A 203,294-nucleotide genomic window follows, 5' to 3' on the forward strand; every position below is an offset into this window, starting at 1 on the left:
AAAAACGTCTGTATTTCAGTTAAATGATTTTTTTTTAAACACATTTTTGGTGATAGTTAATAACTATTATGATATTTCAAAATTTTTTTCGAAATCTGTTATTTTTTATTTTTTTTGGAATTAGTCAAAGGGACAATACATCTTTAAAATACATCGAAAAGTAAAGTGATCTTTAATTAAATGTATAATTCGATAGAGAATGTTCATATAGGCGATCACCCGGGGTCACGGTACAGTAGTCTTTAATATAATTTGCTTAATTTCTTTATATCTGTCATTTACATGATAAAACTTTCATAACAGTATTGATTTTAAAAGATATGTTGTTTTTTTTATTTTTGTGCTATAGATATGCATATTGCAATGTAATGCTATAGAGTTTTAATCTAAGAATCAACTTTATATCACATTTAGGTCACCAATCACCAAAACGTCCAGTAAGAAATTAATCAGATTTTCATGACTATTAGGATCAATTAGATCTATTCCTGTATATTCGTGTGTATATTCGTGTGTATACCCCTGTATATTATCTGGTGATAGTATTATTAAGCACGAATATGAATAAAGAACTCTGATATTGCGACCAAGTGAGTCTAAAACCTTCGCACATTATATTACAACATTTTGTTTATGTTTTGCATGTTTTTATCAAATCCAAAAAAACGAGTTTGCTATGTTGGATTACAAATACCGAATATGCTACAGTTATGTATATTCGCACTGTAATGGATCGGAAAGCTTCCGAAGTTTCTTATATCTACATTATTGGTGGCGCAATATATTGCATTGCATTGCTATTGTTCACTACTGGTATTCGCGGGCGTATTTGCATATCAGGTGAATGACTATATTGAATAGGCTGCGTGAGCGTTGCTTCTGCAGAAGTTGTTTTAGTTGTTGTAAGACATGTTATATACTGTATTTTTTTTAATTGTGGATTCTCGCCAATACTGTGAGTAGATATTTTCTATACAACCATAATGTTTTACAGTATTACTATATGTGCGTAACGACAATGAATTCACTGTTTAATAATTTCTGTTTGATATACAGCTTTGTCTTATTAGATAGCATACATGTTGAAGTTAGTTGTATAACATACCATGTTGAAGTTAATTGGATAACTTACCAGGTTGACGTGATTAGTAGTATGAAATTGGTGTATTGGATCCAGGTACAAGTTCGTTCAATGTGAGCAATACTAATTGATAATTAGTGAAGTGACCATATTGTAGTAAGCTTGCTTGTGATTGTTTTTATTGTTGAATTATATTACACTGCTGATACATAATAATTATGACGTTGTTTTATACAGGGTTTGTTCCTGTTTAGAAAAATAAACGATACAGAGTAAATACAGCCTCATCTTGCGTATTGTTTTGTTGCATGGGATACATGGCTTCACAAACCAAACCTTAATGGTCTAAACCTAGCAAATCAATATTAAGGATTCCCGAACCACGACAGCACCTTATAATACGACACTCTTTGAATTGATACAAAGCGTCTATATTCTGTTTTTATTACAAGGGGTTTTTAATTGGGGGAAACGGAAAGAAGATACAATCAATAACCCAACGTATGTGAATCTATACCGGAACAGTAGACCTAACCTTATATTGAAGTATAAGAAGAACATACGATCATTTAGGGCTGTAGACCCATTTGTACCGCTGATAGTGTAGTACGCCGCTTCTGTTGACGAAACACAAAAGATATACTGTGCACAAATAGTTTTAAGTATTGAATGACATGGAATTTGTTTGGCGTAGAGCTTTCATAGCTTCCTTGCTCCTATTTATCAAGTTTGTTACTGGTCAAGTTTTAGACGAGGATATTCGATGTATAACAAGCAAGATCACAAAAATTGCAGAAACATATAATCGTTACTTCAACGACGGCCCTGAACAAATCTCAGTTCTTGCTGTCTTGCCTGAGGAAGACACACCTTTCTGGTGCAACAATACCTACTTGGAAAGAACATTTAAGTCTTCTGTGAACACATTAGGGTTTGTAGTTCCCGAAAACTTAAATTATGCGGTGCCAAGTTTAGCTTCTGATGTTTTTAATTACATATCAGCTATTCCTTATGTCGACAATGACATTGTTCAATCAGACCTAAAACTGTTACTGAAGTTTCCAGAGAGGATCAAGGCAATGGTAGATTGGTATCATTTAGATGAAACCGCAAAAGCACCTGTGTTTTTCTTATACACCTGGAAATACCCATGTATTAGTTGCACTGATATGATTTTGGACGTTCTTAATACTGAAATATACCAAACAATTCCTCTCATAATAACATTCACCGACTGGGGCCATACAGACCCGGATGTAAATATCATAGAAAGTGAGAATAGGTTGGAGGTAGCTGCCATCCAAAGACCTCTATCTGCAACAATTACACGTATGAGGTACGAATACACAACAGATGCAAGTTATTATTTTGATTTGTTTCAGCACGTTATATTTGATAAATTTTACCGTACGGGTGTGCCTCGACAACAAGGTGATCAGATACAGTTTGCCGTTTTAACCATTTTGCCATTGCATGATAAAGAGAAGTGGTCAACTCCTGACTACGCCGAAGAAGTACTGCGGCCACTGACGGCACGAGGTCGCGTGTTAACGCTACAAGTAAACGATCGTCTAGCTCCATCAGAAATCAGCGAAAGTGACAATTTTGTAGTCGCACGCGGAGTAACTGAAAACACTGATACTGCTCAGACATATGCACTCCGTGGTGAAAGTACAGACGGAAATAACATAGCGTTACTTCTTAATAACCATGAACGCATACATGGATTGGAGACACCAACTGTTATTGCTCTTTATTCGTGGACTTGTTTCCATGATGATGTCACTTTACAAGAATCAGCAACAATACTTGAACTGTATGTACGACAACCAGACATATACAGGGTCATTTATGGTTGTTCTTCAGAAATATCTGGCGATGATTTTGAAACAACACGATCAACGTTTGACAATATTGATGTAAAAGCGTTTTTTGTACGAGAAACGTTTCCTGAAGACGTTATTCAACCTGTAAACGAACCCCCGTTTGAAGATCATGAATCCGCCGCTGATATGCGCCCGTTACCGCCAGGAGGCGATCAAAGAATATGTCGGGTTAAAAGAGCACTTGATGAAAATCTTCAGTACAACTCTTTCCAGAATTGTGCGTTCCAATGTTTGGTGAATGAATATGAGTGCGGCAGATTTTGCTGCTGTTGTGGAAACAACCTGATTACAGAAACTACAGCGTACTTGGTTAACAGCATAACATCTGATTGCAGGTAAGTAACAGTTCAGACTATACTTATTAACTTATTATACCACCGCAAAGTTCTAGAAATCCCTAGAATTTAACGGTTGCCCATTGTCCGAGTGGACGGTGACGGAAACACCATGTCGTGCGAAAATGTCTATTAATGCAATTTATAAATACTGTAGGCCATCATTGTTCTCTCTAAACGATCAATGACATAGAAATGAACCATATAGAGCTTACAATGTTTCGGATTGTTTACTCTTAGTCTTCATTTGATTGTCCTGCATGCCCTTTAATACAGTGTCGACTTTAGTTATTGGTTTGGAGGCACCAGGTTTTTATTATTAACATTGTACGAGGTATCACAGTCTATCTAAAATGTTATATTTATATTTTCACTTGTACTCTTAACCTCCTTATAATTACTCTTAACAACGTTATTTATTGTATGTTCAGTGACCATTATTAGTTAGACATTCCTCATATTCGGAACTGTGGACACATCTTCGTCCGTTTCTTTAGCTTTTTTACACTATTTTTTAATTTCCTTCTACTGTAGGTTTACGACTTGTAGGCAGAGTATCTCTTTTATCAGTAATACGGCACTTCACAGTAGTTTAAAATGGACATCTGGGCCACATTTCGGCTCATAGCATGAAGACGGGCAATGTTTACGACCACATTTATTCGTTTTACCAGTCGATAGACCTACCCATATACCCATTATTGCATAGCATTAATGTTTAATTTTACAACAGTACTAGGTTTGGTCTAAGGTTCATATGTCTTCACAAGGTTTATACAGGAATTTATTGTTAGTTTTGGCTCCTGCAACTATTCCTTCAGGATATCCTCATCTCGTAGTCCACAAACTATTTTATCCAGCATACTCTCATCTTTGAGACTTCCGAACTTACCATTTTTGCTTTCGTAGACGAATTAGGGAACATGCAAAGTCTTCACCTTCCTGTTCAGATTCTCTATATGGAATTGAGAATTGGTACCTTTTATATTGGTTTTTCAACATCAGTAGGATTTTCGAGCTTGTATAAACTTGCATCGTTAGCGATGGAAAACACCTTTGTAATTCGATAAAGGATTCTGGTGGTGAGAGGATGCTGCATTACCCATACGGGGAATGCAACCTCTGACCTACTGATTTTGATTTTGGAAGTGAATTTTGGCATAGTGTATGTACTCACATATTTTGGTCATGTATGTGGCATCGTTGTTTAGACTAAAGGCCAATTTACACAGACGAGCGGTAACGGTAAGCGGTAAAGTTGAGCGGAAAACGCAAAAATAGAATCTATGTTATTTCTTATGACCATTTACACAGAACGCGGAGCGGACGAGCGGTTGAGCGGAAATCCGCTCAGGATCGAAACAGATTCGATTTTGTGAAAATACCGCGCGGTAATTATGGATTCTTGCCAACCAACGACATGATTGAAATGACGTCATCTATCAACAAATTTTTTTTGCGTCCGTCGAGTGAAAGACGACAATAAATACGAGTGCCGTAGTAGGCCTAGCCTATAGTTTCTTTTTCTTTTTATTCAGCACCTACGACGTGACTAATGTTCGTATAGGCCTAAGGATAGTGAAAAGAAAATATACATTTTAGTACGTTATTAGGCAACAATTCCCTCTAAAACTTAAGGCTTGTGTGTGCTAGGCCTACTGACAGTCAGTCACATCCAGGCCAGCAGTAACATGCATTAGCCTCGAGGCCTACACGCACCTACTTTCCACCACTCTGTTTGCGAACTCCGCGCGCTGTGTAAATGGGAAAAGCTACGCGGTTTTTCGCTTACAAATACCGCTTACCGTTACCGCTCGTCTGTGTAAATTGGCCTTTATGCATCTCTGTCTGACCGTTTAGTTTTATCAATTATGAACTTGTCTTGATAAAAACATAAATAATAAAACTCGTCCTAAATATGAAAACCTAACCCTCTAAATAATCTCTCTCAAACTAAAAAAAAATATTTTAAAAAAATGTTCAAGTAGAGAATTGATCCTACAACCCCCTTGGCCATAGCCTCAATAAATACAAGCCCACTGAGCCATCCAGCTCGTGGATCCAATCGGGTTTTACTTTGTATATGCATGAATAAAACATATATTATACGTAAGCATTTTAACCGACAAATCAGCATGATCATTTTGAACTTTGAACTTTGTTTGGTTGACTCTCCGTACATCCCAATACTTCCGAAGACGTTCCTTCCGAAGACATGTCGAAGATGTCGTTCTTTGTGACGTCACAAGTACTTTAAAAAAAAACATAAAATTCACATTTTGGCTCAGATATATACTGTTTCGTATGTTTTTCTTGAAACCATTCTAAGGCGTTCCATGCGATACAATGTCAAAATGGCTACAGCATACATATCTGGCGCATTTTAGGTCATTTTTAGGTCACCTGATTTTCACTACGAAAGTATTAAGTGTGTGCCGTTAAAGCTATAAAGGTGTTCTTCCACAAGTTCGTGATAAATATAATAATTTATATATATATACATATATATAAATCCAAAGGCAAATTACTAAAAAAAATGACAATGCTGTGGGTATCAGTGGCTGGATCTCAATGGAGATACAAAAATAAAAAGCAAAAAGCTAAATCAAAACGATAAAGTAAACAGCCAGAAAAGTTAGCAGAGCTTTCGGGCAACACTAGCCATCAGTGCAAGTGAGGGAATTTGCACTTATCTACATTTATAGAAAAACATTAAAAGAAAGAATTTATAAAATAATACAGCATTAGGCTTCCTGAATAAATATGTTTGCAATTTCTTTTTTAAATACGTTCAGAGATTGTGGCATCTTGTTGATATCAATATTATGTTTATTCCAGGTTATAACCCCCCTATAAGAAATACTACGTTTTTTATACTCAGTGCGAGGTTTTAGGAACATAGAGGTTTGTATCATTATGTCTGAAGTTATATTTGAAATTATTTTGTTTGATAGAATTGATAGATATGTGGGTGCACGCCCCATCATAACTTTAAAAATTACCATGCAACATTTATACTCATCTTTAGTTGAGAGGGTAAGCCAATTTACTCGCTGAAAGTGCATCTTTACATGGTGTGTCCCAAGATATGCCAAATATGATTCGGGCTGTTCTATTTTGTACAGGTTGTACTCTTTTTAGAAAGCTCGAACCACAATTACCCCAGATTACACTAGGCCTACAGTAAGTTAAATGTGGAATAATAATAATAGAATTTGAAATATTTCTTAATATATTATTTAGAAAAATGTGTCTACATCGTTTAAGCATACCTAAACCTTTTAGAGCCTTCGCACGAGTAGGCTATATTCAATATGGTATTTCCAGCTTTCATCAGTGTTTACACCAAGATGTATGTGGACAGAACGTTCTCTGTTTTTCAATTTTGGAGAGTTTTTGACTTGATCCTATTAGCATAAATTCTGATTTTAAGATGTTAAGACTTAGTTTGTTATTCTTCAGCCAATCAAATGTGTTCAAGCTCATAGTGTATTGTTTGATAAATTTCATTTTCATTTTCTGATGCATAATATACAATAGTGTCGTCTGCATACCTACTAATTTTACACTTGTGGCATTTATAATATACATAGGGAAAGCCAAGGGGCCGCCGATTGAGCCCTGGGCCACCCCGCATTTGATGACCGTACGTACGTTCAGATAACATGTCATTGGCATTTGTGAATTGGGATCTTTCAGAAAGGTAACTTTAAATCACTGTATTGTATAATCTTAATTTACTCAATAATATGTGATGGTTTACCGTATCAAATGCTTTTTTGAAATCAAGCATGCACATACCGACAATTCTGCCCTCATCAATTTCACTGTACCAATTTTCAGTAATGTTGGCAAGTGCTGTGGATGTAGAGTACGATGGACGAAAACCAGATTGATTTACATATATTAGGTTATAATATTTAAGAGCCATTGTCTGTAAAAAAATGGATTTCTCTAAAATTTTTACCATGAATAGACATTTCAATAAAAAGCATATCTACAACATTCATTTTAATGTTTAGCCTCCGTTACCATGACAACGGTCAATTATTCAAATTTTGATGTTTTTGCCATTTTTCACAGATTTCTATAGTGAAAAAGTACAAACTTGTATACTTATTCTAACCAAAAATACTCACAAGGGGTGTTTTTAAAAAATATTTTTTTTATAAAAGTATACCTCATAAACGTACCTATAACTTCCAAAGTGGTGTTTTTAAATCAATGAGGTTTTTTAATGTGATAGTCAATAGGTTTGTCAACAATAATCACGAAGGAAAATACGAAAAATACAAAAAAATACAACCAAAATATCAACAAACAAAACACATGAAACACAATTTAAATATGGCTAATCCAATAATAAAATGTATATGTGGCTTGTCATAATGCTACTAGAGTCATACGAATAGTTTAGATAAAATAGGAGAATGTCTTGCCAGGTTTATTTCAATTAATTGCCAGAAAACAGTATTTTGCATTGAAATATTTAGTTGATGGAAAATAATGTTAAACTTTGAAATAATTGCGTCAATGGTTTTTATAAATGTTTAAATCTATTTTGTGTACAGAGATGCAGAAAGACCTCCCTAAAAATCTGACCCTGTAAATAGGTCATTTGAGGTCAAAAGGGGTCAGAATGCAAAACAGGACAGGTCCCCACTTTACTACAACTATTAATGTTTGATCGAAATTTACAAGATAGTTCATAAAAATTCTCAACAATTTTCATTTTTTACCTATAGTGTTACCTTAGCAACCATTTATATGTGTAACTAAAGAAAGTAATTTAAAAAAAACGTAAAAATGGCGTTTTTATGAATACAAAGAATTGAATGCATTTGTAATTTTTCTCAATTTTACTTCTACTGCATTCTATTAATCTTAAAGTGAGGACAAACTTGACCTTGTAAATTCATTCATTTTGAGGTCAAATGAGGTCAACATTTTACCATAGTAACTGTTTCTATGCGAAAATATTTTTAAAATAAGGGGTTTTTCATAAATACAAAACATTTTTTCTACATAGTTTACATTTCTTCTTTTTGCCAAATTTACTTTAAATACTGAATCCTAATCTCAGAAAAAAAGTCTTGACAAATCTGAATAAAGGTAAAAAATTTACCTTTAGTGTTATCTTAAACCTGTTTACGTAACTAAGGAAATTTTTTTTTAAATAAAATATGGAATTATATTTTACATATTGAGGTCAAATGACATCAACATTTTACCTATAGTGTATTGTAGCAACTGTTTCTATACGTAACTAAGTACAATATTTTTAATATGGGGTTTCATGACTACAAACAATTGATTACATAGCTTTACTACTTTTTCCCAAATTTACTTATCTACTGAATCTCAGAAAATGTCTGTCGGACCTTGTGAAAGGGTCATTTGTTGGGTCAAATTATGTCAAAATGTATTATTTATGTTATCTTAGAACCTGATTCTTTGCGTAACTAAGGATAATTGTTTTTTAAATACAGTTGAACCTCCCGTAAGTGGCCACCCTCGAGACCTGGAAAAGTGGCCGCTTAACGGGTGGTGACCCCTTACGGGAGGTTCTGCCGATAAAGGGCCAAAATCACGTATTATGGCTATATACGATATTCTTAACGAAACGACCCTCTCAATTTTCCAGCTAATTGTAGGCCTATTATTATTTATAATCAGGTGGTTTAGTATTTTTTAGCATTTTCAGACAAATTTTAAAAGCTTTTATCATATGAAAAATGGTCGGTCAAAATCTGTGTAGTTTTCTCATCTCTTCACAGTAATGTTTTTAAAACCTCTTCAAAATAAAGCTAATATATAAAGAAATACACTAAACATGGACCTCTAATTCATAGGTCCATGCAATAAGTATCACATTTTTCGATTGGCCGCTTACAAAAAATCTCATTTTTAGTATAAAAAGGTGCCCGCAGCTGCTTACGGTAAGCACCAAATGCACTAACTAGATAGGAAGAACAAACGGGCTTTTCAAAGTGCGTCCGTTAAGGGAGGTGGCCGCTTACAGGAGGTGCCCGCTGTAAATAAAATATAGGGTTGTCATGAATAAAAATAATCACAGAAGAAAGTGACCTTGTGAAACGGTAATTTGAAAATGCAAATAAGGCATGCCTGCTAATAATCTACAAATTTAAATTTGTATAATATAAATATGCAAAATCTAAAGAATATCTCAATTTTAGTTACCATAGTAACTGTTTCTATGCATAACTAAGAGAAATTAAATAATTATCAGATAATTAATAATTAATACTGAATCCAACCATCACAGTAAAAAAAATATAGAATTTAAAACCAATATTTATTAATAAAGTGTGATATTTTACATGCTGACCTTAAATGAAATGAAATTTCACATCAGGGCTTCAATATTTGCTGGGTAGCATTAACATACCTGAGTATATCATTGACTTTTGGGGGAAGGTGGTGGATCCAGGAGTTTGAAATAGTTAGGGGATTGGAGGCGAGCGTCTAAAAACTTAACTTTATGTCCTATCTTTAGCATCTTTAACTTGGGGTGGGTGGGGGCTTGGAGAAAGGGGGAGGGGTGGGATGGAGGAGTTTGAATCCGTCTATTTGTTGGGGCGATGCTAGCGGCAGTGTGGGTAGTGCTTGAATACATGAATTTGACACTGTATAGTGGATGATCGACCAAAGTGTTACTGTTTATCTTTTTGTGGTTATTGTCGGAGTAGGAGGAGGGGGATTGTAGTCGAAAGTGGTGGTGGATGGGCATGTGGGATCTGCTTAGATTAGCAAATAAAAGAAGTTTTCGTTTGAACGAATTACTAATTTGTTCAAACAGATTAGTAGTTTGAACGAATTAGTAATCCGTTTAAACAAATTAGTAATTCGTTTGAACGGATTAGTAATCCGTTTGAACAAATTATTAATCCGTTTAAACAAATTAGTAATTTGTTTGAACGGATTAGTAATCCGTTCAAACGAATTACAACATATACTTTAAATGGCACTTGTTGTATATGTTGTAATTCGTTTGAACGAATTAGTAATTCGTTTGAACGGATTACGTTCGAAAAACATATACTTAAAATGGCATTAATGGGCTTTCGTACTTTTCTTATTTGATGGTATGATATGTCTTATTACATTCCATGTTTTTTTAACATCGTTTTTATTTTCGTTTATTTTGTCTTTAATCAAATCTGACTTACTTTTTAAAATCATTTGTTGCATGCATTTCGACATTTACGGTATTTTTGTGTTTGATCATTAGATATATTACATTTTTTTTTAAATTTATCTCGTTCTGGCATCTTGTTAATAATATCTTTACCAAGCCATGGAGCCGTTTTCTTCCATATTCTATGTTTTTTCATAGGAGCATGTTTATCAATTACATTTATAAGGTGATTTTCAAGTAGTGAGCACTTTCGTTCACATTTTCACTATGTATAGTTTCATTCTAATTTATATTTTGGAGATCAGAGATAAAGTCATTTTAATTAAATCTTTTAAAATTTCGAACAAATTTGTACTTGTGTTCCTGTTTATTTACCGTGTCATGATTTATTCGTTTTCCCAATATAGCGTATGTCATGGAGTGGTCACCGAGACCAGCATGTATAACGCCAGATTGAAACGTTGGTAAAGAACATTACATCAATAAGCGTTAAACTATCTTTAGTTATACGAGTAGGTTCATGTATGACGGGCTCAAGTTGAAAGTTCGTAGTAATTCATTTAATCTTTTGGTGTAACAATGTGGTTCGGTAGATAGGAGGTCGCAGTTTAGATCCCCCATCAACATGAACTCTTTCTTTTCTAATTCAGTTGAACGTAAAATATTTTGTAGGTGGTCAAAAAGACAAGTAGTTGAATTTGGTGGTCGATACCATAATTTTATTAAAAGGGGTTTACATTTATTGCGCGTAATTTCAACAGATATAAGTTCAAGTTCAGCACACATAGGTCATAAGTTCAAGTTCAGCACACATTAGGTCATAAGTTCAAGTTCAGCACACATAGGTCATTCCTTATTCTATGTGCGGTATTTTGATTTACGTAAATCGCAACGCCACCCCGTGTTTTGTTTTGACGATCACGCCTGTATATTACATAATCATCAACTAGGAATTCCTGATCATTGAAGGTGTTATTTAAAAACGTTTCACTTAAACCAAAAACATCGACATTAATTTAATTTAAAATATGTTGCATCTCATCAAAATGCATTGGTAGACCACAGGTATTTGCATGGGCTATAATGAAACCCTTTCGCTTCAATGCTTTAAAAACATCATTATCAATATTATTTACGTTTATGTTTCCTATATCATTTTCGTTTTCTATAAAATGTATTTCAAAGTTATTTCAAAATGTATTCGTGATCTCACCATCAAATTGATGATTTGCATCGTTATGAGTAAATCAATTTGGATTAAAATAATATTTATCATCATAAAAATCTGAATCTAAAAAATGTACATTATTTACACAGTATCTGGCCTTATGTCCCATTTCTCCAAATGATCTACATACCAGGCCTTCATTGTAGTAACATTCATTAGTGCGGTGATTTGACAGTCCACACAGCAAGTTTTATTTGTCAAGTTTTTGTTTTGATGTCGTCCATTGTTTCGTAGTTGATGTGCATTCCTTACTGGCATGTGCGTGTTGTTTCTGTTTTGTCGTTGTCTTTGTTGATTTCTATGTGCATTGCTGTGTTTGTTTTTCATCTGTCGCCATGCCAGCTTCTTTTCCAAGTCAAGATCTATGGAAGGGATGGCATTTTTTTTAACAATTTACTAGTTTCGCCGATCCAGCCGATGATAGGCGAAGAGCACCAGTCGAGATTGAGCTATCTATCGATCCGCATTTATAGGTACAAGTTGGCGATATATCATTCATTCATTTTCATTCATAATGGTATATTTATTAAAATCATCTTTACAGAAAAACTGAATTGTGACCATTTTTTACATTATTAAAAGGTACTTAAAATATTAAAAATGTTTTAAAAAGATAGCATAAAATAACATCAACCACAAAATACATCATATAAAAATATTAAAATAAAGGAGCACAACATCAAAACAAGTAAAAATCTAAATGACTGGCCAAGTGATTTGAAAAAAAATTACCTAACATATTATATTTGATTCTTATTACTTCAACATTATATTATACAGAGGGATAACATTATTTTCAATAAAGAAGTAAAATCAGTTGCGGTTCCACTGCCTAATCATGTATTGAATGGAGCTGTTACAATATCTGACAGTCCGGCAAACAGGGACAGTAAGTTTGTTTGCGCTTCGTAGATCTCTGAGACTCAAACCTAACTGAGTGGAATACACTCATCTTGGCTAGAAATTAACGAGGCAAAAAATTTGCTACAAATTTCATTACGACGTACATTTAACTGTATAAAGCTCGCTTTTGGATTCGCTCTAACATATTCGATTCAAGTCGGGTAAGACCAGAATGCCACACAGGAGCAGCGTATTCAGTTAAGGGTCTGACATACCCAGTGTAAATAGTTAATAAGTCAACAATTGGCATTTTTAATCGCTTAAGTACTTTCAACATATATAATCTACCATTAGCTTTGCTAAGCACTTTAGTGATATGAGAGCTCCTTTTAAGATCAGAACTAATGTTAACGCCTAAGATTGTAGTATTATTCACAATGTGCAACGGCTGTCCATCAATGTTGACAACAATGATTAACATTTTCTCTAGAGAAATTTACACTCATAACTAAACATAATGTTTCATATTATTAACTGTCGTCCATTGCGATAGTTCGTTTAAGTGGTTTTGCATAAATCTAGGTTGCTTAATTGCAAAGACGGGGTTCAACAATGGTAATATCATCAACATACTTAAATACGTCAATCGTCTTATCGTAAAAACATCATTAACCATGGCAAGGAAGCAGAGGGATCCTAGGCTGGTACCTTGAGGGACACCTCCATTTACTAATGGTGTATAGATATTTAACACATTGTGTTCTATCACTTAGAAAACTCATAATCCATGTAATTACAGATGGACGGACTTGAAATTTAATCAACTTACAGATTAATACATTGTGGTCAAAAGCTTTTTTAAAATCAGTAACCACTACAGTACTTTCACTTTGTTTCTTATCAGCATTTCTATAGAGAACATCCATAAGCTTAACATGAAACTTTTTGCAATTTTTGCAAAGTGGTCAGTGAGGGAAATTGGTCTAAGTTTATCCCAAGTTCGTAGGATTAGTTTTAGGAATAGGGATAACCATGGCTCTTTTCCATTGGGATGGGACAACACCATTACCAAAGGACTGATTTATGATTGCAGCCAAAGGTTTGATAATTTCATATGCAAATTCCTTAATTAATTTGGCAGGCAAACCATCAGGACCAGATGCTTTCTTGGTCTTAATATTTTTAAGTGCACTATAAACTTCATAATTTTAGACAACTGGGTCTGGGTTAGGATACGGACAAAAGGCCGGAAGTTCCTCCCTTACAAGGGGTTGGACTTCATTGGTAATATTAACAAAATTATTATTGATAAAGTTAGCAAAATCTTTAGAATTACTAATATTTAAGTCATCTGGAATGTTAATAGTAGAGTTAGCTTTCCCTTGATTGGTCATGATTCGAATCTGCTTGTACACCTGTGCCGGGTTAGCCTTTTTATGTCTCTGAACTCGGTTCGCATAATAATCAGCCTTGGCTTTTCAATTTCTGATTTTACTTTGTTCTTTAATATTTTCCAATTCACCGAGTGGAGGTCGTCATGAAATGCCTTCTGGCGATCACAAATCAACGTTTTCACGTAAGGTGTCATCCAAGGTTTGTCTTCACTGTGCAGTTTAATAGTCTTGGTTGGAAAGAAGTAAGTATTTATCGCGTTCGCTAATATATCAATAAAAGCACAGTCCAGTCTCTTTGATAATTCCTCTAAGCGTTTGTTTAACATCTCTACCTCCTCCATATTTGTGTTCCTTGGACATACCGCTGATATGTAAATTGATATCTTTGGTTCTCTAATCATAATGAATGTGATGGCGTGTTCCACTTCCAATACGATTAATTCAATATCTTTTCCATTTGATATGTCATTCGTTCCTCTGTGTATGATGATATTTGAGTGTTTTTTTAAATCAGTATTTTCTTTTAGTTCATCCGTTATACCATTTATAGTAGCGCCTCGTTTCACAATTACATCGGTGTGTGATGACAATTTTCAAAATCACGAAGAATGGAGTCACCAATAATCAGAGATTTACATCCATCATTTGATTCGGTTTCTACTGTATTTGGTTTTGACATTTCAATGTGAGGTCGCTTACCTTAATACTCATTTCGCTCAGTTTTGTCTTTAGTTTCTTGTTCTCCTCTTCTAGTATGTTTTTTTTATTTTTCCTTGTTCCTTATTCATTTCGTTTATTGTTGATTGCAGTGTACCAATACTCTCACTAAGGTTCTTTATGATGTAGGAGAGTTCCTGTTTACAGCTATCACACGTCCATTTTGATTTTTTAGCTGGTTCCTTTTTTAATTTCAGGCAAGCAATATGATAATCTCTGGAACAGAAAGCACATCCAACAACAGTACCAGTATCCCTTATGCAGCTTTCAAGGCACAAACTATCATCCGGTGGTGGTTGATTAGTTGGTGGTTGATTAGTTGGTGGTTTATCCATTTGCTTTGGATCTAGAGGATATCCTTTCCTAAACCCGGCTTGCTCCTGATTCAAAATATTACATTCATCTGTCCAGTCTATGAGTTTATTATTGATGATATAAAGAAAAGCCTTAGCTATTGTTGGTATCAGAGATATCCCTCTGTAGTTTTGAGATTCAGAACTTTTTCCTTTTTTGTGTATTGGTATAATTACATTGGTGGCCCAACGTTGAGGGAAATTCCCACTGACAAATATTCAATTGAAGAGAAGCTTAACTTTCTCATATACAAAATTCGGGACATTTAATAATATTTCGCTCGTGATACCATCAATACCAGTGGCTTTACCTTTTTTTTGTGCTTTAAATGCACTTATGACTAACTAATTTAATTTCTGTGTTTAATATTTGATTGACATAGGGCAAGTTGTCCACTATGTTTACAATTTTTGGAAGTGTTTGCGACCGATTGCTATCTTTGATATGACAATATTACTAGTGTCGATGCCATTCCATTAATGAGATTTCATTTGATGGATTGCTTTTTTCTTCTGGGAAGTTTAGCCAGAATCTTTTATTATCGTTATCTTTGAGGAGTCTTATTATGTTTCTCCTTTTAGTTTCGTCGTAATATTTTTTTTTCTGTTTATTGCTTTTAGTATTTATTTTATAAATGTTTTTAAAAATTGTTCGAAAATGTCTAAACTGTGATTTATTTTAACTTGTTTTTTCATGGTTATAAATTCTTTATCATCTTGATTTTTTAATTATTGGTTTAAAAATGTATTTACATGCATAGGTGAATTTTCAAATGAAGTAATAGCTCTGTCAATTTATTTTCGCTGATTGCCAACATGAAATTGTTATCGATTCTGTCCATGTACTCATGGCACCAGCTATTTCTTAAATGTTTGAGCAAGTCATCTACCCATTTGTATTTGTATTTAATATCCATATTTTCCTCAATTTGGGTTGCGTTGCTTGGCAATATATGCGCATGTAAATCATTCTTACTCGTTGATAGTAAGTAATCGCAAACACTGTTTATTCTACCATTACATATTCATAGGTTGGTTTCTAGTGGTTTCTTTACAAAATTGTAGCACATCCTTGCCATTTTTATTAATCATAATATCCTTATTCAGACGATTTACAATGTCGATATCAGCATCGACACTAAGGTAGGCCTACTCGTCATAGACTAAAGGGAAATCATCATTTGATATGTATAGTCTTTGGCATTACCGTTACCGTTAAAATCACCTATAGTATATATTTGCTTGTTAATGTTGACTATTGAAGAAATTCGTCAGCCAATATGTTAAAGAAGTAATCGGATGCGTATTTAGAGTTATGTGGAGGTCTATATATAAACCCAATAATTACTTTCTTATTTATGCTAACATTTATTTTCATCCACAAAATACATTTGCTTGCATAATAAAGTTCTTCTACATCTAACTGCGATTTGTAATAGACCATGATTCCACCATAGCGTTTATCGGGTAGTATATCCACTAATTTTGTATACGTCACTATATTTTTTCCATTTTTCAAGCAAACCAATAATATTATATTGCGAAATGTATTCAATAAAATCGGCGTTTGGGTACACCTGTTATGCCATTCATGTTCCATGAGATAAATTTAAGCACATTACTTTTAATATTGGTGCCAACTTTAAGGCTATTACATTTTTTGTTTTTGTCTCTTTTGGATTTTGTATATTGGCATTATTTATACAAATAAAATGGCAGCAGCACAGCACAACATGGAAAGAAATAATGCTCGGAATCAAATGAATGGGTGAGACAACAAACACAAGTTTAAGGCATTATGAGAACTATCAAATTAAGTAAGTGGGAGTGAGCTGGACATATCAGTAGGAGAACAGACAATAGATGGACTTCGCTAATGACATCATGGAGACCCATGGATGGGAGTAGAAATAAAGGACGAAAAAGAGTGAGATGGCGAGATTAAATAGGCAAGTATTGGGGTACAGTGCAATGGCAGGGAGCAGCTAGAGATCGTTCACTATGGCAGAAACGTGCTGAGGCTTTCGTCCAGTAGTGAACTGACAATGATGATGTTTTTTATCATGGTTGGATGGGCCATGGCCTATTCCCTATTTATTTCTATTTAATGAAACTAATGTTAACCAAAGGTAAACGATTCATTATTAATAATAAGCTTATCATATCTTAATTTAATGTAATAGCTTCGGCCATCATTGGTTTCTGTTTCTTCCTAATTTCTCTAACTCTTGCTGTGAAGTCTTCACTGACGCTTGCTTCTGCTCGAAAACCATTTTCATTTTCTCACACGGTTGCATGTCGACGCATCTTTCTGCTTTCTTTTAAAATATCTACTTTTTCTTCATAATTTCTAAATGTCGATATTATAGGTCTTGGTCTAATTTTAGCATTAGGTTTGTGTGCTCTGTCGAAGTAGATACTATTTCCGTCCATTTTTAAAGTTTCCGTGATGTAGTCTTTGACTTTTTCTTCGGCTTGAGCCAAACTTTCCCCGTCACTTTCATTTATTCCATAAAATATTATTGTTCATTCGGCTTTTTTTTTCAATTTGGTCTATTTTAATTTTTAATTTTTCGTTTTCTTTTTTCAGATATTTATTTTCTTCTTCAATTTTGTTCAATCTGTCCTTTAAATTGTTCATGCTACTAGTTATTGTATCCATTTTACCTTTCATAAGCCTTATATCTTCAGCAATTTCGTTCATTTTTGTGTTCATATTTCGATTCATAATTTGTATCTGTAATGAAATGTGGGAAAATGAAGAACCGGTTATCTTTTCTTTGTCGGAATCAGTTTGTTGTGTTGCCTGTCGTGTTGGACGAGGCCCTGGATTTTTCAAAACATTGATTTTATGTATGACTCATGTGAACAAAGTGATTGGTCAAACTTGATGATATCACATTGCAGACTTATTTATTTTGTTTACTGGGGCTAGTGATCTAGGAGTGGATCTGCTGTATACGACTGGAAATCAATATTTGTTACATACAGATAAATTTTATATTATTTGAACGCTTTCAACGACCTTCATACATAAGAAAATTATGACAACAATAACAATGTTCAAACCTCGTGGTGTATCAACTTTGTCATTCGTTTCTGGTTTTCTGATAACTATTCCAATTGAGGAAAGGTGGGTATTAGATAATGAATTGCCAGCGGTTGTTATGAAGCCAGACCGGAACAATAATTAACGATACATAGTAAAGGTCATTTTCTAGGTTAGTTTCGGTCAGTTGTTACTAGATCACAGTTGATATAATTTACCTGGGTAATAACTGCTGTGTACCTTTGTTATATCAAAATATGTTCAAGATGAACATTGTGATTTTATTGATTGACATTTTATTTATTTTTGTAATAATACCTGTACATTTTGTATCTGGAGAAGTGACTGATGATGAAATACGATGCTTAACTAAGCTACTTACTGATTTTACCCCTTTTATAAACGATCATCTTCAAGACTATCTATATGACTACGCTGACACCGATTCGGAACGAATATCAGTTCTTGCGGTATTGCCATTGGAAGACACTCCTTTCTGGTGTAATAATACTTACCTGGAAAGAACATTTAGATCTTCTACAAATGAATTAGGGTTTGTAGTTCCTGATGAGTTGAATTATGCGGTACCAAGTTTAGCTTCAGACGTTTTTAATTACATATCAGCTATTCCTTATGTCGAGAATGACATCGTTCAATCGGATCTAAAACTGCTTTTGAAGTTTCCAGAGAGGATCCAGGCAATGGTAGATTGGCATCATTTAGATGAAATAAACGTAACAGCACATGTATTTTTCTTATACACCTGGAAATATCCATGTAGTAGTTGCACCGATATGATTTTGGACGTTCTTAATATTGAAAGGTACCAAACAGCTCCTCTCATAATATCATTCACCGACTGGGGACATGAAGACCCGGATATAAATACCATGGAAAGTGAGAATACGTTTAATGTAGCTGCCATCCAAAGACCCTCATTTGCACCAATTATCCGTTTTAGATACGAGTACAAAACAGATGCAAGTTATTATTTTGATTTATTTCACAATGTGATATTCGATAAATTCTACCGTACGGGTGTGCCTCGTCAGCAAGGTGAGCAAATTCGATTTGCCGTCCTCATGATCTTGCCATTACATGATAAAGACATGTGGTTAACTCCAGACTACGCTGAAAATGTGCTGCGGCCCCTTACGGCAAGAGGTCGCGTGTTGACACCTGTGTTAAACGAACTCATTGCTCCTTCACAAATTAGTGAAAGCGATAACTTTATTGTTGCCCGTGGTGAAGCTGCTCAGTCATATGCACTTCGTGGTGAAAATACAGACGGAAATAACATAGCGTTACTTCTTAATAACCATGAACGCATACATGGATTGGAGACACCAACTGTTATTGCTCTTTATTCGTGGACTTGTTTCCATGATAATGTCATTTTACAAGAATCAGCAACAATACTTGAACTGTATGTACGACAACCAGACATATACAGGGTAATTTATGGTTGCTCATCAGAAATTTCTGACGATGATTTTGAAACAACGCAATCAACGCTTGGTGATATTGATGTAAAAGCGTTTCTTGTACGGGAAAAGTTTCCTCAAGACGTTATTCAACCTGTAAACGAACCGCCGTTTGAAGATCATGAATCCGCCGCTGATATGCGCCCGTTACCACCAGGGGGAGATCAAAGAATATGTCGGGTTAGAAGAGCACTTGATGAAAATCTTCAGTACAGCTCTTTTCAGAATTGTGCGTTCCAGTGTTTGGTGAATGAATACGAGTGCGGCAGATTCTGTTGCTGCTGTAAAAGTAACTTTATTACGGAAACCACGTCGTATTTAGTTAACAATATCGTATCTGATTGCAGGTAAGTTATCTACACAACAGTCACCATTGAATGGCAATCACACAATTTGCACCCTGTTTTCTACATTCAACATCTTCAAACAAAAACCGTGAAATGTGCAAAAAGTCACATTTGTGCAAACATGATACCCATAAATGTGGAAATCTGTAAGAAAACAATCCATAAAATTCAATGACACAAATAGTATGTGTAACATATTTATATGAGCTTTAGTTTTATCAAATACTAAAAATACATTGCGATGTTCGACATTTTCTGCATCTCCGGATATCATTGTGGTTTTTTGTTGTAACAAAACGGATAATTTCAGCCTGTATTACTATTTAAATACGTAATTGGCTATATTGAAAACATTATGTTAGAAAAAACCGTGGATATTTAAAATTAGGTTATCATTTTTAATAAACTGATTTTGGTTGAAGAAAATGATTTTACACATTTAACGTCAAAACTGATTTTACGGCGTGATGTTTGCACATTAGTGATTATGAATGTTTAGATTTGCACATTTGTGGTTGTTTGCACAAATGTGACTTTATGCACATTTCACGGTTCAACAGGGATAATTTCTGGGTTTTTTCAGTCCCTATATACTTAATAGCTGTAATGTGGTATCTGGTGAGTCATAATTAATTGTTGTTTTCGTCATTATTGAAGAGTAAATTAATGTTTTTCAATTCTCACTTTATCATCATCTTTATAGTATCATTGCTGTTATCTTGACCACCAGTGTTTTATTATTACCTTCAATATCATTCACTTTAGCATTAGCCCAATATTGAAATAATTTTTCTTTCAGAAAATATATATTTGATAGAGAAATTAAAACATGTTGGGAGAATTGGTTAAACTACAATGTTCATAATGAATGTGATTGCACAGAGCACAATGCAACCTACGTCATAAAAGAATGCTTCGTTGCTTGTTCAGATGTGAGACTACTTTTAATATTATTTCATGTTTTAATTGTGCATAAATTTAGTTTAGTAGGCCTAGGTCTATTATAATCATTAAGTAGACCTACTATATACGTTAAATATGTAGAGACCACGGGGTGTTTATTATCATTCTTGTCCGTCATATCACGCGGATACAACAAACATTTGGAAGAAATAGAAGAAAATGTGTTTTCAGGTAATGCTGTGTTCCTCTTCAAAACGCAGGAACGTATATATATATATATATATATATATATATATATATATATATATATATATATATATATATATATATATATATATATATATATATATATATATATATACCACTACATTAACACTTTCGGAGACATGCTATTTTTTTGCATATTTGGGAGACAATGACAAAATGGCTGATTATTATACTTTGACATATATTTTACATACACCATTTCATTTTATTTCATTAAAGGCATGTTACTACATATTTTAAAACAAAAAAAATTATAATAACAATTAAACTGTAAGATATATATGTTTTAAGTTGTTATTTTGTCTCCCAACTGTTTTTCAAACTCTAAAATGTACATTTGGGAGACTTGACAGTGTACATAACATATTACAGTATAATAAAGGCCTTATTTACAGATTAAACAGTGCAAAAATAGTGCAAAGTCAACAATACCAGTACAAAGCTCATTAAAACCATTCCAATTATTACTATTGATAGAAAAAAACATACCAATGTTAAATTGATGAATAAAAAAATGTTTTTTGTTAATTGTTCAGAAGGGTTTTTAAGAGGGTGGGGGCATGAAATGCAAACAATAATTAACCCTCGAAATGAAAATCTACAACACGATTAATATCAAGGTGTTAAAATATGGTACAAATTGTTAAAAATGCTTTGTAAAGTAAAGATCATCTTCAGACAACAATTCTACTAAAAATATAAATGTGTATAATACAGTATTCAAAATAAAAATTCTTTTTTTTTTTAATAAAAGGAACATTTTATTTCGCTTTGTAACCTAGCTGAAAGTTAAACCAGCCCGAATGAATTAGATCACGCAACAAACTTACTCAAAATAAAGAAGTTCAACAAATTCGCAATTTCTTTAAGATAGATTTATTAAGAGTCCAAATGCCAAACCTATTCAATTTAACAGAATATCTAAACTTTGAAACAATTTTAGCTTGTAAGGTGAAGATTGTACAAACAAAGTAATTGATACTGTTTTCACATTAAATAAAATAATGTATACATAGAGTACACAGTAATTATAGTGTAGCAAGTCTCAATAAATTGCATGCTATAATAATAATATTTTATTGACATATACGATGTACATCGGCGGCAATCAATTTCATAAAAGCTGCGTCAAAAAAAAATAAATAAAAATCATTTATGCAAGCATTACATATACAAATATGTACAGATAAAAATAAATTGCATATTATTAACAATATTACAGGAAATTGTAATACAGCAAATATATAATTTAATCAGAATCAAATCTTGTGCCATTAGGCAAATTGTTACCACATTGCAGTCTCAATAAATTGCATACTATTATCAATATTACAGGAAATTGTAATACAGCAGTTATATAATTTAATCAGAATCAAATCTTGTGCCATTAGGCAAATTGTTAACACATTGCAGTCTCAATAAATGGAATACTATTATCAATATTACAGGAAATTGTAATACAGCAGTTATATAATTGAATCAGAATCAAATCTTGTGCCATTAGGTAAATTGTTAACACATTGCAGTCTCAATAAATTGCATACTATTATCAATATTACAGGAAATTGTAATACCGCAATTATATAATTTAATCAGAATAAAATCTTGTGCCATTAGGTAAATTGTTAACACATTGCAGTCTCAATAAATTGCATACTATTATCAATATTACAGGAAATTGTAATACCGCAATTATATAATTGAATCAGAATCAAATCTTGTACCATTAGGCAAATTGTTAACACATTGCAGTCTCAATATATATATATATATATATATATATATATATATATATATATATATATATATATATATATATATATATATATATATATATTTGTATTCATCAGGTTTCTCAATACTACACCAACCCACTAGATGTTTTAACTCCATGGATTGAACCAGCTGTTCTTGGTCATTACGAAAACTTGGCAGATCACACTGTAGTTGATGCGAAGTGCATCCCGAACTCATATGCGGGATTCGCATGTACATCATCAGCAATTGGTCCAGTTGGTGGATACCAACCCTATCACCATTCCCATCATATTGACGACGATATGACAAGATTAAACACAAGTGAGAACCTCACCTCCGATTGTGTCTGGGCAAATTGCTAATTTATATATATTATATGCTTAGGACACACATATACCCCGTATCATAAAATTTGCCTAAATACAAAATGTTTTTTTTAAATGGATCACTCTTGTTGTGGTGGCCCTTTCTGGAATTTAGAAACAAACACATTCACAGCCAAACAAATGTAAAACCAACCACACACTTAAAAAGGTAAATAAAGAACACAGTCGGTTTTTGCCTAATAAAGTTTCATCAGTGCTTGTGTTGCATGATTAAATACAATCTAACTGATAGAAGTTTGTGAATGCAAATAAATTGAACAAATACATGAATGCAATTTTACTGTTTCCATTCTTCGGCATACGACTGATTTTATTCCGTTTACTCTTATTTCTCAGGTTTTGTTCGTTTGATTGGCGGTTCGTCAACACATGAGGGTACCGTTGAAATATTTTACGATTTGACGTGGGGTACAATATGCGATAATGGATGGGATATTGAAGACGCACACGTTGTATGTCGCCAACTTGGATACCCAGGAGCAAAACGAGCTTATTTGCAGTGAGTATAAAGAATACATGTGGAACACAGTCCCAGTGTTTTATAGTCAATTAATTGACAGATTGGTTATATCACATGGTAACATGAATTATACATTGCACTTTTTATTCATCATTGATTTTTATCAATCACATTTTTAATTACCTCCTAGGGCATATTTTGGCGAACCACAAGAGGACAGCGAATATCATCTTGATCGAGTAAATTGTTTAGGAACTGAACGTTCTTTGGAGCAGTGTGATAAAGGAGATTGGGGTGTGCATACGTGTTTACCATTTGAACAAGCCGGTGTTTCTTGTAATTTACATTCCAGCGTTCAGGCGCAAAGTATGAATTTTAATAATATTACATAGGGTTTTAACAACGTGATATAATTTAAGGTTACAAATTTCTACCACAATTTATCATTATCTTGTATATGTCTATTTTTGTTGTTGCTATTGTTTCAACAAGGGTACCGCGAACGGATCCCTTAAGCTCTGTAGTTTACGCTTGTGTACGCAGACATAGATGTTTCAATTTTTAATATTTACAATCATTCATAATTTAAATTACGTAAACTCACTCGAATCTATGGTTATAACCATAGCGCAAATTATTATGATATAAAGGCAGACTTGCGTCATAATAATCTGATAATAATCAGAGTGCGTCATTGTTTAAAGTGAGACAGAATGTTCAAATTTATTTATTTATTATTATTTATAATTTTATAAATTCATTACACAACAAATGTGTATTGAATTTCTTGCATTCTCCTGTAAGAATATCAACCGAAGAACTTTTTAAACTTCTAATTAAAAATGTTCTATTGCAATATATAATTATTACAACATTATTGAAATGACTAAATTTGCAAACACAAAGTCAGAAGAAGTAGTTTTCCCGGGAGAAGTTAAACATAATGAATTTAACCTAAGGTATACACTAAAGTCAAATTCACCGTCCATATAAATGAGACTGAGTAGGTCTACTAATACTATATTATATTTCACAGTTCACTATTACTAACACATAGCATTACATTCTCACAGATATATTACGACTTGTAGATGGTACTTCCGAAAACCAAGGGAGAATTGAAATATTTCATGACGGCGAATGGGGGACGGTGTGTGACGATAACTTCTCATTAGAAGACGGTGCAGTTGTTTGCAGACAGCTTGGATATCCCGGTGTTTTAGGTGTATTTACACAGTACGGACTATCAAACTTATCATGTCAATGTCATTTCACAGTCGTCAATTTATCTCTTCGTGCAATTTTATTGTATTTTCTGTATTCATAATCAATTTTAAATGTTAATGATTTCTGCCTAATCATCAATTTATTTATGAATGTGTGTATAGAGGAGTTGCTGATGCTAACTCAATTATTTTATCATTTCCATAACAGAGCATTTTTTGGTGCAGGAGAAGGTTTGATTCTGCTTGACGATGTGTTCTGTTCAGGACTTGAGTATAGATTAGATGAATGTCAATTCCCAGGCTGGGGGGTACACGATTGCTCCAGACTCGAAGACGTTGGTGTCGAATGCGAACCTGCACCAGATGGTTATTTTGGTAGGTTATATTTTGAGGAAGGTCACATAAATGTATGTTAAAAAACAAACAAAACTACCAAAATGTACAAGTGGTGTACATTAAACGGAATGAGTCAGAGCATGTATATTGCATTTCAGATAATTAAGGATTGCAGTGGATGCTCGCCACCTATTGAAAATTCCAGAACCAGAAAGATTTATGATGGGGCCTGGGTGCATTTTTATTCCTTTTTTTATTTTGTCTTATTTTATGAATAAACCTGAACAAATTGAGTAGTAGCTAAATTGATCATTCTTTTTATGCAGCATACAATAGTAATTTTGCTGTTGACTGCCAGGAGCTTCATCATCATGGTAACCCATTGAGCGGCGTCTACACAATTCATCCAGCATCTTTGACACAGTCCATTAATGTGTATTGCGATATGGAAATAGATGGAGGTGGATGGACAGTAATTCAACGACGTATAGATGGAACTGAGAACTTCAACCGCGGATGGCAAGAATATAGGGTAAGAATGTATTTCTGTGATTAAATTATTATTTAATACAGTATATAACACTAGCGATTATACCGGCCCCGAGGCGGGTTTCAAAATTAGTTTAAAACCTTCTGAGTACATAACACCCGACGCCAATATCTCCCTATACTCACCAACCTCCACCTCTCAAATGTGTGTTTTCCTAGTACAATTCCAATCATATTATACTTCATTACGCCAGTGTTTTCGCCCTCCTCCTCCCTCCCAACATACCCCAGATACTGAGTAATGTGTTGAAGAAGTTTCCAATACAAATTACAAACTCCCAACCCATAATCCTTCAGTGGCAGTTTTCAAATGTAGTACAGTTTCGGTCCTACATACCCACCCCAAGCTCGCATGCTCCTTCCCATGGATAATTAAAATACTTGAACAATTTCCTACCCATCCCATCCTCTCTTCCACCAAATCCTCGGAATTTTTTTAATTTATTTTAAAACCTTCCTGGTACAATTGCGGTCATTTTGATACCCCATATGTATGGTTACGTGCAGAAACAGAAATTTGGAGAACGAACAAACATCGAAAATGGGGAAAAGTGGGCCATTTTGACCCCATTTTGGCCCTAACTTGATGTTCAAATATAGTTAAGAACTTTACCGGTACTATTGCGGTCATGTTGATACCCCATAACAATTTGTATAACGAACAAACAAACACACAAACGTACAAACTCGGTGATTATTTTTTTAATTTAGTTGTTTCGATCAGTGGTCTACGTAACATAGTAAAGTATTTTTTTATTATTCTTAAATCCCAAAGACGAGGATTCGGGGAATCAATATACCAAGGTTAATTACTTTCTCAACTGAATATTTTATCTTGATTTCACAGGCTGGATTTGGGATTCCAGAAAAAGAATACTGGCTTGGGAACGAGGCTATTCATGCTATCACAAAAGAAGGACGATACGCACTTAGAATTGATTTCGAAGATTTCGAGGACAACAGCAGAGCGCATGCGCTGTACGAGACTTTTGAGGTGGGATCTGAAATTGAAGAATACCGTCTTACTATAGGGGATTTCCTTGGTGGAGCTGCTGGCGATTCAATGAAAGGACCGGCGGATGTGGACGGTTTACTTGGCGGAACTAATCAGAAGCAACCATTCAGCACTATTGTAAGTGGATCAAAACACTATACATTATGAAGTTTAGCTCGTGAAATAAATAAATCATTCACCTTATTTTAAAATTGAATTAGTACAGAGAAAATAAAGCTAAAACCAACCAGAAACATAAATTACCAACAATAATTAATAAGAGTGTTTTGCTATATCCTAGGACACATTGAAATGAAAACTAGCAAAGAAAAAAACAATGTGCAGTGTAGGCCTAATGAGTATTATATATAATGTATATTTCCCAATCGTGGCTGAAGGCTGTGTAATTTCATTTGATTCGTAACTAACACATACCGTACTAATTGTGTTTAACAGGACAAGAAGAACCCTCCAACTCAAGTCGACCACTGTGTTGAGAGTAAGCATGGCGGTTGGTGGTTTAACACAATGTGCGGTCTTTCAAATCTAAATGGTGTATATTATGACGATAGTGAGTCATTGCCGTCTGATGCCATGTACTGGAAAACATGGAAGTTTTCTAAACACGCCATTAAGAGAGTCTCTATGAAGATTAAAATTATGGCACCGAGTGTATTTTAATTTACATATTTATCGTCAAACGAAAATAATGTAATAAACAGGAACGTTAGTTAGGCACTTCCGTTGTTTCATTAATGAAAACATTTCGCAGTCAGTAACTATAAGACATATCGTTTTTCTTTTATTGGTTTGCTAAATGTCTGGCTAAATGGGATTAAACAGTTGTAATGGTTTAATTAAACTACTTCAACAATCCAACCTTAATCAGCGTTGGTGCGAATTCATATTTTAGGTTGTGTTGCAGTAAATGTTCTGGTTAATCTTGTAAAATGTTTTCTTTGTGTTGTTATATGAATGTACCATCCGAAATAAAATATATGAATGAATGAATTAACGCGTATTGATCTTTCAATTATGAATGAATTATACAGTAGGCCTATAAACAATGTATTATTTCATTTATTTTCGTGATTTAGGTCAAATTTTAGCAAGTGTCAAATAATACATTGTACATTATAATCTAACATAGGCGACCACAATGTACTTTTGTAAGATCTCCGCCTTGGATACCTACCTTATCTATTTCAGATGTACCGCAAAACGTAGATTTGATAACATAAGTGTTCACTTGTTCACGTGTTCTCTCTTAGTAAGATATTATAAAGGGTTTTAAAACAACATTTCTGATTTCATCGGTAGATTTGTAGATTTTCAACCGTCCGATGTATAAAGTGATTTCCGGGTTGACGTAATCGCTTTGCGACTTCCGGCTTTTTGAGTCGTCGTATCAGAGGAATCGTACTTGATTGGTTTAAAAATTATCTTTCTAATAGAAAATTATGTTGCAAAAAGGGCCCTTAGAATTATATGTAAAGTTCACTCTCGGCATCCACCTCTATATTTGCTTACACCAAAATATATTTCAGATCTCTACAAAAAGAATGTTGCTATTCTAATGTACCAATTCCAAAACAATCAGCTGCGTCATACTTTTGATACATTCTTCAATATTAATAGCTCAAAGCATAATTATAATACAAGAATTAAAAACGATATATAGGCCTATGTATATCATTAAAAAGAACATTAATCAGCAAACAAAGAAATTTAAAGAGAAACTATTTAGATATATTTAACAAAACTTAACTTGCGTTTAAAGTTATAAATACGCCAGAAATTAATTACAGCATAAACATTATTATGTTGTGTTGGTTGGTTTATTTTGGCCACATTGCCTAAAGACATAACATTAAATAAAATAAATAAAAATTGTAAGTATATAGCCAATACAATTGTTAAATTATTCTGAATGTCTTAGTAAAGAATATGAAATACAATGGATATAGCTTTGACTGGGATAGTAAAAGATAAAATACAATCATTTGTATATTTCCTTTTCAACTTTTTAAAATGAATTAAAATTCTCACCTCACTATTTATTGACATGTAATAATATCTGTATTTCATTTATTTGAATTAAGTAGAATAAAATATGAAACATAAATTAGAAAAACGATATATTTCAAGTGTCGATAACAGTATTTTCAGTGCTGTTCCGAATGTTTTATCACAGAGCTAGCTTTATTTTAACAGGTTGTGTAAAAGTGCTTATTAGTAATTATTGTTATACTGAGGTGTTACTATATTTCAATCGCAGTTGTTCCAAGGGCAGTATGATAAGCATGGAACCCTAATTAAGGAAACACCGACTTTAGGGCTGCTAACCTGGGAGCACAATGTTAAGCCTTTGAGCTAATATAGGTTTAGTACGGAAATACTGTTTGAGCCATCCGATTTATTGTTTTCACAGAAGTCAACTCTCAGGATTTCGTCGGATAGCTGTGTAATGAACGGTGTGAAAACTGAAAGTAGGAACCGAAAATGACGTTTAAGGAGCTGATATGTTTAATATTAGTTATTTTGTCTTCTTTTATTTCTTCAACAAATGGAAATGATGCGTATCGCCAAGTCTTTGCAAACGTGATAGATATATTTAAACATGCTTCCAATATTGAACAAATGGAAACGGGATTTACGGTTTTTATTCTGATGAGCCCATATGACAAATCAATATGGTCACGTGATGACTACCTCTACAACTATCTCCAACCTCAGAAACTAGGAGGAGGCGTATATCTGCCAGATTCCATAAGTTACTCACCAACAGAAACTGAAGGTATTGGTAATTACTTAGTTGCTGTACCTCCTGATCTGGGAACATCAACAGAAAGTTTAATACACAAAAATGGCATATTTGACAAGATGTGGGACAGCTACATGGCAGATGGTGGTGGAGCTAGTCCAGAAATCTTTATGTACACCTGGACTTACTTGTGTGTCTCTTGTACGGCTCATGTTATAAACGTATTTGGACACACAGGTCGCTATTCATCAATTCCATTTACTATTGGTTTCACAGATTGGGGCTATAATATTGCTAACGTTAACTCATTTAGAAGTGAACAAGGGTTTATTAATGAGAATAAGAAACGATTAGCTCCAATTGAACGTTTGCGTATTCGTTATACACGCGAAGAGGTACTTTTCTTCAATTTATTCAAATACACGGCTTTTCCTAAATTCTACGCAACGGCCAATCCCAGTGACCCGTATCATGATTTTGCAGTATTGATGGTCCTGCATCCAGCTACTAGACCGTATTTAGATGAAGATTTGTTCGCAGAGTATTATCTAAAACCCTTAGATGATCATAGACAACCAAAGGTTCCAGGATATATCAGTAACGACATTATTAAACCACACTTTGCAGACGCATTTAATTACTTTGCTGCCAGAGGTTTAGATTCTGGTACAGGAACAAATGCTGCAGTGTTTAAAATATTGGACGTGTCTGCGTCGGGTGCTGGTACCTCACAAACGTTGAAACTATTGCTTGAAAAATACGAGGAACGTTATGGCAAAGATGCACCATCTCCCGATATAGTGTTGTACACTTATGTTTACCCAAATACGTTTATTGTTAACTCGGTGGCAAATTGTTTATCAGAAGCAAAGGGTGATGGTAGTGCCTATCTAGGTTATTCAACTATTGGCAGTGGGCTTTTTATCAACCCAGCCAGTGATGATGCCGTATTTAAAGTGAAAGGTATCAAGGCATTGAATGTTTCTGTTGATAGTTTACCCCCACATAAATGGCAAGAATATGTTGCACCTGTTGACAAACATGAGGACGCTCCTGGTAACGAAGAAGTTCCAGACCAGGCTGACGCACAAGATGGTGAAGAACCGGATGAAGCAGATGATCAAGATGGAAAGGCGCTTGCTACAGTAACTCCAGGTGGAGGAGACGCACCACAAGCAGCGGGAGGGGATGATGATATCACTGGTGAGTTTGGAGTTGAATCGCCAGAGGAGGATATAGTTGCTGTTAAACCAGAGGACGTACATGAGGACACAAGTTTAATTGAGAGACGACCCCGCATATGTACGTCTGATATTATTGGTGTTGACGCGGTAGCAAACACATCATCAATTGCTGACTGTCATTCAATACAGTCTTGTACATTTGATTGTCTGAATGCTGCATTCGAGTGTGGCAAACTTTGCTGTTGTTGTGACGTCAATTCGGGTCCAGCCATGATGGCTTATCTTATAAATAGCGTAATGCAGGACTGTAGGTAAGTTTTAATTTTCTGTAAGTTTTTTCTGAACATTGTATGTGTATATAACAACAATTTTTATAAAAAATCTTTTTATTTAAGGATTTCTTAGGTTGAATACCTTAACAATAGAATATTTATAATTGGGTTTTTTTCAAGCAAAACATGTTTGTTTTTCTTAGATATCTTACTTTTGATGAGGATGTTGAAAGCTGCTGGAAAACCTGGATAGCATGGAATGTGCAAACTGATTGTGAATGTCGTAATAATGACGCTCCTACAGTCATTTACAGCTGCCTAATAGGTGCATCAAGGGTAATTTCTTTTTCTTTCTACTTCTCCTATCAGCGAAAAATGTACGCATGTTATTCTCCCATGCCTAACTTCCAAATACGTTTTATTACTCCCACAAAAAAATAATTGTATGGGTTTTTTTCAAATTATTATTGTATTAGGCTTGGTTCCCATTCTAGGAACGAAAACAAGTTGACCAATGACAAGTGACCCTTCATGATCGGTCAAATTGCTTGCGTTGCGCCTACGTCATTGTGTCGCATCCAAAGTGTGAACAAAGCATTAGGAATACATTATTTTCGGAGTCATCTTGACATTATCTCGACTGTAAATATGCATCGTTCGAGAAAGGATTGGGGCGCTGTGTGAAAGCAGGCAGGGTATCATTTTACCGTCTCCTTGCCGTAAAATTATTGTATACTACATCGTATTTGTCCTTATTAAAACAATGCTATACACTTTCAACACCAGTTAGGTCAAACATTTAGTAAACCAATAGATGTGAGCCAGCCATGGAAATTACAACCTCCGATGTTTCGTTTCGATGATCTGGAATCTCACACTGTTGTGCAGTCAACATGTTACCCAGAAGGCATGTATTCTGGTTTCATATGTGCTGCGCCTGGTGCAGGTCCAGATAGTGGATTTAGACCTGGTATAACTGGACAGATAGGACCAACAGACCCACCTACAAATAGTAAGACTGTAGTATAAAATGTCATTTGTTTATCAATCATTAGTAACTAAGTGAATTGCTAATATAATGTATTTTACTCTCTATAAATATTGTAAACCTTGAATAGTAGGCCTATATACATATAAGTTGCCTGTAACCTATTCGTTTTAATTGCCTATAGCTTCAATTCGACTTGTTGGTGCTAACTCAACATTTGAAGGTACTGTTGAAATATATCACAGTGGTGTTTGGGGAGTTATCTGTGACGATGAATGGGATTTACTAGATGCGCAAGTTGTTTGTCATCAATTAGGATTTCCCGGAGCAGACGTGGCTTTCTCACAGTGAGTACATTTTGTTATGTTACTTAATGGCCTAAAATGTTTTATCCAAAAACACATCGTATTTCAAGAGGAAGTAAAATAAAAATACGTTTACGTAAAATGTTTTACTTGAGTTAAAAATAATCGAACAAATATTTTTTCAATTTGAAGATTACCAACCTGATTACCTTGAATGCTCGTAGAAAAGGGCATATTAGGCCTACAATTCATCCATATGATGTCATGAGTTTCATCCTATCTATAGTATATTATAAGCAATCTATTTTATTGGATTTCGTGTGGCTAATAATATACTACGTATCAAAATTGTGGCCGAATTAATATAACAAGCTTATCTAAGAACAGTTTCGTTTCCCTTTGACAACATTTATTTGCCTCCCCAACAGGGCGTATTATGGTCAGTCTCCTGGTCAATTTTGGTTAGATGACGTCGACTGTTCAGGTACAGAAAAGAATATTGACGACTGTGCACATAGGTCATGGGGTGAACATGACTGCTACCCCTTTGAAGAGGCTGGTGTCAAATGTACACAGGTTGTTGGCCCTCTACCTGAGAGTAAGAGCACATTCATTGTATCGAGTTTCAGATCTTTTAAAAATTTGTCAAAATCCTGGAAAGTCAAGATTATTCGTGCACTGATTTTTAACTTGCATATCTGCCAACAAAAACATTGTTAAACGCTAATAAACAAATTAATTTGTTGATGATGCACTCCTCATTGTATCTTTATCTTTAATATTACACTAATATTACCATATTAACCAATTAGGCAACATGTTCGAGGTTTTGTTTAGAACCTTATTTTTCGTCGTTATCAGACAAGCTTGCCTTCATAAATGGTGTTATAGTCTAATACAGAATAATGTACTGAACCAACCCCGGATTCAATTTCTTATAATCAATTGTATGTTTAGTAGCCCTAGATTTGTCGGTTTACACTACCAAAATGAAATACACTGAAGTTTCTACTTGGCTGACGAATGTTTGTTTTTTTAGATCAAATTCGTTTGGTTGATGGGCGAACTGAGAATGAGGGTCGTGTTGAAGTCTATCATGATAATCTTTGGGGAACAATCTGTGATGACAAGTTTGATATTAAAGATGGTATCGTTATTTGCCAACAACTTGGCTACCCATCAGTAGAACGAGTCTATTCAAGGTTTTTTCTTAGTTTTCTTATTAAACAAAGACATCATATTTAAACAGGATGCAGTAACAATCGACTTGCAGGGGAGCCGGGGAGATAGAGCATAGTGTGGTGTTTTGCGGACATACGCCTCACCCTCCCACTCTTAATTTCGTGGTCATGCTTTCAAATCCAAAACATTGTTTCTAAAACTTTTATGATGTATTTTCATGTATTTTAGAGCATACTTTGGACCAGGATCTGGTAGAATTTTTATGGATAATTTGGACTGTAGTGGCAGTGAAAGTCGTGTTGATGAATGTATTTTCCCAGGTTGGGGCGACAATGATTGTTCATCATCAGAGGACGCCGGTGTCAGATGTGAAGAAAAGAATGGTCAGTTTGGCTACCATGTACATGTCAGCCCATAAGAAGTCCTTGTTTATTTTGTAACATCCGCGCGCTGTCCGCAAGAGACATGGAACATTGATCTCAGACTGATTCAAGTCCTTAAGTTCCTCTGTCCCTGTTTAAACTAAACTTTCTAACATACATACTTTAAACATGACATCGTATATCATTATCATACTATTGAGATACTGTAAAATATGATTAAGTAGGGTAGGCGTACACTATTCAATTGCGTTAAATATTGTGCATCCACCCTTTTTAACAATTTTAACAATTGCACTACACATCTGTAGAGTGTCTTTTAACATTTTTTACTGGTTTTATAGGAGATACAGACGCAGGAACAAGCGGTGTTGCACGCGACTGTGGTGATATTCTAAGGTCGCTTCAGACAACAAGTGGTGTTTACACAATCAAACCAGATAGCTTACAATTTACAATTGATGTCTACTGTGATATGGACACAGATGGTGGAGGGTGGACGGTAATTCAGAAGCGAGATGATGGTATAGTGGACTTTTACCAAAACTGGAACGATTACAAGGTTATTATTTCAGGGGTTTTGACAATGGGATATCAACATTTTTAGTCGCGTGGAAGCGACTCTATAGTTCACTATGTCGGTCGGTCGGTCGGTCTGTCTGTCTGTCTGTCTGTCGGTCTGTCTGTCGGTCTGTCTGTCGGTCTGTCTGTCTGTCTGTCGGTCCGGTATCACTATGCGTTTTATCGCTTTATGACCTTATCTTGATATCAGTTTAATCTAGCTAAATCAATTTTTCACAAAATATTCCTTATGGCCAGGAATCGATGTGGTTATGATTTCACGGTGCGCAATAAAAAATTACGCGGTCTACGCACGATTTAACGAAATCACGTTTGTAATCATATCTTAACAACCATGAATCACAATTAAATAAAATTTGGTACTCATAAATTTCAGGGCATGAATCATCATATGGCAATACAATTACGTGCGTAGCGCATGTAACGCATGCGTACGCGCGCCTAAAGTTTTCAAAATTTATTTTCGATAAAATAAGAGTACGTTTCAGGCAATTTTAAGCGTTTACAAAATTGCCATGAGTTTTCTTGACTTACTTTTCAACTCGAAATTACGTTATACGAGCACGTCAAAAGTGACAGGCTACGCACGTGTAAATTAAAAAAATATAAATGTTTTTAAACATTTCAACATTTTTAAACATGTTCAGTAATTTCGGTCAGTATAGTTCACTATGTCGGTCGGTCCGTCTGTCTGTCGGTCTGTCTGTCTGTCGGTCTGTTTTTCTGTCGGTCCGGTATCACTATGCATTGTAGCACGCGACTTAATGGCTGTTGGCCTTGTTAATCATAAACTCAATAGCCAATCAAAAAATTGCACCGAAGTGCGGCATATATTGTTGTCTGAGATACAGTACATGTCACTTGTGTGGAAGGAAACACTCATAAACTGGCACTGACCATTACTCTACATACGTTAATGTAAAATTGTTACTGTTAATAATATCTCTTTGTTTAGACTGGATTTGGTGACATTAACGACGAATTTTGGCTCGGTAATGAAGTGATTCATCGATTAACCAATCAGGGGCATTATGCTCTTAGAATTGATCTTGAAGACTTTGTAGGCAATAGTGCATACGCCCTCTATGATAGCATTGTTGTTCTGGATGAGAACCAAGATTACCAGATATTGCTTGGCAACTTCTTAGATGGAGATGCTAAGGATTCGATGGTAGGATCATCGCCATTCACAACATCAGGTGGTGAAAACAATAGAATGCCATTTAGTACCTACGTAAGTATTTCTTGTTAATTTGCTACCATTAGAAACCAAATCAGAGTTCAATTTGTATTTAGTCGTACATGCCGTGAGATGATAATTAATTAACGATAATTGTGCATACAAGTAGCCTGTACTCTAAGAACTTGGAACACGAGGTGATGCATCGGTCATTCTCCTTTAACCTCTTCGTAATGTTCATCGTTTAATGTTTGCATTGATCTTCTTGTTCCTTTTAATTTAGGATCGTAAAAACCCGGATAGTAGTCAAAGTGAAAATTGTGTCGAGTCTCGTCACAGTGGATGGTGGTTCAATGTAGAATGTGGTTCATCAAACTTAAATGGTGTCTATTATGATTTTGATGACGAGTATTTAAATCCACCACACAATTCAATCCATTGGTATTCATGGACATATAGCCACATGGCCCTCAACAAAGCCTCCATGAAAATCAAGATATTGGAAAACTACAACCGCAAATAAGATTTTGTTATATAGAAAAGAAGCTGATTTTGTATATGCATTCAAAGTATAAGGTTTGATAATGTTGTGAAAACGAAAACACACAAACCCACAAGACTAAAATACCTTTGTTTAAGGAAGAGCTTTCAGTATAATAAATAGTAACTTTAGACGCATTACAGTGTGTTACAAACATGGTGTAGTATATTGTTTATTTTAATTTGTAAAACGTATTGGTCTCGTTACGCATGTTATTGCGGTTATTACCGCCCATTACCATCCATAAATATAATATTTTGGTTGGCTTTTGGTAAGAAATGTATTGATACACCCTCGATGTATAAAGTACGTAATTTATAATGGACTTTATTACATTTTACTCATGCTATTATTACGCAGCTAATTAATCATGCATCGGTTCTATACATAAATGAAAGAAAAGAAATAAATTTTAAAAAAATAATTTACAAAGGAGAGAGAAGAGAGAGAACCCAAGAGATGGTTCATTCGTTTCAAGGGAATACGGGTGTTTTGGAAGAAAGGTAGGCCTATACTGTACAAATAATCTCAATACCAACACAAATAATAATTGAGAACTTTTACATTTAAATTGAATAAATTGCGTGTAATGTAAAAATTCGATTGCAGTGTCGTAGTTATAAAAGTAATTCAGACAGGTCGGCAGGACACTCACTTCTCGCGCAGCTTTCAGGGTCAGCGTCTGTTAATTAATTGATTAATTGAAATTGTTTTATTTCTAGCCTAATATGGATTATATTTATCCACAAAATACTTAATGAAGTTTAAGTTGAAGTTGAATTTATCCGTCACGACTAACTTCATTAAATAATTCAATAGTAAATACTTCATCCTATTCAATAACTCTACTTAATAGGCAATAGGCCGTACCTTCATTTCAGTGGCTTTCAATGAATAAAAAATTCGACCACTAGAAGAGGCACTGCTTCCACCCTTCCATTCAATGCCATCATCTCTAAGGGAAGTGTATCTATCCGTTTGATAATATTTTCCGTTAAGATTACATTCATCACAAGCCCTAAACCACCAACCACCACTATGTAAAACAGCACAATTTGCTGATGAACTTATGTCGTTGTCCCTGTCGTAGGTTGTAAATTTCTGGTTTTTATGGTATGATAATCTATCGGGTGCAGTCCCACTAAGATATAGGTCATAGTTTAACCTATAAAAATCATCTTCACTATGGACATTGAAGTTTGAGTACTTGGCAAAGCTTTTCGAGTCATGCCAGTCCTCCATATCGATGCGTAGTGTGTAAAGACCCTGTCTTGTCAAGTAATGCATGTAGTCGTTTCCAAGCCAATGTTCTCCCGTCGTGGCTCCAAAGCCTTCTTTGTAGTTTTGCCAAGTTCGATTGAAGCCAATGGTACCATCCATGCGACGTTGAAATACGGTCCAACCACCACCATCAGAAAACATATCGCAGTAAACTCGGAACTGACTGTGGTAACCTCTAGGTTGGATCTTGTAGGGTCCGCTTGTTGCTTTAGAATTACGTCGTTTGACATCAGCACAGTCGACAGGGATTGGTTCGGAGCACTCTATGATAGGCAATCAAAAATTAGGTTTTAGGATAAATAATAGGCTAAATCTTTTCTATTTTTTATGCAACTTGTTTGTTGGCCTATTATTTTAACATAGCGTTAGCATGCCGGTGTGCTGAAATACTGAAATCATTTTAATGTCATAATTATATTGTATTGTTATTCTTCGTACACAAACAAAGTATGCTAATTGCATGATATAGAGTTTCCAACTTCAAAAAACGAAATATAAGAATAATTTATTTTGTTTTGTCAAAAAGGAGAGTGAGTATAAACTACTTATATAAATATTAAAAGGGCGCTATTTTAAAATATTATATTATAAAATAAAAATATACTAATGGCATTTCCTGAAAATGTAAACCTCATCTACTTAACGATATTAAAAATAATCGTTAAATTAACCACAAATAATTTTAAGACATTTTCGGTCAAGCACAGTGTTGTTATTTTTCTAGGAAATAACCTCGTTGTAATAATAGGGGGACTTCTAATGGGTTTCTAGTTTAATTGATGATAAAGACGTTTTTATTATGATGTTTTCTCTATTGTAGAAGAAAGGTTAATAGCGACACAATAAGCACGAATTCGGTCACGAACCTGATCCTCAAACGGTGCAATTGATATGTCTTAAAAGGGAAATAACAAGTGATTAACATGTTTAAGCAGGAAAACAGATCGCAATAAAAATGATAAAACAATGATCAGATACAATTTAGTTTATTTCTGAAAAAGTAATTTACTTTTTTTTGTTCACTTCATTGTGCTGAAATAAGCTAAAAACAGTTTCAAATCCAAGACATTCGTCATAAAAAAAATGACGAGAAACAACAAGAAAAAGGAAAGAGTAGATATATTAATTTTACATTTTTGTTTTTCCAAAAGTGAAAACAAAAATAACTAATAGGCCTAACTAAATAAATAATACCTGATACCTGTGGGCGATATGTTATAAAATTATGGTAAAAAGTGAACATTTTTGGCATCCAGTTGTTATAAAATTATGGTAAAAAGTGAACATTTTTGGCATCCAGTTGTTATAAAATTATGGTAAAAAGTGAACATTTTTGGCATCCAGTTCACAGCTCATTCACAACCGATCATTCCAAGTCTAGACTTTTCCCGAGAAGTCTGAATTTAATTTTTCTTCTTCTGTTAGTCTGCCAGCCGGCGTTTCAATTTTTATCTTGAAAATATTCTAGATTCGAGCTCAAGTATTATTAAGTCTAGAACTTAAAACTACATCTACTACTACATATCAACTTTGCTTATTGTTTCTGAAATCACGGTAAAATAAGATAATGTGGGGCCTACTTACCGTTAACACTTTGCAAACTGTCATGTGTGACGATTTTTTGCGCATCGCTAAGTATGCCACAATCGCAGGCTTTTTCTGATGCTGTTAGCAACGTACGTACAGATTCTAATTCTTTTAGCATTGCGTCACAAGACCCGTCAACAGTAGCACATTCTGCAGCGGTTGGTTTATCTTGATTTACAACATTTGCAATAGCATATCCAACAACAGCAAAAAATAACAATGCACTTGTATATGCCATAGTGCTATATAAAGTCAATTATCTTAACGATATGATTATAACTTATGACTTAAAACGTTGGCAGTTTCACTTGAACTATTTAAAAATGCATGCTCACCAACACGTATACATTAAATGTCTCCACGGAAAGTTTGTGAATATTTATGTACGTCATTAGTGACTGACGTTTACTTGGACTTACGCCAGGTAAGTTTGCGGAAAGTAATACAAATGTCAAGATCCACAGTACAAAAAATAATAGTTTGTTAATCTTTCGATATAACACAAAAGTGGGTTAGATTGACACCAATACAAACTAGCCAATTTGCAAATGAATGTTATATACAAACGATAAATTATGTGCAATTAAGTGATTTGTTAATTTTATCATAGGCTTTTAATTCTCTATTAAATAATATAGGCCCTATATGTAAAGTTTCTATGTTTCATAATAGACCTACCTGAACTTGAACTTATCTTTATAATATAGCAATTCATTATCATTATAAATAAATAGAAGTTGAACATAAAAACATCGCTTATAAAAAATACGAAACATTGCACTCAAAAGTTATACTCAAAAGTTAGCAAGGTAAATAAAGTTCATGAAAACACAATGGTTTGTAATAAATGATTTTGATCTTTTAGTTTTATATATTATTGGTAAAAACAAAACATTACTGTGTTGGAGATAAAATTAAAATAAAATCTAAGCCTACTTTGCGCATTGGTCTAAGAAAAAATTATCTGATGTATTAGCCTATATAAACATGGTCAATTTTTGAGATCCATGAGGGGTCATTAGAAATCGTGACTCGTTCATAATCGTTAATAATTCAGTTTTATTTACACATTTTTGATCGGCTTAATATTTACTTTTATTACTTTAGATGCTGTTGAGGTTGTAGACAGAGGATATTATAAAAGGTATTTTCTATAAAAAAAAACCTGCAATTTCTTAATCTTTCATAATAAATTCACCAAATAATTGTTTTTGTTTTCTTTATAGCACAAATTCAATAGGCCATTAATTGTTCCAGTTAAAACTCGTTTGTACAACCCGCTATAGAACAATTTTTTTAACTGTTATTGGTGCCTTTAAAACAACAAGTTTCAAACATTGGACTGTTTCCAATGTTACAACTTCTAACTACTTCAATTTTTTTTACCACATCCTCTGTTGATATGCATGTTGCTTGAATAATCTTGTTATTAACTTTTGTTTATTTTTTTTTGTAGATTACTAAGAATACGCTGTCTATTTTTTTTTTAAGATGACAGTACTAAACTTATTAATCTGAATCCAGTACATTATATTAATTGAAGGAGTACACAAGTTACATAAAAAGCAGAAAGGTGCTAACTAAACGAATGGCAAAAATAATAGATCATCAAAGTCGGACCTTATTTCGGTGTGTCTTGTATATAAGCTGCATCTTTGCCTCACTGCAGTTAGATTAGCCTGATAATATATTTGATCATAATGATTTGATATAGGCCTAGTATTTATAGGAACTTATTTGCCAAACTAAGTATTGCGAAAAACATTCCTTGTGATTGCTGTCGGTATTGATATTGTTTATGTAAAAAACACATTTATTCAAATACTATACCAACACAAATAACAATGTTGCTGTTTGTTGCTTTGTTTTTAATCATTTCTTTTCTTCTTAAAAATATTTAATGTATCAATCATGTGCATGCCAACAAATCATTGTTTTTTTTGCAGGACTAATAATAATGAAGATCATTTTTTCCTTCTTAAATGTGTGTTAAAATTTTAATTAATTTGTAACAAATTTCTACGTTCTACTTTTAAAATAAATCTTTGTTTATTATCTACGCCACTACACTGACAATTGTACTTAACAATCGTCAACAAGGACAATAAACCCGATTATAACAATAACGTCTAGTGTTTGTGTTTCGTTATGGTTTAAGAGGTCAATCGGTCAGTCTGTATTTTGTTCTTTTTAAATTAGGATATGATTCATCCACTGAGATCAAGTTCAGGGGTTTCATTTATAAAACCTAAACGAATAAAACTATAATTACTGTTATGTTGATTTGGCAATTTAATAATGACCGTTAAAACCTATCACTACAATCGATAATTATGAAAATAGGGGAGAAAATTAAGAATAAATTACGAAACAATGTCGGCAATATTTTCGAGACTGTGAAACAGGATGTCACCTAATTTATTTTATTCATTAAAAAATTAAAATACAAAAGATTTATAATTAATTTGAATCCAATAATTACCGTTTTGCTTCTGTTTTTATTTATTTTGTTGTTTTTTACGTTTTTATTCAATAATGTACTGTAATTGATTTAATGCTAATTAAAACACTCACACGCTATATATCTTAATGATTACATTATGAATATTTATTTTACACAAGTTCATACTTTGGAACTGATAAAATCACAAATAGTTAGGCCTATGGTTTTAAAAATTAAGTGTTGAAAACAAGTTAAATGGAGTGGGGGTGGGGGTGTAATCATTTGGAATGTTTACATTAATGAACAAGAAAGCCACTCCGAGGGTACATACCTCCGCCTACTGTGAAATGCTGTGTACGATTTATTATTATTATTATGTAACCAGCCTTTCAACTAACAATAGAACAGTAACGCTAAAAACAAACGGGTGAATTTTAAAAGAAATAGGTTTTTCAAAACTACTCGTATTAAAAAACTTGTAAATTAAATCAAATTATGTTTAAAAATTACAAATCACAAATTGCAACTCTTGCCTCTTGTACTAAAATGAAGTTTTTTGGACGAGTAGTTATCGAAAAAATGCAATTTCAGTATAGCCGGCTTTTGAAAATTCTGTCTTATCTTTTAACACTAGCAGGTCTGAAAATTATACTAAAAAGTTGCCTCCAACAATTAATGGAGTGGTCCTCACAATGTAATGCTGTAGCGTTAGGCTAAGGTTTGAAACTCGTTTCTGGTATTTTTTTTTGTTTGTTTGTTATTTGTTATTGGAATTTGAACTCGTTTTAAATTAAGAAATTGCGTACTTAATACGTCGTGTGAAAGAGAAATTGTTTTTGTTTGCTGCCATCTATTGACAATAAACTTTTTTCTTTTAAAAATTGGGTTTTTTTCGCCACCGAGGGCGCACGTGTATTTGATCACCAAGAAGAGCGCGCACAGCTTATATTAATTCAAAAGAAATAAATTAATTAATTAATAAATATTAACTAACTAGAAAAATGTTGTTAAATATATTGCATATAATTTGTGTTTGGTGGTGTATAGGAACATTTTTATTGACAAAATCAGGTTTGTTTTCACAAACAATAGGCCTACCTAGCTAGGCTAGAGTAGAGTAGGTAGGCCTAGGCCAGGCCTAGCTAGGTAGGCCTAGCTAGGTAGGCCTAGCCTAGGCGGGATCCAGTAAAGTCGCCCCATCGCAAAGTCGCCCCGACAGTCACTCCAACTCAAAGTTGCCCCATCGTAAAGTCGCCCCAACGCAAAGTCGCCCCATCCCATTATCGATTATAATGTTTATCCTTGCCTAGGCCTACTAGCTAGGTAGGGAGGCCGGCGCTAATGCCATATGCACATTTTTGTTTTGATTTTTATTTTACAGGTTTTAATGGAGTAATGTGCTTTTTGAAAATCATTGAAAAATATAGTTCCTTGTTTGAAAGTTTCTAAAAAAGTTTTGAAAATGTTAATTTAATTTGATTTTAAAATTACAGTAGGCCTAGTTACCAGAGCCACAATTACGAATCTTCCTTCAACCTACAAATGGATACCAGCTCATTTTTTAGGATAATAAAATAATCAATGTATAAATGTGATATAGTAGGCCTATTGTATAGATTAGTTAAAATAAACAGCGTTATGTAAGACAATGAGTGTTATAGGCTACTTAATGATCATTTGCATTTAGTGACAAGTATATGTCTATTGTTATTTAATATTACAGTATTTTTATGGTTATGATTTTTCAAAATGAAGAAATAAAAAATATTCAAAAAAAAAATCTCATCGCCGATATGATTGTTTTACAATTTTACATGGAGGTATTTTAGTAAAATTAGACGCTATATTTTGACCATGGAAAAACCATCGTACAGTATCGTGTGTGTATTTTTTAAAAAGGGGAATCCCCGGTCAGCAGAAACATGTAGAAGCCATGGAAGGCGCATCTCCTATTGGTTTTAGAAATTGTGAGTCGCCTTTCAATCAGTGCACAATGAACAAGAATATCGACGCTTCGGAACCATTATGGAACCATTTTCAAGATCAAGTTATCGAAATATACAAAAACAATGGGTGACAGGAAATACTAATTAATTGGTTAATTAACATTAAGAGGGCATACAATACTAAGAACTTAAAGATGTATTGTTCCTTGAAACACAAAAAAATGAAGGTCAAAATATTTTAAATTGGCCATACCAAAGTCACCATAATATTGAGAAAGTTGGTTTTTAGTCGCAATTGTGAGTAGATCAATAAGACCTTGTTTGTCAATTGACAAGTCATATTGCACGTTAAACAAGTCATTCTAAAAAAGCTTTCTCAGCGAGGATCTTGATAGTCTCATCCAAGGGAACATTTGTAAATAGTGAGACAACATCATAAGAAACTAGCAGATCATTGGTACCAATGGATGCTGAGTGATTGTCCTTAGACAAATCTAAAAAGTCAGGGATTTTAAAGTCATTGCTTGCTAGTGGTTTTAGTTTGTCATCCAACCATTTTGCTAGTTTATACTTAGAAGACCGACTAAGCCTAGCTGAATATATTTTATAGAAATTTAGGATATTGGCAAAAAGAAAGTTGTGCATCCTGTTACCAACTGGTGGTAGCTAGGCTGGGGCGGTTCCAACGACATCATCATTTTAGCGGTCACTGAAACACGATGGAAAAATAGTTCTGCGCAAAGGAATTACTTCATTGATTATGAAACCGAAGACATTGTCGCGCGTTGTAATGTTTGATGTAAGGTTCGTGAGGCTTCCATGTAATTTCACTTTTCCCAGGTATAACAAATCAATTTTAAATGGCAATAGACTACTTTACACATTATTTTTCTTTTATTCAATAAACTTACCATTGCAATGTGTTTTTTTTTTCTCTTGTTGCAATGTTGATAGAAACATAGTTTTCTTATATACTTAAATTTCATAGATCATAGGATCAAATGGTTAGGCTTCATCGACCATTGAAATACTGTTTTCTATTGTTTTTTAGAATACATCATGCGTGTTGGTTCTGTTAGATCACAGGATTGGAGTCTGACCAACAAACTTTATTTAGATGGCTTGTTCCTGGTTAGTACAAAGCTTAATTGGTTTTATCAATACTGTCTTACAATGTAGTTAGATGGCTCAGTTTGATCTATTAGTCCTGCTGCTATCAATGATTTTAACAAACATTATTATTGTTGTTTAATTAAAGGTTTGCATGATGAATAAAAATTATGCGAATAAGAATGTTTCTACATTTCGGTTGTTACTACTACTACTGTACTACTACTACTACTACAACCATCGTTTGGAGATAAACTTGATTTTTGATTTAGACGGCTTATTAGTACGGGTCTAACCTAATGTCCTTATTAAAGATTTTAACCAGCTTTATTTAGATGGCTCAATCTTTATAAGCACGGAGCTAACCTATTTGTGTTATCAAAGATTCTAACAGACTTTATTTAGATGACACTTTTCTGATATCCCATACAGAGGTTGTTGAGTTGTGGCTCATTTGCAGTAATTAACTTTAAATTATCAGTATATCTATCTCTAACATGCTTTATATTATTACATAATGCAGAACATAATTTGTGATGCAGTAGATGAAGATGACGACAGTGTGATAGGAAACCATGCATTAAGTGAGAGTTTATTTCGCCGTGGACATACACCCACCCTACATATCTTTAATTCAACTTGGTCTAGCTATTTTCACTTTCCGAGAATAAAGGCAAGAAAATTATCATTGAATATCAAAAACTTAATAAACAAACCTAAATTTTATTTATCATGACAGTTCTTGTAAAATATAGTTGAGGTTCACTATAATATCTCTATGGTTGGACCTCCTAATTAATATGGACACCTTAGAAACTATATTTGCTCTTTTCCTATGCACTAATTATTTTGTTATCTTACTGTATTGTTTTAGGATCAGTTCAATTGGTTCAGTAAGATTGTAATATTATCTATTCATTAAGTACACATTTTGTATAGAATGGTAAAAGTTAATTAACTGTACATGCTAAAATATAGTGATATAAATAATAATATTATTACAACTTCTTTGTCATAATTTAAATATTATAATGTTCCATTTTGTTATTATCTACAGAGAAATGTTAGCAATGAGACTTGGATGATGACCATTCCCAGAAGCCTTCTTAGCAATTTAAAAGAGGGTAATTTGTATTCTATCAAAATTCCTTAATAATATGTATTGTAGTCCTACACAGAAAATGTTCATATTATTTGAAATCAAAGATTAAGTTGATTCCAAATATGAATTATACACAATTGGTTTTATTTTAAATAACTGAGGAGAAGCATGTGCTGTTTTTATATTTTTCTTACAGATTTTTATGAAGAATTTAATGTTCATGCTATGTTGGACTACAAAATGGAGGTATTTACAACTAAAGCATCTCTTTTAGACTTGAATAAAGGTAAAAATTACCAATAAATCATTTCATTTACTATATTTTATTTTATAACACACCTGATTGTATACTTGCAATTTGATTGGTCAATTATGCATCACGTGTCATTTGGAATTAGTTAAAAAAGTGATATCTAATGGCGATAATTAACACGCTCTAGGGGCGTGTTGATACAACACGCTATTACACGCATATTCAACACGCCTACATATTCACGCGCATAGCTGAGCGGCACACAACAGTCTAGGGTACAGGTGATGATAGTGCTGGTTCCGGTTCAGTGAGTAGGCCTACTGGTAGTTTGTTACAAAATATTCAACAACTGCTATGTGAAGACAAACAGTTGATCAGTACTGTCTCAACTACGATTAGAAAACATATATTAGCTTCACTGGAGCTGATGCAATCTATTATTTCTGCTGTGTGCAAAAGTGGCAGTAAGTGAGGCCATATTGATCGGGTTACCCAAGATGTTTATGAAAGTGTTTCCTTTGACAACACTAAAATGGCGGGTGACATACTGTAACTCAAATTAAAACAAAAAATGACCAACTTATAACCGAAAACAGTATCTTAAATGATAAACTTGATGATGTGGGAAAATAAAGTAGGCGAAATTGCCTATTATTGCATTGGGTTCCTGAAAACAACCGATAAAACACCCATACACTTCCGCTCGAAGTAATCACTTCGTGTATTAGAGAGAAAATAGACCTGAGTGATGTCGACAGAACAACAGATTAAAAAACAAAATCTAAACCGCGACCAATAATCATAACGTTCACTTCATATATCGAGCTCGATCCGAGGTGTTTCGTAAAAAAAGAGCCCTTAAACAATGTGGTTACTCCATCACAGAAAACTTAACCCTTCGCATATAGTAGCGTTGAGGCTGCTTGGTCTATCGATAGTGGTATTATTTGCCTATTATCAAACAAAAAAAAGTCGTCAGGTCTGAACATGATTTCCAACACCTCAAACACAACTCTTTCTAGCTAAGTACATTTACGTTTTATTTTCAACTAATAAAATTAGTATTATTTTAGATTCATTGATGGTCCAGGAAGCTAAGAGATACAACTGTTGTTTATTTATTATATCCGTAGTAGTTTAAATTTTGTTAAAGTATTCTGGATGCAGTAATGTTCTACATCCATTTGGATGTATACGTGACTTTTCTCAAACTTAATTGAACTCTTGGACTATCCAAACTCTAATCCATTTACTTTTATTGTTATATTTATTAATCAGTATCATATCAATCTTTTTATCTATTATTAACAAATTGTTCAACATTGACTATTGTATAATCACAAATGTTTACATTACATCATAATATTTTTTTCAGCACAAGGAATTACCTCTTCTGTATTATTATTTTATTTCACTTGAAATCAGTTATATATATAGTATTTTACCAGATTTATTACCATACTATTATAGCATTTCTAAGTAGTGACTATTACTATCATTGTACCACTGCTTTTACATCATTTTTTATTTGTATTACCTTTTGCAATGTGTGTGTTTATTAGGTTGGGCAGCCAAACCAATCTCTGCAGCTCTTAAGATAAAGTTTGCTCAAATTTGTTTTTGTATTATACAGTATATATATTTATCTGTTTGTGTATCCTGTTCTATGTCAAATTTTGTACCTCGAGTGAACATTCCGACCGACTAGCCGATTAAATATTTTTCCATTCAAGGATATGCTGATGCTTTCACAGCTAATCATAATTCTCATTTTTTAACCAACAAACCTAACATTTCCAAATAATATCATCCTGATGAGTTTGCATGTCTCATTAACTGCTAAAAACCCTTAACTTTAAATTTATAAGCTGTTAACATCTCTTTCTTTTCCGTTTTGATTTAATTTTGATCAATTAGCGAAACTTGGCTAAAATATGACCATCCTCTTGTCCAACTTCCCAACTATCAAGTTGTTTCAATTCTTTATAAGAGAAGATCTCAATTCTGAATTATCTACCTGTGAATCCATCTTTGTAGAAATGATTAAACCCAACACAAACAATATCATCATTGGAACCATATATAGAGCACCATCTCTTGATCCCTTACAATTCATTGATTCATCATTCATTGACTCTATTATATCCAATTTGTCCAAAAAAAAAAACTAGCTCACAATAGAAATAGGCCCTTAGAAGAACATGTGTTTGCAGTGATTAATTTCAAAAAATTGTCTTTCAATGTTTGTAGAAGCAATACTGCAATGGCATCTTGGAGAAGTATTAGATACATCACAACTCTTAGTTACATCTATAAATGACATCAAGTTGATAACAGTTGTTAGTTCCTGTGCTCCTGATGTTGTGCTAGTTGCCGTTGCTGGCATACCATCAGGTATGTTCTTTTGAAAAACATAGAATTCATCCTTTTTATATTTTTTATAATATTTAAAATTTTTATTATGGTAATGTAAATTTGGCCATTTTTATATAAACCTGATTTGAATTGAATCATGACTAAAAATGACACAGAAATGGTGGATGTAGATATATGATAGATGTTTTATATTATTTATTTATCTTCTGTTCTGTCCTTTATTGTTTATTAATTTATTTATTATTAACATTTCAGATACAATTTTTTTGGTATTTCAGTTTTACAGTTTTAGAAAACCTTTGGTATTAGTGCATTGTATTACAATTTATCAATTTCAAATGTATCAAAAAACAAATCATCAACAACTTCTCAGCTCCGCAACCAAAAGCAGATTGTCACCTTTTTGTCTGGCCCATCAAATTCAAGGTGGAAACAACAATTTACATTATACAAGTCTAGAAACTACTATGATGTTTTGTGTTCATTGAATAGAAAGTATATTTTCATTTGTTGACTTTGACTTTGTCTCAACAACTGATCATTCACTATTTCTATACATCAATATCTGTATGCTTATTGCAAATTGATAAAGTTGAGACTTTTATACAAAGGTGATGGTTGAGGTACTACTGTAACACTCTGACCATCAGGTCAACAACCCCTTATCACTATTTCTCCCTACTCAATCTATTAACATTCCTAGTGGTTTCTTTCTGTGTCCCTATTTACTCTTTATTCACTTTCCTATTACCCACATCCTTTATCAATTACTGTTTCCTCATCATTAAGGAATGTTCCCTTTTCCAAATATTCCCTTCCCAGTACATGCATATTAATTAGGACCGTTCTTTAAATATGGATGTACTGGAAAGGAGAATAAGAAAAGTTGAAGGAAAATTAGAGAATAGATTACAGATAACATCTTTGATATAGATTGGAACTTTGTAGAAGGTAGAATTTTTAGTATTGACGTGTTATATTGAATAAAAATTGTTCTGGACAAACCATATTTGCTGGTTGTATATTGAATTTAGATTCTGTGACTGTGTGACATCCTGCCACAACAGACTATTTCGGAACAAGTAACGTACAACAACAACAACCTCACACAAACACCATATTATACTACAGTAAATCATCACTGCCTTTGTACCATATATTTGTTTTATGTTTGTAAAAATGATTCTATTTCATATTTTAGTGTTACCTATTTGCGTGTCATATGCTAATTTTATGGATCTATCAGATACATCTTGTTATGATTTGAGCCAAGCAATTTGCCCAGGTAAGTTTTTATAATTGAAGATAAAGTTTCAATACTTGTTCAATAACACCAAAATGCTGTTTGAACAAACTTTGATGAAAGTTTTATGTACAGTAGGTTTATTTTCAATGATGTTGATTAAAACAGTCACATATTAAACAATATGTTCCGAAAATTTCCTCAAAACATATAATTAAAAATCATTATACTTCAGTAGATTCATTTGATTGGAGGATGTGGTGCATGATATTCAATAAATTCTATTGAACTCTTAATTACATCATGCAATGTTATATGGTTGTTCCTTCATTTTTGTTACACTGTGAGCAACCACATGCACGGCCTAAATAGGTCTGTTATAAAACAAATAATGTTTTATATTCGCGCCACAGAATAAATAATGTCATTAAACATTCATTATCTATATATAAATTATGCTTATTTTTGGAATAGGTAGACTCAGTTACTCACCCCAGCTGTTCCATGTGTACTGCGATAGCTATATTTTATTACATTTTAGCAGGTCTTTACAATATTGTTCCTTTTTAGGAAGATATCATGAATGGTATTTAAAACAAAATTTTGGATTTCATCGGTAGATTTTTAACCGTCGGCGGTAAAGTTAGTTCCAAGGTAACTGTTTGTTATCTGTGTCCCATTAGGACCCTGGGATATTTCTGCCCATGTTGCAAGTCGTCTAAAACATCTTCCTTAGGCCAAAATGGCCCACTTTGTTGCGAAAGTTAGTTTCACAGGATGTTTAAGTATTAATTATACCAATTAGGCCTAAGGTATTTATTTATTCCCACACCTCCCCAATAAAACATCATTTGGAATAATAATCGCCGCCCTGCGCACTCAAAGCAATATAATAAATGCTCCCATCCACATACATTTATACACACAAAATTATTGTATTATATTTATAACACCATTTTGCTATTTGTAGTAGAATTCATCGGACTGTTATCTACACTTTATTCTTTTTTACCACGTTTCATATCTAGGGGAATTTATTTGATTATAAATGTTACAATATTATTGCTAACTAAAAAATGAAATGTTTCCCTTGAAAAAGCGCCTCCCTCAAATGAACTCCACCTCACCACCTCCATCCTAAAAAATCCTACCAAACAATCACAAAAACAGTACTTTAATGTTATTTATCATCTTAGACACTGTGAAACAGGTTTAGTTTTACGATTCATTTCAATAATGTCAACCACACTCCGAAAACGTCCAGGCCAGAACATCCTTCTACAACCTTTTTACCCGAGTCATTATTTAACATTCCGAGAACCATTGTCTACACTTCCTAGAGGTGGGACGAGCAAAGCAAGCTCACCCTCTAGTTTGAATAATACAGTATTATTATTAATATGACCAAAGAATGAAAAAATGGAATTGTTCATTTAATCGTGTCAAAACCTATGTTTTCTCAACAACGGTACAGTACTTCTCATAATATTATTATGCAGATTGTTCCAACTTGATTCTATTGGATATGGAACTTACATCTACTTATCTGGTTGTCTTTACGAATTATGGAGTGTTTGTCAGTAAAGAAATTACTGATTTCTACAAAGGTTATAAATTGCAGGTATTGGAATACGTAGGCCTATTTTTTTGTAAAGAACACATTGAGTCCCATTGGTATTACTATTAAACAATGGAGTAAAATGCACAATGTCTAGCTTTGTATGCATATTATATATATTATCGAGTCATATGGCCGAGCGGTTAAGGCAGGGGCGCCGTTTATCGTACCTAAAGAGCCAACAACAACATCGGCAAGGGTTCGAGGCCGACTCGCTCCTAGTTCTGGTGGTGGAACAAGTCTTCTCGGATAAGGACTATAAACCGTAGGTCCAGTGTACACAGTTATAACCTGTGTGTACTTTAAAGAACCCAGTTCATTATTCGAAAAAGAGTAGGGGGTTACCCCGGTGAACTGGTTCACACAATAGCCTCTGTATCAGGGGGATTACCACCTATCTGATAGGACAGTGATTAATTTACTATTGGTAATCCTTGGCCACAGTGCCTAAAGACATAAAATAAAATAAATAAAATCTCTTAACCTGGTTTTACAACTCAGTGAAGCCAACTGCTACCCTTTGTGGCCAAGATATGGCATACAAACATAAATCTAACTAAAAATATGCAGGTTTGTTCATTTTGACCTAATGAAACATATTTAAAAAGCCTATCTGTGTTTTTTTATCTAGTTAATGTTTAATTACATTCACATCAATGACATAGAACAAGAAAGCTGGATTAACTATGAATTGATGCACACGTCAGAGTGTCAGTCTGCCCTCAGTGTTGGACTGGTGTCATATGGTGAGTAATGATACAAACTTAGGTGTCTGGGCAGCTGTCTAGATACAGTAGCTAATTGTTTATAACCACATAGAATAACGGTGTCCAAAACAAAACCAATAACCATCCTCCGATCGCATAAAATCACCACCTAGTGCTGAGTATTAAGTGATTGAAGGATCTATTTTTGTTTTGTAATGTAAATGTTATGCTTATTTTCTTGTTATGCAAAAAATATTTATTTATGTGAATATGTTGGATCTTTCTGTCAAGTGAATAATTATTTTGTTGTTTCATTTTACTCCATGTGTTTACCTCCTTAGTCATAAAATATTTAGTTGGGCCATAAAAATGTGTATATGGAGGTGTTTATACCTCCATGCTTCATGTGTATCTGTATACATATAAAATGTCATTTTTCTGTGACAGTTAAGCCGGTATTCCTAGTACCTAGTGCATCTGATATATCAAAGGTAAACAAAAGGATAAACCCTTACGCTTGGATTATTTATGATGTATTGTTTGTTGCATTTTAAAACATGACTACGTTGTTCTTGTTATTATTAATGTTTTTATATATTTTTCCTTCAATATTAGGTTGTTTTATAAAGTAATCTTTTAAAGTTTTGCATAATTTGTACTAACCTGTTAATATTTATTTTAAAACTTTACACTAAAATTAATGTTGATTTTGAAGGCTTGAGTAGTCAATGAAATAGAAAAAATACTAGAACATACTGTAAATCTGATTTTGGCCTAAGGCTATAGTTTGCAGAACGTTGCTATAAAATGATCTGATGATAAAAGCCTGACTGTTAAATATAGTCCTATGCCTAAATTCATGAGGAAAAAAATTAAATCGTTTAGAAAATTTAGATTTTTATATTTATTAAAAAAAACAAATACATGAAACAATTTACATATAAAAAAAGTGATTAAAGATTTTAATAAACACCCATATGAAAGTTAGTTTACAATTTTACATTAATTGATAACATTGATATTTGAGTGATAGTCCAGTCCAGTGGGGATTTAAAAGGGATAACGAGTGGTATAGAAATGATTCAATATAGCAGTTTAATAGAGATGTTATGTAGTTGCCAAAACAAAGTTACTGGAAATCTGATGTTATACTTCTAGTATCATATTTATTCAAATATAAAATTAACAATAATAATGAATAATGTCATTTTTTCAGTAATTTGCCTTTGGATTTTTGATAATAATGAATAAATAAAAAAGTATTGTTGTTCATATCAATTTGTTTGAAAGTTACTTTTGCTTGCTGAATTCACAGAAACTGAATTTATTAATATTTCATGTTTACCTATTTACAGAATGCGTTAATGAGCGTAGCACCTTACACATCTTGGATTGAAATACAATTTCCTGGATTGTATAATGTTAGCCAAACAATAGCTGTTGTTATGGATATTGATAGATATATCATCATGGTTCTTCAAAGACTCAGAGTGAGTTTCTTACTTTTGACCTCGTCTCCTGCTAAAGGCGCAATTTTTTCTGATTATTTTGGATATACAAAAGGACATCCCAATATAAATAGGGGATAAGTGAATAAGTCAGTTTAATTTATTTTTAAATTTACAACATCAAAACACGTTACATTTTAAAAAGTGATGAAAGATTATAATCCATACAATAATTACAAAACTAACATATTTTTTTTCGCATTGCCGGTTTTCATTGTTTTGAACAGGGGTGTTTAGTATTCGAGTACATACAATATTTATTTTGTGTCATTTTATCAGGAAAGATTAGATGCACCCAAACAAGATTATTAACTGGTTTAATAAAGTATTAAATTGAAAATAATTTTGAATATAAACCGACATTCTGTAACAATGAATATTAATGATCTTCAAACTTCTTTTGTTTTATTAGACATCTTACCAGGTGGTAACATTTGCCATTGAAGACCATAACTTGACCTTAAACTCGCGTCCAGTTGTACCCCCATTCATCATTCCTAATATTGATAATTCTACAAATTTGTTCAGTCTTTGTTTAACTCCCAGAACACATATTGTCTATGCAGTTGGTTCTCAGGTATGAAATGTTCATATGTTTTTCTCTAAAGCACATTTAAATTTTCTCAATAGGAATACCCAAATTAGTTAAACTCACTATTGTGATACAATACTCCTGAACAAAATGTACAACAAGACACTTTTAAATTCATAAATATTGCTTACATACAAATATAATAGATTTATTTATGACTATTTATTTAGTTAAGCTTGAGGACTAAGATAATTTACCTTTTTTTTTTACCTTTATTTACAGATATGGGTTTCTGATGATGCTGCAAATTCATTTACTCTGATTTTGGACCTTGTTGATGATTATGTGACACAGTGTTATTTTGATAACCAAGGCCATGATGCATACTTTGTTACTAATCAATTGTCCATATATTTCTCTTCAATTGGTATGGAACTTTTGTTTGCACTTTTTAGAAATGAGTAGGTCTAGTAAGATTTATATTATAGTTGTATCTTTTATTAATAAAATTAAATGAAACTTAACTGAACTCGACTAATTATGCAACTTAATCTCCTTGCTGAAACTTAAAGACCCCTTACCTACGTTTTTTAGATCTAATTTAAGATCATAAACTATATTTAATGTAAAAATAATTCTATATGGTCCTATTGCGATAACTTAAAAATGTGAAAAATAAGTCGATTCTAATAATTATAGCGACCCGCTATAATTTCCAAAATGCATTGCGGGCGGATTAATATTTTTGTTTTTCTTCTGTAATTCACCCCACTTTTCGATCGATCGTAAGGGCAAAACAAATGTAAGACTCCTAACTTTTCAGCGAAAATACCAGGTTTTCCCCAATTTGTATCAATGTTTAAAAAAAAAATAGAAAGACAATTAATGCAGCAACTATACAATGTCAGGCTAGGTATATAGCTAGCGTACGATGTTTTTACGTTACCGATGTTTACCAGCTACTAGGCCTACAAAACTAAGCTTAGCTGGGCTAGGCCTAAAGATCGTCCACGAGAGGTCATTCGCCGCAAGCTACTTAGGTAGTGCATTGTTTCTCACTTTTTATCATAATTTACGACAAGGAATGACCTGGTTTAATGTTTTTAAAGTAATATATATGTATTATTTGTACAAAACGTCACAAATTGTAGGGTAGGGATCTTTAAAGATGACCTGAAGTGAAAATAAACCTAATCTTCTTTGCTAATTAAATGATAACTGGTTAATTAATTAATGAAAGCTCATTTTGTAATTGAAAACAAGGTGTAATCTTTAATGTTATACATGTTTACTAATGGAGCTCTAAAATTTATCAGTTCAGGTCACCTTTAAAATCTGAAAATAACTTATATTAATGTAATTCTGTTACCAGGGGGGGTCACATTAGACAAGTTTTTTGTTTTAAGTCAATGTTTTTATTTTAAAATAATAAATATGTGTTGTGCCATTTTTCCCTATAAAGTTGATGACTATAAAATGATCAACTAAACCTAACCTGAGCCTAACTGTTAAATAGTCCTATGCCCAAATTCATGAGGACAAAATAAAGTCGTTCATTGAGATACAGTTTTTCCCTTAAACATTTTAAAGGAATATGACTTTATTTTTCATGAGATATATAGTTTTAGTGTTTTTAAGAACTTCATTTCATTATTTTGATTTAAAATCCAGATGGTTTTAAACTTTAAAAACATGCGTAGTTACTCAATGTTTTTTTGTCATTGCCAGTTGTTTGTGTATTTCCTAATTAAAGCATTTTTAAAATATTGACTTGCAGGTGTGAAGAGATCAGTTTCGCTTATAACCAATGTCCAGGCACCAATGAGTCTATATATATCACACCTAAATGAAATTTACATTATACAAATTAGCAATGCTACACATGGATTTATTACTACAACAAAACTTGATGTAAAGAAACAGATAAAGGTGACTCAAAATTATCACAGTACATTTTGATGTTTATTTTCGTTTTTGAGATTGCACTCACGGTCACTTAACCTTGCCCTAATGTTGATCAAGATTACTTTTTAGATTTTTTTTTCTGTACTGACAACAACATATGTCATTATTGATATAATAGTTAACATTTATTTTATGATTGATATTATTGTTTGTGATTTTTTTGGCTTTATTTTGTTTCTCTGTGATTTCCAGTCATAATCTTAATTTGATGTTGTGTATGTAATATTATATATAGGTTAGTGAAGAAAAGATTAACTGTTCCTTATCTGCCCAATACATGACAGCTAAAAGAATTCTTCTCTTTGAGCATCAGAGTGTAATACCGTGTAACAGAAAGCTGTGCAAGTCAGACATAGGAACAATATTAACAATAAGGTACTTGCTGCTGTTCAATTTTTACAATTGCTTAATTGTAAGCCTACACATTCGGTTAGATTCCATAAGTCATCCGACTCAAATAGAAGCATAGTGTTGTTCGTGATTGAGTTATGTGAATTTGTAATTAAGGCCTCTTATTTTATTTTAACCAAACGCGTTGAATGTTGATAGAAAGTTGATAAGCCAACGTAAGCAATGACATTCTACCGACGTTGCCCCAACACACTGTGCCAACGTCTGACGAACATGTTGGACCAACTAAGTGCGATGAAAAAAATTAAGTCGCAAAAAGTTTATAATCCAATAGAAAAAATGACGTTTTACCGACGTTGCCCTAACACATTGTGCCAATGTCTGACCAACACGTTGGGCCCACTAAGGGGTCGATGTCGCATAAAGGTGTTAGGCCGACGTAACTTTTGAACATAAACCAATGTTGGCCCAACGTTTCATTGTTAGCTGGAACTCTCTTTTTTCTGAATGACCATTAGTGAAAGTGCTAGTAAATAGGCCTAACTCAGTAAGCTAGTCCATAGTGCTTGTTTACACTAATACCCACTTATGTCTTTTTTCTTCTCTTTTTTTTAGTGATGGACAAACACGCATAACTGACATTACGCACTTAAATAGGTCAGATGGATTCAGTTTCATGGCAACAGCAGATATCATTACACCTTTGTCCTTTGAAAAACTTTCTTCTGAGCCAGCACAGAAGTATAACATTTGTGAGTTTACGAAAAAAACACATTTACAGCAGTCCACCACATAGATAGCAAGTTTCTGATTATTTAAAAAAAAAAACATTATTCAAAAAATCAAGGTTAGTTTTCTTTGGGCCTGTTTCTGCTGCAACTACTCAAAATATGGTATAAAAATTATACCGTATTTTTTAGTACCCCGTTTCTGCTAACAATACTTCTTGGGTGGTCGTGTTAAAATTCATCCTTTTTACTCAAATTGCCATTAATTTATTTGTTTGATAATTAAAAGTCGCAATACACAAAGTTTTACGCCTCACTTTCAAAAGCCTAGTGATAGAGATGTTGTGAGAGCACAGCTACAGTATTGCCCGATGTCCCAATATCCGGGCCAAAACATTGTAATGGGGGACAAGTAATTCGTTCCCTCCCCGAGTTGCAATGTTGTACTGCTTTCGCAGGCTCTTTAGCTTTGAGTTTGCTTGCTTTGGAGTCTATTCTGTACTCCTGCGCAATTTTTTTAGAAATATCTTTATAAATGTGGTTGTCCTTTTTATTACCTTTTAGTTGGCCGGACATTTTCCCTCCCCACACAGAATTATATAGTAAATACCGTAAAATCTTTGCTCCACATTTTCGCCGAATATATCTATACACGTGTGTAATATAGCTGACAGCGACAAAAAATAAAAACATGATGTTGACCTCATGTCGAAGTTTTTTTTTTAAATACGGTATTTTTTATTGGCACAGAAATGGTTACAGAAAATACGGTATAAATTTGTAAATACCGTATTTTATCCACAAATTTTGTGGGGAAAATACGGTATACATAATACGGTATTTTTTTTTATGAGCGAAGTTTCTACTGCCAAAAAAATACGGCAAAAAATATTTTCTTGGCAGCAGAAACAGAGCCCTAGAAACTCTGGTTTCCATAGATTGTTTATAAACAAGAGCCTTGCACAAGGTTTACCATAATATAATGGTTTCTTGAGTTTGGTTATTCTTAATTAATTCATTGTATCTACAAGGTAATCAAATATTTGCTTTTCATTCTACAAAAACGTTTTTTTGAAATGGTTGAATTGTTTGGAATTTTATCCTTTTTGTGAGGACAATTTTTAACCAGGAAAAAAAACATCTTTTTTTAATATTCTTGATAGAAACAGGCCCTAACACCTCACTGATCAACCCCGCCCAACCCAACACCACACAATGGGGCTCACACACACAAAACAATGTTGACACACCAGTGTGTATATTCTTGAGAATTGTATTATTTTGCTTGTAGCTGTATCAGGTGATGGCTCACAACTTCAACTACAACTTCAAGGAGTAATAGGTAAATATTGGATGATTAATGATATCAATTCTTATATTGCTCTTGGCACCAAATGTATGTTGTACATTGATCGAAAGTGAGTGCATCATATCACAATATGAAAATATCAATGGTATTTATAGAGGGCCACTTAAATTATTAGAATCGACTTGTTTTTCAAATTTTTAACCGTTTAAAAATGACAAAAATATTGCAATAGGTCCATATAGTATTTATTTGTAGTGTGTGAACTTAAATTATTGCATTGCATAAGTCATTAGTGGCTTTTTTAAGAAATAAGAGATAGCAGTGAAATTGTAACGATTGTAATGCAAACTAATCACTGCAGAACGAGCTACTGTAATTAAAATTGCATAGCTTTTGTAATTAATACTGCCTGCATGTATGTATGGAATTATTATCTATTCAAGATTGAATTGTTGAGTCATGACTTCCCTCGCATTACAGTAATTGGCAAAGTTTTATCCTATATTATTTACATCAGATGATATAATGCTTTTGTAAACAGGGGCACTTAATTATTGATTAGCATTATGCAGATTTTCTCCTAAAGGTTTCTTTCTGATATTTGATTCCAGATCAATCAGATGGGTGGCAGCAAGGAAGCGTGGGTAAAACTATCATCCAGCCAGGACTTTCCAGCATTCTCATCTTATCAGTAGAGAATGAAGCAGTGGCTTTTGGTACATCTGTACTGCCCTCACTTGTTCATTCAGATTATCATGCTGGTCAATGGTTTATGCACAATTCACCAGGTAACATTTGTAAAGATAAGCTAGTTTTTCTCTAATGGGATGTGTTTTAAGTTTAGACAAAAGTTAAACTGTGAAAGAAATATCAATTATGATTTCCTTATAGTTGGAAGGTCAAGCAGTATATCTGAAGAGTTATGTCACCATCAGTTGATACTTGATGACACCATTGCTAAAAATAGACTCATCTACCTTGATATAGGAGACAGCTATAAGTTTACTATTACTGCTATCAGTTTTAAAAAAGGTACCTTTACGAACAATCAGTAATTTTGGTTTTTATGTTTTTCTACACAAACATAACATTCTAAACTAAATTCTAACAACTAAAAATCAAAATTACACTAGTAAAAAATGTGAAGGAGGAGGCCAAAATAAGTGACAAGAGAGAGAGACAAACTTTAAGTAATTAAATAAAGGTTGTATGTTTAGCTTAGAACAACCTGCGACAAATGCTACATTTCATTTGTTTATATTATTGTTGTTTTTTTTCAAATATTTCACATTGTATGTAAACTGTTTCATACTACATGCCAAAGGGAGGCTACCAAATCAAGTGGGCTGCCGATTTTTTACTTTTCCTACCACCAACCGATTTAGTCCCTTGTTTCTACTGCTTTCTTTAAAAAAGTTATATTTTCATACAGATTTTCAATTTAAAATTGAAAATATAATGTCAGTGCTTTTATATAATTAAATTTCTGAATTAACATGATCCAGGTCCTATTTATTTATAGGCCTGTCTTCGTCATCATTTTTGTAATCATTTTGTAATAAATAGCAACACAAATATTTTTTAGTTTTTGTACCTTCAGACTCTTTCTAAAGGCTTGTTTTAATAAAAGATTGGTGAGAGGCTGGCTGTGTGGAAACCAAAATGTTTTTATTCTTAAATGTTAGCAAGTATCATGCTGTTTCTGTTCACAATCCTTCAGTGGGACAACACAACCTTTAAACTGTTTTTTTATTTTTTCAGGGTATATACAAAAATCTGATAAACGTCTAATGAAGTTGACTATAAGTAACCATTATATAATTTATGTTGTGCCAGAGTATCAAAGAAGTAGCCTTGGAATAGAGACACTCACAGTCAATGTACGCAATCATATAAACCAACAGGTAGGCCTATGTATTAATATTCAACTTTTCATGTTTATTCATTATAAAAAGATTGCTAAGTATATCATTTGATATTTTAAGATATTTTGTGTTCAATCAACTCTGAATTGAGAATTACACCACATTACAAGTTTGGTAAAAACGTGCAGAGTTAATCTGGATTCATGTCACCATGTAATGTTGTGTAATCATACCCAAGATGCAGAAATGCAAAAGGTGCATATTAAGAGCCATTGTCTGTAAAAATCAAAGATTTGGTGGCAGATGTAAAAAAATGGATTTCTCTCAAATTTTTACCATGAATAGACATTTCAATAAAAAGCATATCTACAACATTCATTTTATTTTTTAGCCTCCGTTGCCATGACAACGGTCAATTATCCAAATTTTGATGTTTTTGCCATTTTTCACAGATTTTCTATAGTGAAAAAGTACAAACTTGTATACTTATTTTAACCAAAAATACTTACAGTATACAGTTTTTGTTTATAGCAGTGTAAACAACATGTATTGAGTTCCATTTAATGTAGAAAAAAAATAAATTACAAAATGGAGTTTGGTTGATACCATAATTTTAAAAAGGGGTGTTTTTAAAAAATATTTTTTTTATAAAAGTATACCTCATAAACGTACCTATAACTTCCAAAGTGGTGTTTTTAAATCAATGAGGTTTTTTAATTTGATAGTCAATAGGTTTGTCAACAATAATCACGAAAAAAACACTGGGGTAAATTTCGTACATAGGTTTTGTGTTGCCAGGAAAATACGAAAAAGACAAAAAATATAACAAAATATCAACAAACAAAACACATGAAACACAATTTAAATATGGCTAATCCAATAATAAAATTTATATGTGGCTTGTCATAATGCTACTAGAGTCATACGAATAGTTTAGATAAAATAGGAGAATGTGTTGCCAGGTTTATTTCAATTAATTGCCAGAAAAACAGTATTTTGCATTGAAATATTTAGTTGATGGAAAATAATGTTAAACTTGGAAATAATTGCGTCAATGGTTTTTATAAATTTTAAAATCTATTTTGTGTAAAGAGATACAGAAAGACCTCCCAAAAAATCTGACCTTGTAAATAGGTCATTTGAGGTCAAAAGGGGTCAGAATGCAAAACAGGACAGGTCCCCACTTTACTACAACTATTAATGTTTTATCAAAATTTACAAGATAGTTCATAACAATTCTCAACAATTTTCATATTTTACCTATAGTGTTACCTTAGCAACCATTTCTATGTGTAACTAAGGAAAGTAATTTAAAAAAAACGTAAAAAATGGCGTTTTTATAAATACAAAGAATTGATTGCATTTGTAATTTTTCTCAATTTTACTTCTACTGCATTCCATTAATGACAAACCTGACCTTGTAAATTCATTCATTTTGAGGTCAACATTTTACCATAGTAACTGTTTCTATGCCAAAATTTCAAAAAAAATAAGGGGTTTTTCATAAATACAAAACATTTTTTCTACATAGTTTTCCATTTCTACTTATTGCCAAATTTACTTTAGATACTGAATCCTAATAATCTCAGAAAGAAAGTCTTGACGAATCTGAATAAAGGTAAAAAAAATGACCTTTAGTGTTATCTTAAACCTGTTTACGTAACAAATGATATTAAAAAAAAAAAAATTAAATATGGAGTTTCATGAAAAAAAAAAATTTTTACATATTGAGGTCAAATGACATCAACATTTTACCTATAGTGTATTGTAGCAACTGTTTCTATACTAACTAAGTACAATATTTTTAATTTGGGGTTTCATGACTACAAACAATTGATTACATAGCTTTACTACCTTTTCCCAAATTTACTTATCTACTGAATCCCAGAAAATGTCTGACCTTGTGAAAGGGTCATTTGTTGGGTCAAGTTATGTCAAAATGTATTATTTATGTTATCTTAGAACCTGTTTCTATGCATAACTAAGGATAATTGTTTTTTTAAATACAGTAAGTGGCCACCCTCGGGACCTGGAAAAGTGGCCGCTTACGGGCGGTGACCCCTTACGGGAGGTTCTGCCGATAAAGGGCCAAAATCACTTATTATGGCTATATACGATATTCTTAACGAAACGAGCCTCTCAATTTTCCAGCTAATTGTAGGCCTATTATTATTTATAATCATGTGGTTTAGTATTTTTTAGCATTTTCAGACAAATTTTAAAAACTTTTATCATATGAAAAATTCGGTCAAAATCTGTGTAGTTTTCTCATCTCTTCACAGTAATGTTTTTAAAACCTCTTCAAAATAAAGCTAATATATAAAGAAATACAATAAACATGCACCTCTAATTCATAGGTCCATGCAATAAGTATCACATTTTTCGATTGGCCGCTTACAAAAAATCTCATTTTTAGTTTAAAAAGGTGCCCGCAGCTGCTTACGGTAAGCACAAAATGCACTAATTAGATAGGAAGAACAAACAGGCTTTTCAAAGTGCATCCGTTAAGGGAGGTGGCCGCTGTAAATAAAATATGGGGTTTTCATGAATAAAAATAATCACAGAAGAAAGTGCTTACGAATATGACCTTGTGAAACGGTAATTTGAAAATGCAAATAAGGCATGCCTGCTAATAATCTACAAATTTAAATTTGTATGAGATAAATATGCAAAATCTAAAGAATATCTCATTTTTAGTTACCATAGTAACTGTTGCTATGTATAACTAAGGGAAATTAAATAATTATCAGATAATTATTAATTAATAATTAATACTGAATCCAACCATCACAGTAAAAAAATATAGAATTTAAAACCAATTTTTAATAATAACGTGTGATATTTTACATGCTGACCTTAAATGAAATGTCAATATTTGTTATGTAGCATTAACATACCTGAGTATATCATTGACTTTTGATTGGTTCTATTTTGGGGAGGGGAAAGTGGTGGATCCAGGACTTTTAAATAGTTAGGGGGTTGAAGGCGAGGGTCTAAAAACTTAACTTTATGTCCTATCTTTTGCATTGCCATTTTTAACTTGGGGCGGATGGGGGCTTGGAGAAAGGGGGAGGGGGTGGGATGGAGGAGTTTGAATCCGTTTATTTGTTGGGGCGATGGTAGCGGCAGTTTGGGTGGTGCTTGAATGCATGCATTTGACACTCTATAGTGGATGATCGACCAAAGTGTTGCAGTTTATCTTTTTGTGGTTATAGTCGGGGGGGGGGGGGGGGGGGGGTGGTAGTCGAAAGTGGTGGTGGATGGGCATGTGGGATCTGCTTAGGTTAGCAAATAAAAGAAGTAAACAAATGAAAGAGGAGCTTCAAAATAAGAGAGGAGTAATCTGTTGCAAAGATTAAAATTCACAACGATCTGATAATTTATTCAAATTTCCAGAGGATATAATCTATAAAACGACATTAAAACTGGGAATTACAGAATCTATAATTAAAAATTAATTTTTTTTTCTCACAACACAACTAGAACTATATAAAACATTAAGAATTTTTCTGACCAATGAGTTTCAAATCAAATAATCAAAGAAAATAAAATGTTTTTACTAATATACCATGTTTTTTTTAAATAAAAATGCCTCTGTTTCTCGCAACACTGCTTGTAGATTTTAAATTTACCCCAGTATTTTATTTTAGAAATCAATTATTAAACATTAGAACTACCTATTTGTAATAAATCAGCTAAAAAAATACACCACTTTGGGCGTTATGGTGAAGTAAAGTTTAGTTGCATTGAACAATTTAAAAAAAGTGAAAAACACCCCTTTTTAAATAAATGGTATCTCCCAAAGTATGAAATAAAAAAAAATAAAAAATTTGAAACAGGTACACAATGCATTGTTATTATGCATACACTAATTTTTTTTTTTAATTAAATGAACAACACAAAAATATCGTTCATCAAAGTAGTACCAATATCCATTTTAAAAAACCTTAAAAAGGGACAAAATTTGTCAAAAACACAAATTTGGCCGTTGCCATGGAAATATACGTGTGAAATAAAAAATACTTCATATTTGATTTCTCTCAACACATATATAGCCATGTGCAAAATTTGAAAGAAATCCATTTTTTTGAGTCTGCCACTCTTTTTGATATTTCTTTGATTCTTACAGACAATGGCTCTTAAATAGTCATTAAACCACTCTGGGTAACTATGCATAAAATGCCGGTAATATTAATATGGATTAACATTATATTAAGCAGTGTAATTAAATGCAACCAATGTCAGTCCCATGTTACTGAATAGGGAGCTCCTGATTGTGATGAACTTACCAGGTTAGTTCAATTGATTTGTCATTTGTCATTGCCTGGACCTAGAAACTATGAAAACTGTGAACAATGAATTCCATGATGTTGGTCGTCACAAATCAAAAGAGCAGTAATAACAGATAAAGAAGAAATTATCCGTAACACGGAAATGGATTGCTTTAAGCTTTGCAGTTTAAAAGTGTTGTGTATTGTACATTTTTATAATAATTTAATTGATGTGTTAAGTGACAAGTACTTGATTAAAGACTGTTACATTTGTTTACTAATATTATTATAGTAGTAGTATTAATAGTACCATCGATTTATCTTTTTAAGGGCTCATCCACAATTCTCATCCAGCTTCCAGATTCTTCACTCAATTGTCCTCTAAACTCATTCTCAGTTCATTTCATTTGTGGTTGCCCAGCAACAAAACATCTTCATTACCTGCAAACACCAGAGTTGACAATAAGAGAGTTTATACAGGGTGACAAAAGAGATGATAAAGATCTTCCAATCTTACAAAGTCTCCCGGTAAAAACCATCATTCTATATTATTAAAGCAAATATCCACATTTAGATAGAATTGTCTTTAACACTTTGACTGCCAAACACGAAGATCTTCGTGTTTGGAAACACAACGCTTGACTGCCAAACACGAAGATCTTCGTGTTCCGGTAGATAGGTTAATTATTGGTATATACTATAAATATGGACACTGTGTTCGGTCTGGACCGTCAATATTTTACTATTTGACAGTAACTAATCTGATTACGAACGACTGTCAAAATGGTACCTGTCGAAATAACATACACCGCGCATCACAGTAGCGCGTAGAGCGATTGCTTGGCGCATTGTGTATCGGTCGCGCGCTAGCTATGCCGCCGAAGCATTACAAATAGTCAGGTGGCTTAGCAACAACTTTCAGGATTAACGTTACCGGTTTTTGTGGATTGGCATGTTTGTTTGCTATCTGAATAAAAAATAATGGAGTCATTTTCAATATGAAGTAATGAATTTTATTATTGTATGTATACCCTAATTGTTTTGGTGTTTCACTGTAAGTGACCGAGTTTCACGCAACAAACTTGTTTAGAAATGGTATGAATATTATCATCAGTTTACTAGATTTATGATTTATAAAATGTAATACATTTTTCGATAGTGATAACTTGTTTTTATAGGCCTATCGGTGCCGTGTAAGTAACTTTTTGTTGTTTGTTGATCTCACCGGGCGATATTTTCATATTGTGATGTCTTGCACAAAATCGCGAATATCTTGACTTTTTGCGCGAAACTACGAAAAACTCAAAAAGTGGGTTACCATTATTTTACTATTACGATTTACATATTGCGATTTGAAAATCGTTCTTGGTACCATTGTAAAGCTAAAATCTTTATGATTATTTTAGTCTAAATTACATATAAATCAGATCACATACATAGTTTCAATCGGCTTTAATAAAAACATCAAATTGGTCTAAAAACGCTGGCGGTGGCAGTTTCTAACTGGAAAAACCTCTGGCAGTCAAAGTGTTAAGTGACATCATCTTACTATTTAATGACCATGCTGTAAACAAGTTATTTTACAGGTTATCCTTGTATTCTGTAATTGTAAACAATCTTCAATACAGTCAAATACTAGTGTTTACTTATATTTTTATTCTAATAGTAACTTTAATACTATTATAATAATTTTCAGGCTAATTACCGTCCACCATCTGTCAAAGGTGTTGCAATTCCATTGAGTGACAACATATACAATGCTGACCCATCACTCCCTATAAAAAGATCCAAGTACCAGATCTCTAAGGTAATTATGACTGTCACTAAAAGTTTATGAATTTATACAGATATGAATTTTATTTACTGTATTAACACTTTCTAAATCCTGAATTTGTGAGTGAACACAGACTTAAATCACATTTATTCACAGTAACATCACCAGTGATATATATAACTACTTTTTCCTCAGAACTAGATAAATAAATAATATTTTGACATAATTATATGAAATGGCAGTTAAAACAATTACAAACTATTAGCTTTACTACAATAATGAATATGGTTTTCTACAAGTTTGTTTATGATTGTAGGAATCTGGTTCATTTAAGCAATGTACCAATGCTAGAGACCATGCTGACTGTAACTGTACTGATGAGTTGAAGTTTTCATCATTGGTTCGAAATTCTGATTGTAAAGATAAGGTACTTAATAATAATCATTCTCGGTTTGATTGCCAGGTCTATATATAGAGCAATAGTTCTTTTAATTCATCATATCTTTTAAGTGTTGTTTGCACAATCGAAATGTTTTGTTCTGTGATGAAATTTAATCAAACATGATATAAATCTGGCAGTGATCTGACATCGTCAAGATCATTGTGGTTTAGTGATTAATTCGCAGACTCCACAATCTATTCATAGAACTATAATATAATTGTACACTGTTACTTTTTATTTAGTCGTCTCCTTTAAATCTGAAGCAGGTTTTAATGCACTGAGTTCAGTTTGTTTACATGATGGCTTTGATGTTTCACCTTTAAACCCAATCTATTTTGGTGCACCATGCAAAAAGCATAATTGAATAAATATCTCACTTCACAAATGATATTTTCTTAAGGTGTATCGATTGCTATATCCAGGTCGTTTAGAACCAAGATTTGTTATCCGACAGAATGATCAGGATGATATTGCTTTGAATGGCTCATATGCTGTCTCCCTTACAGAGATCAATAACAGAAACGATTTCACATTTAAAAGTGAGTAATACATTTTACTAATAATAATAACTACTGCTGAAATTAAGTATAATATTTTATTTAGTGAATGTTGTGGCTTCATAGGAGCATTATTTAGCAATTATTAATACAAACTTTGAATGTCTGAATTATATTTTATCATCATAGATGTACCTACTCCAAGTTTGAAAGCCATGAAAGTTGACCCCAATATTCAAGATAGTGAAACTTTTCTCACACCAGATACAATAAAAATTACATTACTGGTATGAATATACAATTTTTCATACATTTTATGACTGGCTCTATATTTTTGATAAATTGTTTGCAGCGTACCATAGTCTTCCTGATTGTAGTGGCTAAACATTATTTTGTATGATTCGTTTTTTTAAAGGGTTCTGAGCTATATCATTTCAAGGTAACTGTCGTTCATGGCTTCTCGTACTGCCCTCTAGAGGATGAATTTCAGGTACTATACACTGGTTTGTTCATTGATGAATTTGTATTATATTTTCGGTAAATGTTTTAACATCTCAACATAATATTTATACATAAAATATTTGTAGAGCATAAAATATATGTTTGACCAAAAAACAATGCTAACGTTGAACAATCGGCCAATTAATAGTAAAAAACTTCAATTCCCCTCTGATATTATTTTAAACCAGTTTAGTTTAATACTCGGATTAGTTTTTGGAAATGGAAAATTATTATTATATTGTGTATTTTATTTTAGGTGTATGTTGATATGGCACCACTGCCTAATCCTATATCACTTGTCATCATTGTTATGACAAGCATTCTCATTGGTGGAATCATGTTTGCTGTTTACCTTGTTTACCTAAAACATCATTTTACGTATCGACCACGTAAACATGGTTCACAGTGCTGGCATCCTCACCAAGTAACAAGTACCCATTAACTAGTATCGACCACGTAAACATGGTTCACAGTGCTGGCATCCTCATCAAGTAACAAGTACCCATTAACTAGTATCGACCACGTAAACATGGTTCACAGTGCTGGCATCCTCATCAAGTAACAAGTACCCATTAACTAGTATCGACCACGTAAACATGGTTCACAGTGCTGGAATCCTCATCAAGTAACAAGTACCCATTAACTAGTATCGACCACGTAAACATGGTTTACAGTGCTGGCATCCTCATCAAGTAACAAGTACCCATTAACTAGTATCGACCACGTAAACATGGTTCACAGTGCTGGCATCCTCATCAAGTAACAAGTACCCATTAACTAGTATCGACCAAATGGTTCACAGTGCTGGCATCCTCATCAAGTAACAAGTACCCATTAACTAGTATCGACCACGTAAACATGGTTCACAGTGCGGGCATCCTCACCAAGTAACAAGTACCCATTAACTAGTATCGACCACGTAAACATGGTTCACAGTGCTGGCATCCTCATCAAGTAACAAGTACCCATTAACTAGTATCGACCACGTAAACATGGTTCACAGTGCTGGCATCCTCATCAAGTAACAAGTACCCATTAACTAGTATCGACCACGTAAACATGGTTCACAGTGCTGGCATCCTCATCAAGTAACAAGTACCCATTAACTAGTATCGACCACGTAAACATGGTTCACAGTGCTGGAATCCTCATCAAGTAACAAGTACCCATTAACTAGTATCGACCACGTAAACATGGTTTACAGTGCTGGCATCCTCATCAAGTAACAAGTACCCATTAACTAGTATCGACCACGTAAACATGGTTCACAGTGCTGGCATCCTCATCAAGTAACAAGTACCCATTAACTAGTATCGACCAAATGGTTCACAGTGCTGGCATCCTCATCAAGTAACAAGTACCCATTAACTAGTATCGACCACGTAAACATGGTTCACAGTGCTGGCATCCTCATCAAGTAACAAGTACCCATTAACTAGTATCGACCACGTAAACATGGTTCACAGTGCTGGCATCCTCATCAAGTAACAAGTACCTATTAACTAGTATCGACCACGTAAACATGGTTCACAGTGCTGGCATCCTCATTAAGTAACAAGTACCCATTAACTAGTATCGACCACGTAAACATGGTTCACAGTGCTGGCATCCTCATCAAGTAACAAGTACCCATTAACTAGTATCGACCACGTAAACATGGTTCACAGTGCTGGCATCCTCACCAAGTAACAAGTACCCATTAACTAGTATCGACCACGTAAACATGGTTCACAGTGCTGGCATCCTCATCAAGTAACAAGTACCCATTAACTAGTATCGACCACGTAAACATGGTTCACAGTGCTGGCATCCTCACCAAGTAACAAGTACCCATTAACTAGTATCGACCACGTAAACATGGTTCACAGTGCTGGCATCCTTATCAAGTAACAAGTACCCATTAACTAGTATCGACCACGTAAACATGGTTCACAGTGCTGGCATCCTCATCAAGTAACAAGTACCCATTAACTAGTATCGACCACGTAAACATGGTTCACAGTGCGGGCATCCTCACCAAGTAACAAGTACCCATTAACTAGTATCGACCACGTAAACATGGTTCACAGTGCTGGCATCCTCATTAAGTAACAAGTACCCATTAACTAGTATCAACCACGTAAACATGGTTCACAGTGCTGGCATCCTCATCAAGTAACAAGTACCCATTAACTAGTATCGACCACGTAAACATGGTTCACAGTGCTGGCATCCTCATCAAGTAACAAGTACCCATTAACTAGTATCGACCACGTAAACATGGTTCACAGTGCTGGAATCCTCATCAAGTAACAAGTACCCATTAACTAGTATCGACCACCTAAACATGGTTCACAGTGCTGGCATCCTCATCAAGTAACAAGTACCCATTAACTAGTATCGACCACGTAAACATGGTTCACAGTGCTGGCATCCTCATCAAGTAACAAGTACCTATTAACTAGTATCGACCACGTAAACATGGTTCACAGTGCTGGCATCCTCATCAAGTAACAAGTACCCATTAACTAGTATCGACCACATAAACATGGTTCACAGTGCTGGCATCCTCATCAAGTAACAAGTACCCATTAACTAGTATCGACCACGTAAACATGGTTCACAGTGCTGGCATCCTTATCAAGTAACAAGTACCCATTAACTAGTATCGACCACGTAAACATGGTTCACAGTGCTGGCATCCTCATCAAGTAACAAGTACCTATTAACTAAATCTAGTTTGACATTCTTAAATTAAATTGTTTGACAAGCATTCTTATTAGTGAAATCATGTTTGCTGTTCACCTGGTTTACCTTAAAGCCTGTTTTCCACGGCGTATTCGTTCGCACGAATCAAAACCATCAGCTTATATGCATGTGTGTTCCTATTTCCATCCCCAGAAAATAAATTCGCAACCAAATCATAACTCAAGAAGCATGCTTTACTTCAGGAGACCTGCTAACATCCTTTACAAATACCCAGTGAATGCCATGCCATGTTTTGTATTTGAACCAAAAAAATAAAGATTCATATTCTGTCTATAAGGTGAACATCTAGACAAATCTTGTATATAAATAACATATTTAACTTCCTGATTCCTGTTAAAAATGTTAATGTTGATTAAAATATTTGTCGATATAAATATATATATATATATATATATATGCACTTGATGTGCATACAATTGTTAATAGTTTGATTGTTGAGCTATTATTAGCCATTGTTGTTTTATATACTATACTGTACTGTAAGTTATACTGTGCATAGTACTAGTACAGTAGGTGGTCTATTCAACTGATCTATCTACCATTTACCCATTGTAAATACTTCTATTACTAGATTAAGCTAGTTTTAAATAAACTCATAGAAAATGTTAATAACAAATTGTAAAAATCCAATTATTTTCTAAAACTAAATAGTATTACAAAAATCTATGTTTTTATATCAGAGTATTCTTGGCTTTCTCATGAGCATCTGTCACAATTGCTACTGACTCTAATTTATGAACTGGTGTTTCATCTCTAATAACCGAAAGTCTGTCAGATTAAGCATATTTTTTTCTAGGTCTGATAAAGACTGACAGATAAGCCATGGTTGGAGGAAGATCAGCTTTAATCCAAAACGATGGTAGAAGGCTATTATCAAAAAAACAAAGAAATCAAACATTTAAACACTTATCAACATTGAGGCTCGAAAATTACACAAAAAACAGGTTGTTGGTTAATGAATCCAAGCAATCTCAAGAAAGAAGGAACAAACTTTCTTTCAAATTAAGAGAAGACTTATTTATTGCAATCGAACAAAAATCTATGAAAAAAACATTGTTGGTACTAATCCCTTTGGATTCTTATACTTTTTAGGAAAACATACAATAGCAAAATTACATTACAGTAGATTCAGGACGACCAAATTAATCCTTCCACAGCTCATGTCATATTTAAAAGAAGCACGGGAAATTGAATATTTGCATTTCATCAATATTACAGTGAACTTGGAATAAGTTTTACTGGTCTCCACCAAAAGCAATTTTGTGTCCAAAATCACATTGCCATTATATTGATAAGTTTTTAGTCTTTTTGCCATTCTCTACTGGTTGAGTTAAAAAAAGAAAAGGCGAAGAAGCTTTTTATACATCTAACATCTCTTTATTATTATGATTTTAGTTATTCCAATATAAATTATTTGATAGTGGTAGTAGAATAATTCATCAAACTATACATATGACCCAAATGGCGTATTCCTAAACATTGTAAATTTTTGAAGGCAAAACACCTGTATCGAACTAAACAACAACTCTGAAAAGTGAGCAAAAATTTAAAAAAACATAATTTAATTCGATTGAGTCACGTTATGTGTATCAATAACAATGACTACCATAGCCACAATCAAGGCAAGACCATGTTTGAAAAAACAACATATGAACCACTCATGGGAAAATAGACCTGTTAAAAAATGTATGTGATTGAAAAACTATGACAAAGAACAGAGGAAAGTCGGACACAATTGGTAAAACTGTATTCGGAATTTTAAAAAAAGTTATCCAACGATACCAAACAGTATGGTATTTGGTCTTTATTGGTCACGTGACTTGTTTTATTGCTAAATAACTATGACTTTTTTATATTGGTGTAATGGAATAATATGATCAGTATCAAATTTTCTTTCTTTTTCAGTGTAGGCTACAATATGGCTGCTTTACTCTGACCAAATTTTGTGCAACCCTTTCATTCTGTTTTTGATACCCTAATGAACAACTGTTCAGGTTTCAGAATGTTATCACAATTTGAAGGATTGGTTTCCTTAACACACCTACTATTATTTAGTAACTCCTATTAGGCCTCTTATCCATAGCCCAATCGGAATTACACTACGTCTTTTACTGCAACTTGGCTGAATAACAATATTACCAATCTAACCAACGTATACTTTATAGTGATGCCTCTGATTCTAAACACTGCTTACAATTATATTGAATCAATTTAAAAATCTTAATGAAAAACACTTTATTTTCCTCTCGTACACCTAGGCTTCCAGTGAGCAATGGTCTTTTGATATTCACTAATAACGCAAACTTGCGCTAAATATTTACATAATCCATCTGAAAAGGCTAATCACTTCAAAAAATCGTTTTCCCAACATAAAAAATGATACCAACTGCACATGGAAAATATATATCGTTGAGCTTGTGCACATTTTGTGTTCATAATCAGTGTACCATATCCCGCATAAATGGCTCAGCCTATCGGTCATTCAATCTAAATTTTTTGGATTGCATATCGGAGATTAGCTACTTAAATATTTTACAGTCATACCACCTTCAGAGATTCAGCTTTTTTTCCACTAAATAGATTCAGTATTTTTAGAACTAGAAACGGAACATAAAATTGAAATTATGGGAAAGAATAGGGTTTATAAAATTACGTTATTTTGAGTGTATGCATTAGCAGCAGAAACACAGCATATCACATGCTTTATAGCAATTGTTTTATTTTATTTATTTCTTTATTCTGATACAAAATCAATAGGATAAAAACACAAAAAGTACCGAGACGGCAAACTTATTTCCATTGTGGTCCTAAACAAATATAACAGAATAAACAAGGAAAACCACAATAACTTAAACATAATACACAAACAAATAGCAAATTAAATTTCTCTTAATCTAAGAATTTCACAAAAATAACTTTTTGATCTCTGTTTAAATAATTGTAATGAAGAGGAGCTTTGAACAAAATAGGGGAGTGAATTCCATAACTGAATGCTTGTTATTAAGAAAGTTGACCTGTTGTGAGTTCCTATGACTGGAATTTGGATCGAAATGCTGTCTCTAGCAAATCTTGTATTGTGATTGTGACGTTGTCTCGTCAGGGTAATTGTATCCAGGTAAGTTGGAGCACTTTTGTTAATTATTTTATACATAATACATAGTTTCCTCACTTGTACTCTTAGGTCAACTGGCAACCAATTTAAGTTTACAAACTCATGTATACCTATATGAGATCGTGGTCCTAGGTTCGAAATGCACCTAATAATTTTGTTTTGAGACGTCTGTAGCCTATTTTTAATATATTTATTTGTACACGAGTACCATACACAGCACCCATAGTCATAATGACATTGTGTCAGAGAAGATGCAATTAATTTAAGAGCATATTTAGTAATATATTTTTTATTTCTATTAAGAAATTTAAGTATACAATGAATTTTATTGATTACTTTCATACCTGTAGCTGTACCAGTCAGGTTCTGGTCAAGATCAATTCCAAGGTATGTGATTGAAGATTTAGCAGTTATGTTTTTATTATTACAGGTAATTTTCATTTCTGACTGTTTTCTACACATGGTTTTTGTACCAAATAAAATTGACTCCGTCTTACCAAAATGAAGGGATAATCTATTGTCAGAAAGCCACAGATTCAACGCTTGCAATTCATTACTTAGTCTGTTTTCAATATACTCTCGGTCTTTATTTGTGACCAAAAGGGCTGCATCGTCTGCATATAGCAACAACTCACAACCAACGGCCGATTCCATGTCGTTGACATATAGCAAAAATAGTAAGGGACCCAGAATAGATCCCTGGGGTACTCCACATTTGACGTCAAGAAATGTTGATTTAGTACCTTTTATGTCAACAACCTGGGATCTACCGTGGAGGTATGATTGCATCCATGACAGAGATAGACTAGTAAAACCCATGGCCTTTAATTTATACAATAATATGTCGTGGTCTACTGTGTCGAACGCCTTTTGAAGGTCAATTATTATCATACCAGTCATTTTCCCTTTATCCCATCCATTTCTAACAGAATCCGATAGATGTATTAGACATGTTTCTGTAGAAAATGAAGGTCTAAAACCTGATTGATAGGTATAAAGAAGTGATTGGTCGTTTAAGTAACTCATTAATTGATTATACATAATACGTTCTATAATTTTAGACACTGCAGATAGAATTGAAACGGGTCTATAGTTTCCAGCATATAATCGATCTTTCTTTTTGTAAATAGGCACTACCTTAGCAGATTTCCAATCAGAAGGGATATAACCGGTTGAAATAGATATATTTATAATATGGCTCAGTGGATGTAAGATAGCCAGAGCCCCATCTTTGAAAAATCTGGCAGGTACGGAATCTAAACCCGCACCTTTCTTACTATTTAAGTTGTTTATTATCGTTAGTACGGTTTGTTCATTTACTTCTTTAAAGGCAAATACACCTTTTTTATCTGCATAGTAATGTTTAACGTGGTTTTCATTGTAAGTATTAGATGAAGGAGGGAGTTTGTTGACTAAATTTTTAGGAGTATTAATGAAAAAGGAATTTAAATAGTCAGCAATCGAGCTTTTGTCATAAATTATTTTATCTTCACATTTTAGAGCAATGTTTTCAGATTTATTTTCTGTTCCGGTACCTAAACTTGTTAAAACATTCCATAATTTTTTGGGGTTATTTTTATTTTCATTTAGTTTGTCCGAAAAATAAGATGACTTAGCTCTTTTTATTTTATATTTTACAGAATTTCTTAACTTTTTAAAGACAGTAAATATGTGCTCATTACGAGTTCTCTTAAATTTAGCTAAGCATTTATCACGTTTAATGATCAGATCTCTAATTTCTGATGTGAACCATGGTTTGGAACGTTGTTTAATTCTTATTTCTTTTAAAGGAGCAACTTGGTTGATGGCATTCATCATTTTTAGTTTGAACCAGTCCCATGCAGTGCAGACATTTGTGCAATTTGTGATATCGGACCAATCTAATTCATTTAATTTAGAAGTAAGTAGTTCTGATGAGTATGATTTCATAGATCGTATTTTAATCGTCTTATGCCTCTTAATCGGGATTTTAACTATCTTTCTGGTGCAGTAAGTTATAAAATGATCACTGACACCGTAAGGGATAACTCCGTATTGGAAAATGTTAAGAGGTTCGGATGAGAAAATAAGATCTATGATGGTAGAGGTAGTGCAAGTAATACGTGTTGGGTCCTTAATAAGTTGGATGAGATTAAACATATTACAAAATTGGGACACCCATTTATTTTTACTTAAATTATTAGATGATACATCTACATTAAAGTCACCTAAAATAATAACTTCTTGACCTTGTAAAATATCTCCACAGATTGTCTCAAGTGAGGTAAAAAACGATCGCTGCTTTTCAGGTCGGTAACAGGTTCCGATTAGAATAGGTTTGGTTTTAGGTAATAATATATTTATCCATAAAGATTCAATATCATTTATGTGCTACAAAACGTGTAAACTGAACTTGACGTATTGGACATACACAGATTTTTATTTTCTTAATTTATAGGAAATAGAGCGGCAGTTTAGAGCATTTTGGTCAAACAAACAAGATACCAATATCTGAATATAGGAACAGTTGGTATGAAACATAACACATTCAGATATGGATGTCTACCGGGTCTCCCTGTTGCATGTGGCCCTTGGAACCAAAAAGAAGGGGGATATAACATTTATTTATTATTGTTTTTATTTTATCTTTAGGCAATGTGGGCAAAGGTTACCAATAGTAAATTAATCACTGTCCTATCAGATAGGTGGTAATCCCCCTGATACAGGTGCTATTTTGTGAACCAGTTCAGCAGGGTAACCCCCTACTCTTCTCGAACAATGACTCTAGATTGTGCATTTGACTCTAGATGTGCTAGATTAAACATTTTTTTTTTTTTTATTTTTTATTTTATTCAATTAAAACCAACAGCGATAAATACCGCCACTAACAGGTTTGAAACATAAAACAATACAACATCAAAAACGGTTAACAATAAAATACAGATAAAATATATAAATATATATATAAAACATAGATTGGCATGCCATAAAAAATTTCAATTAAAACAGGTTATGCAGACTGTTCAAGAAGTGAACACATCATCGTCCTCTTAAAATAACCAAGTCATTGGGGTACCACATTAAACCAAATTTAAAAGATCCGGCAAACCATTAAATCGTCACTGCCAAACAAATTGTCCTCTGCATATGTCCGCCAAACACCCCCAAATATTGACTCCTATGGCCAGATCAAATGTTCAAATTACCACATTATAACAAAGTATAATTGAATTGAATCAGCATATCTCGCTGATTACTAAATCAGACAAATTGTTTTTCTGTATGTGGCCCGTCGAACCTCACCAACATTGGTGATTGTGATTGTTTCGTTTTTGCGTACAAAAAAGACATTGCAAAACACCAAGGTATCTTGAGTAATAGAAACCATTGATTAAAGTATTATTTTTCATAGTTTTATTATTGTCGGCAATGTGGGTTGTCCGTGTGCCGACTAGGCTATTTCATAACCCATTCACATAGCCATAGCTAGTCTATAGTAAACAACACATGTTACTAATACCATTGATAAAACTGTTGATAATGACGTAATAGTTATACAGTAATACAATTAGTAACTATAACGATAAACAATACAACAATAATAAAGTTAATAATGATTATATCAACATTGATAATAGTAATGAAAATCAAGAAAACAATAATAGTACTGACGATACAATTAATAATGGTCTTGATATTGATAACGATAACATAAACACCGACTTAATTAATGGCAATAACAACGTAAATAATTAAAATACAAATGCTAATGTTACAAATAATGAGAATAAGATATAAGTAAAACTATTTACACCCATTTAAACACCATTTTGTGGAATATAAATAGCTTAAAAAGTAATTTCAGTGATTGTAAATGTATTACATTTATTTTGTGATTTTAATAATATGTTTGGTTGTAACTTGGACAACCTCTACAACTACTACTATATTTAGGGATAAGATTGTATAAGTAAATCGCCGCACAAGAATTATCTAGCTTACTATCTAAATACATTATATGGTTACGAATCAAAACGGAGAGCGATTCGATAATAATAATTGCTGTAGTTTATAGACCACCACAAAATTAACCATATATGCTATTGATAATAATTTATATGAAATACTTAATACTAAAATGAATACGCTGAATATTTGTATAAAAATAATAACAAAATATTTATTTACTGGAGATGTTAATGGTAGAAAAACGACTAGGCCCTATAATTCGTTTTTATGTAATTAGAAGATATATTACAACTATATTTAAACTCATCACTTTGACGAGTTCGGGTTATCCGCGCAAGCGCAACATGCACGTACGTTAAGATAATAAACACCAAACATTATTATGACATCCTATGACATGAAGTAAATATGTTTACAATTACGAATTGTACCCATTTTTCATACAGCAAATTACGGTATTTACAGAATATAGCCTATATTATATAGTACAGATAGATGAAAATACGAGACCCATTTTTTAATCCAGTTTTTGACGCATGAAGATGATTGTCTGAGCCAGATCATATTAAACTCGAAAGATACTCGTACACATAGGAAAGAAATGCGCGCTATGTTAAACGCGGTAATGCAAATAAGACTTTTTAAATTCAACTGACCAAAGATGACGTCACGATATCCGATATACAACATTTTTATATGAATTCATCTATATATAAATTTACGTAAGGGCAAAATTCGGTAAATCGCGCGTTATTTCTAGAATGTTTACTCGATGGTATATAAAGTTGGTTCGTACTTTCGGTACTGATTTTAACCACCAGATGTAACCCTGTTTACTAATTAAATTGAGTTCGATAATTAGTTATTGACGATTAAAACGAATTTAGGTTCAACGATTTGCCCCAAATAGGGGTGTTTTTCTAATGGATGTCCGTCTTGAAAAATACCCGCAGACAATAATACGAGGATGCTTCGCATTTTCGTATCTCCTCCTACGATAATTGTTTTTAATGGCTGAAAACCGGTTGAACAGCTCGAGTACAGCATCGTAATGTTGAAGACAGGCCGATTTTTTTTTTAAATACTATTTTGATAGATTTAATATACGTTTATACAAATGTATTGATTTGCGATGAATGGAACATTCCAATCTCTGTTCCACAAGTGTCTATTCCCTCAGGCGTCGTAAAGGAAAGTACTGTATAGGCCAACTCATAACAGAAATTCGATTCATTTTTTTTTTCAACCAACCCAACCATTTCAATCTGTGCTGCAGAGGTTGGATATACATTTTTTTAAACAGATAATGAGCTAGCGCTTTCACTCGCCGTATATTATGTACACATCTTTATTATTGCAGTTAAACCACCCACATCACCACCCTTCCCTCACTGGCATGAGTAGCGTTGTAAAACCAGTAGAGGATGGGCCTACGGTAGGCCTACATCACATGCCCTAAACGCAGAACAACTTTGGAGGGTAGGGTAGGAACCAACTTAAGTATGAATTGGCTCTAAGAAACAATTGAAAACCATTATGCCTACTAATTAAGTTTTTGCCCGAATTTATGATTTTGCCCGAATAGAGGTGGTTTTCACAAATTGTTTTTTTTGTTAATTATATAAACATATACACGTCATAGTGATGTATCGTTACATGTACTATACTATTTCAATCGACGGTGATAGTTTCAACAAAGTATTAAATCGCAATGTTTTACTGTGTATAGTGGTATATTATTTGTAAAAAAAAAAACTTTGTCCTTTTGTAAAAAAGTTATGTTCACAAACATTAGGTGATATGCTGTCCACAAAAATCGTGGAAAAAAGAAAGAATAAAGAAAATGAAAACAAATCCAGACAATCACAAGGACAGTGTACAACAAAAGTTACGTCAACAAGCGAGATGAGTTTTTTTGTAAGAAATATTTCTTATTTAGCATTGTGTTCTATAGTTCCAAATTTGCACCCATGGAACACATTAGAAAATGATTTACAGTTTGCCCTTACCTTTTCCCGAATTATGGCCATAATAGCCGCCCATACGGGAGGGCGCTATATTTTGAAAACAAATGTTGTGGTTCTCTGTGTGTGATTGATTGTATTTCACGTCTAGCCTAGCCTTGGTGGTAGACCTATAAAGTACTGTAGGCCTAGATATATTGTTTATGTTGTTGTTTCATTTCAAATGGAGTTGTTTAAGTCAGGTTTTTCGGGAGCAGGTAAACCTAAGGAGTTAGTAACTTCTCATAAAGTATCGCTATTAGTTCTTATTAATGCGTATTCTGAAAGTGATCAAGAAGGGCTGGAAGCCAGTCAGTCATTACTTGCAACTGATTCTTCAGAGTGTAAAAAGAAATGGAATATTCAAACAAGCAGAGAATTTGCAAAGTGCATGTTAAAATGGATTCAGGTTTGCCATTTGTTTGTAGATACTGTATATAATATAGAACTAGGCCTAGCCTAGCTACAGTAGCCTCTAAGAGCCCAGAGGCCTGGGCTAGCCTAGGTAGGCCCTACTACATAAAAATAAAACTCATTTTGATTTATTTTAAATGTTTGTTTTTCAATTCATGTATTTCTTCAATCCAACCTAGCCTAGGGTAGGCCTTGGCAATGGCTAAAATAGGCCTATAGTATAGGTCATGATGGTCTTTATATGCATTGTTAGTAGGTGTTATAAAATACATAATATATAGGCCTAGGCCTAAGCTATTTATAATAAATTTATTACATAGGCCTACTACAATTTTGGAAAGTTATGGAAGGAAAGTAGTTTATCGAAATAATAATACAGTAAGAAAATGATCTAAACTAAAGTTCAGTGCATTCCATTACATTTTTCGTGCGTGTATCGAGTGAAGTCAAATTGTCTCGGGACAAATAAAATATTGAAATTCTTAAAAGAGGTTTAATAGATAAGCATTATTTTTTATTTACTAATTTTTTATTCTATTCAACAATATTTTACGAGGGTGGTCCATCCAGTCTAAACATGTAATTGTAACAATATAAATCAAATTAAAATAACTTTCATTGATAAAGATAAAATAAAGCACAACATTTTTAAGAATAAAAAATAAATGAATCTCAGAAGAAAAGATAGAAAAAAGGAAGCAACTATAACAAGAAGATGTTTCTTGAGCAAATATTTAAAGGAAGAGTAAGATGAAGCAAGTAAGATATCTAAAGGAAGAAAATTCACTTTCTTACGACTGGTAATTTTAAGTAGTTGGTAATATTAATAAAATATGCAATTTTTATATTTGAATTATTATTTGCCTGCCATCTTCTGTCATTAAAAATTGCGTTAATCTATAGAATATTAAATTATGCATTTGATGTATGTTGTTAGCGTGGCCGGTGTTCACCCATACAACAATCGTGTTTTTAATATATGGCTAAGCAGTGGTTTCTTCATAAATCTCCTTAATTATCGAGGTGATTATATTTAAATTGTAGTGCCTGGTGATTGGCTAGTGGTTATGTCATCCACATCACATCCAATCACCGGGTCTAATTGAATGAAAACAGCAATCCCTGATCCGGGATTGGCTGGCTATGTATAGTTGCGATTCGTTACCTAGCGGTCGTTTTGAAAAGTACACGCAGGGCAAACTTAATCACGAACAAACGAAGTACCTATTATTTTTAATATATGGCTAAGCAGTGGTTTCTTCATAAATCTCCTTAATTATCGAGGTGATTATATTTAAATTGTAGTGCCTGGTGATTGGCTAGTGGTTATGTCATCCACATCACATCCAATCACCGGGTCTAATTGAATGAAAACAGCGATCCCTGATCCGGGATTGGCTGGCTATGTATAGTTGCGATTCGTTACCTAGCGGTCGTTTTGAAAAGTACACGCAGGGCAAACTTAATCACGAACAAACGAAGTACCTATTATTATTCACACAAGAAGTAAGACAACGGTGAGTATATAGATCATGATTACACGTTGTATCTACTACACTTAAGATTAGCCTAGGCCTACCTAGGCAGTATCAATGTCGGCAAATCATATGGTTTACTAGTAATCCTAGAAGGCCTAGGCCTAGTATCCTTGCTGATTTTGTAATTTTACATGTATGTAGGCTGAGACAACAAATAAATAGTTATTGTCTCAGATGTAGGGCTACTACAGGTCATAAAATGCTACTTTAATGTCATAAAAACATTAGCGTAGATCAATCGCGGCAGAAACCTATACTAGTTCTAATTATAGCATCTACAATTCTAAGCCAATAACAAAATAGTATTGTTTTTATCTGGTATATTGATGAAGTAGGCCTACACTAGGGTCTTCACAATAACATACAATGTAATTTAATAACTAGTGGCGTGAGGCAGAGGCCTGAAGCCACTTGTTTAGGAAACCTAAGTGGCCCTCCAAGTTTCAAAGATCGAGGCCTCGGACGTTTTTAACATTTTCACATTTTATGCCTGTTCCTCTGGGCACTGCTCATGGGCCCCAAGCTTCGGTTTAGCCAGTGAGCGCACATAGCTGTTACGCCTCTGATTATATACTGTTCAAATATGTATGAATACATACAGTGCAACAAAGAACGCGCGAAAGAAACGTAGTCAACAAGTTTAAAATGTCGTTTCTCATGTGCAGTAAACAATATATTAGGCACGCAACCGTTTCGTTGTTACCATGCGGTTAATTAAACTGTAACATTGTGGGCGGTCCGCGGTCTGTCGGCGAGAGTCAAGGAACCCTTGATCTCACGTCGATGCATATCCTTCTATTCTTTAATCCATGGTTGAATGTGTTAGTGTAATAGATGATGGTATGATCATCATACATATCAACATTAATACATTGATCAAAAGAGGTAAGGCAGAAGGGAGGTCATTAATGTAGATAGAGAAGAGAAGGGGTCCTAGGGTAGATCCTTGAGGAACACCGGTAGAGCAAAAAAGATAGAGTCTGACCAAAGAGGACTTGTTGGGAGCGACCAGTAAGATAAGAATGAAGCCAAGCGATACTTGAAGGAGAAAAGCCATAGTTAGTAATAGTAGGGTAGTTATCAAGTAAAATGTTGTGGTTAATTGTGTCGATAGCTTTCTTAAGATCGATGAAAAGCGTGCCAGTAAGTAAGTCAAATACCAGATTGAGAATTAGAAATCAAATTAGAAGAATCAAGGTAGGAGTAGATTTGAGAAGAAACAGATTTCTCAATGATTTTAGAACAAAGAGGAAAAATGAAAATAGGATGATAGTTGATTGAAAACAGAGAAGTGCCAAGACTAAGATAAGAAGTACAATTATAAGGATCAATCACAGAAGAAAGGGTAACAGCATTAATTATTAGCAAAGAAGGAGTTAAAAGAGTTAGCAATGGTTTGAACATCAGAGATGTCAATGTCAATGAAAAAAAAAGAAAGCAGGAAGAGGGTTGGATTTTTTAGAAGGGACAAGTGTATAAAATATGTTTAAATTTCATTCAAGAAAAGCTAATTTGTGTGGGGCGAGATAAACATTTTGTTTTCGGTACTTTTTAGGAGCTAGATTATTTTTTTTTTTTTGTGCGGATATTTTTTATAAATTTAACAATTTAAAATTTTTTTAGTTTTTTACAGGTCTCGGAAGGATGTGTGCCTTTCATAATGGCAATTTTTAAACATTGTTTATTTTTAATATTATTATTAGGAATAACACTATTTATATACATGTACTGTACTGAGTGTAATAATATATTCTATAGAAATATACGTCAGTGTCATTTACAGTAATATACAACAAACTACGTAAGAGAAAAATTTATTTTAAAAACAATAATTTTTACAATGTACTATTACAATAAAAATTTGATCCAGCCCGTAAAGCCAACGTATCCATTTTTATACTTACCACCTATTTTCCCCCGATTGCATACTGCAGATATTTCAAATTTACATATTATTCAATCTAATTTTTATTTCTATTGAATTTATTTCCGTTAAAAAACTTGCACTTTAGTGTGTCACATCTTTGTGTCGTCTTTATTATTGTGGTATCGCTAAATTATTTCTGAGGTAAACCCAAACACATTCCACCATGAGTTTTCTAGATCTAGTTAGAAAACTCAGATATCTGACTTTTCTAGATCTAGTTAGAAAACTCAGATATCAAGATCTGAGTTTTCTAGTTCCAAAATGGAACTAGAAAACACAGATCATCAAATGGATCGTTCCATTATTATTAGAGGGTAGCATATTTGAAATACTACACAGTATAATACGTTTTCTTACTAAATAATAATAATTATTTTAACTTGTAGTAGCAACCTACGACTTAAATCATAAAGAAATACTGTACAGTACACTTTACACCTTTTAAAATGTAGGCTTAGCATTTAGGTCTAGCCTAGCAAAGCAAACTCAATTCAAGGCTCAACGTGTGGGTGGAATCGCGATGTTTCGCGAAGAGTAGGCCTGGTCCTACTAGAGGTACTAGGTTAGAAGTGGTCAACTCGTACCCAAAATAACTCATACCTATTCTTAACTTGGCTAACTCGTACCCCAACCAACTCGTACATACATTTTTAAGCCTACATTTTAACGGTAACATGCACTGTATTTTCTTTATGATTTAAGCTGTAGGCCGCTTCTACATCTTACAATATTAGTAAGAAAACGTACACAGTAATCAGTTTTAATAATACTCTAGTAGGCCTACTTCAAATGACCTACCTTCTGATTAATAATGGCAAATGACCTACCAACCAATCATAATGATGATCTGAGTTTTCTAGTTCCATTTTGGAACTAGAAAACCCAGATATTGATATCTGAGTTTTCTAGATCTAGAAAAGTCAGATCTGAGTTTTCTAGATCTAGAAAACTCAGATATATCTGAGATCTGAGTTTTCTAGATCTGAGTTTTCTAGACACCCTTGTAAAAATCATAGCCTAGGCTAGTTTGGGACCCAGAAAGGATTTACCTGCACCCTCTAGCAAACTATTTGAACAATGTTTTTTTGCTTCCTTGTATTTGTCGTATTCGATTTAGACTTTCACCGTTGAGTACTTCTTTAACGGAGTATTTCTTTAACGGAGTATTTTAAGCATTGAGATTGTTCTTAACAAAAAAGCTTTCGTTGTCAACATTTTCTATTCGAATGACTTTCTGTTGAGCACAAATTTACAATTCGAATACAAAAAGTACTCAACGAATCTTTACGTTGACAACGAAAGTTCCCAATCGAATACAACAATTGATACAATCAATTTTTTGCTGTTGGCAAAAATTGGGATGCTTGGTCAATACAGGGGCCAAAAGGTCAATATGGTAAAAGTTAAAGACTGTTTAGCTTGGTAACTACTACTGGGTGTATTGGAATATTTTTTGTGACTCAGAAGACCCATATTCTTGCCGCGGAAGCCTGTTGAAGGCGGCATTTCGCGAGTTTATGTAATTGGAGATAAACATTTATATTTAAATAATACCGATCTCAATTGTATTATTATAATATCTATATTCAGACGAAGTTAAATTAACTGAAATCAAAATGAAACGGCAATGAAAATGGCAAAAATGTATCTAGTGCACCCCATACAAATTAGTGCGACCAAAATAAAGTGTGATAGATATCCAACGTAACCGATATGATGAAAAGCATATCTAGTGGCGCTCCATACAAAATACCGAATGTTGATTTTATTGCGACTAAAATTAGTCTCAAACTAAATTAAAACAAATTCCAGGTGCATGAAGTTATTTCATCCATTTCAGTGAATTTTTATGAAATTTCTATGCTCGTTCCACAGAGAAATCTCGGTATCTCTTTTTAGCATTAAAATTTGTATTGAAATTAAATAGTAAACGTCTTTAATTCATAAAACCACCTACAGTAGTATAATAAATTATTTTTCAGAGTTCTGATGTAGATTTGGAAATATTTGTACCTAAAGTTCAGAGTATTCATGCAGACCTGGCAAATGCTTTATTTAAAAGGTAATTGCACAGTACACCCATTCAGGATAGTTTTTAGGAAGGGAGAGGGAGGGGTGTTTATTTGTGGAGGTGTTTATTTAGTGGGGAGGGAGAAGGGCACATTTATTTTTTGGGTTTAACATGGTATTGGTAACATGTGTAATCAAATAAATATCCCATATATATATTTTCTTCATTTAGTTGGGAGAAATTGGTAATTGAAGGTGTTTCATCAATGGCAGATGTGTTTGTATCTGCTGGTAAACTACTTGAAGCCTCAGAAACTGAGCCAATTGTACATCGCAACTGTATCATTGGTAAGTATTTCAACTATAGCATTATCAGTCAAATGTTTAATGTTTTGAAAAATGCTTAGAAATTAAGATGTAGGATTTTTGCCATGGCTTGATATATTTTTTTTCTTTTTACACGAAAAAAATTATATTTTTAACTAAATAAATATTTATCAATAGATATCACATGATAATTGGTTGATCATCAACTTTTTTTTTCTGTATTATTCTTCTTTCCACCCTATTTTTGTGCGTCGCGTTTCTCTAAAACGTGTAAACATAACATTCCGTAATGTCTTTGTCAACATATCGACATTTATGTGAAGTTGTGCACCTCCTATTTTTAAAACGTCAGAGTTGCACAACGTGACTTGTGCGCGATTTATGAATTTAAATGATTGATCATAGACTGAAAATCCAAAGTCATTTTGTATTGACACTTTAATTCATATCAAGAGTCAACTTTCTGGTCAAATGGAATGTTTAACACAAACACGCATATTTAAAATGTTTAAATGCGCAAAATTAATTTCTGATCAATTTTCTATAAGTTTCAGGATATTTTAAGCATTTAAAAAATTTTTTTTTTTTTTGGCGTGGTATTTTTTGCATGGTTGCTCATTTGTAAACAAGATTGAATTTACATAACTATCCTCCAATCAAATGACAAGAATCTTCTCAGATGTGTTATGAAATATAGTAATGTACGGTATCCACTCTACCAATTGCAGGGCTCTTCATAAGACGAATGATTTTAGCTTTTGATCAATTGTCCTTTGACACTGTGTGTAAACTATATAAAAACCTCAAGAAATACTGTATAAAAGGCAAACAGCTATTTATTGCTGAGCGAACATTAGCCAAGAGTTTAAATAACATGGATTTGGATGACAGCTGCCTGACCAAAGAAGACCTAGAAACTGCATGTGTCTCAAAAGAGTAAGATAATAGTTGAGTTACTTTTAATTTATTGCAGGATGGCCATACTGATGGTAGAGAATATCATTTCATGAGTAAATAGATTAACCGCATATAATAGGAATATCAATTTTTAATTTGATAATTTAGCATAAATCCTATTACTACCAATTAATACCAGTCAAAGTTTAATTCTAATTCTTTTTACATTCTTTTTTTATTACATTTATATCTAGCCATGATTTATCATTAAGTGGTATTTTCTCACATCGTCAAGCTGAGTTTTTTATGTCAGAGCAGGCTGCCCTCCTTCAGAATGAGGAATGCAAAGCAATGCCTCCAAATGAACTCCATGAACACATCAGTGATCTTTCAAAAAACAATCCTGAATTACCAGCCACTGTAAGTGCTTCAAAGTAAAAAGAAATCAAGAGAGCGTACAGGAGGCAAACAAATATTTAGCATTGTAATATTTTCTGCATCTACCTAAATTCCAAGTTAAGCTGAATAGGTTTTTGATACCAGAGCTCAGCTTCTGACATCAATTTTAATCTTTCTCCAATCAATTTTACTTGCTTTTACATAAATAAAAAATATAATAAATTGTTATATGGTATTTGTGTGTACTGTGAACTTATTAGGCCCATCTGCTATGTAGAACTTATTAAAATATGCATGTTGCATCTGATTGTGCATGATCTAGGGAGCTGGGTCTAGAAAACTTGCCAGCAATTTTGTGAATAACAACCATGTTCCACACCCATCACAGGATTATCTCCAAAATTAATGTGAATAAAATGATGACACAATTGAGGTTGTCCTGTGAACAGATTATGATTGGAACACTTTAATACTAACACTATTAGCAATATGCCTAATTAAATAATGAAAACAATCTCATTTCATTTCAGAGATTCTTGTCATTTTTAAACTACTTGAGAGTGAATGAGTATTGTGCTGCAGTACACAGTCTGTACAACTACTTTGATCGGATATCATCACCAAGCACTATGAGTGTCAGTAGTGAAGAGTTTAGCCAGAGTTATCGATATGCCGCTCTCAATTTAGCCAGCTTACACAGTAGATTTGGCCACAAGTAAGGCATCTACATCACTCACATGGTGTTCTTTCCCACCACTACATCAATCCCAATTTAATATAAGTATTCATGTTCTTACAGGTAATGTTTTGTTAGATCATGTCTAATTCTCAGAATGAAGAAAATTTCAGCATAAACAAACCATGCACAAAATATGAGAAGTTATAGAAATGATGGTGCATATAAGAGTTTGTAATTCTTATTCCCCTTTTCTCACCAAAAGCAAAACTCCAGAGTTGACACCCCTGTGTTTTTTGGTGTAAAGGTAAAATCAAACAACTCCTGAGTTCAAAACACCAGGGTTGAAGCTGAACATTCTCTGGAGGGCGAACTGCGGGGACACACCAGTGTTTTGGTGTTAAAGATATCAAACTCTGGAGTTGTTTGGGTCAAAAGGTTATCCTGGCATGATTATTCATTGATTTTAATAGAGAAAAACTTTAATGTGGATAAGCATAGTTGATTTGTTAAAAAAAAAGGGGGGTAATTAAAATAATTAGTAAAATTATTTGATTTCGATCGTCCATCTTCGCGATGTAAACAAACAGAATAGAGGGCGGTATTACGATTTTATTTTAAAAACTCTTCTTGTGTTGCTATGTTGGTGTTAATGGGGTATCTCCAGAGTTTCTCGATGTCATGAATGATCACAACCCCTGGGTAGTTTTGGTATTACAGAACAGCATATTCCAAGATAGTTAGTTAACTCATAGAATCACTGTTCTCTATTATGAACATTTTTAAATTTAGTCAAAATTGCTTGAACTGCCATGAATTTAATTTCTGTTGTGTTTTTTAGAGAAGAAGCTCTTTTAACATTAAAGGAAGCTATTAGAATGGCACAAGAGGCGAATGACTCTGTATGTTTACAGCATGCTTTGGTAAGTTCAATCAACAAATCTGACTTTATTTTGATAATTAATTAGGTAAATAAATAAACCCATGCCTAGCAACATCACTTTATTACTTTTTCTAAAGAATCGCACTCCTCTCCCCCTTAAAAATTAATGATCAGGAAATCGAATCTATTCAAAGCTACAAATATGTAGGTGTGATTGTTGGTAATAAATTTAGCCGGGTAGAACACTGTAAAATTACTATAAAAAAAGGAAATACTCATTATTTAATTATTAATTTTTTCTAAGAAGTAAAACATGTATTGTAAGTAAAAGGTCGGGGTAGGGCCTCCTATTTAATAAGATTGAGAAGATGGCCTTCCAGCCTACTTACTAACTATCCTAGACCTATATATGCAAAATAAATATTGTCGTCATGAATTTCAGTAAATACATTAAAAGTATAATGTAATAAATACTGGACACTAGCTTTGGTGAATAATATTTGCCCATGTTCAATCTGTCGTGCAAATAGAGAGTGTACGGTGGAATGTTTGTTTATGTAAATAAATCACTTACCAACTCCATTTTCAAACAAGATGCGATTTTTATAGTTAACATTTGTTTTAAAACCTAAAATTTTGCAAAATTACGGAGTTAATAAATATGAACTGTCATCGATTTGGACGTTCTTGATTACTGTCAAAATTGTAAAAATGAAACTTCGGAAAGGTAAGCGTGTGTAGTGAGGTGAAATAAATACAGGTTTCTTTTAAAATTAATTCATGCTCGCTACTTAGGCTTACTCCGCAAGAGAACTATATGGACAAGGCCTATTAGATACTACTCTCTCTTATCTTAGGCCTGCTGGCTAGCTACTACTACTAAAGGCCTACACTTCAAAAACAAATCAACAATCCTTTCTCATGTGTGCACCAAACATGTGTGTTTGGCCTTTCACGCATCAGTGCACCTCATCAGCATACTAATATCACGATGTTAAATTCTATGTGAAAGCTCTTCCTGTTAATGTGATTTTCAATATCACGTTACGAAAGCACGATAAAATCTTATGTGAACGTGCCTAATATTATCCACATAGCTAATTCCTTTTGCATTGTAACTGTTACACATTGGGATGCACAAAAATATCATTGACGCAGTAACTTTATCCTGTAAGTTTCCCCAGACCGTATAGCACCTTCTAGCAAACTATGTTAATGTTTTTTTGCTTCCTTATATCAATACAAATACATTTTTTGCTGTTGGCCGAAAAACAATTGGGATGCTTGGTCAGTACAGGGGTCAATATGGTCAAAGTTAAGACTTTGCGTAACTTGGTAACTACTGTGTGTATTGGAATATTTACAGCATCATTAGCCGGAATTAGCATGATAAACAAGATGACTTTCTGCAGGTTCATATAGAATATCATGATAAAGAAACTCACAATAATTTCTGCTTGTTAACCTAACATGATTACCATCGTTTTTTAGTTGGTCAATTGAGGCTCGGACAACAATCAGCCCATCAAACCTTTTGTGGCTTTTAAAATTAAAAAAATTATTTTTCATTTGCATTTGTTTAGGGTTGGTTATATAGATTAGAAGGAACTGATGGTCCTAACTCAACATTGTTGCTGGAAAGAGCTGTCACCAAATCTGAAGAACTTAACTTACCAGTAGGGTTTTTTTTTTCTTACTGTTAATTTTGATTCTTTCTGAAAATTTCAGTAATAACAATTGACAAAGTAACAACAGCTATCTTGCTTAAATAAAAAATAGCTGTTTGTGACTCTTTGAACCTTATAGTTTTGATAAAAACTGTGAACTGTAGACAATGAAATATAAAAATTTGTTGTGGATTTTGACTATACCCTTCCCTTCAAAATTAAACTACAACTCATGGATCATTTTGAAAGTTTGGCATTAAAATAAAAAAACTGTAGGCTATTCACAAACAAACCTACAGACAAACATACAGGGGCAAAAACAAAACCTCCTAGCCAGAGGTAATAGTTATAGAAATGGCTATGTTATCTTTCACACATTTTCAGTTTGAAATAAGATTTTGGAAACATTATTTTTACAGTATCTAACCTCACTTGGAGTCATCAATTTTGCTCAACATAAAGCACTACATAAATTGCCACCAGCAAAGTAAGTAATGCATGAGTAATCCTTATATACTGTTATTACTTTGTTCCCTTTGCAAATCATTAACTGATTGACTTTTTATTCAACAGAGTAATGGAATATCTTTCAAGAAGCAATGCCATTAACTGCCATCACAATCAGCCTCAACTTATGTCAGTCAGCCTAGCCCAGCAAGCTTCACTTTGGTCCCTATATGGGTATAGGTAAGAAACGTGCCATGGTGGAAAGTTGATAAGTTGTTTTTTTTTGTCATATACAAATATAGAGAATACTAATAACGTAGCACACATTTAGAAATATACCGTATATTTCGGTGTATAAGTCGCACTTTTGACACGCAAATTTGACCTCTAAATTAAGGGTGCGTCTTATACACCGAACATATGCCTCGCCACACAGATTGTACATATCGTCACCTTGTTGGCTAGGCCTGAGTAGGCTAGGCCTAGCCTAGCTACAGTTTACTAACGTAACAGCAACCTGCTTCTGCCTAGTTTTCAAGGCATTTTAGCGTGATATTATACTAAATATGATGAAAAGATTTGTTCATTATAGAGCTGTTTTAGGCGCTCCGATAAAATTTCATTTGTAAACGTTTACGATTGGAATAGGCTAGTATTTATTTATAGTTACTAGATGGTACGCTCGCTTCGCTCGCGTACCATCTAGGTCGTGCCCACATATGGTTATCGAATACATAGTAATTTCAGCGTAAAAAAACTGGCGATTTCAAAATGTAGGCCTACGTACCGCATGACTATAAAACATTTATTTATGTATTTATGTAGTCAACCAAAATTAGCACCGTGCGAATTACTTCCAAAAGAGAAACTTCTCACAAAATGAGTCCAAATGTTTAAACAAACCCAATTTGTATTTTGTATCTAACATTATTGAGGGTTGGGTTTTTTTTTAATAGGCCTATAAATAACATAACACTAAATAGAGTAAAACATTTCCGATTTAATAACTGTTAAAATTGTCACTGTCATAGTCGATTGAAATAGTAAAGTACATGTAACGATACACCACCACGACGTTTATATTTTTTTGTAATTATTAATTAATACAAACGTTGTGAAGCAACTGTCAGTAATAAAGTATTATATTATTATGTGTTTATAATCTAAAAGTAGGGGCTACCCACACTCACAGTAATAAAGTTTATTAGTATATTTGTTTATATTATAATAAACAGTAGGCCTACCAACGCACACAATAAGAAATTTGCGATTCAAATGGCTATCAAAAGTGGTTAATACCTATTTACAGTATTGTATAGCTTTACAATACTATTTATGTTTATTCTCAAAGGGCCCATAAATTGACCTACTTGTGTTAAATCATGGAGGTATGCAAGCATGGTTAAACCAAATAATTTGGAATGTTCCATTCATCGCAAATCAATACATTTGTATAAACGTATATTAAATCTATCAAAATAGTATTTTTTAAAGAAAATCGGCCTGTCTTCAACATTATGATACTCTACTCGAGCTGTTCAACCGGTTTTCAGCTATTAAAAGCAATTATCGTAGGAGGAGATAGGAAAATGCGAAGTATCCTCGTATTATTGTGTACAGGTATTTTTCATGAGGACATCCATTAGACAGTGTATACCACGATCGGAAAACACCCCTATTTGGGGCAAATGGTTGAACCTAAATTCGTTTTAATCGTCAATAACTAATTATCTAACTAAATTTAATTAGTAAACAGGGTTACATCAGGTGGTTAAAATCAGTACCGAGATTATAACCAACTTTATATACCATCGAGTACACATTCTAGAAATAACGCGCGATTTACCGAATTTTGCCCTTACGTAAATTTATATATAGATACGCACGATCGCCGACCGCCGTACCCCCAGCGCAAGCCCTTCTTGGCGGCCACATGATGTACGGTATTCGACTAGTATATTCTCCAGTTGATTATAGCATGGACCTAGCGTACACACTTCTCGGATACATAGATACTAATCGAATACGATTGTCCGTGAAAACGTGCGCCCTCTCGCCTGATCGAGCGAGGCTAGCCCACACACGTGCGTGTTACACACACGGTCATGCACTCGATGTTGCGGGTACGAAACTCATGAATAACAAGTTAGAAAGAACTTGTTGAGGCTGGGCGCGGCCGAGCCTAGGTAAGAAAAGAGCTAAATAAAGAACGCCGTTGTAGATTAACAAAATATATTATTACAATAATATTGATTACAATTTAAAAAAACATTGTTTTGATGAAAATATAAAGTGCGTCTTATACATCGACGATATAAATAATACCGATATTTTACTCTCAGTTAGGGGGTGCGTCTTATACACAGGTGCGACTTATACACCGAAATATACGGTAATGGTTATTTTTACTTTACTTTATTGCCAACAAAAACGGAATAAACATAAACAATCATCATTGACAAAAGGTGATAAGATTTAGTTAAAAGAAACTAATTAAAGCTTAACACCAACTTACATAAGAAATAGTATAATTTTGAAATAAAGACAAATTTAAAAAGACTAGATGGTACGCTCGCTTCGCTCGCGTACCATCTAGGTCGTGCCCACAGATGGTTCTCGAATACATAATAATTTCAGCGTTAAAAAACTGGCGATTTCAAATGTACGTACCGCAGGACAATAATACATGTCGTTTACAGGAACGAATAAATAGACACTGTGATTTATGTACTGAACTAAAATTAGCACCCTGGGAATTACTTCCGAAAGAGAAACTTGTCCAATTGTTTAAGTCAAATTTAAACAAACTTAATTTGTGTTTTGTATGTAACATTAGGGTTGAGGGATGGGAAAGAGGATGGGTGCAAAGAGGAACAATTTTTAAATATATTCTTTATCCATGTAGTAACGAAATATTAATTGTTTTCATGTTTTACAAATAATATACCACTAAACACAGTAAAACATTGCGATGTAATACTTTGTTGAAACTATCACCGTCCTAGTCGATTGAAATAGTATAGTACATGTAACGATACATCACTACGACGTGTATAATAATTATGTTTATATAATGTAAAACAATTTGTGAAAACCACCCCTATTCGTGGCAAATCATAAATTCGATTTAATCGTCAATAAATATTAAATGATCTAACTCAACTTAATTAGTAGGCCTAATGGTTTTCAATTGTTTCTTAGAGCCAATTCATACTTAAGTTGGTTCCTAACCCTACCCACCAAAGTTGTTCTGCGTTTAGGGCATGTGATGCACCGTAGGCCTATCCTCTACTGGCTTTACAACGCTACTCATGCCAGTGAGGGAAGGGTGATGATGTCACGTGGGTGGTTTAACTGCAATAATAAAGATTTGTACATAATATACGGCGACTGAAAACGCTAGCTCAATTATCCGTTAAAAAAAATCTATATCCAACCTCTGCAGCACAGATTGAAAAAAAAATGGATCGAATTTCTGTTATGAGTATACAGTACTTTCCTTTACGACGCCTGAGGGAATAGACACTTGTGGAACAGAGATTGGAATGTTCCATTCATTTCAAATCAAGACATTTGCATAAACGTATATTAAATCTATCAAAATAGTATTTTTTTAAGAAAATCGGCCTGTCTTCAACATTATGATACTGTACTCGAGCTGTTCAACCGGTTTTCAGCCATTAAAAACAATTATCGTAGGAGGAGATAGGAAAATGCGAAGCGTCCTCGTATTATTGTGTGCGGGTATTTTTCAAGTTGGACATCCATTAGACAGTGTATACCATGATCGGAAAACACCCCTATTTGGGGCAAATCGTTGAACCTAAATTCGTTTTAATCGTCAATAACTAATTATCTAACTCAATTTAATTAGTAAACAGGGTTACATCAGGTGGTTAAAATCAGTACCGAAAGTACGAACCAACTTTATATACCATCGAGTAAAAATTCTAGAAGTAAGGTGCGATTTACCGAATTTTGCCCTTACGTAAATTTATATATAGATAAATGCAAAGCTTTAAATTATAATAACCATAAATAAATAGCAAATAATCTATATATAAATTTACGTAAGGGCAAAAATCGGTAAATCGTGCGTTATTTCTAGAATGTTTACTCGATGGTATATAAAGTTGGTTCGTACTTTCGGTACTAATTTTAACCACCTGATGTAACCCTGTTTACTAATTAAATTGAGTTCGATAATTAGTTATTGACGATTGGAACGAATTTAGGTTCAACGATTTGCCCCAAATAGGGGTGTTTTCCGATCGTGGTATACACTGTCTAATGGATGTCAATTTGAAAAATACCCGCACACAATAATACGAGGACACTTCGCATTTTCCTATCTCCTCCTACGATAATTGTTTTTAATAGCTGAAAACCGGTTGAACAGTTCGAGTACAGCATCATAATGTTGAAGACAGGCCGATTTTCTTAAAAAAATGCTATTTTGATACATGTAATATACGTTTTTACACATGTATTGATTTGTGATGAATGGAACATTCCAAATTATTTGGTTTAACCATAGAGGTATAGATTTAGATTTATGGGCCCCCTTGGAGAATAAACATAAATAGTATTGCAATGCACTTTTGATCGCAATTTGAATCGCAAATATCTTACTGTGAGTGTTGGTACTGTTAGATATAATATAAACAAATATACAAATAAACTTTATTACTGTGAGTGTGGGTAGGCCCTACTGTTAGATTATAAACATATAATATACAATAAATAAACGTTATTACTGACAGTTGCTTCTCAACGTTTGTATTAATTAATAATTTAAAAATATATAAACGTACGTACGTAGTGGTGTATTGTTACATGTACTTTACTATTTCAATCGACTATGACAGTGAGAGTTTTAACAAAGTATTAAATCGTTAATGTTTTACTGTATTTAGTGGTATATTATTTATAGGCCTATAAAACATTAAAAACAATATTTCGTTACTGAGTGGATAAGAATATATTTTAAAATGTTTCCTCTTTGTACCTATCTTCTTCCCCCATCCCTCAACCCTTAATGTTACATACAAAACACAAATTGGGTTTGTTTAAATGAGTCCAAATAAAAAAATTTGACTCATTTTGTTTCTCTCTCGGAAGTAATTCCCAGGGTGCTAATTTTAGCTGACTACATAAATCATCGTGTATATTTATTCGTTTCTGTAAACGACAATGTATTATAGTCCTGCAGTACGTACATTTGAAATCTCCATTTTTTTCTCGCTGGAAAATACTGTGTATTCGAGAACCATCTGTGGGCACGACCTAGATGGTACGCGAGCGAAGCGAGCGTGCCATCTAGTATTAATAATTAATAGTAATAAATGTGATAAACTGAAACTTCTTATATACCGTAATTAATTAAACAGTACTTTAGATATATTTATTAAATAAATATGTTTTAACAATTTAAAAAAATGTTTTCTACATGGGATCTGTGGTTAAAGTTGAAAGTTCATTCCATAATTTGGCCCCATGAAATTAAATTCTATCTAGAGCTAAATTAGTTTGAGGTTTTGGGTAAGACAAAATTAACAGTTTTTTATTTATTCTGGTATTATATGAATGATCAATAGTAAGAAGAAAGTAATCAGTAATAGAATGTGGTGATCGGTTGTGATAAATATTATAAACAAATTTAAGAACATATTATAATTCATGTAATTTATAAATATCAAGAATTTTAAGTTTATAGAACAATGGCAGTGTATGGTCTCTGAAATGAGATCTGAGATCTGACAATCAGTTTTTGAGAAGGAACAATAAGTTCTAAATATGACACACATGAGCCTCCCCAAACCTCAAATCCATACGTTAAAATAGGAAAAATAAATGAGTTATAAAGTGTAACTAAAGTATCTTTAGGAACAAAAAATCCAGCCTTTTTTCTAACTTTTTAACAAACATCATCAATGTGAAGTTTCCAAAATAAGTGTTTGTCTTAACTTAATTCCAACAAATTTAATAAATGAACTTTCTTTAATTAAAACATTGTTAATAGTTAGAACGAACCAACTTTATATACCATCGAGTAAACATTCTAGAAGTAACAGGCGATTTACTGAATCGTTGTCATTATTCATAATGATAACAAGTTAAACGCAATGTCGACAAAATATCTGCATGCATACCGTAATTTATTGTCCAGTACGATTAAGAATATCACAATAAAGAAAAATAATAATACATAAAAAATTACTACAATAAGTTATTAACAAGTTCATTATCAGAAATTAAAAAGCACCGTAAATTTAACATGATTAACAGTGTACCGTGAAGTTGAGCGGGAAGAACAAAAAAAAAACCCTGCCTACGTTGTTGGTGGTCTAGCTCTTACTCACATTGTTAGCATACACACGCTTAAGTTTTCCATCGCTACCTTTCATCAGCATATATGTAGGTACACCCCATGGTATTACTTCAAATTGTCCTTAATTTGACTAGTTCCATTTTAAGCTTTGCTCTTTAACTTTACAGAAACATCGTCAGTATTGAACAACAAGTTATTGTGGTATGCGTTACCTTCAACACCTTTGGTGCTAACCGTAAAATCAACTCCCTGTAGTGGCTACTTCCCTCATAGGGCTCCGATGCGCTCTTTCTCTTTCTATAATGGTATAAAAAAAACTATTGCCGTGCAATCCAATACAGTTTTTAGTCCTTCTTTCATGCCCCATACATTGTTGTTTTCTAGATAGTCTCCTCTCTAGTCTCATTACCGTTTTGTTCTTAGTGCATAGATCTATCTGCCTTATCTGCCCTAAATCATTAATTATAGCATTTAATCTTACATCAATCATTGATTAGTTGTTTCTTTAATTTCACTTTGTTCCTTTTCAAACTTGATTTGTTTCTCTTCAAAAGCCGACAGTCTGGTAACAACGGCTTTCAATAACTCTTCTATGTCTATTGTCAATTCCAGTTATATTATGGCCGGTTTCTTCTTTTTCACAATGCCTGCCACAAAGGCTCAATGTATAGCTACTGTACACCTGAATAAAAATACCTAATGTTTTATTAAAATACAAGATTGTTATAAAAATCATCAAAATTATCTCTCTTATGTCTCTAGTACATTATGTTCCTTGCATACTCAACTTCTCTTGGGCACCAACAACTACTCATCTCAATCAGTGAGTACCTTCAACCTGGACAGTGAAGCAGTTTGTGTGTCCCTATGCCACCAGGCTATCCTACATCTTCATGATGGACTCCATGTGGCTGCTTTACATATACTCAAGTTTGCAGAGTCTAAATTTTCAGAATCTTCACAATATTCTAAGGTAAAATTCTGAAAACACATATTTACCTATCAAATTATTTAGTCAAATTGTCAAATTCACATTTATTCAGTAATTGGTTATCCGCACTTGGCGGATAACCTCTTGTTATTGTCAGGATCTTTTTTTTTTGGTTATCCGCACTTGGCGGATAACCCCTTGTTATTGTCAGGATCTTTTTTTTTTTATTTTTCTCTTTTTTTTTCTATTTTCTTCTTTCTTTCCACGAATTTTGTTGGTCGCATATCTCTAATTCTGGCCAACATAAGATTGTATAACTTTGTCATAAGATTGACCTATATCTGTAGATGTGCAAGAACCTTTGTTTTTTGATTTTCGAGCTGCGCAGCATAAGTTATGCGCGATTTTATGAATTTCAATGATTGATCATAGATTAAAAACCAAAAGTCATTTTCTATTGAAACTTCGTGAAAATTTAAGTTATATCATGCGCAAACTTTCTATGGATTAAAAATGGCATGTTTTACATAAAGTTACGCGCGCACGCGCGTTCAAAATTTCAAAATGCGCAAAATTCATTTCTAATCAACTTTCCACGCGTTTCATGTCATTTTGAGCATTTCAAAAATTCCCGAGCGTGCGCAATTTTTTTACGCGCGCGTGCGCACGTAGCGCAAAAACATCTTTTTTTTGCTTGATTTTTGTTTTTTCAGCCTTTTCTAGTAAATTTACCAATTTTCAATCAATTTCGACTTAAAATCACGTCATACGAGCACGTAGAATTGAACAATTTGCGCGCGTTTTTAATGAAAAAGTTAAAAAATTTGTCAAAATTTTGCCTTTTTTAAAACAGTCATAGATTGTAAACTACGTGGTGAACTTTTTTGGAAATTACATATTCTGGAAGTTGATGAGTTGTAGATATCAAATCATGCATCAATATGGCTAACCGGACATTGTGACGTCATCGTATGGCCACTCGATTATAAAATATAGGATTTTTGTCTGTTTCCTCGTAGCTCGTCACATTTAATATAGCGCATCTCCACTTATTTGTATTCCATTTCCCCCCATTTTTTTAAGTTGTCTAGGTCTATCAATTATCTTTCGCACGATTCACCATTTTCAAAATTGTGATGACGTCATCATGTTCAAAAGCGTGAATAACTTTGGTCACTTATTTTCACCTATTCTGCACTGTATGAAGTACGTATACAGTATATAGTGTATACCGTATATACTCAGACGTGACGAAAAATAGAGAGCACACTGAAATTGTTTCAATGACTTAATCGTTTTTCTGCGCGCAATATTTTAACGTATGACGTGCACGTGGCCTTTGCGCTGCGGATAACCTAACTCGTCCGTAGTGACGAGTTCAAATCTAGTTTCTCTTTTTTTTTCTATTTTCTTCTTTCTTTCCACGAATTTTGTTGGTCGCATATCTCTAATTTTGGGCAACATATGATTGTATAACTTTTTCATAAGATTGATATGTAGCTGTAGATGTGCAAGAAACTTTTATTTTCAAATTTTGAGTCGCGCAGCGTAAGTTACGCGCGATTTTGTGAATTTCAATGATTGATCATAGAATAAAAACTAAAAGTTATTTTGTATTGAAACTTGGTGAAAATTTAAGTCATATCATGCGCAAACTTTCTATGGATTAAAAATAACATGTTTTACAAAAAGTTACGCGCGCACGCGCGTTTAAAATTTCAAAATGCGAAAAAACAATTTCTAATCAACTTTCTACGCGTTTCATGTCATTTTAAGCATTTCAAAAATTCCCACGCGTGCGCAATTTTTTTACGCGCGCGTGCGCACGTAGCGCAAAAACATCCTTTTTTTGCTTGATTTTTGTTTTTTCAGCCTTTTCTAGTAAATTTATAAATTTTCAATCAATTTCGACTTAAAATCACGTCACACGAGCACGTAGAATTGGATAATTTGCGCGCGTTTTTGATGAAAAACTTCAAAAATTTGTCAAAATTAGACCTTTTTTTAAACAGTCATAAATTCTAAACTACGTGGTAAACTTTTTTTAAATTAAATATTCTGGAAGTAGATGAATTTTATTTTTTGAATCATGTATCAATATGGCTAAACGGACACTGTGACGTCATCGTATGGCCACCCGAATATAAAATATAGGATTTTTTTCTCTTTCGTCATAGCTCGTCAAATTTAATAGAGCGCATCTCTACTTATCCGTATTCCATTTCCCTCAATTTTTTAATTTTGTCTAGATCAATCAATTATCTTTCGCATGATTCACCATTTTTAAAATTGTGATGACGTCATCATGTCCAAAAGCGTCAATTACTTTGGTCACTTATTTTCAAATATTCTGAACTGTATGTAGTACGTATACAGTACATAGTGTTATACCGTATATACTCATTCGTGACACAAAATAGAGAGCGCACTAACATTTTTTCAATGGCATAATCGTTTTTCTGCGCGCAATATTATAACGTATGACGTGCACGTGGCCTTTGCGCTGCGGATAACCTAACTCGTCCGTAGTGACGAGTTCAAATCTAGTTAAATATTTACATTGTCTAGTCGTAATTCGATATAATGTCTCTTTTAACATATTGTTATAGTACTTTATAATTTTATAAAATAATAAACAATATCTAAGTCATTTCTACAGAGTTCGTTCCATAGTTTCGGTCCATGTATACTAATAAAGTGTTGACCAGACGTTAACCTAGAGTATGGTTGTTCTCTGTTAATATCTTTTATTTGAAGTAGATTTAATATAGTAATACTATAATGATGATGTTTCATGTCATGTAATTTATTAGATATTCAATGGTAATTTGCCTATACTATACTACAGATTTAAAATTTATTCTTTCTGGTGATACTATTTTTCATATTGCAGGATATACTATGTTTGTTGTTTTGTTGTTTTGTTATATTGGTAACTGTAAAATGATTTTACATATCCAACTATAGAACATCCAACATACAATTAAATTAGTGCCCCGTTAAATATGGCTGGTGTGAAATCTTTGTCAGCATCATCTGTTAATTAAGTGGGTAAAGGATAAAGAACACTTGTGAATTGAAAGGAACCTGAAAGGGCACCAGTACAAAGCATAATAGCAAAGAGATATCTCATCTCTCACTCCGACTACTTGGATGATCAGTGTAAACTCTACCAAAGAACATCTAAATATTTTATTCTTTGGTAAAGGTAACCGTTTTCCAGATTTAAATTGGATAACAGGAGGGTATTGTTCATTTCTGTAAATGTAGTGGCCAATCTGGTAGTTGTGTATTCCATCATGCTGGTTATGTAGATCAAAAACAGCCTGGTCACATCCATTGTTTATATATATGCATGTATTTAATTGTTTTGCAATATTCAATATTGATATCACTCAACTTCAATTGTATTAGATTTAACAGTCATCGTTGTTGAAAACTTATCATATTCAACTGACCATAATATATTGCAATCAGAAGTGCAACGTCCAACACACTGTGCCACATGCTCTCAGTCTAAACACTCGACGCGATATTCCCAGACAAGAACGCACCAAATCTGTCGGTCTGAATTGATTATAGATCCAGTTGCAGTGGTGGTTAAAGCAAGTTGTTTTTAAAACCAAATACAAAAGATACAATAATAACACTTTTTTCACTTTTGATATACTGAGGCCTAATTATATACTGATGTTTATTTTGTTTTATGGTCGTTAATTTCTTAGGCAAGTTATTTAATAATTAAACGCCATCTTCATCTTTTTAGCTTTGTTTCCAACACTACAGTGACATTTTTTTTCAAGGCATCTCTATATTATTATTGTTGTGATGCATTTTCTTTTATGTTAATGTGCTGAATGTGTAGAGTGTGCAAGCCATAGTTTGTATAGCACTGAATATAGCTTGTTGTCTATTGTCAGTGGTTGCATCTAACTTTTGGTTTAGAGTAATTATAATGATTTTGTGAAGACATTCTAAAGGGATGAAAAATTAAAAGATGAAATATTATAGCAATAATGTGCTGCGTTAGTAGAATAAAATGACACTATCAATCATCATGCCAAAAGACTAAAAGGGGTTATAAGTTATAAAATGATCGACCTGCTGTTTGGCCTCCACATTTCCAGTACACGAATACTATACAGACACTCAGTCCGCTAAGAATACACTCCAAGATTATAAAAATGTTTGCGAACCCATGGATCGTATAATTCTCTTTTTTTTTTCTCTTCTTTGACATTGGTCCCAGACAATGTTACCATCCTCCGAGAATGTAGAATATAGGGCTTATTGCCGACCAGTTCACCACTACAATGGTCTGGTGCACAAACATGCTGTTTGTGTCTTCAATTATCCTGGTAATTTTTAATGTTTGATGGAATCACCTGTTCTTTCAGTCCGAAGTTTTATTTTCCTGTCCGTTTGCATCTAGGGAAGAGGCATAGGCCCGCCAAACCAACATGCTTCAACTTCATTCATCTTCATCTTTCCATCCGACCCTGCTTACTCTCCCTGGGTGGGGAAGATTAGGGATACAAGTCCATGGGTGTAGGCTGTATGTACCCTGTACAACAGCCACAGGATAGAATTTACCTCTGTTGCGCATATGAGTCCACAGAGGCCAACTGATACACTGCCTATTTTGACTGGGTCAAAGATTTAAGGCAGAAGGGGGAAATCTCAAAGGTCGCTCTTGTATCCCTGGGGCAGATCTAGGATTGCGTCCACCAATCAAATAACCAGAATAAAAAATCATTCAATTGTGAGAGCGCTAAAGCTGCACGATCGCGATATGAAACGTCACAAAACAAACATGAATATTCATTTAGTCAAATCCATATGGTGTGATGTACGTACAAAAATCGCTGCCTGTCAGATCATTCATAAAAACGTGGTTTTGTAGTCGAGTCTCATGGAATATTCACAAAATGAAAATAAATGGACATTCTTTATGGTGCTAATATAGGTATATTCAGAAAAACCCGTTTTTTAGCACTTTAGTACATTTCTCAGATGAACAAGCACAAATGTGCGATACTCTGGGTACAGCAAAAGAAGCTGTAATGACGTCATAAGACCGGATGTAACGTCACATACACAGCAATAACGTTGCTCGGGTACAGCAGCAAAAGAAGCTGTAATGACGTCATAAGACCGGATGTAACGTCACATCACACAGCAATAACGTCGCTACCAAATACGGCTATACGGTACCATCTTTGAGACGTGATATGACTGCATCCGGTTTGAAATTTAAAAATCCGGCTCTATAGCTTTGAGGACATGTCCCTGTATTATATTCATGCCAAATCCCAGCTCAATACTACAACAAATAAGGGAGGAGTAGTGCTTTATAAATCGCACTTTTTGCTTAATAGTGTCGGATGAAAGAAGAGGAGAAGATGAGCGAGTCCTAGACTTGGGTACCCCAAGTAAAAAGCACATATAATGTACTTGCAACTATATCTTTGCGAAAGAAGACAATACCGGCTGCGGTCATTTGAAGTTTCCGCGCTAGATGATTATGATTGGTTGGATGTAGATTGTAATGGACATTTTAAAAAATTGATCTGATAGAATGATAGAAGCAAGTTTTGAGTTAGTTATTCCTTATTTTTTTATAGAAATTGCTGTACGTGAATATGTAAACGTGTCACGTGTCAGTTATTTGTTATTTTTACAAAAGTCTGTTCAGAATGAACTTCTGTTTGGCTGGTCCACTGCCCCATGGGTCTTCATTTAGGTAGTCAAGGCCCTGGGGGTAGTATGCCGCTCAATTGGGGTAAGAATTTTCAAGTACCTGGATGATTGGCTACTTTTTAGGTTTTGAGACAGAACATCATAGTTGTCTACGTTAATAAAAGGAATGTTTAATAGTCCCCCTCTTATGCGATCTTTGCCTCTGCGCTAGGATATTGGTCTTTGAGGCACTTTCCTGAATACAATAATTTCTTCATTATCTATTCTTACTTTTTTCTGTTCTGATTTTGTCAGTTATGGATGCTTTGCCGTTTACAAGTACATTTTGAGATGGCCATGAACAAATGTGAGTTTGATGAAGCTGAAAAAATTATTATCAGTATGGCTTCTCTGAGCCCATCAGAAGCAATGTTCAGGTAAATATGCACAGTCGGATACAGCGGTTGCAAGTCTTGCAACCACTGTGTCCAAGTGTAAATCATTTTCTTTGGCGGAGCCTCCTTCTCCATATAATCTCAAAAGATGCCAGTTTGGTATTCCTAGAGTTAAAACCAAGTGTATTTTAAATCAACAATTGATAGTATTTCAATCATTGTTTGTGATGTGCATATAAACTAATGTGATTTTGATATTTTAATTTGTTGTAATTTGAAAGTTTTTATTGGTTTTATATATTTTTATAGGTTATTGTTACATTCTTGAATGAATAAAGTTGTATTCATATTTTTGTATACATACCAGATTTTTTTAATAGAAATCCATTTTTATACAGTTTCAAACTCATTTTTTTTTTCAAGAAAAGTGAGCTTACTAACCAGGAAAAGAGAAACAACAAAAGCATTTAGTTTGATTTATGAAATAATTGAAAACTGCAAAATTGGCCGGGAAGACTTCTCGACTGAAATACATTCCAAGTAAGTACAATATACAGTATTTTTATTAGCATTTACTTATTATGTAACATACCCGTGTAGTAAATATTTCATAGTGACAGAACTTGTCAAGTCAAAAAGTAAAGGCGAATTATGGCTAATTATTTCAAAACTATCATCTTCATATTTAAATGTCATAGAAAAAATATATGAAATTTAACTCATGTTTTCCTTATATTTACTACAAAAGCCCTTATATTGTATCCAGTTTGTAGTCAAATTATTTTAAACATAAAATAAAAAGGTGTGTTTACGTGCAAAGAGGTAATTACTCGGAGCTGATCAGAATCATATCCGAGTTCTTCTTCTTCTTCTTCTTCGTATTAGGAGCCAACTTCATATGTGAAGACTCTGCTCCTCCAACTCTGTTTTGCTAGCTCTACTGTATTTGGTTGTGTATTATTATTCTATTTAGTTATTCTTTTACAGAGAGAAACTGACTCCCTTATTTATTTATAATTATTATTAATTATTATTATTATTATTATTATTTTTTTTTTCCTTACTTCTTCTTTCACTTTTCTTTCTCTCTTTTCTTCTTCTTTTCTTCCCTTTCCCTTATCTCTTTTTTTTAAGTTTTACTTATATAAATATATATACATATTAGTATGAATATATATAATTATTTGATCTATCCTATCTATTATATAATTGTATTGTATTCAGACACCTTGTAAAGAGTAAAATATAGTAAACTGTACCCAACATTAAACACTATGGAAGTCTACCGTCCGTGCCAACCGCTATCACTTTCCTGGGCCGCTACCTAGGAGGCAGAATAAAGTAGCTGGATACCCATTTACCCCACCTCAGCCATCCAGTTGCCCAGCGAGCTGTCACCAAGACAGAGACCCCCAGAGAGTAAGTTGTGACAAGGGGTACCCTATTTAATTAAGTTTGGACAATATGGGTTTTGAGTTAGACTAACTCTCAGTGCCGTTCACTCTGATATAACTCGGTTTCCTGTGAATTAAACAAGAGAAATACAGTAATATGTTTTAACTCTATGCTCTATACCATGGAGTAATTTCTCCATTATTTAACATTTGAAAAGCGCTTACTGTATATCAACCGTTTTTTATGCTTAACACTTGCACTATGATAGAGAAAAGAATGTGTAAACAAATATTTTAAATTTCACAATAGCACATTTTTGTAAAAACTTTCTTTTAAAAAGAAACGGATAAACTTGGAAAAAATGTGTAAATGTAACCTGAATGTTATCTATTATTTTTTATTAGAACACTACTGTCACTTGCACAGCTATATTGTGCTAGCCATGAGTACACATCTGCATTACCTCACTTACTAGAATGCATTGCTCTTTGTCAAGACCATTTCTTTCACCACACTGAAATAATGGCCAAGACACAGCTAGCACAAGTACAGGTAATATTATACATCATGTCTGATATTTTCAACACAGAGATTTCTTGATTCCAGGCACAATGTTATCATATTTATTTATTTTGTTTTTTAATTTGTCAATAATATAAATACATGCCGGTGTCTGCTACAGGTAAAACAAAATCAAATTACTACAAAAGGTTTACCATAATGGGCTTATTTGACATAAACAGGGTCAATATTATTTATGTGGATAACTGCTTCAAGAATTTATATTTATAGATTGTTTTGTTTACTTAATTTGTCTATTTTTTCCTGTTATAGCTTTGTCTAAAGATGCCACAACATTCGGTTCAACTACTTGATGAAAATGTTTCAATGGTCCTAGGACAGGGTGCGTTACTGTATTTATGATATAATTAGCTTTATATTTAATTGGCATCATCAGCACACCATTGTACATATTAACAACTTTTAATTTATATTATCTACACTAAAAACAAACTTTTTTACTACAATTGAAAGGGGATTCCAGGTTTAAAATTGCTATTGAAATATATAAAATATAATTGTTTGTTTCTTGAACGGTAAAAGTGCCACTTATTATAAGAGCCTGGTGAAGCAGAATGAGGCTGTGAAGTGAAGCCAAAATTGTAAGTGCAGCTACGCCAATTTGACACCGTGTTTCAGAGTAGAAAATTACTAAAATGGTCAATCTTTCAACAATTCATACTCACTAACTATATAAAATACTTATAAAGTACTTATGTAAAATTACACTTTTCTGATGTAGTTTTAGTCATTCTTTCCATTTATCAAGTCAAAACTTTATGAAAATACATAAAAAATCTGTAAAATGAGATATGTTTGCATTTTCCGTTTAGCATTTCTCGCACTCGCTTAGGGAAGCCTTAAAAATCAATTAAGCGTAACATGTACATACATAGGCGTGGTGACATGACTATCCCCATGCCTTGCATCTTCATGTGATGAGCAGATACAGTATACAATATAACAAACTGGTCGTGTCGCGTATGCTCGTCTTTAATCACAACATGCACGATGTATTTGATTTGAGGTCGACCATACTCGACCTACCGTAATTGTATGGATAATATTGCTTGAGTGACTGATATTGACTCTGTAATTTTCGTGTGGCAACACTCGCGTTTGGCGATAAATAAACAAAAATCATCTACTGGGTCTTGCGATGAAATTCTCACTCCATCACAAGACAACGCTTCATGCGCTGCGTGGAACTTGCTTGAAGAAATGAATCAACTAAACTATTTAAACTATGCATACATAGCGCCCTCATTTGTTATTAGTCCTCCCTAGATGCGATGAAAGACCGTTTGTGATTGGTTAATACTCACGGTAGTAGTTAGTTACGCACGACGCAGCGAACATCCGGTAAATTGGCTCGAAGAAGACAAATTATTTGGTCTACCTGATGATAATATTATTGTTAATGTAGGCTTATTGATGGAAATTCTTCTGTTAATTTAAACGACCTAGACCTAAGTGAATATTTTATTGCCAAGGAATTATTTAATTAGTAATTATCTGTATATTATTCTTCGCAAGGCATGGTGAACGCAACGCCTAACTAGGCAGACTTATTACAATAAAAGGGAGGCCAGCTACACCCGACCCAGCAGTAGATATTCAACTTGTTGTTGGCGGCAATGTAATATAACAGATATCGCCTTTTATATTGGTAAAATATAAGATTTGACATCCCCGAGGGAATGATATTTTGTTCGATGGAATATATTTCCCTCTGGGATGTCAAATCTTATATTTAACCTCTAAGCAGGCAATATCTGTATAATACAGAACTAAAATGGTCAGCATACTATATACACATAGTTTATTTTGTATCACATTTCTGTACATTTCTGTACATTTGTGGTTGTCACATAAATAGTGTTTGATTAATTCTGACAGGTTCCCTATCTGACAGAAGCAGTGCATTGTTTTTGTTGGCTAAGTGTATGGTTGCCAGTGTACCAAGTACAGATGTTGATGCAAGGAAAGCAGGTATTAATTGTACTTGTTATTAAGTATACGTTCTTGAAGTGTGGAGAAAAAATATGAATCAGATTTGGTCTTATGCCCAGTTTTAGGTGCAAAAGTGCAGTAATTTTGTCTAAAGATCGATTCATTTGGCTAAATAAAAAAATTGAACTATAGCCATTTTGTCAAACCGAACCATTAGTTAATACAGAATGACTTTATATATGGAACGCCGTTTACGCAACATTTCAATGATATGAATTTTATGACGCGATATGTGAATGAAATGCATCGATATGAATTGAATGGCGCGATATATGAATGAAATGTTTTGAATTGAATGCTTTGAATTGAATGTTTTGAATGAAATGTTTTGAATAAATTGTTTTGAATAAATTGTTTTGAATGAAATGTTTTTAATGAAATGTTTTGAATGAAATGTTTTGAATTAAATGTTTTAAATGAAATGTTTTGAATGAAATGTTTGAATTGAATTGAAAAGTCAAACTATTGGTGGCGTATGTCATTCCCGCTCGCGATTTTTTTCTCAACCTCTTTAGGCCTAAGCGTGGGTACCCTCATCTCCTTTCCACATTTTATTCAAAACATTCAATTCAAAACATTTCATTCAAAACATTTCATTCAAAACATTTCATTCAAAACATTTCATTCAAAACATTCAATTCAAAGCATTCAATTCAAAACATTTCATTCATATATCGCGCCATTCAATTCATATCGATGCATTTCATTCACATATCGCGTCATAAAATTCATATCATCAAAATGTTGCGTAAACGGCGTTCCATATTTATAAGTAATGTTAACAAATTTCATTGGGTCGTAAATGTTCAAATAAGAAAGTTCAGACAGGCACAATGTGTCTTACTTTCTAAATTAACTTATTAGCAATTTCACATTATTTTGTTCAGCTCTTGGAACTTCTGTTGGGTTATTGAACTTGGCAGCTGATGGTTTTGTCAAGTTAGAAGCTGAATATAGAATGAAAGATATCATGTATTTACAGGTAAGATTGCATTGTGGTTATGATTGCAGTGGGTGTAGTGTATGGATTTTTAACTGGCAGTGTATCTGAGCCTAACTTACTTACTCCCAGATTCGCCGAAATTTGCAGGTTTTTCGATTTTCCTCAATTTTTATTCAGATCCCTGCCTACCCGAAAAATTGGTTATTTCATCGAAAATCTTAACAATTTAGCCTAGAGATATTTCATCTAAAATCTTAAATTAGACTACATTTTCCCAAAACAAACATGTTATTTCATAATGAACACTCCTAGCACTGTTTATAATGACGCCCAGTATTTATTAGGGCTTTGTTTCACCAATTAACAGCCATCCATCAAATGCCAATCACACATGTGACATTGTATTATTGTTGTAATGATGTCACATGCAACAATGTGTGTCTATAGAGAGTGTTCACCCATGAGGTGTAAAAGGACTTTACTAAGTTTAAAAGGATGTTTTACATGCCAATGTCAGTGAAACACTTGTTTAAGTAGAGAAAAAGTCTACTTTATTAACAAAATGATCATAGGCCTAGGTGGCTAGGCTATATCACACTGGGTGTGTAGAAAGCGACGACCTCGAATTGGACGACCCCAACAACCCGGGCGACCTCGAATCGGACGACCTAGAATTGGACGACCCATAACACGCACCCATTGTTTATTACTGAACAGGCGGTAGGTAGGCCTACAGTAGGTTGGTATTGGATATCCCAGAAGATGTACGCTCGAGATTGTATAACTTAATATTAGCTTATATAGCGCCCTCTATAAATTGTTACATTATTATAGCATGCCCTATATTGTTTACCCGCAATTTCATTTTTTCAACTTTGGACCTCTGGTAATAATGTCTGAAGGGGATTCTGGGTTTAAAATTGCTTTTAAATATTGTTTATTTATTAAATAAAAAATATTACAACAATATAGACATGTCAGAATGAAGAAGTAATCACGAGAAATTAAACAAATTAAATTTCATATTCATTTTAGGGTAAATTCATGGAAAGTCTGTTTTTCAGCAGCTTAGGGAAGCTCATTAATATTCATGAGATATTCACAAAATCAGTGGATTCCAAACTTGCGACGTCCTGTACGTTGTGTTTGTCAACTAATTTACATCTCTCTCCCCAAACAACGACCACCCGATCATTGTGAAATATATTTTTGGTAGATTTTCTAAGCTAGGCCTAAAGTGTAATAATAACAGTAGTAGCATATATTTATTTGACATTTAATGAAATACAAAATTTAGTACAGATTACGGAGTCATAAATTATATACTATTTTTATACCACGAATAGTAAAGATCGTATTATCGGCTTCACGTACTAGCCTAAATCATTTTTTTTTCATGGGTGAGAGCCATTCTGACTAGGGATTCCATGCCACGATGGCTACGTTAAAACATGTCATTGGGGCCATCATGGGCCTAGCTAGCCTACTCTACTAAACGATTGGCCCATGAATAACAAAACTCAGTGGATTCCAAACCCATCCTATCAACCAAACTCGCTCCTAAACAATCTAAACCTAAAACATTCTACAAAATCGGCTGTAAATTATTGAGGCAAAACAAGGTCCGATCGCCGTCCACACGTATGGTGTCCCGATCGCCTAAGTAGGCCTAAAATAGGCTTAGTTTTTACTCTCCAAAAAAGCGGATACTGCATCAAGCAAGTAGGCCAGTTAGTAGGAAGGAGACCTAGCCGATCCGGCCCAGTTAAAAATTGAGCTAGCTAGTGTAGTAGACCCTATGCGAATTGATACTACCAGGCCTTTTACTATAGGCTACACTTGTTAAAATTAGCAATACTTATGTTTACAAATATTCCAACTCTCTCATTCGAGCTATATTATCTATACCATTCCGGTAGGTCGAGTCGACCTTCAATCAAATACTGTACATCGTTCATGTTGTGATTGTAGACTGGGTATACGCGACCCGACCAGTTTGGTATTGTATATTGTATCTGCTTATCACGTGACGATGCCAGGCATGGGCAGTGAGAGCATGTGTATCGTCGTCTCGCTCAGCTATCTCCTCGCTCAGCAGGAATGTATACGTTACGCTTCATTGATTTTGAAGGCTTTCCCTAAGTCAGTGCGAAAATCGGCAAACGTAAAGTGCAAACATATCTAATTTTTCACTGTTTTGATGAATTTTCATAGAAAATTGACTTTATAAATGGGAAGACCGACTAAAATTACATCAGATAAGTATAATTTTACAAAAGTAATTGATATGGTTAATGATAACGAGTCGTCGGAAGAATGAGCATTTCACGAATTTCTTATTCTGTAACACAGTGTCATATAGCTGTAGCTGCACTTGTAATCTGGCCTCATTTCACAGCCTTCGTTCTGCTTCACTGGGCGCTTATATAAATTAAAACTTTTACCGTTCAAGAGACAAACAAATATATTTTACATTTTTTACTATTTATTTTAAACCCGGAACCCCCTTTTAATAGTTTCAGATTCAAATTCAATTAAAAAGACTTCACAACTGAAAGCACCCATCATTTGCAGTTTCATTATTATTAACACTACATGCAATACATCTGTCAATACTATTAGTATTTGCAGAGTGTCAATATTGGGACAGATAGTTTCATGTTTGCCTTCTGTTCAAATAGGTACAGTATATGTTAAACTTGAGATTTTTAAATGTTTGCATTAAAAAAAAAAAACAGAGTGAGTAGATTAAAAAATAATATAAATGCCTAGATAACCAAATTAAGCCTGGTTGTAACCAGAATTATTTCCAATGGGACCCAGAAGTAAAAATTATTGTAAATATAAACCATGGTTCGAGGCTCACTCGCTCCATGGTTCTGGTGGTGGAACAAGTCTTCTCGGATAAGGACTATAAACCGTAGGTCAAATGTATGCATATTGCTCGTGTGCACTTTAAACAACCTAGTACATCTTTCGAGACGAGAGGGGGTTACCCCGGTGTATTAGTTCACACACACTGTCGTGGACAGATGTAATGGCGCCGTAGTTGGCTGCCGATGACACGATGTGACCCTTAGGGGAGAAGAATGTTGTTGAAAAGGTAACATCTAAGTCCACAGCGATCTTCATGAAATAATACCGTTCTGATCTTCATGAAATAATACCTTCATACATAATACCTATGACCTTGACCGTGGAAACTGTATATGTATTCAAGCGTACATTAGTGTACACCTGTTTTGTACATGTTATGGTACGGAGAAAGTAATAGTTGGTGATGTAAATTTTCACCTAGAAAAAACTACAGATCGAAATACGAACGGTTTAATGATGCTTTAGATAACATCGCAAGCAATTAGTGTGCAAACCAACTCATCAACTCGGACACACTCTTGATGTTTTTGTGATAAATGAACATTCACCGTTGAATTACAACGTTAAAGTGATGGATTTAATCTCCGATCATGCTTTGATTACAGGAAAAATAAACATCCCAAAACCAAGTCGTACGTAAAAATCGATGAAGATACGTAAATACGGTAACATAGACATTGATATTTTCGATCTGATATTTCTAATTCGCCTTCGGAACTCTTTAATAATTGTCTTAATAATATCCTAAACAAACACGCTCCTGCTAAAGTAAAAACTGTAATTGAAAGATGCAAAGATGTTGGTACGGGAGTAAACTACGTGAAGCGAAAGCAGTCCTTCGAAAATCTGAACGAAGATGGCGGAAGACATATGTCATTGAAGATTTTGAAGTTTATCAACGCGGCCGTCATATTTACAATGAATTGCTCAAAAAAGCAAAAAAGGACTACTATAATGATAAAATCGTTGAATGTGGAAACAACTCTAAAATTATTCAAAACGTTATTAATGAATTACTACACCGAAATAAATGCGCTATTTTACCCAGTACGAAATCTGATATCGATCTTGCAAATTACTTCGTGTCATTCTTTCATCAAAAGACTGAATCTATACGCCGTTTCATCCCAGTCGCTGATCCTATGATTTGTGTTGTTATGCCTAAACCTTTGAATAGCTTTACTTCTTTCCGACCAGTCTGCAGTGAGGATGTCCGCAAAGTAATTGCAACCTCAGCATCAAAACATTGCGATTTAGATCCGCTCCCTACATGGCTTGCAAAGAAAACTCTTGATTCTACATTACTGTTCATCACTAGGTTAATAAATCAGTCGCTTGATTACGGAATAAGTGAGCAAGTGGCCGAGCGGTTAAGACAGTGGAACCGTAATTACGTAGCCATAACATCGGCAGGGGTTCGAGGCTCACTCACTCCATGGTTCTGGTGGTGGAACGAGTCTTCTTGTATAAAGACTATAAACCGTAGGTCCAGTGTACACATCTAGCTTGTTTTCACTTTAAAGAACCTAGTACATCTTTCGAGACGAGTAGGAGGTTACCCCGGTGTATTAGTACATCACAGCCACTGATCATAACTGGACCCTCTGGGAGACCAGTCTTTGACTAAAGAGGTTACCCAATATAAATATATATTTCAATCAATCATACAGCGAAAATCAGACCGTTTCTTACTGTCGAAGCGATGAAACAGGCAGTAATCTCATTGGTGTTATCAAGGCTTGATTACTGTAATGGGCTTCTTTATGGCCTGCCTGAGACTACAATCCGAAAATTACAACTTGTTCAAAACTCAGCATCATGTATCATATATATGCGCAGGAAGTGTGACCATGTTACTCCACTTTTGATCAAACTGCACTGGTTACCAATAAAGAAACGCATAGAATACAAAATTCTGCTACTGACATATAAATGCCTTAATGGCCTTGCACCGGAGTACCTGAGCGAATTTCTACGCTACCAACACAGCTATCATTCACTACGATCATCTAATGATAACACGTACCTAGATCACGCCTAAAAACGTACGATGATCGTGCGTTTAGTGTCTGCGCTCCATCTATATGGAACACTCTTCCGATTAACATCAGGAAATCAAAATCTATAGACTTGTTTAAAAGGCATCTGAAATCATATTTATTTCAACAAATTTATGAGTGCTAGCGGTTCTGGCCTTAGAACTTATCTTTATGGAAAGTAGGCGCATTATAAATATGAATTGAATTGAAAAAGCGCTATATATCGCATTATATAAACATTAAATACAAAAAATAGATGCAAAATGAAGATGACCATTAGATGTACATGTGTATGCAACTAATCTTTTTTCAACTTGGTTTTTATTTTTATAGCCAAAATGTTTTTTCTTGTTTCTATCTTCTGTTTCTTTCTTCTTCTTTCTGTAGAAACTGAAAGAATAAATTATTATTTGTACTAAAACATGTATAAACTAGAAAGCCACTCGGAGAGTGCATACCTCCGCCTACTGTAAAATTATTTTACATCAGATTTAGTCACCGTAAAGTGTGTGTCTTAATGCTGTGTGTGATTTAGGCTAATTTCACTACAAGCATGTGTATGCAAGTTTGGTGTAAAGGTTATGTAACCCGCCTTTCAACTAACAATAGCTTCAGCCGACTAACTAATGAGTGAGTGGCCGAGCGGTTAAGACAGTGGAACCGTAATCACGTAGCCATAACATCGGCAGGGGTTCGAGGCTCACTCACTCCATGGTTCTGGTGGTAGAACGGGTCTTCTCGGATTATAAACCGTAGGTCCAGTGTACACAACTTGCTCGTGTGCACTTTAAAGAATCTAGTACATCTTTTGAGACGAGTAGGGGGTTACCCCGGTGTATTAGTACATCACAGCCACTGATCACCAACTGGGCCCTCTGGGAGATCAGTCTTTGACTGAAGAGGTCACCCAGTATAAAGATAAAACAAACAAACAATAGAACAGAAACGCGAAAAACAAACGAGTGAATTTGAAAAGAAATAGGGCTTTTAAACAACTCGCATAAAAAAACTTGTACTAATTATGTTATACAATTACAAAATATAATTCTTGCCTATTGTACAAAAATGAAGTTTTTTGGACAAGTAGTTCTTGAGAAAATACAATTTTAGTTTACTTGTTATTTTAAGACTGCTCACCGGCTTTTGAAATTTCTGTCCTATCTTTTAACACTAGCAAGTCTGAAAATAATTTGCAAAAAAGTAGTCCAGAATTGGGACCGCGGTCTGGATTGCCTCCAAAATTTAATGGAATAGTCCTTGACCACATATCTATCTGTATTTTCATTTTGGGAAAGATCTTTTAATTACTTTTTGAGTACTCCTGCTAACAAACAAACAAACAAACACACGTGATCGATTACAAAAACCTGCTTGGAGGAGGTAAATAAATCTTTATAGCCACTAGTGTTGCAAGAGTAAGAGTTATGCAATAAGTCTGCTTTTTCAATTGTAAAACGATAATTTCAACCACTATTCAATTCAGAGTAAATAATCTTTACAGCCCTAATTGTGAAATCTTTGAACTTTATTTGAACCTAAATGGTTATGCAAGAAGCTACCTCAAACACAATTAGGGTCTATTTCTATATTTTAATAGAAACGGTTTTTGAATTTGCTGGTAGTGATACAAATAATTAATGTTTAAAAGTTGAATGGCGACTGTTTTATTATTAATGAGGCAGAGCCAAGTTAAATAACAAATGAAATGAAATATTTTCTCTCATTCAATGAATACAAAACATTAATTTATAACACACCTACTGTGAATTATTTTGACAACATTGGCTTAGGCCTAAACTTTTTTTGTGCAGAAGGTAGGCAAGGCCTACTGTCAACCTTCCTTCTTAGCAATTTTCTATTATAAAATATGCAATATGTTTTTCTTACGCAATAAAAGGTTTGTTACAAAAAGCTGAACGTGCATTATGTGTGGCTGAATTTCAGTTTAACAAATTTATTTGCTGATTAAAACCCAAATCAGTTTGTGTTTAAACTAATTTTTTGAAGGATAGAGATAGAATAGAAAGATAGATATTAATTATGCACATTGTTAACATTCGTAAAGGGGTTTATCTAAACATTCTGAGCCATCATTTGGCTCTTTAACTATTTATAAACTTAATCAGGTCAAACTCCAGACCAAAAATAATTCTATGTACACAGTTTTCAATTAAATGAGATCAAATCAAATAAATGTGAACTTGACCTTATTTACAGATAACCGAGACAATAGGAAGGTATGTTGACATGACACGATTATTGCTGTCAAATGTATTATAGTTGGTAGATGGCAAATTCACTTTGTACTGAGCTACTTGAATGAAAAGTTCAAAATGTTGGCAAACTATCAGCTACAATAGTAGTAATCAGCAGCATGTAAAATAATCACCATAGTAGTGCATGATGTATTCATGATCAGTGAGTAAATAGAATGAGTTAAGTCAATCATATTAGGTTAACTGCATAGATTGACCAACTGATAATAAAATACTTTGTTCTACAGTTGGAAAGTTATCACGTTTCAGTGATAACTTTCAGACTAGTTCAATATGTAACTTGCAGAGGGTTGAATTTTTTAGGAGATTGCAAGGATTCTATAAGTAATTTATAATTGCTAAAAAACAACCCTCAGTCAAAGGGGTGTGAAAGGAGTGAATACCTTTCCTAAAATAGATAAAGATCGAAAAAACTGTACAAAATGAATGCAATAACGCACCTGGGCCAGACATGATTCGCCCACGGATCCTTAATAATAACACTTAGTTGGGAAGCCAGAATGGTTTACGTGAACCCTCTAGCAAACTATGTTAACAATGTTTTTTTGCTTATATCAATACAAATCTATTTTTTGCTGTTTCTCTAAAAAAAATTGGGATGCTTGGTCAGTACAGCAGCCAAAAGTCAATATGGTCAAAGTTAAAACTGTGTGTAACTTGGTAACTACTAGGTGTATTGGAATATTTTTTGTGCCAAACTATTCAAAAGACCCATATTTCTATTCACTCTAATGGGAAACTTTTGCCAAAAGTGGACAGAAACCCCTTTTCTGACCACTGGTCAAGAAATTGGCCATATGAATATCTCATCTTGTGCCGGCTATATGGCAAAGGTCAAAATTAAGCGTTTATTGACAGTTTTATGATTTTTATTACATTAGATCAAATATAAACATATACTTTGCGAGTAATTTGAGACGACAATTATCACTTTCTGACCAGTGGTTGATAAAACTCATATTATTACTCATATAACCACAAACGATCTCACTATTCTTTTACTGCATCGCTGTCGTAGCTCAACGGTCAACATCTCAAATCCAACATGTTATTATTGAATCCTCATATTGAATCCTCATATCAATTCTAGTTATAATTGAACATTCAAAAAGTTCAGGGTTAGTGAGGATATTCTTTATTTATTTTTCTCTAGTGTTATTGTAAGTGTTCTTTTATACAACTGCATTGTCTGGTTTGCCAGTCTATCGGGAATGAACAAGGATAAATTTAAGAAAGTTATGAAACGAGCTGGCAGAGTAATTGGCTGCAATGTAAAACACATCGATGATCATACTGACTATTTATAAGCATTTTGTCAAGATCATGAATAATACAAAACACCCTCTAAATCAGTATATTGTGTATCAAAGGTCAGGTAGGATTAGGCCTCTTAAGGGTCATACTAATTGACACAGATACTCCTTCCAACTGTAGATTTTTAAGATAATGTTCCAGTTTAGTATTTATTTATGTTGTAGTGTGGCGAGTTCTTGCAGCAAGCAAGAAGAATTTGAACTGTCACATGTTTATGGGCGGCCATTAGGGCCAAAATAGACAAACGTTGCCGTACGAACAATTCCGCTACCGTAAGCCAAACAAATGGCGTTAAAGACATTATCCGCTCCCGTAAGCCAAACGAATGGCGTAAAGACATAATATTTATCGAGTGACAAACAAATATTGCCGTACGGACACACGCACACATTGCCGTATGAACAAATTGCCGTATGGTTAAATTGTTTGTACGGCAACGTTTGTCTATTTTGGCCCTAATGGCCGCCCATACATGTTTGGCCGTTGACAATAAAGTTTTCTTGTATTCTTGTATTATCCTATTTATGTATTAGCTTATGTATATTTTAATTAAACCTTGTTCAATTTCCAATTGTAATCTGAATAAATAACTTCCAAATTGTTTTCCTGTTTTGTTTCATCAAGTAATGATTTGAGATCTGTTTCATCACTTATGTAAGGTACTATCCATTCTACCACCTCTCGAGGAGTTGCACCGAAGTCAGTGCCATACCAATCTAGAATCTTAGACAGTATTACTCTTTTCTCATTAATGTCAACATTTACTTCTTGGGCAAGAAAATTTATAGAAGCTGCTTTGAGGGCATTATCAAGGTTGCGCTCGGAATATACATTAATGGCAGGACATGATTTTGCACCACACACAAGAGCAAAGTGTATGCGTGGGTCAAGTTCTTCCATTACAAATTTTAACCGGGGATCATGTGATAAGAAAAGTGGAGTTGTACTGGATGGATGTGGTTTATTGCTTCTCAGAATACCATGCTCAATGTCATCTAGTGAGTAGATGTTCCCACCAATGTTGTACGATGTCTTTGACCAGAAATTTGTCACATCCAAGACAGATGCCAGTGGTGTTTCAGAAACAGCAAGACCGTGTAAAGTCAGAGCATTATATGTATTGATGAAAAACGCTTTTCGTTGATTCTCATTGAGTGTGTTTATGTCTGCATTGCTAAGTTCTCTACTTTTACTTAAGTAAATCTTAAAAAGTTCACTTGTTTTTAATTTTGCATAGTCCACACCTTGTCCGAAATCATCCATAAATTCACCCTTCATTCGTAACATTAATCTTTGCAGGTCGAGCGAAATCTCAAGAGCAGGTCGTGGTTGATTCAAAACTTGTGTCATTGTGTCAGTGTGTGTCTACAAAGTTTGTTACCAAAATCTGAAAAATTTAAATTTGAAAACTAATTCCAACCAACTATTGTATATTACCTGTCAATATCATAGTTATTTTAGTAAAAGGAACCAAATTATTTGGGGTCATCATCATGTCAATTGTTCTAATTGTCAATTACTGTAGTATAAGTGTATTCGTGCACAATTTCTGTTGCTCACTTGAAACCTGTTAAAACAAATTATACAGCAGTTACATTATGTATCCAACCCATTTGACAAACAAAATGTAAATTATCAGATTGTTTTATAGAATAGGTAAACAGAATAAGAGAGTGAGACCATTGCACAAACAAAGATAATCTCAAAATCTTCAATAGCACTGATCCTATGTCTGATTTTGAAATTACATTTCATATTTTGAATACAGGCTTAGGCCAGGCTAAGTGCCTATATCCTTAATTTTCTGAAGCAGCCTGGCATCCTAGGCATAACAATATAACTTATAGCAATAAACTCTTTATTTAGAATCCAATACAAATCAATAATTCCCAGTTTTTAAATATAATTTAAAAATGTATTTTCCCCCGGAAAAAAATATTTTTTTACAATTTTTCTTGTTGAATATGCCATTTTAATGTCACATAATTATAATTAATTATCCACTTTGAACAAAAATTGAATCAATTGAATCAAAAACAAATTTATTTATCTGAAAAAACTGTCATTTAAAGCAAAAAATAATCAAATTGGCTGCCAGTCAATGGGTTTTTGGTTGAATTTGATCATTTAGTCACTTTTTATGACAACAGTATTTGTTTCCATTTGTTTTTACTCAAGGGATCAACTTTATTAAAATTACAAAATAACTTATTCAAAGTCTGATTTACTTAATATTCATTTTTCATGTTTTTGAGGGACAATAGTAATAGATAGATAGATAGATAATAGTCTACAAAGTTTGCTACCAAAATCTGAAAAATTTAAATTTGAAAACTAATTCCAACCAATTATTGTATTTACCTGTCAATATCATAGTTATTTTAGTAAAAGGAACCAAATTATTTAGGTCATCATCATGTCACTTTTATGTTCTAATGTCATGTTCAAATCACTGTAGTATTACTGTATTCGTGCACAATTTCTGTTGCTCACTTAAACAAAAATTGAAATAAAACAAATTTATTTACCTGAAAAAACTGTAATTTAAAGCACAAAAATTGAATCGAAACCAAATTTATTTACCTGAAAAAACTAATTTAAAGCAAAAAAATATGACATTATTTGTTTCTATTTTTTTACGGAAGGGATTAACTTTGTTAAAACCACAAAATAATTTATTCAAAGTCTGATTTAATTAATGTTCATTTTTTTGGTTGACAATACATCTTTAACTGAAATGCACTTTTTACTGTACATTCTCAGAAAATCATCGCAAGATCATTCTACTCCATGATTTTGGTAAACTTTTGCAGTGTTACAATGTCATACGTCCACTTGTACTCATGTCAGAGAGCAAACGGCAAAATGCCACTAAACGAAGTTCTCAAATTTGGCAGTTGACATACCAGCCGACTTGCGCATGTCATACAAGTGAAGTTATTGGGTAGCACTGCAGTCGTGAAAATCTAAAAGTCCCTAATATCTTATATTCCTGAATATTAGGTGCATTTAGTAATATTCATGCTTGATTGAATATGGTTCATAATAAACAGAGTAACAGCTGTACTATTGCGTCAATAAAATCAATACTGACTTCATAACAACAGAAATCAACATGTGGTTAATCAACAGTATGCTACTAAAGTATGCTATTTAAATTAACAATTGGAGGCCAAAAAGGGTTGATATGGCCTTGTAGATTTAAACAACTATTTTATGTGTAAAAAAACTTGATACAGTATATTGTAAAACTTGTCAATATTATTGCAAGTACAGTATTATACATATAGAAACCAACTTTTAAATGTGTTTAAATGTTTAGTTTATTTGTATCATTATAATCCCCCATCCACCTCCAACAAAACTGAAATCTGCAAAGGCATAGACATGTGCACCTCCCTAAGAAGTGCACTTCCCCATGTACAGACCAGCCTATACCCTTGTACTGTGCATTTTTTACCAAGGAAGTATATGTAAGCGATCGCATGTTTGTTTGTCTTTTTGTTTGTTTGTTTGTTAGCAGGATTACTCAAAAAGTAATTACAATATCTTTACCAAAATGAATATACAGATAGATGTGGTCAAGGACCATTCCATTAAACCATGGTCCCAATTCTGGACCACTTTTTAATACACTTTTTGGACCTGCTAGTGTTAAAAGATAGGACAGAATTTTTCAAAAGCCAGCGAGCAGTCAATTCAATGCGGTGTTCCACAAGGCTCGGTTCTTGGACCCACTCTTTTTCTAATCTATATTAATGATTTACCAAATTCTTCCAGTTTTTTTGGAATATCGTTTATTTGCTGACGACACTACCTTATATCACAATTTTGCAGACAGTAATATTGATTTGTCTATGGTAAATCATCATTTTAAAAAAATATCAAACTGGTGTGACGCTAATAAATTAAAGCCCCCTTCCCTACGTTTTTTAGATCTAATTCAAGATCACAAACTATATTTAATGTAAAAATAATACTATATGGTCCTATTGCGATAACTTTTTCGTCTTTAAACGGTTAAAAATGTGAAAAATAAGTCGATTCTAATAATTATAGCGGCCCGCTATAAATCCCAAAATGCATTGCGCGCGGATTGATATTTTTGTTTTTCACCTGTAATTCGCTCACTTTTCGATCGATCGTGAGGCCAAAACAAATGGAAGACTCCTAACCTTTCAGCGAAAATACCGGGTTTTCCCCAATTTGTATCAACGGAGTCTGGCAAAAATAGAAAGACAATTAATGCAGCAACTATACAACGTCAGGCTAGGTATATAGCTAGCGTACGATGTTCGTACGTTACCGATGTTTACCAGCTAGGCCTACAAAAATAAGCCTAGCTAGGCTAGGCCTAAGACCGTCCAACAAGAGGTCGATCGCCGCGAGCTACTAGGTAGTGCATTGTTTCTCACTTGTTATCATAATTTACCATAAAACGTACATTTAAGACAAGGAATGACATGGTTTAATGTTTTTAAAGTGATATATATGTATTATTTTCCAAAAAATGTCCAAAATTGCAGGGAAGGGGTCTTTAACTGTTAATTTAGTTAAAACTAATTATATTATTTTTTGTAACCGATATAAAACTATTAATAAATCAAACAATATTTATTACAAACATGTTATGATTAAAGAAGTCAATGAAATTCAGTTTTTAGGTGTTAAATTAGATAAACACATCACATGGAAGAGCCATATAAACTTTATTAAAAATAGGATAAAAAAGAAATGTGGAATTCTGTTTAGTTTACGCCATATTGTACCCCGTAATATTTTACTTATGCTTTATAAATCATTTATTCAATCAAATATTACTTATGGTTTAGAAGTCTGGGGTAGCACGTATAAGTCGCATCTATAAGTCGCATCTATATCCTATTTTACTTTTCCAAAAAATGTGTCTTAGATCAGATGTATAACTTTCTCTGATTTTATGGCTCCATCTTCTCCGTTATTTAAAGATCTGGGTATTTTAGACGTTTTTAAGTTGTTCGAATTAAGTATAGTTAAGTTTGTTCATGACCAAATTAACGGCTAAACACCACATCAAACAATGGAATACTTTTTTTTAATTACACATAATGCTAGTACCAGATTTAGTAATAGATATAATTTTGCAATTCCGAAAGCTCGCACAGATGCTGGTAAATTTAGAATTTCTTTTAATGGAGCTCAACTTTGGAATAATTTACCCTTAGTTATAAAATGTACCTCTTCTAGATTTAAATTCATAAATGAAGTTAAATGTTTACTTTTACAAAAATATTAATGTTAGCCCTTGTTTACGTTATTTCTTTCTTATAGTTGCTGTTTCTTTCTTATTGAATTATTGTTGATAGATGGAAATGTATGCATTATGACTAATTTATTTTTTTGTGACAGGAGTCAAACTTTGATTAGCGAAAGCTATTTTTTGGCTCCTTTTCACACACACACACACATACATATTTTATTGTATTGTACTATTTATGTATGATGATGTGAATAAAGTTGGTATCTATCTAACTAGGAAGCCAGCCTTCATTCAGGGAGTTTAGGTTCTACACTTCTAAGCCACTGCACATAATTAATAAACATATTTTCACTGGCCTGTCAACATGAATGTCCATGTACCTGTGCATGTGAATATAGAGTGCACATTCACTCAAGTCCCAATATAATGTGTAGCTGATGAACAAACCTTCTTTTGTTGGGCAGGGAAAAAGTAATTTATTCAAGACATTCATTTTTATTTATGTGCTATTATTTTTTAATGATAATTTTTACTGAAATAACAATGTATTAACTTGAAATATTCTTGGTTCTTTTTTTTATTATTTTACTTTCAATACTGTAGTTTCCATTAAACAATTTATTTATTTCAAGCAGTGGACATCCTTTCTCATGGTTGTTTTTGGCAATATTACACAATTGAACTTCAATTGTGTAATGTTTGAGGTTATTGTAATTTCAACCTTAAACCTCAGTCCAATGGTTTACTTGCACCATGCTTCCTCCATGCTTGCACAATGATTTTTATTCCATGTTCCATGTATTGTAATAGTATAGGCCTACTTATTTTTTTTTTTAAACAACAATAATTCATACTTTCATAGATTTAATTGTCTATTTTGTAATTTTTCTGTTGTTTTAACACCAGTTTTTAGTTCACAAAGTGACAGTCATGGTCACAAGTTGATCACATGAGGTCTTATGCTTTGTTATACAGTATATCACTGTTTATTGTATGAATGTATGAATTCTATTAACATAATATAGTTGTTAGCACATGTGCTGCATGCAAGAGCTACAGTACTATTAAACATATTAGTGCCCACAAGTACAGTGACCAAGATAGTGATTCCTAAAGAATAAACATCAATAATTTAAGTGCTATTGTATTTGAATATTAATCTATATTTTGTATTGACATTTTGTAGACATTTTTTTTTTTATTTTACATACAATACAATACTTTATATAGGACTTGGAATTTAGGAATGTTTGGTATTTAAAGGGGTTTAACAATCCGTATTTTATTGATATTGACAATGTTGATATAATATTTAAATAAATTACTAAAAAAACGTAATTTTATATTAAATTTATTAATTCGAAAACTTTGTCTTTGCCCAACAGAGGGCGTAACTTGTTTACATCGTTCGTGTGACTAAAAAATGATCATTTTCGACAATGTTTTCAAACTGTTTGCTTTATTGCATCTTTATCCGTAGTATTACTACCCATAGTCTCTCTGAAAATAAATTATGGGGGAAAAAAGCTTATTTTATGCTTATAAAATGCATATCAAAGCCAATAAATGTGTGCCGAATCGTCTCAAAGCTGAATCGTCCCGGGCCGAATCGTGTCAGGGCCGAATCGTCCCGGGTCGAATCGTGTCAGGGTCGAATCGTGTCAGGGCCGAATCGTCCCAGGGCCGAATCGTCCCAGGGCCGAATCGTCCCAGGGCCGAATCGTCTCAGGGCCGAATCGTCCCGGGCCGAATCGTCACAGGGCCGAATCGTCTCAGGGCCGAATCGTCCTGGAACCACCATGTCTATTGATTATTGTTATCTTTACCTTCAATATGGCCAAGTATTTCTCTCAGTTTCTGTGCTTGATTGATTATAAAATGTTTTTATTTATTTCATTCAGGCTCAAATGTACCACGAACTTGGCTACACATCAGAACGTAATAAATGTGCACAACAATTCCGACAACTTGATCAACAGTTTCCAACTGCAATTATTCCACCTGTTACAGTCAAATAGTGGACAACATACTCTTATCAATTTCCTCTGATGATCATTGTAGTAATAAATTTATATTGCCTAAGTACTATAAGGACCTGTAAATGCAGTATAATTCCAATTAACCATTTATTTGATTAAAGTATAATTTATATATACACAGCATTTCTGCTATTTTATGAAGGTACTTGTTTATTCCTTGAGGGAGGTAAATACAGTGAAAAATGCATCAAAATGCAGATGAATCATGGCAATCAATGATTACTACTACAAAATTGTGTGTAGGCATGTGGCAGGCATTTATTTAAAGAAAAAAAATAAATGCCGTTTATTTCAAACAATGTTATTGTGTTTTTTGGGTTTGGGTGGTTGTTTTTTATTCAAAGCGGGGCGTTTTCAAATAGATACAGTATTGTCCTTGGGAAAATTTCCCCTAGTAATTAATAGGGGTGTCCCTAAGGAGGGGTTGTCTTGTATTTATAATTCTGCAAAATTAACCTGGCTGCCCCGAATTTAAATGAAAACAAATTCATTCAATGGTATTTTCAAGTATTATATTCAAGAGAGCAGAATCATTAGTAAACAGATACCATGCGGGAGCTTATTGTTTACAAACTGCTCAAAATATGGGTACCTGTATTTGGAAACTCGGACTGGGCATGCTCAAGTCCCAAAGCATGTCTGGAGAATACAGTATAGTCTAGTCTGTAAGATTACTAGGGGAAGAAACTTTCCCAAATAAATAATGTTTTCGTTTGGCTGTCAACGCAGGCATTTATCCTTCTTGGATGATAAATAGTTTTGGCGAATGGTATGTGTATATCCTGGTGAATATGTATAGATGAAGAATTGTTTGATTAGTGAGTACGTTTGTTGGCGGTGCATATGACCAGTTGGGCCGCTGACAAGTTGAGCCACCGGTGATTTCTATGAAACACTCAGTGCGTCTTTTACAACATTTCGCATAGTCTAGCTATTACAGTACGTACTATGTGACAGTAAATGTACTGTAGTACATAAGTTCCTCATGGTCTTTAGGCCGCTGGAAATACATTACATGGGTCTTGTCAGCACTTATCAAAAAATTGGTGAGGGATTTTTGTCAGCGTTCATCACAGTATTTTAATTAAGTGAAATAACCGTAATGTTCTATTTTAATAGGTATCGCTCCTACATAGTCAGAAAGACTATTATTGTTTTTCTATTGCTTCTAAAGTATTTCTGTCTGAACAAGGAAGCCGATTTCACTCACCCACATACACACCGACTATTACAGAACATGAGTACAGAGAACATAAAAGTAAAACGATTTGACGTGTTGAAAATAACTTTTATTCTGTTCAAATTCAAGAGAAATTTACTGTATCAATAACAACAAATGGAACGTTTAATACAGAGATACAAAATAATGATGGTCAAGAGAGTACTTCTGTAGAGGACGAATGACCTGTCACTACAGCCCCACCTTTTGACAACGATATAGTTATTATACACAAAATTACAAGAGCAGTAGACCAAAAAAACCGCGGTAGACCTCGTTCTGATGCAAGGTATGGATATCGCGTGTGGATATGACAAACACGCTCACAGCTTGGACTAGAATACTTGGTTTCAGAATGAGGCTCAAAATATGGATTGGCGACGATTAATATACACACTTTATGTTTCTAAATCGTGCGATCACATACACAATGGTTTGAGCGTTCACGATTGACGGGTGGTGAGTCGGATTTTCATGAAAATATAACAAAATTTGTACTTTTCCCATATTTACCCCTGTTTTTTTCAATAACAAAGATGAAAGATGAACTTTTTGGGTGCGGGGCCTAAAATCGCGATCGGGCGCTGACGAGAACCATGTAATGTATTTCCAGCGGCCTTAGGTTTATTGTGTTTTAAAAATAAATATATAATTACATACTATACAATTTTGTTGGTTTAACCGCCATAACAACACAACAAAGGAAAGTAGTAATATTTAATAATTTAATTATTTTTAATCTTTCAAGTTAAAAATTCAGTGCACTCCATACTATTTTTCTCGCGTGTACTACATGAAGTCACATTGTTTCTCAGGACTAATAATGTATTAACATTCTTCGAATGAGGTTAAATAAATATTTTTTATTTTACTAATCATTTAATATCATATGTTATTGAATTTTACAATTTTAATAGACAAAATATTTCACTAAAAAATATGATTTTATGTAATTATTTTACCAAAAACTGCCGACTGAGGTTTACGTCATTTTCGACGATCCGATATTTTAGACCTTATATTTCGGAAACTATAAGTCAGATTTTCATAATTATTGTAATATTTTATAATTTATATAATAACTTTTGAATATACATTGTTATCCCTAATATAAATAGGATAGGCCTAAAACGTCTATTAATAAGAAACGAGCACCGGCGAAAGTTAGCATTTGGCGTTTCATAGAAAATAATGTTTTTCTGACGGTGGCTCAACTTAGCCTAATCCATTGGTGGCTGTACGACAAAGATTCTGGGAAATTAGAATAAAAAAAAAATGTTGGGGTACGGTATGTGCATCACTACGACCTTAGGGAGTAACACCCCTACTCCGGAATATGCACAGTACTATACATTTTTGTTCTATACATCAGTACAGTAGTAGAAAATAAAAAGCTGATTGTTTGACTTAATTAATTAATTAATAAGCTAAATCAGAAGGAAAACTGAATCCAATCATAATCCCCATCCTCAAAACAATTATGTATTTAATACTCGATAGGCTCTGCTTTATTATAATTAAATAGTGCATTTCTACTATAATCATTATTTCTTAAATTAATAAATAGAATATTAATTTTTTAAAAAACATTATGACGAAAGAAAAATAGGATAACTAATTAAAACTGTTACGTCACAAAGTCAAGCAGCATTTTTCTGTAAGAAATATTTTATGTTTATTATTATACTGTAGTGTTGTTAGTTTCATATTCACCTAAACTAACTTTTGGATCCTGTTAATTATTATGTGATGGATTTACTGGTTGGTATATGATTGAAAAGAAACTAAATTACAGATTTTCGCGCATTGTGTCTTGTGATCCCGGGAAAATCCCTTTTGTTCAGATTTCGCGCGAACAATTACACTAACTACGACAGTTTTTACGATAATCATATGAATTATGAAGTAGTATAGTAGTAGTGGAATTCGTTGAGAAATGTGTTTGTGATGAATGTGTGTATAAAAAAAATATGACTACAAACCGTACTCGCCAATCAACATGCTATGAAGAATCTAATTTTTTTACTGCCTGTGCGCGTGTTAAATTTAAGTACACGATGGACGTTGTAAATGTAAACACACACCACACTCTGTATGTTGATTTCGAAAAAATGTAATCCCAATTGATCACAAGGTATTACCAGTCAGCCAATCATATTGTAATTGCTTCGTGTTGATCAATAATCAACCAATCAGATCAAACCATTGAACGTGGCTCTCTGTGTGCATATAAATGCGTTTTTGTATACTGTGTTATCCATTTTGGAATCGAAGCTAGAGGAAGTGATAGTGTGGGTTAAGTGAGTAGGTAAGTTCATTCATTTACTTTGTGAGAAGATAGAATATTGTAGCGAAAAGTATTGTATCGGTCTATAATGCTCTGATTTATAACTGTGTGTCGTGGTGAAACGACGATGGTTGAAGACTCTTTCTAATTAATAATAAATAAACCTTCCTCAACCAGGCTAGAAGTTGAGCCGCCGCCAGAAAAACGTTATTTTCTATGAAACGCAAATTGCGCGCTATCGGCGGTGCTCGATCGTTGTTGGCCTAGTATTAGTAGGCCTACTAGTGTGTTACTGAAAAGAGCCCATTCTTTTTTACTAAGGCGGGCTATAACTATTTTAATTCATAAAATTGTTTTTAGTTGGTGTACATAAAATAGACCAATGCCTTTTAGTTCTGGCCTAAACAACAAGGACAACCTTGAAATGGATTGTTGTTATCCGCCTCGTGGGCCAAAATGTGGGCGTAACCATTACTGGCCAATGGAATTGCTTCAGTCCACGACCATACTGCATGCTGGTTGTTATTACGTCATCAGACTTGTTTCATAGAAAGTATTGGAATTCTTTAGCTGGATGAATAGAGAATTGAATCGCCCAACTTGCGTCATTTCCCTTGCATTGTTTAGGTATTATATAGATTTATTGTCCCCCCCCCCCCTGAAACAGTCATTCTCAGGGAAAATTTTCATTTAAAAATTTTGTTTAGCAATATTGCTAATAAAACTGATTTTTAAGTCGAGAAACATAGTTTTGTATTGTATTTTTTGCTACACAATTTTCAAAATGTGTAGCAATAAGGTTGTTTTGTATAGCTTTTTGCTACGCTACACTGGCGAAAATGTTCCCTGATTCTTGTTAAATAGGCCTATCCCATTTTAATGTTGCATATGCCTAGGGTTATCCAAAAATTGGAAAAAAAAAGATTTGAATAGGTTATTTTGTAGCCCTAACTTAACTTAAAAGTTAAATCACTGGCACTGTAATAGAATTAGAAACTTTAGTTAATTCAAACAAAAACTATATTAATTAATCAAAAACATTTTCATGTTTTTGGGTACAATGCATTTGGAATTCCCAACATTTTAACCAGTCAAATTATTTTATTACAGAATTTTAGGTGCAAATAAAAGATACTAAAAACTAAAAATGGTTGACTACTCGGCAAAGTTAGACAAAACAATTATGGACAGGTATATGGATTTGGACACGGGTGGTTGTGTTCAGGCCATGTATGTATGGATTGATGGATCCGGTGAGGGATTAAGAGCAAAAACAAAAACAGTTGACTTTGAACCACAATCACCATCAGGTACACTTTAGAGATTTTTATTTTTTTTATTAAAGTATTGCTACATATACTTTGCCATGAAAAATCGGTACCTTGTTAGTTGTTTTTATATACAGTATTGTGAAGTACATTTCAAATTTTTATAATTTGACAAAGTTATTTTGTATCTTGTACACATTCTTTTTACTAGATCTACCAGTATGGAACTATGACGGGTCAAGTACAGCACAATCTGAAGGCAGTAACAGTGATATGTATTTACATCCAGTAGCAATATTTAAAGACCCATTTAGAAGAGGAAACAATAAATTAGTAATGTGCGATTCTTACAAGTATGATCAAAGACCAGCAGGTAGGTTTCATCTATCTTATACTGAGGAGATAGATAGATGTTTCAAAATCATTATTGCCATCATTTTTGGGGTTATTTGTAATAGAATTACCTGAACTTTCCCAACGCATTGCTGTGCATTCCAAATTACAACTTTTGAAATCTTATTCCAACAGAAACAAACTTTAGGAAAACATGTGCAGAAGTAATGGAAAGAGCAAAAGCTAGTCATCCATGGTTTGGTATTGAGCAGGAATACACATTGTTGTGTCAGGATAAGCATCCATTTGGATGGCCTAAGCTTGGCTATCCAGGACCACAAGGTAAATAAAACGTATTAAATGACTGTGGATAGACTGAACAGTGCTGCAAAACTTACTAATTGTAAAATGTAGGACAATTGTGCATTGAATTGACGAAACTGAATTGCTTAATTTTAGGACCCTACTACTGTGGTGTTGGTGCCAACAAAGTTTTTGGAAGAGATATAGTAGAAGCTCATTACCGTGCTTGTATGTATGCTGGTATTAAGATTGCTGGATCCAATGCAGAGGTGATGCCAGCCCAATGGGAGTATCAAGTAGGGCCATGTGAAGGCATTGAAATGGGTGATCATCTGTGGATGTCCAGGTTTATCTTGCACAGAGTGTGTGAAGATTTTGGTGTTGTTGCTTCATTAGATCCCAAACCAATGCCAGGTGATTGGAATGGTGCCGGTGCTCACTGCAATTTTAGTACACTTGCTATGAGGGAAAAAGGTGGAATGAAGTGAGTCATTTTTATGAATAAAAATATCAATATTCAGTCACATATGTTTTATTTTCTATTACAATAAAATTAACTGGATTGGTAGAAATAGCATCGCAGGATATCTTGGAGGCATGTTATATCTACTGAGTAATTTGTAGTTCTATAAAATCTTGAGGAATATCTTAGGATCACTTTCTTTAATATATTGCAACCACCCATTTTACAAAAATCCGTATCTCTTTTTAGACACATTCTTGATGCTGTTGAAAAACTTGAAAAGAGACATGATGACCACATTCGTGCCTATGATCCAAACAATGGAGAAGACAATGCAAGACGGTTAACAGGTTTTCATGAGACGTCTAGTATTGATGAATTTTCATCTGGTATTGCTAACAGAGCTGCAAGTATACGTATCCCTCGCCAGGTATGTTTATCTCAAATTGTCTAAAATATTTCAAACTTATTAATAATTATAATATGCATAATATTACATTGTCCAATCAATATTCTGTCGTGTCGTGTGGGTAATAATCATGGAATAGTTAGATACAGAGTTGAGCTTTGTTTTTGTCAGAAGAACTGATAAAAAAAACCGAATTGTATACTAAATGGGTCTTTCCTTACTACCAAATTTACTATAAGGAGACTACTGTATTCCATGTTATACTGTTTTTAATTTCTATTTGTAGGTTGGTGATACAGGTTGTGGCTATTTAGAAGACAGAAGGCCATCATCTAACTGTGATCCGTACAGAGTTACTGAAGCAATTGTGAGGACAACGGTGCTTAATGATTGGAACAACTAAACGCTCCTTCTCCACAATATTAATATAATTTATGATAGGAACAATTCTAGTCATTGATTTTATGGTCACAAGTTTCACATTTTCACTTAAAATTAAAGTCATTACTGTTTCTATGAAATCATTTTAATTCATTTAAATGTAATTATTTGTTAATGTTAAATTGTTATCCTTATGGGTTATTCTTTTACTGTCTTTATGTATAGATCTTGAAATAAAGTAAATAAGTATTTTTAATTTTGTATTTATGTCTGGATTGATTGAAAACTGCTAAAACATAGCGTTGAGTAAGCTATTAATATTTAGGAGTTTCATGAAAACAAACCGAGTTTCATGAAAACAAACCGATATCATAAATTCTGCCTACCGGTAATTTTTTTTGATTTAACTTAAACTTAAATACATATATACATTTTTTATTTATAATATTATCCACATTAGTGCTGTTCACATCGAACTATGGCTAATTAATTTAACCATGGATATAGCGCCATGATTTTTGACTGATTATCTATATGATCTTGCCATTTTTTTTTTTTCTGGACAGTTATTATCCAGAAGTAAATCCAAGGATAGCCAGTTATTTTAGGAGGGTAGTCCAACCCATCAGGTGGTCTTCGGCCACATATGCACCAAACGAAATTGAAGAATTTGTTAACACAGTATTGACCAGTATTATGGTCATTTTTTTCATATGTAACATTTGAATTGCAAAAAATAATGGTTATTCTTCTTCTATATGTACCCCTAAAAATTAAATTAACTGAGGTCTAATAGATTTTAAGAGAAGATGGTAGACCTACAATATTTACTATACTGAAAAGTTGAATACATTTAACCAGCATACCAAGTTTTTATGAAATTGAACTACGACGTAATTTGAATGGGATTTCTCGAGGTTAGTAGAAAATTCTTTGCATGTATACCCATGGAACTATAATATAAGATAGTTCCATGGTATTCTTTAATCCATGGGGGTATACGAGGTATACCCAACAATTGACAAAAGAGGGCACTGTTTTCATAACAACTTAGTTCTGGCTGCGACACGTGTGTCGGAGAGAGAGAACAATAAAATAAACAGCAACACTAGAGAGAGTCTAGTATATATACTAATTACTATACTAGGCCTAGTCCATAGAGTCAGAATAATGGAAAGAATGTCAACACAAATAGACATTGAATATACAAAGGTTTTGGAAGAAAATGGCGTAAAATTACGAGTCAGCCAAGATCACAATATTCCAGAAAAGTCTGACGTGTTTTTCAATCCAAAAATTAAAATCAATAGGTAGGTCTATAGTATAGGCTAGGCCTCCCTCCCTGCTAGGTTAACCTGCTATGGTTATCCCTAACGGGCTAAACCTACCTTACAATATGCTAGGCGATTAGTAGAGGTAGTACAGTTTAGTATAGGTCCTTTTAGTAGTACTAGTATAGGGCTTAGCCACCTAGTAAAATAGCCTAGCTAGCTTGTTGTAGGCCTTCTTTAGTTATGCCTCCTACTAAGTATAATCATATTAAACGAACAGACAATTCAGTAGGCCCTAGGCCTAGACTATATAAATAAGAAATGTGAAATATGCTGTGGCTAAAGATACAATACCGTATCCTAACTTCCGATTGCTAAAGGTACGGTAAACTTGCATTACGTCATAATCAGCCAATGGGTGCTGGTACGCGTGTGACATCATTGTATAAGGATTATTTTCATATCGGCGATAATAGATAGTGTGATAAATGTTACCATATTACACTAACAAAAACGAAAAAACCCTTCTGAACAATAAATGCCCCGGGCATTTATTAGGATGAATTCGGTAAGTTACTTCTAGCATTCCGAAAAGAATTCGGTTTTGTTGTCGACGTTTCTATCAAAATGTTTGATCATCCTCGGGGGTCAAAAATACTTCCTAGCATTATTATAAGCAAAAATACAATTAAGGATTTGTTTTAAATCCTATAATGAAACAATAAAGCATAAGTTATTGCATAAAATTACTGTCCAAGGATAAGTTGTTTGAAACAATAACATTAGTAATAGTAATTAATAGTATTTCTGGTTATCTTTTAACCAAATTTTCTATTCGAATGAATGTAAATATGTATATTTCGAACAATTTGATACCAAATTTAAGTTTCTACGACCAGTACTTACAGAGATATAAAGATGCCCTGGTATGTGGGTCAAAGGTCAGAAAGGCATTTCTGATAATTTTAAACTAAAATTCCCTATTAGACAGAATATGAATGCATGCCTTCTGAACATTTTGAGACCAACATTGACTTGCTGCGACCAGTGGTTGCCGAGGTACATAGCTATTTATATTTGTTCATATAACCCTTGACCCTGACTCTTTGACCTTTTGTAACATTTTTCAAAATGTGTAACAAATAACAAAATGTATATTTCGAACAGTTTAAGACCCAATTCAAGCGTTTACGACCAGTAGTTACGGAGATACATACATGCCCCTGGTTGTGGGTCAAAGGTAAGAAATGGCATTTCCGGTCATTTTTTACTAAAATGTCTCATTAGAATGAATATAAATGTATACCTTCTGATCAATTTGAGACCAAAATTAATTTGCTGTGACCAGTGGTTGTCGAGATTTAAGGACATGTTGGTGTTTGGTATTATAACCTTTCACCCTGACCTTTTGACCTTTTGCCACATTTTCAAAATGTGTAACCAAGCCAAAATTGATTGTTTGACCACCCTAAACCAATTTCTGAAGTCAAATTCTCTGGACCTCAAAGTGCATACGAAAGTTGATCTAGCTACTAGAGTATACATGTTTTCAGATTCTTTGGAAGCCGAATTTTCATTCCCAATGTGTTTTTAAGGGCTTGACCAAGTCATTTTTGCGTAATTAACGTAATTAAAAAAACTACCCACTTGAGCCAAGTGGGAAATTTTTACTTTCTAGGGAGTCAATCAATTGGCGCATGCGCGACCTTTTGGCTTTCTTTACTCGATCGCCTCCTCTCCTACAAACCTCCGCGAGCGCTCGACTCGATCGATCTCTCTCGATCCTCGACTCGATAAACTAGGATATAAAATACATACGAATAATTAATCTATTAAGATTAATTAAGATTGTTTTGCGGTGGTTATTTGAGAAGATAGACGGATCAAACTGCAATGTTTAATCGTAGGCCTAAGACCAGAAAGACATGGTTATGCGTTGGAACCAGAACCTAGGCCTAGGCCCATACAATCATCACAAACTACCGACGGCGAAGATGTAGCGAGGCCTAGGCCCCAGCAACAGAGAAACGAATAGAGATTAACCTCACTTGATTAGTATCTCTATGTGACTTGTTATGGCACTTATATACCATACAGTGTTTCATTTTTTAGCTAAGAGTAGACATAAAAAGTAATGTTGGATGTGGATAATGAGTAGGAAGACGAAAATGATACACTTGTAGTATAGTAGTAGGTAGAGCGCGTTTTTTCAGCTACTCGAGCGATCCGCCGCGACGAGAAAGGAGACGTGACGTAACATAACGTGGTAACGTGACCTTTACAACTAAGGTCATTACCTAACTGCTAAAAAAATATACAGTGATTTTTCGATATTTTTGCACATTTTTTTATTTTTCTGATTTCTCAGAAACTGCTTATTTTGATATGATTTTTTATGTTTGTACCTACTAATATTAATATACTGAAGTAAATAACAGAAGGAAAAGCCCTGACTACACCTCCGCTTTAATGTATGTTCATATTTTAACGTCAAAGTGACGAGTTCAAATCAAGTTAATTGTAAAATTTACTGTAAAATGTTCTTTTAGCCTACATCACTGTTTGATTAAAAAAAGTTCACCGCCTAAAATCCATAAAAAAATGCACTACAGTCCAATCCAGTTTTTGACAAACATTAAATCATGTGTATTTAGTAATTCGATGATGATTTCATCATCAGTCACATGATTACAGAATACATGATTATCAATTTAGGATTTAAATAAAAAAAAAATTTTGACTGACAGTCGAAATAGTAAACACCCCATAATTAATGGACTCTTATCAATTTCTCACAGGAGAAAGTTTCTACACGGCACTTATCACAAGGTCCTGAGTGATGGGTTTTTTGAGCTGTTTACTAGAGATATGTTGTATAATTACTCTGCACTTTTAATGGACACATCGCTTACACAACTTTTTACTGATTTACAGCAATGGGCAAATGATTCATCAAGCAAGTAGAATCATAGATAAGTTGAATACAGATTCACCTAAGAAATAAGTTATTCATTTTCAAACGCCCACCATTGATTGAGACCAGCATCATGTTTCTCACAATCGGAAATTTCCTGAATATATTGGGGCGCGTAGAAACGCCCACCATTGATTGAGACCAGCATCATGCTTCTCACGATAGGAAATTTAGGAGACGGCGGACCATGACTGAGCCGTCGTAGATGGTTTAGGGCTTCACACTGTCTTTTCTGCCTTAATATGACATATGCCAACGTGGTGGTAAAGTTCTTTTCATGTTCAACAATATAATTATCAAACCATTTTGGATTTGTTTGTTTGTGTGTGTGTTTATTTTTATTAATTTACTTTTTTTTTACTTCAATGGTTTTTGATATTTTTCAATTTTTTTTGTGGAAGCTTTGTTGTCTTTTTGGCTACTTTTGTAATTAAATTGTGGTCTAGTTTTTATTTTTCGCTTTAAGTAGTGATATAATTATTATTTACACATTTTGCGGATTCGAACTCGAATTTACTAATTACATTATGTTCCAAGAATAGGTGTAATTAATTAAAACTTCAACAACGCGATCAGTCGATATGATTGGTCTGCTGCCGAGATTTAACACTGTTTCAACTTGGCGGCACGGCGTGTTATTTGTAGATCCGGCCATTGTGGTACACAACAGAGGAAACCATAAATTTTTCATGAAAAACTATGAGATATCTGATACATATGATACAGTATGTTAATTGTGGGGATGTAAGTACATGAGAAAAGTGTAAATTATGATTTCATGAAAATGCAACCAATTCAATAAGTGATTGTAAAGGTGTCTGTTTATTTCTTGAACTAATTTAACCAGCGTTTTAAGACACACTTACACTTTCAATTCTCCATGGTTCTTGAGTCCAGATCAATTGATCATTGTGGTATATCTATTTATTGTTTTTTCCTGCAAAACTTGACTACTTACAACTAAGACTTCTACAAATTGAGTAATGATAGTGGATATTTTGTTATTTTCTTAGGGAACTTGTTCTATGTGGGTTGTCTGTATTTCTAGATCAGCATAAGGAATATGCAAAACATCCTGCACAATGCTTAGATGCATTTGCATCATCAGGTGAGTATTAATACTACATTTTTATACTGTCATCAAGTGATTTATGATTATATCATAATGAAAATAGAACAAACAAATGGAATAAATAAAATAAAATAAAAGGAAGCTTAACCAGAAAAAAAATTATGAATTTAGAATAGATATTAGATAAAATAGAGTGGTGAGCATGTTTTTATTTTAAAATATTACCCTGTACAGCTAAAATAGCTAAATAATGCTATTACAGAGGGATCACATACAGCGATAAATAAACTGTATAAAAACTACTGTAGTGCGTTCTATAAGGAAAATTAATTTGTCAAAAGATTATATATATTATTATACTGAAGTCTACCACTACCAATTTAAAAAAAAAAAGATCAAACAATCAAAATGATAAATCTCCATGGTTATGACTTTTTTTAAATTAAATATACTTTTAAACATAATATAAGGTAAGACAGTCTGAGTGGAACTTGCCTTTAAAATATCAGCTTTGAATTGATTTTGATGATTTTTTGTTGTACATAGGTGCTCTTGGGATACAATGGCAAAAACATTTAAAACACCAGAAACGTATAATACTAAATGACATCAAACCAACTGCTGTTCAAAATATTTATTTTAACTGCCAACAAAATCAAATTAAGTATTCCACTGCTGATCAAATGATGGAATGTAGAACACTAGGATCACTGATTGAGGGAAATAGAAAATCCAAAGAAAGTTGTGATACCCGCTCTGATGGTGAAATGGAAGAATCACATTTGATAGATGATGGTGGAAAGCCAGACATGGAAGACAATAGTGTAGAGGTTATATGTCAGGATGCCGGTATACTTCTTTTGCAAAGAGCATTTGACTTCATGTAATGTCAAATAAAAAGTGACAAATTTTTATAAGTACTACTTATTGGTTAATAAGCCTTTAGACTTGCCATATATTGCCCAAACAACAGATAATGAGATCGGGATCCATCAGATGATTCAGATTCCTACACACAAATGTCATAGTAAAAACATATATGTACTAAATCGGAAAATGTGTGTAAAGTACTTTTATTGTTCTTTTTATCTAGTCATTTGGATCCATTTGGTACATCAGTGCATTATCTAGAGTCTGCATTTCGTAATACACCAAATAAGGGTATAGTGTCAATCACGTCAACAGACTTGGCCTCGGTGTACGGCAGATGCCCAAAAATGACAATGCGTCACTATTCAGCGAACGTTATAAGGAATGAGTATTATCGTGAACTGGCTGCGAGACTCATACTTGGAGCTGTAGCTAGGTAAGGAAATGAAAAAATTTAAAATAGAATTGTTTCCCACCAAGATACATTATGGGTCTGAAGTATACCAACCTGAACACCCACAATTATACCAGAGGAATAAACTTTAATATTCATGAGGTATATCAATTGTAAATATGAAATATCGGTAGAATGCATAGCCAGGACTATTGAAGAGCAATAGGAAAGTTGCAACTAGGGTAAAAAAAAAGGAAAACGCGTCCAAAATAATGATCAAAATCCTGTCAAAAACTAGTCTATGTTTGGTTTGGGGGTCTGCGCAGTGCATTCACAAAGATGTGTGAATCCATGGAAATGTATGTATGCAATGTTTAAAATAGTATGAAAACATGCTGTAATTTCCTATTTATTTATTTTGTCCATTTTTAAAATTGCAAATTAGTGTATGTGCATGCATGAATGGCGCTATGCATTTTTTTTCAATTCTTGTATGATATATAACCTGAAGTGTATGATCCCTAAACACAGTGTATTAATATTATGATTTCCGTAAAGATATAACTAAAAGTGAAATAAATAGAATGATAAGAGATGAACTAAGATGACTTTAATATTTATTCACTACAAGCTTGTTTCGTATGGCCAGCAAAGCTTGTCACACTCTTCAATCAGGTAAATTACAAAATAAGTTTTTCTCCAACACTACAGTTAATGAATGACCAGGAAGTTATGTTGTTTATATTTTTAAAAGGTCTATTGTTTACTAATGTGCTGCATATTGTTAATTAAATATTTCTTTTTGTCATGCCTACATATTGAAACCAGGGAAGAGTTAAATTACTCTTAATTAATTTAACTCTTCCCTGTTGAAACTAAAGTAGGCTATTTTTGCTGTTGAGAGAGCAGTAGCTCAGGACAGAGGAGCTATAATAGATAAAAAATAAACATGATTTTAATAATGTTTTGTACATTTTTAACTAAATCGCGCGCAAATTGTTCAATTCAACGTGCTCGTATGATGTCATTTCAAGTCCACAAATACCATGGCTTCTATAATGTGTAATCCCTCAGTCACTAAAATAAAGTACTTGTTGGGTTATGATGACCGTCCAATTGCAATTAAATATGGCTGTCGGTATTGCAAAGTTTAGTCCTGAACATCTGTTGCATCCTGTAAGAATAACAAATGCGCTGTTATTTATCACAAAATATTGGATAAATATACGCATCTCTAGTAGTGGTACTGAACTATTAGACCGGGCGCCCGGAAGATTTATTCATGTGAAAAGATACAAAAGGTTTGATGATGTAGTTAGGTGCGTATTAGGGCGAGATGCAATATTCGATATTGCTGCCGGGTCACAGCCTGTACAAGGGGCCTGTGGGGATCATAACATAGGGGGGTAAAAATGCATTTATTCATGTGAAGCGATACAAGGATAAACTTTTTTGGATATCATTCGCAGTGGGCTACTAATGATTACATCACCAATGACAGCAACTTTATCCTGTACGGGGCGCCAAACAGCAACATTTTAGGGCCACGCCCAAATGGGTTTATTCATGTGAAGCGATACAAGGTTGAATCTTTTTTTAATGGCAGCAGTACATATTGGGGATGACAAAAACACCAATGACAGCAACTTTATCCTGTACATAAGCTCAGACAGCAGCCCTAAAGGTCCGCAGATTCCCCCTATTATTCGACTATATACTCGGCGCGTATCATGGCGTTCAGCTGAGTTAGAAATACGTGATAGTAGATACGGACTCGGACTGACAATAAATACACAGCAGAATGATAAAACAATAAATAAAGAGAGCAGTTGTTTCCTGTACCAAATCATCAAACATCAAACTCTTAGGAACTCGCCCAAAATGGGTTTATCCATGAAGTGTGTAATCATTTTTGAAAAAATGGGTTTTTTTTTAACTTTTTCCGGTACACAGCAGCTCAAATACCCGAGGATTCGTGATCAACAATGTTGATAATACAAACACATTCACGATAACGAGTGACTTTTAGGCCTATTTTATAATTGAAATATATCTTTATTTTGGAATAATAAATAACACCAACAAAAACACTTAAAATAACCAAAAGCAGATTTGTATTTTAGGGTATCATTTTGAACAATCAATATTATATCAAAATCATTATTTCACAACACAAAATAATATAATTTAAGAATATTTTTCAGATAAACTAATTAATAATTACACTCATAATGATCGACACCGGTACCGATTATTGTGCATTATTATTACTAGAGGGTGAGCTCGCTTCGCTCGCTCTCCCGGCCCTCTAGGAAGTGTAGACGATGGTTTTCGGAATGATAATGTTCTCCTTATACGTTTTCTGTCGGTTACCATTATTGAAAATGCTTGACATTCGTAAAACTAAACTACTTTGTTTCACAGTGTTTTAGATGATTAATAACATTTTAAAGTACAGTTTTTATTGTTTGGTAGGGCCCTTTGGGGAGGCGGAGGTCATTTGAGGGAGGTGCTTATTCGAGGTATATATGTTAAATTTTGTAGTTTTAAATGGTAACATTTATAATAAAATGAAATCCTCTAATAGATATGAAAAGTGCTAAAAAAGAATAACAAATGCTTGGTAAATTGTACAGTGTGTCGGTAGTTACACTGCATGTAAAATATTCGACCTGGGTTCAGTTAGAGAAAAATAATGTGCAATAATCAATACAGTAGTCGATCCATTGTGGATAAGTAACGATATTTAATTTTGTCCAGTATTATTAATGTTGCCTTTTATCAGATATCACTGTATAATGTTAATACAGTAACAATTTTAAATTTGACTTCGGCAGTTATAGTAAAATAATGTGCAATAATCGATACAGTAGTCGATCCATTATGGATAAGTAACGATATTTAATTTGGTCCTGAGTATGTTGCATTTTATCAGATATCACTGTATAATGTTAGTGCAGTAACAATTTTAAAATTGACTTGGGCAGTTATAGTTAAATAATGTGCAATAATCGATACAGTAGTCGATCCATTATAGATAAGTAACGATATTTAATTTGGTCCTGAGTATGTTGCATTTTATCAGATATCACTGTCTAATGTTAGTACAGTAACAATTTTAAATTTGACTTGGGCAGTTATAGTAAAATAATGTGCAGTAATCAATACAGTAGTCGATCCATTATGGATAAGTAACGATATTTAATTCGATTCAGTTTGTTGCGTTTTATCAGATATCACTTATGTTAGTTAGTAAATAATGTGCAATAACCAATACAGTTAGTCGATCCATTGTGGATAAGTAACGATATTTAATTTGGTTCAGTATTATTAATATTAATTAATGTTGCCTTTTATCAGATATCACTGTCTAATATTAGTACAGTAACAATTAAAAATTTGACTTTGTTTCAGTTAAAGTAAAACAATGTGCAGTAATCGATACAGTAGTCGATCCATTATGGACAAGTAACGATGTTTAAAATGTTGGCAGATTAAGTTATTTGTTGGGTTTTATCAGTCTAATTCACATGAAAACGGTTACTTTTTTTATTTAAATTGAATTAAAAATACAGTAATAGTGTGCAATCGATAGTCTAATCTATACCTTACCAATTCTCTAAGTGATTATGTTGAATTCGAACTATTATTTACTTTACTATTATGTTATGTTATGTAAAAAATGTTGCAAATTTAGATTTCATTGCCTTTTTTCATATAGACATATCACTAGTGTCTAGTGTGTAATTAAAACAATATTTAAATCGAGTTATCTATATATAAATTATGGTTAATTCTGACATAGGCGAGCACAATACAAAAACTTCGGTACAAATCTCCGCCTTGGATACCTACCTTATCTATCTGAGATGTACCGCGAAACGTAGATTTGATAACATTAGTGTTCACAGCGACGCTATTGTTCCATATTTCTATCTTAGGAAGATATTATAAAGAGTTTTTTAACACAATTTATGATTTCAACATTAGATTTTCATCTCAATTTCAATTCTTCCCGGTCAAAGTAATTTCCGGGTTTAAGATAAGTTCACCTTGCAACAACCTGGTTTCAAATATTTTCTCTCTTTTATACACAAGGGAGCAGTTAAAATAATAGATTTGACCCTAAAGGTGACTGGAAACAGGCACTTTCCATCAATCAATACAGTGTCCCTTTGGAAGACGAAAAAAAAATCTTTGTCACCCGATTCTGTAGCTGTTAGTAGGCCTACACTCAACGTGGAAGACTGTCGACAGTCTACCAGAGACCTATCTGACTGTATTAAGTACTTTTAATACACGATATCGCTGTCATTAGGTGTTTGACCCCAAAAATAAGTAGTTAACAGTAGAAATTTAATAATTTATATACCCAGTGGGTCGTACACTACATTATTCAATCACTTTTATGTTGGTTCGGTGGGGTTTGCTATGGTTTTTTGGAGGTTTGCGGGGTTTACCAATCATTTTTGACCAAAAAATGATGTTTTACCCCAAAAATAAGTTGTTAACAGTAGAAATTTAATATTTTTTTTTACATTGATATACCCAGTGGGTTGTACACTACATGATTCAATCACTTTTATGTTGGTTCGGTGGGGTTTGCTATGTTTTTTTGGAGGTTTGCGGGGGTTTGCGGGGTTTGCGGTGTTTAGCAATACCCTAGTTAAATAATAGGAATTATACTGCAAATTAATAAAGATCAAATTAAATATACGCCATAAAGAATCAGAATATATTGTGGGGAATAGTATTATAAAATTACATAGGGAGATTTGATGATAAGACATTTTTCGAGTGAAATCCCGATAGCTGAGTTTTATTGAGTAAGCTTGCAGGAATAACTGTAGGCTATCTTTCTGTGTCCCGTTAGAACCGAGATGTCTGCCCATGTTGCAAGCCGTACCATAATGTCTTCTTTCTTGGGCCCACTCTGTCACGGCAGTTAGTTTCAAAAGATGATTAAATTAAATAATGTATTAATTATTATTAGGATGGTATTCATTTGAATAAACGCCTCTCCAATAAAACATCACTTTGAATAATAACCCCCCCCCCCCCCCCCCCAACCCAACTATCCAATAAACGTCCATCCACATATTTATAACAACACAATTATACGGTACTATTTGTAGTAGAATTCACCGCACTGTTATCTACAATTTACCAAGCATTTGTTATTCTTTTTTAGCACTTTTCATATCTATTAGAGGATTTCATTTTATTATAAATGTTACCATTTAAAACTACAAAATTTAACATATATACCTCGAATAAGCACCTCCCTCAAATGACCTCCGCCTCCCCAAAGGGCCCTACCAAACAATAAAAACTGTACTTTAAAATGTTATTAATCATCTAAAACACTGTGAAACAAAGTAGTTTAGTTTTACGAATGTCAAGCATTTTCAATAATGGTAACCGACAGAAAACGTATAAGGAGAACATGATCATTCCGAAAACCATCGTCTACTCTTCCTAGAGGGCCGGGAGAGCGAGCGAAGCGAGCTCACCCTCTAGTAATAATAATGCACAATAATCGGTACCGGTGTCGATCATTATGAGTGTAATTATTAATTAGTTTATCTGAAAAATATTCTTAAATTATATTATTTTGTGTTGTGAAATAATGATTTTGATATAATATTGATTGTTCAAAATGATACCCTAAAATACAAATCTGCTTTTGGTTATTTTAAGTGTTTGTGTTGGTGTTATTTATTATTCCAAAATAAAGATATATTTCAATTATAAAATAGGCCTAAAAGTCACTCGTTATCGTGAATGTGTTTGTATTATCAACATTGTTGATCACGAATCCTCGGGTATTTGAGCTGCTGTGTACCGGAAAAAGTTAAAAAAAAACCCCATTTTTTCAAAAATGATTACACACTTCATGGATAAACCCATTTTGGGCGAGTTCCTAAGAGTTTGATGTTTGATGATTTGGTACAGGAAACAACTGCTCTCTTTATTTATTGTTTTAGCATTCTACTGTGTATTTATTGTCAGTCCGAGTCCGTATCACGTATTTCTAACTCAGCTGAACGCCATTAGACGACATACGCGCCGAGTATATAGCCGAATAGGGGGAAACTGCGGACCTTTAGGGCTGCTGTCTGAGCTTATGTACAGGATAAAGTTGCTGTCATTGGTGTTTTTGTCATCCCCAATATATACTGCTGCCATTAAAAAAAGATTCAACCTTGTATCGCTTCACATGAATAAACCCATTTGGGTGTGGCCCTAAAATGTTGCTGTTTGGCGCCCCGTACAGGATAAAGTTGCTGTCATTGGTGATGTAATCATTAGTAGCCCACTACGAATGATATCCAAAAAAGTTTATCCTTGTATCGCTTCACATAAATAAATGCATTTTTACCCCCCTATGTTATGATCCCCACAGGCCCTATGTACAGGCTGTGACACGGCAGCAATGTCGAATATTGCATCTCGCCCTAATACGCACCTAACTTCATCATCAAACCTTTTGTATCTTTTCACATGAATAAATCTTCCGGGCGCCCGGTCTATATCCTTATTGTTTATAATTTCAATATGATCTTAAAGCAACGTTGAAGAGTTTAGTTATTCAATCAGAAAGAAGTATCATAACATTTTGACACCCTCATAGTTTTTAAAATGAAAATAAACTGCAAAGGACCAATCTTTGTTTGCCATTTTTAACATGATGATGTAATCAAAATGAAGCACGAACATAGCAATTGTGAAAGAGAATTATCCGAGCAACAACATTTTAACGTGTTGAAGAAATTTAACTGAACATATGATGACATCACTACATTCGATACACAAAATGTTTATATGCATTCATATCTACAATTCAACAGCTTCCAGAAAACGTTTTAATAATGAGTATCGCTTTTTATTCTGAGGAGCTATAACATATTGAAATTTACTGCAAAGATGAAAATAAGTGACCCACGTTATTCACACTTTTGAACATGATGAATCAAAATTCAAATGGTTTTAACAGCTACAAAAGATAACTGATTGAGCAAACAAATATTAATATCTGGGAGAAATTATGTTACGGATAAGCGAGATGTGCTCTATTAAATTTTATAAAGCTATGTCGAAAAGGGCAAAAATTCTATATTTTATATTCGGGATGACTTCATAACAATTTTGATGAATTCATATCTACAACTTATCTACTTGCATTATAAATTTTTTTAAATTGGGATTACGGTTGATCCCGACGAGCTATAATAGATAAAAAATACTATAGGCATGATTTTAATAATGTTTTGTACATTTTTAACTAAATTGCGCACAAATTGTCTAATTCAACGTGCTCGTATTATGTAATTTTAAATGGAAATGGTCTAATTTTTTTTTTAATTACTAGAAAAAGCTTGATAAATCTTGTTTTTCCACATTTCCAACCCTCTTAAAACTATTCTATACAATGTCAAAATGTTGGCTACCTGGGGCATTTTAGATCATTACATGATTTTTTATTACTAAAGTAATTGAATGTGTTCTGTTAAAGCTCTAGTCGTGTACAGTGCCACCTACCGGTGTTCCAGGAACATTGCATCTAGGCCTAATAACTCAGTCCCGGCCAAAATATACTCAAGCTGTACCACATACTGCTGGCATGCAATTGTGCACCTGCAGTCAATGAGAATTGTGGCCAGAAAATGTGCGCAGTGGGTGGTGTGAAAATGTAGGCATTAGTGTAACTCATGCCTTAGATTAAATTTAAAATAAATTATTAGCAATCTTTAAAAAAAAGATGTTAATTTAAGTATGGTATGGTATATGTTCTGTAGTAAACTAGCTCTAACTAAATTGTCGGCAAAGAATCTAAAATACGATTGAAGACCCTGCAGAAAAAAAAAACACCTTTTTGTTGCATGTCCATTGTATTAAAATCATTGCAATATCACATTGATTACAATAATGGTCAATAAAACATTTTAATATACTTAGAATATTTGAGAAAGAAACAAAAGTAGAGATAAATATCATCATGCTTTACACCACACACACAAATACATAGTTTTCTTCATCTACATGTGTACAGTATCTTTCAGAAGGTCTGGTTACTGTATGCATAAAAATTAATCTACACTTTACATTAAGAAACTGTTTGTTTTTGCAGAGCTGCAGCTCGATGTAACAAAGGAATAGAAGTTTTAGTATCGGTTGCATATGAACATTTCATACTGGTTATGGTACGTGTGGTACGAGGTCCACGACATGCCGATTCTAGCATTGAGAAAGTTCAGAAAGTTATACATTGCTTACTATGTGGTGAACGATGCTTTGTTCCCGGAACTCGTTGTGTAGAACGTAAGCATAACTGAGTTTAGTGATTAACATTTTAAATGGATGAAAAGGATACTATCCCTAAATGAAGCTAATTGTGTTTTAAAGATATATTGTCCTAAAATGTCTCATATTAGTTTTTCATTTTCACCAAAAATTGGATTGGAAAAAAACATTTATTTACCTGAAAAAAAACCTATAATTTTAACAGTTTATTTTGTCTTTTTATAAGTTAAATAATTATTTTTGTTTTCCGGAAGTGAATAATGTTATTAAAAATGCAAAATGGCCTATGACTGATTTTAATCATTTTCATTGTTCATGTTTTTGGGGACAATACAGTAAATCTTTAATGTAAATACACTTCAATGTAGATCCATTTGGTACTAGTCATGAAGCAGAGTTAAAAAACTGAGGAGCTTTTTTTTATTAGAAAATTAATAAAATTAATTCTGTATTTGTATGAATGTTGTTTTTAAATTAAATGAGCTATTACTGAGATTATGTATTATTATTTATTATTTTCTTGTAGGTGATTATTATACATTGTTGAAATGCAAATGCAAGCAAAATTCACCTGGCAAGACTGCTGTTTTTCTTGGTCCTGTCTGGTATGTTTTATCATTGCTAATACATTGTGAATATGCATGTCTAGAAAACTACTTTAGAAACATTTGCAGTTAGAACTTTATTATCATTATCAACATCTAGTTTAGCATGTGATTTGGTTTTTGAAACCGAAAATTCCTCCAATTGTCTAATTAACTATATCCCAAAGAATTTATGCACATTATTACAATAACCACTCCTGGCACTGTTTATAATGAGGGCCAGTATTTAAAGCCCCATTCCCTACGTTTTTTAGATCTAATTTAAGATCACAAACTATATTTAATGTAAAAATAATACTATATGGTCCTATTGCGATAACTTTTTTCGTCTTTAAACGGTTAAAAATGTGAAAAATAAGTCGATTCTAATAATTATAGCGGCCCGCTATAAATCCCAAAATGCATTGCGCGCGGATTGATATTTTTGTTTTTCAACTGTAATTCGCCCACTTTTCGATCGATCGTGAGGCCAAAACAAATGGAAGACTCCTAACTTTTCAGCGAAAATACCGGGTTTTCCCCAATTTGTATCAACGGAGTCTGGCAAAAATAGAAAGACAATTAATGCAGCAACTATACAACGTCAGGCTAGGTATATAGCTAGCGTACGATGTTCGTACGTTACCGATGTTTACCAGCTAGGCCTACAAAACTAAGCCTAGCTAGGCTAGGCCTAAGACCGTCCACGAGAGGTCGATCGCCGCGAGCTACTTAGGTAGTGCATTGTTTTTTACTTTTTATCATAATTTACCATAAAACGTACATTTAAGACAAGGAATGACATGGTTTAATGTTTTTAAAGTGATATATATGTATTATTTTCTAAAAAACGTCCAAAATTGCAGGGAAGGGGTCTTTAAGCAAAAGCATTTCTTAGGCCTTTGTTTCACGAATTAACAACCATCTATCAACTGCTGCAAGCCAAGTGAAATTGTATTGTTGTATTGATGTCACATACAACAATATGTGTCAATAGATTGTTTATTGGAGAAGAATCTACATATTAACAAATTATCATAGGCCTAGTATAGGTGGCTAGGCTATACCACATTGGAAAGGTGTTTGACATTACCCATTGTTTATTACTGAACATAGGCAGGTGGTAGGTAGGCCTAGTAAATTTTGTATTGGATATCACAGATGACGGATGAATGCTCGAGATTTTTTGTATAACTTAATTTTAGCTTATAGCGCCCTCTATATAATTTTTAATTAATATAGCACGCCCTCTACTATTTACCTAAAATTTTGTTTTTTCAACTTTGGACCTGGATATGTTAGATAGAAATCTACAACAGACATTTAATTTAATAAACGTGTTAGAAGAACTTATTAAGCTGAGCGAATACTGTACTTGGTCTAAAATACTAGCTCTGTAATCATTATTATCACTAAATATGTTTTTTGTTGGACTTGCTTTGTCTCTATTCTAGCCTGTGCATTTCTCTAATAATACGACGTGATACCATAGAACACACAACAAAACAATTCACATGAATTCTTTAGACTTTCTTATTTATTGTTTGCCTAACAATAGAGAGAAAATAAATTTTGTTACATATGACATTGAGCGGATTCAGATAATATAATTATGATGGTAGGCCTAAACACTACAAACAAAACAACTGATACCCACAAGGCAAATACAGGCACGCTGCAATTACGCATTTTTTTACACACGCACGACAACCGCGGGTTTTGATACATGATATGTAGTCAGTACTGCATAGTTGCATCATTCGTACATTGACAATCACATATTCTGTAATCATGAGACTGATGATGTGGTTATCAATGACGTATACTGTAGACAGACTAAATTTAATATTTGGAAAAGAGCTTGCTTTGTTTATTTAAATGGACATTTTTAACTGTGCTGCGACATGACTCACTGCTATTTGAGGTGGGGTGGCCTCTTTTTTCATCCATCCAGTATATACTGTAATTTAATTTTTCCAAGCTATTTTAGCTCAAGTAATTTTGCTCAACGGTAACATTATATTTTGAAACATTTTTTTTAGGTCACATAGTATATTCAAAGCTGAATTTGTACATGCTATGCTGCAAAGTTCTATACATTTAAAGTTAAGCTCAACAGTAATTGAACTTTTAAAAACATTACAAAGTGAAGCAGTTTGTAGCAGGACAGTCAATACTATGATACAACAGCCACACAAAATTGAAAAAACGACCTATACAAAAATGGATGATGCCATTCTAAGTTCAACAATAGGAGACGAAAAAGAAAGTACAAAATGTGTAAAAAGACCCAGTGACGAGGCCACATCCATGGCGAAAAGAATTTGCAAAGATCAAGAAACGGTAATCTCAGCCCCCTGCTTCTACTACAACATTCATTTACACACAGCAAAAGGAAAAGATGCTTTAAAGTAAGAGTTTATTTAATTTTGTAAACATAATATGCTAGCCATACCATATTCTTTTGTAAAGATTGTTGAAAAATATTATATTCACCTAGATACATAATTCAAGATTCACAAATACAAAATTCCTTTGGTTGTAGCGGACTAAAAAATAGCAATGCAAAAAAACCCCTACATTTCAACTTATCGATAAGTTATATCCATGCAAAAATGTTGAAAAGATTTAAAAAATTTATGCAAAACAGGATGGCTAAAATTGTTTTGCATAAAAAGAGGAATAACTCCAGTACACAACCTTTGCAAGTTGCAGACATTGAAATAAAAAAAAAATCAACTAAGAAACCAAATTTTATAATGAATCTGTTACCATGTATACAATTCATAACTTGTCGCCATCTTATTTGACTAAAATTATTATTATTGATAATTAATTACTTCATTTTCTTCTTTCAATTTAAAATACATTTTTTTTAGAATGAAGAAAGTTATTGAACTGCTGAAACAAAATGGCTACAGAGCAAGTAGGACTCATTTTGATCCTGTTGCAGTGCGGACAAATGCTGACATGCATTCATTTCTTGAGATTCTAACAAGTAATAGTCAACCTACAAGTAGGCCATAATACAAGCATTTTTTATTTGTTTCAGGGCTCACCAACAACAAGCAATATCTCAAATACTTAATAGTCAAATTTCAATAGATGTCCTATGTTGTGCTTGGCATGAATGAATTCACCTTCATTAATAACACAAGTATAGTCTTGTATTCTCATATTTGAACATATTATTGTTTGTATTATAGTCAAGTCAAGCTCTGAAGGGTTGGGGAGGAAGGAGTTCAGGTGTTTATTTTTATGTCAAAAATGAAGTTATACTACATTATAATTAGTATTATTTACATTTCTATTTTGATAATCCAATGTTAGCAAAATATTTTTGCAGGTTTAAGTCATTTCTTTTATTGATCATTCAATTGATTTAGTCAGTGATTTAAATTTGAGTTCTTATGTTATTGAGTAATTTTACTTTGATGTGTCCACACAATCAAGCATTCATGAATTTAATAATAAAAAAATCAATCTATATTTTATCAATCTGATGTATTGTAACTATTAATAATCTGTTCAAATAATTTCATTTGGCTTTGTATGATTATTTTTTGATGAAGTTTCTTTTTTTTTCTAAGCCAAAAAAGTATTGTTACATACCACTACAGTTTCAACCTTTCATCGTCAGGTGATTCACTCACACAAAATAATAATAATCTTATAATTCCTTGAAAAGAACAGATATTCATTAGGTATTCCTCTTCTTGGATCTTCCTCTTAACTCTCTGTCAGTCTTTATGATTGCATGTCAAAACTTAACTGTCTGCTTCTGCTTCTAGTTTGGAAACAATTTAGCAATCATTTAAAAATGTTATATTTATTTTGCTGTAGCTATGAGTTTGTCAGATAATAGTCTTTGAATTACTGCACTGAATATGTTACCATGACATCCAGCATTTTGAAACGTTCAATGTATTTGAATTTTTCTCTAAAGTAAATCATCTTCCAAGAGTTAAATTTCTGGCTTTTAGGACTTATACCAGACAGCATTGTTACAACAGCTAAGTAGAAAACTCCAGCTAATGTAGAAACACCAACTTCTATGTAGTAAATAAAAATCAATACCAGCTAATGTAGAACGGTCAGCAGGTAGTAACGAAACTTGCCTCACAGCTAATGTAGTTAATATTTCTAGTTACCGTAATGTAGAAAATATTTTATATTTTACAAACCTATGTATAAATGCATCTGATCCAGTAAGATCATTTACAAAATTATCAAAATCTGAGTGAAATGTTGACAAACAGGATGGATTGTGAATAATCTGAACAGACAAAAGACTAGCTGTTTACTGAATAGCTGTTGCTATTGCAGTCTCAAGTCTCAACAAAGCTTTAGTTTTCTGAATGCCCAAATCTGTTCATGATTTCTGCACTTCTGAAAAGGTGGCTTAATGTCATACCAACAAGAATGTGTTTCCACTTACCGTTGTAATCCAGTAAAGATAACTAAAAAATAGGGTGAACCTAGAAGAAATTGTAACAGAATTTTTGTTTTGTTTTGTCTGGTAAATATGGTTCAAATGAACATCATATCTAACGTTTACCAACTTCGGACATCGGGAAGTGGGTTAATTAGCATAAATTTAAAATGGCCATTTGCTATTTTGAAGCCCCATATCTCCTTGGATTTAGACCAGTAAGTGCATTGTGAGTAGATATAAATTAATGTGATATTAAACATTCTAATTAGCATAATTAAATTCCCATATGACGTACCTATGACGTCATATATTATGTTATAACTGCTTAAATGGCATTATACACGGCTGTTTCACTCTATGGTTTAATCTAGAAAAAAGTAAAGCACCCGAATCTCCGCGCGAGTTTTCGTATTTGTTTACTTTTCAACGAAATATACACACTTAATATGCCTATTTAAATTAAGTTTATGATGTTGTATGTAATTATTATGAAAAAATGAAATAACAATGTGAATGAAAATTAATTTTAAGTAAGTAAGTAAAGAGTCATATTAAATACAAAAAAATAAAAAATCCAGAATTAACAAAATAATTTACACTCGGAAGTACAAGAAAAAACAGCGATTTGCGAAGTTGACAAAAACCTTCATAAATATTCAATGTTTTTGGTTACTATTCTAATTTATCATGATGTATAATAACAAATACATAAAACATTATTTTATTGTGTTTCAAATAATATGACTTTATAAAGATGTCACTAGGCCTAAGTGTCGTATAACATCCCAAAGCCGAACATAGCCAAAGATCTTTAAACCATACCTTATATATTTTTTTATTTTTTTTTATTTATTTCATACTCATCCAACAGCGAGTAACCCGCCAATTACAGGATGGATAAACTATTTAAAATTTCACAAGACAAACATATACACAAGATGCTCTACATAAACAAAGACTTATTATTAAGTCTTTGGGAGTGGAGTTGTAAATTGTCATGAGAAAAAAACCCTGACATATGACAGGACTTGAACCCAGGACCCTTAGATTGGTAGCCAAGCATCATAACCACCAAGCCACAATACTCGCAAGCAAGCAATTGATTGAAAAAATACAGAAATATCGCCATTTGATACTGAATGTGTCGACACGAACAAACGAACAGATATGGAACGCCAAGAGTGCATCATTAAAACTGCATTCGACATATTAAAAATAAATTTAAAAGAAATAAATATTATACATTACATGGTTAAACCATGGACGTATAATTACATCTCGTCTTCTTATAACGAACAATATAGGCCTACCAAGCAGCGTGTTGCGAACATGTGCATGGGGAGGGCCATAAGAAAGCTTTACATTTCACACATGCATTGTATACGGTCAAACCTTACCCGCCGCTGAAAAAGGGGCCGTTTTGACCTGGTTTGCCATGCTTATGATATTTCGTGTGCTAATCGAGTCGAATGCAGTTTTAAAGATGCACTCTTGGCGTTCATATCTGTTCGTTTTCGTTTGTTCGTGTCGACACATTCAGTATCAAATCAAATGGCGATATTTCTGTATTTTTTCAATCAATTGCTTGCTTGCGATAAGGTATGGTTTAAAGATCTTTGGCTATGTTCGGCTTCGGGATGTTATACCACACTTAGGCCTAGGTTAGGCTAGGCTATAGGGGTCGTCGGTTTCGTGTTATGGGTCGTCCCATTCTAGGTCGTCCAATTCGAGGTCGCCCGGGTCGTTGGGGTTGTCCAATTCGAGGTCGTCGCTTTCTACACACCCACAAAATATATGCTGTATGTGACGGCGATAAGCACTATCGATGACTGGGCTCTGGCCCACTGAAAGTTGCTACGCCGTGAGGCCTAGCTCAGTCCTAGGCCCCTGCAAGTTTGAATCCCCTTTTTTTTTTTTTTTTAATTAATTAAATTGATAATTTAAATTTGTTATAATAATAATACAATGATAATGTTACAAATATACTACAGTATTTAACATTTTTATCCCTTACATGTTATTAATCTCCTAGAGGCTTACTTAATACAATACCTCTAGAGAGACTGTTAGAACTATTAGGATATTATTCTTAGATATAAAGATATATATACATTCTATTGTTTCGACAGTTACAACTTGTCGTGATTGATACACAAGTATATGGTGGTTAGTATGGTGCGCCATTATATGGTGGTTAGTATGGTGCGCCATTATATGGTGGTTAGTATGGTGCGCCATTAATATTTATATAAAAAGAACAAGAATTTTATCTAAAAATGTAATACATTTTTTTTATTAGATTTTCATGACAGTAAACTCATTATGTCATATCTGCAAGAAAAAATTAAAAATCAAGTTATTTTTTATCATATTTGTCTGAAATTAATGCACAAAACCCCAATTTTATTTGTTCATCTTGTCGTTTAATCATGTTTAATGTATGGCCTCCGTAATGAATTGGATCAACTGATGTCCATTATGAAGGCTCACCTCGCATTCACGTCTCCAGCAATACAAAATGAGATAATACCACCAAAAATATATAAATCAACAGAAGAGTGAACAAGTTGGTTGGTTATTTGAATTGATATACCAATAAAGAAAAGGTGTCAAGCAGCTTGCCTGTGTTTCAAATAAAGATTTTAAAAAAGAAACAAAATACAAAATACATACTTGTTTTTCTTTCTGAATTATTTGCAGTACCTCAAATATGAAATGGTTTCACACATGTGGCCTAGTTGAAATTGCCTAAAACAGTCGGAAAGCCGCTTTGGTAGTGCATCACTGATTTCATTCATTGTGAGGATGTGCTTCGTGGAAAATGTTTGAATTTTTGCTATTTTAGTACACCTAAAAAATGGTATAATTTTGATATTAGATGAAATCAATAAACGTATTTCAATAGTTGAACTACAAGCGTAAATAATGATAACAACTTTCATCTAAATTCCACATTTTTTGGTTTCGAGAAATGTCATTATTTTATGTATAACATTTTTTATTTATATTTTTTTTTAAATGATGGTAAAAATCATCCCACTAATCAAACCAAACCTACTACATTTCTGTTCTGCCATTTTCAATCTTTGTTTAAGTTTTTACGAACCTGGTACGAATCATCCCGAACCAAGCCGTCTCCCTGTTAAATCGGTTCAATCCGGATGTCAATGAAAACAAAGGCCTAGGCCTATATAAAAAAAGTTGGTTTATTATTATATTTAATATATATTTTGTCTCTGACTATTAGTAAGTAGCCAAATGAATCGGATACAATTTTGCAATTCACAACAATAGACACATAAATACTGACATGAGCCATCTTCTGATACATTTTTATTGATATTTTGCATTAAATCATTGAAGTTCAAATTCAAACAATTACAACAGTATAATTAGATTAGCACATTCAACCAATACTATTTATGTCTCTTTTTTTTATAATGCACCTTTATTATGCTTGGCTTACTGCACCTTATAAACCTTTCAGTTTACTAATATCTCTAGAAAATTCCATAAATAACTATTAAACAACTACTATAACTACATAGAAATTCCATAAATAACTTAAATAATTATAATTGGTTTTTAATAACACCTTCAAATTAACCAACTTTATAAAAAAACTAGAGGGTACTCCGAGAGTACAAACCTCGATCCGCCTACTGTAAAATTCCCCTACATAAAATGTCCCCGGAATATATATTATATATAAATAAAATTGAAACCTACTTAAGTTCAAGGTAATGCACACCATGTCATGGTCAGAGTAGTATGTGTCTATAATCTGAACAGAAATGCATTCTTCTCGGTTGACGTAGATGTGATCTAAAAGTCTGTTGGTGTTTTAAGAGCCATTGTCTGTAAAAATCAAAGATTTGGTGGCAGATGTAAAAAAATGGATTTCTTTCAAATTTTTACCATGAATAGACATTTCAATAAAAAGCATATCTACAACATTCATTTCAATTTTTAGCCTCCGTTGCCATGACAACGGTCAATTATCCAAATTTTGATGTTTTTGCCATTTTTCACAGATTTTCTATAGTGAAAAAGTACAAACTTGTATACTTATTTTAACCAAAAATACTTACAGTATACAGTTTTTGTTTATAGCAGTGTAAACAACATGTATTGAGTTCCATTTAATGTAGAAAAAAAATAAATTACAAAATGGAGTTTGGTTGATACCATTATTTTAAAAAGGGGTGTTTTTAAAAAATATTTTTTTTATAAAAGTATACCTCATAAACGTACCTATAACTTCCAAAGTGGTGTTTTTAAATCAATGAGGTTTTTTAATTTGATAGTCAATAGGTTTGTCAACATTAATCACGAAAAAAACACTGGGGTAAATTTCGTACATAGGTTTTGTGTTGCCAGGAAAATACGAAAAATACAAAAAATATAACAATGATATCAACAAACAAAACACATGAAACACAATTTAAATATGGCTAATCCAATAATAAAATGTATATGTGGCTTCTCATAATGCTACTAGAGTCATACGAATATTTTAGATAAAATAGGAGAATGTGTTGCCAGGTTTATTTCAATTAATTGCCAGAAAAACAGTATTTTGCATTGAAATATGTAATTGATGGAAAATAATGTTAAACTTGGAAATAATTGCGTCAATGGTTTTTATAAATTTTTAAATCTATTTTGTGTAAAGAGATACAGAAAGACCTCCCAAAAAATCTGACCTTGTAAATAGGTCATTTGAGGTCAAAAGAGGTCAGAATGCAAAACAGGACAGGTCCCCACTTTACTACAACTATTAATGTTTGATCAAAATTTACAAGATAGTTCATAACAATTCTCAACAATTTTCTTATTTTACCTATAGTGTTACCTTAGCAACCATTTCTATGTGTAACTAAGGAAAGTAATTTTTTTTTTAACGTAAAAAATGGCGTTTTTATAAATACAAAGAATTATTGATTGCATTTGTAATTTTTCTCAATTTTACTTCTACTGCATTCCATTAATGACAAACTTGACCTTGTAAATTCATTCATTTTGAGGTCAACATTTTACCCTAGTAACTGTTTCTATGCGAAAATTTCATAAAAATTAAGGGGTTTTTCATAAATACAAAACATTTTTTCTACATAGTTTTACAAATTACATTTCTACTTTTTGCCAAATTTACTTTAAATACTGAATCCTAATAATCTCAGAAAGAAAGTCTTGACGAATCTGAATAAAGGTAAAAAAAATGACCTTTAGTGTTATCTTAAACCTGTTTACGTAACAAATGATATTTTAAAAAAAAATTAAATATGGAGTTTCATGAAAAAAAAAATTGTTTACATATTGAGGTCAAATGACATCAACATTTTACCTATAGTGTATTGTAGCAACTGTTTCTATACGTAACTAATACAATATTTTTAATATGGGGTTTCATGACTACAAACAATTGATTACATAGCTTTACTACCTTTTCCCAAATTTACTTATCTACTGAATCCCAGAAAATGTCTGACCTTGTGAAAGGGTCATTTGTTGGGTCAAGTTATGTCAAAATGTATTATTTATGTTATCTTAGAACCTGTTTCTATGCATAACTAAGGATAATTGTTTTTTTAAATACAGTTGAACCTCCCGTAAGTGGCCACCCTCGGGAGCTGGAAAAGTGGCCGCTTACGGGCGGTGACCCCTTACGGGAGGTTCTGCCGATAAAGGGCCAAAATCACTTATTATGGCTATATACGATATTCTTAACGAAACGAGCCTCTCAATTTTCCAGCTAATTGTAGGCCTATTATTATTTATAATCAGGTGGTTTAGTATTTTTTAGCATTTTCAGACAAATTTTAAAAACTTTTATCATATGAAAAATGGTCGGTCAAAATCTGTGTAGTTTTCTCATCTCTTCACAGTAATGTTTTTAAAACCTCTTCAAAATAAAGCTAATATATAAAGAAATACAATATACATGCACCTCTAATTCATAGGTCCATGCAATAAGTATTGCATTTTTCGATTGGCCGCTTACAAAAAATCTCATTTTTAGTATAAAAAGGTGCCCGCAGCTGCTTACGGTAAGCACCAAATGCACTAATTAGATAGGAAGAACAAACAGGCTTTTCAAAGTGCGTCCGTTAAGGGAGGTGGCCGCTGTAAATAAAATATGGGGTTTTCATGAATAAAAATAATCACAGAAGAAAGTGCTTAAGAATATGACCTTGTGAAACGGTAATTTGAAAATGCAAATAAGGCATGCCTGCTAATAATCTACAAATTTAAATTTGTATGAGATAAATATGCAAAATCTAAAGAATATCTCATTTTTAGTTACCATAGTAACTGTTGCTATGCATAACTAAGGGAAATTAAATAATTATCAGATAATTATTAATTAATAATTAATACTGAATCCAACCATCACAGTAAAAAAAATATAGAATTTAAAACCAATATTTAATAATAAAGTGTGATATTTTACATGCTGACCTTAAATGAAATGAAATTTCAAATCAGGGCTTCAATATTTGTTATGTAGCATTAACATACCTGAGTATATCATTGACTTTTGATTGGTTCTATTTTGGGGAGGGAAAGTGGTGGATCCAGGACTTTTAAATAGTTAGGGGGTTGAAGGCGAGGGTCTAAAAACTTGCAGTTTATCTTTTTGTGGTTATAGTTGGTCGGGGTGGGGGGGGGGGGGGTGGTAGTCGAAAGTGGTGGTGGATGGGCATGTGGGATCTGCTTAGGTTAGCAAATAAAAGAAGTAAACAAATGAAAGAGGAGCTTCAAAATAAGAGAGGAGTAATCTGTTGCAAAGATTAAAATTCACAACGATCTGATAATTTATTCAAGTTTCCCGAGGATATAACCTATAAAATGACATTAAAACTGGGAATTACAGAATCTATAATTAAAAATAATTTTTTTTTCTCACAACACAACTAGAACTATATAAAACATTAAGAATTTTTCTGACCAATGAGTTTCAAATCAAATAATCAAAGAAAATAAAATGTTTTTACTAATATACCATGTTTTTTTTTTTATAAAAATGCCTATGTTTCTCGCAACACTGCTTGTAGATTTTAAATTTACCCCAGTATTTTATTTTAGAAATCAATTATTAAACATTAGAACTACCTATTTGTAATAAATCAGCTAAAAAAATACACCACTTTGGGCGTTATGGTGAAGTAAAGTTTAGTTGCATTGAACAATTTAAAAAAAGTGAAAAACACCCCTTTTTAAATAAATGGTATCTCCCAAGGTATGAAATAAAAAAAAATAAAAAAATTTGAAACAGGTACACAATGCATTGTTATTATGCATACACTAATTATTTTTTATAATTAAATGAACAACACAAAAATATCGTTCATCAAAGTAGTACCAATATCCATTTTAAAAAACCTTAAAAAAGGACAAAATTTGTCAAAAACACAAATTTGGCCGTTGCCATGGAAATATACGTGTGAAATAAAAAATACTTCATATCTGATTTCTCTCAACACATATATAGCCATGTGCAAAATTTGAAAGAAATCCATTTTTTTGAGTCTGCCACTCTTTTTGATATTTCTTTGATTCTTACAGACAATGGCTCTTAACATGCTGGTAAAAACCCAACTGATTCATAACTTGTAAAATGGAATGATTTGAATTGTTCACAAGATCAAAATTGAAGTCTCCCAGAATGACAGTTAGGATGTCTTTTTGTGTCCTAATTAGGTCTTGGAGCTGATTGGTAAATGTTACAGGACTCAGAGATGGCAGCCTGTAAACAGTAATCACGTTGACATATGTAGAAGCTTTGGAAATAGATATAGCTGTATATTCAAACCGTTTTGCAGATAATTTAAGTTCGACAGGTGCAACATTCCGAACAGCTAATGTCATCACACAACCTCCTCGTCCCTGTGTAGAAGGTCTGTCAGCTCTGAAGCACATTGCGTCTGGAAGTATATGTTGACTGTCAGTGTCATTAAGGTTATGTCCATTTTTCAGAAATGTCTCTACACAACAGAACACATCAGTTGGAAAAACCATATGATCGAATTTCAAATCTTCAAAATGTTCTAGGTAGGATCGTATATTAAGAAGTCGGATCTTTAAGATAGATTGAAGAGCAACTTGAGTAGAATGAAGCTCATTGTGTGTCACCAGATTGCTTCTAAGACGATCCATTTCTTCAAGCAATGCTAAATTGACCCAAATGGCACTTGCATCAAATCCAAGAAGATGTAAATCTTGTAATGTCTTGACTCTGCTGAGTGCGACATAAGCTTGGCCTGGCATAAAACGGCTCTTGCCTGACATTGAAACGATCTTGTTTAAGGTTTTTTCTTGAACTTTATTGATAGTGCATCCCCAGACTAGCGAAAGAGAGAATTGAGTACGTTTAGCTTCTACTGATCGTCTGTTCTGCCAGCCAAAAATTGTACCTCTTGTCTCTTAATCGGCACAGCATCAGGATACATGTTCTTGTACTGACTGTCAGCAATGACTTGTTTTCCAATACGCTCACTGTCAAATTTCACCAGTATCACATTAACAGTTTCCCCTGTTGTTTCAATGCCAACAACAGTGCCACAGACTCCATTCGCCAGACCATCAGATACATTGATGTTAAGGGTCACCATCACTTTTGCTCCTACAGCAACACAGATACAACCTCTCGCAAGCCTCCAGTGTCTGATGGCTTGGCTGATATAACAACATCGATTAGACCAGTGTGTACATCTTTCTTCTTGTCGATAGCTTTAATATAAAACACCTGAGTTGGGAGTTTTTTTAAATGGTCTTGGTTGTGTTCATCGACTTCTTTGTTTGTTTTAAAGACATGAAGAGCTGTGACTGGATATGATGCATCTGACTTTGACACTAACCTGGATTTTAACAACTTTATATCTTCTTGTGAGCAGCTGGCTGTCCTGAGTCGCATCAGTAGCTGTGCGAACACTTGATCTTCACTTTGGCGCATGCTTTCTGTCAGTTCCATTAGGTGAAAGTTTTCCTTCCACAGAGAGCAATGGAGCCTGGCATAGGTATCTGAAGGAAGACCAAACACATGGCTTTGACCAACTGGTTGAAATTGAAATAAATCTCCAACAGCAAAAATACTTAAGCCTCCAAACCGCGATTCTGGGTCTGATGTTCCAGTAATGTCTTTTAAACGACGGTGAATGTGATATAGAAGATCTGCACCCACCATAAACACCTCATCAATGATGAGAAGTTTAACTTTCCTAACCTAAACTGCAATGTGCTGAGCTTCTCACTACTGGCTGGGTGGTATTCTTTTCTGCTATTGAGGCCACAAGAAAAGTTAAAAGCCGAGTGCAGCGTCAACCCTTCTATCCCAAAGGCAGCTGTTCCAGTGAATGCAGTTAACAAAACTAGAAGTTAATCAGGCTCAAAATGTCCTGATAAGGGTTTTAATAGCTTCATTGTTTCATAATGAACCAGTTTTATAATGTGGCTTTTTCCTACTCCACCAGGTCCACTTAGGAATATTCTGTATTTTGGAGTAGGCTTGTCATGTTTCAGTGCAAAAACAACGTCTTTACACCACTTTCGATGAAACGTCATAAATTCCATCTGCTTGGTGTTTAATGATCTCATCATAGCTCTGTATTCTTGAGGGTTCATGAGAACCTTACCATGTTCAGCTGAAAAGCGTGCATGAAGTTCGGACCTATTTGAAGTGGTGGGTCTTTCATTCAGGTCAATATTTACATTTTGGCTGTTTTCTGGCACATGTCTTTCTTGAACTACTCTTTCGTCTTCCTGTTCAGCTTGCTGATACCGAATGTTGGTTGAAACAACATCCCAAATATCTTCTGCAGGCCCATTCTGCTGCAGGTCATCAAAGGCTCTGTCTATCGCTTCAGTATTCTGACTAAACATACTCTCATTTTTATGGATGATATCCTTCACATGCATAAAATGTTCTTTGAATGAGGAAAAATCGACCTTCAAATCGACATCTTCATTGCGCCAAGGAAAATACAACATAAGCAGGTTTCTGTACTTTTCTTCACCTTCTGACTTTTCCTTGTGGAACCTAATGACACCGTGCGCTTACCCATGTGTCCTAGACTGTGTTTTAATGTGATTCTTGAGTCCCAGCTTCGTTGATATCACTAACATCAAAAACATCTGTAATATCGTTAGCTGCTTCTTCTGCACCACCTCTGGTAGTGTAGTGTAGTGTATGTAGCTGCAAACCAGGCCATGGACATATTTTCTAGTTCATTTGGATGGGCGACGTATCTGTCAATCAGGGATGTGCAAAAAATATTCTCATCATCATCATTCATATTTTGCAGGATACTATTTGGCTTTAGTAGGCAAATTCGTTTCTCCTTTGGGGCAGTATTGACAAACACTACCTGTAAATTAAGAATAAATAAGTGTAAGATAAATTGTAATTTTTAACTTTTATATACTATACTATTGTTTTAGGATTCTATAATTGTAAGATGTTTTTTTTTTGTAATTTTTGTGTACTTTTTATCAGTTTATTGTTATGTGACCCAAGTGGAAATAAGTTTTTAACTTTTCTTGGCATTCCTCGTAATCAATCAAGGCCTGTTTATCAGTGCAATTGTATTATATGTTATTGTTTTAAACCTTGGATTACCAAATAAAAAAAATCAAATTCAAATACCTTTCTGCTTGCTTTTTCAAGGGTAGCGACGGCAGCCTATATGCAGCCTCCTGGGCACTAACTTCTCGATTATTGAGAAAAGCAGATCCAACCATTTTTAGCTTGGCCCTAATATATTCACCTCTGCATTCTTCTGCAACGTTTATAAGCAATTTACTCATTGCCTTTTCAGTTTTCATCATAACTAGTGATATATTTTATGCAAGAGTACGGATCTGTTATGAACTGTAAGTCCATGTTTGCTTGCCATGTCTGCAAGATCTTTGGATTATATTGATTTATACATCTCTCAGCAGGCTGCCTGACACTGCAGTATAACCTGTTGCCCTGACTTCATGAGCTGAAGATAATGTTGATAGCAATGCAATTCCACTTCAGGTTTTTGAAGCAGACATTCAAGAGATATATTTTCTGGTATTTCTTTATCTTCCATTACTTTCTGTACCCTATGTATTATCTCGTATTTTATATCAAGATCAAGATATATCAATATTCCAATTAAATAGTAACATCTAGATTTTCTGATGACCTGGCTATCAGTGTATTGCTGCTTGGTGGATGTGAGAACCTGAACCTGCAGGACCCACCTTTTCTGCAAGTAAAAGAGTGTACATATTTTTGTACAGAGAGGATCAACTCTCTCAGTTCACACTCTTTCTCATCTGGTATGGCACACGTCTGGTACTGATCAATAAAAGCGGCAACTTCTTCATCAGTATTTTTATCAAGTTTTGGGGCATCTTTTATCCAAAGCATTGTATGCGCTTGAGAGGACCCACAAGCTTGAAATTTGATATGGATAATATAGTCTTGTAGTTGACCAATGGGATTAGCTTTTCCCCCTATAAATTCCTTAAAGAATATATCAAGGCGGTGTTGGAATTAACATGCTGCTGTTACTGGTTTACAACGCAACCACTTGCACTTTCTTCCCATGACATGCTTTTGACATCATTAGGCGTCAGAGTTTTTCCGTACTGAAAGGCAATGCTCTGAATAACCTCAGGCCACTTCATATCTCCTGCTGAAAGTGTTAGAAACCATGTTGGTATGCCTAATTGTCGAACCATTGCTAGCAAGTCTAGCATCACAGAATTCCAGTATGGTGGAGATCCGTGAATGTTCTTTCGAAACTTAAAAGCTGTATCTGTACGAATCATTGCTTGTACAGCAGTGTCACTGCATTTTATTAAGCCAGCATTGACTGTTCGGTTTTGAAATGTTTTCCCACGACTTTGTCTTAGAGAAATTTGAAGGTTATCATTGACTTGTTTCGCTTCTAATGTATATTGGGCAGCCAAAAGGTAGTTGATGTCTTTAGCATAACGACTATCCTTGTGAAGAAGTCTCTGATTAAAGTACTTCCTGGTTGTCAATGTTTTTCCTTGTTTTTCTGATAACCCACCACGTCCAAATGGATATTTTGTGGGGTTAGACATCTCTTCAAACAGTTTGTCATTTAGAAAAGCACATGGATTTTGGTTCTCTCCTGGGGCTACAGAGAAGTTGCTGTCTTCGTCAACAAACTGTTCTTCTTGTACGAGGGTATCACAGGGTATACCTCGTAATTTAGTGTTATGTTTTCATCTTTCTTGTCTTGTCTTGAGAGGTTCTGATTGTGTTTGTTCTAAGTGTAAATCTGTTTCAGCAGTTTCCAGTGCTACATAGTGCAGCTCTCCAATCAGACCGATAGTTATCGTGCTATCACTTCTACATCGCCGAGGATGCACATTATGCATCCAATCAGGTGTGATAGTGTTTATCACATTGATGTTGATATTGAGCATGTCAGCAACACCTTGGACTGCTAGGTTATCTGCCCATTTATCATTTCTTAGGTCTTCGATATAATACTCAAGCTGCTGATGGCTCGTGAAAGAGTATCCGCTGTTTGGAGTGATTTTCCAGGTACATAGATTATATTTATGTCGTACCTTTGCAGATGCATTCGCATTCTTTGTAGATGCAGAGGTCCATCAGCTAGCGGTTTCGAGAAAATTGATACAAGTGGCTTGTGATCAGTCTCGCATATAACTGATTGTCCATAAAGAAATTGGTGGAATCGTTCACTCGCAAACATTGTGGCTAGGCACTCTTTTTCAATTTGTGCGTACCTTGTTTCTGCTGAGGTCATTGCTCTTGAGGCATATGCCAAGCATTATCTTGGGATGTTTGCCATACCCAGACTACGTTATCTTTTGTCAACTCTCTTAGCGGAGCAGTTATGTTTGATAAGTCTGGTACGAACTTTGCTAGGTATGTGACCATGCCTAAGTATCGTTGCATCTCGAGCTTGGTTGTGGGTTGTGGCATATTTGTTATTGCCTTAATTTGTTATTGCCTTAATTTTCTCTGGATCTGGCTTTATGCCTTTATCTGTCAGTAAATCACCAAGGAATACAACTTGCTTGACACAGAACTCACATTTTCGTTTTTTTAGCTTTATGCCGTTCTTCTCTATGATGTCAAGTATTTGGCTTAGTTTGTCTCTATGTTCTTCAATTGTTTTAGATGATATTATGATGTCGTCTTGCATTGAGTTTACTTGTGGTATGTTTTCCAACAAGTTCCCAATTGCCACTTGGAACCCTTCGCTTGCGCAGTTAATTCCAAATGGTAAACGTTTGGTAAATGAATGCCGTTAGTGGTGTTTCTTTCCACTGTATTCAGTGACGCTTCCTCAAAGTTTGGTATTATTAGTTGTAGCTGAAAACATGTATCAGCACTTAATGTTGGTTTATAATCTGTCAATTTGTCATCAACTATGTATACTGCAAATGTTCCTTTACGATCCTTGCTGTACGCTATGTCCAAGTTGCATTTCCCCAAAATTGGGATAGCAGCATGAGAGTAGCTTTTGACTGGCGTACTTGAATTGATTTTTGATTTGATTTATTAGCATCTCATTAAAAAGACATACACAGTTTATGAAACACAGATATATACAATTCAAAAATGTTGAAAAGACCGATACAGAGATGCAGGATAGCCCATGAAAGTCTCAATGTGAGACTTATTTCCAATGGGGTCCTCAGCTTACGGGAATGATGAGTAATTTGCTGTTCAGTTTGCTGTATTCCGTGTATAGCAATATGTTAACTTTTGCCCCACTGTCAAGTAGAAATACAACTTTGTTGTTGTTTATGTCAATGGCGTCAATTGTGCTCAATAGAAAGGCTTCCTCCTCAGATTCAGATTCCGATGCTACAACTACATTCGCTTTTTTAAAGCTTTTGCTGTAATATTTGCGTTTATCATCTTTTGCGTGTGTCTTTACGTAGCTTGTTTTCGTTGTGCAGCATTTTCCGAAGTGATTGCGCCCGTTGCATTTGTCACATATTTACCAAATGCTTGACATGATTCATAATTGCCAGCGATGTAACTGTAACTAACAATAGCTAGGTATGCGCTTGTCTGGCTTTGTTCAGACGCGTGATAAAATGTTCCATCCAGGAACCAAAATGTGTACTGTAGTTACTTTCCAGGCAAAGTTTACCGACTGCTCCTCGTGTAGTGTGTGTCGACGTACGCTACACTACAGCAAAAACGAATTATGTTACTTGTTCGTATGTTCACCAATTTTTAAATTTACAAGTTAACCCTCTATACCGTGGGGCACCTAAAATAAATATTTCATACATTACTAAACAAAAAAACATGCCATTTTCGCTTAGCCAACATCTTATTGTAGCATAATAATAATAATAATATTTATTGGTTACTCTCCTTTAAAACGGAGGAACACTCTCATCAAGAGGTTCGACCCATACAAAATGTTTACAAAATAGTTATTACAATATTATATTGTAGCACTTGCCAGTTCTTATACTATGACGTTATTCAAGTTCCTTCACTTGAAGGGCTAGTGTTGCCTAAAAGATCGTTTTGATTTAGCTTTTCGCTTTTTTTTTTGTATCTCCATTGAGATCCAGCCACTGATACCCACAGCATTGTCATTTTTTCAGTAATTTGCCTTTGGATTTATATATATATATACAGGTTAATAAAAATGTCCCAATAATATTCATTAATTGTACATAAGTCACTTTTCAATTCATTAAAACAATTATTTCTTATGGAGGATAAACTTACACAATTGTTTCTATTGAATTACTTTTACAAATGAGAATCTGACCATAATCGCTTTCTGCCTTTTAAATCTAAGTTATTGGTTCTTGCTTTGAATTTTAGGTTCGCTACTTTAAAATGTATTCTATCTAAAAGGTAATATTCCATATATGGTGTATTTTTATATTTAATATAGTCATTTAATGTTGTTTTTGTTTTTGCCTTTTTAAACCAATCTTAGTTATTACATTCAGAAATATTTTTCTTAAAAGATTTTAACCAATAACCTTGAGGTTCCATATTGAATTTGTCATTTAAGTTCCACTTTTCTAATATTAATTTAACATTTTCAATCCATTTCCATCTTTTTGAAAATCTAACCTCCATAAGTTCCTTACATAATAAATGTGGCCACCTATAATCTTCCATCGTCTTAAGTCTATTAAAGTAACTTATTCTAAATTTGTTTTGTAATGTTTCAATGGATTGTCATCCTAAATCACCTGATAATGCTTCATTGGTGACATTTCTAGGTGCTTTTAATATGCTAAGTTATTAAATTTTCAATGTCCTGTCCTGTATGTAATGAATGAATGAGGTGTGGTGCCATCTCGGATCGGATTTCGTCTTCTTGGAAAGAGTTTTCTCCTGTAATATACTTTATGAGACGAGAGATGTTTCTTGTAACACAATGCTTTTATTCATATATCATTTGACAACAATGTTGGGTTTCGTTGGGTTTAAATCATCTTCTCTAAGCAATCATTCACGGAATTGATTGTCCAATAGTTCACAAACAATACTGTCCCTGATAAGAATTTCCTCAATTTCACCAAACTCACATGTCTTGCTTTTGTTCTTTAGGTCGGTCACATATTGGACTATCTTCTCACCTGGTAACTGGTTTCGTGAAAAGAAAGTGTGCCGTTCAAATGTGATGTTTTTCTTTGGGTTGCAATATTCCTCAAATTTGTGCATAACTGTGTTTAATCTCATCTTTTAAATTTAAATGCGTTATATACATCTAAGCCTTGTTGCCCAATTGTATGGAGTAGTAATGACGTTTGCGTTTCAATTTTTTTGTGAGATTCCACTGGCAATGTTGTATAGTTCAAATCTCTGTTTGAATCTCTTCCAATTCTCTGTTGCCTGTCGATATATTTAATTGTTCTGGCTGATTTAAGTTCGCCATGATCAATATTCATTTTTAATATTGTCAGTTGTAACAAAAATGTGTATAGGCTATTTCCCTGCTGCTATCCGAACACAAAACCAATTAAGTTCTCTCCGAACGTGTGTATTCAACAACACGTTTTACTATTCCCGTAGCAGCGTGTATGCTAGCCTATTTATTCTAGCCTAGTATGGCTTATCGATTGACTTTATTATATATTTCAATCCTACCGTTGCCACCATGTAATATACTTTACGACACGATAGATGTTTCTTGTAACACAATGCTTTTATTCATATATCATTTGACATCAATGTTTTAACAATCTTTCGTAGGGTCTTCTAAACTGAAGCCATGTTTAGAGGTGTGTTGCCTTATTGGTAGCCTACATAACTATAGAGGGCGACATCATAATATACTGTATGATGCTATCATATAACACTTCTTGCGAAGAAAGCAAGATTCTTTGTTTCAAATCCAGTACCCGCAGAAGGAATGTCTGTGGGTAGTCTGGGCTCCAGACGGAGTTTTTTTCTTAATATTAGTAAAAATATAAACATTTTTGCACATATGGCGTTTCATACGTGTATTACTTGAGTTTGGATACTCCGTCTGGGGAAACACGCAAAAGTCACGTGGTTTGACACCAAGAATTCTTGGTGCATAGATTATCCGGTTGACTAGTTTCAGCTGCATGCAATTGGCTACTCACTCGTACACTGTTTTAATATTCATATTTCAGAATTTCAAAGACTCAACAACTAAGATGGTACGCATGCGCTATGTTACGTGGGTACATTGATCGGGACATTGATGAAAGTTTCTGAAGGCTAGAAATGATTTTATATGCCTAGTACTAGTAGTAGTCTGGTAAACATTTGATGGGATTTTCCCCAAGAACATGAAAACTCGTCTTGCTTCTGCGCAAATCAAACATTGAATGAATCATTTAATATTACGCGGAGATAATTTGATTTAAATCCCACCTAGACCCTGTCCTGTTCTGTGTAGTGGTGTCGTAGCCCTGTCTGTTGTGTGTGAATCCTGTTGTGTGCCGGTGGTGGTATGTAGGCCTACCTCTTATTGGCGTTTTATTTGGCAGATCATACGTGCGAGGCCTAGGCTAAGGACTAAACAATTAATAAACAAAACAACTTGGCAACACGATTTCATTATTTCAACAGTCTCGATTGTACATTCAGCACTGTACGTACTCGATCTTTTTCATTTTGAAACAAAATGATCATTGGTTGATTTGAAATCAATATTTACATACCGCCCGCCCCATATAGCCAAATACGGTATGATAACCTACGTCATTCTTATCAGTTGTTTGCTGTCTGCAAATCAATTTCTATACGTGTTTCACAAGTCTGTATTTTCAGACAAAAATCGCGGTCGAAATAAAAACAAATAAATTATTAAAAAAAACAATACAGACTTGGAGCAAGTCTAGTCTGTGGGGTTTCTTTTGGGTTTTGTATCGCACTTGATAGTCGGTGAAACAATTTTGTTGCATTTTCCTCTCCAAAGTGAGCCCTAAGGATAGCTCTTAGTTTGGGCAGCGTTAACCCCAGTTTACGTTCTAAGTAGCTCCGGAGTGACGTACCTGGTACTATTGCTTTAATAACAGCTTCAATAATCTCCTGATCACTGTTGTGATGTTAAATAATGACATTACATTACATGCTCCCTTTAATATTATTACAATACTGCGTAGATGGTGCTTTTAGCAGTAATACAAATAGTGATTTTTCTTATGATTCTACTGTACATGAATTTCTTACAATAAAGTGTATCTGAAACGTGAATAATGTGTACATATAATTATTTCTATTAACCTTAAAACAATAACTCATAATTAACACTAAATAACTCTTTAACACAATTTACTTAATCTTTGATTTATACTTTGTCGACTTTCATATTGAGCTTAGTTGCTCCCTTAGATATTCTACCACTATGTTACATTTGGTTTAATTTGAACTGATTCATATGTAGCCTGATGGGTTGGGTTGTGGACAATAGGATTATTATGATCATTTTGTGGTATTTCATCGTGATCAGACATATCATGTTCAGACAAATTAACATCAGAATCATGTTGTGTCTGTTGCAGAATATGGTTTTCCTTGGTATCATACATGTGTCTACGGTTCCTCTTAAATACCTTTCCATAATCATTCTGTACTAATACACTTCGAGGCTGATTTAATTTAGCCTTCACAATACCATATTCCCATTCCCCTTTTGCATTCCTGAATCTGACAGGTTTGCCTATGGTTGGCTGTTTTATTAAACATCTTGCCTTTTGGTCATAATATGATTTTTGTTTTTGTTGTCTGTCTTGTAGTTTATTTTTCATGGGGGTGCAATGTGTGGTTTTAAAAGTGCCTCTGTTGTTGGCAACTTGGATCTTAAGAGTCTACTGTTTAGTAATTCACTCGGTGAATATCCATCTGTACCACCAATGGGGGTGTTTCTAAATTCTAGGAGTGAATTGTATGGGTCATTACCCATCTTTATCGCTTTCTTTAAGAGCTTTTTAACAGATTTGACTGAATTTTCTACTTGTCCATTAGATTGGGGAAATCCTGGACTTGTTGTTATGTGTTGGAATCCCCAGTCGGTTGCGAATTTGTGATACACATCGCTGTCATAGCAGGGACCGTTATCGCTGATGACTATTAGTGGGGTTCCAGATCTACTAAATACGGACTTGGTAGCGTTTACTACTGTCTGTGCGGTTTTATCGCCGATCTCTATTACTTCAGGAAACTTTGAGTAACACAACACATAACACATCATATTTGATGGCAGTGAATTTTATAATTTTACTAATTATTATTGTGTATAAATAATTTCATAGTTATGCAATTATATTATATTATATTCAGTATACAGTAGGCCTATGCTGTAGTTAAAAGGTCAATAACCATACTATCGGCCATTCTTGTACAAAATGTGCCATTAGACTGGATAGAAACACACATGTTTTAAACAATTTAAAAAGAAAAAAAAATTCATAAGACCACAATTTTCAAAGTTATATTATTATTATATTATTATATTTGACTAATAGTTCAAAGGTCAATAGTTGTAGAATCGGCCATTTTTTGTAAAAACATTTCATTATAATAAATATGAATGTATAGTTTCTGAACAATTTGAGCCCTATTTCGTGTCTCTCCGATTATTGGTTACTGAGATACGATAAATCAAGGTCAAAGGTCAAAATGTCAGAAATACGACTTGCATCAATTTTTTGAGAAAATGTGTCATTAAAGTGAATATAAAAACATATATTTAAAACATTTTGACACCAAAATTAATTATCTGTGACTAGTGGTTCTCGAGATATAGGGTAATTATAAAAAATGGCCGCCATTTTTAATTATGCAAATTAAGGGCTTAGATGGCCGAATTTCGCTTGGGATCCGCCATATTCGTAATCAGCGAGGTCGAAATATCCTAAACCAAGTGGATCCCAGCTTCTACCCAAAAATGCTTCTTGATTCGTTTTCTAGGCCGTTTTTTGAGAAATGGAACCTGTCTAATATATGAGTTCCTTAAATGTTTCCTCATTTTAGGATTCCCATGACCAATCAACTTCTTTTGCAAGAAATGCGCGGAGTGGGGCTGTCACGTTGGATAAATTAGGGACGAACTTGGCAAGGTATACCATAATTCCCAAAAAGGTTTCCAATTCGTTTTTTGTTTTTGGTCTGGGCATTTCTGTTAGGGCTCTAATCCTGTTAGGGCTCGGTTTTAGGCCTTGGGCTGTAAGTAGGTGTCCCGAATTTTCAACGTGATCTACACTTACTTCAGATTTAGGGCGATTTAGTTTCAGACCAGATGCACGAACTTTTTCAAAAAATATTTGCAGTATCTTTCATCATGTTGCGCATCGTTATCTCCGACTATTAGCATGTCGTCAACGATTATGCCAATGCCTGGTATATTACCGAACTCCTCTTCCATGGCACGTTGCTAAATTTCTCCTGCGGATTTTATACCAAACGGCATGCGTTTAAACCTATATCTACCCCAAGGGGTGTTAAATGTGGTTAGCTTAGAGCTTTTCTCACTTAGCATTAACTGCCAGTAACCAGATGTCGCTTCAAATTTTGAAAAAACTTTAGCATTTGGCATTTTTGCGATTACCAATTCTAGCGTATTCATTGGGTAGTGCTGACGGCATATAGCTTTATTTAGTTCGCAAGGGTCTAAGCAAATTCATACTTTCCCATTTTTCTTTAGGACTGTGGTAATTTGACTTACCCATTCAGTCGCGTCCTTTACTGGCTGAATTACACCTATGCTGGTCATACGGTCTAATTCATCTTTAACACTGTCCCGAATTTTGTGGGGGATTTGGGCGAGTGGTAACTGTACTGGACATACATTTGGGTCAATTTCTATGTCGTATTCCCTGTTTTTTAAACATCCTAATCCTATGAACAGGTCTTTGTTTTCTTTCTCTAATTCTATGGACCTTTTACTAGATTTGTGTTTATTATTCATGTTAATAATAATAATACCAGATTTATATAGCGCCCTTTTCATGAGTAATCATGCTCAAAGGCGCTTTACAAGCATTATTACCCTAGTATTTTTTGGGATCTAACACGTATGGAAACATACTCCCATAATGCAGCCGGTAACCAGCGCAGTTGTGTCTAGATCTAACTGGGTACCCATTTATACACCTGGGTGGAAAGAGGCAACGTAAGTAAAGTATCTTGCCTACGGATACAAGCAATGCGGCGAGAGTTGGATTCGAACCTAGGTCTGACGATCGGTAGTCCAACGTCCAACACACTGCGCCACACGCCCTCAACTCATTAATCTCATTGACTCTTCTCAATAAACCCATTATTTCACATGTTTCTCTCCCAAGTATAGGCAAAACTTTCTCATTCAGTATTTGAAATGTCACCTGATTACTAACTATTTTACCAGCTTGGGTTGTTTTACATTCTAGTTTTACGTGTCCCACTGGTTTCATAAAATGATTACTATAAGATTTTAATTTAATCTTAGTTGGCTTAATTAGTTTACGAATATTCTCATGCATCAAGTCAACTACATAATTTGGAAGGATATTTGTTTGAGCACCACTGTCCAGTTTAAATGTGACTGGAAAGTCATTAATTAAGCATTCTTGAGTTGAATCTGTGTCACTAATTTTCTTGATCTCGTGTACCATCTCTACCGATTCCAATTCAAAGAATTCAAACGCTTCTCCTCCATCATCAGGGTGTGTAATTTCTTTGATTGAGCGTGCTGCTCCTCTGCCTTTTCTGCCTATGTATCGTTTATTTATTTATTTATTTTTATTTTATGTCTTTAGGCAATGTGGCCAAGGATTACCAATAGTGAATTAATCACTGTCCTATCAGATAGGTGGTAATCCCCCTGATACAGGGGCTATTGTGTGAACCAGTTCACCGGGGTAACTCCCTACTCTTTTTCGAATAATGAACTGGGTTCTTTACCTGTTTGTGTTCTCATAGTGGGTTGACTGCTTCTGCACTTCACAGCAAAGTGATTTGGTTTGTTGCATTTTATACAAGTTTTTCCGAATGCTGGGCAGTTTCTTGGTGTGTGTGTTTCTCCCACACTGACGGCAATCAATCCCTGTTTTCTGCTGTTGCTTTAAAATTTCAATTGTTTTCTCTGTGGACTGGTTTGTAGCTTGTGTGTGTTTCACTCAGTTCAGCAGCTTGGCAATACGTGGTTGCCTTTTCAAGTGTTAGTTTAGTAATTTTCAGAAGTTCGTTTCTGACTGTGTTATCTCTAATTCCAATGACTAATTTGGTCTTTGATGAGGCTGTCGTTAAGCTCACCAAATTCACATTGTCGTGCTTTTGTCTTTAGATCTGTCAGGAAGTCATTGAATTGTTCTTTCTCGCCTTGTTTTCTAGTGAAGAACTTATATCTGTCATATGTTACGTTTTTTAATGGCTGACAGCGCTCCCTAAATTTGTTTAACACTGGTTCTAACCTGTTTTTATCTGCTTCATCTGTGAACGTGAATGAATTATATGTGGCTAGACTATCTTCTCCCACACAGTTCATGAGTATTGCGACTGTCAGATAAATGTTAAAGCTTTGTTCGAACTTTTTCCAATTTTCCGCTATTTCCGAATTTAACTTTAGTTGTCCTGGAGGTCTAATGCTTCCATACATTCGATCCATTTTTGCGGATGTCTATTTTTGGGTTCAATTTTATCCAATTATTTCTGACACCATGTGATGTTAAATAATGACAGGAGCCTTGTTTGTGTACGACTGTTTTTATTATCCCTATAGAGGGCGACAACATCATATGTTGGAGTATGTAGTTAGTGTTAACATACATTACAACTATATCCTCTGCTCTTGTCAGATTCGATTTGGTGAATCAAACTTCCAAATGCTAATCGGTCTTTCTGGCCTGGCTCACCAATTTGGCCACTCATCCTGAAGTCCTTTCTAGAAACTACTGTCGTCGGCTTTGCATTTGCAGCTTCTTTAAAGCTCTGTTGTAGTTTCTTTAGTTGTTCTTCATGGGTGGCTATCATGTCCCGTAGCTTTTTTTCATATTCCGCCTGTAAACCATGAAGTTGGCTATGCTTGGCGCTGAACAAGCTTGCCTTGGATAGTGTTAATTTCCTTTTTATTGTTCACTTCTTTTTTTTTTATTGCCTTCTTGATTTATTGATCTAACATCTTGTCGAGCATTCTTATGATTTAACACTTTTTTCAATTTTCACCTCTTTTAGCCTGTAGTTGGATGTTGAGGTTCTTCCCATGCATATGTTTCATAACCGGCAACCCAATGTGAATAGTGTCTTTGTCAGGACTAAAAATGATTACATTAGCACAAGAAGTTTGGTGACAATGGAACCAAACACAGGAATCTCCTTGCTCATGATTTGATCTGTAATTTGGAGCCTCTTCTGTGGAACCTAAACGCGATATAACTGCTTTGTCGGTAGCATCATCATCAAACCCACCTGCTGTGATAAGTAATTGTCCAATCTTCAAATCATCCTGTGTGTTAACTAACTTACGTTTATTGGTCCTATCACCTAAAAATAATGCCCAATGCTTTGAAACCTTGGAATTCACATCAACTGAAAATGAAATTGAAAATGATTTGTTTTTTATCCCTTCTTGATATTTCTAGATCTTTTGGGCTTAGCCCATGGCTTCCTGTATGATTAAAGATGATATAAACTTCAGCAGCTCTATAATCTCTAAATGGTTTAAGTACCCATTGTCTGTAAAGATGGTTGTGGAAATCAATAAATTTATCATGATTTGGCAATGGTTGGTGTTCATGGATGATAATCATTCCTTCTGCAATGTATGCAGTTTGGTCATCTTTCTGAGGATAAACATCAGTAAAGGAGTCCAGATATTTAGTCTGATATACTGATTATGCACATTGACTTCATTATTTGATGCACAAAGATTGGCAAACCTTACGCCCGTATTCTTAAACCGGACTTTAGTTGTAGTTCGAAGTTCGACTTGAAAAAGTCGTAGTTCGAGCTATTACTTCAAATTCGATTAAAAAACGAAGTAGTCGAAGTTTGCAGTTCGAATTAATGAAGTTGAGCTTTTAGTCGAGTTGCACACGTCTGGGTAACAAAGGCTAATACATTGGCCAATGACAAGAGAGTATTTAAGGAGCAGACGAAATTTTGCGCATTGATATCACTTTCCATTTTCTTACAAAACTTTTTACGCATCAGGACTATATACATGAAAAATAATTTTAATCGTTAATTATTAGAACAAGATCAGTATTAATTTAACAGTGAAGTACTTTTGATTAACAACAAACAAAATCTTCAAAATATATTTAGGAACCATGGCGGTACGGTAACTTTTATATTTTCTAGGCCCCCAACAAAGTATGATCGCGACGAACCACGCACTTCATAGCGTGTCAAGAAAGCACTAGGCCCCCTAAACATTCCATCGCATGGTGAATTTCCGCATCTGCAATTGTCGCTATGGCGTGACGTAGTTCAAGTCGGACTTGCGCGAAGAAAATTATGTAATTTGTTTACGGTTGTAAATAAAGATGATTTTCATTATTATAACTTATACCAATGTATATTTAATTAAGCTAATATAAAAATAGATATTTCATTCTTCAATATCTGGCCAATATAACAACTCAATGACTGTTACGTTTTTCATAAACATCGTTTAAAAACCATTTAGTCGACCATTTAGCCTACCCCCTCCAGGACTAAAAAAATCCATCAAAATCCGTATCGATTTAGTCGAGGTTGGCATTTAGTTATGAATTTAAATGACGTCATTTTTAAAGTTTTAGCTCGAACTACGACTATAGTCCGGTTTAAGAATACGGGCGTTAGTTTCATTATTTTCAGTTGAAGTTTTGTGTATTTTAGCTTTGTTTTTTGCCTCGACACTGTTTGTTTTGGAGGAGTAAAAGTACAGATGTTGTGTCTTCTCCTGACAGGTCGTTTTGAAGATGCCAGTGACAGAACAACAAATTTAACAAAAGAAATAAAACTTTCTTTTTCTACCTCATAAAAGGAAATTAAATCTGTGTTTGCCTTCAAGGGTGCTGACTCGTTTGTAAATAAATGTTTGTTTTTTTACCTGAAACTAGAGAAGATGTTTTGTTAATTTCAGATAGCATTAGTTGAACATTCTTTTTTTTGGTATTTTATCACTGATGTTGATAAAAATGGTTCATTAGAAGAAGTTGACTTTCTGTTTGTAATAAAATTGAGATTAGAAATAGATTTTGCTCTATGTGGCAAATAGTGTAAAAGCTTTGATAAATAATCCTCGTCAGAGTTTGTCATAACCATCTTGATATTTTTTTTTTTTCTGTTTCGTGGGGCCAACCCACTTTTATTTCATTCTTCCTATTACACATTGTAGTTATATATAGAAATTGTATAAAATATCATTAAAAAAATGTTTTAACTATATATATATAAATAAAAATTAAAATAATAATGAAACAATTAAAAATTAATACATGTAATTTTAAGAAATACAAGTTAATAATTTTCTTTTTACGTTACCCCATTTCTTTTTTGCCTTGTTTATGTTACAAGCATATTGATTCTGTATAAGATTTTTTAGCTCAAATCGGAACAAGTTCCAGACGACTTTTGATCTAATTTTTGAATGCTTTTCTAATGATTTAATAAAATTTGTTTTATAAATACAAAAAGTTAACAATGATATTAATTCATTGACATGTACGGTTTCTTCAAAATACGGTATTTTTTATACCGTATTCTTTAGTACCCCGTTTCTGCTAACAATACTTCTTGGGTGGTCGTGTTAAATTTCATCCTTTTTACCCAAATTGCCATTCATTTATTTGGTCGATAATTAAAAGTCGCAATAAAGGAAGTTTTACGTCTCACTTTCAACAGCCTAGCCCTAGTGATAGAGATGTTGTGAGAGCACAGGAAACATCGTAATGGGGACAAGTAATTCGTTCCCTCCTCGAGTTATTGTCTTTTACAATCTTTTACTGATTTCGCAGGCTCTTCAGCTTTAAATTTACTTGCTTTGGAGTCTATTCCGTACCCCTGCTTTATTTTTTTAGAAATTATAAATGTGGTTTTACCTTTTATTACCTTTTAGTTGGCCGGACATTTTAGCTTCCCCACCTTCCCCATCCCCTCCTTCCCCACCCCCTCCCCCTCCTTCCCCCTCCTTCCCCACACAGATTTATATAGTAAATACTGTGACGTCTTCGCTCCACATTTTCGCCAAATATCTATAACACGTGTGTAAAATAGCTGACAGCGACAGAAAATAAAAACACGATGTTGACCTCATGTCACAGGTAAAAAAAAATATGGTATTTTTTTATTGGCCGCAGAAAAGGGTACAAAAAATACGGTATAAATTTGTAAATACCATATTTTATCCACAAATTTTGTGGGGAAAATACGGTATACAAAATACGGTATTTTTTTTATGAGCGCAGTTTCAGCTGCCAAAAAAATACGGTATATATACGGTATTAAAAAAATACCGTATTAAAAAAATACCGTATAAAATACGGTATTTTCTTGGCAGCAGAAACAGGGCCTTAGAATCATGTTGTTGAATTTTGTCCATACTTTTTGGATACTTTTACATTTCAAAAGCATGTGCTTGTCTGTCTCAATTTCGTTTTGGCAGTGTTCGCACATTTCTTCAGAAGATATTTTCCATATCTTCATTCGTTGTTTACATGCCAGAATCCGATGTAGCAGTTTAAAATTAAATTGTGCTACTTTTGTTACATGTTTCATGCTATAGACTTTTTTTAACCATATTTCATTCCACTTAAAGTTCACATTTCTAAATTCTGTTTCCCATTTCGATTGACAAAATGGAGTAATAGATATATTGTTGATAATGTGTTTATAATAAAATGAATTTTTATACTTTTTATAATATATTGTTTGTACTTCTTGTTTGTCTCTCTCTTTTTCATTGTTTATAAATATTTACATTTACAATCGTAAAATATTCAATTATTCCATTTTGTTGCTCTGAAAGGGTGGGTATCAATTCTGTCGGAGTCATTAATCTGTGATTAACTATTATATCTTTTATTGTTTTATACCCTGCTTGTATCCAACTTTTAAAATATAATGTTTTTCAACTTCGTTTACATTTTACGTTTACATGTAATACTTATATTGTTAAAATACACTAACACTTTTAACATTTCTTTATAAAATTCAGGCATACATTTCAGTTCTACATGACTTTCAAAATTGGGCTCACTAGTATTGACAGTATAATTAAATGGATACATATAATGTTTTGGTAAATATTTTCATTTACCTGGGTCAGGGCTTAACTATTTCATAACCCAACTAAGTTTTAACGAACTAACCATTGTGCTAAGATGTACCATATTTAGACCACCTTCTAATATTGAATTTATAAGGGTTTTTCTTTTTATTTTTTATTATCCCACAAAAATGTATATAATACCTTTTCTACTTTTGGGAATACATATTTAGGCACATTTATGACGCTATAGCATTATATACAAGTTTGGAAATTGCAAATGTTTTTATAATAATTATTTTTCCAAAAAAAGAGAGGTTTCTTTTTTGCCATAATTGTAATATCTGATCAAGTTTAGTGATTTTTTCATTCCAGTTCTTTTCTTCGCACACTCTTTTATTGTAGCCGACAAATATCCCTAAGAATTTAACTGGATTCTTCGTCCATGTTAGATTAAAAGGTGCTGTTTCATTATTTTTGATGGAACCAATCCACATTCCTTTAGTCTTTTCTTTCTCTTTCTTTCTCTCTATTTCTTTTTTAAACTAGTCTCGTCATGTGTAAATAAGACGGTGTCATCTGCTAATTGACATTTACATTAGGCGTCATCTACAAATTATTTCAGACCACAAATCAGCGTCCAGACGCGTTTTCTATTGTTTACCCAAAAACGTGTTTCAAAACCCGTCTGCTTTGGCTGCGTCTAGACGCCAATATGCATGTTCGACTATGGCCCCGCCCCTATATACGGCTGACTGCACATTGTTATACTGTGTACTGGTGTTAAACGCGCTACATACAAGTGAATTCATTGAGAGCGTGTGATATTAAATTATTATTTACAACCGGCAGTAAGACAAACAAATCAGTACAGGTATACCCTTTTACCGCCGACAGAGTATGTAAAGCGCAAATGTTCGTTTCTATTTATTCGCGACCTTTTATTTTTGCGATTTTATTTTTCTTGTGGTAAAGAGTGAATTTACCACATGCAAAAACGTTAAAGTTAACTTTTGGAACATGGAATCACTCAAACTATTGACCTACAGACAGTACAGAAAGAAAATACTGCAACTTTACCTACGAAGTAGCTTGATCGTAGGCTACGTTGTTGGCTTCGTAGGTTCCATTGTTTGGCTTCGTAACCTCAATAAACAACTTTCAATGAACTACATTCTGAACTTCGTAGGGAGTTCGTAACCTAAATAAACAACCCTACGATGTTCTTAGTGAAGTAAGGTGTGAAATTAATGTGTTAAATTTAACTGGCGGAGGACCAAGTTGTAAATATAATATAATATTTTTTAATCGTAATCGTTTCCTTCGTGCGTGTTTACCTACTCAACGGCGAATAGAAATATAAATTTCCCACGATGTAAACGTAGAGACACGCGATCCAACACAGGTGAACCTCAACGAACAGGCCAACTAATAAACATATTATAGCGAACGTCCAGTCCATCCAGAACGATGCCGAGAAAAAAAGATCGTAAACAATTCATTCTATATATATAGTATCAGAACGTTTTCAGTCGGTCGCTCAACATTTCGCTCGAAAAGACTGCCGACAGAAGACCGTAATAAATACAGACCTAGTTTTTTTGGGCACATGGCATGAAACGCGATACTCTGGTGGCTGCCGTCTGACGACGATAAAACAGTAATTAAGATAGTGTACCTGGATTTTGTTGAACATGACATGAAACATAATACTCTCTCTCTAGCTCTAAACTGCTCACATGTTTTTTCCCCTCCAAATTCTGGTCGAGCCTTTTTCTTTACACATGTCGTAATCATTTAAGGCCTATGTTAAATCTTAATATGGAATATATATTTATTTTCATATCCTAGCCTAGGCGTCATTGTTTTTATAATTCGCTAACTCAAGGTAGGAGCGTTAAATAATTTATAGGCCTAGGCTAGGAGGCCTGGTGTAGGCCGCCGAAACTAGGCTAGCCTAGACTTTCTTTCTCTCTGCATGAGCTGAGGTCCACAGGCCCGATGTCGTCTCATCGGCAAATTTCCGTCCAAATTAGGATAACCTAGGCCTAGTCTCAGATTTTTTGGTTCTGTGAAATGATACCAATGTTGTTTCACCATACAAGCAATACAGACGGGTTTTTTAATCACTCAGACGCGTTTTCTATTGTTTTACCTACTAACAGCGAAGACGGGTTTTAATCACACAGACGCGTCTTCGCCGCGATTGGGTAGCTCATGAATATTCATAATAGATCGTTAATGAGGTTCAGCATTGGACAGACGCGTCTGATGGGTTGCAAGTTTTCAGACGCGTCTCTGTGGTCTGAAATAATTTGTAGATGACGCCTTATCTATATTACATGGTAACCTAATGCCTTTACATATCTCTTATATTATTAGCCATTATTTCAACAGCAAGTGTGAATAAAAGAGCAGACAGAGGACATCCTTGTCTCACTCCACTTTCCATATGAAAACTTTCAGATAGCCATCCATTATTTTCTATAATACATTCTGTTTCTGTATAACAATGTAATCCATTTTGTAAATGACATTCCAAAGCCAAACTTTTGGAGGCATTTAAAAATAAAGTTTCTATCTAATGAATCAAAGGCCTTTGCAAAGTCTAGAAAAACTATTGCTCCTGGTAAGTTACATGTATTGGTCTGGAAAAGAACGTCTTCGACTAAACGTATGTTTTCTCCTCCAAATCTTCCGTTGATATAACCTTTTTGGTCGGAATCAATAATTGGGGCAATTACTTTTTGTATTCTACCCGATAGGGCATGGGCCATAATTTTATAATCAACATTTAACAATGTAATTGGTCTCCAGTTTGTTAGTAATTTTCTTTTTCCATTTTTAAATAATAATTTTATTATTCCCATTTTTTGTGTTTTAGGTAATTTACTTTTATTGTAGCTATAACATAACATTTCTTTTATATGATTCCAAAAAAACCTGTTAAATTCTACACTTAGTCCATCACACCCCGGACTTTTATTTAAGTGCATTTTATGAAGAGCACTCGTTAATTCATCTATAGCTAGTAAACCTTCACATTGCATACTGTCATTTAATGAAAGTGTTTTGGATTTTGATTTTTCAAGATAGCTATTTATATTATTAACAGAAATATTTTTTTGGGAATATAAGTTTTTGTAAAAATTGACCTGTTCTCTTAAAATGTCATTAGTGACGGTAGTGTACTTTCCATTAGTTTTTAATAGGGTAGTAATTTGTTTTCTTTTTCCATTATTTTTTTTCAAGGCCGAGAAAAAACTTTTTTTTCTCCCTTTTCAAACCATTCTATTCTCGAACGGATTTGGGCTCCTTGTGCCTCAGATGTGTATATTTCATCAAGTTGTTCTATTTTATTTTTTAATTGACAGTCAGTTTCTTGGCTGTAGGTTGAATCAAGTTTTTTTGTAAGTTCGCTAACTTCTTTTATCAACTTTTCTTTAGTATAATTTTTTTTTATTTTCTTTCTTGAACAATATTTACATGAGAACTATTTTATTTTAACTTTTAAGTATTCCCATAAGCTGTCAGATTTCAAGTTATATTCATTTTTTTTTGTCTTTTCAATTATGTGTATAACATTTAACGCATATATTTCATCATTCAAGACCTTATTGTTTAGTTTCCAGAATCCTGGACCTCTCTTTTTTTCATCATTTATTATTTTCAAAGATATAGCTTGATGATCAGAGAAGATACAAGGTCAAATATCTGTAGAAATGATGTCACCATTTTTATAAAGGGCGTTTGATATGCACCAAAAGTCTAACCTTCTGTATGTATCCTTTCTTCTCCATGTAAATTGGGATTTATCTTTATGACTTTGTCTCCATATATCAATTAAATGTAACTTATTCATGCATTTTTTTAATGCTATTGGTGATTTATCGTAGCTATTCACGCTGTTTTTCTGATCTACCTTTTTTATCTAATATGCAATTCATGTCACCTCCTATTATTATGTATTCATTAGGTACATCACAAGTTTCTTAAAAAATATTGCTCTTTTCTTGTAATTGTTTGGAGCATAAACATTTACGAGATTAAAGGTGGTCTTATTATGAATAATACATGTATGAGAATTCTACCTTCCTTGTCAATATATTTACATGTTATGTTTTTTAAATCAAACCTTGTTTTAAACAGTATTGAAACGCCTCTACTGTTTGTTGTGCCGAAACTATGGTAGCTTTCGCCTTTCCACAACAAATCTATAGATTTTTTCTTTTTTATCGAAATGCGTTTCCTGTAGGAATAGTATGTCTGCATTTTGCTCTTCGTAATAGTTAAACACTTTTCTTTTTTCATAATTTCCTTGTATACCTCATGCATTTAATGAGATTAAATGTAGGGCATTATTTTTTGGTTTTCTATTAATTTAAAAAAAATTTTTTTTTTTTATATTAAATTTTATTTTATTACAAAACAGTTTTACGAATGTTTAATCTGATAATTATTCGTTTTTTTGCCGCACTTGAAGATGAATTTGATTTCTGTTCACTTTGTTGGGCGGGAACCGTTGAATCTTCTTTTTCTTTTTCTTGCTCTTGTTCTTGTATATTGTCCTTTTGCTCGGGGTGACTTTGTGGCACGATGAACGAGGTAATTTTGCTTTGAACGTTGTTGCTGCTACTACCGTACTGACGCGGGTATAAGCCCACCCCCCTTGAACATGAAATCACGTCAAGTTTGGGGTGTGGGCTTATACCCGAGGATCCAAAAATGCAGATCGTCAAAAACAGCACATGTACACTGTGTATTCCACCGATTCCACCATGCGAGCGAGCGCCCTCACGTGTACGACGTTGCCTCTAAATACACGAGGTGTAGAGTGTCGGAAAATTAAGCTTATAGTTCGTGTAATTTATCGTAGATTATCTTATTTTAAATATCAATTGAACAAGAATTTATCAAGCAGAAAAGCAAATATACAATGTTCGTTAAATAGAAATGTACCAAAGAAATTTAATAAGCTTGTTTATGGCAGCCGATACCAAATAGTGGTTTTCCGTTTTGGCGACTTGTTGTAGCGTCGTGTGTGAAGAGCGATCTTCGACCGCGATGGAGTGTAGATCTTCGAATTAATGGGTGGGCTTATACCCGAGTGCCTCATTTTTCATGAAAGTTAGTCAAAAGTCGGGGGTGGGCTTATACCAGAGTATGGGCTTATACCCGCGTCAGTACGGTAATAAGTCTGAGACCGGGCATTTCATCTCTCTCGGTTGATTCTTTGTCTTCTTCACTTTCTTCTACGATTTATTCGTTGGTGATATCATCACTCATTTTTGTGTTGTTGTTCGAATCATCTTTTTCTTTTACTATTTTATCAAACATTTCCTGAATGAAACGTTCACCTGCGGATGGCAAGAAAAGAGGGTCGTCATGCTTAGGTGTAGATACTGATGAATCGGACATTGGTGTGGTATAATTTGCTTTTGTCGGTTGAACGTTATCGTTGTTTTCGTTTGGTCGTATTTCATGTGTAAGATCGATGGTGGGTTTATTCCCTGTAGTTTCGACCGCACAGAGTTTTTCGACGTGGCCATTTTTCCCGCATTTTCGGCATGTAATGTGGAAATTTTTGGGACATTGGTTGGCTTTATGACCTTCTTCATTGCAATAGAAACATTTGTTATGTGCATCAATTTGGTCCTTATGAAACAGTCTAGCATTAAATCCATTGATTTTTATGAAACGTGGTAGGCTGCCTCTGAAGGGTGCAACTATGACTGCTCTGTCACCGTTCACAAATCTGGATAACTTTCCGTTGATTCGAAATTTGACATACTGAATTTCTCCAATCAATTTACAACCAAGTTTGTTTAAACATATCTTGAATTCGTCGTTGTGCACAGAGATCGGAATATCTTTGATTAGTACCCTAACTCCGTTATTCACTGGAGGTACGGATTTATATCATAGATTGTTACATGTTTGTTGTTAATGCTAATCCCTGCAGAGATTAGTTGAACTCTGTCTTCATGACTATTTAGGTAAATTCTCCAAAGGTTTCTTATTCTTTGTATTCCAATTAAGTTGTCACTGTTCATTTGTTTGCACAGTGCAAAATAGATCTTTCCTTCTGTTATAAAGCTTTCTTTATCCTTGCATACGTCGTCGTTTTTGAAAAAGATCGGCTTCACGCTTGGTAGGTTTGGTTTTCTTTCATTCTCTTTGTTTGTTCCAACAAGACCTTTTGTTACTTCATCCATTGTATTCGTAGGCCTACTTGATTGATTTAGTGTAATGTTACTGGCCATTACTTTACCTGTTACCTTGTTCAATGTTTGCAAGAACAATCAGGGCTAGGTCTTGTCGCTTCAAGACGGTGTTTCAACAGCCAAGATTCGATATAGTGATGCAATTCTGGACACAGATTAGTTCACTATTTGGTTGATATTTCGTCACTGTTTTATTTAGTAGCAATTTAATTTCAAGTATTTCTTGAAAATTAAGTGATTTAGACCGAGTTAAACTGCACCTTAGTTTAGTTGTGTACACTCGTTTTCGTTAATGATCATCTTGTGTGCTTCGTCAACTCCAACACTTGACCAAATGGTACCTGTTATACTGGCAACAAAAGCACCTTTACCAAAAAAATCTACTACCTCTGCTGAAAATCTCTTTAAATCTGCAATGTGAAAAGGATTATTCGCAAATAATTCTACCGGTCTAGTGCATGGAACATTTGGATCCATTTGCAGAACTGAAGCATTTTTAAGGCAAAATCACGACCACGTAGTGACAGAGATATAAAGAAATGTAATGAAACATGTCCCTGTGGATAAAATTGTGCCAAAATCTATAGGTAGCATTATTGGCTCAATGTCTGTCTGAAATTCTGCTATAGCTGTATTGGAATTAAGTAAATGAATATCATGGTTAGATATACAATCAGTAGCATTGTCCTGCAAATTATCAAAAGTAACACTAGTTACAAAACTTTCGATTATATGCCTGGTGGTGGTTTCAGAACAAGTAAACAGATATTGAGCGATTTCAGACCTATAAAAACATTCCCACACTTTTGCAACAGAAATTGGTGGGTTGCATCAAAACCAGTATTACCATTAGCCACCGATGCAAACTTTGCTCCCTGATAACCACATCTTTTTTTTTTAGTCCAGCATCTAAGTAAACTTTCATCAGACAGTTTTAAGGAGATGCCAATCACCAATGTATGGGAGAACCCAAGCCAGTTCATCATCATATATTGACTTTAGGTTCCATACAATTTCCCAAGTCTTGAAATCACCAGCAACAAGGACTTACACGAGTCACCAACACCAAACCTATCATACAATTGCCACAGAATATTAAAAAATGGTATCCTTATTGTCTGCAGGTAAAGCATTGACAGAGACAAAGTGAAACTTTGAAAGTTCTGTTAATTTAGATGAACTTGATGCATTTGATGTTCCTTCCCTTAATACATCAGGCTGTGATTTAATTGTTGATAACCTTTGATAAAACATACCTAAACAGGAAATCCCCTGCCCTTTCAAGTGCACAAGCTTCTGTAAAATATAGTTTAAAATAATCTAAGTTAAGAGGCGATGTATTAGAAAGCTGTGGGAGAACCTGGCTGGTAATTTGAACTATGATAGTCTGCTACTTGTTCAAGCTTCCTATGCCTACTGTAGGTTTTGACGCTTTAGCTGTACTGGTTGTGGGTATTTCATTTTCAGATTCTAAAATCAAAACTGTTTCGTTGGTTAACTTTGCTGAGAAAGGAAGAGGCTTAACAGCCTGTACAGATCTTCCATTAAAACCCCTGGCTTTATCATTAGCACGTACAGCAGCATACTTGGCTTGCTTATTTACATTTACATCTATAGAAATAATTGGAAATGATTCTGTAACAATTTTCTCCTTAGACCTTATCTCTGCTTCAGCAATAGCAACTTGATACCTAAGTGTAGTAGACTTTGTACATATCCCAAATTGGGACAATTCGTTTAAACATTCTGTGGAAGAATGAGAGAACCTGTCAATGATATCAGAAATCAGAAGATGATATGGCTTGTAAGCCTCATCATACATAAAGCAACACAATGTATTCATCATTTTCAACAGTCTATTGTGGTTCATCTGAGCATTTTCATGTGTTTTTACAATGTGTTGCCCAGTTGAAGTTAATACCTGCTTTACAAACCTGACCACTGTCTTTTTAACATCAGTTAGGGTCATTCTAGTAAGGAAATTCCAAATAAATAAATCAAACATCTCAATTAATGCTAATGGCTTAAAGTTGTCAATGGATTGAACAACCAGTAAAACCCCCATCAACCATAATTTGTCACGCAAGCTATCAACAGTAGAATCATTTCAAGTTACTAATTGCATCTAAGGACTTCTTTCTGAGCTTTTATTCTAAAGCTGCACATTTTTATTGCTTTTTTCTAAGTGTTCCTCTAGAGACTTAATACTTTTCCTACATTCAAAGAAAGAAACCAAAAGACAAAGTTCAATGTTTGAGTTCTTTCGTCTAAAAATCATTTCTAGACGCTCTCTACCAGTATCACTTCCAGTAAAAGTGATGACATTGGCCAATTAATGCATTTATCTGCCTTTTGAGTAAGGCCTTGATATTTTTTTATGAAATCAAATGATCATTATTATGGTTAACACAATTAGTTACATCAAATTGACTGTAAACCTGTAAATAATAACAATAAACAGTGTCAAATAGAATAGCTTTATCGGAAAGAAGTTCATCCCCTACGACAGTTGTTAATATTAACAACCTCTACTGTCTGCCTCCTCTATAACACCAGATAGTAACCTCTTTAAGGACACCTTTCCCTACAATTTGTGACGTTTTTAAAAAATAATACATAAACATTAAACCAGGTCTTAAATGTACGTTTATGGTAAATTATCATAAAAAGTGAGAATGCACTACCTAAGTAGCTCGCGGCGAATGACCTCTCGTAGACGGTCTTTATAGGCCTAGCCTAGCTAGGCTTAGTTTTGTAGGCTTAGCTGTACGAACATCGTACGCTATTTTTGCCTCCGTTGATACAAATTGGGGAAAACACGGTATTTTTGCTGAAAAGTTAGGAGTCTTCTATTTGTTTTGGCCTCACGATCGATAGAAAAGTGGGTGAATTACATAAGAAAAACAAAAATATCAATCCGCACGCAATGCATTTTGGGATTATAGCGAACCGCTATACTTGGAATCGACTTATTTTTCACATTTTTAACCATTTAAAGACGAAAAAAGTTATCGCAATAGGACCATATATTATTATTTGTACATTAAATATAGTTTGTGATCTTAAATTAGATCTAAAAAACATAGGAAAGGTGTCTGTAACTTCTTTTTTTTCCACACTGTTTGTTGGAAAATGTATCTGCTTTACAGAACTTTTCAAATTCAAGATAGCATTTCAAACAGAGAATTGTTTTCTGAAAGTCAAATGCTGCTGTTAAAAGAGATTTGTACTAAAAAATTCTGCTAGGGCAGAGGTATCCTTAATATTACTACGATATCTTTGGTCACAAATTCGATTGCATGCATCACATCTAACAAATGGATTTAAAAATCTATAATATTCATTGTTAAAAATTTAAATTACCATCAGACATTGTAACTATTGTTCCCTCTTCAAAATCTATTCCAAAACAATTCCTAACAGAAGTTTCGTCCCCTTTTTGTGTACTATGTATACTTATATCTTTGGAATTACAATTAATAGGTAAAGTACACTGTTTCAAACAAGCATTAAGCTTAGGCTTTTTTAATGGAGGTGGCTCACTAATATCTTTACAATACATTGTTATGTGTTTAACTGCAACCTTATGTTGTGGTTGCTTTACCTTAATATGCCAATATTTTTCCTTACTGTAAAATTTACCACACAACTTACATGTTCCACTTTCTATGGATCTATAATTTGACATTGGTTAGGTAGAGCCATGCTATTCTGATTCCCAATTACTGCATACCTACCTAAAACTGAGGAACAAATAACCACTTGCAGTAACAGTACAGTAGTAGTAAATGAAAGCTATGAATGTATGCCTGTAATTAACAACAGAAACTATGTCAATTTGTATCATTAAATTGCCCAAAAAATATTCTAAACTAGGTAAAATAAACTACATTTTATGACTAAAAAGACATCTTTGATTCTGTTTTATTTATATAGAACAGTTGAGAGAGAATTCCAGAGCAGAATGTTTAGTCCTACCAGGCTATACATTAGCCTACATTAAATATAAGACATCTGAAGGGTGTCACGAAACCTAAGATCACAAAAGCTAAACCCCCTAAGATCTAAAATAACGAAAACTAAGACCCAAGACCTAAGATTACCAATAGTTTTCTTTCGCACCTGTGTTGTATTTTAACTCTAACCAACTTTATCCTGAATACCACACCTTAGAATTAGATGAAGGAGAATTAATAAATAACAATACATTTTTTTAAATAAATTGATGATTTTACAGACATTTTTCTCATACGAATTTCGCATACTCTATGTTCAATATTTTGTTTCTATGGAATGCCAAAAGAGCAACCTTAAAGTTGTATTGTCCCCCAAAACATGAAAAATAAAGATGAACAAAATTTTGTAATTAACATAAAGTTATTCACTTCCACCGAAAAAAAATCCGAAAAAAATATTGATTTCGCTTATAAAAAATCAAAATAAGTTTGCCATTTTTTCGAACTCATCGGCTCAGAAATTAGGCCGGTAGAGCTAACTCATACATATGCATAATATGTTAATGAGCATCCACACAGCAGAGATCTGATCTAACAATGGACGATGCACGTTGTACAACACCACCAGAGGTCGACGCGACTCGACTTTGGGTTTCCCCTGATCGTATGTAAAGCTGAGCTGTTAATTTGTCGGTAAGGCTTACGGTACAGTGAATGCATGTATAATTGCATTCTCTGTGGGAAATTATGTACTGTAGACTGTAGTTTAGACAGCATTACAACAGAGAAATGGAATAACATGAAGCGCAAGTCTTTAAAATGAAAGATCTTGACAGATTCCAGCATTCCTATGAACAAGTTGAATGGGATAAAGGTCCAAAAGGTTTCCATATGCATTCTACCTGTTACACCCAATTGTCAAGTCAACGTCATCTTTTACAAGCTCGAAAACGCTAAGAAAAATCTGAAGAACAGCTTGTTGAGGCTCAGCAATCAGAAGAGCCATGTTCATCCAGTAGGCAAGAAAGCGAACCTAAAAGGCTCCGATCTAGTGTGGGTACCATTCATGACAAGACGTTATGTGTGTGGTGCATGAAGAGATGTAAATGGGGAACAAACCGGCGTGATAACGGAAAATTACTATTACTGTCTACCAAAAATGCTTGGAACCAATTTCGACTGCACACAGTCTGTGTTGAAGATCAAAACCTAAGAGAAAGGCTTAATACATGAATTGCATCGATTCCAGTCATACAGCCTTTGGTCTCGAAATCAGATATCACTGTAATTGCTGCCGTACGAGCTAGATTGTTTTTGTAGTTGAGCCTCTCAAGACCTGGGATTTGTATGTCTTCCTACGCTAAGATTATATAGTTCCACATGCCAGCAATCCACCCCAGGTAATGACACTGATTTTGTCGGCAAACTGGCAATTCCCGGATACGCCACTGATTAAACATGCATTTCACCAATAAATGCATTAAATGTAGACGCATTCCATCAAGTTTTTAACCCTCTATTATTGTTTCTCTTTTGGCGCTCCATAAAAACGAAAATATTGTATAGTGTGCGACAAGAAACACGTCTGTAAAATCACCAATTTTTATTTATAAATAATACCAAGTATCTATTATTGTTGCTCTTTTGGCGCTCCATAGAAACGAAAATATTGAAAGTTGAGTATGCGAAAGTGTGCGACGAGAAACACATCTGTAAAATCACTAATTTTTATTTATAAATAATACCAAGTATTTATTTGTTACTTTTTATGTGAATCTCTTTCATAAAAGTACTTGTGAGGCCTAATTCTAAGGAGTGGTATTCAGGATAAAGTTAGTTGGATTAATTTGGAGTCAAAATACAATGCAGGTGCGAAAGGGAAACATCCCCTGAAACCATGAACGCAACAAATAAACCGTCTATAATGTTGGTAAATACACTTTTAGATATGCAAAGTTAGGCCGAATACTCAATAAAACTCAATGGACACACTGACTGTTTAGATTCCGTCTCCATATCTATATATCCTTTTCTCTCTAGAGGGCAGTATCACATTACTGCGATATTACATCCCTCTTCACCTTGTTTAGTCTCTATAAATTATTTGAATAAAAGGGTATTTGTTTTGCAAGTACAAAAATGTTGAGAAATTGTTTGTTATTGTCCATTGATTTGTCTCTTTTTAGTAATACAGAGTCACCAGCATGGACATGTTTTGAACGATTCCTTCTTTTGGGCATTACGTTTCATTTGGTCTTTTGCCGCTTTGTCTCGATGACGAGTTTGACTATCACCAGTGGCTTTGTGTGGTAATTCGGGTAAACGTGTGCGAACATCTCGATTAAAAATTCATGTAGCTGGAGCAATGCCAGCTATGAGGGGTTGCTCTGTAGTTTCTTAAGTATTTGTTAAGTGCTTGTCTCCAATTTTGTTTTTCTGTGGTAGCTGTACGGTACAGCTTTTTCAGGTTTTGCATCATTCGTTCTACTTCACCATAAGCACAGGGCCACAGTAGTGTTACTTTCCGGTGGCGAAAACCAGAGTAGTTAGCGAACTGTGTAAATTCTCCCCCATTGAACGGCAGGCCATTATCAGTGCGAACGATTAAGGGAATGCCGTAGATTGCAAATATGGAGTCAAGTTTTGGTATTCACTCCTAGCTGAGGTTGATTTGGTGACTTTGATTACTGGAAATCTACTGTAGTCGTCGATCACTACCATTAGGTAGTCAACAGTAGGCAGTTCTTTGAAATCAACACTTACTTCTTGCCACACACCTTGCGGAAGGTTAGACATCCTTAGCGGTTCTCTTGCACTACTCTCTGGCATTGATACCTGACATGGCAGACAAGAGGCTACTGTTTCTTCTGCCATGGGATTGATTCCTAGAAGCCTAACTTTGAGTCTCATGAGTTGTTTCGTTTTAATTACCCCTTGATGATCTTCACGTGCTATATCGGTTACTTTTTGTCGTAATGTCACGTAGCAGTATGTTCTTATCTGTGCTAATGCTGAGTTGGTGCCTGAGTTTCTAGAGGCTGTTTATCTCTTTCTTTGATGTCGCTGAAGATTCATTTTTAACTTTGTGCCATCGGTTATTTTGTATGGCCCAGATGCATTGTTGAAGAGTGTTATCGTTTTTTGTCTCGTGTCTCTATTTCTTCTACAGTAAGTGTTCTTGGAACTGCATTTGATGTGATCAGGTTAACGTATTCTTCTGCTGTCTTTTCTTCACTACTGGATGTTTGGGTTGTTGGTAGTGGATGTTGTGACATGTAATCTGCTGGGTTTGTTTTTCCAGGCTGATATGTCACACTGTATTCATAATCTTGTAGTTTCATAAGCCATTGTTCTATGCGTAGGGGCGGTTTTGAGGATGCTTTGTTAAACATGGGAAGTAGTGGTTGATGGTCTGTGACGAAGGTGAATCTGCCACCATATAGATATATGTTGAAGTGTTGTATGCCCCAAGTGATTGCCAGGGCTTCCCGTTCAGTTTGTGAGTATCGCTGTTCAACTGTGGTCAATTGATTTTGATTTGATTTTGATTTATTAGCATCTCATTAAAAAGACATACCGGTACACAGTTTATGAAACAGAGATATATACAATTCAAAAATGTTAAAAATACAAAAACAGAGATGCAGGATAGCCCATGAAAGTCTCAATGTGAGACTTATTTCCAATGGGGTCCTCAATAACTGTAATGTTACTTGTTTTAATAATAACACAGGTAGTAGTCGTGACTTGATTAGGGTTTTTACCATCTTGGTTCTCCTACATCAAGTGATGCCATGAGGCATTGCTCACTCAACTGTACACTAACTATAGAGGGCTCACTCTATACTTACAATATCATAGCCTTAACTATAAGCTATCATTACAATAACAAATTTAAAAGGCAATAAAAAAAATATATATATATGTCGTGTATCGTCGTACCAGTTTGTTCGAGACAAATTAATAACATACGTTGAGATGAGTGTAATAACAATGAATGTGTTTAATGAAACCAACTAGTATTACGCATGAACAAGTATAGAACGTTCGAAGGCTAACCTATCGCCAGAGCATATCCGCAGTACGCGCATCAAGCGGGATACCCAATGTGCGCGTGCATATACTACAATATATACAATACACAAAACATACTTATAATTGGCATATATATAAAATTTTACTTTACCGTTAATGATCTGCTGGCCAATGCTACTATGGCGGAAGTATTTTCGTTGTGCTGAATGATAATGGCACCGAGGCCTATGAAGCTGGCATCTACAACCAGTTCTGTACGGAGTGCCGGATTAAAGTATGTCAATTTGCAGTGTTCTGTGATTGTGTCCTTGATTTCTTGGAGTGCCTTAATGTGTGGTTCTTCCCATCCAAGTCCAAGTCCATTGTGAGCAAGTGGAGCGGTTCGGATATAATGGCCAGTTTTGGTATAAATCGTGAGCAGTATGTGGCAAGGCCTAGGAAGCTTCGGAATTCTTCTTTAGTGGTTGGTACGGCAGCATTCTAAATTGCTCTCACTTTGTCTGGGCTTGGTGATATTGCGCTTGAACTAAATATGTGACCAAAAAATTCGATCTTCGCTTTCCCGAATTTACACTTTGCTTTGTTGAGTGTTAAGTTTTTGTCTCTCAACCACTGAAGGCAGTTTTTCAGTCGTGTTCTGTGTTCTGCTAGATTTCTACCATACACTAAGATTTCATCTGAAATGTTTAGGACACCAGGGAGGTTAGGTAACGATTACTGAATTAGATTTTGTAATTGTTCCGCTGCACTACTAATGCCGAAGTTAAGATGTTTAAATTAAAATAGGCCTGCGTGTGTTGAGAAGACAGTTAGGAATCTGGAGGTCTCGTCTAGTTCGATTTGATGGTATCCGTTCTTTAGATCGAGTTTGGAAAATATCGTAGCGCCGTTTAGACTGGCAAGGATATCATCTATCGTCGGAGTGATGTGACGCTCTCGCAGGATTGCCTTGTTTGGTGCTTGCATGTTTACATAAAGCCTGATTTCGTTTGGGCTTTTGTGTTTCTTTCTGACTGTAATGGGTGAAATCCATGGTGTAGGTTTATCAACTACTCTCTCTATGACATCCAAGCTTTGAAGTCGTTGAGCTCCGCCTCAACTTTCTTCCGAACTTGAAAGGGTATTCTTCTGTGTGGTTGGGTTATTGGCTGAATTTCATTGTTGACATGTAGCTTGCATTTCACATTGGCGATTTGTCGAATCGGTCGCTATAGCTTCCTATGAGTTGTTCGATTGTTTCGTCTGTTGTGTTTGTTTCACGCTACGTGTATGTCAATCAGGTTTAGTTTTCTTGCACTTGTGAAACACTAATGATTCGTTTACTACTACGTAGAAAGTGATTGGCGATTGTTGTAGTTTATTTCAACATGTATTATCCCCAACACGGGGAGCTCTTTTTTGGCACCATAGGCAAATATTTTTGTGTTTGTGCATTCTAGCTGGGGTTTATTGTTAGGTGATTGTATTTGTTTTCGCTTAAGACGTTTACAGACGCACCAGTGTCTATTAGTATGGTTATCAAGTCATTGTTGATCTGTAGTTTTACATGTGGTTTGCAAAATGGTTTTTTTTTCTACAATAATTGCAAGTGGCTCTGAATGCTGGGTGGGGATATTCCCCTCCGCAATTCTAGCATTTCGTTTTTATGTCGGAATATCGTGATTTGGATGTTGGAGTTTGGTGGCGTGTGTTTGTGGAGGAGTCGCCTGGTTTTCTGCGGATAGCTTTTGTGTATTGTTCCTCCTCTACTTCTACTTCAATATCAGCGATTTTGTCAAGCTGTGCCATTGCTACGTTGTCGGCCCGTACAATGGTTAGCGCCTTGTCTAGTGTAAGGCCATCAGTGAGTTTTTTGTTGTTTATGCCGATCGCGTATTAAGCTTTGCTTGAGATCACCAAATTCACAAGTGTCCGCCAGGTTGTGTAGTGCGGTAACAAATTAATCGATAGTTTCTCCCTGCTTCTGGGATCTGCTATTAAACAAATATCATTCATATGTGATGTTTTTCCGGCCCTCCCAATAATTGAAAGTAGGGTAGCAACTCGCTGTGGGTTGCTTTTTTTAGATACCCCAGTGGCCAGCTCAAAATTATCGAATCGTTTTCAGAAATTTCAAAATTTTTTCCAGGCTTCGCTTAGGTTGCCTGTCAACATGTTCAGCGGTGGTGGCGCTGGGATCATGAATGGCGTCGCCATCTTGTTTTGGATTGATGTTAAAAACTTCTTAGCTTTCGTGATATTAGGTCCTAGGGGGTCTTAGTTTTTGTGATCTTAGGTTTTGTGACACCCGCTCTTGATGTTGTGAATCAGGTGGGTAATATATTGCTCCCTAATAACGTATGGCAATCTCCTGGTTAATTTTGGATGAGTATAATTAGGACCCACGTAACCTTCAGTTCACATGCACTTCCTGTTTAAATGATTTTAAATTATGACATACAAATATCTTAATTCCATTCCACCACCATGTTTGTTGTCACGATAGATGCTAAACAAATTAAATGTATCAATGTTGTATTGCTCTATACAGTACTGCAGTATTTTTGGTAACCCACAGCGATATCAGCTTCTTCTAGCTATATTTCAAAAGAATTTACCGTCTTTCTCTACCTTATCATTCATTCCCTTGAGAATCGTGTATTAGTTTGACCCACCTTCGTTTTAATGGCATGCCACAAAAAAGTAAAGTTGTTTTTCTTCTCCATCTTTTAGAGGACCAGCATTGACCAGCTTGTGTCTATCACCATATTTCTCGTCCACACTTGCTCATAGTTGTCTTCAGTTGCTTTAATGAATGAATTTTTTAGATTATATTTGTTTAAAGGAATGCTTTCCATTCTATATTCAAATTTTCTAAATTATTGCCGATATGTGATATGTTATATAGTTTTCGGCTGTTTTACTTTATCATTTTGACTTAGCTTTTTACTTATTTTATTTTGTATCTCCATTGAGATCCATTCACCTACAGCATTTTCATTTTTGTTTAGTAATTTACCTTTGGATTTATAATATATTTGAAAAAATACAAATGAATAATAATGGAATAGTGATTCACCCTCAAGCACATTATGTACATATTTATTGTAAATGCTTACATTTATTTATTTATTATTCTATCTTAAAATGTACTTTATGTTATCTGAAGTGGTTCAGCAAATAATAGATTGATTATAATTATTTTTTACATGTAATTACAGTTATTGTTTTTAATATCTATGTAAAACACATATGCAGTATGAACCATTGTAAATTAAATTACAATATACAGTATAGTATTAATTGATATGAATACCACTGCCTTAAAACCTCAATTAATATTTCACTAATAATAATATATTGAAATTTTGTAATAATACATTCCCTAACAAACGCATATTGATCTGGGCCTCTGTGGTTAAATAAAGTTTAATTGAATTAAAAAAGTACTTATTAGCTTGTTTTGTCATAAATAATATGTTAATGTCTTACTGTAAACTTCTCTATAAATAATTTTCTATTTTTTGTTTACATACAAAAAGCAAAAACAGTATTATTGTTATGTTACAACTGAGGGTACTTTTATTAACTATGTATAACATGGAGGAAAAAATAAATAAAATTGTAAAATGATTAGTAGATGGTAGATATTTACCATTTTGAAGGAACAATTTTTTTTTTCTTAAATGAGAAACATTATACATTGTCCTACTTACGATGAGAGCAAGACACCTTCAGATGAAATAATATTACTTATTTTATGTAAATTTAATTTGTTTAAATGTAATTCATAAAATCAAAACTGTAAATACAATTACATACAAGGTTGGTAATAATAGAGATATTGGTCTTGTTTTGAAAAGAGGAATAAATTTAGGAATAGTGGTTTTAATCATTGAGTTTTATTATAAAATGATTGTGGATACGTTTTGAGGATGGACAAATTTGTATTCATGAAGCAGGTGAAATCAATATATATTCTGTCTATACACGACAGGTTTAAATTAAACATAATACTCATCAGAATAAAATTCGTTATTTTATCATTTTGCCTATTAAAAGTTAGCAGTTTACAGTAGGGACTTTACAATACAGGACGGGAAGCCACAGGATGTTACTCATGAATAATTTATGCCTGTGAGCTTTAACAAAGAGCGTAGCGTGAAATTCCGTAATTTAAATATCTGAGGACGATAAAGTTGGCATTTTTCCGATTACGACTAGAAATAAGGTACATAAACCTTAAATATACAGTTCAAATTAAACTTAAAAGTGGCATTTTTCAAAACTCTAAATAACATTTGATCTTCTAATTTAATTGTTTAACAAAATAATATTTTTATTGGGCTAAAATGGCTGTGTTAAAAGCAATACATTTTGCGCAGCGTTTGAATGCAGGGCCCAAGCTATGAAGGCTAGGCATATGCTCTGTACCACCAAGAGATTCATAAGGACCCCTGCGAGACAGGGGAGGGAGAACTGCTGTTCTAGCAAGGCCATACACCCAAATCACACCCACATGTAGTAACTACTGCCACAAGTATCTTTGTAGGCCTCCTAGGCTAGCTCAGGCTAGTAATTGGTATGGTTGTCTCTCTGGTCAGTCGTCGTCTTCGCGCAAGGGTGCGTAACTAATAAAAATGTTTATGATTTTGGGCACGTCCTAGCGAACACATAACCTCCATGGTCCTCCCTAACCATCCTGATTCGTAAAGTCCGTATACTAAACGTAAGATTGAAATCAAAATACGGTATTTCTAACATCTAATCACTCATTTTAAGGAGATCTATTAGCTTGTAATTTTACATTTGGATATTCTTTAATGTTATTTGAGAAGTAAATTTTTACAGGCCCGAACACAACTACGTTTTGATTGTACTGCCACTACTACAGCGAAGAAAACAAGAGTAAGGCTATTATTTATCTTGACAACCACTATAACAACAAGGCCTAGCTATCCTTTGTACGCACGCTTCATGCTCTATTAAGCACCCATTGTTCAAGAAAAACGTCTGTTGCTATGGAGACATCAACTCAGCCTAACATACAACGGGTTAAACCAGTATTTGACATTCGGAAAAAGGAAGATGAATATCTGAAAGAAGAAGATATCTACTTTGCCTTGGAGCACAAAAAGTGAAAAACCTATGGAGAATATATATAACAATCATAATGAAAGAGGTAAAGTAATAACTGCAGGCCATAACATTAAAGGAAAGCAAGTACCCTGTCTACAGCTTGAACCCATACATAAAATTTAATATAGATGAAAATTCTGTACCGACTCGTTAAAAAAAATAGGATGCAACATCATTGGAGAGATACAACTAGTAAAATTCCGAATAAAAGGAAAATTATCCCGTTTTTTGAATTGGGGCCGGACAGTAATTGTAGAACATTTTAAAGGAAGCTTGCTGAGATTTCTTAAGATCAACAGCTTCAATTCTAGGCTTTTCCACAGCAACCAAAAGATTTAAGTAACATGCTTTCAGTGTGGTCTTGTAGGGCACAAAATATTTGAGTGCCTTAAAAAGATGGAAAATACATACATCTGCCACATATGCCGTAAACCTGGTCACATGTTAAAGCATCTATATAAAGTTACGTATTAAGGGAAAAATTCGTTAAACCGTGCGTTACTTCTAAAATGTTTACTGCAATACTAAATACTAAATGTTTACTTAATACTAAATCACTTATCTATGATTTCCAATGTGGGTTCCGAGCAAATTTTTCGACAGATCTTTGTTTAATTCACCTAACTGACCATATTAAAAAGAATTGGGATAAAGGTAACTTAACAGGTATGATTGTCTTAGACCTACAAAAGGCTTTCGATACTGTAGACCATTAGATTTTACTAGGCAAAATGAGAGCATTAGGATTGTCCCAAACAGCAATAGTTTGGTTTCAATCATATTTAACAGATGTGGTACTCTTTCAATGTGGACAAAAATAACATGTGGGGTCCCTCAGGGTCAATGTTGGGCCCACTTTTGTTCTTAATGTATGTGAATGATATGGAATCTGCATTGAGTAGTAAACTGCTCCTTTATGCCGATGATTCTGCAATAGTTGTATCTGATAAAAAGTGTTGCCAATATACAAAATGTATTGTCAAAAAATTAAAATCTATTAATTTTTGGTTATTAGATAATAGATTGTCATTGCATCTAGGCAAAACGTATTCAATTCTATTTGGATCTAAACGTAAAGTCAGAAATCAACAAGAATTGAAAGTTACATGTAATGATCATATAATCACAAACAAACCGACAGTAAGTTTTTAATAGGACTGGAACTCGATAACAATCTAACTGGAGATTATATAGGTAAACTCAAGGGTAACTTTTTTATACAGAAATAGAAAGTACTTAACTTTCAGAGATCTTTAAGTTACTAGCAAATAGTTTGGTGTTGTGCCTTTATGATTGTGGTATTCTGGATTAGAAAAAACATTAAAAGTTAAATTGCAAACTGCACAAAATAAGACGGTCAGATGTATTCTTGGTTTTGAACCAAGGGATCACGTTGGGGCTAATGAATTAAACAAACTGAATTGGCTCCCAGTAGATTTAAGAGTTAAACAGATAAAACTTTGTCACATGTATTGTATTATTAATGGATTAAGCCCTACGTTTATGAATGATGGTATTAGTAGAGCAAATGTAATTTACCAGTACAATACTAGATTTGCAACTCAATCAATTTATAGACCATATATAGGTAACCACTCCCAAACAACCTTTGTTAACACGGCAATAACGTCATGGAATCACCTGCCAAAATTGATACAGTGTTCAGAAACCATCAATCAATTCAAAAGAAATATCAGGAAACATCTCAAAGAGGTTATGCTTGAAAGATTATAATTTATATTTATATTGTTACTACATGTGTTATTGTTTATTGTAAATGTTTATTCTTTGTTTTTTTCATCCTTAAGTTTGACCTTTGGTTACTTTTTTTGTGTTACCCTGAATTCATTCTTTGTATTTTATATGTTGTGTTATTTTGTGAATTCGAATAAAGAGAAGAAGTACTCGATGTAAGGGCAAAATTCGGTAAATCGCGCGTTACTTCTAGAATGTTTACTCGATGGTATATAAAGTTGGTTCGTACTTTAAGTACTGGTTTTAACCACCTTATGTAACCCTGTTTACTAATTAAATTGAGTTAGATAATTAGTTATTGACAATTAAAACAAATTTAGGTTCAAAGATTTGCCCCAATCGATCGCGGTATACACTGTCTAATGGATGTCTATCTTGAAAAATACCCGCACACAATAATATATGGATGCTTTGCATTTTCCTATATGATGACCTGTTAGAAGTGAGACGGCCGGCCGGGGCGGACCCCTCTGGGATTCAACCAGAGGTATTCAAGTAATAACTCAGAGAGGGCGCATGTCACAACAACATCACGTGACTATGCCATGATCAGTGTCGGCAAATCAAGCTGACACCACTACCTTGAAAAAGTGCGATGCTAACGCACGAAACGTTGGTAAGTTCAACGTTTATCTTCACAAATATTTTGGGAAGGAGATGAATTTTTTCAATTTTTTCTATGAAATGTCGTTTTATAAACAAAACCTAATTTACAAACTTATATTTTCTCTAAAACCTTTTACTTATAAAATATCTGTATAATATCTAATTATAATTATCATATTTTATATTTGAATTTTTACGTTAATACAATTTGTTTTTATGTTGAGGACCCCTTCTGAAACAAGCTCTTGAGCTTAAAGTGTTATCCTCTGCTATTCCATATATTGTAACTTATTTTTCTTGTATTATTGTTAATGTACAAATTGTTTGATCTGTCTACTTTTTTATATGGATGGCAATAAATATTAAAATATGACTAATACAATGATAAAATGTTTTACTTCTTTAACATATATGCATCCAACAATACAAAGAAAGGTCTCTTTTGAAAGAAAGATTTATTACCAATGACGAATTCATAATTATTGGAGGAGATATGAATTGTATCTTAGATAGAAAGTTGGATAAAAAAAATAGTGTGAATCTATATGACAGTTCACCGTCTGCTTTAAAAAAAATGTAAGTAAGTAATATTTATTGCTTTCCAAGAACAGTACAAATTTATAAAACAGTATAATGTAAATGAAATAAAATGAGAAAACATTAAATATAATAATACAAGACTAAACTAGAAAATAAGCATGGAAAGCAGGGGATGGCCCTTTAAGCCCAGAGGCTTGTTTCCAAAGGAGTCCCCAACATGAAAAACAATATTACAATAATTATACAAAAATATAAATCTATTATTATTATATACAGTATTACAAATTAATTTTAATTACATGTTTGATTTATGCCGAATTCTGATAATCATTGTTATTATAAAAATATCTAATATAATATAATATATAATATATAATTTGCATATTTGTTAATAAAAAAAGAGTCCTTATTATTTAATATTTGTTATTTCTATTGGTAATTTGTTCCACAGTGTGATTGCATTAAAAAAAAGGTCTTACTAACAGTATATTTATTCATTGGAACAATAAAATTACAATCTTTACCTCTAGTACCATGGTTATGATTTATCCTATTGAAATTATTTAACATAAAGTCTGGACAACTTTTTGTATATATTGTCTGTACGTGTTGTAGTGTCATTTGTTCGGCCCTGGTTTTAACATCTAATAAACCAAGAAAAGTATTATCGTCTTTGGTGATATGGTATCTATTATGTTTCCCTAAGATGAATCTAATTACTTTATTTTGTGTTCTTTGAAGTTTAGTACGGGAATCCGCGGTTGTACCCTAGTACCAGGATGATATAGCATAATTTATATGGCTTAGAGCCAGGGCTTCCATTACGAGTTTACGAATACAGCGATCAAAGTTATGACAATTCCTATACAAAATGTAATACGACCATTAACTTTCTTAATAATTGTTGCGACAATTAATTCACTATTAAGCCTATTGCTTAGTTCGACACCAAGGTATTTTATAGAGCTATTCAAAGAAATTGTATGGCCATTGTAAAGAATGCTAAAATTTGTGTATTTCTTGAGAGACATCCTGCAAACAACATTAATTCAGTTTTTCCCATGTGAAGTGATAAATTGTTGTCAATTATTCCATTTATTACTATTTAAACTGATCCCTTGCAAGATTTTCGCTGATAATATCAGGATCATGATGAGAATTGACAATTTCACTATCGTCAGCATTGCATTAACAATGATGAGACGGACATAGGCATATCATTGATGTAGATGACGAACAGGAGTGGTCCTAGGATGCTCCCTTGTGGCACTCCACATACAATTTCTGAAGGCTGTGAAACAGCCCCACCAATATTAACTGTTTGATGTCTACATTCCAGATATGATTTAAACCAGCTGACAGATTCGATTCCAATTTTTCTGAGTTTCTTACAAAGTAAGTCATGACTAACGCAGTCAAAAGCTTTTTGGATGTCAATAAGTAAGATACCAGTAAATTTCCCTTTCGCTGTTTGACTTTTAATGAAGTCTGTCAAGTGAATTAAACAATGATCTGTAGAAAAGGACTGTCTGAAACCAGACTGAAAACGATATAAAAGTTTGTTCCCTTCCAAAAACTCATTTAATTGTGAGTGAACAATCTTTTCTACAATTTTTGACACCACCGACAGTATACTGACAGGCCTATATTTAGCAGTTTCAAGATTACTTTTTTTCTTGTAAATTGGTCGAACACGAGCCAATTTCATCTCATTTAGAAAAGATTTCGTTTCAAATGAGAAATTGATAATCCGTGTTATGGGAGTTGCAATAATTTCAGACGCATCCCTTAAAAAACGTGCGGGTATGCCATCTAGACCTGTACTTTTATTTATACCGAGACCCAAGATCTGATCCTTTTTAACTATATCGTTGTTTACAGGTTGCAAGGAAAATACCGTCAGTACCGTCATAGTATTTTTTTACATTCTCAGAATTTACATTAAATTCGTATGACCTTTGCGGGAGCTTTCTTACCAGATCTGATGCTACGTTTATAAAAAAACGAGTTAAAGTGACTGGCAATAATGTTTGGCTCACTACATAGTTTATCATTTATTTTAAGAGTAATCGAAGCAGTTTAATTTTGTTTATTTTGATACCCAAGATCTTTTATAACCTTCCATAACTTTTAGGGTTATGTTGATTTGTATTGATCTTGTCAATAAAATGAGTCTGCTTTGCTTCTTTTATATTTCTTTGTACCTGATTTCTAAGTTTACAATATTCAGTACGATATAATAAATTACGAGTTCTTTTGAATTTTTAAAGATAAATATCCCTGGCCTTAATCATTTTGAGTATGTCAGGTGTCATCCACGGCTGAGAAGAGTGTTTAATTCGGACTTCTTTTACAGGAGCAACTTTATCCAAAACATTTGTGAAATTTGCACAAAAGCCTTGCCACAAACAATCAACGGTTTCTGCCTTGTGAACATTGTCCCAATCAGTCTCTTGAAGAAGACGTATAAATTTTTCTCTATTATAGTTTTTAGTTGATCTAATCTTCACCTTTTTATGCGTGTGGTGTTTTTGTCGCTGTGTGTGATGAGTGGCATATATAGGAAAGTGATCACTTAGGCCTATAGATAGCACTCCGAATTTGTTTAGTTTGTCCGAAAAGTTGGTGATAATATGATCAAGACAAGATTCGCAGGAATCACAGATACGTGTGGGTTCGCTCATAATTTGAGACATTCCGCTCATGTGCAGAGTCTGTTGGAATTTGATATAGTTGCTATCCTTTTTCAAGCTACACATGTTTGTATCTCCGAAAATGTAGATCTCTGAGTTTCTCGGTAGTTGTTCCATAATGTCATCCATTCCATCAATAAATTCACCATGACGTTGTTTTGGTGGCCGATAACAGACTCCAACGATAATAGGCCTTGTTCTTGGGAGATGTACTTCAGACCATAGTGCCTCAATGTTGTTATTGTCACAGTCAGATCGCATAGTAATGGCCAGGGTATAGACTTGAAGTACAGACATACTCCACCACCTGCTCTGGCACGGTCTCGACGATATAGTTAGAAGTCTGGGATGTGTATTTCATTAGTGGTAATGGAACTGTCAAGGTGCGTTTCAGTGACAGGAATGACTGCGACTTTGGTTCCACCAACAAGTGTTCTAAGTTCAGATATTTTGGGTAGTAGAGACCGCGCATTAACATGAAGAAAATGCATGCCTTTTCCTTTCAGTACCTCAGCAGGATCAATGGAAATTTCTAGAACAATCAAAGCATTTAAG

General features: G+C 33.8%; 9 protein-coding genes and 1 long non-coding RNA gene across 13 annotated transcripts; 7 read left to right on the forward strand and 3 right to left on the reverse strand.

Annotated features, from left to right (window-relative positions):
• Positions 1-2,246: 2,246 nt before the first annotated feature.
• Positions 2,247-36,115, forward strand: LOC140047535 (scavenger receptor cysteine-rich domain-containing protein DMBT1-like). Its single transcript, XM_072092578.1, has 21 exons — positions 2,247-3,302; positions 20,676-20,808; positions 22,897-23,125; positions 23,527-23,689; positions 23,841-24,016; positions 24,724-24,886; positions 25,085-25,251; positions 25,539-25,744; positions 26,609-26,893; positions 27,212-27,427; positions 29,187-29,244; positions 29,364-31,014; positions 31,179-31,311; positions 31,762-31,987; positions 32,148-32,310; positions 32,697-32,866; positions 33,308-33,470; positions 33,679-33,833; positions 34,175-34,392; positions 35,368-35,646; positions 35,876-36,115. The coding sequence occupies exons 1-21, from the start codon at positions 2,251-2,253 to the stop codon at positions 36,113-36,115; spliced, it is 6,246 nt and encodes a 2,081-aa protein (XP_071948679.1). The 5' UTR covers positions 2,247-2,250.
• A 147-nt stretch (positions 36,116-36,262) lies between these two features.
• On the reverse strand, positions 36,263-39,331 carry LOC140046555 (microfibril-associated glycoprotein 4-like). Its single transcript, XM_072091248.1, has 2 exons — positions 38,999-39,331; positions 36,263-37,677 (listed from the first exon to the last, which is right to left on the reverse strand). Exons 1-2 carry the CDS (start codon positions 39,237-39,239, stop codon positions 36,983-36,985), a joined length of 936 nt encoding a protein of 311 aa, XP_071947349.1. The 5' UTR covers positions 39,240-39,331; the 3' UTR covers positions 36,263-36,982.
• A 5,686-nt stretch (positions 39,332-45,017) lies between these two features.
• LOC140047536 (cation channel sperm-associated auxiliary subunit beta-like) lies at positions 45,018-53,283 on the forward strand. Its single transcript, XM_072092579.1, has 8 exons — positions 45,018-45,173; positions 45,558-45,624; positions 45,799-45,888; positions 48,106-48,249; positions 49,433-49,516; positions 50,974-51,095; positions 51,724-51,838; positions 53,155-53,283. The coding sequence occupies exons 1-8, from the start codon at positions 45,018-45,020 to the stop codon at positions 53,193-53,195; spliced, it is 819 nt and encodes a 272-aa protein (XP_071948680.1). The 3' UTR covers positions 53,196-53,283.
• Positions 53,269-68,168, forward strand: LOC140047537 (cation channel sperm-associated auxiliary subunit beta-like). The gene is made up of 17 exons (XM_072092580.1): positions 53,269-53,289; positions 53,720-53,884; positions 54,122-54,266; positions 55,617-55,768; positions 56,040-56,179; positions 56,771-56,907; positions 58,175-58,225; positions 58,804-58,980; positions 59,084-59,224; positions 59,954-60,096; positions 64,659-64,856; positions 66,025-66,135; positions 66,419-66,529; positions 66,945-67,083; positions 67,231-67,328; positions 67,457-67,531; positions 67,799-68,168. The coding sequence occupies exons 1-17, from the start codon at positions 53,269-53,271 to the stop codon at positions 67,982-67,984; spliced, it is 2,190 nt and encodes a 729-aa protein (XP_071948681.1). The 3' UTR covers positions 67,985-68,168.
• Positions 68,169-69,332: 1,164 nt separating this feature from the next.
• LOC140047539 (uncharacterized) lies at positions 69,333-76,059 on the forward strand. Its single transcript, XM_072092581.1, has 6 exons — positions 69,333-69,361; positions 73,315-73,405; positions 73,753-73,789; positions 75,193-75,302; positions 75,651-75,690; positions 76,034-76,059. Exons 1-6 carry the CDS (start codon positions 69,333-69,335, stop codon positions 76,057-76,059), a joined length of 333 nt encoding a protein of 110 aa, XP_071948682.1.
• A 3,422-nt stretch (positions 76,060-79,481) lies between these two features.
• LOC140046556 (anaphase-promoting complex subunit 5-like) lies at positions 79,482-126,601 on the forward strand. 2 transcript variants are annotated; one of them, XM_072091249.1, is made up of 18 exons: positions 79,482-79,762; positions 85,215-85,294; positions 85,475-85,590; positions 86,298-86,505; positions 86,721-86,886; positions 87,396-87,580; positions 88,383-88,464; positions 90,008-90,100; positions 90,511-90,578; positions 90,665-90,778; positions 97,632-97,842; positions 103,795-103,916; positions 104,298-104,414; positions 105,674-105,821; positions 106,104-106,173; positions 107,730-107,822; positions 108,731-108,825; positions 124,433-126,601. In XM_072091249.1, the coding sequence occupies exons 1-18, from the start codon at positions 79,538-79,540 to the stop codon at positions 124,547-124,549; spliced, it is 2,310 nt and encodes a 769-aa protein (XP_071947350.1). In that variant the 5' UTR covers positions 79,482-79,537; the 3' UTR covers positions 124,550-126,601. The 2 variants fall into 2 exon arrangements, with proteins under 2 accessions (XP_071947350.1, XP_071947351.1); XM_072091250.1 differs by having other exon boundaries at positions 79,491-79,571.
• On the reverse strand, positions 116,454-127,882 carry LOC140046557 (uncharacterized). 3 transcript variants are annotated; one of them, XM_072091253.1, is made up of 2 exons: positions 127,777-127,882; positions 116,454-118,679 (listed from the first exon to the last, which is right to left on the reverse strand). In XM_072091253.1, the coding sequence occupies exon 2, from the start codon at positions 118,640-118,642 to the stop codon at positions 117,842-117,844; it is 801 nt and encodes a 266-aa protein (XP_071947354.1). In that variant the 5' UTR covers positions 118,643-118,679; positions 127,777-127,882; the 3' UTR covers positions 116,454-117,841. The 3 variants fall into 3 exon arrangements, with proteins under 3 accessions (XP_071947354.1, XP_071947353.1, XP_071947355.1); XM_072091252.1 differs by having other exon boundaries at positions 127,772-127,873; XM_072091254.1 differs by lacking the exon at positions 127,777-127,882 and adding an exon at positions 118,730-118,829.
• Positions 127,883-127,997: 115 nt separating this feature from the next.
• On the forward strand, positions 127,998-131,489 carry LOC140046558 (glutamine synthetase-like). Its single transcript, XM_072091255.1, has 7 exons — positions 127,998-128,097; positions 129,187-129,386; positions 129,556-129,717; positions 129,873-130,019; positions 130,137-130,464; positions 130,693-130,873; positions 131,139-131,489. The coding sequence occupies exons 2-7, from the start codon at positions 129,224-129,226 to the stop codon at positions 131,253-131,255; spliced, it is 1,098 nt and encodes a 365-aa protein (XP_071947356.1). The 5' UTR covers positions 127,998-128,097; positions 129,187-129,223; the 3' UTR covers positions 131,256-131,489.
• Positions 131,490-132,296: 807 nt separating this feature from the next.
• On the forward strand, positions 132,297-150,075 carry LOC140047992 (TRMT1-like protein). Its single transcript, XM_072093014.1, has 8 exons — positions 132,297-132,543; positions 136,492-136,586; positions 137,097-137,433; positions 137,644-137,856; positions 145,946-146,136; positions 146,645-146,723; positions 148,745-149,113; positions 149,582-150,075. Exons 1-8 carry the CDS (start codon positions 132,404-132,406, stop codon positions 149,727-149,729), a joined length of 1,572 nt encoding a protein of 523 aa, XP_071949115.1. The 5' UTR covers positions 132,297-132,403; the 3' UTR covers positions 149,730-150,075.
• LOC140046562 (uncharacterized) lies at positions 138,737-151,753 on the reverse strand. The gene is made up of 3 exons (XR_011844809.1): positions 151,141-151,753; positions 150,315-150,754; positions 138,737-138,988 (listed from the first exon to the last, which is right to left on the reverse strand). It is a non-coding gene; the product is annotated as an uncharacterized lncRNA (long non-coding RNA).
• Between the last annotated feature and the right edge of the window lie 51,541 nt (positions 151,754-203,294).

Source organism: Antedon mediterranea, chromosome 4 (genome assembly GCF_964355755.1).
Source record: "Antedon mediterranea chromosome 4, ecAntMedi1.1, whole genome shotgun sequence".
NCBI lineage: Eukaryota > Metazoa > Echinodermata > Crinoidea > Comatulida > Antedonidae > Antedon > Antedon mediterranea.

What these genes read in the sequence shown, in the direction of transcription:
- LOC140046555 (XM_072091248.1), bottom strand. Translation starts at nt 39,239, where the DNA reads ATGGCATATACAAGTGCATTGTTATTTTTTGCTGTTGTTGGATATGCT. An exon ending in CAGTTTGCAAAGTGTTAACG is followed by an intron (nt 37,678 to 38,998) that starts GTAAGTAGGCCC and finishes TGCCTATCATAG; the next exon opens with AGTGCTCCGAACCAATCCCT.
- LOC140047537 (XM_072092580.1), top strand. Translation starts at nt 53,269, where the DNA reads ATGGTTCTTCAAAGACTCAGA. An exon ending in AGCACAGAAGTATAACATTT is followed by an intron (nt 56,908 to 58,174) that starts GTGAGTTTACGA and finishes TTTTGCTTGTAG; the next exon opens with CTGTATCAGGTGATGGCTCA. An exon ending in ATTCTGATTGTAAAGATAAG is followed by an intron (nt 66,530 to 66,944) that starts GTACTTAATAAT and finishes TATTTTCTTAAG; the next exon opens with GTGTATCGATTGCTATATCC.
- LOC140047536 (XM_072092579.1), top strand. Translation starts at nt 45,018, where the DNA reads ATGCAGAACATAATTTGTGATGCAGTAGATGAAGATGACGACAGTGTG. An exon ending in TTCACTTTCCGAGAATAAAG is followed by an intron (nt 45,174 to 45,557) that starts GCAAGAAAATTA and finishes TATTATCTACAG; the next exon opens with AGAAATGTTAGCAATGAGAC. An exon ending in GAGCCAAGCAATTTGCCCAG is followed by an intron (nt 49,517 to 50,973) that starts GTAAGTTTTTAT and finishes ATTATTATGCAG; the next exon opens with ATTGTTCCAACTTGATTCTA.
- LOC140046556 (XM_072091249.1), top strand. Translation starts at nt 79,538, where the DNA reads ATGGAGTTGTTTAAGTCAGGTTTTTCGGGAGCAGGTAAACCTAAGGAG. An exon ending in GCAAATGCTTTATTTAAAAG is followed by an intron (nt 85,295 to 85,474) that starts GTAATTGCACAG and finishes TTCTTCATTTAG; the next exon opens with TTGGGAGAAATTGGTAATTG. An exon ending in ACATCGCAACTGTATCATTG is followed by an intron (nt 85,591 to 86,297) that starts GTAAGTATTTCA and finishes TACCAATTGCAG; the next exon opens with GGCTCTTCATAAGACGAATG.
- LOC140047539 (XM_072092581.1), top strand. Translation starts at nt 69,333, where the DNA reads ATGGTTCACAGTGCTGGCATCCTCACCAA. An exon ending in CTAATTCATTTAATTTAGAA is followed by an intron (nt 75,303 to 75,650) that starts GTAAGTAGTTCT and finishes ATATCTCCACAG; the next exon opens with ATTGTCTCAAGTGAGGTAAA. An exon ending in AAACGATCGCTGCTTTTCAG is followed by an intron (nt 75,691 to 76,033) that starts GTCGGTAACAGG and finishes TTTTATCTTTAG; the next exon opens with GCAATGTGGGCAAAGGTTAC.
- LOC140047535 (XM_072092578.1), top strand. Translation starts at nt 2,251, where the DNA reads ATGATTTTGGACGTTCTTAATACTGAAATATACCAAACAATTCCTCTC. An exon ending in GTTTTAGGTGTATTTACACA is followed by an intron (nt 24,887 to 25,084) that starts GTACGGACTATC and finishes TTTCCATAACAG; the next exon opens with AGCATTTTTTGGTGCAGGAG. An exon ending in GTAGAACGAGTCTATTCAAG is followed by an intron (nt 33,471 to 33,678) that starts GTTTTTTCTTAG and finishes CATGTATTTTAG; the next exon opens with AGCATACTTTGGACCAGGAT.
- LOC140047992 (XM_072093014.1), top strand. Translation starts at nt 132,404, where the DNA reads ATGGAAAGAATGTCAACACAAATAGACATTGAATATACAAAGGTTTTG. An exon ending in CAAAGAGCATTTGACTTCAT is followed by an intron (nt 137,434 to 137,643) that starts GTAATGTCAAAT and finishes CTTTTTATCTAG; the next exon opens with TCATTTGGATCCATTTGGTA. An exon ending in ATACTTGGAGCTGTAGCTAG is followed by an intron (nt 137,857 to 145,945) that starts GTAAGGAAATGA and finishes TTGTTTTTGCAG; the next exon opens with AGCTGCAGCTCGATGTAACA.
- LOC140046558 (XM_072091255.1), top strand. Translation starts at nt 129,224, where the DNA reads ATGGTTGACTACTCGGCAAAGTTAGACAAAACAATTATGGACAGGTAT. An exon ending in TGGCTATCCAGGACCACAAG is followed by an intron (nt 130,020 to 130,136) that starts GTAAATAAAACG and finishes GCTTAATTTTAG; the next exon opens with GACCCTACTACTGTGGTGTT. An exon ending in GTATACGTATCCCTCGCCAG is followed by an intron (nt 130,874 to 131,138) that starts GTATGTTTATCT and finishes TTCTATTTGTAG; the next exon opens with GTTGGTGATACAGGTTGTGG.
- LOC140046557 (XM_072091253.1), bottom strand. Translation starts at nt 118,642, where the DNA reads ATGACACAAGTTTTGAATCAACCACGACCTGCTCTTGAGATTTCGCTC.